We start from the raw sequence: 288,358 nt of genomic DNA, 5'->3' as shown, positions 1-288,358 counted from the left end.
TCCAACTGCTCTTAAACGCTAGTAAAACCAAATGCATGCTTTTCAACCGTTCGCTGCCTGCACCCGCACGCCTGACTAGCATCACCACCCTGGATGGTTCCGACCTTGAATATGTGGACATCTATAAGTACCTAGGTGTCTGGCTAGACTGTAAACTCTCTTTCCAGACTCATATCAAACATCTCCAATCGAAAGTCAAATCTAGAGTCGGCTTTCTATTCCGCAACAAAGCCTCCTTCACTCACGCCGCCAAACTTACCCTAGTAAAACTGACTATCCTACCGATCCTCGACTTCGGCGATGTCATCTACAAAATAGCTTCCAACACTCTACTCAGCAAACTGGATGCAGTTTATCACAGTGCCATCCGTTTTGTCACTAAAGCACCTTATACCACCCACCACTGCGACCTGTATGCTCTAGTCGGCTGGCCCTCGCTTCATATTCGTCGCCAGACCCACTGTCTCCAGGTCATCTACAAGTCCATGCTAGGTAAAGCTCCGCCTTATCTCAGTTCACTGCTCTCTCCTACTCTCTCCTACTCTGTATTTTCTTAACACACCCACTGTATATACATTGACAGCCCGATTTGCCTGAATCATGCTTTCCACCCTGCATTGGATTATATGGTGTTTTCACAGTGGAGGGAGAAGGGGCTCACAACAATTGGTAATTTATACATGGATGGCCAGTTAGCTTCATCTCAACAATGACAGGGAAAGTTCAAAATGCCAACAACACATTTTTTCAGATACCTCCAAATCAGGAATTTCTTAAGGACACATATCCCACAGTATGGCATTAAGCCAAATAATCCTACATTAGATAGCCTGATCCTTGTCAAACCCTTTTCAAAAGGGTCGGTCTCTAGACTGTATGATGTGCTACAGGCCCACATAGAGGTATCCGCAGACACTATTAAAAAGGCTTGGGAACAAGAACTTAGTTCAGAAATCTCAGATGAGGACTGGGTAGAAGCTCTCAGGAAAATAAACCACAGTTCAGTGAATGCCAGACACAACCTTGTACAGTTTAAGGTGATACACAGTTTACATTATTCAAAATTGAAACTGCATAAAATATTCCCGGACACCTCACCACTGTGTAAGAGGTGCAAGCAGGATGAGGGGACGTTGACACACTTATTTGGACATGTCCTAAGTTACATGCTTACTGGGCTCTAATTTTTGATTACTTATCTAAAGCCTTTGATAGAGTTATAGCCCCAGACCCATTGATTGCTATGTTTGGCACATTTGATGGGAATAACCAGGAGGGGAAGGCTGTCTCTATTTGTACTCTATTAGCCAAAAGGCTCATATTGCAATTTTGGAAAGTGGAGACTGTACCTATCTTTGAAATGTGGTTATGGGATTTAGGGAATGTAATACATATGGAAAATATACGATATAATACCTCCAATAGAAGTCCATTGTTTTACAAAATATGGCAGCCGATACTGGATAAATGGTCTAGTCCCGCTTCATAACTGGGTTGAAGATCTGTTGCTACTCAGTGCTGTTGTAACAGCTTTCTATAGGTGAAGGAGAGTCGGACCAAAATGCGGCGTGGCTATTGAGATTCATGTTTAATGAAAAAAACACACTAAACACAAACACTACAAAACAATAAACCTAACGAAAACCGAATCAGCCTAATATTGGTGCAAACTAGTACACGACAGCCATAAGGACAGGAAAAGGAACAAAATGACAATCACCCACGAAACACTCAAAGAATATGGCTACCTAAATATGGTTCCCAATCAGAGACAACGATAAACACCTGCCTCTGATTGAGAACCACTTCAGACAGCCATAGACTAAGCTAGAACACCCCACTAAGCCACAAACCTAATACCTATGAAAAAAACCCAAGACAAAACACACCACATGCAAAAACCCATGTCACACCCTGGCCTGACCAAATAGATAAAGAAAACACAAAATACTAAGACCAGGGCGTGACAGCTGTACTCAATTTAATATTTATTTTTGGCTTAACTACACTGCTTGTAATGACTGTATGCTGTCTTCTTATACATGTACCACCTAATAGGATTTTATTTTATTTTGTGTATGTGTGAGTTACGTTTTGTTTTGTCATGGAAATTGGCCATCAGTACAATGAATGTCAATGTTTGTATTGCTGTCTTTTTACATTAATTTTGGGGGAAAATAATAAACATATAAAAAAAAGAAAAGAAAAAAATAATCTCCATTCCAAAATCAAATATGGAATCGGCTTCCTGTTTCACAACAAAGCATCCTTCACTCATGCTGCCAAACATACCCTCGTAAAACTGACCATCCTTACCGATCCTCGACTTCGGCGATGTCATTTACAAAATTGCCTCCAACACTCTACTCAACAAATTGGATGCAGTCTATCACAGTGCCATCCGTTTTGTCACCAAAGCCCCATATACTACCCACCACTGTGACCTGTATAATCTCATTGGCTGGCCCTCGCTTCATATTCGTTGCCAAACCCACTGGCTCCAGGTCATCTACAAGTCTCTGCTAGGTAAAGCCCCGCCTTATCTCAGCTCACTGGTCAACATAGCAGCACCCACCGGTAGCACGCGCTCCAGCAGGTATATCTCACTGGTCACCCCCAAAGCCAATTCTTCATTTGGCCGCCTTTCCTTCCAGTTCTCTGCTGCCAATGACTGGAACAAACTACAAAAATCACTGAAGCTGGAGACTCATATCTCCCTCACTAGCTTTAAGCACCAGTTGTCAGAGCAGCTCACAGAGCAGCACCTGTACATAGCCCATCTGTAAATAGCCCATCCAACTAACTCATCACCATACTGTATTTATTTATCTTGCTCCTTTACACCCCAGTATCTTTACTTGCACATTAATCTTCTGCACATCTATTATTGAAGTGTTTAATTGCTATATTGTAATTACTTCGCTACTGTGGCGTATTTATTGCCTTACCTCCCTTATCCTACCTCATTTGCAAACACTGTATATAGACTTTTTCCACTGTATTATTGACTGTATGTTTGTTGATTCCATGTGTAACTCTGTGTTGTTGTATGTATGTGTCGAACAGCTTTGCTTTATCGTGGCCAGGTCGCAGTTGTAAATGAGAACTTGTTCTAAACTAGCCTACCTGTTTAAATAAAGGTGAAATTAATAAAATTAAAAAACATTATAACATTATTTAGTCCTTCATATGAACCCCGGTAAGTGATTCACAATTTAGAATAGTTTGGACATAAACATTCTGTCATGGAGAAGTGGGTTTGGATCCCACTTCTGACACCATGTTATGTTATTAGCTATCTGGAGGAGTCAAAGAGACGTGAGTCAAGTTAAAATGTTTACTTAGGAAATAATTTGACAACAATAAAGGTCATGCGACCAGGTTCTTGACCAAGTCATCATTACCATTTCATTATGAGATTGTACTCAACGTTAATTGAGCTATTCATAAGAATACGATTACCTGTTCATTGGCTTAAATCTAAAACGAATAGTCATGTTGCATGTAGGGGTAGGGTGAAAATAATTCTAGACTGCTGGACTACTTTCATTACGCCAAATCTTCTTGATACAACCGAGTTTGGTGCCATGTGTCCCTAATATGTATGGTATTACGTGTTGGTTATACAGACCAAAATGTAAACAGGTAATTACATAAACTGCAAGCAGGCTATAAAACCTGTAAGTAACCATATGTATCTATTACACTGTAAATACACTATACCTGCCTATGTAACTACCATGTCAATACCAGAGGATGCTCGTTCTGGGAGGAGCAGGAGAATGGTCTTCCATATAAATTAATTGCTGCTTGCACAAGGATTATACAACAGCATGTTACCTGAGGCAGTCAAACATCAGCTCTCAGAACTTAAAGATAAGATATTAAATTGGAAATATGTTCTAGTCAATGCAAACAATCACCTAATAATATTATTGGGCAAATATAGTATTTATATAGATATTCGGGAGTTGGTGCTGTTGGAGGACTTTAAAAGCAACCTCCCAGATAGAATTGTAGTTCATTTAAATGAACAGAAAGTGGCGACATTGGCCCAAGCAGCAGTGTTGGCAGATGAGTAAGCTTTGACACACAAGACTGTCTTTGATGCACCACGTTTTGAAGGCCGGACGATTACGTCATCAGTTCCTCGTTCAGGTCGCTTTTCCTCTAACAACCCTAAGCCTTTTCATGAAATCCGTGAATGTTTTCACTGTCACCAAAAGGGTCACGTGATTGCGGACTGCCCAGTTTTGAAAAATAAACTGCAACAGTCCCAGTCACCGTCCCCAAAAATGGAAAGTTTGGGTTTAGTCAAGTCTTTGGCTCGTCCCTTGGATCGAGTTATTGATTCAGCATTTGAGAAACCGGATCCTGTCTATGCTCCATTTATCTCTGCCGGTTGTGTTTCCTTAACAGGAGAACAAGCTGATCAAAAGTCTATCCAAATCCTACGAGACACCGGTGCGGCGCAGTCAGTAATCATTACTGATGCTTTACCCTGGTCTCCTGAAACGTATTGCGGCTCGCATGTCATATTACAGGGGATAGAGACAAAAACCGTACCTGTACCATTACACTGGGTCCACTTAGTGTCAGACTTGGGATCGGGACGTTTCCGTGTTGGTGTAGTGTCTACACTGACAGTATCAGGAGTCAAATTGCTACTAGGGAATGATATTGCTGGTGGTAATGTCACTCCGGTGTTAGAGGTAGTAGACAACCCAGAAATCAGAACTACAGATGAGAAATTGGTTCAAGCATTTCCACATGTTTTTCCTGCTTGTGTGTTAACGAGGGCACAATCTCGCAAGCTAGGAGATGTGGTGGATTTGGCTAGTTCCATTTTTGAGAACGTTGAGGTAGAAGACAATGCCCCGAGTATGCCTTCTGCAATGCCGACAGTTTTTACCCCCGTAAAAACTAAGGCAGGGGAAAACGAAATCGCGCCCCAATTACATGACATTCTTTTGTCTGTCACCCCCGAGAAGGTGATTGAATGTCAAAAAGAAGACACCAGTCTTCGCAAGTGTTTTGCTTCGGTAATTTCCATTAAGGAAGCTAAAATTAGAGAGACCGCCTACTTTATGGAAGCAGGAGTTTTGATGTGGAAATGGGCATCTCATGACACCATGAATGACTGGAGTGAAGTGTGTCAAGTGGTTGTTCCTACACCGTTCTGACAGCAGGTGCTGTCACTCGCCAATGACCAGGCATGTTCTGGACATTTGGGGATCACAAAGACTTGTAACCGGGTCCTTCGTCATTTCTTCTGGCCAGGTTTGAAGTCTGACGTGGTCCAATTTTGTAAAACATGTCACATATGTCAACTCACTGGGAAAGTGAATCAAACAGTTCCACGAGCGCCGCTCTGCCCGATTCCTGTGGTGGGGGAACCGTTTGAAAGAGTGATAATTGATTGTGTAGGTCCATTGCCGAAAACCAGGTCAGGTAACCAGTTCCTACTAACAATAATGTGCAGTGCTACTCGATACCCAGAGGCTATTCCTCTCCGTACTATAACGGCTAAGACTGTGGTGAAGGCACTAGTGAAGTTCTTCTCTACGTTTGGACTCACTAAAGTAATCCAAACTGATCACGGATCTAACTTCATGTCTAAACTGTTTTCAAATGTGTTAAAGACATTGTGTATTTCCCATCAGGTCTCCAGTCCGTATCATCCAGAGAGTCAAGGGGCTCTAGAACGCTGGCATCAGACACTGAAGGCAATGCTACGCAAGTATTGTATGGATACCGGTACTGATTGGGATGAGGGGGTGCCCTTTGTCCTATTTGCTATAAGGGAAACGATACAAGAGTCCTTAGGGTTCAGCCCTGCTGACCTTGTGTTTGGACACACCCCACGGGGTCCGCTGAAAGTTTTGAAGGAGCATATCTTATCTCCTACACCCAGTAGTGCCCCTAAAAATGTTATGGATTATGTCAGTAAGATGCGGGAGAGACTGCACGCCGCATGTGCGTTAGCCCAAAAGTCTCTCTCCTCGTCTCAAAAACGCATGAAGTTGCATTATGACAAAAAGGCTGTTGGCCGTTCATTTGCACCAGGGGATCAAGTTTTAGTTTTATTGCCAATCCCTGGCTCATCTCTGTCAGCACATTTTTCTGGACCCTATCTGGTGGAAAAGAAACTCAATGACACCAATTATGTGATAAAGACACCAGATCGAAGGCGTTCTTCCCGTGTGTGTCATGTTAACATGCTGAAAACATATTATGTACGTGATTCTCCCGACAGCTCCTCAAGTAAGCCGGTCCAGCCCGCCGTCTCCAGTGTGGCTGCGGTGGTGCTGAAGCCTGGCAGGGACCCAGATGTGGATAAGGAGGACGGGTTGGAGTTACGCCATACGTTACAGCAAGGTGAACGCCTATGTAATTCAGAGATGCTGAAGAAGTTACCCTCTCAAATGGAACATTTGGATAATGATCAAACTAAGGATCTTATCCTATTGATAAACAGTTTTCTCAGTGTGTTTCAGGACATTCCAAGTCGCACATCCATCTTGGAACATGACGTGGATGTGGGGAACGCTGTTCCTATACGTCAGCATCCGTACCGCGTTAATGCTAAGAAAAGGGAAGTAATGAAAAGTGAGGTAACTTATTTATTACAGAATGACATGGCAAAACCCAGTAACAGCTCCTGGAGTTCCCCATGTATTCTTGTTCCTAAGCCTGACGGTACATCCCACTTATGTACAGACTATCGTCGCGTAAATGCAGTTACAAAGTCTGATTGTTTTCCTCTACCTTGCTTAGATGACTGTATTGATAGAATAGGCTCAGCTGCTTACGTTAGTAAGTTAGATTTGCTAAAAGGTTATTGGCAGGTGCCTCTGACCTCTCGAGCTTCTGACATATCGGCTTTTGATACGCCAGATAACTTTGTACAATACACTGTGATGCCCGTTGGCATGTGTAATGCACCTGCTACTTTTCAGCGGCTAGTTAACATCGTGTTTGCAGATGTGCCAAATTGTACTGCTTACCTTGACGATGTGGTGATTCATTCATCTACTTGGTCTGATCATCTCTCCACTTTGAAAAGTGTGTTTCAGCGGTTGGAGAAGGCTTCTTTAACCCTCAATTTGGCCAAGTGTTAGTTTGGGAAGGCTACAGTGACTTACTTAGGGAAACAAGTGGGACGAGTTCAAGTGCGCCCAGTAACTGGTAAAGTGGAAGCAATTGTTGCTTTTCCTGCTCCCACTACACGCCGCCAGTGTTACAACACAGAGGCGGATGCAAGATGCAAGCAACGATGGTTTTAATGAATGTAGTTCACAGCAGCAACATGACAGACAGACTGTACTCAGAAGGAATCCGACCCAGGAACTCGGGCGCATCTTCCGATCATAACGTGCTGAGAAAACCAGGGGAGTGTGTCCAGATGAGTAGGAAGGAGCACAGCAGATAATCCACACAAGAGACGAGCACGGACACACGACACAACCTCAGAGAAGAAACAACGATCTGACAACAAGAAACACTGGTAACAGAACATATAAAGAGAAGATAAGTGGTTCCAGCTGGCGCAGACAATCAGGCCGAGATTGGGAAACCACGCCCACACAAACACTGGAGAGAGAGAGAGAGAGAGAGAGAGAAAGAGAGACGGAGGCAGTGGATTCATGAACCGTGACAATACCCCCTAGGAACGCCTCTTGGCGTTCCCAGGCGAATTTACCTGTCGATTGAAATCATCGATAAGGGAGTGATCCAGAATGTCCCTAGCAGGTACCCAACTTCTCTCCTCCGGGCCGTAACCCTCCCAGTCCACCAGGTACTGGAATCCGCGTCCCCTCCTTCTAGAGTCCAAAATACGATTGACAGAAAAGGTGGTTTCCCCATCAACAAGTCGTGGCGGCGGGAGAACCGGGACCGGCGGGTTAATGCGTGCCTGAAACACAGGTTTTATTTTAGACACATGAAAGGTAGGATGAATTCTCCTATACGCCGGAGGAAGCTTGAGCCGGACCGCCACCGGACTAATGATCCTGGTGACTCTGAACGGGCCGATAAATTTGGGGGCAAGCTTGTTCGAAACGGATCGGAGTGGAATGTTCTTAGTAGAAAGCCACACTCTTTGGCCAACGACGTATACCAGGAGGCTTCGACCGGTGGCGATCGGCCTTAGCCTTGGTGCGCGCCCCCACCCGGAGAAGAGTCTCACGGGCTCTGCTCCATGCGTGACGGCACCTCTGGATGAAAGCTTGAGCGGAGGGAACAGTGACCTCGGACTCCGTACTGGGAAAGATAGGTGGCTGGTAACCTAAACTACACTCAAACGGAGAGAGACCCGTGGCTGCCACTGGCAACGAATTGTGAGCGTACTCAACCATAGAGAGTTGTTGACTCCAGGAAGAGGGATTCTTAGAAACCAAACATCGTAACACTCTCTCCAAATCTTGGTTGGCCCTCTCCGTTTGACCGTTGCTCTGGGGATGAAACCCTGAAGACAGGCTGACACTCGCTCCCAGTAACCTACAAAACTCTTGCCAAAACTTGGACACAAATTGGGGCCCCGGTCAGAAACTACGTCCATCGGCAGGCCATGTAAGCGAAAGACGTGATCCACGACAGTTACCGCTGTCTCCTTGGCAGATGGTAATTTAGGCAAGGGAATAAAATGAGCCGCCTTCGAGAACCGGTCCACCACGGTCAAAACAACAGTCTTGCCCTGGGAGGGCGGGAGGCCGGTAACAAAATCTAGCGCGATGTGGGACCAGGGTCTCGAAGGGACCGACAGCGGTTGGAGTAACCCATCTGGGGGTCGATTAGAAGTCTTCCCAGTGGCACAAACCGAGCAGGCCAAGACAAAACTGTGAATGTCACGAGCCATCAATGGCCACCAAAAGCGTTGCTTAACCAAAAGCTAGTGCGGCTGACTCCTGGATGACACGCTACGTTGGAGCAGTGCCCCCACCGAATAACATCGGACCGACACCCCTCCGGCACAAACAACCGATTAGGCGGGCAACCGGGCGGAGGCGTGACCCCCTCTAAGGCCGTTTTGACCCTCGATTCAACCTCCCATGTGAGTGTGGAGACCACTAGGGTCCCGGGTAGGATGCACTCGGGAGTGGATGGGCGTTCGGAATGGTCAAAAATGCGAGAAAGGGAATCGGGTTTGACATTCTTGGAACCCGGGCGATACGAGAGAGAGAAGTCAAAACGTCCGAAAAGAGTGCCCACCGCGCCTGCCTGGAGTTGAGTCGCTTGGCGGTTCTGATATACTCCAAATTCTTGTGATCGGTCCAAACTATAAAAGGTACCCCCGAACCCTCTAACCAATGGCGCCACTCCTCCAGTGCTAACTTCACTGCCAACAACTCTCTGTTGCCAATGTCGTAGTTGCGTTCCGCAGGTGATAACCGATGGGAAAGGAACGCGCAAGGGTGCATCTTGTCGTCAGAAGAGGAACGTTGTGAAAGTACCGCACCTACCCCCACCTCTGAAGCGTCCACCTCCACCACGAACTGACGCGAGGGATCGGGAGCTATGAGGATAGGAGCCGAAACAAAGCGGCTCTTGAGTTTGGCGAATGCAGCCTTGGCTGTATCGGACCACCTGAACGTCACTCTGGGAGAGGTTAAGGCGGTAAGAGGAGCGACTATCTGGCTAAAGTTGCGAACGAAACGCCGGTAGAAATTGGCGAATCCCAGAAACCTCTGTAGGGCCTTACGGGAATCTGGGCTTGGCCAATCCACCACAGCCTTAACCTTGTCGGGATCCATGCGAATACCTTCAGTCGAGACGATGTAACCTAGGAATGGAACGGATTGTGCATGAAAAATGCATTTCTCCGCCTTGACAAAAACTCCATTCTCCAACAACCTCTGAAGCACTCGTCTGACGTGTTGAGCGTGTTCCTGGAGAGAAGAAGAAAAATCAGTATGTCATCCAGGTAAACATATATGAACTGATCAATCATATCTCTCAGCACGTCATTGACGAGTGCCTGGAAAACCGCTGGGGAGTTGGATAGCCCAAAAGGCATGACCAAATATTCGAAGTGCCCTCTGGGGGTGTTAAACGCGGTCTTCCATTCGTCCCCCTCCCTTATGCGAACCAAATGATATGCATTACGTAAATCCAACTTAGTGAACACGGATGCTCCCTGTAACCTTTCAAAGGCGGAGGACATCAACGGTAAAGGATAGGTATTCTTCACTGTGATGTTATTCAACCCACGGTAATCAATGCAAGGACGCAGAGATCCGTCCTTCTTCCCCACAAAGAAGAACCCCGCCCCGCTGGAGAAGAGGAAGGACGAATGAATTTAGATGCCAGAGAACCAGAGATGTATCTCTCCATAGCCTCCCTCTCAGGAACAGAAAGTGAATATAACTTGCCTTTAGGCGGAGACTCACCTGGCAATAATTCTATTGCACAGTCATAGGGACGATGCGGAGGAAGGGAAGCAGCACGGGACTTACTGAACACCTCCTTCAGGTCGAGGTATTCAACGGGCACGTTAGACAAATCCACTGCCTCCTCTAGAAACACAGAATCAGACACAGACGAACAAGCCGACACTAAACAGGACTCAAGACACTTGTTACTCCACATGGATATAGAGTTATGACCCCAGTCAACTCTGGGGTTGTGTTGGGTGAGCCAAGGGTGGCCGAGAACTAATGGTGCAAGGGGTGAGTCCATGAGTAGGAATGATAGTGTCTCAGTGTGATTGCCAGAAGTGATGAGTGTGATAGGTTCAGTGGTGTGAGAAATGTTGGGGAGTTCTTGACCATTGAGAGCGTTGACGGATATCTTGTGCGTGAGTGAGGTGATAGGGATCTGGAGTTTGTGAGCGAGCTTGAAGTCCATGAAATTACCCTCTGCTCCTGAGTCCAGTAAGGCTTGGGTGTCGTGCGTGTGGGTGGCCCATCTTAGTCTTACCGGGAGGAGAGTAGATGATGAGGTCTTCTCTGTGGTGACACCACCCGATAGTAGCCTCATGTTTACTACCGGGCCTGATCTTTTACCGGGCAGGAGTGGATAAAGTGGCCCGCTCTACCACAGTAGAGACAGAGTCCTTGGGATCTCCGCCTCTCCCTCTCTTCCCGGGAGAGGCGAGCTCTCCCCAGCTGCATGGGTTCGTGAGCGGAGGCTGAACTGGCCGTGTTCCCGACGCTGGCATGCCAGCCCTCCGTGTCGTTATACGGTCTGTTAGGGCATGCTCGGCGGCCAATACGACTCAGACGAGCGTCGACCCTCAGGACTAGTTCCACTAGTCCATTTAAACTCCTGGGAAGGTCCAGAACATAAATCTCCTTCTGGATCCGGTCCTCCAGCCCATGCAGGAACATGTCCCACTGCGCCTCCTCGTTCCACTGACACTCAGCGGCCAGAGTGCGGAATTGGATGGAGTATTCCGATACTGAATGGTCTCCTTGGCGAAGGTCAGCGAGTAGTCTGGCCGTCTCCCTACCCGCCACGGCCCGATCGAAGACCCTTCTCATCTCCTCGGAGTGTCTGGAAAGAGGTGCAGCATGGGTCCTGGTTCGCCCACACCGCCGTTCCCCAGAGAGACGCTTTGCCTGATAGCAGTGTGAGTACGAATGCTACCTTAGACTGTTCACGGTTGAAGGTCCGTGGCTGCAATGAGAAATGCATGGAACATCTCGTAAGAAAGGCTCTGCAATAGTCAGGATCACCTGAATAACCCTCTGGTGTCGGTAGCCGTGGCTCTAGCTGGGAATCCGGCTCTGGCGGGGCGGGTTGAACTGCCGGTGTAGGTGGCGCAGCGGAACCCCTCAGATGTTGCAATTGTTGGGTCAGCTGGGATACCTGCGTCGAAAGGGCTTGTACTGCCCGACCTGTGCTGGAGATGTTCTCCTCTTGTTGATCCATTCTCGTGATACTGCGGGAAAGGAATTCGGTCAGACTCGTTGAACTCGCTGCATCCATGGTCTGGTCAGATCGTTCTGTTACAACACAGAGGCGGATGCAAGATGCAAGCAACGATGGTTTTAATGAATGTAGTTCACAGCAGCAACATGACAGACAGACTGTACTCAGAAGGAATCCGACCCAGGAACTCGGGCGCATCTTCCGATCATAACGTGCTGAGAAAACCAGGGGAGTGTGTCCAGATGAGTAGGAAGGAGCACAGCAGATAATCCACACAAGAGACGAGCACGGACACACGACACAACCTCAGAGAAGAAACAACGATCTGACAACAAGAAACACTGGTAACAGAACATATAAAGGGAAGATAAGTGGTTCCAGCTGGCGCAGACAATCAGGCCGAGATTGGGAAACCACGCCCACACAAACACTGGAGAGAGAGAGAGAGAGAGAGAGAGAGCGAGAAAGAGAGACGGAGGCAGTGGATTCATGAACCGTGACAGCCAGTTGCGCAGATTCCTGGGGATGGTAGGGTACTATCGTACCTTCTGTAAGAATTTCTCAATGGTAGTAGCTCCCCTTTCATCTCTGCTTAGTCCCAAGGTACCATTCAAGTGGTCCAAGGACTGTAACTACGCTTTTGAGTCCGCTAAAGCGCTACTTTGTAGTGCCCCAGTGCTTGCCGCCCCCAACTTTGAAAAAACTTTTAAGTTGGAGTTAGAAGCTAGTATAGTGGGGGTGGGTGCGGTTCTCTTACAGGAAGATGAAGACGGAGTGGATCGGCCCGTCAGTTTCTTCTCCCGTAAGTTCAACTCGTGTCAGTCAAGGTACTCTGCAATTGAACAAGAGACGCTTGCTTTATTGCTTGCCTTACAGTTCTTTGAGGTATATGTGGGCTCCAGTGCCTTGCCTGTAATGGTCTTCATGGACCATAATCCATTGGTGTTCTTGAAACAAATGTACAACCAGAACCGTCGCCTTATGCGGTGGGCTCTGATTGTACAAGGATATAATGTACAGATAGCTTATGTGAAGGGCTCGGCGAATGTAGTTGCTGACGCTCTATCACGGGTTTACTAACTGGGGATGCGTTGGCTTTTGTTTTTGCAAAACTAGGTTTGCAATTTTTGTGGCGGGCGTGTTACGTTCCCCAGTTTATGTGTTGTAGTTTGTGTATTTGCATGTGTTTATTTCAGGAAATGGCTTCCTGAAATCCCTCAAGAGGCTGATTGGTCGACTCCATGGCTAATTGGAGAGCTGACCCCGCCCCCTCGTCAAGACGCAGCTGTCTCCAATTACCCATTCATTCTGAAGCTATATAAATGCCAGTGTTCTGTTCAGGAGAGAGATTTGCTGGGAGGTCATTGCAGAGATTTTGCTAGAGAGATTTTGCTAGAGAGATTTTGCTAGAGAGATTTTGCGAGAGAGATTTTGCGAGAGAGATTTGCTGGGAGGTCATTGCAGAGATTTTGCTAGAGATTTTGCTGGGCTGAGAGTTGGTATGTTTTGTGAGTTTGTTGCTCAGATAGAGCTTATTTGATGTCCTTTGTTTGTTTGTGAAATTGTTTAATATTCTGTTTCATTTGTTCCCAGGGGGAAGGGGAAGGCACCTAGGGAGTGCTTAGGCAAGAGGCCTGCGGGCATACATATACCCGTAGCATATTCGCTGTCTAGGCACACTAGGTAAGACCTGGCGGACCACCCCTTTGTATTTTGGTTAGGGCACCAGGTGGTGCTAAATTAGGTAAGTAGTGGGTAGGCAGGTAAGATAGGAGAGGGGGGGCTTTGAGATGTACTTTCTTTGCTTTGGTTCCGTCCAGCCCCTTTTCCCCATATTACCGTGTGAAGGAATAAAGTCCTGGTAAACGGTATCACACTCTGCCTGTTGTCATTCTTTCTTGCACCTACAGTCCATACCTTTTTCACTTCACGGAGAGTTTAGTTGTAGCAGGGTGTTGCGTTCCCTCTTCATAGAGGCGTGCGTAACACACTCAAATAATAACCTCTCGTGTCTCTAAAGAATAACTGATATCTGAAAATATCACGGCTCAGGATAAGACCCAGACGTAGACAGTTCGAATCACAGATGCTTATTGACCAAACAGGGGGCAGGCAAAAGACAGGTCAAGAGCAGGGAGAGGTCCGTATTCCAGAGGTCCGTAATCAAGGGCAGAGTCAGTAAGGTACAGAATGGTAGGTAGGCTCGGGTCAGGGCAGACCGAGGTCAGTAATCCAGGGCAGTGGCATACAGGTACAGAACGGCAGGCTCAGGGTCAGGACAGGAAAAGTGCTCAAAACCGGAAAAACTAGAAAAACAAGGGCTAGAAAGAAACAGGAGTACGGGAAAGAAATACTGGTAGGCATGACGAGACAAGACAAACTGGCAAAGGACAAACAGAAAACACAGGTATAAATGCACATGGATAATGGGGAAAATGGGTGACACCTGCAGGGGGGTTGAAACAAACACAAGACAGGTGAAACAGATCAGGGTGTGACAGAAAATTATTAAAGTTGATAACAGCACTACAGTAGTGTGCACGTTCCCTTGGTAACTTAAAGCTAGAATTGCAGAGGTTCCATTCATACTGAAAATATATGCTAGATTGCGAACACTTCAATTCAACACATATTACATTAATATTTAAAAAAATGTTTAGTGGAACATCCATTTAAGCCTAATGCAGAGTTAAAACACTTGCTGTGCACTGACCTTGAATAGCAGTGCAATACAGTAATGAAGCAATGTAAAACGGGGTAATACAGGGTGATCATCCCGGGTGATTTATTTTACTGCAGCTACCTTGCAGTCTTCCAACGGCCCAGAATATCTACTGGTGGGTCATTAATGTCTCCTAACTTGACCGGGAGTATCACACGGCACTCATTACATAACATATATGCTATAATAGCTACAGTAGATGCAGACCACAATAGAGCCATACAGGGATGATCTAATACTACGGAATATCTACTTTCCATTAGTAATCCTGACCCGGTGGACACCCGGATTCTTTCATCAGCGTCACGCCCTGGCCTTAGTTATCTTTGTTTTCTATATTATTTTGGTTAGGTCAGGGTGTGACATGGGGGATTTATGTGTTTTCTCTTGTCTAGGGGTTTGTATTTTTATGGGGCTGGGTCCTGTCTAGGTAAATTGTTTGTCTATGGTTGCCTAGATTGGTTCTCAATTAGAGGCAGCTGTCTATCGTTGTCTCTGATTGGGAACCATATTTAGGCAGCCATATTCTTTGGTTATTTTGTGGGTGATTGTTTCCTGTGTCTGTGCCACACAGGACTGTTTCGTTGCCAGTTCACTTTGTTATTTTGTATACATGTTCAGTTTTTCACATTAAAAACCATCGACACTTACCACGCCGCGTATTAGTCCGATCCTTGTTTCACCTCTTCTGAGGAAGAGGAGGAAATCTGCCGTGACAATCAGATACATTCATGACAGAAATAATTGGCACCCTTGAAAAAGATTAGCAAAGAATACTGTATAAAACAATAATACAAATACTGAGTTATATTGTATGTTTTAAAAAAAATTGAAAATGATTTTATACTAATACAATTGCTCAGAGAAAGATATTTTTTCTAAAAAAGATAGGTGTCAAAATTATTGACACTCCTGCTTTCAATACTCCCGCACCCTACGAGGATAATGGCACTGATTCTTTTTCAAAACACATTTGGGAGGGATCTTAGATCATTCCTGAATACAGAATTTTTCAAGATGCTTGATATTCTTCATCTGCGCTCTTCCATACAAACTACAGGTATTCAAAGGGGTTCAAGTCCGGAGACTAAGATGGCCATTGCTGTAACGACGTTCTTCTGTTGAAAGAGGAGCGGACCAAAATGCAGCGTGGTGGTTACTCATGTTTATTGAAGAAAAATGACTAGGCATAAAATAACTGAAATGTACAAAAACAACAGACGGAAACGTGAAAAACTATACAGCCTATCTTGTGACTACAAACACAGAGACAGGAACAATCACCCACAAAACACTCAAAGAATATGGCTGCCTAAATATGGTTCCCAATCAGAGACAACGATAATCACCTGACTCTGATTGAGAACCGCCTCAGGCAGCCACAGACTACGCTCTACAACCCACAAAACCCCAAGACGAAACACACCACAATAAACCCATGTCACACCCTGGCCTGACCCAATAAATGAAGATAAACATAATATATTTTGACCAGGGCGTGACAGAACCTCCCCCCTAAGGTGCAGACTCCCGGACGCACATCAAAACAATAGGGAGGGTCCGGGTGGGCATTTGTCCATGGTGGCGGCTCCGGCTCCGGCGCTGGACGTGGACCCCACTCTATAAATGTCTTAATCCCCCCTCCTCACGTCCTAGGATAGTCCACCCTCGTCGCTGACCATGGCCTAGTAGTCCTCACCCAGAACCCCACGGAACTGAGGGGCAGCTCGGAACTGAGGGTCAGCTCGGGACTGAGGGGCAGCTCGGGACTGAGGGGCAGCTCGGGACTGAGGGGCAGCTCAGGACTGAGAGGAAGCCCAGCACTGAGAGAAAGCCCAGCACTGAGACAAAGCTCCGCACTGAGAGGAAGCTCAACACTGAGAGGAAGCTCAGGCAGGTAGTTGGATCCGGCAGATCCTGGCTGGCTGGCGATTCTGGCAGATCCTGGCTGACTGGCGGATCTGGAAGAGTCTGGTTGACAGGCGGATCTGGAAGAGTCTGGTTGACTGGCGGATCTGGAAGAGTCTGGTTGACTGGCAGATCTGGAAGAGTCTGGTTGACTGGCAGATCTGGAAGAGTCTGGTTGACTGGCAGATCTGGAAGAGTCTCGTTGACTGGCAGATCTGGAAGAGTCTGGTTGACTGGCAGATCTGGAAGAGTCTGGCTGACTGGTAGATCTGGAAGAGTCTGGCTGACTGGCGGATCCTGGCAGACTGACGGCTCTGGCTGCTCCATGCTGACTGACGGCTCTGGCTGCTCCATGCCGACTGACAGCTCTGACTGCTTCATGCTGACTGGCGGCTCTGGCGGCTCCATGCAAACTGGCAGCTCTGGCTGCTCCATGCAGATTGGCAGCTCTGGCTGCTCCATGCAGATTGGCAGCTCTGGCGGCTTCTTGCAGACTGGCAGCTCTGGCTGCTCCATGCAGACTGACAGCTCCTCGCAGACTGACAGCTCCTTGCAGACTGGCAGCTCCTTGCAGACTGACAGCTCCTTGCAGACTGACAGCTCCTTGCAGACTGGCAGCTCCTTGCAGACTGGCAACTCCGGCTGCTCCATGCAGACTGACAGCTCTGGCTGCTCCATGCAGGCTGGCAGCTCTGGCTGCCACTAAACAGGCAGGAGACTCTGGCAACGCTGTAGAGGCGCAATGCTCTGGCTGCGCTGAACAGGCGGGATACTCTGTCAGCGCTGGAGAGGCGAGAGGCTCCGACAACGCAGGAGAGGAGGACGGCTCGGGCAGCGCTGAAGAGGCGGGGCGCACTGTAGGCCTGTTGCGTGGTGCTGGCACTGGTGGTACTGGTCCGAGGACACGCACAGGAAGCCTGGTGCGGGGAGCTGCCACCGGAGGACTGGTGTGTGGAGGTGGTACAGGATAGACCGGACCGTGCAGGCGCAATGGAGCTCTTGAGCACCGAGCCTGCCCAACTTTACCTGGCTCGATGCCCACTCTAGCCCGGCCAATACGAGGAGCTGGTATGTACCGCACCGGGCTATGCACCCACACTGGAGACACCGTGCGCTCCACAGCATAACACAGTGCCTGCCCGGTCTCTTTAGCCCCCCGGTAAGCACAGGAAGTTTGCGCAGGTCTCCTACCTGGCGTAGCCATACTCCTTGTGAGCCCCCCCCCCCAGAAATTTTTGGGGCTGACTCTCGGGCTTCCAACCGCGTCGCCGTGCTGCCTCTTCATACCAGCGCCCCTCCGCTTTTCCGCCTCCAGTTCTTCCTTGGGACGGCGAAATTCTCCAGGCTGAACCAAGGGTCCTTTACCGTCCAGTTCGTCCTCCCATGTCCATTCCTTCTCCTGCTGCGCCTTGGGGTGACTACACTCCCCTGGTTTAGCCCAGGGTCCTCTCCCTTTGAGGATTTCCTCCCATGTCCAAAAGTCCTGTGTCTTTGGCCGCTGTTGCTGCTGTCCGTTACCACGCCGCTTGGTCCTGTTGTGGTGGGTGATTCTGTAACTACGTTCTTCTGTTGAAGGAGGAGCGGACCAAAATGCAGCGTGGTGGTTACTCATGTTTATTGAAGAAAAATGACTAGACATGAAATAACTGAAATGTACAAAAACAACAGACGGAAACGTGAAAAACTATACAGCCTATCTTGTGACTACAAACACAGAGACAGGAACAATCACCCACGAAATACTCAAAGAATATGGCTGCCTAAATATGGTTCCCAATCAGAGACAACGATAATCACCTGACTCTGATTGAGAACCGCCTCAGGCAGCCATAGACTACGCTCTACACCCCACAAAACCCCAAGACGAAACACACCACAATAAACCCATGTCACACCCTGGCCTGACCCAATAAATGAAGATAAACATAATATATTTTGACCAGGGCGTGACAATTGCAAAATGCTAACTTTATGGTAAATAAAACATTTCTTTGTAGAATTTGATGTGTGCTTGGTGTCAATGTCGGCCCGCCCGTGGATTATGTTTTAAATGCTCATAAAACTGCAGTAAATGTGTACATTTTCTTGTTTCAAAAATATATTTCAGTTCCATTCTTCTCTGCTCATCAGTGCCTGCCAGCAGCTCCCCAGGCGCTTAGGCCATGTGAACATTTCTTCTGCACATGAGACTAGATCTTCTCTATCAGATACAGATGGCGCTAAAGCAAAAAGCAAACTGTAATGAACTTGTAAATAAGCAATCATAACAGTCATGGGAGCCTGGGACCTGATAACCCAGACTTCTACTGTATATCCAACAAGAGTCAAAGGACAGAGGGATACACTAGCTAGAACCTTCTCATCGCGGATCTGGTAGGACAAAAAAGCATGACGTGGCTGGCCAATTTGATTGTTCATCAGGTTCAAATCAAAATCAAATCAAATTTGATTGGTCACAAACACATGGTTAACAGATGTTATTGCGAGTGTAGTGAATGCTTGTGCTTCTAGTTCCGACAGTGCAGTAATATCTAACAAGTAATCTAACAATTCCACAACAACTACCTCAGACACACAAATCAAAGTGAAGGGATGGAATAAGAATATATACATATACATATATGGATGAGCAATGACATAGAGGCATAGGCAAGACGCAATAGATGGCATAAAAATAGAGTATATACATACAGGATGAGTAATGCAAGATATGTAAACATTATTAAAGTGGCATTATTAGTGACTAGTGATCTATTTATTAAAGTGGCCAAAGATTTCCAGTCGGTATGTAAGCAGCAGTCTCTCTGTGTTAGTGATGGCTGTTTAACAGTCTGATGGTCTTGAGATAGAAGCTATTTTTCAGCCTCTCGGTCCCAGCTTTGAGGAACCTGTACTGACCTCGCCTTCTGGATGGTAGCGAATGAACAGGCAGTGGCTCGGGTGGTTGTTGTCCTTGATGATCTTTTTGACCTTCTTGTGACAACGGGTGCTGTAGGTCAGTGGTTCCCAAATGTTTTATAGTCCCGTAGCCATTCACACATTCAAACTCCAGCTGCATACCCCTCAAGCACCAGCGTCAGCGCACTCTAAAATGTTTGTTTTTTTGACATCATTGTAAGCCTGCCACACACACACACTATACAATACATTTATTAAACATAAGAATGAGTGTGAGGTTTTGTTACAACCCGGCTCGTGGGAAGTGACAAGGAGCTCTTATAGGACCATGGCATAAATAATAATTTAATAATAATAAATAATTTGCTCTTTATTTAAGCATCTTACATATAAAACCTTATTTGTTCATCGACAATTGTGAATAACTCACCACAGGTTAATGAGAAGGGTGTGCTTGAAAGATGCACATCAATTTGCAGTGTTGGGTTGAATTGGAGAGAGTCTCAGTTAAAAATAATTTTCCACACACAGTCTGTACCTGTATTTAGTGTTCATGCCAGTTAGGGCCGAGAATCCACTCTCACATACAGTTGAAGACAGAAGTGGACTGGGATATGTTTCGTATTGTGTCAGACAACAACATTGACAAATACGCTGATTCGGTGTGCGAGTTCATTAGAACGTGCGTTGAAGATGTCGTTCCCACAGCAACGATTAAAACATTCCCAAACCAGAAACCGTGGATTGATGGCAGCATTCGCGTGAAACTGAAAGCGCGAACCACTGCTTTTAATCAGGGCAAGGTGACTGGTAACATGACCGAATACAAACAGTGCAGCTATTCTCTCCGCAAGGCTATCAAACAAGCTAAGCGTCAGTATAGAGACAAAGTAGAATCTCAATTCAACGGCTCAGACCCAAGAGGTATCTGGCAGGGTCTACAGTCAATCATGGACTACAAAAAGAAAACCAGCCCAGTCACGGACCAGGATGTCTTGCTCCCAGGCAGACTAAATAACTTTTTTGCCCGCTTTGAGGACAATACAGTGCCACTGACACGACCTGCAACGGAAACATGCGGACTCTCCTTCACTGCAGCCGAGGTGAGGAAAACATTTAAACGTGTTAACCCTCGCAAGGCTGCAGGCCCAGACGGCATCCCCAGCCGCGTCCTCAGAGCATGCGCAGACCAGCTGGCTGGGGTGTTTACAGACATTTTCAATCAATCCCTATACCAGTCTGCTGTTCCCACATGCTTCAAGAGGGCCACCATTGTTCTTGTTCCCAAGAAAGCTAAGGTAACTGAGCTAAACGACTACCGCCCCGTAGCACTCACGTCATCATGAAGTGCTTTGAGAGACTAGTCAAGGACCATATCACCTCCGCCCTACCTGACACCCTAGACCCACTCCAATTTGCTTACCGCCCAAATAGGTCCACAGACGATGCAATCTCAACCACACTGCACACTGCCCTAACCCATCTGGACAAGAGGAATACCTATGTGAGAATGCTGTTCATCGACTACAGCTCGGCATTTAACACCATAGTACCCTCCAAGCTCGTCATCAAGCTCGAGACCCTGGGTCTCGACCCCGCCCTATGCAACTGGGTACTGGACTTCCTAACGGGCCGCCCCCCAGGTGGTGAGGGTAGGCAACAACATCTCCACCCCGCTGATCCTCAACACTGGGGTCCCACAAGGGTGCTTTCTGAGCCCTCTCCTGTACTCCCTGTTCACCCACGGCTGCGTGGCCACGCACGCCTCCAACTAAATCATCAAGTTTGCGGACGACACAACAGTGGTAGGCTTGATTACCAACAACGACGAGACGGCCTACAGGGAGGAGGTGAGGGCCCTCGGAGTGTGGTGTCAGGAAAATAACCTCACACTCAACGTCAACAAAACTAAGGAGATGATTGTGGACTTCAGGAAACAGCAGAGGGAAAACCCCCCTATCCACATTGATGGAACAGTAGTGGAGAGGGTAGTAAGTTTTAAGTTCCTCGGCATACACATCACAGACAAACTGAATTGGTCCACTCACACAGACAGCATCGTGAAGAAGGCGCAGGAATTGATGGGAAATGATGTAAAATATATCACCAGCCACTTTAAACAATGCTACCTAATATAATGTTTACATACCCTACATTATTCATCTCATATGTATACGTATATACTGTACTCTATATCTATGTAATACGTGTATCACTAGCCACTTTAACTATGCCACTTTGTTTACATACTCATCTCATATGTATATACTGTACTCGATACCATCTACAGTACCTTGCCTATGCTGCTCTGTACCATCACTCATTCATATATCTGTATGTACATATTCTTTATCCCCTTACACTTGTGTATAAGACAGTAGTTTTGGAATTGTTAGTTAGATTACTTGTTGGCTATTACTGCATTGTCGGAACTAGAAGCACAAGCATTTCGCTACACTCACATTAACATCTGCTAACCATGTGTATGTTACAAATAAAATTTGATTTGATTTGATTGTTTGCATCCACCTTATCCAAATACATTTAAACTATGTTTTTCATAAATTCCTGACATTTAATCCCAGTAAAAAAAAACAGTGTTAGGTCAGTTAGGATCACCAATTACTTTTAAGAATTTGAAATGTCAGAATAATAGTAAAGAGAATGATTTATTTCAGCTTTTGTTTCTTTCATACATTCCCAGTGGGTCAGAAGTTTACATACACTCAATTAGTATTTGGCAACATTGCCTTCAAATTGTTTAACTTGGGTCAAACGTTTCGGGGAGCCTTCCACAAGCTTCCCACAATAAGTAAATATTGGCCCATTCCGCCTGAAAGAGCTGGTGGAACTGAGTCAGGTTTGTAGGCCAAAATGGTGTTAACAATGACAGATGGAATATGAAAATAAATGTTGATTTTGTGATGTCATTAAAAGTTAAATGAGGATGTTATAAAAATATGCAGATTAGAGAGAATGTTTTTGTGACAATGAACTGTGACTTTAGTCTAAACAGGATCATAGTAAATTCTAATACCTTGCCTCGTAACAAGCTACGCCCCCGTCATAAAGATGGAAACGCCCCCTTTTGACCAGAGGGTATAAACCATGGGAGTTAAGAATTAACATTCTAGTCTAGAGGACCACGCGTTGCAGCCAGTGTCAACGTTTAATCACGACCCCCCCAAACGCAACACAAGGTTGAAAAGGACAAAGCAACCTCTGAACAATCAATGCATACGGTTTAATACTGGACCTAAGAAGGTGAATTGAATCAGGACCACCCGGTTATTCTTTTTAAGTCACCAGTTGCCTACATGGCCCTCCTACCCACGCTGAGAGCGTCAACATGGCTGATTATTCTCCTCAGAAGCCCACTCTCACAGAACGAGTGCAAGGAAACAGCCAACTAAGAGAAAGGACATTGTGACATCTGTGGACAATCAGAGACTTACACACGATAACAAAGGAGATGGCCATCGAAAGAACAAGGCGTCGGCCGAACCTATCCCGCTAAGCGGAACAGCCCACAAAAAGATACCCAATGGAGACCTTTGTAAATACATGCATTACAATTCTTACCCATAAGATAATTTGTGGCAAAAGCATAGATTACAAATGTATCCAAGTTTTGCATTTCTCTCTTGCTCTTTCGCTCTCTCTTTAAATCTCCATCTTGTGTGACACGTGTCAGATTGTTTTGGTCCGCTAGTAACGTGTCATCATTATATTAAGTTCTAATCAATAACCTAGACTGTGTGTGTATCTTATGTTACCATTTCGCTTGTTAGTAAATAAATAATCAACTCAATTTGTGTGGTACGGAATGATTAGTGAGACTTTGTGCAGATTTAAAGGACTATGCAACATTCAGAATGAGGTTGATATAAGGAAATGGTGGACTGCTATGATATTGAGATGCTGATATTTTCTTTGTGTTAATTCAGGAAATGGTAACTCATTAAAAACATTTTCCCGTGGTGCCCCAGGTTAGTGAGTTAATTGTTAATTGTTACATGATTAAAGTAATTATTTTGATAAATTGCATGTCATCACATTAACGATTGCAACGACACCCCCATGCAAGGAATTTAAGATAAAACTATGCTTCACGGTTGAATTCAGTCATTAGGAATTGTGTAGCACGATACTTACACACCAATAGCGCTATAGGCAGTATTATTGTTGAGTGGCGTGTGTGTGGTTCTTTTTCACTCAGATACTATTGGAGAGAGATTGCCTCATGTGTTGTATATCTGATGAAAGTCAGTGTGTAGGGGATTTACTGAATACTATGAGCTAGGGCATACTGTATGTACCAGTTGATGCAGGCATTCTGAGAAATATACTAGCTTGGCCCAATGTAGTGTTATTTCTGTCTCTCACGTTTAGGACCAAGTAGACTTGGTCATTATTAATTTCTCAAGCGAGGATATAGGGCAAGCCGATTGAAATTTGAGTAGAGATTAGCTTGACCAAGCGAATATTTATCTCTCCGTCTCTCGCGTTTTCAGTGGTGTGAGTAGACCAACAGTGTATTTCTTTGTTTTCCACGGGTTCCGGTTAACATCTCGAAAAATATCGCCGAAAGGTTGAATGTGAGACGTCACTTAGCAAACCCGTTCTCTTGTTGGAGGGGACTTTTGACAATGCTAGAAAGTAAGATTCTGCACAAGTGAGGCTAGGCATTGCACCACATGCTAAGTAAACAAGGGGGAGCAACCATTTTTGTTTTTCCCTTTGTTCAAAGTGAAGTCCTGCGCCGTGGGGGAATCAATTTTGATTTCAGCTTGTGCTATCAGTGACCTCTGATGGCGATGAATCTCCAGTAATTGTTTTTGGAATAGTTCAGGTTACACTGTATGATATAATTTTAAACTTTGCTAAGATAAAGCAATGCTTTCAGGTTCAAGTTGAATTCCAAATAGTGAACACCCTAGTGGTGTAGTGGAGGACATTATTTTCAGTGGGCATTGTGTATGCTCACTTCTTAATCCCCACTGATACATATCAAAGACGTATAGTTGAGGTATACATTGTATCAATTAATAGGGCTGACAGAACAGATTAGAATGTTTAGCTTAAAATGTATTATTCTTCACATTTTAGGCACAGCAATGTACACACGGCAGTAGGCCTAAGAGTGAGTGTTGCAATTTGTGGGAAAACACTATTCTAAAAAGCACAACGCACAAGCAAGCAGTTTCATGGACAGAGAAATATCAGTTAGAAGGGGGGGGGGATTTAAAGATGCAAAAACTATCTGGTTACTAATTTGAATAGGATAATTCCTTTGGCTGCTAGACAATGAAAGAACGTGGAAAGAAAACCAGTAGAACAGAGAATGCATATAAGTAAGCCTTTATAAAAATAATTGCCTCCACTTTTCCAGGCACCATTAAACCACTGGAAAACCCCTACTCTTACAATAAGTGCCATGGGATTTTGAATGAACACAGAGAGTTGGGACACCCATTTTAAAGCCCAATCCGAAAGATGGCATCTTACGCAGGGTAATGGCCTCAAAATGTATTCAAGGTTTAAAATGATTGTTTTATTCACATTTTACACCTGTTTAGGCTTCTTGCGATCAATTTGCAATTTCAAAATATTTGTTTTATTATGTTCCGGCCCCCCGACCATCTGCTCAAGAAGATATTGGCCCTCGGCTGAATCTAGTTGATGAATCCTGCACTATGGTGTTAAATGCTGAGCTGTAGTAAATGAACAGTATTCTTACGTAGGTGTTCCTTTTGTCCAAGTCAGAAAGGGCAGTGGAATGCAATGGATAATGCGTCATTTGTGGATCTGTTGGGGCAGTATGCGAATTGGAGTGGGTCCAGGGTGTCTGGGATGCTGGTGTTGATGTGAGCATGGCTAGCCTTTCTGTAACGGTTTTCTTGAGGTGAAGGAGAAGCGGACCAAAACGCAGCGTGGTGGTTATTCATGGTTCTTTAATATAGACACTATACATGAATAAACTAACAATGGTTCTTTAATATAGACACTATACATGAATAAACTAACAAAACAAGAAATGTGAAAAAAACAAAACAGCCCTATCTGGTGCAAACACAGAGACAGGAACAATCACCCACAAACACACAGTAAAACCCAGGCTACCTAAGTATGATTCTCAATCAGAGACACTAATGACACCTGCCTCTGATTGAGAACCATACTAGGCCGGAACATAGAAATACCCAATAGAAAAACAAACATAGACTGCCCACCCCAACTCACGCCCTGACCATACTAAATAATGACAAAACAAAGGAAATAAAGGTCAGAACGTGACAGTACCCCCCCCCCCCAAAGGTGCGGACTCCGGCCGCAAAACCTTAACCTATAGGGGAGGGTCTGGGTGGGCGTTTGTCCGTGGTGGCGGCTCTTGCGCAGGACGTGGACCCCACTTCACCCTCGTCTTAGTCCGCCTTCTTGTCCGCTTCCGTGTCCTCCTAACCACGGTGACCCTACTAAATGACCCCACTGGACTGAGGGGCAGCTCGGGACAGAGGGGCAGCTCGGGACAGAGGGGCAGCTCTGGACAGAGGGGCGGAAGCTCTGGACAGAAGGGCAGGGGCTCTGGGCTGAGGGGCTCTGGCGCCTCTGGGCTGAGGGGCTCTGGCTGACTGACGGCACTGGCGGCCCCTGGCTGACTGACGGCACTGGCGGCCCCTGGCTGACTGACGGCACTGGCGGCCACTGGCTGACTGGCGGCACTGGCGGCCCCTGGCTGACTGGCGGCACTGGCGGCTCTGGGCAGACTGGCGGCACTGGGCAGACTGGCGGCACTGGCGGCCCCTTGCAGACTGGCGGCACTGGAGGCTCCTTTCAGACTGGCGGCACTGGCGGTGCTGGGCAGACTGGCGGCTCTGGGCAGACTGGCGGCACTGGGCAGACTGGCGGCACTGGCGGCCCCTTGCAGACTGGCGGCACTGGCGGCTCCTTGCAGACTGGCGGCACTGGCGGCGCTGGGCAGACTGGCGGCACTGGCGGCTCTGGGCAGACTGGCAGCACTGGGCAGACTGGCGGCACTGGCGGCGCTGGGCAGACAGGTGGCTCAAGCGGCGCTGGGCAGACTGGCGACTCTGATGGCGCTGGGCAGATGGGTAGCTCAGATGGAGCTGGGCAGACGGGTAGCTCAGATGGCGCTGGGCAGACGGGAAGCTCCGGCAACACTGGAGAGGCGGGAGACTCCAGCAGCGCTGGAGAGGAGGAAGGCTCTAGCAGCGCTGGACAGGAGGGAGACTCTGGCTGCGCTGGAGAGGAGGAAGGGTCTAGCAGCGCTGGACAGGCGGGAGACTCTGGCAGTGCTGGAGAAGAGGAAGGCTCCGGCAGCGCTGGAGAGGAGGAAGGCTCTAGCAGCGCTGGACAGGCGGGAGACTCCGGCTGCGCTGGAGAGGAGGAAGGGTCTAGCAGCGCCGGACAGGCGGGAGACTCCGGCAGCGCTGGAGAAGAGGAAGGCTCCGGCAGCACTGGACAGGCGGGAGCACCTGTAGGGATGAGACGGAGAGACAGCCTGGTGTGGGGGGCTGCCACTGGAGGGCTGGTGCGTGGAGGTGGTACTGGATAGACCGGACCGTGCAGGCGCACTGGAGCTCTTGAGCACCGAGCCTGCCCAACCTTACCCGGTTGAATGCTCCCAGTCGCCCTGCCAGTGCGGCGAGGTGAAATAGCCCTCAGTCCCGAGCTACCCCTCAGTCCCGAGCTGCCTCAGTCCCGAGCTGTCCCTCAGTCCCGAGCTGTCCCTCAGTCCCGAGCTGCCCCTCAGTCCCAAGCTGCCCCTCAGTACAGTGGGGTTCTGGGTGAGGACTACTAGGCCATGGTCGGCTGCGAGGGTGGACTATCCAAGGACGCGAGGAGGAGGGACTAAGACTTTGATAGAGTGGGGTCCACGTCCCGCGCCGGAGCCGCCACCATGGACAGACGCCCACCCGGACCCTCCCCTATGGTTCTTGGTGTGCGTCCGGGAGTCCGCACCTTGGGGGGGGGGGGTTCTGTCACGCCCTGGTCGAAGTATTTTGTGTTTGTCTTCATTTATTTGGTCAGGCCAGGGTGTGGCATGGGTTTTTGTTTGTGGTGTGTTTGTATTGGGATTGTAGCTTAGTGGGGTGTTCCAGTTAAGTCTATGGCTGTCTGAAGTGGTTCTCAATCAGAGGCAGGTGTTTATCGTTGTCTCTGATTGGGAACCATATTTAGGCAGCCATATTCTTTGAGTGTGTCGTGGGTGATTGTCCTTGGTGACCTGATGTCCTTGTTCTGTGTTTATTTACACCAGTATAGGCTGTTTCGGTTTTCGTTACGTTCTTTGTTTTGTAGTGTTTGTAATTGATTCGTGTTTTACGTTTGTTTATTAAACATGGATCGCAATCTACACGCCACATTTTGGTCCGACTCTCCTTCCCACCTAGAAAGCCGTAACACCCATGTCCAGTACTCCTCGCGCTGCTCCTGCTGCCGCTGCCTGTTACCACGCCGCTTGGTCCTGTTGTGGTGGGTGATTCTGTAACGGTTTTCTTGAGGTGAAGGAGAGGCGGACCAAAACGCAGCGTGGTGGTTATTCATGGTTCTTTAATATAGACACTATACATGAATAAACTAACAAAACAAGAAATGTGAAAAAACCAAAACAGCCCTATCTGGTGCAAACACAGAGACAGGAACAATCACCCACAAACACACAGTGAAACCCAGGCCACCTAAGTATGATTCTCAATCAGAGACAACTAATGACACCTGCCTCTGATTGAGAACCATACTAGGCCGGAACATAGAAATACCTAAATCATAGAAAAACAAACATAGACTGCCCACCCCAACTCACGCCCTGACCATACTAAATAATGACAAAACAAAGGAAATAAAGGTCAGAACGTGACACTTTCAAAGCATTTAATGGCTACAGATCTGAGTCCTATGGGGCCCTGTCATGTAGACAGGGTCTCTTGGCATTCTTTGGCACAGGGACTATTGTGGTCTGTTTGAAACATGTAGTTATTACAGACTGGGTCAGGGAGAGGTTGAAAATATCAGTGAAAACACTTGCCAGCTGGTCAGCACATGCTCTGAGTACAAATCCTGGTAATCCACCTGGCCCTGGGGCCTTGTGAATGTTAACCTGTTTAAAGGTCTGACTCACATCGGCTACAGAGAGCTTGATCACGCAGTCCTCTGTAACAGCTGGTGCTCTCACGCATGGTTCAGTGATGCTTGGCTCAAAGCGAGCTTAGAAGGCACAGGTAGGCTTGCGTCACTAGATATCTCGCGGCTGGGTTTCACTTTGCAATCCACAATAGTTTGCCAGCGCTGCCACATCTGACGAGCATCAGAGCTGGTGTAGTAGGATTCAATCTAAATCCTGTATTGACGCTTTACTTGTTTGATGGTTCGTTGGAGGGCGTAGTGGGATTTCTTTCAAGCGTTCGGGTTAGTGTCCCGCTCCTTGAAAGTGGCAGCTCTATCCATGGCTTCTGGTTGGAATATGTACATACAGTCACTGTGGGGACGACTTCGTCAATGCACCTATTAATGAAGCTGGTGACTGATGTGGTAAACACCTCAATGCCATCGGATGAGTCAAGGAACAAATTCCAGTCTGTGCTAGAGATACAGTCCTGTAGATTAGCATCCGCTTCATCGGACCAATTCCGTATTGAGCGCATCACTGGTACTTCCTGTTTGAGTTTTTGATTCTAAGCAGGAATCAGGAGGATAGCGATATGGTCAGATTTGCCAAGTGGAGGATGAGGATAATCATTGCATGTGTGTGGAGGAAAGGTGATCTAGAGTTTTTCCACCTCTAGTTGCACATGTGACATGATGGTTGAAGTTAGACAAAACTTATTTCAGTTTTCTTGCATTGAAAGCACAAGTCACTAGGAGTGTTGCCTCTGGATGTACATTTTCTTGTTTGCTTATGGTCCTATACAGCTCGTTGAGTGCAGTCTTAGTGCCAGCATTGGTTTGTGAAGGTAAATAGACAGCTACAAAATATATAGCTGAAAATTCTCTTGATAAAAAGTATGGTCTACAGCTTATCATGAGGTATTCTAACTCAGGCGAGCAGAACCTTGACACTTCCTTAATATTAAATCAAAATCAAATCAAATCAAATTTTATTTGTCACATACACATGGATAGCAGATGTTAATGCGAGTGTAGCGAAATGCTTGTGCTTCCAGTTCCGACAATGCAGTAATAACCAACAAGTAATCTAACTAACAATTCCAAAACTAATATCTTATACACAGTGTAAGGGGATAAAGAATATGTACATAAAGATATGAATGAGTGATGGTGCAGAGCCGCATAGGCAAGATACAGTAGATGGTATCGAGTACAGTATATACATATGAGATGAGTATGTAAACAAAGTGGCATAGTTAAAGTGGCTAGTGATACATGTATTACATAAGGATGCAGTAGATGATAGAGTACAGTATATACATATACATATGAGATGAATACTGTAGGGTATGTAAACATTATATTAGGTAGCATTGTTTAAAGTGGCTAGTGATATATTTTACATCCTTTCCTATCAATTCCCATTATTGAAGTGGCTGGAGTTGAGTCAGTGTGTTGGCAGCAGCCACTCAATGTTAGTGGTTGCTGTTTAACATCTGATGGCCTTGAGATAGAAGCTGTTTTTCAGTCTCTCGGTCCCAGCTTTGATGCACCTGTACTGACCTCGCCTTCTGGATGATAACGGGGTGAACAGGCAGTGGCTCGGGTGGGTGTTGTCCTTAATGATCTTTATGGCCTTCCTGTAACATCGGGTGGTGTAGGTGTCCTGGAGGGCAGGTAGTTTGCCCCCGGTGATACGTTGTGCAGACCTCACTACCCTCTGGAGAGCCTTACGGTTGTGGGCGGAGCAGTTGCCGTACCAGGCGGTGATACAGCCCGCCAGGATGCTCTCGATTGTGCATCTTTACACAATGAGCAGAAGCTGTTGTTTAAGTGATACACACCATCCCCCTTGAACTTACCCAACGCTGCTGTTCGGTCCTGAAAAACCAGCTACAATATTATCCATGTCCTTGTTCAGCCAAGTTTCAGAGATACATAGGATATTACAGTTCTTCAAGTTCCGTTGATAGGATAGTCTCGAACGGACCTCGTCCAGTTTCTTCTCCAGTGATTGTACATTTGCCAATAGAACAGAGGGTAGAGGCGGAATATTTACTTATTGTCGTAGTTTCATCAGGGTACCCGCACGTCGGCCTCTATATCGCTGTCTCATCATCTTCCAAGTGTCGCGATTAGGGCCTGATCTGGGTGAGCAGTATCTCCTGTGCTGCCGACTCATTTAAGTAGAAATCTTCAACCAAATTCAGTGATCGCTGGTCTGATGTCCAGAAGCTCTTTTCGGTCATAGGAAACGATCAAAACATTATATACAAAAAAAGTTAAGATCAGTGCAAAAAATAAAAATACAATAGGAGCCAGTAAAACTGCCGCTATTACATTCCAGCATCATTCTTGTACTTCTAGTTGGGCCAAGGGCTAGGGTTGCTGCTGGGCCCAGGGCTATGGTTGCTACATGGCTCTCGTCATAGCCTGTGTGGGAGAGAGTGATAAGCAAAGTTACCAAGCAGGATACATTTGCTACGAACAATGACGTTTGTTAGCAAACACCTAGTAGTCAACAACATAATGTAGTGATGAAATAGTGTACTTACTCTTAGTCATTACAAGCATTTGAGTGAGAGTGAAAAGAAAAGTTTACAAACAGGCTTGCAACAATCACTAATGTTATAAACAGTGAGCTTTGTTAGCAGCCAGCTAGCAGACAATAAAGTGAAGTAGTGATCATTTCGATTCATATAACTTATAGCTAACTAGCTGGCTGGGTAATACATTAGGACATATCAGTGTCAGGATGTCTTTTGTTAGCTATGTCATGATGTGGCCCTTTCTGGGTATGGAGCATGGAATCCCCCTCTCTCTCCCTCCTACACCCAGTTTCTGTTATCTCAGGTCGTAAATTCCTGGAGGAGACTCTCTCCTCCTGGCCATGCAGTATATATATAGAGAGAGTTTCACAGTAGAACAAAGGAACTTCTTCTACATCACAGAACTTGAGAACTGAATAATGTCCATGTTTTGGAGAATGTGTAAATGGTCGGTGGAGAAGCCAGCTATGACCCATTCCGTTTTGTTTCATGTTTGTGACCACATGAAAGACGATACAGCCACATTACCATAACTCTGTTTATACAGGTGCCTCCATTATGAGGGTTTTGTCTAATTATTGTATAAAATGAACGAGTAAAGATGAAACTATTTGTGAAATGATATAATGATGTTAATGTTAGAGAATTGTATTCCCTTTAATGTTTAACTAAGTCATTGGCCTGCACCCATGAGCACAGACATGATCTGGCTCATGGGACAGCCCTTTTCTACTATTACGAATAAAAAACCCACCTGAAGAAATATTCAGACCATGCATACCTTAGTCAGCTGAGAGGGCAAAGGTTTGAGTGGAGACCACAAAAACCTCAGTAAACTAAGGTTATAATGGTTGTTGAATTCCTAACAATACCACATGGAGCATTGGCCACACTGCAGGAAATGGTTAAACTCTGAGACTATTGATCCCTACAGAATAAGAGTAAATCTTAGATACTAATTAGTAGTCTGCAGCTAGAAATTGTTAACCTGGGATGTGAAGACCGACAACCGCCAAGACATCTATTCTATAAGAACATTTCTGAATGGTACTCTGAAGTATCCATTCTAACCACTTCAGGGAAGCAGAGAGACGCTTGGATGAACTTTCCAACAGAAAGATGGACAATTTCAACAGAGATCTCGACAACACACTGAGCGTAAATATATATTGATTGCAATTATTCCCGAATGAACAACAACATTGTAGTTACTCCACAATACTAACCTATTTGAAAGAGTGAAAAGTAGCAAGCCTGTAGAATTCACTTTAGAATTCACTTTTTGTCCTGAATACAAAGTGTTATGCTTGGGGCAAATCCAACACAACACATTACTAAGTACCACACTTCATATTTTCAAAGCATCGTTTTGGGGAGTTTTCAGGATAAAAAAGAAACGGAATGGAGCTAAGCACAGGCAAAATCCAAGAGGAAAACCTGGTTCAGTGTCACGTTCTGACTTTAGTTTTGTTATTATGTCTTTGTTTCAGTATGGTCAGGGCGTGAGTTGGGTGGGTTGTCTATGTTCGTTTTTCTATTAATTTGGGATTTCTGTGTTCGGCCTAGTATGGTTCTCAATCAGAGGCAGCTGTCAATCGTTGTCCCTGATTGAGAATCATACTTAGGTAGCCTGGATTCACTTTTGAGTTGTGGGTGTTTATTTTCCGTGTTAGTGTCTGTGCCACACGGGACTGTTTCGGTTTGATTTACGTCACGTTTATTGTTTTGTCCAGTGTTCGTTATTCATTAAAAAACATGAACACGTACCACGCTGCGTTTTGGGCCTCCGATCCTTCATACTACTCCTCCTCGTCAGAAGAGGAGGACGAAAACCCTTACATTCAGTCAGTTTTCCACCAGACACTGGGAGATGAATTCATCTTTCAGAAAGGACAAAAACCTTAAACACAAGGCCAAATTTACACTGGAGTTGCTTTCCAAGAAGACAGTGAATATTTGACTTACATCTACTTGAAAATCTAGCAAGGATCAACAAGCAATTTGACAGAGCTTGAAGAATTTTGAAAAAGATAATGGCAAATGTTGCACAATCAAGTTGTGGAAAGCTCTTAGACACTTACCCAGATAGACTCACACCTGTAATCGCTGCGAAAGGTGCTTCTACAAAGTAGAAGGTGTAAATACTTGTGTAGGGGTGTAAATACTTGTGTAAACTAGATATTTCTGTATTTCATTTTTATACATTTGCAAAAATGTATTAAAACATATTTTCACTTGTCATTATGGGGTATTGTGTGTAGATGGGTGATACATTTTTTTATTTAATCCATTATGACATCAGGCTGAAACATAACAAAATGTTGAATAAGATAAGTGGTATGAATAATTTCTGAATTCACTGTACATACAGTTCATGATACAGTACAACTGTCCTGGCTGTGGTACCATAGCACTTCATGCTAATCATTAATGGTGATGAGGATGTTTAACCTTCTCACATTTTCTAAAGAAAAATATACAGAATGAGAACCTACTCGCTACCCCCCTCCTCCTCCTCCTCCTCCTCTTCCTCCTCCTCCTCCTCCTCTTCTTCCTCCTCCACTGTCCCCATGTCTCAGAGGCAGAAATGGGACTGTCTTTATCACACAGATAATTACCACAGTTCATTAGGGAGGTTTAAGTAATCACACTATTACGCTGCTACTGTTGTCACTCTTAGGTCTCTTTCTCTCCCTCTCTCTCTCTTCTATTGAATGAACAACATCACCTTCTCTCTTTCCTACTCTTTCTTTATTGTTAGTGTGCGTGTGTGTTGCTGTATAAACGTCCCAAACTAGTTAAATGAGCGCCAACTGCCCCCAGAGGCCTGGAAGCTACATCTGCTATGAAAATGCCTTTCCTTTAATTTCCCCTGATCCACAACCTCACAACAAACAAACAAACAAACAAACAAACAAACAAACAAACAAACACACACACACACCATGATCCCTATTTGTTTCACAGTCTGACCTCTGAACTATGACATCAGACGTCAGTACGTCAGGGGGTGCTTGGAATGGGGACATTGCAAACCAGTACAGTAGGCAGGTTCACTAGGCAACTTTGTGGGTGACCCGACCAAATTCACCTAGTAATGTGAGTTGTAGATCTGTCATTCTCATCGGAGGCAAGTCTGATAAGCGATAGGTCTGGCTATGGGTGCTATTTCTATTCTTTGCAGTCGTTAAGTGTCACTTTTGCATCTTTTTACAGTTTTTTTTTTACATCAGCTTCAAACAGCTGAAAATACAATATTTTGGGTTATTGAAATTGCAGAGCGGTTTCGATTGTACAGTGATTTAACAAACAAGAAATGGCAGAGCCATTGTACCTTTAAGTGTTAACCATCATAAGGAACACATCTGCCTCAAGGACCTGCCATATTGGAATTTCCTTCATTTTGGAAGAATTTTTCACCCTAAGTTTGTGAAAAGCTAAGACTTTAATTCAAATATTTATTTAAAAAGTTAAAGTACAGTTAAACATGGATTTTTGCAGTGACAGGGTGTATCCAAAGTGTACACCATCCAAAGTGTAATTAATAACTTCAACATTCTCGAAGGGATATTCAGTTGCAGGTTTTTTTTGTTTTGACCCATCTACCAATAGGTGCCCTTCTTTGCGAGGTATTGGAAAATCTCTCTGGTTGAATCTGTGGTTGAATCTGTGGTTGAATCTGTGTTTGAAAATCACCGCTCGACTGAGGGACCTCCAATTGGGAGGAGGTCAGAGACCTGGCAGTGTGGTGCCAGGATAACAACCTCTCCCTCAACGTGATCAAGACAAAGGAGATGATTGTGGACTACAGGAAAAGATGGACCGAGCACGCCCCCATTCTCATCGACTGGGATATATTGGAGCAGGTTGAGAGCTTCAAGTTCCTTGGTGTCCACATCACCAACAAAATATCATTTGTGAAGGCACAACAAAGCCCATTCCCCCTCAGGAGTCTGAAAAGATTAGGCATGGGTCCTCAGATCCACAAAAAGGTATACAGCTGCACCATCGAGAGCGTCCTAACTGGTTGCATCACAGCCTTGTATGGCAACTGCTCGGCCTCTGACCGCAAGGCTCTACAGAGGGTAGTGCGTACGGCCCAGTACATCACTGGGGCCAAGCTTCCTGCCATCCAGGACCTCTATACCAGGTGGTGTCAGAGGAAGGCCCTGTAAATTCCAAAAGACTACAACCACCCTAGTTATAGACTGTTTACATTTACATTTAAGTCATTTAGCAGACGCTCTTATCCAGAGCGACTTACAAATTGGTGAATTCACCTTCTGACATCCAGTGGAACAGCCACTTTACAATAGTGCATCTAAATCATTAAGGGGGAGGGGGGTGAGAAGGATTACTTATCCTATCCTAGGTATTCCTTGAAGAGGTGGGGTTTCAGGTGTCTCCGGAAGGTGGTGATTGACTCCGCTGTCCTGGCGTCGTGAGGGAGTTTGTTCCACCATTGGGGGGCCAGAGCAGCGAAGAGTTTTGACTGGGCTGAGCGGGAACTGTACTTCCTCAGTGGTAGGGAGGCGAGCAGGCCAGAGGTGGATGAACGCAGTGCCCTTGCTTGGGTGTAGGGCCTGATCAGAGCCTGGAGGTACTGCGGTGCCGTTCCCCTCACAGCTCCGTAGGCAAGCACCATGGTCTTGTAGCGGATGCGAGCTTCAACTGGAAGCCAGTGGAGAGAGCGGAGGAGCGGGGTGACGTGAGAGAACTTGGGAAGGTTGAACACCAGACGGGCTGCGGCGTTCTGGATGAGTTGTAGGGGTTTAATGGCACAGGCAGGGAGCCCAGCCAACAGCGAGTTGCAGTAATCCAGACGGGAGATGACAAGTGCCTGGATTAGGACCTGCGCCGCTTCCTGTGTGAGGCAGGGTCGTACTCTGCGGATGTTGTAGAGCATAAACCTACAGGAACGGGCCACCGCCATGATGTTGGTTGAGAACGACAGGGTGTTGTCCAGGATCACGCCAAGGTTCTTAGCGCTCTGGGAGGAGGACACAATGGAGTTGTCAACTGTGATGGCGAGATCATGGAACGGGCAGTCCTTCCCCGGGAGGAAGAGCAGCTCCGTCTTGCCGAGGTTCAGCTTGAGGTGGTGATCCGTCATCCACACTGATATGTCTGCCAGACATGCAGAGATGCGATTCGCCACCTGGTCATCAGAAGGGGGAAAGGAGAAGATTAATTGTGTGTCGTCTGCATAGCAATGATAGGAGAGACCATGTAAGGTTATGACAGAGCCAAGTGACTTGGTGTATAGCGAGAATAGGAGAGGGCCTAGAACAGAGCCCTGGGGGACACCAGTGGTGAGGGCGCGTGGCGAGGAGACAGATTCTCGCCACGCCACCTGGTAGGAGCGACCTGTCAGGTAGGACGCAATCCAAGCGTGGGCCGCGCCGGAGATGCCCAACTCGGAGAGGGTGGAGAGGAGGATCTGATGGTTCACAGTATCGAAGGCAGCCGATAGGTCTAGAAGGATGAGAGCAGAGGAGAGAGAGTTAGCTTTAGCAGTGCGGAGAGCCTCCGTGATACAGAGAAGAGCAGTCTCAGTTGAATGACTAGTCTTGAAACCTGACTGATTTGGATCAAGAAGGTCATTCTGAGAGAGATAGCGGGAGAGCTGGCCAAGGACGGCACGTTCAAGAGTTTTAGAGAGAAAAGAAAGAAGGGATACTGGTCTGTAGTTGTTGACATCGGAGGGATCGAGTGTAGGTTTTTTCAGAAGGGGTGCAACTCTCGCTCTCTTGAAGACGGAAGGCCGTGTGGTGGTATCGCTCTCAATACCACCACACGGCAAGTGGTATTGGAGCGCCAAGTCTAGGTCCAAAACGTTTCTTAACAGCTTCTACCCCCAATCCATAAGATTCCTGAATAGCTAATCAAATGGCTACCCGGACTATTTGCATTGCCCCACACCCCATTTTTACACTGCTGCTACTCTCTGTTTATCATCCATGCATAGTCACTTTACCTCTACCTACATGTACATATTATCTCAACTTACCTGTGTCCCCGCACATTGACTCTGTACTGGTACCCCCCTGTATATAGCCTTGCTACTGTTATTTTATTGTTGCTCCTCTATTATTTGTTATTTTTCTTCTTTATTTATTTATATTTTTTATTTTATTTATATTTTTTTTACTTCAGTTTATTTTAGTAAATACTTTCTTAACACTTTTTCTTAAAAATACATTATTGGTTAAGGTCTTCACCGGTTGTATTCGGTGCATGTGACATGTACAATTTTAATTTGATTTGAAATATCATGAAGGCCTATTGTTATCCAAATGCTGACGAAGGCTATCGCCAAAACACGTACGTTTGCTTTGACCTCTACTGACATTACATTTTTTTACTTAAATAATATTTCAGTGAGCGCAGGTTTTTCATTTTCTCTGGAATAATCTGAATTGCCAGATCTAATTCCATGGTCATACTGGTGTATAGATGTGTGAGCCAAGTGAGAAGTAGGCTCTTTTAACCACATGGGGGCAGAGAGGAGCATAGTATGTATCAACAGGGAATACAAACAGAAGTGTGTGTGTGTGGTAGCAGATGGGTAGAAGCATCAATCTTATGTTTTATTAAGGGCCAGATGCCTACTCCTGGATTACAGTTAGCTTTATACTACCATTTTGTTTGCATCAACTGTTTGTTATCCTCCATCACATGTTAATCAGAATCAATTGAATCCTCTGGGAGTGGAGACAGTACAGAGAGCTCCATATTTCACTTTAAAACCCTGTCAACATGATTTACTGTATTTTAAGGTGTCTTAAAGCATCATGTGACCATTGCCAAGAATTGCCACATCTGGTTTCTCTATTCTATTCTATTCTGTTAACATTGTTTTACGTCAGATAGTGCGACAAACCGTCTGCAATCAGTTGAGGGACGAGTGTCAAGTAGGCGTGACACCACCTGTTGGAAGACATTGTTGTGGTGCTGTACAGTAAATTAATCTTTACAAAAGGAGTTAATGTAGGAAGAGCTTTCAATGTCATCCTGCACAAGATTGGAAAAAGTGAAGTTTGCATGACACCAGCCACATTTGACAAAGTGCTAACACTTTACATTAAGGTAGCTTTTATAACGTATTGGTCAAAATAGTGTGATAGGTGTTCAGTACTTGCCAAATAGTAAGCCAAATTTGACCTGCCGTTATTAACACTTTATAAAATGCACTTACACATGGTTATAACCTTTATCTGTCATCAAGCAACCATAAAAAGGCTGGAAATGTCATTATTTTCAGTGTTCTATTCCTGAATTCCACAACTCAGCTCTGAGTTGGCTGCCAATTGGGGAGTCATCAGCTAGAGCATAAAGGGAGGAGGGAAAGGTGTAAATTACATGTGATTTCAAATTAATCTGCATGAAAAGTAAACAACACTATATAACAGAAATTGTAAAATAAAAATAATTTTGAAAGAGTGATTCCTGAAGGCCGTTAGACATAGTATATAAAGGGTTATGTGTTGTGTAACACCAGTGGGCTAGGGATGGCCTAGAGCCAGCAGTAATACTAGCTCAGCACTTTAGCCCGGCCATTAAACCAACAGGCCTGTAGTCTACTGGACCAGTCTGACCACAGCCTGAGACTAACCTTGCCACTCTGTTGGAGAGACAGACACAGACACAGACACAGGTCACGCTCACACACGCACACACGCACACACACACACACACACACACACACACACACACACACACACACACACACACACACACACACACACACACACACACACACACACACACACACACACACACACACACACACACACACAAAGATGCCCGCTAGGCCTGCCTAATGCTTCTTAGGCAGCTTCAGCTGGAAATCTGCGGCTGTTCCAAAACACTACTCAGGAAACGACATTTCCCTACATTTAACAGGGGAAAGAGAGAGAGAGAGCGAGCGAGAATGAGAAAGAAAGAACTGAGGGGAGTTTCTAAGTGAGAACAGAGCATGTACTGTTTCTTATTACACACAGTGATTTTGGGAACGGAGAAAGAAAATGAGAGAGAAGAGACAAAAATAGAGAAAAGTAGAGTAGGCTAGATGGTGGCCTGGGCTCTGGACGATGGTGTAACTACTGGAGAGTTGTTACGTGGCTGTGTCTAGATGTATAGTTACATCTTGTTGTTTGCGTAGTTTATTGTATAGGTGCAGTGTGCGTTTATGGATTGGTTGACTGTGGAAAATGAACTTCTCTGTAATGTACGTTCTCTTGACTAGAGCTCTCATAGCAGGTAAGGTGCTCTACTTACATACTACTACTGTATTCACATACTGTACTACATCTGTATTAACATACTACTACCCTGTATTTACTTGCTGTTAATTTATCACTGTATAAGTAGGGATAAATAAATACTTTTGCACATTCTTGAGTTTGATTTGTCAGGATACTCTTCACTCTCAACCATGTGAACGTATTCAGTACATTGTCAGGCCACTGTTTTATATGTTATCCCATACAAACATTCTTCACATTTTATTGTGTTACAAAGGGCATAAAAATGTATTTAATTGGAATTTTGGAAGAACCTCTTACTAAAAAATGTATTAATAGAAATGAAATACCTAAAATATGGCTCCATGCATCAAATACATTTTACAATCACCTATGGCATTGATTGCAGCTATGAGTCTTCTTGGGTAAGTCTATACTTGCTTTGCACACCTGGATTGTGAAATATTTTCCCATTATTCTTTTCAAAATTCTTCAAGCTCTGTCAAGATGTTGGGGATCAAGTCTTGCCATAGACTTTCAAGTAGATTTAAGTAAATACTGTAACTTGCCCGCTCAGGAACATTCACTGTCTTCTTGGTAAGCAACTCCAGTTTAATTTCGCCTTGTGTTGGAGGTTATTGTTCTGCTTGAAGGTGTATTATTCTCCCAGTTTCTGGTGTAAAGCAGACTAACAAAGACTGTGCTTAGCACCGTTTCTTTTAGTCCTAAAAACCGCCCAGTATTTGCCGATGTAAAGCATACCTATACCATGACGCAGCCACCCAAACACAATGCTTTGCAATTAGGCCAAAAAGTGTATTCTGTTTTTTTGCAATATTACTTTAGTGCCTTGTTGCATTCAAGATGCATTTTTTGGCATATTTTGTATATTTCTATTCTTCTTTTCATCGTGTCATTTTGGTCATTGTTGTGGAGTCACTAGTTTTCTCCCATTACATCACTGGAGCAGTTTAATTCCTGTCCTGCAGCTCAGTTCAGAAGGATGACTATCTTTGATTTGTCTAGGTTGTTTAATATATGATCCATAGCATAATTATTAACTTGACCATGCATGAAGAGATTATAAATGTCTGATTTGTTATTGTTACCCATCTACCAATCACTGCCCTTTTTATGAGGCTTTCAAAAAGCTCCCTGGTCTTTGTAGTTGAATCTGTGCTTGGAATTCAATAGTTGACTGATTGACCTTACAGATGTTGGATGTTTGGGGGACAGAGCAACATTTAGTCATTCAAAAATCCTGTCAACCCCTATTATTTCACACAGAGTGACTCCATGTAACATATTATGTAATTTGTTAAGCGACATGTTTACTCCTGAACTAATTTAGGCTTGCCTAAACAAAGGGTCTGAATACTTATGCAATGACTATATTTTAGTTATGAACTTCCACTTTGACATTACAGAGTATTTTGTGTAGATTGTTGACAAATAAAAATCATAATTCAATTCATTTTAATCTGACTTTGTTATACGTTTGCAAGGCACTGTATCTACCATCTGTCAGCAACAGGAGATAAGCAGTCACTAACTTCTCATATATCAGTTTTGAAGTTCAGACTGCTAGCATCTCAAAATCAACCACATATCGAAAGTATATAAGCTAGGTATATATATATATATGGTCAGGGCGTGAGTTGGGGTGGGCAGTCTATGTTTGATTTTCTATGATTTGGGGATTTCTATGTTTCGGCCTAGTATGGTTCTCAATCAGAGGCAGGTGTCATTAGTTGTCTCTGAGAATCATACTTAGGTAGCCTGGGTTGCACTGTTTGTTTGTGGGTGATTGTCTATGTTGATTGCTTGTTTCAGCACAGTTCTCTTTATTAAAATTGATGAACACATACCAAACCGCATTTTGGTCCTCCGATCCTTCTCGCCTCTCCTCTTCAGATGAAGAGGAGGACGACCGTGACACAGTGGGGCAAAAAAAGTATTTAGCCAGCCACCAATTGTGCAAGTTCTCCCACTTAAAAAGATGAGGCCTGTAATTTTCATCATATTTAAACTTCAACTATGACAGACAAAATTAGAGAAAAAAAATCCAGAAAATCACATTTTTAATGAATTTATTTGCAAATTATGGTGGAAAATAAGTATTTGGTCACCTACAAACAAGCAAGATTTCTGGCTCTCACAGACCTGTAACTTCTTCTTTAAGAGGCTCCTCTGTCCTCCACTCGTTACCTGTATTAATGGAACCTGTTTGAACTTGTTGTCAGTATAAAAGACACCTGTACACAACCTCAAACAGTCACACTCCAAACTCCACTATGGCCAAGACTATGGCCAAACTCCACTATGGCCACTATGGCAAAGAGCTGTCAAAGGACACCAGAAACAAAATTGTAGACCTGTACCAGGCTGGGAAGACTGAATCTGCAATAGGTAAGCAGCTTGGTGTGAGGAAATCAACTGTGGGAGCAATTATTAGGAAATGGAAGACCACTGATAATCTCCCTCGATCTGGGGCTCCATGCAAGATCTCACCCCGTGGGGTCAAAATTATCACAAGAACGGTGAGCAAACCACACTGGGGGACCTAGTGAATGACCTGCAAAGAGCTGGGACCAAAGTAACAAAGCCTACCATCAGTAACACACTACGCCGCCAGGGACTCAAATCCTGCAGTGCCAGACGTGTCCTCCTGCTTAAGCCAGTACATATCCAGGCCTGTCTGAAGTTTGCTAGAGAGCATTTAGATGATCCAGAAGAAGACTTTGGGGAGGTTTGTCTGCAAAGGGACCAGGACGACTGATCCGTGTAAAGGAAAGAATGAATGGGACCATGTATCGTGAGATTTTGAGTGAAAACCTCCTTCCATCAGCAAGGGCAACGTGACTGGGTCTTTCAGCATGACAATGATCCCAAACACACCGCCCAGGCAACGAAGGAGTGGCTTCGTAAGAAGCATTTCAAGGTCCTGGAGTGGCCTAGCCAGTCTCCAGATCTCAACCCCATAAAAAATCTTTGGAGGGAGTTGAAAGTCCGTGTCGCCCAGCAACAGCCCCAAAACATCACTGCTCTAGAGGAGATCTGCATGGAGGAATAGGCCAAAATACCAGCAACAGTGTGTGAAAACCTTGTGAAGACCTACAGAAAACGTTTGACCTCTGTCATTGCCAACAAAGGGTGTATAACAAAGTATTGAGATAAACTTTTGTTATTGACCAAATACTTTTTTTTTCCACAATAATTTGCATATAAATTCATTAAAAATCCTACAATGTGATTTTCTTGACTTTTTTTCTCATTTTGTCTGTCATAGTTGAAGTGTACCTATGATGAAAATTTCAGGCCTCTCTCATCTTTTTAAGTGGGAGAACTTGCACAATTTGTGGCCCCATATATATATATATATATATATATATATATATATATATATATATATAGTATATTTCATTAAGCAGATGCTTTTATCCAAAGTTACTTACAGTAATTTGTGCATACATGTTTTACGTATGGGTGGAACCCACTATCCTCGCGTTGCAAGCGCCATGCTCTGCAGAGATGTGCGTGCGTGTGTTATTATGTGTGTGTTTGCGTGCACTGGTTTTGTAAACAAAGAAACAGCGCAGACATAGCTGTGGTTTGGTTGAATTCAGCCCTTGTTCTGACTTCAGTGTCACTGTCTTTGTCCCAAATTGCACCCTATTCCAAATAGTGCACTACTTTTGACCAGAGGCCATGTATGATGACCTGTGGGCTTTTGTCTTTCTGGCGTGGTCATGGACAACATATGAACATGGTTATGACATAAAGATATTCCGTACATACACTGCAAAATAAATCTAGTTGTTTCAATTAAGTAACTGGTTCCACAGCCATTTTGTTGTTAATTCAACTTTTCGGTCCAAGTGTTACCTGAACTAAAAAAACAATAGTTGGCCAAGACTTAGCTCCAACTTGATAAAACTTAGACAAAAATGCAATACATTTTAAATGATATGATTTCTCAATTTGTCTGTTCATTCAATTATAAATTATTATCTAAGCATCTTAACTGAAAAAGGCAGTGTAAAAAGGCAGTTACCAGATGAATGGACCAATTCATATTTACAGTGAACATACATCATATAGCCTTTAGTGGTTATGACGTAAACATAAAGTGGGGAGAACAAGTATTTGATACACTGCCGATTTTGCAGGTTTTCCTACTTACAAAGCATGTAGAGGTCTGTCATTTTTATCATAGGTACACTTCAATTGTGAGAGACGGAATCTAAAACAAAAATCCAGAAAATCACATTATGATATTTAAGTAATTAATTAGCATTTTTTTGCATGACATAAGTATTTGATACATCAGAAAAGCAGAACTTAATATTTGGTGCAGAAACCTTTGTTTACAATTACAGAGATCATACATTTCCTGTAGTTCTTGACCAGGTTTGCAAACACTGGAGCAGGGATTTTGGCCCACTCCTCCATACAGACCTTCTCCAGATCCTTCAGGTTTCAATGCTGTCGCTGGGCAACACGGACTTTCATCTCCCTCCAAAGATGTTCTATTGGTTTCAGGTCTGGATACTGGATAGGCCACTCCAGGACCTTGATATGCTTCTTACGGAGCCACTCCTTAGTTGCCCTGGCTGTGTGTTTCGGGTCGTTGTCATGCTGGAAGACCCAGCCACAACCCATCTTCAATGCTCTTACTGAGGGAAGGAGGTTGTTGGCCAAGATCTCGCGATACATGGTCCCATCCATCCTCCCCTCAATACGGTGCAGTCGTCCTGTCCCCTTTGCAGATAAGCATCCCAAAGAATGATGTTTCCACCTCCATGCTTCATGGTTTGGAATGGTGTTCTTGGGGTTGTACTCATCCTTCGTCTTCCTCCAAACACGGTGAGTGGAGTTGATCAGACCACAGACCACCAGACCACCTGTGAATCATTGAGATGGTCATTGGCAAACTTTAGACGGGCCTGGAAATGCGCTGGCTTGAGCAGGGGGACCTTGCGTGCGCTGCAGGAATTTAATCCATGACGGCGTAGTGCGTTACTAACGGTTTTCTTTGAGACTGTGGTCCCAGCTCTATTCAGGTCATTGACCAGGTCCTGCCGTGTAGTTCTGGGCTGATCCCTCACCTTCCTCATGATCATTGATGCCCCACAAGGTGAGATCTTGCATGGAGCCCCAGACCGAGGGTGATTGACCGTCATCTTGAACTTCTTCCATTTTCTAATAATTGCGCCAACAGTTGTTGCCTTCTCAAGAAGCTGCTTGCCTATTGTCCTGTAGCCCTTCCCAGCCTTGTGCAGGTCTACAATTTTAACCCTGATGTCCTTACACAGCTCTCTGGGCTTGGCCATTGTGGAGAGGTTGGAGACTGTTTGATTGAGTTTGTGGACAGGTGTCTTTTATAGAGGTAACGAGTTCAAACAGGTGCAGTTAATGCAGGTAATGAGTGGAGAACAGAAGGGCTTCTTAAAGAAAAACTAACAGGTCTGTGAGAGCAGGAATTCTTACTTGTTTTTTACATGATCAAATACTTATGTCATGCAATAAAATGCAAATGAATTACTTAAAAATCAAACAATGTGATTTTCTGGATTTTTGTTTTAGATTCCGTGTCTCACAGTTGAAGTGTACCTATGATTTAAAAAAACAGACCTCTACATGCTTTGTAAGTAGGAAAACCTGCAAAATCGGCAGCGTATCAAATACCTGTTCTCCCCACTGTATGTGCATGATGCGCAGCGCTAGTTCATACAGGAAACCAGAGTATTGGCATAAGCTGATAGCATCAGCTGGTATTGCACCAATTAGATTCATCACTCCACGTTAATATGGCGGTCTATTTAGTCCACCAGGTTCTGCACACACTTCTCTGATGGCTGCCATGTGCAAACTATGCACTGGTGTTCTCGGTGGCATGCTATTGCAGGAACATGCGTTACTCGCATGCATGTCTGTTACTTGCTTTCCCCCAGCCTCCACCTTTTTGGTTCTGTGTTTCCTTCCTGCAGGTGAATTAGTTTAGCATGCTCTATGCCTGTAATTATTATTATCTTAACAATATGCATGCTCTGGCAGTGAGCTACCCTGAATGAGCAGAGCCTAACACCAAGACTAATGTATTGCATGTATTGTAATCTTTCTTATAAATGGTTAATTTAATACGTGGCGTTTCCTGTCTGAAATGTGTAACATATGAACTCTCAGGCCATGGACAGACTGTAGGGGTAGGAAATATTAACAAGACTAAAGCTCTATAGTAAACACACACACACACACACACACACACACACACACACACACACACACACACACACACACACACACACACACACACACACACACACACACACACACACACACACACACACACACACACAGACACACACAAACAATTTATGGAGCACAGGTGGTCCTTGTTATCCTGTCGTGTTTCTCTCTCTTCCCCTTTTCTCTCTGTACAGTAGATGAATGTGTACCACCTGTAGCTGTTCTGTCTCCGCTGGCAAATTATCCATACTGTTTCCAGACAGACTGACTCCCCTGAACAGACCTGACCCAGCTGGTAGCACTGGGCATCAACACACACAACCCCCCTTTAGAAAGTGTACAGTCTGTGAACAAGTCAAACTCTATGGACCTCTCTTATACCTCTCCAGACCCTGTCTGGACTTCTATTTATCTATAAATGTACTGATGATCCAGTATGAATGTTACAGTTGTTATTCAAGAGGTGATAATGTACAGTATTTAGAATCACAGATAGAGTAGATTTGAGCAATAGTGTCAGTACAGTCTCTGAGTAGGTGTGTGTGGGCGTGTATGCGTGCATGCATGCATGTGTGTGTGTGTGTGTGTGTATGTGTTACGAGAATTATGTTCTCAATGTTCATAAACTACTTCAATTAAACTACTCAGTCTGCAACCCATAATTTGTAAGATTCTGGTTGAATGAAACAGACGGAGGCCCAGCTATGATAGTCAAAATGTTTATTCACGAGAGCGCTAGTCCGTTGTACAAAATCATTAATTTTATACTGGCTCCTTACGCACTTACATTCACACACAAACAGTAGGTATCCTACGCACATACTGTATCACTATTCAGCTGACAAAGATTAGGGAGACCGTGGGAAGCACTCCCTGTCCTCTCTCAAGATTAGGGAGGCGGTGAGAAGTACTCCCTGCCCTCTCCCAAATCTCTCAGTGGCCCCTAGCCAAGGTCGGCATCAAATTTTGCTGAGACAGTCTGTGTTTAAGATACTATAAAGATCTATTGTACAGATATATAATTTATTGACTAAACCTAAACAAACCCATCAGATAATAAATGTATGATTCTAATGAATTTCATACAGTTTCAGAGTGGAATTATTTCATCATTATCTTTCAACATTTAAATTACTTTAACAGTATGTTTGTCCCCACAGGTGTGTGTGAGGCCCTGAACGTGACCGTGATCCCTGGGCCAGTTGTCATGGTTAGTGAGGGTGAGAACCTGAACCTGTCCTGCCTTGTCTCCCAGAAGAAGAGGAGCAACAGCTTCCTCGTCCTCCGATGGCTCTTCTCTCCTCCTCCTCCATCTTTCACTCCTCTCCCTCCATCCCCATCTCCTCCTCTTCCTGAACAGCTGATTGTGAAGTTGACCATGAAGAAGATACAGATATATGGGAACTACAGTTGCCGGTTCTCCCAGCCCAAGTTCCATCTGTATGAGGAGAGAGAGAGAAGGACAGAGGGAGAGGTATATGGACTGCTGGTTCTGAATGTGACTCGAAGGGACCGAGGGTTCTACACCTGTAGGGTCCAGGAGATACGCAGACACAGAAACAGCTGGAAGGCTTCGTCTAATGGCACCTCTGCAGCTCAGCTCACTGGTAAGAGTATGTAAGTTGTGTATGTGTGTTTTTTCATGTGTACCTATGGGTGTGTTCATGTGCTTGTGTGTGTGTGTGTGTTACTGCCTAGGACTGCTCTATGGTTATGTAAAGAAGGATGGTTTCAAGGTCAGTTACACAGCTGTTTCCTTCAGCTCAAAATCAGAGTCAGTCACAGCTCTCAGAATAGTGCTTTCCTGGCCCTGGTTGTTATGCCACAGATAACTGACTGCCAGTAAAACTATCTACTTGTGTAGACACACAATAATTTCAACTCTACAAGATTTTCCTGCCATGTACAGTAAACAGGCCTGGAGGCTAACAATATGAAGCATGGGGAGACCTGCGACCAACGTATGGAGATAGAAATCTATGTTTCAAATATATGAGTAGTGAGTCACAAACAAAAGATGTCTTTAAATCTGAGTCTTTAAAGATACCCATATAGTTTCACAAACATATGCCATGATCCAAAAGCAAATTAGTCAAAAACAAATGCTGATTACCAAATAAATGCAAGACAGATTTTTTTTCTGATTAACACAGCACATTAATACTATAGTATATTTCTTACATTGCAAACACAATGTTAATGTGAAAACATTTGTGACTGGTAACAGGATCTGAGGCGTTTGACGCCAGTTCCTACTTCACAGTAGGGCTGTTTACAGAAAAATGCCTTCTTGAACTTTCATGTGGCTTACTTACAAACTTGAATAGGATACGAAAATAAGTATACAATTGTTAAATTATGAGCCTAATTTAGCGAAGTAGAAAACACGCTATACAGCGAGAAAGAAAGGATCCTTCCTGGCTGAAATAGTAGAGTGGTTGGACATGCCGAGATATGAGTCCTGATTGGTCTGTCATGTCACAGGCTTCCTTAGTCAGTATATATAGTACAGTGCCTGCAGAAAGTATTCACACCTGTTGACTTTCTCCACATTTTGTTGTTTTACAGACTGAATTTAAAATGTATTAAATTGTCACTGGCCAAGACACAGTAAATACTCCATAATATCAAAGTGACATTTTTGGGGATTTATTTTGTATTTTTTTTACAATGAATTAAAAGTGAAATACTGAAATGTCTTGACTCAATAAGTATTCAACCCCTTTGTTATGGCAAGCCTAAATAAATTCAGGAGTAAAAATTTGCTTAACAAGTCACATAAAAAGTTTAATGGACTCAATTTGTGTGGAATAATAGTGTTTAACATGAGTTTTGAATGACTATCTCATCTCTGTACCCCACACATAGAATTATCACAGATTCAACCACAAAGACCAGGGAGGTTTTCCAATGCCTCACAAAGAAGGGCACCTGTTGGTAGATGGGTAAACATTTAAAAATGGTGAAGTTATTAATTACACTTTGAATGATGTATCAATACATCCATGTCACTACAAAGATACAGGAGTCCTTCCTAACTCAATTGCCGGTAAGGAAGGAAACCGCTCAGGGGTTTCACCGTGAGCCCAATGGTGACTTTAAAACAGTTAAATAGTTTAAAGGCTGTGATAGGAGAAAACTGAGGATGGATCAACAACATTGTAGTTACTCCACAATACAACCTAATTGACAGAATGAAAAGAAGGAAGCCTGTACAGAATTTTTTTTAAATTGCAACAAGGCACTACAGTACTAATGTCTGAATACAAATAATTATGTTTGTGTCAAATCCAATACAACACACTCCATATTTTCAAGCATAGTGATGGCTGCATCATGTTATGGGTATGCTTGTAATCATTTATGACTGGGTAGTTTTTAAGGATCAAAAATAAATGTAATAGAGTTAAGGACTGGGCAGTTTTTCAGGATGAAAAATTAACGGAATGGACTTCCTAGAGGAAAACCTGGTTCAGTCTGCTTTCCACCAAACACTGGGATATGATTTCACCTTTCAGCAGAAAAATTACCTAAAACACAAGGCCAAATATACACTGAAGACAGTGAATGTTCATGAGTGTCCAAGTTATAGTTTTGATTTAAATCTGCTTGAAAAAAAAGGAGAATGTCATATGGTCAGATGAAACCAAAATAGAACTTTTTGGTAAAAACTCAACTCGTCGTGTTTGGAGGACAAAGAATGCTGAGTTGCATCCAAAGAACACCATACATACTGTGAAGCATGGTGGTGGAAACATCATGCTTTGGGTCTGTTTTTCTGCAAAGGGACCAGGACTACTGATCCATGTAAAGGAAAGAATGAATGGGGCCATGTATCGTGAGATTTTGAGTGAAAACCTCCTTCCATCAGCAAGGGCATTGAGAATGAAACGTGGTTGGGTCTTTCAGCATGACAATGATCCCAAAAACACCGCCCGGGCAACGAAGGAATGGCTTCGTAAGAAGCATTTCAAGGTCCTGAAGTGGCCTAGCCAGTCTCCAGATCTCAACCCCATAGAAAATCTTTAGAGGGAGTTGAAAGTCCGTGTTGCCCAGCAACAGCCCCAAAACATCACCAGCAACAGTGTGTGAGAACCTTGTGAAGTCTTACAGAAAACGTTTGACCTCTGTCATTGCCAACAAAGGGTATATAACAAAGTATTGAGATAAACTTTTGTTATTGACCAAATACTTATTTTCCACCATAATTTGCAAATAAATTCATATAAAATCCTACAATGTGATTTTCTGTTGTTTTTTTCTAATTTCATCTGTCATAGTTGAAGTGTACCTATGATGAAAATTACAGGCCTCTCTCATCTTTTTAAGTGGGAGAACTTGCACAATTGGTGGCTGACTAAATACTTTTTTGCCCCACTGTATATATGAGGAATTGGAAATTATGCAGACAATTACATTGATGGAAGATACAATCTATCTGTAGTAAAAAAGTTAATCTACCTATTTAAAAAAAAGTCAATACCTGTTTGCGTACCCGTTGTTGCGTTAGTTAGTTTGTATTTACTGGTCAATATGATAAGTTCCACCGTCTTTCCTACCTACCCCACCGGCTACTGTTATTTTTCTCTGAGTTGCTCTATGCAACAACCTGCAACTGCACACTTTTGCTGCATGACACATGATGTTATTCCGCTGAAACTAGGTTATGTGTGCGGCCCGCATTTACATATTAACTCAGCGAAAAAAGAAAAAGAAGTCCTCTCACTGTCAACTGCGTTTATTTTCAGAAAACTTAACATGTGTAAATATTTGTATGAACATAACAAGATTCAACAAATGAGACATAAACTGAACAAGTTCCACAGACATGTGACTAAGAGAAATTGAATAATGTGTCCCTGAACAAAGGGGGATCAAAATCAAAAGTACCAGTCAGTATCTGGTGTGGAGACCAGCTGCATTAAGTACTGCAGTGCATCTCCTCCTCATGGACTGCACCAGATTTGCCCATTCTTGCTGTGAGATGTTACCCCACTCTTCCACCAAGGCACCTGCAAGTTCCCAAACATTTCTGGTGGAATGGCCCTAGCCCACACCCTCCGATCCAACAGGTCCTAGACGTGCTCAAGGGGATTGAGATCCGGGCTCTTTGCTGGCCATGGCAGAACACTGACATTCCTGTCTTGCAGGAAATCACGCACAGAACGAGCAGTATGGTTGGTGGCATTGTCATGCTGGAGGGTGATGTCAGGATGAGCCTGCAGGAAGGGTACCAAATGAGGGAAGAGGATGTCTTCCCTGTAACGCACAGCGTTGATTGCCTGCAATGACAACAAGCTCAGTCCGATGATGCTGTGACACAAAGCCTGTGTATATCACCCACTACACTACTGCACACAAGAGGATCTCATAACGTGTGTGACATTGTAGTGACATAGAGCTGTTATCTTCTGAATAAACCTAGTAATATTTTACATCCATAGCAGTCAACATTAATCTTCATCTTACTTCAGTCTCATCTGAAAGTTATAAATTCTTGGATATCTGCAAGAACCCTGGCTAACAATTTGAATCAGCAATACAAAATTGGGTTTAAATATTTATTTACTAAAAACCTAACTAATCACACAGAATTCACATACACACAATTAATCATTACTTGATTACGAATTATGTCATAAAGGAAAACTTCCCTAGCGGGCGGAACAGATATGACAACTTGTTACACAAAGGAAAAGGGCCTGGGTTGGAGTGAAAGTGCGGGAGACTGAGGAACAAAGGAAAAAAAGATGTGCTATCGTAAATACAGTATCTTATGCATTCTAAATTACCGCAAATTTGGAAAAGGAAAATGCAATAAATATTTACTCTGAGCTGTGCTTCAGTAGGTTGGTGGTAGATGGAAGGCCGTGTTGCCAAACCAAGTCCTCTGTCCTTTGAAGAATGTCTCTGGTTGTCAATTGGATACATTGTAGTAACGTCATCGTGTGACAGACGGGATACTCTGTCTGTTCCTTCCTAACCTGCGTTTGCAGCTGCGGTCGCTAATCCAACAGCTAGGAGGTTTCACTTCTGTAGTGAATAAGAGTTCAAAAGTTCATAACATTTGCAACCCAAAGCTCATGCTGATGTTGGCTTTTTTCTGTAGTTATGAACCATTCTGACATAGGACCGTCACCCTCGTGTCCTGGGAACAGGAAGTTATGTTGTCGTCAAGGCTTTATATAGGAAGGGAGAAAAGGGGTGTGTGTCATAGAATACAACCTCTGTCTCTTCACATGGGCGGGCCACTGAGTGAGCAGCAATATCTTATGAAAACCTACAACTCACATTTTAGAAGCTAAAATCATATTTCATCCCATCACAAATAATTTAATATTTAAACATTTAAATTGAACCACAATTCCATTTGAATCTGATAACTCTGATGTGTAGACTTTCCACTGTAGAGTTTATGTCATCTTATCATTGATGAGAATGTCTCAGATGACAACCGAACTGACATCATATTTATTAAGTACCACCGCATATGTTCAATTGTTCGGATTACCCGAATATAGTTCATTTCCCCCCACATTCTGACGTTCCCAGAATCTCTATGTTAACCAAGGGTATTGCAAATGTAACCTCAGTAGGGTAGAAAGGAAAAAGGGGGGAAGAGGTATTTATGACTGTCATAAACCTACCCCCCAGGTCAACGTCATGACAGTCCCACTATGTTGGGTTCAATCTTGCGATTAACCTGCATGTTGCAAACCAACACAAAAATGATCGTGGGTTGTCCTGGTTGTGGACCATCGATGTGGTCCCCATCTGGTGGTCGACCCGGGTAGGGTGTCTACAAATTAAGAAGTCCGCTCCATTGCTGGACAGCAGACGACCAGTTGGTGATTGCTGCTGTAGTCCCCCCCTCTGGTGTGGTCGACCTGGGTAGGGTGTCTGCAAATGAAGAAGTCCGCTCCATGGCTGAGCAGCGGATGTCCGGATTGGGATCGCTGTTCCGGACCCGTCGTCTGCTCATCCAGAATGGAACATCTGGGCAGTAACTTCGGCAGATGTTAACAACGTACACACACTCATGAAATATATCATCACATTTCCTCCCAAATGAGCGGCGTTGTGGCACTAACTGATGGTTGTATGTGGAAGTTGTTTATGGCTCTATCACTTTCTACGTGTCGAAGAAAATGAATAGTTTTTTTTGTGAAAGCATTAACAAAACAAAATATAGTTATGCCACCTTAATCATCTAATTGGACTGTATTCTATCTACGTCTATGTCTTGGCAAAATGACCCTATCATGGCATTGTCTAATGTCATATCTAGGGCTTTCCTAATTTGTGGGGTGTTGCTTAGGGTACTATCCTAAGTTGATAACTATATGATAAGTCTACAGCTGTAAGGCACTAGTTTTGGACAGTCTACAGGGATTACCTATGAACTTCTGAGAAGAACACTGGTGAGTGCTGTAGCTGTAGAGTTAAAAGCCTCAAAATAAATGTTCAACTTTACTAAGGCTGGTATTTTGCTTGGACCCTTAAGTGATCCTAGCATAAATCCTAATTGGATGTTCCGTTATGGATCTGCGTTTATGCTTACCAAAGCAAGCATGTCAAGGGAAGGAAACCAAGTATCCTGACAGATTACAACTTGTCCAGAATGAGTCTGACGTAGTCAGGTCATTTTCAAGTCAATGCCTGAAGGTCAGTCAGAATTGGTGTCGTCTGTAGTGGTTTTACTACCACTCACTGTCTTCCACTATTGTAGGTATGAAGAAGTATACTTCATAGCTATGTTATCCACGGAGGAGCTAACCTCATGACGGAAGTACTCTAAGTATTAGACCAGTCGTACGTGGTGTGATCGTGGTTTATGACTTCTAATAACTTTAATCCTGAATGGAGGGTTCTATTTATTAGTGGCGTGTGTAACCATTGGAAGAGTGCAATGGAGATTCCCTTCCCCGTGCTGCACTCTGAGTGACTCCTATGTCGCTGTTATAAAAAACTATTTATCTTGTGAGGTTACTAATCCTCTTACTGAGTGTTGCTGGACTGACTGTGGTATTGGTACTGGTACTCAAGGGGTCCAGTTTTCCTACCAATTTATTCTGAAATGTTATCCTACAAGGAATACATGATTAGAGCATTTTACTAGTTGTCTTGTAGTGACTACTACACATGGCAAGGAATGATTATTGTTGCCATTTATTTTGGAGGTGGACAAGGCCATTGGACTTCCTTTATGACCAGTGTGGTACACCTCAGTACTATCTTAGATGTGTTCTAAGATAATCCCCGTCTAGGGGCCTGTCTGCTCCTCACTGTTCTCAAAGGGGAGTTTACAACTAGATTTGATTTATGCTCTGGCGGCCTCGTACGGTGTTGTCCATAGTCTCGACCCCCCCACCGGCCTCGATAAGGCTCGCCATGGGTCTGGGCTACTATTCCCCCCCTTTGTGTCTCGGGATTCCCCCACTAGTGGGTGGTGTTGGTATCTGAGGCGCAAACAAAATGTTCGGACCCTATGTACGAGTTGTCAGTGACCGTGTTATTATGAGAGTGGCTGTAACCTTTCAACCAAATTTCCTGGTGTTTGTGCTTCAACACCCTGTGGTTGTCGAGGTCTGTCAGTCACCACCGCGTCTGCGTGTGGCAACCTCTTCAGTAACTGCGAACTGAGACGAGGATATCCGTCTGTGATATCGCAAAGTGTTTCACCAGTGGGAGTCATCGGGTCAGTTGCTGGACTGACGCCATTAGTCTCATTGTAAGGGTTGATAGTCCCCCACAAAGCGGAAGGTGTATCATCGGAAGCAGAGTATACTCTGCGCATCAACGTTTTTCTTGCTGGGATGACCGCAGTGTTTGCGGAAGTGTCCGAAGGGCAAGAGAAGTTCATCTCAACTACCGTATTGCACGACTGCAAGGAGGAGGGAAGTTGCTCATTCATAGAGCCAGCTGGCTCGAAATCATCATCATAAACCTAACCCCCCAGGCCAACATCATGACAGAAGCATACTGGGGTCAGCTCGACTCACAGAGAGACAGGCTCATTTCTTCCATCCATTCAGTGTTTCCTTGTGAATTACAGTGAATTCCTGGGTTTCCATCACTCTATAATTTAGCTTTCACTTGTCTTTAGCAAATAAATTATACCAGACATCAGCTAACTAGCCTGTTTTTGTACTTGGGTCCAGGATCGCCAGGAAAACTCATTTAGACTGGGGTTATATTCATTACGACAAACATTAAAATTATTATTATTGCTAAATACTGCATAATTGAAACACTTGTCCCCTAATCCCCCCGTCCGCAAAACATGTGTAGATATTGGACTATAACTTCTGCCTTCCTGTATTATACTTATGCTAAAATGTTTATTCTATTTTACTGAGCCATTTACTTTATGTTCTTATTCTTATATTTTATTTTTTCTAATTGCTGTTGCATTGTCAAGTAGGAACCTGCAAGTAAGCATTTAGCTGGACAGTGTATACCATGTGCATCCTGTACGACTAATAAAACTATTTTGCAATGGAAAATTATTCTTATTGGAGGACAACTCTAGGTACCCCCCCCTGTTTCAGTAAGGTTGTTTTTCTCTGTTTAATGCTCAATGAATACGACCCCGGATTCTCAACACAGCAGGATGAGTGGGTCGTGGCATGAAAAAATGCCCCGGGCCAGGTTCCTGATAGTGATGGAACAATAATGATAGAGTAGGATCAAAGAAAGGGAGTGCTGCTCATGGATCAGCTTTCTCCATTCAAATCTTTCCTTAACATTATAATTATTACACAATACTGACAACGGATCAGCTCCTACAGAGATATTACTACCTACGGCTGCAAATATTGAGGCGCCTTATTATAATGCTTACCCTATGAAAATGCACAAAATCACAGATTTGGCACATCGTTGCACACATGTTAGGTTACACATCTTAAAATATATTGAGGCAAATACAGACAGTAGCCTACTAATAGCAAAATATAACTAAATTGATTATAATAGTCCACTGCTTCTTTTTTAATGCGGCCATTTCTGTTTTCATTTAAAGCATATTTTTATATGTCGCTTGTTAATTATCAATTGTAAATACATTGGCAACTTTGTAACCTTTGAAATCTCAGAAATGAATTACTGCACAAAAACACGCGTAAGACAGTCTGAAGGAAGATAGAGAGAGGGGGGAGAGAGAGGGGGGAGAGAAGAGAACGAGAGGCGAGACATGAAGTGTCTGTTCAACTCAGTCCCTTTCAGTCAGAAAACAAAGACTACGCCCTGCTGAGACAGCCCACTTACTCACCTCGGAACAAATATGCTATACCAGATAGCCAACTCTCGCCCACACACTTAACCCTAACCCAAACCAGTCAAAGTAGAGATGCTGTATCAAGCAGAGATATGGCCAACTCTCGCCCACACACTCACCCCAGACCACTGTCTGCAGCCAAATGCTGACTTCTGCTCTTTTCAACTACGTTGATGAGAACAGTCAGTGCTGTTCATAGACATGAACATAATCTTTCATACAGTATGTTTATATGACATCATAAGTACTGCTACATACATTGGGGCGGCAGGGTACCCTAGTGGTTAGAGTGGTGAACTTGTAACCGAAAGGTTGCAAGTCCAAATCTGTTGTTCTGCCCCTGAACAGGCAGTTAACCCACTCGTTCCTATGCTGTAATTGAAAATAAGAATTTGTTCTTGCCTAGTTAAATAAAGGTAAAATAAATAAACATACAATTGCTCAACTGCCTTTTGACTACAGCAACCAGTATATAAGGTTGAACATCTGGCCTCAGAAATGCTTTTATATTCTCAATGCACATCTGTCTGATATAGAAGCTAAAGGACTAGTAGAAACAGATGAAACCATGGCTGTGTCCAAATATCTGGCTATGCTGGGTGGAAATTATAAGAGTACATGACCATTAAGGCCAGATCGTTCTTCAAGATGTTCAAACATAAATATTTAGTACTGTGTGTGTGTCTGTGTGTGTGTGAGCCCCTCACTAACAAGCCTGTACCTCATCTTTCTTGGAACTCCAGCCCTCCGTATCACTTCAGTTATCAGCAAGGTTAGCCTCTGTTCAGACAAATACAATTAGCTGTATGCGCTCTATCTCTACAGTATATCACTAACTATTACTAAGATAATGTAAATGTCAATATTTAGGTAAAAATGTAAACATGACAGCATTATCTCAATGTACCTGGAGCAGATATGCTGTATGGGTGGTAAGAAAAGAAAGCCATCTCAGGTTAACTGAAGTGAGTCAGTATTAATGTTGTATCACTCCCTGTTTTAAAGAGGCATATTAAAATCTCATTTACAGGTTCAGAGGCTAAGTATGTAGAACACCTCTCATCTCTCCTCTCCTTTGTCTATCCTCCATCTCTCCTCAATCTCACTCCTCTCCTCTGTTCTCCTAAATGCCCTTGGCACATACTGAAAGCCTTATCTGGCACACTCATATCCACACACATTCATACTGTGCACACCCGCACAACTCAGTAGATTTGTAGATGGGGGAACCCCCTCCTCTCCAGCCAGCCCTGTTTGTGGGGTTGTGTGGGTTTGGAATACCCTGCAGTCATCACTCTCTGCCTCAGTCTGATGGCGGTCTGGGCCTGGGTGTATTTCAGTGTATTTCTGTGAACCACTGAGGGAGTCTGTCTGCTGCCATGGGTGAATGCACACAAAGAATGTACCATTTCACTAACATACATATTTCAGTTTTCCTCTGTCTTCAGCAAACATTCAACTCTACTGTTTTCATTGAGTTTCTTAGACTACATTAGATGAAATTGTAATGTTCAGATCTGGGTCAAATACATACAGTACACAAAGTAGTATGACAAACACTTGAGGTGCACTTGATTTAGCACCTGAGGTGCACTTGATGTCAATTGAAACCAATTGTAAAGTCTAAAAAGTGCTAACTCTGCACACAGGTGAGTAAAATGAAGCACTTGACATTTATATTACCAATATCTACAAATTTTTCACTTACTGTATCCAATGTTGTCTTTTTATGTCAGTATACATCCCACTGGACAGGAGCGATGAGGGAGTGTGGCGTCTATTTGGAGGTAGAGTTTTCTCATATGTCTTTACTCAGCCCATCTTCGTCCTGTACTGACAACATTAGCACTAGTGTTACACTTCTTTCTAATCAGAAACAAACCCAATCTGGAATCAAAACATGACATTCCTGTGCCTGTCTTACTCTTCCAGATGTGTTATAGATGTGTCCCCACTTTGATAGTAAAACATTAATGTGTGTTCCAGATGTGTACCTGTGTGCAGTGCTCCTCTGCTCCTTGGGACTGCTCTCCATCTTCCTGTTCACGCTGGTCCTCAGCTGCCAGTACCTGCACACACGTCATACACTCAAAAAAGGTAAACACACACTCTAAGGTTACAATTTATCTTCCCCATCACTTGTGTTTCGTAGCCTTGTGTGCTTGGCGTAAAGAAAGAAAAAGTATTTTACTGTAATTCTGTACCATCATTGTTTTTTTTTTTTACTTTTATTTAATTAGGCAAGTCAGTTAAGAATGTTTTTTTTTTCAATGACAGCCTAGGAACAGTGCTGCCTTGTTCAGGGGCAGAACAACAGATTTTTACCTTGTCAGCTCAGGGATTTGATCTAGCAACCTTTTGGTTACTGGTCCAAAGGGTCTAACCACTAGGCTACCTGCTGCCCCCTGTTAGCCCCTAACTCTGACTTCTCTTCTCTACAGCCAGTTATTACCTGGTCAAGTGTCCAGAGAGCTGGTAAGTCTTTACTATTAATTCATAATCTCCATGATCAATAGCTAAAGCTCACATTAATACTGTACACAACTTGGAAGATCATAGATTAATACAATTTAGGCAACTTCCAAAGTTACGTCTTTCTAAAGTAACTTATATCTTATAAGGGTGATTGACGGTCGTTGCTGCTTAAACACCCATTAATGTTAACCCCTGCCGTTCCTGTGTAACCCCAGCTCTGGAGAGATGGTGACCAGTTCAGTGAGCTCCTCCAGCCTGTCTCCTGGAAACCACAGGAAGGAGAAGAGACACAAAGCATGCAGGAGAGACACACCCAGAGAACCAGAGACACCCCCACACAGAGTAGATAAAGGTACAATACATCTATGTACTCAAGAATGACCTCACAACAGTAGCATTCAAATATAATGACAAGAATGGGGAAACACCTTTAGACCATGGCAATTTGACAATACATTCATGACTATGTCAAAATTGGCCACCGGTCCGCAACCAGCACAGAATGTTGACCAGAATGGGAATGTCCATTCTAGTATTTCTGTGAGAATAGATAGATAATCCTAGATAAACAAGAACTTAGAATACCTATTACATTTTCGACCTAGTAGAAATCAATCATGTTATTCTGTTCCAGTGCCTGTAGCTACAGAGAGACAGAGTCCCAGGAAGCCTCTACGTTTAAAGAGCCAGCCCAGGAGGCCGGTTAGGGTAAGAGCTCTTCTTGTTGTTCACCCACACACTCAGCCCATTACAACACATTAATGTTATATTATTACATTACAGGATTTCTGCCTTCTGAGTCATATCCTTTATTAATCATTTTCTGAGTTTAATCAATTTTTTACAAATTGTACAAGGTTTACATTTAAAAGCACATTTTCATATATTTTTCAATTGAGTTATTGGCCATAGAAGCTAAGGGAGCTGGTCTCAGAGGGCTGTTGTATGTGTTCTCTACTGTTATTATTGCTGTTCTGTCCTCCTGTTATGAGCCTGCCAATTCTAGTCAATTTTATTGCTTCCCCAACACAATTATTTATTCAGTCCAGTTCTTCCACTACACAGAGTGATCTCCTGTTATACGAAATGTTATCCTGTTATAAATAAATACCTTCAATGACTGCAAATGATAGGGAGAGAGGTTTTAACTATGTCAACCTTTAACTCTCCTTTTCAACTCCTCTCCTCTCTTCCAGTCGAGCGTCTATGAGGAGGACAGCCTGACGTATGCAGAGTTGGAGCTAGTACGACCCAGGCCTGAAACGCCCTCCTGCTCCACCTATCCGTCTTCTCTCTCCATCCCCGAGCCTCTAGCCTCCAGTCCTTCCAGCTCTGACACTGTCTACGCCCAGATCCTATTCCGGGAGAAACCGCTGTAGATGTCTTATTTAACCAGGAAAGAACTTGAGTTTGAAAACATATTTTTGTGTAGGCGACCTGGCAAGATACAGTACATAGACTCATCGGATCTTTGGCACTGCCTTTTGGCCATTGATGTGCGCCAATAGACTGTGTTAGCCTGCTGAGCCAAAGTTTTGGCACAAGCGACAAACCTTCAAGATTTCAGACAGAGTTCATTGAAAAGAAATTAAACAAACCCATTATTATTTCAAAGGACTCAACGAGATAAACGAGAAAAACCTGCTTCACACCTCGACTCTATTGATGAAATATCTATGTGGTTTTGTGTGTTGTTTAGTGTGCATCGCTGGTGGTTTTGTCTAGGTGACAGATTTTCTGTGTTAGAGATGTGTTTAAAATAATTGTATATAATTTCTGCATTCAACAATGCTAGAAATTGTATATGCTAGCTACTGTATATCATTACCTTGCAAACATATTGGCAAAACAACACGTTGGCTCAGGCAGAAAGCATTGGAACTCTGTTTAATGTTGAAATGTGTAAATAGGCTACTAATGTATCTAATGATTGTGGAGATGTTTCAAATATAAATTGCTGTATACAATTTTAGAACTGAATTTAACCTGACATATGATATGGTCCTTCTTTTCATATTTGTTTCCCATTTCAATAAACTGTTTGCGTTCATAAACAACTGTCCATGGCCTTAAGACCCTCTTGAGCGTATAGACCCACATTTACATCAGGGTAATCAGGAAAATATATGGCAGAAAATCTAAGGCTAACACTAGAAATACCTTATAGACACAGAGATCTCATGGGACAGAAAGACAGACATCTTACTAAAGCACAGCAGCACTACTCATTTTCAGTCTATTTTCTAGATTTTCAACAACACACCCCAGTCATAAACACCACAGACATAAACAAATGTGACTCATCCCGGAGGTAGGAGGTTCCATGCTCTACTGCCCACCAGGGGTGAAGGAGGAGGCCATTTTGTGAAGGTCAGATTGTGAAGGATGGATGGAGTGATGGGATGGATGGACAGAACGAGAGAGAGAAAGGGGTCAGAGAGCGAGAATAGAGATATGAAGGAGGAGGAGGTGGAGTCAGTGACTGGGATGAACCCTCTAATGGGAACATTTATTCAAATTAAACAAATTGTAATCACGCTTAATAATTAGCTTTACAGTGCACTATAATTGGGTTAAACTACAAGATGGTTCTGCCTAGGTGCTATAATTTATTTGATTTAATTATTCTGAGGAACCCAACGGTGTGGCGTTTAATATCATAAAGCCAGTGGAGGAGAGAGAACGGCCGTGGACTGTTGTCTCTGAGAAGGTCATAGCTGGCTCTATGGGAGAGTTATGGGACTATTTTCCAGTCTATTAAGCCACTCCACTTAGCACAATTAGAATCACGCTCAAAGGTTAAAGACAGAGCCCAGCAAACCAAAATTAGTTCTGTGAAAGTTCCCAGAACATTCGCTAGGTTGAGGCAAATGTTCTCATAACAATAGTTTGTATAAAACATTCACCTGACGTGTAAGAACTTTCCCAATACAAAATTGAGTGTTCTTTAAAAGGTTCCCAGAATGTTTCATTAGGTTGTGGGAACAATCTGGTGGGAACATTGTGGTGACATCACAAAATATATTTTCGCCAAAACACCAAAACTGTCCAGTTGTGTGTATGATTATACAATGTTTCTTTTAGGGTGCAAAAAACATTTACCTGATGTTACAAGAATGCTCCCAGAATATTGTTCTTATGGTCTTTAATAGTTGCAAGAACTTTCCCAGAACACATTTTTTTTATGTTCTTTCACATTTCCTAAAACATATATTTAGATTTTGGGAACATTGTGGGGATATGCCAAGATATTTGTTCCTATAACACTAAAACTGTCCAGTTGTGCAGATATTTGTTTGACGGTGCACAAAACAGTCCTTTGAGGTTGCAAGAATGTTAACAGAACAGCCGTTCTGAGTAATTCAACGTTTCCCAGAATATTTAATGAGGATGTGGGAACAGTGGGTACATGACACTACATAGGTTCCCAAAATCTGTCCAGTTGTGATGACATTCTTACAATGTTTGTATCAGGGAGCACAAAACATTCCCTCAATGTTTATAGAATGTTTCCAGAATGATTAAAATCTAGTTGTCCATGTGTTCATGTTCATGTTATCTTACTGTTGAGGAAGTTGTACAACAATCTATGCACAAACACAAATGGCAATTATTTGGAATCACATGAAAATTTATCTGAAATGTTATTGTACAAACATAGTTTTACCATATTTTGTTGACCGACCCCAGGAGCATTGGAGTGTTATCCCTGGAATCAATCCACTGAGCCACTGGGACTAACACAAATTTAAAGATGTTTACACCTTTACTCTGACTTCCAGGTTGTGGTCTTTGTCTTTGCAAAAGTGAAGATGACTAAATGTAGAAAAATAAGTATTGTCTATTATTTCCTACTCTACTAATCTTTATATACTGTAAAGTTGGATGTTTTATGATTTTATTTCTCCTATAAACTTGATTTCAGAAATCATGTCAAATTATTGCCTGGCAGTTTGTGGTGAGGTTTAAATAGATGTGCATATGTACTAAGACATATAGCAATAGTCTGGGTTATGATTTAAGGATTTCAGTACAAAGGGAAATCCACTAGAAACATTAGGATCCTGGTGGTGAAGCTGACTAAGTAGCCTGCATATCGCAGGTTCAAATCTGTCTTTAAAAAAGATATCGCTATGTTTGGACAATACTCTAATAAAGTATAATGATGTAAGAAGATTGAAATGCCATTTGTTTGGAAACTTCATATAATAATGTTACATTACACATCAATATTAGCAGAACGTTGCAGCAATGTTATACAGTAGGTGTCTCGTATGTCATCTCAATTAATGTTAGTGGGATGTTCCAGTAATGTTAGAACTAATTTAATGGAATCCAGACAAGATTTCTGAAGAATGTTTAGGGAACGTTATTGGAACAATCATGTCATAACATCACACTATAACTTCATGAGAGCATTGTGGGAAAATTCCATGCTTCTTGTTATGGGTGTTTTTAATCTCAATTAATATTAGCAGAATGTTCCAGTAATGTTTTCTCAGAACCATTTCTATTGCATTCACATTTTGTCGCGGCAATATGGTCTAAAATTATTACTGGTACATTGTGTTATTACATTAAAGTACCTGGAAACCTAATGAGAACGTTTGGGGAATGTTCTGTGGTTACAGATGTTGTGCACAACATTTTAGTGAACGTTAGGAATATCAAGGATATTTCATTTAAAATATTTTCTGAAGAAAAAAACATTTTGTTATGAAAAACATTCTATTGAATGTTTTTGGGATGTTACTGTATCATCATAATGTTAGATAAAATCCTAACTAGAACTGTAATGGGTGGGTGTTGGTGGCAGGGAAGTCAGGCGCAGGAGAACGAACTTGGTATAAACGGAGTCGTTTAATAACTGCTCACAAAAATACAAAAAACAAAATATACAAAATAATAAAAGTGGATACATAACCCGTCGCACACAAAAACATAACTTGCACATAACATACAATCAAACAATCTCCGACAAGGACATGAGGGGAAACAGAGGGTTAAATACACAACATGTAATTGATGGGATTGGAACCAGGTGTGAAGGAAGACAAGACAAAACCAATGGAAAATGAAAAATGGATCAGCGATGGCTAGAAGGTCGGTGACGTCGACCGCCAAACACCACCCGAACAAGGAGAGGATCTGACTTCGGCGGAAGTCGTGACAAGAACTTAATGGGCATGTTAGGTAATGTTCTGGGAAAGTTCCCAGTTTGCTGGGAGCCCTCCTCTATGGGCGGCCATGGAGCATAGTGATGGAGGGAGAGATGTGGAGAGTGGAAAAGATGGAGAGAGAGCTGTGTTTGGGATTTTCCCTCTTAACATGCATCTCTCCCCCTCTCTGTCTAGAGAATGCTGGGTTAGAAATCTGGGTCTGAAGCATACCATACTGCTTATAAACAGGCCACTTAACAGGACATTTTGTCAGTGCTTGTTTAGTGGCAAATAATCCAAGCTCAGCCTTTTGGTTCTCTGCATACTTCCACATGTAACCAAGTCTGAGAACGTACGACCACAGTTTTTTTCTAAATATAATTCTGTTTTGTTTCTATGTAATTGGCTGAAATAAACAATGTCGTATCAACATTGCCATTGAACTTCCTGTTTTGACGCTCAGTGTGTTTGTGTCCAAAGCAACTCCAAAAAAAGGATCCAGGACACCACAATAACAGCAAACAGAGTAATTATAATTCAATGCAATTTATTATATACTGTACAGTGCAGACGGAAACTATTCAGAACCCCTGCACTTTTTCCACATTGTGTTACATTACAGCTTTATTCTAAAATGGATTACATAGTTTTTCCCCCCTCCTCAATCTACACACAATACCCCATAATGACAAAGCAAAAGCAGTTTTTTTCTTTTTATTTGCAAATTAATTAAATATAAAAAATGGAAATATCACATTTACATAAGTATTCAGACCCTTTACTCAGTACTTTGTCTAAGCACTTTAGCAGTGATTACAGCTTTGAGTTTTCTTGGGTATGATGCTACAAGCTTGGCACACCTGTATTTGGGGAGTTTCTCCCCATTCTTCTCTCTAGATCCTCTCAAGCTCTGTCAGATTGGACGGGGAGCTTTAATGCACAGCTATTTTCAGGTCTCTCCAGAGACGTTTGATCGTGTTCAAGTCCGGGCTCTAGCTGGGCCACTCAAGGACAATCAAAGATTAGTCCCGAAGCCACTCCTGCATTGTCTTTGCTGTCTGCTTAGGGTTGTTGTCCTGTTGGAAGGTGAACCTTCTCCCCAGTATGAGGTCCTGAGTGCTCTGGAGCAGGTTTTCATCAAGCATCTCTCTGTACTGTGCTCCGTTAATCTTTCCCTTGATCCTGACTAGTCTCTTCTGACCAATTTCCAAGTCCATACCACTGAAAAACATCCCCACCACATGATGCTGCCACCACCATGCATCACTGTAGGGATGGTGCCAGGTTTCCTCCAGATGTGACTCTTGGCATTCAGGCCAAATATTTAAATCTTGGTCTTATCAGACCAGAGAATCTTGTTTCTCATGGTCAGAGTCCTTTAGGTGCCTTTTGGCAAACTCCAAGTGGGCTGTCATGTGCTTTTTACTGAGGAGTGGCTTCCATCTGGCCACAATTTGTCTCTGTGAATGGTTTGTCCTCTGACAAATCAGCTGTAAACATGGTGAAACATGGTGAAGCCCCAAAATTGCCCTCGCTAAGAAGCCTGTGTTTCAGACATAAGGAAGTGGATGGCTGCAAACGTTCTACTTTTAAACTCGGACAAAACAGAGATGCTTGTTTTAGGTCCCAAGAAACAAAGAGATCTTCTGTTGAATCTGACAATTAATCTTGATGGTTGTACAGTCATCTCAAATAAAACTGTGAAGGACCTCGGCGTTACTCTGGACCCTAATCTCTCCTTTGACGAACATATCAAGACTGTTTCAAGGACAGCTTTTTTCCATCTATGTAAGATTGCAGAAATCAGAAACGTTCTGTCCAAAAATGTTTTTATCCATGCTTTTGTTACTTCTAGGTTAGACTACTGCAATGCTTTACTTTCCGGCTACCCGGATAAAGCATTAAATGAACTTCAGTTAGTGCTAAATACGGCTGCTAGAATCTTGACTAGAACCAAAAGATTTGATCATATCCAGTGCTAGCCTCTCCACACTGTCTTCCTGTTAAGGCAAGGGCTGATTTCAAGGTTTTACTGCTAACCTACAAAAGCATTACATGGGTTGCTCCTATCTATCTTTCTGATTTGGTCCTGCCGTACATACCTGCATGTACGCGGCGGTCACAAGATGCAGGCCCCCTAATTGTCCCTAGAATTTCTAAGCAAACAGCTGGAGGCAGGGCTTTCTCCTATGGAGCTCCATTTTTATGGAATGGTCTGCCTACCCATGTGAGAGACGCAGGCTCAACCTTTAAGTCTTTACTGAAGACTCATCTCTACAGTGGGTCATATAGTCTGGCCCAGGAGTGTGAAGGGGAACGGAAAGACTCTGGAGCAACGAACCGCCCTTGCTGTCTGTGCCTGACCGGTTCCCCTCTCTCCACTGGGATTATCTGCCTCTAACCCTATTACAGGGGCTGAGTCACTGGCTTACTGGTGCTCTTTCATGCTGTCCCTAGGAGGGGTGCATCACTTGAGTGGGTTGAGTCACTGACGTGATCTTCCTGTCTGGGTTGGCGTCCCCCCCTTTGGTTGTGCCGTGGCGGAGATCTTTGTGGGCTATACTGGGCCTTGTCTCAGGATGGTAAGTTGGTGGTTGAAGATATCCCTCTAGTGGTGTGGGGGCTGTGCTTTGGCAAAGTGGGTGGGGTTATATCCTTCCTTTTTGGCCCTGTCCGGTGGTATCATCGGATGGGGCCACAGTGTCTCCTGACCCCTCCTGTTTCAGCCTCCAGTATTTATGCTGCAGTAGTTTATGTGTCGGTGGGCTAGGGTCAGTTTGTTATATCTGGAGTACTTCTCCTGTCTTATCCGGTGTCCTGTGTGAATTTAAGTATGCTCTCTCTAAATCTCTCTCTTTCTTTCTCAGAGGACCTGAGCCCTAGGACCATGCCTCAGGACTACCTGGCATGATGACTCCTTGCTGTCCCCAGTCCACCTGTCTATGCTGCTGCTCCAGTTTCAACTGTTCTGCCTGCGGCTATGGAACCCTGACCTGTTCACCGGACGTGCTACCTGTCCCAGACCTGCTGTTTTCAACTTTCTGGAGACAGCAGGAGCGGCTAATGATCGACTATGAAAAGCCAACTGACATTTACTCCTGAGGTGCTGACTTGCTGCACCCTCGACAACTACTGTGATTATTATTATTTGACCATGCTGGTCATTTATGAACATCCTGGCTATGTTCTGTTATCTCCACCCGGCACAGCCAGAAGAGGACTTGCCACCCCTCATAGCCTGGTTCCTCTCTAGGTTTCTTCCTAGGTTCTGGCCTTTCTAGGGAGTTTTTCCTAGCCATCGTGTTTCTACACCTGCATTGCTTGCTGTTTGGAGTTTTAGGCTGGGTTTCTGTACAGCACTTAGAGATATCAGCTGATGTAACATCTGATGTAACAAGGGCTATATAAATACATTTGATTTGATTGGTGGAGTGCTGCAGAGATGGTTGTCCTTCAGGAAGGTTCTCCCAGAGGAACTCTGAAGCTCTGTCAGAGCCGGGAGGCCAGCTATAGGAAGAATCTTGGTGGTTCCAAACTTCTTCCATTTAAGAATGATGGAGGCCACAGTGTTCTTGGGGACCTTTAATGCTGCAGACAATTTTTGGTACACTTCCCCAGACAATCCTGTCTCGGAGCTCTACGGACAATTCCTTTGACATTATGGCTTGGTTTTTGCTCTGACATGCATAAATTTACCACAGCTGGACTCAATCAAGTTGTAGAAACAAATTGAATTAGCACAGGCGGACCCAATCAAGTTGTAGAAACATCTCAAGGATGATCAATGGTAACATGACGAAACTGAGCTCAATTTTGAGTGTCATAGCATAGGGTCTGAATGCTTATGTAAATAGATAAATAATATATTTGCACAAATATCTAAACACCTGCTTTCGCTTTGTCCTTATTGGGGTATTGTGTGCAGATTGAGACTTTTTTAATTTAATCCATTGTAGAATAAGTGAAGGGGTCGGAAAAATTCCCGAATGCACTGTAAACAGATACATTCACAATTAAATAATCGGGCTTCATCAAAAAAATACCTAAAAGTTACTACTATAAAGTACATTGAAATGTACGATCTGTATGTAGGTTGAAACCACATGATTCATTGATCTGTTCCTTCTATGTCATGACTTTGAGAGAGAGAACATCTCTCTACGATTGGAGTGTGGTGGTCGGTCTGGAGGTGAGGCAGGGGCTGGTGAGAGTGCACATGTGCAGTGGAATAAGAGGTTCCTGAAGTGCAGGCTGGGTTTTTGTGTATTGTTTGTATGGAACTCACGCACGTACCCACCCATGCACGCACATGCACACACACCACACCCATGCATGTACGCAGGCACCCACACACAAACAGACACACCCAACTGCTCCTTCCCCATCACTCACAGGTCCATGTGAAGACTCTACCCCAGCCATCTCCAACCAGCAGAGTAGCATGCGTCCTGTAAACACAGAGGCATACATTGAATGGTTTATCATAGCTGTGTGTGCATCAAAGCCATGCACAGACCTTTTGGAGGGCATACGCTCAAACTAAAATAGGGACACCCGCCAAAAAACCAGCAAACGGGTTCAGAGTGGTTGGGCAATTATTACAAGAATAGGGGACAGCAGCACAATCTGAGGAGTTAAGTATTTTCCAAAACTATTTTGAGCTGGAATAAATGCTGCATTTATTTACAATGACCTACAATTCCAGTCAATAAAAGATGATTGTAAGAAACGCACATGAATGTACAGTGGCTTGCGAAAGTATTTACCCCCTTGGCATTTTTCCTATTTTATTGCCTTACAATGGATTTTTGGGGTGTTACGGCTTTCTAGGTGTGAAGGAGAGTCGGACCAAAATGCGGCGTGTAGATTGCGATCCATGTTCATTAAACTGAAGCAACACGAATCTAAATACAAACACTACAAAACAATAAACGTAACGAAAACCGAAACAGCCTAATACTGGTGCAAATAAACACAGAACAAGGACATCAGGACACTAAGGACAATCACCCACGAAAAAGAATATGGCTGCCTAAATATGGTTCCCAATCAGAGACAACGATAAACACCTGCCTCTGATTGAGAACCACTTCAGACAGCCATAGACTTAACTGGAACACCCCACTAAGCTACAATCCCAATACAAACACACCACACACAAAAACCCATGCCACACCCTGGCCTGACCAAATAAATGAAGACAAACACAAAATACTTCCACCAGGGCATGACAGGGGGGGTTTGTATAATTGGATTTACACAACCACTTCGTAGATGCAAAATTTTTGTGAAACAAACAAGAAATAAGACATTGTAGTAGAGCCACCTTTTGCACCAATTACAGCTGCAAGTCTTGGCACATCTAGGCACTGGGATTTATGCCCATTCTTCAAGGCAAAACTGCTCCGTCTCCTTCAAGTAGGATAGGTTCTGCTGCTGTACAGCAATCTTTAAGTCATACCACAGATTCTCAATTGGATTGAGGTCTGGGCATTGACTAGGTCATTCCAAGACATTTAATGGTGCCCCTTGCTTAATGGTGTTGCAGACTCTGGGGCTTTCAGAAGATGTATATATATATATATACACTGAGATCATATGACACTCAGATTGCACACAGGTGGACTTTATTTTTAACTAATTATGTGACTTCTGAAGGTAATTGGTTGCACCAGATCTTATTTAAGGGCTTCATAGCAAAGGGGGTGAATGCATATGAATGCACCGTTTTCTATTCTTTAGAATTTTTTGAAACAAGTTATTATTTTCATTTCACTTCACCAATTTGGACTATTCCATTACATGAAATCCAAATAAAAATCGATTTAAATTACAGGTTGTAATGCAACAAAATAGGAAAAATGCCAAGGGGGGTGAATACTTTTGCACTGTATGCACACCAAACTTACTCGCACAATCGCTGCACAAATATAACCTGTCATTACATCCAGAAACGGTGATGAATTTTCAAAATGCAAGATAGGCTACAAAAATAAACTGTGTTTTACACCTGCATTTGGAGCTGAAAGTCGTTAATGTTAGTAGCCAAAATCAACTGAGGATATATCATGTCACTTTTCTGGTCCAGAGCAAAAATTTGGACTACTTTTTACGGAGGTAGCGGGATCGCATGGAAAGCATGTTCTTTCTGCACCGCGCCATCAGTTTGGAGGGCAGCCTGCCTGACGAGTGCTCATTGTCAGCCGGGTAGCCCTGTTCTTGCTCACAAATATAGTAATCAATTCACCAAAATATGTTACATCTTCATCCCATAATATTCAAGGCAGTGCGATGTTACAGCTGCTTATAATTAGACATAAAGCCAGTAACCACCCAAACTAGACCTATCTGAAATAGGAAAATTATCAATCTGGCAAAGATGAGTCAGTAGTATATTGTATTTTATATGGATGATATAAACGTAGGCCTCATCTGTTTTGCCAGGCAGTTATTTGGTCACTAAACTCTATATGCGCGCACGCCTTTGCTCTCCAATGCTGATGATTGGTCAATGCTCAACAATCAAGACGCGCTGAGAATAGACGACTTGCCTGGGTTCAAAACAACAACAAAAAATATTTTTCTGGAAATTATGCCACCACCGAAAAGGGCAGACTGAAAGGGGTAAGGGGAATGTGCTCTGCATAGGTAGAGCCCTATCTGTACATGTGCCGGATGTGCGTGCATACAGTACCTGGACATGGCTAGAGCAGTGACTGCAGGGTTGTTTTTGTAGCGCCGTCTGGACACTGCTTCACTCCTGTTTAGTGGCCGACAGAACACCAGGTGTCTCTCCCAGCTCTGACTCGGACCCGACACTCCTACACAGCAATTAACAATATTACAACAGTATAAAATCAGTCCTGCACTAATAGACCTACAGTACAGGGGATCTCCTGTTATACTGTATAACAACAACACAAGAGGTCTTTCTCAGACCTGACCTGCTAGACCTATAGTACAGGATACAACAAAAATATAATATAACATAACAACAAAGACAACAGGGTCTCTATGCTTTCGCCCATCTAGTTATTCGAGGAGGGAAGGATATCTTTTTAAAGTAGTCGATCAGCGTCTTTTTCAAACTCTGACCCTGACAAACTTTAAAGGAACAAAAAACCTTCAGAGGCATCACCAGAGGCTGTATTTACAATAGTGTATATTACATGGTCAGCAGGCTGTTAGTGAGAAGAATCCCTCTTAAATAAACCTCACAGTTACACCAGGACTGTTCTGGTGTAATGTACCAGGATAATACTGCCATGAGCTGACAAACAAATAATAGCTGGGTATTATTGCTTTCTAAATTATACACGCTCACACACACATGCGCACCCGAACACACACATCAGCAGAATTGCTCATCAGTGTTTACTGTCGGTATCTTTAATAATTGTATAACTCCATAATTCCAGGCTAGATGTTACCTTGGAAGGGACATTTTATTATAAACTTGATTCTGGAAGCTAACAGTCAGACTAAGAGATGGTTGGCTCAGAATGATCAGCTCACACTTAACAGCATATATAAACAGATATCTAGGAAGATTTGTATGAATAATATGTTGTTATGTGAGTCTCCCTGATAGTTTACTTCTATCACAGTATCACTTCGCTGCGTATTTATTTGTGTGAAGCTAAAAGTATTAATTTGGCAATATACTCCAGCATTTTGGAGATCAAATGTTTCATATGAGGCAAGAGCACAGAATGTCACATTGTATTTGAGGGTATTTTTAAACATATCTGATTTTCCATTTTAAAATGAAAGCACTTTATGTACAGTAACAGAATTATGTACTAACCAAAAAAAGTGTTAAACAAATCAAAATAGATTTTATATTTGAGATTTTTCAAAGTAGCCACCCTTTGCCTTGACACCTTTTCGCCCTCTTGGTATTTTCTCAACCAGATTCATGAGGTAGTCACCTGGAATGCATTTAAATCATCAGGTGCGCCTTGTTAAAAATGTATTTGTGGAATTTCTTTCCCTCTTAATGCGTTTGAGCCAATCAGTTGTGTTTTGACAATTTAAGGGTGGGTATGCAGAAGATTTGGTAAAAGTGAAAGACTAAGTCCATATTATGGCAAGAACAGCTCAAATAGTGGATATGCGTGCCCGCGCATAGTCCAAATTGGTGAAGTGAAATTAAAATAATAACTTGTTTAAAAAAAAATTTTAAGCTAAAAACGGAAAAGTGCATATGTATTCACCCCCTTTTCTATGAAGCCCCTAAATAAGTTCTGGTGCAACCAATTACCTTCAGAAGTCACATAATTAGTTAAATAAACCTGTGTGCAATCTAAGTGTCACATGATCTCAATATATATACACCTATTCTGAAAGGCCCCAGAGTCTGCAACACCACAAACAGGTCAGGGACAAAGGTGTGGAGAAGTATAGATCAAGGTTGGGTAATAAAAAAACATCCGTAACTTTGAACATCCCATGGAGCACCATTAAATCTGTTTAAAAAAATGAAAGAATACGGCACCACAACAAACCTGCCAAAAGAGGGCCGCCCACCAAAACTCATAGCCCAGGCAAGGAGGGCATTATTCCGAGAGGCAATGAAGAGAACAAAGATAACCCGGAAGAAGCTGCAAAGCTCCATAGTGGAGATTGGAGTATCTGTCCATAGGACTAATTTAAGCCGTACACTCCACAGAGCTGGGCTTTACGGAAGAGTGGCCAGAGAAAAAATATATTGCTTAAAGAAAAATATATGCAAACACATTTGGTGTTTGCCAAAAGGCATGTGGGAGACTCCCCAAACACAAGAAGGTAAGGTTTCAGATGAAACTAAAAGGAGCTTTTTGGCCATTAAAGAAAATGCTATGTCTTGTGCAAACCCCAAGACGACCATCCCCACGGTCAGCTTGTTATATCTGGAGTACTTCTCCTGTCCTATTCGGTGTCCTGTGTGAATTTAAGTGTGCTCTCTCTAATTCTCTCTTTCTCTCTTTCTTTCTCTCTCTCGGAGGACTTGAGCCCTAGGACCATGCCTCAGGACTACCTGACATGATGACTCCTTGCTGTCCCCAGTCCACCTGGCCGTGCTGCTGCTCCAGTTTCAACTGTTCTGCCTTATTATTATTGGACCATGCTGGTCATTTATGAACATTTGAACATCTTGGCCATGTTCTGTTATAATCTCCACCCGGCACAGCCAGAAGAGGACTGGCCACCCCACATAGCCTGGTTCCTCTCTAGGTTTCTTCCTAGGTTTTGGCCTTTCTAGGGAGTTTTTGTAGCCACCGTGATTCTACACCTGCATTGCTTGCTGTTTGGGGTTTTAGGCTGGGTTTCTGTACAGCACTTTGAGATATCAGCTGATGTACGAAGGGCTATATAAATAAAGGTGATTTGATTTGACATACTGCTTAGCCAAATACATTTAAACTCAGTAATTCACAATTCCTGACATTAAATCCCAGAAAAAATGTCCTTCTTAGGTCAGTTAGGATCACCACTTTATTTTAAGAATGTGAAATGTCAGAATAATAGTACAGAGAATGATTTATTTCAGCTTTTATTTCTTTCATCACATTCCCAGTGGGTCAGAAGTTTACATACACTCAATTAGTATTTGGCAGCATTGCCTTTAAATTGTTTACCTTGGGTCAAACGTTTCAGGTAACCTTCCACAAGCTTCCCACAATAAGTTGGGTGAATTTTGGCCCATTCCTCCTGACAGAGCTGTTGTGTAGGCCTCCTTGCTCGCACACGTCATTGTCCATTTGGAAGACCCATTTGCGACCAAGCTTTAACCTCCTGACTGATGTCTTGAGATGTTGCTTCAATATATCCACATAATTTTCCCCCTCATGATGCCATCTATTTTGTGAAGTGCACCAGTCCCTCCTGCAGCAAAGCACCCCCACAAGATGATGCTGCCACCCACATGCTTCATGGTTGGGATGATGATCTTCGGCTTGCAAGCCTTCCCCTTTTTCCTCTAAACATAACGATGTTCATTATGGCCAAACAGTTCTATTTTTGTTTAATCTGACCAGAGGGCATTTCTCCAAATAGTATGATCTTTGTCCCCATGTGCAGTTGCAAACCGTAGTCTGGCTTTTTTATGGCAGTTGTGGAGCAGTGGCTTCTTCCTTGCTGAGTGGCCTTTCAGGTTATGTCGATATAGGACTCGTTTTACTGTGGATATGGATACTTTTGTACCTGTTTCCTCCAGCATATTCACAAGGTATTGCGTACTATAGTTTGTACAGATGAACGTGGTACCTGCAGGCATTTGGACATTGCTCCCAAGGATAAACCAGACGTGTGGAAGTCTACAATGGTTTTTGAGGTCTTGGCTGATTTCTTTTCATTTTCCCATGACGTCAAGCTAAGAGGCACTGAGTTCAAAGGTAGGCCTTGAAATACATCCACAGATACACCTCCAATTGACTCTTATGATGTCAATTAGCCTATCAGAAGCTTCTAAAGCCATGACATCCTTTTCTGGAATTTTCTAAGCTATTAAAGGCACAGTGAACTTAGTGTATGTATACTTCTGACCCACTGGAATTGTGATACAGTGAATTATAAGTGAAGTAATCTGTCTGCAAACAATTGTTGGAAAAACTTTGTGTGTCATGCACAAAGTTTGTTAGCAAGAAATTTGTGGAGGGTTGAAAAACGAGTTTTAATGACTCCAACCTAAGTGTATGTAAACTTCTGACTTCAACTGTAAATATTGCTGTACACCAATGGAAGGTTATAAGTCAACAAAATAGGAAAAAAGAGGGTGAATACTTTTGCAAGCCACTGTATTTTGGTTAAATTTCCCACAAATTAATGGATTTGAAACCCTCAGCTTGCACAGTCCATTCTTCCATCACATGTACAGCTGATTCTCAAGATCTTACATACTAATAAGATGTTATTGAGCCCACACTACTACAAGGTCTTAGCAAAGGACTACTTTCTGGTTGATTACAATACTGGTTGGGGTGAATATATTTTATATGACATATGTGATTGTTTGTTAACTAGTAAATAGTAGCCGACAGCAAAGTGTTTTAAAAATAATTTCTAGCTTAACAATTTCTGCTAGATAGTTTTTGCTACCATGTGGGTTTTAGGTTGCTTGAGCCTACTAACTGAGGAGTGTTAATTAACCTGTTTCCAAACATGTTTCATTTAAAAAAAGAATCTTCCAAAGGAGTTGTAACTGCTTAACTATTTATCTGTACATGGAATTGTATGTTGTTTTATTACAACAACAAAAATATCTTTACAGGGAAATGCCACACCATCTGATGTGTAGAGGCATTTCACTGCAGCTAATGTAGAAGGAAAAGCTGTGTACATTTGAAAATGCTGTGCCAAATCATATCTGAAGAATGCAACAAAGGTGCAGAATCATCTGACCAAGGCATGAAAGTTCCCTCAGCGGTCATAACAAGCAACCTCTGACAAAAGTCCCTCTACTTCTATTCGAAGATGAAAATTATGATTCAGACACCTTATCGATAGCAACAGCTCGTGGTTCTCCGGGAATCAGAAGTTTTTGACTCAATGGAAGAACATAGTCAGAGAAATGCTGATAAATGTCTTGCTCGAGCTGTGTATGCAACTGGTTCACATCTGATGCTCATAGGCAATGTGTATTGGAAGAGATTTCTGAATGTTCTTCGCCCAGCATACACCTCTCCAGCCAGACATTCTTTATCTACTCATTTGCTGGATGCAGAGCTCATCAGCGTTCAAGTGAAGGTCAAGCAAATCATAGAGAAAGCAGACTGTGTTGCAATCATCTCTGATGGGTGGTCGAATATTCGTGGGCAAGGAATAATTAACAACATCATCTCAACCACTCAACCAGTATTCTACAATAGCACAGACACAAGGGACAACAGCCACACCGGTCTCTACATTGCAGATGAGCTGAAAGCAGTCATCAATGACCTTGTCTGGTGACAGACAATGCTGAGAACATGAAGTCTGCTTGGTCTAAAGTGGAGGAGTCCTACCCCCACATCACACCCATTGGCTGTGCTGCTCATGCATTGAATCTGCTCCTCAAGAACATCATGGCATGGAAAAATATGGATACACTCTACAAGGGAGCAAAGGAAATGGTTAGGTATGTGAAGGGTCATTTTTATAGCAGCAATCTACCTCACCAAGCAAAGTGAGAAGAATAAGAGCACCAAATTGAAGCTGCCCACCCGTTGGGGTGGTGTTGTCATCATGTTTGACAGTCTCCTGGAGGGGAAGGAGTCTCTCCAAGAAATGGCCTGTAACGTCTGCTTCCAACTCACACTCTCAAACAAGTAGATCCCCTGAACACAGCTCACTTTCCAGCCCACTTTCCAGCTCACACTCACAAACACATAGATCCGCTGAACGCAGCTCACTCTCCACATCCCAATCTCCTGAATTCTAATCACCTGTTCACTCACCTGTATGTGCACGATATCTAAGGAAGTCTATTGAGCTATTGCTCGCCTGAGGTAGAGTTTCTCATGATAAGCTGTAGACCACATTACCCACCGAGAGAGTTTTCATCTGTATTCTTTGTAGCTGTTTTACATACCGCCACAGGAGAAAACCTGAGAAAAATCCAACCAGGAAGTGGGACATCTGAGCTTTGTAGTTTTTCTAAGCTTGGCCTACCGAATACACATTGAGATATGGATAAAGTTGCACTTCCTACGGCTTCCACTAGATGTCAACCGTCTTTAGAAACTTGAATGAGGATTCTACTATAAAGGAGGGGCTCATGAGACCTCTTTGAGTCAGTGATCTGGCAGAGAGCCTTGGTCTCATGACGAGCACTCCCTACAGCAATACCTCGCGTTCCAGTGCTTTTTCTGAAGACAAAGGAATTCTCCGGTTGGAATATTATTGGCCTTGTGCACACGGCCGAACATCGCTTGCTGGCGCAGTGGAGGGGGCCCTACGAGGTAATGAAAAGGGTCTCACTGGTCAATTACCTCATCAAGCAACCTGACAGGAGGAAGAAGGTCCAACTCTATCACATAAACCTGCTGAAGACGTACCATGGACGAGAGGAGGAGGTGGCTTTGATGGCCCTGGAGGGCAAAGGAAAAGAGGAGGCTCTACCACAGGTGCGCCGTGGCCAAACTCTCCTACCGGAGCAGTCAAGACAGCTAGACAAGCTGATTATGAACTTCGGTCGAATATTCTCGCTATTCCCAGGACAAACAGATGTCCTGTTCCACCATATCCACACTGAACCCGGCAAGAAGGTGCATATCCACCCTTACAGGATTCCTGAGGCTCGTCGAGTCATCGCTAAGAAAGAGGTAAGGGAGATGTTGAGGATGGGCATGATCGAGTCATCGACTAGTGAGTGGTCCAGTCCCATAGTCCTCGTCCCCAAATCCGATGGTAGCATGAGACTCGGCAACGACTTTAGGGGTGTGAATGCCATCTCTACATTCGATGCGTATCCCATGCCCCGCGTGGATGAACTCTTGGAGCGCTTAGGAAAGGCTAAGTTCATCACTACCCTGGATTTGACGAAGGGATATTGGCAAGTGCCGGTGGCTCCGGAGGATCGCCCAAAGACTGCCTTTGCCACTCCAGAGGGGCTTTTCCAGTATGTGAGGATGCCCTTCGGACTGCATGGTGCCGCTGCAACTTTCCAACGCCTCATGGATGCCATTCTACGGCCCCATCAAGAGTATGCAGCGGCATACATAGACGATGTGGTCATCCACAGTGAGGACTGGGATAGTCACCTCCTGCGATTACGGGTGGTGCTCGTGAGTTTGGAAGCCACAGGGTTGACAGCCAATCTAAATAAATGCTGCCTGGGCCTATCCGAAGCGGAATACCTGGGGTACACCGTGGGGAATGGGAAAATACGCCCACAGGCAGAGAAGACCAGGGCAATTCGTGACTGGCCTCGACCCCAGACCAAGCGAGACGTTCGGGCCTTCTTAGGGATAACAGGATATTATCGCCGTTTTATCCCGGGATATGCAACCATTGCCAAACCCCTCACAAACCTCATCAGGAAAAACCTGCCAAACCAGGTAGAGTGGAAAGACGAGGCGGAAGAGGCCTTTCAATTGCTAAAAGATGGCCTGTGTTCTGATCCCGTTCTACAGGCTCCGGACTTCTCACAAGAGTTCATTGTGCAGGTCGACGCCTCGGATACAGGGCTCGGGGCCGTACTAGCTCAGGGTAAAGGTGAAGCAGAGAAGCCGATTCTCTTCCTTAGTAGGTAGCTCAGCGATCGGGAACAGAGGTATGCGACCGTAGAGAAAGAGGCCTTAGCCATCAAGTGGGCCCTCGATTATCTCCGGTACTACCTACAGGGTCGGAGGTTTGCATTAGTTACTGACCACGCGCCCCTCACGTGGATGGCTGGTAAGAGAAACAATAACAACAGAATAGCCAGATGGTTTTTGTCTTTACAACCGTTCTCTTTCCATGTCATCCACAGAGCCGGATAGAGGAACGGGAATGCAGACACGCTGTCCCGACGCGACCAAGTAGGTTCGGTCCTGGGGGGGAAGGTATGTGGAAGGACCACCAGAGGGCAGGCTGGGCTCACGGATAGTAGCCCAACAAGGCATGGGAGACAAGGTAACCAGAGGCAATTAAGCACAGCTGACGGTACTAATGACATACTCTCATTCCCCTATAAGAGAGAGAATGGAACCAGCAGAGAGAGGAGGGGAAAACTATCTCTGGAAGATGGACACCGAGAGAGAGAAGCTATCCAGGAAGAACCACTAAGACGGTGACAATCCCGTGACTTTTTGTTGTAGTTTAAAGATAATCCTATTGTGTTCCTGTTTCATCTGGAGAAGAAGATGTATGTTTTTCCTTGGAAGATTTTCATTGATTATGTTGGAATGTTTTTGTTGACCAAATGCCCTCAATAGAGAACTGTGTTCAATCAAGAAAACCTACTCCTGACTCGTTTATTCCACCTTCCCGCTTTAGAGTGACGCCCAATTACTTGGTCCGCTCACACAAAATTCCATCAGCATGATAAATGTGCAACCAGAGGAAAAAGAACTCTGGACCACCTATACTCCACACACAGAGATGCATACAAAGCTCTCCCTCGCCCTCCACTTGGCAAATCTGACCATAATTCTATCCTCCTGATTCCTGCTTACAAGCAAAAATCTAGTCACAGGAAGCACCAGTGACTAGATCAATAAAAAAGTGGTCAGATGTAGCAGATGCTAAGCTACAGGACTGTTTTGCTAGCACACGCTGGAATGTGTTCCGGGATTCCTCCAATGGCACTGAGGAGTACACCATATCAGTCATTGGCTTCATCAATAAGTGCATCAATGACGTCATCCCCACAGTGACCGCACATACATACCCCGCACTGAGCTAAAGGCTAGAGCTACCACTTTCAAGGAGTGGGACTCTAACTCGAAAGGTTATAAGAAATCCCGCTATCCCCTCCGACGAGCCATCAAACAGGCAAAGCTTCAATACAGGACTGAGATCGAATCGTACTATACTGGCTCTTACGCTCGTTGGATGTGGCAGGGCTTGCAAACCATTAAAGACTACAAAGGGAAGCACAGTCGAGAGCTTCCCACAGACACAAGCCTACCAGACGCGCTAAACTACTTTGATGCTCGCATCGAGGCAAATAACACTGAAACATACAGTACATGAGAGCACCAGCTGTTCCGGAAGACTGTGTGATCACGCTCTCCACAGTCGATGTGAGTAAGACCTCTAAATAGGTCAACATTCACAAGGCCGCAGGGCCAGAAGGATTACCAGGACATGTACTGCGGGCATGCACTGACCAACTGGCAAGTGTCTTCACTGACATTTTCAACCTCTCCCTTTCCGAGTCTGTAATACCAACATGTTTTAAGCAGACCACCATAGTCCTTGTGCCCAAAAACACCAAGGTAACCTGCCTAAATGACTACCGACCCGTAGCACTCACATCTGTAGCCATGAAGTGCCTTGAAAGGCTGGCCATGGCTCACATTAACACCATCTTCCCAGAAACCCTAGACCCACTCACTTAAAGGAACACCTATGTGAGAATGCCATTCATTGACTACAGCTCAGCGTTCAACACCATAGTGTCGTCAAAGCTCATCAATAAGCTAAGGACCCTGGGAGTAAACACTTCCCTGGATCCTGGACTTCCTGACGGGCTGTCCCCAGGTGGTAAGGGTAGGTAACAACACATCCACCACGCTGATCCTCAACACAGGAGCCCCCCTGGGGTGCGTGCTCAGTCCCCTCCTGTACTCTCTGTTTACTCATGACTGCACTGCCAGGCACAACTCCAACCCATCATTAAATTTGCCGATGACAGAACTGTGGTAGGCCTGATCACCAACAACAAAGAGACAGTCTGTAGGGAGGAAATCAGAGACACCTATTCCCCCTCAGGAGACCGAAAAGATTTGTCATGGGTCCTCAGATCCTCAAAAGATTCTGCAGCTGCACCATTGAGAGCATCTTGACTGGTTGCATCACTGCCTGGTATGGCAACTGCTCTTTCTCCAACCGCAAGGCACTACAGAGAGTAGTTTGACAGGCCCAGTACATAACTGGGGCCAAGCTTCCTGCCGTCCAGGACCTCTATACCAGGTGGTGTCAAAGACTCTAGCCACCCTAGTCATATACTGTTCTCTCTGCTACTACACAGCAAGCAGTACTGGAACGCCAAGTCTAGCTTCTAAACAGCTTCTACCTCCAAGCCACAAGACTCCTGAACATCTAGTCAATTTGCTATCCAAACTATTTGCAGTCCACATTGTTGTAATTGCTTCAATATGGAAATCCATTGTTAAATATAGGCTTTAGCGTTCACACTGATATAGGGTCTAGGCCGACTGTAAATTGCAGTCTGAACATAGGACGAGGCAAACATAGTCAATAAGCAAGATTAAATTCACTAGATAAGGCCTAAAAAGTCATGTATAATTCAAATCAAATTCTGATAAAAACGCAACAACAACTTCTTTGAAATATTGTTGTTTAAAAAAAAGTGGATTGTTTTTTGTTTAATTTAATTAAAAAACATATTGTTAAAGATTCACCATCCATGGGTTTATGGTGTGAAGTGAACGTACATGGCTTGAATGCAATGTCTGGTATTTCTGGAGAAGTGTAAATATGATCTGTAAGATGGTTCCGTGATGTTTATAAATCATTACATTTGCGACGAGTGGACATTCCCATTTTCTCTTTATATTGGATCTTTATTCAGCTCCTGTGTAACGTTTGGACGTGCGTAAAACCCTCCATAGTCTAAATTGCCTTGTCTGTATTATATGCCCATAGGGGGCAATTATGGTGCCTGTAACTGTATTTAGACATACCTATTTCTAAATAGGAAGGGGTTTGAGAAGCATGATATTATAAATCACTTCCCTTGTTCCATGGCACTGTGCCTAAATGCCTTTATGCATAAAATTCAAACCTCTTTCCAAAATACTAGGCTCCTGTCAATTGCATCGTTGCCGATGTGTAAGGTAGATAAAAAGAAATGGCATCATTTGGACTGGTAATCGTGTTTGGACTGGTAATCTCACGAGGGGCGCTCTTTGAAAATGTGGATGGATAGCCTACGTGAGCAAGCGAAATACAGGTATGTGAATTGTAAATAATGAAAAAGCATGAGGGCAAAAACCTCTCAGTAGACCATTTAAAAAGCACCCTCAGTAGACCACTTAAAACCCCTTTATTCTTAGTCTACTTTTGGTTTATGGCAAGGATAAAATAGACGCACGCACCTATGCAATGCTGCAATGCAAACAGATATGTATAAAAATACCCTCAAATAAAATGTTGCCTCAACATTTGATCTCAAATCCAAAATTCTGAAGTATAGAGCCAAATTAAAAGTTTTAGCTTCACTGTCCAAATGTATATCTGGGGGAGTGTAAAAGCACTTATTTGATTATGAACCAGAAGTGTTTTAAAAAATCATATTCTTCTCATTTGAGGAATATTTATGTCTTGTTGTTATTAGCATGAAATTAGCATTAGCATTACCGTCTATAGTCGTTGCAGACTGATCCTGTCCAGGGGATGTGGGCTGCTGTGGAGGATCAGGTGATGTTCTAGTATACTCCGTCCTCCAGATCTGTTACACACAAACAATCCAACATAACTGAACCCATTAAAGAAAGACACACAGGCACATAGGCACACAGGCACGTGCATACACACGCAAACCTCCCACAACACCCTGATGCGCATGCACACACACACACAAACAAACGATCAGGCCGTGTCCGAATACTCGTATTTGTGTTCTAAGTAGTAGGCTGATAAGCTGTGCGATAATATAAGGTTTTATAGTATATGAAATCTCAACAATTCGATATGATTTAAATGCCAGGATGTCAAACTCATCTCTGCCTGTCATTTAGTAGAATCCGCTGCAAACTAGTGAGAAAAAAAGTATTTTCAAACCCAAGTGTGTTTGACATAAGCTGTTAATTAATTAAGCTGATAATCATATAAGGGGACAATGAACGAATTTTGCATTATATGACGCATTCTCATTATGGGTTAGCCTAGTATGTTAATATTTGATGCTTACGGCATACATTTCTACTAAACAGTAAGTTCTAAATAGTATTTAGTATGATTAGTAAACATTAGGTAGTTTTAGTAAGTAGTAGGCAAGACACACATACACACATTGTCGAATAAGAACTAGCAAACACACACTCTCACTCTCTTACCCTCACTATCCCGTCAGCACAGCCAGTGACTATAACGTTTCGTGGATCCCACTCGTGTCTCTGAGTGAAGCAGACAGACAGGATGTCCACATCTGAGCTGCAGGAAGTGACATCAGAGCCACAGGATGTGTCGAGCCAGGTGAGTAACTGACCCTTCATACTCCACAGGTACAGGACCGGCCCTGCACACGATGCTATCTCACCCTGAAGGAGAGGGTTAACATACACAGGTAAAAGGGGTTGGCCATGCTACAAACCCCAAGTGCAGAACAGACTATGGGAGGCTCACCGTACTACATAGAGCCATGACTACATGGGACTCTATTCCACATTAAGTAACTGTCGCAAGCAGTAAAATTAGATTTAAAATACAGATAAAAAAACACATTATGGAACAGCGGGACTGTGAAGCAACACAAACATTGGCACACACACACACACACACACACACACGGCTTTAGCAGCAGCTAATGGGGATCCATAATAAATACAAATTCAAACAAATGAGGGAATGAACGGAAAAGTGTCTCTATCAGTGACCACACACATGGTAGACCTATGAGCACCGAGCATAGTAGAGGATGTGTGTGCAGCCAGAAAAGGAAATCCTCCCTTCCTCATTCTGAGTTCCAGGAATGCTCGTGCAATAGACTGGCTAAACGATGATGGTCCCTATGTACTTGTGTGGTACTTTAAAAAATATATGTTTATCAGTCAGCAGGCAGGATCCAACAGGATCCCACTAAAGAGAGAAATAGAAAGTGGAAAGAAAAGCGATAGACGGATGCAAAAGGAGGTATAGAAAGAGGTCAACTCTCAGATGTTGTTGATAGTTAGCACATGGATTCTGGACTTGTGGGGGGAGAAAAATAGAAAAAATAGAGAGAGATAATGATATGAAAGAGGTAAAAATAGAGTGTAGACTCACCGTGAGGTCATTGATAGCAAGTGCTGTGATGCTAGCCTTGTGTCCAGGTAGCTGAGTGATGTAGTTGAGTTCCTCAAGGTCCCACAGTATACAGGTGAGGTCACGCGAACCGCTGAGTATCACTCCATGAACCTCAGACACCGCCAAACACGTTACTGCATCGGTATGACCATACAGCGCCTGGGAGACCAATATGAGATTCACTTTATCAAACACACACACATTTTACTGTGTATTGGGCTAGATACATTCTCACACCACATCACTCTCACACCACATCACACACACCTGTCTGAGTTTCATGTGAGTGAGTTTGTCCTTGCTGATGGAAACATCCCACACACACACCACTGAGCTGATCCCAGCAGTGACTATGGTAGCTTGGTTGGGACACGCTGCACACAGCATCTTCCCCCAGTCACACATACTCTCACATACAGCAAAGGTCTAGGAGAGGGAAATAGAAATACACACACAAATGTTAGTCATTGTCTATGATGGAAATTGTTTGGCCAACTTTAAAGCTTCATGTCATGTTGCTACCTCATGATGGATGGATGGTCATCTAATTGAACCTTTGCTAGTGTGAGTAAGTGAATAAAAGGCCTCCATAGTGTACATACTTTCTCAGTGGTGTAGTGTCCGAAGGAGCAGGAGTTATCAGGGAAGCCCCAGGAGAAGTAGACATTCCACAGAGGAGGGATCAGTAGTCTGTTCTTCTCTACGACCAAAACCTCTTTGTCCACACAAACCACCTGGCCTACTGGACCACGAAGGAGCTCTGAAGGGGAGGAAGAGAAGATAGGGAAAGGGTGAGGAGAAGAAGAGATCGAGATATGAATAGAAGGAGGTAAAATAAGTCCAGATCCTCTTTATCCACACAAACCACCTGGCCTAATGCACCACGAAGGGGGGGGGAGAGAGATTAGAGGGACGTAGAAGTTTGTTGTTCCCTAAGATAAGAACCTCTCTGTCCCCAAAAACTATCTGGCCTACTGGGTCAGGCAACAGACAATAGAGAAATCAGAAGCAACTCTGGTAGCTTGCCTGTATGAGCGGTAATGTCGCAGCCTGGGCACGCACACGCGCACACACACACACACCTCACTCCTGTACACACATCTGCACCTGTACACAGCTCATCTGTAAATAGCCCACCCAACTACCTCATCCCCATATTGTTATTTATTTTTTGCTCCTTTGCACCCCAGTATCTCTACTTGCACATTCATCTTCTGCACATCTATCACTCCAGTGTTTAATTGCTAAATTGTCATTCGCCACTTGCCTATTTATTGCCTTACCTCCCTAATCTTACTACATTTGCACACACTGTATATAGATTTTTCTATTGTGTTATTGACTGTATGTTTGTTTATCCCATGTGTTGGTTGTGTCGCACTGCTTTGCTTTATCTTGTCAGGTCGCAGTTGTAAATGAGAACTTGTTCTCAACTGTCTTACCTGGTTAAATAAAGGTGAAATCATTTTTTTTTATTAAATCCCCTTTTTGGCTTCCTTGGCAACCTCCACGGGAACCTTTCCCCAATAGAAGCTTTACTCCATGGGAACCACACCTGTTGGTTTTCTCACAAACAATCGCAACATTGTTTCAATAATATATAGAGCTGCTCTGGTATATAAAGCTTTATGGAGGCCTTGCTCACAACGACCAAACGATATACTGTATGTGAGGCTCTTGATCATATCTTTGATCATGACACTGGTGAGGAGGAGTAAGACCTTGTTAAACTTGGACACAAAGTAGTCTGTGGTAAATAGCACAATGTTTCATCTGAGTATTTGTTATAGTCAAAATAATCCATATAGTATGCTTTTGAAAAACTCAAAAACTAGTTGTATGAGCTCAGGTCAATGAGGCTTACAGGCCATGAATAGCAAGTAGAAGTTCAAAACGTGTAATGTTCACAAGAACTTAAGTTGATAAAAAGATCTAACACAACATTAGGCGATAATATAAGTATTATTGTGGATTTATAATCACCTATAATGGGGCAGTCATTTTGAACCGGGAACACAGAATTAATTAACATGAAAGGAACACAACAGGAGGTTTAAGCTTAATGTACCAGGAAAGGCAGTAATAGATTATTAGCTTCCAAAACCCACAATGCCGACAAGGAAAAGTCACACCAAAAAGGCAGACTTACCGAGTGAAAGTTTAGAGTCTGAGGACGAAGACGCGGGGCTAGCTTCATGTGCTAGTGGTGGAAGCAGGACTGAGGCAATAAACACGCGCAGTTTGCTCCGAAATCCTCAAGGCCATCAAAGATATCAATGTATAATTCTATTTCAAATTTGAAAATGTACTGTCTGCAGTAGACAACGTTAAAATTGAAGTCAAGGAATGTGCTGGGCAAATCTCTCAGGCTAAGGTACGCATCTCTGGAACCGAAGACAACGTTATAGCCATGCAGGCAACGACCACCGCTCTTGTGGAAAAGGTTGAATCGCTTACCTCTAAACTAGTTGATTTGGAGGGCCGCAGCAGGAGATCGAACTTGAGACTAGTACATCTCCCTGAAGGTGCTGAGGGGAGCGATGCTTGCTCATTCCTAGAGCGGTGGCATCCTGAGGCCACTCCGCTCTACTTTTATCATTGAGAGAGCTCATCGGAATTCTGGCCCACGATACGTCCTCAACGCACCCCTGAGGGCTCTGATAAGGAAGTCTTTAAACTATAAAGATACGATTCTCGTGATGAATGCAGCCAGGGCGAAAGGGAGATTACTCTTCAAGAATCGGTAAGTTATGTTCTTCCCAGATCTCTCTATGGAAGTCAGTTCACAAGCAGCAGAAACGCTTCGACAGTGTAATGCAGTGGCTAACGGGCTAAGGCTATCCGGTATGGAATCATCTTTCCAGCGTGCCTAGGGGTCTCCCACGGCGATTGTTCCTACATTTTTGAAACACCAGTCGAGGTGGGAAAGTTTCTTGAGAAGCTAGGCAGGAAGTACCAAGTCAATGTGTGGGGGTACAAGTTAGTTCATGCAATTTGTACATAGGTAGCGGTAAAGTGACTATGCATAGATAATAAACCCTGAGTAGCAGCAGTGTAAAATCAAAGGGGGGGGAGGGTGTCAATGTAAATAGTCCGGGTGGCCATTTGATTAATTGTTCAGTGATCTTATGGCTTTAGGATGGAAGCTGTTGGGTCTCGACTTGACGCTCCGGTACCACTTGCCGTGCGGTAGCAGAGAGAACAGTCTATGACTTGGGTGATTGGAGTCTGTCATTTTTTTAGGCATTCCTCTGACACAGCCTAGTATATAGGTCCTGACTGGCAGGAAGCTTGGAACCAGTGATGTACTGGGCCATACGCACTAAACTCTGTATTGCCATCCATCTGGCTCCACGGACTTGTGAATTTTGACCTGTTTAAAGATCTTGCTCACATTGGCTACGGAGAGCGTGATCACACACAATCGTCCAGAATAGCTGGTGCTCGTCAGTTCCCTTTGTATTCTGTAATAGGTTGCAAGCCACATCCGACGAGCTTCAGAGCCGGTGTAGTAGGATTCAATCTCAGTCCTGTATTGACGCTTTGCCTGTTTGATGATTCGTCTTAGGGAATATCAGGATTTCTTAAAAGCGTCCAGATTAGTGTCCCACTCCTTGAAAGTAGCAGCTCTAGCCTTTAGCTCAGTACAGATGTTGCCTGTAATCCATGGCTTCTGGTTGGGATATGTACATACAGTCACTGAGGGGACGACGTCGTCCATGTCGTTAGTGATGAAGCCGGTGACTGCGGTGACACACTACTCAATGCCATTGGATGAATCCCGGAACATATTCCAGTCTGTGCTAGCAAAACAGTCCTGTAGCGTAGCATCCGCATCATATGAACACTTCCGTATTGAGCGCGTCACTGGTACTTCCTGCTTCAGTTTTTGCATGTTAGCAGGAATCAGCAGGATAGAATTATGGTCAGATTTACCAAATGGAGGGCGAGGGAGAGATTTGTATGCGTCTCTGTGTGTGGAGTGAAGGTGGTCTAGAGTTTTGTTTCCTCTGGTTGCACATGTGATGTGCTGGTAGAAATGAGCTAAAACAGATTTAAGTTTGCCTACATTAAAGTCCACGGCCACTAGGAGCGCCTCTTCTGGATGAGCTTTTTCTAATTTTCTTATGGCCTTATACAGCTTGCTGTGTGGTCTTAGTGCCAGCATCGGTTTGTGGTGGTAAATATACTACTATGAAAAATACAGATGAAAACTGTCCTGGAAAATATTATGGTCATCGCGCACCGGTCTGTGTTGACAAAAACATTTGCACAATAAGCACTTGTTATCTCTCAAATACATCGTTACAGTTGTTGGTTAGCTAGCTAGCAAATTTGAGCCATATTAGCATTAACATGAAATCACTCAGAACAAGACGAAACAAGCTGAAATGAGCCATTTACGATTCCCCACGTGGCAGGTTCTTATCATTCATGCTAGCAATCTGGCCATTGAGAATCACAACAACATGCTCACTTCTGTTGCACATTGTTTTTTTTTGTGACGTTGCAACTAACGACCCATCTATACAGATTGACTCCACAGTCTGTTAAAACCGACTACCCTATGAGGGTTGTAACAACCATCTTCATGGTGGCAGAGTGAGGTAACAGGCTTATCTCTCATCTTCAAGCCCCCTCGGCGATGGAGATGGTTGGTGGATATCACTCTCTTGCTTACAACCATCCCTGGCGGTTGCCATTACGCAAGGATCGTCGGTCCCATGCGCACAGAAAAATGTACCACCCTCACCTAGCACTATGACCTTCTGGGTGTGGCCCATGAGAGGTAAAGACTGAATGCGACAAATGTGCCACTTGAGATCATCAAAAGCGCCACTCTTTACGCTCACTGTGTAAATTATTAATGCTCTTCTGAGAAGTGATATGACCTGAACAGATCATTTCTGTCAACGTCCGTTTAAACCACTATCTTGGCCTGTCATGCAGGCTCTGATAGTTACACAGCATGGTTATATCAAATCAAATCAAATTGTATTGGTCACATACACATATTTAGCAGATGTTACTGCAGGTGTAGTGAGATTCTTGTGTTCCTAGCTCCAACAGTGCAGGAATACCTAACAATTCACAACAATACAAACAAATCTAAAGTTAAAGAATGGAGTTAAGAAATATATAAATATTAGGAAAATCAATGTCGACGTGGCATTGACTAAAATACAGTAGAATAGAATACAGAATATACATTTGAAATGAGTAAAGCAGTATGTAAACATTATTAAAGTGACTAGTGTTCCATTTATAAAGTGACCAGTGTTCCATTTATAAAGTGACCAGTGATTCCATGTCAATGTATATAGGGCAGGAGCCTCTAAGGTGCAGGCTAATGATGGCTATTTAACAGTCTCTTGGTCACAGCTTTGATTCATCTGTACTGACCTCGCCTTCTGGATGGTAGGGGGGTGAACAGGCCGTGGCTCGGGTGGTTGATGTCCTTGATGATCTTTTTGCCCATCCTGTGACATCGGGTGCTGTAGGTGTCCTGGAGGGCAGGCAGTGCGCCGCCGGTGATGTGTTGGGGAGACCGCACCACCCTCTGGAGAGCCCTGCGGTTGTGGGTAGTGCTGTTGCCGTACCAGGTGGCGATACAGCTCGACAGGATGCTCTCAATTGTGCATCTGTAAAAGTTTGTGAAGATCTTAGGGGCCAAGCCAAATTTCTTCAGCCTCCTGAGGTTGAAGAGATGCTGTTGCTTTTCACCTTCTTCACTGCTCTCTCTGCTGTTTCCTGAAGTCCACGATCAGCTCTTTCATTTTGTTGACGTTGAGGGAGAGGTTATTTTCCTGGTACCACTCCGCCAGGGTCCTCTCCTCCTCCCTATAGTCTTTCTTGTCATTGTTGGTAATCAGGCCTACAACTGTTGTGTCATCTGCAAACGTAATGATTGAAATGGAGGCATGCGTGGCCATGCAGTCATGGGTGAGCAAGGAGTACAGGAGGGGGCGGAGCACGCACTCTTGTGGGGTCCCTGTGTTGAGGATCAGCGAAGTGGGGGTGTTTCCTACCTTCACAACCTGGGGCTAACCCGTCAGGAAGTCCAGGAACCATTTGCACAGGGCAGGGTTCAGACCCAGGGCCCCAAGCTTAATGATGAGCTTGGAAGGTACTATGGTATTGAAGGCTGAGCTATAGTCAATGACCAGCATTCTTACATAGGTATTCCTCTTGTCCAGATGGGATAGGGCAGTGTGCAGTATGGTGACAATTGCATTGTCTGTGGAACTATTGGGGCTATATGCAAATTAAAGTGGGTCTAGGGTATCAGGTAAGGTAGAGGTGATATGATACTTAACTAGCCTCTCAAAGCACTTCACGATGACAGAAGTGAGTGCTACGAGGCGATAGTCATTTAGTTCAGTTACCTTTGCTTTCATGGGTACAGGAACAATGGTGGACATCTTGAATCATGTGGGGACAGAAGACCGGGATAGGGAGAGATTGAATATGTCCGTAAACACTCCAGCCAGCTGGTCTGCGCATGTCGGTGAAAGAGTATGCGCATCGCTTGCGCCTAGTCTCCAGGCGCCTAGTCTCCAGGCATTTAGCCCAGTCTTGGGACTTTTCTATTGCGCTTGAGGCTTCCTGACAGCCGATGGAATGTGCAGTCTGCCCGCCTGCAAGCGAGTGAGCTGCACGACATATCAGTCCACAATTCGTGTCTACAGTTGCCCCGGGTTCTCCTAGGTTACCTTGTTACCTGACCCCAACTTTTATGCACAAGGTTAGCAACAACTATGCTTGTTTCGTCTTAACTTGGTTGGAGCGAGAGTATTGGAGAAGAGCTAGAACTACCTCTTTGTTTCTTGGGCACCTAACTGCAAGGGGAGGCCTCTCTCTCACTGTCCTTTGGGGTAGAGGAGGCTGTTATGTTGGAAAGAATGACAGCAAGGGTTGCGGCCCGGAAGTATGACCACTTCTTGGGCACTATTCGAAACCCTAGAGGTTGGTGGCACCTTAATTGGGGAGGACAGGCTCATGGTAATGCCTGCAGCGGAATTAGTGGAATGGTATGAAATACAACAAACACATGCTTTCCATGTGTTGATGCCATTCCATTCATTCCATTCCATTATTATGAGCCTTCCTAAACTCAGAAGCCTCCGCTGGTCCAAAAGCATCTCCTTCAACAATAGATTATCACTATGGCTATTTGAACCACACCTGATACATTTATGAGGTTTTTACCTGCTGGATGTCACTGCACTTTTGTTGGTATATACTTCTTTAGTGTCAGAGCTTCTGAAGGGTTGGAAATAGTCTGACTTTGAAGAGCATGTCTCGATATGGGGGTAGTCTATATCCCCATAGTGAAACATCAAAACAATATATTTCAAATAGAACTTAGCTTTACTTGCATAACCATGGTTCTATGATAATATGAGTGAGATATTTCACTGTGTTTCCTTGCTCGCTAGAGCGCAATGAAGAGAGGCATGATAGAGAATTACCAGTCTGTCAGTCTCCAACAGACTGTGATTGGTACTTCAGTTATAGAATCCACTATCCCCATAGTGATATATCTCACACATATTATCAGAACCAGGGTTATGCAAATAACATTACAGTTTAAATTTAGCTATTGATTTGAATGTTTTTTTCTTTAGTGTTTGGCACCATTTTGATTTGAGTAGGTTTAGTCCTTGAGCTGGTTGAATTGCTGTTATTCCTTACGATATAATATGGATTGATAGACCGAGTTATTGAGTGATTCAGACAATCATACTGTCACCAGTTGTCTCTGTCTTGCAGTTATGTGGATGTTATGGGTGGCCTTTACACGACTCCCCTAGAACTCGTTATAGGCGGCAGGTAACCTATTGGTTAGGGGTTGGACTAATAACCGAAAGGTTGCAAGATCGAATCCCCGAGCTGACAAGGTAAAAATATGTCGTTCTGCCCCTGAATAAGGCAGTTAACCCACTGTTCCTAAGCCACCGTCATTGAAAATAAGAATTTGTTCTTAACTGACCTGCCTAGTTAAATAAAGGTTAAAAAAAATCAAAATCTCCTCGTGTTATTTCAGTCTCAGCCTCCAGTCTGTGTGAACCAGGTTGCACGCTCCCACCAGATTGTTTGTATCTGTGTGCTATATATTTATGGAAAGAGTTCCTTAGTAAACTTAGATGGCGTAGTATCGGCTACACTTAATCTCTGCCACCAAGTACATGGATCAAATTACCTGGGAAAATAATAATAATAGTCCTACTTCAAAACCATCACATGAAAGAGTTTCCCAACTTCTGCTGAATTTCATTCAATTAAATTAATATCCCATATTGCATTGCAGACCATACACAGCCACCCTGCCCTAGGGGATACACATACACATTTATAAGGATCAGGATGTTTGTGTATCTGGCGTCCTGTAATTGTGCCTTTAATTGATCTGCTCCAACCTGGATGGGAAAAATATTTATTTTCCTATCGCCAACTTTACCTTCCAAATCCCCTGGAAGTAGAAAGAGCCTAGAGAATGTTTCAGCATTACCCTTCATAATATCCTTTAATATCACCTTAATATCTTTCTCTCTAGTCATCTCTAAATGCTTCTTGATCAGACAACACTCTGAGATGTAATATGCAGGAAGGTATGTATCGCCTCAACATACACACACATTCAGCTCATCTCCTTCAGAATGGCTAATCCGATTATTAAGCAAGGCTTCGCTGGTGGGTCCATCTCAATATTGTAGGTCCGTAGTAGCAGATCTGTGTGTGTGTGCTGGGTAAATTACCCTATGAAGAGTGTCTAGCCAACCTCTTCCTATTGCTCCCTGTGGACCTGGCCCATCTAGTATATAAAATAATTGAGGAACGCTGTTAGATAAAATAATTGAGGTACAAAATTTTATTTTGAAATAATAAGGTGAATGAAAATGATTAAATACATGAGTCTTTCTTGCGTACACACACTGCATACGCTCGCACTTCTGTATACAAGTCTAGTTCTTTGTAACGCCTTTTAAATATTCACAACAGGAGATTGGTGGCACCTTAATTGGGGAGGACGGGCTCATAGCAATGGCTGGAACTGAATTTTTGGGATGGTGATCGAACTCATCAAGCACATGGTTTCCATGGGTTTGATACCATTCCATTCATTATTATGAGACGTCCTCCTCTCAGCAGCCTTCTGTGATTTCCACATAGTACTGCAAACAATTTTCCCCCACAGGGAAAATAAAGTCAGAAAAGTAAAGCACAGCACTCCTGATTCTACTGTTTTGGGGTATTGTTAGAGAAGTGCTTGGATACGGTTTGTGTGGGATTGAATAGTGCTAGACAGTGTTGAGAGTGGTACAGAAAATTTGAGTAATGTTATGATCGTGTTATAATTGGAACTTTACCTTTGAATGGTTGAATGGAGGGTTTGAGCTTGTCCAGTCTGAAGAAAAAGGGGGTTGGCTGGGCGGGTGCTGATCCCTCCTTTTTTGAGCCGGCACGAGGAGGGTGGGGCTTGTTGAATAGCTGAGGTGTCAAAGGGTAGAGGTCATTCATAGAGACAACCCTCACTTTGGCCATCACTGGCTAAATCTGGCACAAATCAAGAGCCAACTGAAATATACCCCATTTCTACAACCAGTACCTCCTAGATATGTGTAATGGTAGATTGTCAAGGCTTCTCTCCTTCCTACCTGTTTGGGAACCTGTCCAAAGTTATTGACGTATCCCTGGATGGTACTCTTGATAAGGGGGTCTCTGAGTGCACCCTGCCCCCTTGTCCCTTTCCCTCTCTGGGCGTAGAAGTAGGGGTGGAATGTGTTGAGGGACTCTACAGCGGCTGGTCCCTGCTGGCAGTGCCCAAAAATCAGGTCGATCCACAGGTGGAGGTGGGAGCTAACATACTCACTCTCCAGAGCCTGGGGGACAGAGCAAAATAGTAAGATACAACGCAAACAGACATGCACCCACATACAGTGGTTCTTCCTGTAAAAGTTGTGTTATACTGCAACACACCTTGAGGGATTCCGCAGAATTCTATGGCACGTTATTTAATTGTCAACCATTGTCATTCATTTATTTGTATTAATTTTTTTCACCTTTATTTAACCAGGTAGGCAAGTTGAGAACAAGTTCTCATTTACAATTACGACCTGGCCAAGATAAAGCAAAGCAGTTCGACACATACATCAACACAGAGTTACACATGGAGTAAAACATACATACTGTCAATTATACAGTAGAAAATAAGTCTATATACAATGCTATAATATAATGCTAGTTAGTGCTAGTATGACCACGAGAGGGCATCTTTGAGAAACATGACTTTTTGTAATATTGGCTGTACTAAAGAATTTAAAAACGTTTTTTGTAAGAACATAGTATATGGGATTGATTTGAAATTTAACTTCAAAAGTTTGATTAATATTATGGTGTTTCTATGAAAAACAAAACCCTGGCACTGTACAACATGACCGTTTCCACACCCTAATTGTAGGCTAACCAACACCCAAACAGCGATTCAGTGAAAATAAAAATCTCATTGTTTTATCAAGACCAGTCCCATGCTTGTCTCAGAGCAGCGTGAAATGGTGCTAAAACAGTTACCCGGTAGGCTATTGCTTCAAATCCTATGTGAGAATGCCATTCATTGACTACAGCTCAGCGTTCAACACCATAGTGCCCCCAAAGCTCATCAATAAGCAAAGGACCCTGGGACCAAACACCTCCTTCTGCAACTGGATTCTGGACTTCCTGAGGGGCCGCCACCAGGCAAGGAAGACAAAGAAATAACTGCAGCATTGTCACAGATGTGATGGAAGGTTTCATCAAGCAGCTGAGTGACTACTTAAAGCAATATTTTGTTATGTTTAGGCCTGTTTACATAGGCCTAAACATAACTAAACATTTATATTTATATTATTGTACCTAATGTTGGCTGTTAGGCTAAATGTTTTTTTTCTTCTCCAAATGCAGACAATGATCCAAAACACACTGCTGCCCGTGTTTCATTGCAAATGAGGGCATAAACTGGCTGAAGACGCCAGCAGAGTAAGTAGACCTTTATGTTGTAAAAATAAATAAATGAATAAAAGACCTACAACACCTACGGTAGGCCTACAGTATATCTCAAAATATGTATTTCATCTCTACATGTATAGGTCTCCTGGTTTAAACCCAATCTAACTTGTTTGGCATCAACTGAAAACATGAGTCCGTAACTCTGCCAAGCCTACAGTACAAGCAAAGATGAACTGGTTTTATTTTATATTTATTTAACTAGGCAAGTCAGTTAAGAAATAATTCGTATTTACAATGAAAGCCTAGGAACAGTGGGTTAACTGCCTTGTTCAGGGGCAGAATGACAGATTTTTACTTTGTCAGCTCGGGGATTCAATCTAGCAACTTTTTGGTTACCTGCCCAATGCTCTAACCACTAGGCTACCTGCCGCCCAAACTGGTGAAGGCCATCAAGATGTTTTGGCTTGAGAAATAGCCGATACAACAGTGCAACAAATACATTGATCATCTCAGCAAGGTTTGGCCTGTGGTCGTGGAGCTGGGGGGGAAGTGCAACTAAAATGTAGTTTAACCTCTTACACTTATGGTGGCGCTATTTCATTTTTGGAAGAAAAACGTTCCCGTTTTAAACAAGATATTTTGTCACAAAAAGATGCTCGACTATGCATATAATTGCTACTGTTCGAAAGAAAACACTCTGACGTGTCCAGAAATACAAATATCTTCTCTGTGCGTGCCCTTTAACGTGAGCTTCAGGCAAAACCAAGATGACTTGGCATCCAGGAAATGACAAGGATTTTTGAGGCTCTGTCTTTCATGATCTCCTTATATGGCTGTGAACGCAAGAGGAATGAGTCTGCCCTTTCTGTCGTTTCCCCAAGGTGTCTGCAGCATTGTGACGTATTTGTAGGCAGATCGTTGGAAGATTGACCATAAGAGACCACATTTACCACGTGTCCGCCCGGTGTCCTGCGCCGAAATTGGTGCGCAAAGTCACCTGCCAGTATTTTTCCATGGGGCACAGAGAGAGAAGCAAGCTTCCATGAACTGCATGTCAATGAAGAGATATGTGAAAAAACACCTTGAGGATTGATTCCAAACAACGTTTGCCATGTTTCGGTCGATATTATGTAGTTAATCCGGAAAAAGTTTCACGTTGTAGGTGACTGCATTTTCGGTTCGTTTCGGTAGCCAGGCGCAATGTAGAAAACGGAACGATTTCTCCTACACACAGACGCTTTCAGGAAACACTGCGCATTTGGTATGTGGCTGGGAGTCTCCTCATTGAAAACATCAGAAGCTCTTCAAAGGTAAATGATTTTATTTATTTGGTTATCTGGCTTTTGTGAAAATGTTGCGTGCTACATGCTACACAAAATGCTATGCTAGCTTTGCATACTCTTACACAAATTAGTCAATTTCTATGGTTCAAAAGCATATTTTGAAAATCTGAGATGACAGTGTTGTTAAGAAAAGGCTAAGCTTGAGAGCAAACGCATTATTTTAATTTTATTTGCGATTTTCAGAAATCGTTAACGTTGCGTTATGCTAATGAGCCTGAGGCTTAGTCACAATCCCGGATCCGGGATGGGGAGTTTCAAGAGGTTAAATAAACATCTGCTTTTTGAGTGTATTTTTTCTCTTTATTTTATTAATGAAAGCATAAAGATGTTGATGAAGAACTGTTGGGGGATTTTCGCACCTACAGCAGCTGGGCTTTGAAGAGTTGCATGTCAATTCATAAACCATGTGAGTTGGAATCTCTTCCCATCTATTTTGCAATCTATATGGTTCTCTGATAATTTGCGGTTGCATTAGGTCTTAAGTTAGAAATGTAACACTTTAGAGTACTTAAGCATCGAATACATAGCAAATTTTCACACCTACAGTAGCCGGGCTATGAAGAGTCTATTGTCCTGCTAATAGGAAACATTGTTTGCATGATGGGCTACACTTTCAACAGTACATGTGAAAAACAGATGTTTGAAAACCTGTTTTCAAAATTCCTCCAGCTGTCCATCACTACTGTAAATAAAAACACAGCATATTGTTTACATTCTTTATTGTAACCACAATGTCACAAATAATTTGCATCTACCTTTCCAATTACTTTTAGAGTTTGGGGTTTACAAAAATGCAATGTGAGAATATCTAAAAATATGAATCATCGCTTTGTAAATAAGGATGCATTCTAAAAAGGAAAATGACATGCGCAAGAGACTGTGGTAATATTTTTCCTTTTAGAGACTATAATACTGTACATGGCATCCAGGTCCAGGTCATTTTCCTTTCTCTTAGAATTAAAACCTTAGTGTTACAACAGTTTTAGTTAGTAATACGCTACAATCCAGTAACAGCTTGTTCTGATCAAGTAGAAACAAAAAAATAAGTGTATTTTTTGGGGTGTGCGTGCAAGACAGAGGACAAGCAATTCTTACACCATTGTTCAGGGGGAATGGAAAAGTTTGTGTCGATTCATAAAACTTGCAATTGAAAATCTCTTCCCAATTATTTTGCAATCTATATGGCTCTCAAAAGCATAATCAGTGCTCTAACTCCCCCTTGCGGTGGTCTGGAGCATTGAAGCAGTGACGCAGAGTAACGTACTAAACCACAAATTACCTCTATGTCCCGCAGCATAATCTCCAAACTTTTAGTTGGGCAACCACTGTATGAACATACGGATGGATGGACAGACAGACACACGCACAGTAATATAAATGCACTCAAGAAACATCCAATTCTTTGTTGACTGGCATTTACAGTATAGTTGAATATATGAAAATGTACGAGGAGGACCTTCTAGCCACATACAAACCAGGAGCAACTCGGATAGGAGAGTTAACCCTAAAACCATCATTCATCCGCAACAGTATGAGATACAAACAAATCTAAGCCTTTTATAACCTCTGAATTATAACTCAAAGTGTGAACAAGGAAATAGAAACTCATTAGAAAGCCCAGTATCTATCAGATTACTCAGGTGTGAATTCCTACATGAGTCCATTTAAAAGTGAGGAGCAGGAAAATGTTGTGAGCTAATACTCTCATCACGACCGAATCACAGAATTACAGAATCATTTGCCTTGAATTAGCTTGAATTAGAGACATGTTTTGAACATTAGAAAAGTGGACATTATGACCAGAAGTCGCCGTTAAGGAGACCTTTAATAACAACAGATCTCAGTCTCATAACTGCTTTCTATTGTTCATATTGTTCCATATGGAGTTCATTTGCATATCAGGAAGAATAAACATGCAGCTAAAACAGCTAATTTGGTGTGGGAATTGGAGGCAATATGAGATTTTATGAGATTACAGACTGATAAACACCATACAGGCCTGGAGTGGAGTGGAGGGGAGGAAATATAGCGAGAGTGAAAGGGGAAAAAAGAGAGAGAAAAATAGAGAGAATGAGAGAGAGAGAGAGAGAGCAGGCATTCATCCCGAGTGTCAGGCAGTAGTAACAGAGTTATGAGAGAGTGTATTGTGTGTGTTCTTAATGGCTCTGAAAAGCCTGTTATCCTGTAATGCCAGTGGTTTTAAACACAGTAAAACAAGCCTTTAACCTATTTATAATAGGCATTTGTTGATGAGCACAAGAGCTGATTATCTATTTAAGTGCAGAAAACAATTTCACTCTTTCTGGTTCAACCCCGAGCCCAACTTAACGGGACAGCATGAATGTTTACCCCTTTCTTTAAAATTGTTTAGAAGTGACTGGGCCTAAAGAATAAGGGATATCTCCACTAAGATGGATAACAGCTAAAACACTAGCACACTGAGAGCAGTCAGTCTTAAAAATATAGAATTAGAATGACAAGAACCGACATCCCCATCCCTGTGCTATCTCCAGCCATTGTGCCCCCTTAGAAAGGCACTTAACCCCTAAACTTTTCCAGGGGTGATGCACTGTGGGTGTTTGTTGGAATGTTTCTCAGGTGAAAAATACAAAAAATATGAATGTAACAGTAAATGTTTCATCCTACTGTACTTCTTGTATTCATGGCAACTTTACGTGGTCGGCAGACTAGAAGAATTGTTTGGTGTACAAATAACAGCATGCGTGAAAGGCAACTGACCTCTCGGTGAACTCTGATGAACTCCCGGGGGTCTCCCTTGGCCCAGGGAGGGAGGACAACGTCCCCTAGAGTGGTACCGTCCTGCATACAGCCTGGAGACAGACACAACCATCTTCAGAATACATATTCACCATCAAAATACACACACACACAGACAATACACACCTAGTTTGAAGTGGTTTGTGTTAACCAGGAAGTCAGGTAGGTAGTAGAACTCTGGGATCAGCTCTCTGACATCGCTCATGTTGTCTCTGGAGGCGGAGTCCCAGTCCTTCTTCACACTATGGAACATCCTCTCTGCTATGTCATTCCCTCCCTGAGAGAGAGAGAGACAGAGAGAGAGAGAAAGAGACAGAGAGAGAGAGCGACATCAGCTTTAGCTGTCCACTCATTCACTCACACAGGCATGTCATTGTTACTTAAGCTACCTGTACCTTTGTGTGGCTGGATTGACATAAGAAGTGGGTAAGAATGTACAGTATGTCCGCGTGCTCTTGCGTGTACACATTCGTGCACATGTGTGCGTAATGGCAGAAGATGCAGCGTTTTCATTGCAAACCAAACTTTGGAATAGAAACATTTAATAAAGTAACCTAAACCATATTAAACACGTTTTCATTCTTGACATCCAGATGTTGACTGAAGCTTTTAATTTTTCCATAAAATCTTCTAACCCCTTGATAGAGATGCCATGAGGAGGAATGTAATTTACTGCAAAACAATTACCTTTATTCAATGAGAATAACACCCATACTGGCTAAACTCTGTTTGGGACATAAATCAAGTTACAGATATTACTGCAACTGCACACACTAATCTGGGGTTGAAAGGAAAAAGTGAGCACTGTGTTTTCAACAAGCTAATATCTTGATTGTTTTATTGTTTGATGATGACTATCAAATATGCAGACCTTCTCATTCGCATCTATTGGATTCCTAGATTGGAAATCAGCAGCTTTTACAACCAAATGGGATTCTTCTTTTGTTTTGTAATGTTACCACATTTATTTGCTTAATATACACTGAACAAATATATAAACACAACATATAAAGTGTATGTAACATACACATATGTTAATTGAGCTGAAAAAAAAAGATCAGAGAAAAGTTCCATAGACACAAAATATGATTTCCCTCACATTGTGTCCACAAATTTGTTTATATCCCTGTTAGTAAGCATGTCTCCTTTGCCAAGATAATCCATCCAGCTGACAGGTGTGGCATATCAAGAAGCTAATTAAACAGCATGATCATTACACAGGTTAACCTCTGAAAAGTGCCGTTTTGTCACACCACACAATGCCACAGATGTCTCAAGTTTTGAGGGCATGCTGACTGCAGGAATGTTAACCACAGAGCTTTGCCAGATAATTTAATGTTCGTTTCTCTACCATAAGTCGACTCCAAAGTCGCTTTAGAGAATTTGGCAGTACGTCCAACCGGCGTCGTGTGTGCGAGCAGTTTGCTGATGTCAACATTGTGAATAGAGTGCCCCATGGTGGAGGTTGGGTTATGTTTGAGCAGGCATAAGCTACGGAAAATGAACACAATTGCATTTTATCAATGGCAGTTTGAATGCACAGAGATATCATGACAAGATCCTGTGGCCCATTGTTGTGCCATTCATCCACTGTCATCACCTCATGTATAAGCATGATAATGCACGGCCCCATGTCGCAAGGATCTGTACACAAATCCTGAAAGCTGAAAATGTCCCAGTTCTTCCATGGCCTACATACTCACCAGACATGTCACCCATTGAGCACGTTTGGAATGACCTGGATTGACATGTACGACAGTGTGTGTCAGTTCCGGCCAATATCCAGCAACTTCGCACAGCCATTGAAAAGGAGTGGGAGAACATTCCACAATCAACAACCTGATCAACTCTATGCAAAGTGTGGTGGTCACAACAGATACTGACCAACAAATGCATATCTGTATTCCCAGTCATGTGAAATCCAATGGGCTGATTTCCTTATACAGTAAAATCGTTGAAATTGTTGCATGTTGCGTTGATAGTTTTGTTCGGTATTTATTGAAATCTCATTAAAATTCATTTGTTTCTAAATTAAAAAGCTGATATGGAATCCAGCGAGTCCAAAATAAGGAGGCAGACATTAAAGACATGCTCTGCAACTTTGGTAGTTCATACATGCATAATCTATGAGCAGAATTATTGTTTTACCTCAATTAGCCACAAAATCTCTAGTTTGAAAGCGACTGTTTTTCTGGAAGCTGTACTGCACCATTTTCCCTACATTTTCCCCAACGTGGGCCAGCCTCCTAGCAATTCCAGTTCTAGCCAATGAGCTTCAGCACCTTGCCATTTGAGTGACCACTTTTTGCTTGTGAGCGCTACTTTCAGAACTACAGCCTAAAAAGTATACAAAAGTACCGGATAATCTTTTTAAGGATTATTCGTTTTATGACATCTACAGAAAAGCCAAAAATACTATTTCGACATTTTCTGGTAAAATAATTGTTGTATTTAATGTACTGTGCTTTCTCTTTAGCTCAGCATACACCAGTAAAACATTACTATGGAAAAAAGAGATACAGTATGTACAGGCCTCAGTTCCAGCCACAAATACAACTTCAACTGACCAACTGGCTGAATCAGGTGTGTTCGGGTTGGTCTGGAAAAAAAGCCTGCACACCATGTAGCTCTCCTGGACCTTGGTTGAAAAACACTGGCCAATGGGGTCACATGCCAAGATGTAATGAGCCAAACAGAGCAGCTGACCCTTGACCTCTCACCTGTAGGGTCAGAAAGGTGTGTGAGAAGGGTTCCATCCGAACGAGGAAGGAAGACACGATGATGGCCGAAGAATAGTGGGTACAGTAGTGACACCTCACTGCCAGGTCACCTAGAACAGCCAAAATACTCAGCCATGAATAACCAATACAACACAAAATACATCCTGTAATGAACTATGAGAAAATCATGTGATTTGACACTGTATTGCTTCAGATTGTAGGCCACACATGTTAAATATCAGCGATGTTAGAACTGTGGGCAGTGTAATGTGAAATTAAAGTGTTGAGTTGTTGCAGTAGGGGTTGCAGTTAGTACAACATCAGCACATGTTATGGTACACTACCTTCACTAATTTCCACTTCATTAAATCTCTGAATAAACATGTCTCTCCTCTTCTCTGTCTGGGCTCCCATTGGTTTCGAGAGGTCACGAAATGTCGCCGGTTTGGTCAGATCCAGGGTCTATCAATAAATAGTATATGACATGTAAATATGCAATCAATAATTATAACAATTCACCCTTCGCTAAGCCCTGTCCCCTTGGTTACTGCTGCAACCTCGATCAAAGTTTTCCCAGGAAGCCCAATAGCCGTTTCAAACCACTGGAGAAAACCCCTCACAATGATAGTAAACTGTGTTTTTAATACACAATGAAATTAAACAGACTACCACTTGCTAATCAGGAGCCCCTTGAGCATGTTGTGGTGGACTGTCATAATTGCTTCACAGGAACATGGTAAAATAAAGTTTGTAGTTGTGGTGAGCCACTGGATGGCTCTGAATGCACGGTCAGCTGAGCATGCAGTCAAAGCTACTTACAGCTTGTGGAGCCAACTAGTGCTCTCAAATCGTATCCTACTGATGTTGACAGCATAACTACCATAAAAAGCAGATAAAACAGTTGGATCACATACATCTATGCTCTAACTAAACCATGTTAGAAATTCCAATAGCAGTGTGTTTTCATAAAATAATCCCATTAGTGGCATGTCCAACTTCTAGGAAGATTTAAAATCCCTTAACCCCAAGATTTTCCCCACGCTTTCACCATCATTGTAAAGCCCAAATTATTTACTTGGGGAGGCAGGGTAGCCTGGTGGTTAGAGCGTAGGACTAGTAACCAGAAGGTTGCAAGTTCAAACTCCCGAGCTGACAAGGTACAAATCTGTCATTATGCCCCTGAGCAGTCAGTTAACCCACTGTTCCTGGGCCAGGCATGTAATAATGTAGAGAATCATTCTATCAACTAAACCGCTGGGAAATATATTTTCTATAACCCCAAATATGATATTTTCAGCTGTTTGAACCTGGTGTACAAAACTGAAAGTAAATGTTGCACAAACAAAACTTAAGAATGGGAAGCATAGAAATAGCACAAATAGAACAGCTCAACTACTTCTTAGACTTTCTTTCAATGAGATAGATTTATAACAAAAATGTCTATGTGAATTTGGTTGGGTCGCCAAAAAAGTTAGATATTGCAGCTTTAATGTGAATAGTGATTAATTTACATTTGTCCCTCAGGTTTAAGGTCATCCCTGTAACGTGAACTGAACTCTTGTTTCAATTTGATAAAACTAATTTTGTACATTATTTTCTCAAAAGGAACACCTTATAGTCAAATCATTGTGTAGAAGCAGGTAAGCTGAATATACTCTATTTGGCCATTTTATGGTGTTTTGTGTTGGAAAACTGAGTGTGTCGGAACATAACACATCAACCCTATTACATATCGATAGAGAGGCTAGAAATGTTTTAACAAGTTCACATTTTTGGTTAAACTTGCATTCAATTGCCCCTCCCTGATGCACACAAGCTTCTATATAGTCCTTTTTCTTAATTTAAATTCTTGAGATGGGAAATCATGCTTGTTACTAAGTTGAACATGCGCTCTTTATGACAAAATTAGGTTAAATAAGTAGTTACACAGCCAGTATTATTACAGATATGAGACATACAGAGACAGAGATGGACACAGAGAGACAGACACACAGACAGACACACAGACAGACAGAGACAGACAGTATTACTCCTCACCTCCGACTTGTAGTCAGCTAGGACCCAGGGGAAGACGGGGTACTGCATGAGGTCACTATAGGTTCTACCAGCCAGAGTGTTCAAATGCATCAGGTACTCAAAATTACTAATGTCCCCACGCTGTCAGAGTAAAAGAACACAGACAAACACAATCTGTATTTAGATAATACTGCACTGTCAGATAGAACACACACATGCATGATATATCATGTTGATAATACTAGAAGATATTAAGAATATTAAAATATGATGTGTTTTCCACAATGTTCACAATAAATACAAACATTTGTCAGTCATAGAAAAACAACTGAAGTTCTCAGTAGATCACTATCAATTATGTCAAACAGTACAGTACCTGCCATTTCACCTGAGTAGTCTTCTCCATCACTGGAGTCTTCCTGAACAACACAACAACAACAGAACATCAGAATATCAACTGTCAACTGCATTAAGCCACATCTACCAGTTTACATAGGCTACTCGACATGTTAGTCATGACCTGCAGTACCATTCAATGTTTTTTCTTTATTTTTACTATTTTCTACATTGTAGAATAATAGTGAAGACACCACAACTATGAAATAACACATATGGTATCATGTAGTAACCAAAAAAGTGTTAAATCAAAATATATTTTATATTAGAGATTCTTCAAAGTAGCCACCCTTTGCCTTGATGACAGCTTTGCACACTCTTGGCATTCTCTAAACCAGCTTCACCTGGAATGCTTTTCAAACAGTCTTGAAGGAGTTCCCACATATTCTGTACACTTGTTGACTGCTTTTCCTTCACTCTGCATTTCCAACTCATCCCAAACCATCTCAATTGGGTTGAGGTCTTGTGATTGTGGAGGCCAAGTAATCTGGCGCAGCACTCCATCATTCTCCTTCTTGGTCAAATAGCACTTACATAGCCTGGAGGTGTGTTGGGTCATTGTCCTGTTGAAAAACAAGTGATAGTCCCAACAATTGATAGTCCTTGTCTCATCGCGCACCAGCGACTCCTGTGGTGGGCCAGGCGCAGCGCGCGCTAACCAAGGTTGCCAAGTGCACGGTACACATTGGTGCAGCTGGCTTCCGGGTTGGATGCACACTGTGTTAAGAAGCAGTGCGGCTTGGTTGGGTTGTGTATTGGAGGACGCATGACTTTCAACCTTCGTCTCTCCCGAGCCCGTACGGGAGTTGTAGTGATAAGACAAGATAGTAGCTACTAAAACAATTGGTTACCATGAAATTGGGGAGAAAAAGGGGTAAAAAAAGTGTTAATTCAGTATTGTTGTAATTGTCATTATTACAAATAAATAAAAAAGTTGGCTGATTAATCGGTATCGGCTTTTTTGGTCCTCCAATAATCGGTATCAGTGTTGAAAAATCATAATCGGTCGACTTCTAAAACATACCCTCGTAAAACTGACCACCCTACCAATCCTCGACTTCGGCGATGTCATTAACAAAATAGCTTCCAATACTCTACTCAGCCAGCTGGATGCAGTCTATCACAGTGCCATCCGTTTCTTCACCAAAGCCCCTTATGGCACCTACCACTGCGACCTGTATGCTCTCGTCGGCTGGCCCTCGTTACATATTCATCACCAGACCCACTGGCTCCATGTCATCTATAAGTCTATGCTAGGTAAAGCTCCACCTTATCTCAGCTCACTGGTCACGATAACAACACCCACCCGTAGCACGCGTTCCAGCAGGTATATCTCACTGGTCATCCTCTAAGCCAACACCTCCTTTAGCCGCCTTTCCTTCCAGTTCTCTGCTGCCAATGACTGGAATGAATTGCAAACATCGCTGAAGTTGGAGACTTATATTTCCCTCACTAACATCTGAGCAGCTAACGAATCGCTGCAGCTGTACATAGCGCACCCAATCTACCTACCTCATCCCCATATTGTTTTTATTTACTTTTCTGCTCTTTTGTACACCAGTATTTCTACTTGCACATCATCATCTGCTCATCTATCACTCCAGTGTTCATTTGCTAAATTGTAATTATTCTGCTACTATGGCCTACTTATTGCCTTACCTCCTCATGCCATTTGCACACACTTTTTGCACACACAGACTTTCATTTTAGCCAGCAGCCTAAACACCGTGACTAAACGGTTGCTAGATCAAATCCCCAAACTGACAAGGTAACAATCTGTTGTTCTGCCCCTGAACAAGGCAGTTAACCCACTGTTCCTAGGACGTCATTGTACATAAGAATTTGTTCTTAACTGACTTGCCTACTTAAATAAAGGTAAAAATAAATAAAAATGACTCATGACAGACGGTCACCGCAACAGCCCTAGTGGAGATGAGTGTGTGTAATGTGTACCCAGCAAACAAAAATTGGTTCTGTGCAAGTTCCCAGAACATTTGTTCGGTCTCTGCAAATGTTCTCATAGAATGTTTGTATAAAACACTTGCCTGATGTTGCAAGAATGTTCCTAGAACACATTTAATCTGTTCTTTAAAGGTTCCCAGAATGTTTCATTAGGTTGGGAACTGTCTGGTGAGAACAATGTGGGGACATCCCAAAATACAAAAACTGTCCAGTTGTGTGGATGATCTACAATGTTTCTTTTAGTATGCAAAAAACATTCACCTGATGTTGCAAGAACTTTCCCAGAAAACATTTCGGAATCATATCGGGTGCATTTTTAAAAAGTTGAACAGTTCATTTTTACACCATGTTTATTTATTTTTTCAGTTAGTCTAAATTCTGCATTTGACTAGATTTATAAATTTGGACTAAATAAAGATTTACTCTCTTTTAGTAGAGTATACCTGAGCCTCAATTTCCTTTTTTTTCTCAAAAGAAACACGTTTAAAGAACATGTGGGATTGAACCTGCAGATCTGCAGCCAGATCATTAATCCTCCATGCCAGTGGTTCCCAAACTTTTTATAGTCCCGTACCCCTTCAAACATTCAACCTTCAGCTACGTACTGCCTTTAGCACCGGGGTCAGCGCACTCTCAAATGTTGTTTTTTGCCATCATTGTAGGCTTGTCACACACACACACACTTTACAATACATTTATTAAATGCAAGAACAAGTGAAAGTTTTTGTCACAACCCGGCTTGTGGGAAGTGACAAAGAGCTCTTTTAGGACCAGGGTACAAATAATATAATAATAATAATCAATCATTTTGCTCTTTATTTTACCATCTTACATATAAAACCTTATTTGTTCATCGAAAATTGTGAAAAACTCACCACAGTTGAATGAGAAGGGTGTGCTTGAAAGGATGCACATAACTCTGCAATGTTGGTTTGTATTGGAGAGTCTCAGTCTTAAAACGTTTTCAAAAACAGTCTGTGCCTGTATTTAGGTGTCATATGAGTGAGGGCCAAGAATAGACTCTCACATAGGTACGTGGTTGCAAAGGGCATCAGTGTCTATTTTATTTATACCTTTATTTCACTAGGCAAGTCAGTTAAGAATAAATTCTTATTTTCAATGACGGCCTATGAACAGTTAACTGCCTATTCAGATTTGTACCTTGTCAGCTGGGGGATTCGAACATGCAGCCTTTAAGTTACTAGTCCAACACTCTAACCACTAGGCTACCCTGCCACCCTCAGTGGCTTAACAGCACAATTTTCCAAGTCAGGATACTCTGAGGGCAGCCCAATCCAGAAATCTGGCAGCGGCTTCTGATTAAATACAATTTTCACAGAACCGCTTGTTGCAACTTCGATGAGGCTCTATTGTTCAGATATTGGAAAGTGGACTGGAGGCAGGGCATGAAAGGGATAACGAATCCAGTTGTTTGTGTCATCCATTTCGGGAAAGTACTGGCGTAATTGGGTACCCAACTCACTCAGGTGCTTCGCTACATCACATTTGACATTGTCCATAAGCTTGAGTTCATTTGCACACAAAAATTCATACAATGATGGAAAGACCTGTGTGTTGTCCTTGTTAATGCAGACATAGAAGGCTCCAACTTTTTAATCATAGCCTCAATTTTGTCCCGCACATTGAATATAGTTGTGGAGAGTCCATGTAATCCTAGATTCAGATGATTCAGGCAGAAAAAACATCACCCAGATAGGCCAGTCGTGTGATAAACTCATCATCATGCAACCAGCCAGACAAGTGAAAATGATGGTCAGTAAAAGAATGCTTTAAGCTCACCTCTCAATTCCTCAAAAAACGTGTCAATACTTTGCCCCTTGATAACCAGCGCAATTCTGTATGTTGTAAAAGCGTTACATGGTCGCTGCCCATAGCATTGCATAGTGCAGAAAATACACGAGAGTTCAGGGGCCTTGCTTTAACAAAGTTAACCATTTTCACCGTAGTGTCCAAAACATCTTTCAAGCTGTCAGGCATTCCCTTGGCAGCAAAAGCCTCTTGGTGGATGCTGCAGTGTACCCAAGTTGCACAGAGCAACTGGTTGCACACGCATTACCACTCCACTATGTCTCCCTGTCATGGCTTTTGCGCCATCAGTACAGATACCAACATGAGCAGCAGCTACATACGGACCATTAGTGGAATTCCCACAAGAGAATAATGGTTAATGTGATTGGATATTAATTATTTGACGAGGCTACCTGTATTTGACATTGTGTTGAACACTGTTCGCTGAACACTAGATGGTTTAATTTTATTTTTGGCAGTGAAACCAGGCTACTCAGGCAAGAAAAACATTTTAAAATGTAAAATTGTATGAATGCCATCACAACTGAGCATATTTTGTGTTTTGGGAATCTATCTCTTGTACTGTTCCCACACTGTTCCTACCTGTTCTGGGAACCTTTAAAGAACTAAGAAAGGCTGTTCTGTCAGCATTCTTGAAACATCAAAGAAACGTGTTGTGCACCCTGATATAAACATTATCTGACTGTCAGCACAACTGGACAGTTTCTGTGGAAACATATCTTTCAGAACCTAATGGGAACCATTAAAGAACCATTAAAGAACAGACTAAATGTGTTCTTGGAACGTTCTTGTAACATCAGGTAAATATTTTCCACCCATTCTCTGAATGTTTTGAGGATTTTACCATGCTAATGTTAAATAAAACCCTAACTAGAACTTAATGGGAATCTTAGCAAATGTTCTGGGAATGTTCCTGGATTGCTGGGTAGTTAATACTGTACTTTGTGTGTGTGAACCAATGGATGAGCTCTCAGGTGGAATGGAATGGCCAGTTAACTGGAGCTGCTGACAGACTACACTGCCAACTAACTTTGCAGGCCATATCAACTGGTTGAACCTCTTCACTCTACTGTAAATCGAAAATGCTATGTACTTATCGTCATAGATTACTACAGTACAGTACTGTTTTGTACATAACAGTACAAACTATGCAGGCTTGGTTTCCACGACTATGGTTGATGTGTATGTAAACAGGCGGGCTCAGTACAGCTTGCTTTGACTCAGCTTGCTTCAGCTCAGTCGTGTGAAAAGCCCCTAAATTACATCTAATAATGGTCATGGGCTTAATCCGGACAGGTTGCTTAACTAAGCTCAGAAACAGCAGTAACATTGAGTTATTTCTCACTCATAAGGCCCAGAAATAAAGTCTAAACAGCAGACTTGTAGTAAATGTCTGGTTCCAATTTCCAGAAATATCTCTGGGTTATATGATACTCATACAAAGTCATACACTTGATTTCACAAATCAAGAGCCATCTGAAGTACAGTGCCTTGCGAAAGTATTTGGCCCCCTTGAACTTTGCGACCTTTTGCCACATTTCAGGCTTCAAACATAAAGATATAAAACTGTATTTTTTTGTGAAGAATCAACAACAAGTGGGACACAATCATGAAGTGGAACGACATTTATTGGATATTTCAAACTTTTTTAACAAATCAAAAACGGAAAAATTGGGCGTGCAAAATTATTCAGCCCCCTTAACCTCTTACACTTATGGTGGCGCTATTTCATTTTTGGAAGAAAAACGTTCCCGTTTTAAACAAGATATTTTGTCACAAAAAGATGCTCGACTATGCATATAATTGCTACTGTTCGAAAGAAAACACTCTGACGTGTCCAGAAATACAAATATCTTCTCTGTGCGTGCCCTTTAACGTGAGCTTCAGGCAAAACCAAGATGACTTGGCATCCAGGAAATGACAAGGATTTTTGAGGCTCTGTCTTTCATGATCTCCTTATATGGCTGTGAACGCAAGAGGAATGAGTCTGCCCTTTCTGTCGTTTCCCCAAGGTGTCTGCAGCATTGTGACGTATTTGTAGGCAGATCGTTGGAAGATTGACCATAAGAGACCACATTTACCACGTGTCCGCCCGGTGTCCTGCGCCGAAATTGGTGCGCAAAAGTCACCTGCCAGTATTTTTCCATGGGGCACAGAGAGAGAAGCAAGCTTCCACGAACTGCATGTCAATGAAGAGATATGTGAAAAAACACCTTGAGGATTGATTCCAAACAACGTTTGCCATGTTTCGGTCGATATTATGTAGTTAATCCGGAAAAAGTTTCACGTTGTAGGTGACTGCATTTTCGGTTCGTTTCGGTATCCAGGCGCAATGTAGAAAACGGAACGATTTCTCCTACACACAGACGCTTTCAGGAAACACTGCGCATTTGGTATGTGGCTGGGAGTCTCCTCATTGAAAACATCAGAAGCTCTTCAAAGGTAAATGATTTTATTTATTTGGTTATCTGGCTTTTGTGAAAATGTTGCATGCTACATGCTACACAAAATGCTATGCTAGCTTTGCATACTCTTACACAAATTAGTCAATTTCTATGGTTCAAAAGCATATTTTGAAAATCTGAGATGACAGTGTTGTTAAGAAAAGGCTAAGCTTGAGAGCAAACGCATTATTTTAATTTTATTTGCGATTTTCAGAAATCGTTAACGTTGCGTTATGCTAATGAGCCTGAGGCTTAGTCACAAACCCGGATCCGGTTTGGGGAGTTTCAAGAAGTTAAGTTAATACTTTGTAGCGCCACCTTTTGCTGCGATTACAGCTGTAAGTCGCTTGAGGTATGTCTCTATCAGTTTTGCACATCGAGAGACTGACATTTTTTCCCATTCCTCCTTGCAAAACAGCTCGAGCTCAGTGAGGTTGGATGGAGAGCATTTGTGAAAAGCAGTTTTCAGTTCTTACCACAGATTCTCGATTGGATTCAGGTCTGGACTTTGACTTGGCCATTCTAACACCTGGATATGTTTATTTTTGAACCATTCCATTGTAGATTTTGCTTTATGTTTTGGATCATTGTCTTGTTGGAATACAAATCTCCGTCCCAGTCTCAGGTCTTTTGCAGACTCCATCAGGTTTTCTTCCAGAATGGTCCTGTATTTGGCTCCATCCATCTTCCCATCAATTTTAACCATCTTCCCTGTCCCTGCTGAAGAAAAGCAGGCCCAAACCATGACGCTGCCACCACCATGTTTGACAGTGGGGATGGTGTGTTCAGAGTGATGAGCTGTGTTGCTTTTATGCCAAACATAACGTTTTGCATTGTTGCCAAAAAGTTCAATTTTGGTTTCATCTGACCAGAGCACCTTCTTCCACATGTTTGGTGTGTCTCCCAGGTGGCTTGTGGCAAACTTTAAATGACACTTTTTATGGATATCTTTAAGAAATGGCTTTCTTCTTGCCACTCTTCCATAAAGGCCAGATTTGTGCAATATACGACTGATTGTTGTCCTATGGAAAGAGTCTCCCACCTCAGCTTTAGATATCTGCAGTTCATCCAGAGTGATCATGGGCCTCTTGGCTGCATCTCTGATCAGTCTTCTCCTTGTATGAGCTGAAAGTTTAGAGGGACGGCCAGGTCTTGGTAGATTTGCAGTGGTCTGATACTCCTTCCATTTCAATTTTATCGCTTGTACAGTGCTCCTTGGGATGTTTAAAGCTTGGGAAATCTTTTTGTATCCAAATCCAGCTTTAAACTTCTTCACAACAGTATCTCGGACCTGCCTGGTGCGTTCCTTGTTCTTCATGATGCTCTCTGCGCTTTTAACGGACCTCTGAGACTATCACAGTGCAGGTGCATTTATACGGCAGCCGCCCTACCGCTCAGGAAGGAGACACATTCTGTCTCCTAAAGATGAACGTACTTTGATGCGAAAAGGGCAAATCAATTCCAAAGCAGCAAAGGACCTTATCAAGATGCTGGAGGTACAAAAGTATCTATATCCACAGTAAAATGAGTCCTATATCGACACAACTTGAAAGGCTGCTCAGCAAGGAAGAAGCCACTAGTACAAAACCGCCATAAAAAAGCCAGACTATGGTTTGCAACTGCACATGGGGACAAAGATTGTCCTTTTTGGAGAAATTACCTCTGGTCTGAGGAATCAAAAATAAAACTGTTTTGCCATAATGACCATTGCTATGTTTGGAGGAAAAAAGGGAGAGGCTTGCAAGCCAAAGAACACCATCCCAACTGTGAAGCATGGGGTGGCAGCATCATGTTGTGGGGGTGCTTTGCTGCAGGAGGGTCTGCAGTTCACAAAATAGATGGCATCATGAGGGAGGAAAAGTATGTGAATATATTGAAGCAACATCTCAAGACATCAGTCAGGAAGTTAAAGCTTGGTCGCAAATGGGTCTTCCAAATGGACAATGACCCCAAGCATACTTCCAAAGTTGTGGCAAAATGGCTTAAGTCTTGAAACTCTGGGGGCGCTATATCATTTTTGGATAAAAAGACGTGCCCGTTTTAAGCGCATTATTTTGTCACAAAAAGATGCTCGACTATGCATATAATTGGTAGCTTTGGAAAGAAAACACTCTGACGTTTCCAGAACTGCAAAGATATTCTCTGTGCGTGCCCTAGAACGTGAGCTACAGGCAAAACCAAGATGAAACGGCATCCAGGAAATGAGCAGGATTTTTGAGGCTCCGTTTTCCATTGTCTCCTTATATGGCTGTGAATGCGAGAGGAATGAGTCTGCCCTTTCTGTCGTTTCCCCAAGGTGTCTGCAGCATTGTGACGTATTTGTAGGCATATCATTGGAAGATTGACCATAAGAGGCCACATTTACCAGGTGTCTGCCCGGTGTCCTGCGCCGAAATTGGTGCGCAAACCTCAGCTGCAAGTATTTTTCCATGGAATTCAGAGAAGAAAGCAGGCTTCCACGAACGATATATCAATGAAGAGATATGTGAAAAAACACCTTGAGGATTGATTCCAAACAACGTTTGCCATGTTTCGGTCGATATTATGGAGTTAATTCGGAAAAAGTTTGACGTTGTTGGTGACTGAATTTTCGGTTCGTTTCGGTAGCCAAATGTGATGTAAAAAACGGAGCGATTTCTCCTACACAAAGATGCTTTCAGGAAACACTGAACATTTGCTATGTAACTGAGAGTCTCCTCATTGAAAACATCCGAAGCTCTTCAAAGGTAAATGATTTTATTTATTTGGTTATCTGGTTTTTGTGAAAATGTTGCGTGCTAAATGCTACTCAAAATGCTAAGCTAGCTTAGCATACTCTTACACAAATTAGTGAATAGCTATGGTTCAAAAGCATATTTTGAAAATCTGAGATGACAGTGTTGTTAAGAAAAGGCTAAGCTTTAGAGCAGGCGCATTATTTTCATTTTATTTGCGATTTTCAGAAATCGTTAACGTTGCGTTATGCTAATGAGCCTGAGGCTTTATTCACGCTTTATTCACGATCCCGGATCCGGGATGGGGAGTTTCAAGAGGTTTAACCAGAAGCCCTGAAGCCCTGACCTCAATCCTATAGAACATTTGTGGGCGGAACTGTAAAGGTGTGTGTGAGCAAGGAGGCCTGCAAACCTGACTCAGTTACACCAGCTCTGTCAGGAGGAATGGGCCAAAATTCATCCAACTTATTGTGGGAAGCTTGTGGAAGGCTACCCGAAACATTTGACCCAAGTTAAACCATTTAAAGGCAATGCTACCAAATACAAATTGAGTATGTAAACTTCTGACCCACTATGAATTTGATGAAAGAAATAAAAGATGAAAGAAATAATTATCTCTACTATTATTCTGACATTTCACATTCTTAAAATAAAGTGGTGATCCTAACTGACCAAAGGCAGGGAATTTGTACTCTGATTAAATGTCAGGAATTGTGAAAAACTGAGTTTAAATGCATTTGGCTAAGGTGTATGTAAACTTCCGACTTCAACTGTACCTGATGTGTATGTGTATGTGTTCACACTCACCTGGCATTAGTTATGACCTCAGCAACCCCTCTACCTATCAATGCTGGCACCACTGAACACAGCCTACAGAAAGTAGTAGGAATGGAAAACAGAGAGAAAGAAAATCAAACCTGTCCCATAAAGCCACACTCTCCATCTCTCTCTCCATGTTTTCCTATCTCTCTCCATCTCTTACCTTTTAAAAGCAGACACATGGTCTTTGTTGAAGAAAACCAGGAAAGTAGAGTATCCATTCTGCATAAAGATCTCCAGCGCATTTTCCTGAGGTGTCAGAAAACGGGAAACGTTTCCACAACATTGCAACAACTTTCTAATAGACACATGAAACACACCAACATGCAGACAGAGAAATATATATGTTTTAACATTTTACTCCAAAAAGTAGACTATGTAGGGAATTAGGTGCCATTTCAGATTTGCCGTGTAAGTTCACCTCTAGAAGGAAACGCATAAAGCGGACATCTCTTATGTCCTGGTAGGGCCATCGTTTGCAGCTGGGACTGGATGAAGATATGTCTTTAGTCAACATACTGGAAACGAACGCGTCACACACACTGGGGGAAAGAGAGACATGGGGTGTGAACAACAGTTCATAATGATTCATATTCAATAGTATAGTATAGTATGTTTTCCCATATATCCCTATATGTAAGTACACACAAACATTGTCCAACTCATCTCTCTCTCTCACAAACACAGCCGCACGTACGGACGCACGCACACACAGTACCCAGTGGGGTGGTGTTTTCTACAGCAGACGTCTCCTGCGGGGCTTAGGGTGAAGCCCTCACACATGTACAGACTGTCTGTCCCAAACAACAGCAGCCCCTCTGTTACAGACAGCCCACTGACCACCACCACACACACCTTCGCTTTAACCTTGGGGGAGAGAGGACACAACAGATCTTAATTGTAAATGAAAAGTCAAGGTTATATTAAATTGTTAAATAAAGGTTATATTCACAATCAGTGTTACATCATGATAGTTCTGAAGTGTCTGTCCTATATCTGAAAGATACAAGAAAGATCAGGGAACTTCTACATATATTTTTTACATATATTTAACTCATTATTTTTGGCACTAAACATGTTTTTCCATGTATATACATGTTCCATTGATTTTTTCAACTGGTACCAGTGGACCTTCAGACAAGTCTTGTGAGGCCTGTGGGTGTCCTAGGGCAAAACAACTGACATGTACGTGTTCGTGAGAGTCGTATTAGTGTATAACCCAAACTGTATGGATGCTACAGACAGACGTTGGCAGATTGGCTGTACCAACTTCAGGCCAGTCATAAGAAGCTTGTGGGAGACATAGAGCAAAATGGAGAACACCATTGTGTTCGTGAGAGTCTCATCTTTCCATAGAGGGGTAATAGTTTGTCAAAACATTTGGATGCTACAGATGATTTTGTGAGAAAAACTATTTTCGGGACGTCTAATGGTCTGACAAACATTGCTCTAGCCCTGTCACCTTTCACCGCAGATGCGGAAGTGTGACATAGGCGGATGTGGTTGACTGAGATGCATCCAATGCAAAATAGATATCTCTAGCTTAAACTGAAATTTTTATGGCGATTGTTTTTGTTATGCTAATTAGATTTCCATGGGGGCGCAGACATCCACCTTAGGGGGTTAATAGACAAGCACAGCACAAGGACAGAACTACATCAATTTAAAATAAGAATACACACTTTCGTACATTTATGCCTTAGCATTCCATGCCTCATGTACTCATTATAACGGCAACACTGCAGCCATTAATTTTCCCATATATTGCGATCCTTTGCTCTACTGTTACAATTGCTTTGACCAAGCAGGTCCTGATATCCTAAATCGCATAGCACCAGTCAATCTGTAAAAAGGCCCATGGAGATGGTGGAAGAATCCTTTAATTCATGGCTACTTGCTCAGCTTGGCCAGGGGCACTTTAATTAGGTCAGGTGGAAAAGTCCGACAGATTTCAACTCCATAAAATGAGGAAATCGCCATCACCCGATCTTGCTGCTTTCTCTTCCTTAACTCCATCTGCTCCAGAAGTTCTGTGTGTCCATGAATCCACATAAGGCCACCGAATCTGTTACATTTCAGCTGAACTATCTGTTGCGATCGGGAGAGTGTGTTATGCACTTGAGTGAGGACCCAAAAGCGGTTTAACAAAAACAGAGTTCTTTAATGTGAACACAGGGAAGACATAGATCCTCTTCAGATGTAGATAATGGGAAAATAGACAACCCGCAGAGAGGGCGACAAATGAAACATAAAGTCCCTCTGATAATTTACAAGAGAGTCCCCTTCTTAGCAGCAGAGGAGAATAGCTGGGTTAGCGGCGACAGGCTGCAGGTCGCTCTGGGTAGGCGCGGGTCGTAGAGGAACAGTGGTACCTGATCTCACGTAGCATCAGATGAACTGGACACAGTGCAAACGAAAGACAGATAGCTGAGTACAGGATGCACCTGCCAGGCAGATTCCGACAGGATAGGACAAGGATGAAGCAAACGAGACGATAGCTTGTTTTTGGCATGAGAAACTCAAACGAGAATCTGACACCGAAAGAAGCAGGAACAGAGAGAGAAATAGAGACCTAATCAGAGGGAAAAAGGGAACAGGTGGGAAAAGGGTGAACAAGGTAGTTAGAGGAGATGAGGAACAGCTGGAAGAGGAGAGAAAGAGAAGGTAACCTAATAAGACCAGCAGAGAGAGACAGAGTGAAGAGAAAGAACAGGAACAAGACATAATAAGACATGACAGAGTGGGCCATCAGTTATTGTTTAAAGTTATTACCGCAGAGCGCACGCTTCAAATCTATTGTGTAATGTAAATGGTCAATGATCACAGCCCTACAGATCATCACAGGCCAATTGTGCCATCGATATATGGTATTATGTAATGAAATTACATGTACATATGAAGACAAACTTGAAATATGAAACGTCATTGTTTGCTGAACTGATCAATTCTGATATCAAACTAATGGTGATAATAGATTGAATAACCGATCACTGTTTGAATTATTTTGTATTATTCTTCTCATGTTTATGATAAATAGTTATGAGCCAAAATGACTCAAGGATGATTCCTATTGACTTCTTATTGAACTGGATTGCTGAATTACCTAATTATGTTAATAATGAATGATTGTTATGATTTGATCTTTGTGATTATGAATTTGATTGGATACCTGTTATTCTGTTTCCTTTGTTTTGCAGCACAGACTACCCAGTAAATATACCACTTCATGGTTAAAGGAATTCCTGCCTCCGTCTCATCCATTCCTCTGTCACCTGACCTGTGACCACCTGTTCACCTTCATTGTCAGTCATCCTACCTGTCCAGCTACCCACACAGATTCCAATCTTTCAGTAAGCATCAAAGATAATCTCAAAACATCACGAACCATCCATGTCCTTGTTTGTTCTGTTTGACGTCAATACTATGCATATTTGTGATTCATAGACGAATGTAGCAACCTTGTTCACTAAATTCTCCTGACATGTATACAGCTACCTTGTTTCTCTAAAATCTCCTGACGTAAATAAAGCAACCCTGTTTTGCTAAATTCCCCTGACATGAATAAAGCTACCTTGTTCCGCTACATTTCCGAGATGAGAAAAGCTACATTGGCATCTACAGTTATCGTCCCCTTAATAGGTAACATGGGGTAAAATATTTTTTACAGTACCACCTGCCATGGATTTATTGAATAATGGTAAGGCTAATGTCATACCATTGATTTCTCCCCAGAAACATTACCATCATAATCACACTATCGGCGGTGGAAGTCTAATCATGCTAAAGATTGTGTGGGGGGGGGTGCTGTGCTCCTGGATTAATAAGCGTGTAAATGCCTGTGTATCTGACAACAGCTCAGCAGGACACACACACACGCCAACTAGCTAGGAGACAGTTGATACAACCATCTACTGTTTAAATGATTTTTTAAATTTACACTCTGCTGGTTGACTTTGCTTTAACATGACCTGTTAATATGGTTTCCACCTCTGCAACTTGTCTTACATTTCCATTTCCATTGTAATTCCCCTATATCACATGTGAATGTGAACCCAGCAGCATCCACCAGTCACAAACATACACAAATATCACAAGAGGTTGGTAGCACCTTAATTGGGGAGAATGGGCGTATGTTAATGATGGTGAGTGAGTGGGATTAGTGGAATGGTATAAATTATATCCAACACATTGTTTGATGTCATTCCATTTGCTCTGTTTCAGCCATTATTATGAGCCATCATCCCATCAGCAGCCTCCGCTGGTACATACACTTAGGCTTACAAGTTATTTAGGTCAGTTAGAGGGGAGGTGTATGTATTAAGTAACCAGAGGTGTTCCATTGTAAAGTTTCAAAAAGTAATGTGAAAACCATGAAACCCAGCCAACGTCTACTTTTATGCTCCCATGGGACGTCAAGACATCATCACCACTCCAGGCTGCACATGATTGATCATTTTAATCACACGTCTTCATCATGATTAAAACGACATAATAATCTGAATAATGAAGTGGTGACTAACATTGATTGATGGATAATAGAGAAACTGTCCCCCTTTTCACCAAGATGGCGGTGCTCCCGCTATAGACTCAGAGCCTGAATGGACCCTGATGCTTGTATTATGTGTGACTCTGAAGACAGTCACTGCTACGAGTGTGATTATGTGTGACTAATTCTATTGTCTCCCCTCATTTACCACTGTGTGTGAGTGTGTGCATGCATGTGTGCGTGCACCTGCCCCTCCCTGTCTCTCTCCCTCTCTCTGCCCCAAGGGACCCACCACCTAAAAAACCATATGGGGCTCCAACGCACCCACAGGCCTCTCAAAATGAATACTAATCAAATCACACACACTGGGAGAGAGAGGGGCCTAGTGATTATTAGGGAAATTAATCACTGCCACACACACAATAGGAAATATGCTAAGTGATAAGAGCCTCTCGTCTGAACACACTGGACAAACACGAGCGAGTGAGTGCTCGCTCGCATACACACACACACACACACACACGCACATTCACACAGTGTAACTGATGTAGAAAAAACATTATTTATTGCCAACAGAAAAGCGCCCCACAATAATATGCCTACAACCTACAGAGACCCTAACTGAAGTGACTATGAATTATCAAGCTGATGTGATTCAACTAATGGAGGGAGAGGAGGAAAAAGGAAAGAAAAGAGGAGGACATCAGGTGAACTGAGGAAAGGATAAGTGGACAATAGAAGGGAAGTGAAGGAGAGGTGGATGAGTGGAGGAGAGAGAGAGAGCAGTGGAGGAGTGAAGTGGAGGATAGGAGGGTTCTTATTGGTTGAGATGCTGATGTCACAACATTGAATTCTCCCAAGAAACATTACCATCATAATCACACTATCGGCAGTGGCAGTCTAATCATGCCAAGTACTGTATGTGTGTGTGGGGGAAAGGGGGGAGGCTCTAAGAATAGTGCTCCTGGATAAATAAGCGTGTAAAGGCCTGTGTATCTGACAACAGCTCATCAGGACACACAGCCACATCAGCCAGCTAGCTGAGAGACAGTTGATACAACCTCCTACTGTTTTTTTGTTAATTCTTCTGTCAGAAACATTAGTAAAACACTGAGCTTTGTCTGAGCTTTAAACGGCCCTGGGTTACCACAGGGTTACCACTGACTAACACAAACACACACATTAAACTAACTATAACAGATGAGATTCTGATAGCAGACTATCTGGATGATAAAAAAATATAGATCTCTCTCAAAGTGTGGGACTTTTCTGGTTGAGAAGACGTCATACTGGATTACAACCAACTGGTCTTTGTAACATGTTAAAGTCTTTTTTATGACAAGATCAAAACCTCATGGGAAAGACGTCACATTTTGGGGGATATCTGGTCAGATCTGATTAAAACATGATAAATATTTATATTTCTGGTTGCTATACATTATTTAACCAGTATACAACCTGACACACACAAACACACACACACACTCACCTCTTCCTCAGGCTCCAGCTCCTGTAGTATGGTGTGTGTGTGGCTGCAGGTGTGTGTATGTGAGCAGGGCTCAGGGGTGGTGGACGCTGGGGCGAAGTGCTCAGTGAGAGGTGCAGTAGTCTCAGTCAGGACAGGGAAAAAGGTTAGGTGGTTACAGTCCTCTCCACCATCCTCCTCTTCCTCTGTCCCTGGCTCAAACAGGATCCTTGACTCTGGAACACATACAGAGACACATGAGTGCGGGTACAGGTGCTAAGTGGGTAGAGCACAGCACTTGCAATGCCAAGATTGTTGGTTCGATTCCCACTGGGGCCATCCATATGAAAAATGGATGCACGCATGACTGTAAGTTGCTTTGGATAAAATTGTCTGCTAAATGACATATTATATTATGTCAGGTGTGTGTCTGTGGTCTTACCTGAGTCAGTCTCTGTCCTTCCTTTACTCTCCTCTGGCAGACCATTTCTCACACACATATCTGCCAACTACACAGCAACACAGAGAGGACAGATGAAGCAAATACGATGGCGCCGTAGGGGAGGGCTGCCATCTTACCGGCTCTCAACCAACCATGCTATTTTGTTTATTTTTTCGCGTTGTTCGTAACTTGTTTTGTACATAATGTTGCTGCTACCGTCTCTTATGACCGAAAAAAGCTTCTGGACATCAGAACTGCGATTGCTCACCTCAAACTGAAAGAAGAGTTCTTCTTCAATGAGTCGGAGGGGAGGGATATACTACTACAGACACCCGACCAGGCCCAGATCCCCGTAATTCACTGGGTAAGAAAACTGAGATTCCGTGGAAAAAGATCCGGGTGTCTTGTGAGGATCAGGCGACGAGTGGCCAACTTGCCCTTGCCTTCCATCCTGCTAGCTAATGTTCAATCATTGGAAAATAAATGGGGACGAGCTGAAAGCATGTATATCCTACCAACAAGTCGTGGCTGAATGACGACATTAAGAACATACAGCTGGCGGGTTACACACTCCATCGGCAGGACAGAACAGCAGCCTCTGGTAAGACATGGGGTGGGGGCCTATGCATATATGTGAACAACAGCTGGTGCACAATATCTAATAAAGTCTCAAGGTTTTGCTCGCCTGAGATAGAGTATCTCATGACAAGCTGTAGACCGAACTGTCTACCTAGAGAGTTGTCATCTGTATTTTTAATAGCTGTCAACATACCACCACAGTCCGCTGCTGGCACTAAAAACTGTGTTCAAACGCTCATCCAGAGGCGGCGCTCCTAGTGGCCGGGAACTTTAATGCAGGGAAATTTAAATAACTTTTACCTAATTTCTATCAGCATGTTAAAAGTGCAACCAGAGGAACAAAAAAATCTAGACCACCGTTACTCCACACACAGAGACGCGTACAAAGCTGTCCCTCGCCCTCCATTTGGCATATCTGACCATAATTCTATCCTCCTGATTCCTGCTTACAAGCAAAAATAAAAGCAGGAAGCACCAGTGACTCGGTCTATAAAAAAGTGGTCAGATGAAGCAGATGCTAAACTACAGGACTGCTTTGCTAGCACAGACTGGAACGAATTGCAAAAATCTCTGAAGCTGGAGACTCACATCTCCCTCACTAGCTTTAAGCACCAGCTGTCAGAGCAGTTTACAGATCACTGCACCTGTACTTAGCCTGTAAACAGCCCATCTACCTACCTCATCCCCATACTGCTATTTATTAATTTATTTATTTTGCTCCTTTGCACCCCAGTATCTCTACCTGCACATTCATCTTCTGCAGATCTACCATTCCAGTGTTTAATTGCAATATTGTAATTACTATATTGTAACTTACCTCATTTGCACACACTGTATATAGACTTTTTGTTTTCTTTTGTTCTACTGTATTATTGACTGTATGTTTTGTTTATTCCACGTGTAACTCTCTGTGGTTGTATGTGTCGAATTGCTACGCTTTATCTTGGCCAGGTCGCAGTTGCAAATGAGAACTTGTTCTTAACTAGCCTGGTTAAATAAAGGTGAAATAAAATAAAAATAAAAATGTTCAGGAATTCTCATTTACAACTGCGACCTGGCCAAGATAAGCAAAGCATTGCGACAAAAACAACAACACAGAGTTACACATAAACAAACGTTCAGTCAATAACATAATAGAAAAATCGTTGTACATTGGGTGCAAATGTAGAAGAGTATTTAGGTAAGGCAGTAAATAATTACAATTTAACATTATTAACACTGGAGTGATAGATGTGCAGATGACGATGTGCAAGTAGTGATACTGGGGTGCAAAAGAGCAACAGGAAAAGTAACAATATGGGGATGAGGTAGTTGGGTGTGCTATTTACAGATTGGCTGTGTACAGGTACAGTGATCGGTAAGCTGCTCTGATAGCTGATGCTTCATGTTAGAGAGGGAGATATAAGGCTTCAGTGATGTTTGCAATTCATTCCAGTCATTGGCAGCAGAGAACTGGAAGGCGGCCAAAGTAAGAGTTGGCTTTGGGGATGACCAGTGAAATATACCTGTTGGAGCGAGTGCTACGGGTGGGTGTTGCTATGGTGACCAGTGAGCTGTGATAAAGCTGGACTTTACCTAGCAAAGACTTATAGATGACCTGGAGCCAGTGGGTCTGGCGATTAATATGTAGTGAGGGCCAGCCAACGAGAGCATACAGATCGCAGTTGTGAGTAGCATATGGGGCTTTGGTGACAAAATGGATGACACTGTGATAGACTACATCCAGTTTGCTGAGTAGAGTGTTGGAGGCAATTTTGTAAATGACATCGCCAAAGTCAAGGATCGGCAGGATAGTCAGTTTTACGAGGGTATGTTTGGCAGCATGAGTGAAGGAGGCTTTGTTGCAAAATAGGAAGCCGACTCTAGATTTAATTTTGGATTGGAGATGCTTAACTTGAGTCTGGAAGGACGGTTTACAGTCTAGCCCGACACCTAGGTATTTGTAGTTGTCCACATATTCTAAGTCAGAACCATCCAGAGTAGTGATGCTAGTCGGGCGGAGGGTGCAGGCAGCAATCGGTTGAAGAGCATGCACTTAGATTTACTAGCATTTAAAAGCAGTTGGAGTGGCCACGGTAGGAGTGTTGTATGGCGTTGAAGCTCGTTTGGAGGTTTGTTAGCACAGTGTCCAAAGAAGGGCCAGATGTATACAGAATGGTGTCGTCTGTGTAGTGGTGGATCAGAGAATCACCAGCAGCAAGAGCGACATTATTGATATATACAGAGAAAAGAGTCAGCCCGAGAATTTAACCCTGTGGCACCCCCATAGAGACTGCCAGAGGTCCGGACAACAGGCACTCCGATTTGGCACACTGAAATCTGAGAAGTAGTTAACATAAACCAGGCGAGGCAGTCATTTGAGAAGCCAAGGCTATCGAGTCTGCAAATAAGAATGTGGTGATTGACGAAAGCCTTGGCCGGGTCAATGAAGACGGCTGCACAATACGGTCTTTTATTGATTGCGGTTATGATATCGCTTCGAACCTTGAGCGTGGCTGAAGTGCACCCATGACCAGCTCGGAAACCAGATTGCATAGTGGAGTGAGATTCGAAATGGTCAGTGGATCAGAGATCCAGATTTTGCAGCTCTTTCAGAACATTAGCTGTCTGGATTTGGGTGAAGGAGAAAGGGGGTGGGAGAGGGGGCTTGGGCAAGTTGCTGCAGGGGGTACTGAGCTGTTGGCAGGGTTAGGGGTAGCCAGGTGGAAAGCATGGCCAGCCATGGAAAAATGCTTATTGAAATGATCGATCGTAGATTCATCAGTGGTGACAGTGTTTCCTATCATTATTGCAGTGGGCAGCTGGGAGGAGGTGCTCTTATTCTCCATGGACTTTAAAGTGTTCCAAAACATTTTGAATTAGTTCTACAGGATGCAAATTTTTGTTTGAAAAATCTAGCCTTAGCTTTCCTGACTGACTCAGTATATTGGTTCCTGTCTTCCCTGAAATGTTCCATATCACAGGGGATATTTGATGCTATTGCAGAACGCCACAGGATGTTTTTATGCTGGTCAAGGGCAGTCAAGTCTGGAGTGAACCAAGGGCTATATCTGTTCTAAGTACTACATTTTTTAAATTGGGCATGCTTATTTAAGATGGTGAGAAAAACACTCTTGAAGAGCAAGCGGGCATCCTCTACTGATGGGATGAGGTCAATATCCTTTCAGGATACCCGGGCCAGGTCGATTAGAAACGCCTGCTCGCTGAAGTGTTTTAGGGAGCGTTTGACCGTGGACCCATTGTGCACGCAGGCAATGACGCAGTGTTCGCTGAGATCCTGGTTGAAGACAGCAGAGGTATATTTAAAGGGCAAGTTGGTCAGGATGATATCTAAGAGTATGCCCATGGTTGCAGATTTAGGGTTGTACCTAGTAGGTTCCTTGATAATTTGTGTGAGATTGAGGGCATCTAGTTTAGATTGTAGGAAGACAGGGATGTTAAGCATGTCCCAGTTTAGGTCACCTAACCGTACAAACTCTGAAGAAAAATGGGGGCGATCAATTCACATATGGTGTCCAAGGCACATCTGGGGGCTGAAGGGGTCTATAGCAAGCGGCAACAGTGAGAGACTTGTTTCTGGAAAGGTGGATTTTTAAAAGTAGAAGCTCAAATTGTTTAGGCACAGACCTGGATAGTATGACAGAACTCTGCAGGCTATCTCTGCTGTAGATTGCAGCTCCGCCCCCTTTGGCAGTTCTATCTTGTCGAAAAATGTTATAGTTAGGGATGGAAATTTCAGGATTTTTAGTGACCTTCCTAAGCTAGGATTCAGATACGTCTAGGACATCTGGGTTGGCGGAGAGTGTTAAAGCAGTGAATAAAACAAACTTAGGGAGGAGGCTTCTAATGTTAACATGCATGAATGCAAGGCTATTACGATTACAGAAGTCAACAAATGAGAGTGCCTGGGGAATGGGAGTGATGCTGGGGCTGCAGGGCTTGGGTTAACTTCTTCGATATAGGGGGCGCTCTTTTTATTTTTGGATTAAAAAAAATCCCGTTTTAAACAAAATATTTTGTCACAGAAAGATGCTCGACTATGCATATAATTGACAGCTTTGGAAAGAAAACACTCTGACGTTTCCAAAACTGCAAAGGTATTGTCTGTGAGTGCCACAGAACTAATGCTACAGGCGAAACCAAGATGAAATTTAATACAGGAAATGCCCCAGATTTTGAATGCGCTGTGTTCCAATGTCTCCTTATATGGCTGTGAAAGCGCCAGGAATGAGCCTACACTTTCTGTTGTTTCCCCAAGGTGTCTGCAGCATTGTGACGTATTTGTAGGCATATCATTGGAAGATTGACCATAAGAGACTACATTTACCAGGTGTCCGCTCGGTGTCCTCCGTCGAAATTATCTCCAGCGGCGTCCACTTTTCCATTGGGTTCAGAGGAGAAAGGCAACTGCCACGAATGATTTATCATCGAATAGATATGTGAAAAACACCTTGAGGATTGATTCTAAACTACGTTTGCCATGTTTCTGTCGATATTACGGAGTTAATTTGGAAAAAAGTTTGGCGTTGTAATGACTGAATTTTCTTCTTTTTTTTCTTAGCCAAACGTGATGAACAAAATGGAGCGATTTCTCCTACACAAATAATCTTTTTGGAAAAACTGAACATTTGCTATCTAACTGAGAGTCTCCTCATTGAAAACATCCGAAGTTCTTCAAAGGTAAATTATTTTACTTGAATGCTTTTCTTGTTTTTGTGAAAATGTTGCCTGCTGAATGCTAGGCTTAATGCTATGCTAGCTATCAATACTCTTACACGAATGCTTGTGTAGCTATGGTTGAAAAGCATATTTTGAAAATCTGAGATGACAGTGTTGTTAACAAAAGGCTAAGCTTGTGAGCCAATATATTTATTTAATTTAATTTGCGATTTTCATGAATAGTTAACGTTGCGTTATGCTAATGAACTTGAGGCTTTGATTATGCTCCCGGATACGGGATTGCGCGACGCTAGACGCTAACCTCTACATCACCAGAGGAACAGAGGAGGAGTAGGATAAGGGTACGGCTAAAGGCAATAAGAACTGGTCGTCTAGTGTGTTCGGAACAGAGAGTAAAAGGAGCATATTTCTTGGCGCGGAAGAATAGATTCAAGGCATAATGTACAGTCAAGGGTATGGTTGGATGTGAGTACAGTGGAGGTAAACCAAGGCATTGAGGAAGGATGAGAGAGGTTTTGTCTCCAGAGGCACCATTTAAACCAGGTGAAGTCACCTTATGTGTGGGGGGTGGAACAAAAGGGCAAGCTAAGGCAAATTAAGTAGGGCTGGAGGCTCTACAGTGAAATAAGCCAATAATCACTAACCTAAACAGCAACAGACAAGGCATATTGACATTAGGGAGAGGCATGTGTAGCCGAGTGATCATAGGGTCCAGTGAGTAGCTAGGCGAACTGGAGACACAGCGATTCAGATAGCTAGCGGGCCGGGGCATGGAGATAGGCCTCCGGGGGACGTCGCAACAGAAGAGCCTGTTGAACCCCCCTCGGGCGGTTACGTCGGTAGACCAGTTGTGATGGATCGGCGGGGCTCTGTGTCGGCCGTAAAGGGATCTCTTCGGCTAGCCGGGAGATGGGCCTAGCTCGAGGCTAGCTCCAGGCTAACTGGTGCTTGCTTCGGGACAGAGACATTAACTTGGAGAGCAGCTAGCTAGCTCCAATGATCCGGTGTAAAGGTTCAGAGCTTGCGGTAGGAATCCGGAAATATGGTAGAGAAAAAGCAGTCCGATATGCTCTGGGTTGATATTGCGCTGTGCAGACTGACAGGAATTGACCGGGCTGAGGCTGGCTGATGTCCGAGTTAACGGTGATGACCGCTAGCAGTGGCTAACTGACTACTAGCTAGTAGCTAGGTAGCTGGCTAGCTTCTGATGGGGTTTCGGTTCTAAAGTATAAAAAAATAGCAGATCCGTACCACATTGGGTGAGGCGGGTTGCAGGACAGTATGTTAAGTCTGTAGATGGAAATTGAGATTAAACATTTTAAAAATATATATTAAATATATGCGAAGAAAACGATATATACAAGGGACGGGACAAGCAAAACAGATGTCTGACAATCACACCATCTTGGAACGGGAGTGCATACCCCAACCAGAAGACATAGATTATATGTAACATTTGCACTGAGCTAAAGTGTAGAGCTTCCGCTTCCAGGAGCGGGACTCTAACCCGGAAGCTTATAAGAAATCCCGCTCTGCCCTCCAATGATCCATCAAACAGGCAATGCGTCAATACAAATCAAATCATACTACACTGGCTCCGACGCTAATGTGGCAGGGCTTGCAAACTATTACTGACTACAAAGGAAGCACAGCCGAGAGCTGCCCAGTGACAAGCTAACCAGATGTGCTAAATAACTTATATGCTCACTTTGAAGCAAGTAACACTGAAACATGCATGAGAGCATCAGCTGTTCCGGACAACTGTGTGATCACACTCTCTGCAGTCGATGTGATTAAGAAAATCAAAAAGCTCAACATTCACAAAGCCGCAAGGCCAGAGGGATTACCAGGACATTTACTCCGAGCATGCACTAACCAACTGGCAACCTCTCCCTGTCTGACTCTGTAATACCAACATGCTTCAAGCAGACCAACATAGCCCAAGAACACGAAGGTAACCTGCCTAATTGACTACCGACCTGAAGCACTCACATCTGTAGCCATTAAATGCTTTTGCTCACATCAACACCATTTTTTTTCAGAAACCTTAGACCCACTCCAATTTGCATACCTCACCAACAGATCCACAGATGATGCAATCGCAATCCACATGGCCCTTTCCCACCTGGACGAAGGAACACCTATGTGAGAATGCCATTCATTGACTACAGCTCAGCATTCGACACCATAGTGCCCTAAAAGCTCATCAATAAGCTAAGGACCGTGGGACTAAACACTTCCTTCTGCAACTGGATTCTGGACTTCCTGACAGGCCGCCCCCAGGTGGTAAGGATAGGTAACAACACATCTACCACGCTGATCCTCAACACGGGGGCTTTTCAGGAGTGCGTACTCAGCCCCCTCCTGTACTCCCTGTTCACTCATGACTGCACGGCCAGGCACAACTCCAGATCCTCAAAAGGTTCTACAGCTGCACCATCGAGAGCATCCTGACGTGTTGCATCACTGCCTGGTATGGCAACTGCTCGGCCTCTGACTGCAAGGCACTACAGAGGGTACTGAGTACGGCCCAGTAGATCAACGGGGTCAAGATTCCTGCCATCCAGGACCTCTATATCAGGCGGTGTCAGAGGAATGCCCCGCACATTGACATTGACTCTGTACCAGTACCCCCTGTATATAGCTATCAAGTAGAAATGTCTTAGATTAATCATTGTTACTGTGTTCATTAATGACGTAGCGATGTAAAACCTAATGGAGAGAGACAGAAAGAGAGAGAAAGCTATAGACTCGTAGAGAGAGAGGCTGACAAAGAGGGAATAGAGAGAGATACAGTTGAGTGTGAGACAGCTATGGTATACAGTAAGGGCCAGTACCCGTTTGGAGTGTCGCTGGGCTCTCCTGCGGATGCGAGGCCTGGTGCGGTTGGGGCCTTCAGCTGCATCCTGGACCCAGCCTCGTGTCAGCACCACCCCCGGCCCTGGGCCGAACACACCCCTCTCCCTTAGCAGCTCCTCCTCCACACACAGCCACATAGTCCCCAACCGCTCCCACTCATAAACACACAGCTGCAGGAGAGGGAAAGGAATGTAAAAATAAACATTGGGGGAGATAAGAAGAGCGTGAAAATTACGTATGGAGAACATTAGAGGCATGTCAGAATTATGTTGGGGAACCATAAGAGGAATGTAAAATTATGCTCGGGGAATGTTATAGGAATACTGTAGGAATGTAAAAATGTTCCACAAAAGGATGTTCAATCACATTCTATTTGGGCACAAAAGATCTCACAGTACCTGTGTGTGGTTCTTCCTCAGCTTCTCAAACATCTCCTGACCTCTCTTCAAATGGGCCTCCATACAAGACAGGAACTCCTAGAAATGAGGAGAGAGACAGAGACAAATCAAAACACATTTTATGGCCACATACATGTTTAGCCGATGTTATTGCGGGTGTAGTTATTGTTTCTAGCTCCGACAGTGCAGAAATATCTAACAAGTAATATCTAACAATTTCACAACATTTACCCAATACACACAAATCTAAGTAAAGGAATGGAATTAGGAATATATAAATTAACAACATCAGAGCTCAAGTGGCATAGCCAAACGCTCCCAAATGGCACAGTGGTCAAGGCACTGCATCACAGTGCGAGCTGTGCCACTAAAGATCCTGGCTCGAGTCCAGGCTCTGTCGCAGCCGGCCGTGACCAGGAGACCCATGAGTCGGAGCACAATTGGCCCAGCGTTGTCTGGGTTAGGGGAGGGTTTGCCTGGCAGGGATGTTCTTGTCCTATCGCTCACTAGTGACTCCTGTGTCAGGCTGGGCACAATGCACGCTGACAGGGTCGCCAGGTGTACAGGCACCTTGGTGCAGCTGACAACCCAGCCAAGCAGTACAGCTTGACGTATGGCATGATGACGTATGGCTCTCGACCTTCGTCCATGCGAGAGTTGCAGCAATGGGACAAGACTGAAACTACCAATTGGATACCACGAAATAGGGGTAAAAAAATTATAATAAAAGACAATGTAACGTCAAAATTAGGTCTGTTGTACAAAAAGTCATCTGCGATTGGATCATCTCTAACCAGAGTATGAAAGCCTGGTTAGAGATGATTTGATACTCTGGTTAGAGATGATCCAATTGCGGATGACTTTTTTGTACAACAGACCTCATTTTGATGTTACCACAAATGACTTCAACAATGGCAGTCTAAGACTGAACTACACCTTTCTGCCACCTTTCTACCCTGCTAAAGCTGCCCCGGTCAACTTTAAGTTATGTTATTGTGAAGTGGAAACGTCTAGGAGCAACAACTGCTCAGCCGAGAAGTAGCGCGGAAAAATCATCTGTCCTTGGTTGCAACACTCAGTAACAAGTTCCAAACTGTCTCTGAAAGAACGTCAGCACAAGAACTGTTCGTCGGGAGCTTCATGAATTGGTTTCCATGGCCGAGAAGCCGCACACGAGCCTAAGATCAACATGCGCAATGCCAAGTGTCGGCTGGAGTGGTGTAAACCTCGCCGTCATTGGACTCTGGAGCAGTGGAAAAGCGTTCTCTGTGATGAATCAAGCTTCACTATCTGGCAGTCCGATGGACAAATCTGGACAAATCTTGGTTTACCTGTCTCAATGCATAGTACCAACTGTAAAGTTTGGTGGAGGAGGAATGGTTGGGCTAGGCCCCTTAGTTCCAGTGAAGGGAAATCTTAACTCGACAGCATACAATGAAATTCTAGATGATTCTGTGTTTCCAACTTTATGACAACAGTTTAGGGAAGGCCCTTTTCTGTTTCAGCATCACAATGACCCTGTTAAAGAACTTGACTGGCCTACAAAGAGCCCTGACTTCAACCCCATCGAACACCTTTGGGATGAATTGAACCGCCGACCGCTAGCGAGGCCTAATTGCCCAACAGCAGTGCCCTACCTCAATAATACTCTTGTGGCTGAAAGCAAGTCCCAGCAGAAATGTTCCAACATGTTGTGGAAAGAAGAGTGTTAAAGCAGCAAAGAAGAAACCAACTCCATATTAATGCCCATGATTTTGGAATGAGATGTTCGATGAGCAAGTGTCCACATACTTTTGGTCATATAGTGTATGTAGCGAACATAAAGAAGTGAAAGGATTCAGTTTGAGTCGTCAGGCAACACTACTATGACTATCCCTCAAAGTGTGTTACATCATAAAACAAATATCTAACAAATCACTGAAAAAACTGAAAATTATAATCAATGTTCAGTGATTATTTAGACCAGTTCTACAGTACTGTGTGTGTAAAAATAACACACCTCAATAATTCTGTATGAAAAACAATGTCCCATCTTTTCCTTATGACCTTTCTGTAGCGTAAAACAGCCACTTCCCATACTGCGTATTCATATTAGTATTGTTTGTTTCATCATGAAATTACCATACACTCATATAATTACAGCTCATATAAATTGCATTCAGTGGGTGAAATTAGCTAGTGGCTACACAGCTTTCCAATAATACTGTCTATAGATCTAAACCTTTGGTGTCTGTGATCTAATTAGCTTAAACATTAATATCTCAGTGGTACGCTGCGGCAGTGGGCAGGGTGCAGTGCTGTGCCTGTGTGTCCTTGTGTGTGTCTTTGTGTGTGTGCATGTCCTTCTACTACATTAGCACTAGCTAGTGACACTTAGGACTCACATTGGCACGGCTCACAGAATCATTAAGACAATCATCACAACATAGGCCTCATCACTGAGAGGGTGAAACAACACATCTCCTGCCATAACGTGTGACCGAGAATGCACATTTCAGTCGGTTACAGACAGAACATTACAGACTAAATTAACATGCTGCAGACTTGAGCTTCAGTCATGGTCGTGGATGGCTAACTCGATTTCTTTGTGGTATTGGTAATCATATTTCTCTGCTCTACTGCCTACACCTGGGGAAATAAATGCAATGTTTTATTAAATACTTATTTTTTTGTAAAAAAAAAAAAAAGAAACAGAATATAAAATCCTCGTGCGTCAATCTAAGTAACATAATCACAAAATCCCCATCAAAATCTGTCAGTTTAAGATAGAGATACGAGTTTTTACATATACTATGTTGGCCTTCCGCATCTGGGGTGAAAGATGGCCGAGCTCCAGCAAACAGTGTTTTACTGACCATGAGACATTCTGAAAATCGGTCATCTCACGAAAACGTCTATAGAGTTCCAACGGGTTGGCCTACAAACTATTTCTCCGGTTTCCTCTACAACCCCCACAACTGTAATGGGACTTGTCTGAAAGAAACCCATACAAACGAGTGGAAGTATGTAGGTTGTTTTGTGCCAACAAAAATAAGAGGATAACTATGTGTCCAAAAGAAACAAAAATATTACCTGAGCTTTCTAGATATAGGACAGACATAGGCCAGCCACTTCAAAATCATATTCCTTATTATTTATTTTTTTACTATCTTTTTTCGCTGCCATCACCACCATCTATAATTTAATTTCTTCATTTGGACAAACATAAGTAATATATAGCATTAATTACCCTAATTAGCAGATAGCAACCTCATTGGCTCTTTAAACACTGCATTAAATAACACAACTCATCTCTTCCCCTATGCAATTAACATCACAACATCACAGACTAATTTCCATTTTAATGAGTTCCCAACAACGCACCAATTCTGATGAATGTGTGTGTGTGGGGGGGGGGGGGGGGGTGTAATGTGTGTGAATTGTACCATTCCCTACTGCAGCAAAGCACCCCCACAACATGATGCTGCCACCACTGTTCTCCACGGTTGGGATGGTGTTCTTCGGCTTGCAAGCCTCGCCCTTTTTCCTCCAAACATAATGATGGTCATTATGGCCAAACAGTTCTATTTTTATTTCATCAGACCAGAGGACATTTCTCCAAAAAGTACAGTCTTTGTCTCCATGTGCAGTTGCAAACTGTAGTCTGGCTTTTCTTGGTGGTTTTGGAGCAGTGGCTACTTCCTTGCTGAGGGGCCTTTCAGGTTATGTCGATATAGGACTAATTTTACTGTGGATATAGATTCTTTTGTACCTGTTTCCTCCAGCATCTTCAAAAGGTCCTTTGCTGTTGTTCTGGGATTGATTTGCACAGATTGTTTGTACAGATGAACGTGGTACCTTCAGGCATTTGGAAATTGCTCCCAAGGATGAACAAGACTTGTGGAGGTCTACACATTTTTCTTCTGAGGTCTTGGCTGATTTCTTTTGATTTCCCCATGATGTCAAGCAAAGAGGCACTGAGTTTGAAGGTAGGCCTTGAAATACATCCACAGGTACACCTCCAATTGACTCAAATGATGTCAATTAGCATATCAGAAGCTTCTAAAGAGATTACATACTTTTCCAGGCCATTTAAAGGCACATTCAACTTAGTGTATGCAAACCTCTGACTCACTGGATTTGTGATACAGTGAATTATAAGTGAAATAATTGGATGTTGGAAAAATTGTGTCATGCACAAAGTAGATGTCCTATCCGACTTGCCAAAACTATAGTTTGTTAACAAGAAATTTGTGGAGTGGTTGAAAAATGAGTTTTAATGACTCCAACCTAACTGAATGTAAAATTCCGACTTCAACTGTATTTGATTTTGAATTTCAGGACCTTTAGGATATAAAAATATATACAGTATATAAAACAATTGGATAACATATAGATGTTGTCCTTTACTACTAAAGCCCATAGAAATGCATTAAATAACATATTCATAATATGCTCAAATAAATCATAAGAAACAAGGTTTTGAAATATCTGTCCAACATCTAAGAGATATTTTTTTAAACTCGGGAAATATATACAGTGCCTTCAGAAAGTATTCAGACCCCTTGACTTTTTGCAAATTTTTTCCACATTTTGCCAAGTTTTCTTCATCAATCTACACACAATACCCCATAATGACAAAGCAAAAACAGTCTTCTTGGGTATGACACTACAAGCTTGGCACACCTGTATTTGGGGAGTTTCTCCCATTCTTCTCTGCAGATGCCCTCAGGCTCTGTCAGCTTATGTGGGGAGTGTTGCTGCACAGCTATTTTCAGGTCTCTTCAGAGATGTTTGATTGGGTTCAAGTCTGGGCTCTGGCTGTGCCACTCAAGGACATCAAATCAAATTTGATTTGTCACATTCGTTGAATACAACAGGTGTAGACCTCACAGTGAAATGCTTACATACAAGCCCTTAACCAACAATGCAGTTTTAAGAAAAATAAGAGTTAAGTAAAAAATGGAAAATTAAAGTAACAAATAATTAAAGAGCAGCAATAAGATAACAATAGTGAGACTATTTACAGGGGGTACCGGTACAGAGTCAATGTGCGGGGCCACTGTTTAGTCGAGGTAATTGAGGTAATATGTACATGTAGGTTGAGTTAAAGTGGCTATGCATAGAAAATTAACAGAGAATACCAACAGAGTAAAAGAGGAGGAGGGGTGCAATGGAAATAGTCCGGGTAGGCAATTTATTAGCTGTTCAGGAGTCTTATGGCTTTGGGGGTAGAAGCTGTTAAGAAGCCTTTTGGTCCTAGACTTGGTGCTCTGGTACCACTTCCCATGCGGTAGCAGACAGAACAGTCTGTGACTAGGGTAGTTGGAGTCTTTGACCATTTTTAGGGCCATCCTCTGACACCGCCTGGTATAGAGGTCCTGGATGGCAGGAAGCTTGGCCCCAGTGATGTACTGTACACACTACCCTCTGTAGCACCTTGCGGTCAGAGGCTGAGCAGTTATCATGCAGTGATGCAACCAGTCAGGATGCTCTCGATGGTGCAGCTGTACAACCAATTTTTTTCCGTTTCCCGAGGGGGAATAGGCTTTGTCGTGCCCTCTTCACGACTGTATTGGTGTGTTTGGACCATGACAGTTTGTTGGTGATGTGGACACCAAGGAACTTGAAGTTCTCAACCAGCTCCACTACAGTTGTCCTGGCATCACACGGCAGGGTCTCTGACCTCCTTCCTATAGGCTGTCTCATTGTTGTCTGTGATCAGGCCTACCACTGGAGTTGTGCCTGGCCATGCAGTCATGAATGAACAGGGAGTATAGGAGGGGACAGAGCACGCACCCCTGGGTCCACCCTGTTGAGGATCAGCGTGGCGGATGTGCTGTTACCTACCCTTACCACCTGGGGATGGCCTGTCAGGATGTCCATGATCCAGTTGCAGAGGGAGGTGATCAATCCCATGGTTCTTAGCTTAGTAATGAGCTTCGAGGGCACTATGGTGTTGAACACTGAGCTGTAGTCAATGAATAGCATTCTCACATAGGTGTTCCTTTTGTCCAGGTGAGAAAGGTCAGTGCATAGACATTGCATCATCTGTGGATCTGTTGGGGCGGTATGCAAATTGGAGTTAGGGTATCTGGTATAATGGTGTTGACGTGAGCCATGACCAGCCTTTCAAAGCTACAGAGTGCTACGGGTTGGTAGTCATTTAGGCAGGTTACCTTAGTGTTACCTTAGTAACATTCGGAGACTTGTCCGAAAGCCACTCCTGCGTTGTCTTGGCTATGTGTTTAGGGTCAGTGAGATCCTGAGCGCTCTAGAGCAGGTGCACTTCAGTCGAGTCACCTGACACATAGTGTTTGTGAGAGTCTCCCCGTTCCATAAAGTGGTCATAATAGTGTTGTAGGTTAAACCGTTCCGGCGCTACAGACTATTACATGAGGAGAACGATTTTCTGGATGTCTCATGGTCTGACGAACATCGCTTGTTGCGGGGCCAATGTGATGAAAAATATATTCTGTTAAATCCTATTTCCTGACTGAGACCATTCATCGAGCAGTCGATGGTCTGTCAGCAGATGATATGATAAAGAAGAACACAAATCAGATTTGTACCGCTAAAATTACCAAAGCCTGTTTAGGTGGCTCGAGACACACACACACACACACACACACACACACACACAGTCTTGTATAGCTAACCTTGTGGGGACACACAATTCAGTCCTAATCAAAATCATTTTTTTACCTTATCCCCAAAACCTAACCTTAACACTAACCCTATCTCCTAACCCTAAAACTAACCCTAGCTCCTAACGCTAAACCTAATTCTAATGTTAATTTTAACCTTAATCCACTAGAAATAGTGTTTGACCTTGTGGGGACAAACAAAACGTCCCCAGTTGGTCAACTGTTTGTTTACTATTCTTCTGGGGACGTCTAGTCCCCACAAGTATAGTCAAACACGTCCACATGCACCTAAAGCACCACACACACACTAATGTCACTGTGCTGTGTGCGTTGGTCCTTCCAGCCCTGTGGGTGTGTTTTGATTATGACTGTAAATGGATCTGGATTGTCCCATCTGACCACCCCTCAGTGGGTCCAGTAATTGATATCTGTTAGTTTTATCTGTAGTAATACACAGACACACACACACTCTCAGGCTGCTGTTGAAGGTTAAAGACGCGCTTTTTGTTGTTTTCCTCCCGAAACACGCTGCCCACATCATTATTTCCTCCTGCAGATGAAGACGTCGCACCATCTGGATCAGGACGTGGAGACGTATTACTCATGTGCACAGGCATGAATTTACAGCGTCTGTCTGTCTTTCAGTCTTGCCCCACAAACTGTGTTTGTTTCTGTGTGTGTGTCTGTGCATGTCTCTCCCTTCGTGTGTGTGTGTGTGTGTGTGTGTGTGTGTGTGTGTGTGTGTGTGTGTGTGTGTGTGTGTGTGTGTGTGTGTGTGTGTGTGTGTGTGTGTGTGTGTGTATGTGTGTGTGTGAGTGTGTGTGTGTGTGTGTGTGTGTGTGTGTGTGTGTGTGTGTGTGTGTGTGTGTGTGTGTGTGTGTGTGTGTGTGTGTGTGTGTGTGTGTGTGTGTTTGCATGCGTGCGTGTGTGCGTGTGTGTGTGCATTACCTCCACAGTGCCAGTTTCTCTCCCCAGTCGTTTGTGGACAGAGCGAATAGCAGAGCTGATTACACTATCTTTCCTCTGGATGGTGCTAGTCAGCTTCCTCTTCACATTGCCTGACGGGACAAAAACCATCAACCTTTCAGTCAGACATACAAGTGAAAATACAAGTACAAATACAAGTGCAGGCCTGAGTATATTACAAGATCGGTAGATCATACTGATGTAGTTCACTTTTTCGGGTATAAAGATCTGATATTCTGTGCAGGCCTGCGTCTCACCTGTGTGTATACCTGAGTGATGTGTATGTACGTCAATTAATGTGCGTGGTTTCACCTGTGTGTATACCCAAGTGATGTCTGTCTACGTCCATGCCTGTGTGTGGTCTCACCTGTGTATAACTGCCACACCTTGAGTGCTGTCTCCTCCCACAGCGGGCTGATGTCACTCATGCTGACAGGTCCCATCCTCTGCGTCTGATTAGATGAGAGCTCAATCTTATAGGTGTCTTCTAGAATGGTGCGTCTCTCAGTAAGGATCTTAGACCACACAGACTCTACTTGGGACATGAGCTCTGTAACACACACACACATTCAGCTCACTCTCATGGGTTATGGATGCAGGCCTTGACCAGGGACAACAGCTCAGCTGTCACTACTGTCACACATGCACACACAGTCCTACCTGTGTCTGAATCAGGTACTTGGCTGAGTGTGGTAGTGTGGCTGGTCTTGAGAGGGAACAGATGAGACAGGATTCTCCGCTGGTGTTTCTTGTGACTTTCAAACCCAAAGCCTTCTGGGTAGCTGTAGGGCACACAAACAATACCCCATAGCATAGACCTACAATTAATACAAAGCCAGTGGCGACGCGTCATTAAGGGCAGGTGGGGCTGAGCCCACCTGTTTTGAGCCCCACCGGTTTAGCTAAAATAATAATAACAATAATAATAAATATATATATATATACACACATACATATAATTTTAGTTGTCTGTTTTTACCAAGAATGCGTAGCAGTGAAGACGTGTTTTGTTCGTGTCTCATGTATTTTTTGTATTTTTTTTGTATATATATTTCAATTTTATTTTCAATCTCTATTCGATTTTTAACTCGATTATACCTTCCGGTAACCTGTCTCACCCAATGTGATACGGTATCGCTATTATTTTTAATTTTAGAACACATTCAAGAACCTCCAGAAACTAACCAGCTAATTAGCTATTCAGTCATTGTTAGCCACTGCTAGCTGCTTTTACCTTCTGCACAGATACCAGCCCTGTTCTTTGCCTGGATAATACTCGCCAGTCTACTAGTATCAGACTGTCTCTCCACAACAACGCCGGATTCCTGCCGTAATCCTTGGACCACTACTTCTGATCTTCACAGCTAGCTTGCAGCTAGCTAGCTCACCGTGGCACCTAGTACCGAAGCTATCCCTGAGGCCCTACTCCCGGCCTACTCAGCTGTTCACCCGAACCCCACTCATACACGGCTAGAGCCCGATACTCCACTGGATCCTTGCTGTAAACTCGGTAACTCTGGTAGCACCGGATCACCGCTGCTACCGATTGGCTATAGTGGCTAACGCCACTGCCACGAAGCTAGCACCAGTTAGCCGTGAGCCAGGCGTATCTCCCGGCCAGCAAACTAAATTCTACAATACCTCTGTCGCCATCTGGCTTGGATTCTCTGTCGACACGGCGCCCCGCCTCACCACCACGACTGGTCCGACAAATACTCCATCCGCTGTGCCTTCAACCGGCCTCCGTCGGAGGGCTACTAACTTTAAACGCTTTGTCGCCTGCTAACGTAGTGGCGGGTTCCCTGTTCCATCTAATGCTTCCCCCTGGACACTATGATCACTTGGCTACATAGCTGATGCCTGCTGGACTGTCCATTATTCACGGTACTCAATTTTGTTCATATATTTTTTTATCTGTCGGCCTCAGCCGCAAACTCAGGCTCTGTGTGAAGTTAATCCGACCCTCTCTGCCTAGTTATCGCCAATTTACCTGCTGTTGTTGTGTTAGTTGATTAGCTGTTGTTGTCTCACCTGTTGTTTTAGCTAGCTCTCCCAATCAACACCTGCGATTACTTTATGCCTCTCTGTATGTCTCTCTCAAATGTCAATATGCCTTGTATACTGTTGTTCAGGTTAGTTATCATTGTTTTAGTTTACAACGGAACCCCTAGTTCCACTCTTCATACCTCTCATACCTCCTTTGTCCCACCTCCCACACATGCGGTGACCTCACCCATTACAACCAGCATGTCCAGAGATACAACCTCTCTTATCATCACCCAGAGCCTGGGCATACCTCCACTGTACCCGCACCCCACCATACCCCTGTCTGCGCATTATGCCCTGAATATATTCTACCATGCTCAGAAATCTGCTCCTTTTATTCTTTGTCCCCAACGCTCTAGGCGAACAGTTTTGATAGCCTTTAGTCGCACCCTCATATTACTCCTCCTCTGTTCCACGGGTGATGTGGAGGTAAACCCAGGCCCTGCATGTCCCCAGGCACCCTCATTTGTTGACTTCTGTGATTGAAAAAGCCTTGGTTTCATGCATGTCAACATCAGAAGCCTCCTCCCTAAGTTTGTTTTAGTCACTGCTTAGGCACACTCTGCCAACCCTGATGTCCTTGCCGTGTCTGAATCCTGGCTTTGGAATTTCCATTCTCAACTATAACATTTTCCGTCAAGATAGAACTGCCAAAGGGGGAGGAGTTGCAGTCTACTGCAGAGATAGCCTGCAAAGTAATGTTATATACTTTCCAGGTCCATACCCGAACTACTAATTTTAAAAATTACTCTCTCCAGAAATAAGTCTTTCACTGTTGCCGCCTGCTACTACCGACCCCCCTCAGCTCCCAGCTGTGCCCTGGACACCATTTGTGAATTGATCGCCCCCATCTAGCTTCAGAGTTTGTTCTGTTAGGTGACCTAAACTGGGATATGCTTAACACCCCAGCAGTCCTACAATCTAAGCTCGATGCCCTCAATCTCACACAAATCATCAATGAACCCACCAGGTACAACCCTAAATCTGTAAACAAGGGCACCCTTATAGACGTTATCCTGACCAACTGGCCCTCCAAGTACACCTCCGCTGTCTTCAACCAGGATCTCAGCGATCACTGCCTCATTGCCTGTATCCGCTACGGGTCCGCAATCAAACGACCACCCCTCATCACTGTCAAACGCTCCCAAAACCACTTCTGCAAGCCTTTCTAATCGACCTGGCCCGGATATCCTGGAAGGATATTGACCTCATCCCGTCAGTTGAGGATGCATGGTTATTCTTTATAAGTAACTTCCTCACCATCTTAGATAAACATGATCCGTTAAAAAAATGCAGAACTAAGAACAGATATAGCCCTTGGTTCACTCCAGACCTGACTGCCCTCGACCAGCACAAAACATCTTGTGGCGGACTGCAATAGCATCGAATAGTCCCCACGATATGCAACTGTTCAGGGAAGTCAGGAACCAATACACGTAGTCAGTCAGGAAATCAAAGGCCAGCTTTTTCAAGCAGAAATTTGCATCCTGTAGCTCTAACTCCAAAAAGTTCTGGGACACTGTAAAGTCCATGGAGAACAAGAGCACCTCCTCCCAGCTGCCCACTGCACTGAAGCTAGGTAACACGGTCACAACCGATAAATCCATGATAATCGAAAACTTCAACAAGCATTTCTCAATGGCTGGCCATGCCTTCCTCCTGGCTACTCCAAACTCGGCCAACAGCTCCCCCCCCGCAGCTACTCGCCCAAGCCTCCCCAGCTTCTCCTTTACCCAAATCCAGATAGCAGATGTTCTGAAAGAGCTGCAAAACCTGGACCCGTACAAATCAGTTGGGCTTGACAATCTGGACCCCCTATTACTGAAACTATCTACCGCCATTGTCGCTACCCCTATTACCAGCCTGTTCAACCTCTCTTTCATATCGCCTGAGATCCTCAAGGATTGGAAAGCTGCCGCAGTCATCCCCCTCTTCAAAGGGGGAGATACCCTGGACCCAAACTGTTACAGACCTATATCCATCCTGCCCTGCCTATCTAAGGTCTTCGAAAGCCAAGTCAACAAACAGATCACCGACCATCTTGAATCCCAACGTACCTTCTCCGCTGTGCAATCTGGTTTCCGAGACAGTCACGGGTGCACCTTAGCCACGCTCAAGGTACTAAACGATATCATAACCGCCATCGATAAAAGACAGTACTGTGCAGCCGTCTTCATCGACCTGGCCAAGGCTTTCGACTCTTTCAATCACCATATACTTATTGGCAGACTCAGTAGCCTCGGTTTTTCTAATGACTGCCTTGCCTGGTTCACCAACTACTTTGTAGACAGAGTTCAGTGTGTCAAATCGGAGGGCATGTTGTCCGGTCCTCTGGCAGTCTCTACGGGGATGCCACAGGGTTCAATTCTTGGGCCGACTCTTTTCTATGTTTATATCAATGTTGTTGCTCTTGCTGCGGGCGATTCCCTGATCCACCTCTATGCAGACGACACCATTCTATATACTTCTGGCCCTTCCTTGGAAATTCTGGCCCTTCCTTGGTCACTGTACTAAACGAGCTTCAATGCCATACAGCACTCCTTCCGTGGCCTCCAACTGCTCTTAAACGCTAGTAAAAACCAAAAGCATGCTTTTCAACCGTTCGCTGCCTGCACCCGCACGCCCGACTAGCATCACCATCCTGGATGGTTCCGACCTAGAATATGTGGACATCTATAAGTACCTAGGTGTCTGGCTAGACTGCAAACTCTCCTTCCAGACCCATATCAAACATCTCCAATCTAAAATCAAATCTAGAGTCGGCTTTCTATTCCGCAACAAAGCCTCCTTCACTCACGCCACCAAACTTACCCTTGTAAAACTGACTATCCTATCGATCCTCGACTTCGGGGATGTCATCTACAAAATAGCTTCCATTACTCTACTCAGCAAACTGGATGCAGTTTATCACAGTGCCATCCGTTTTAGTCCATGCTAGGTAAAGCTCCGCCTTATCTCAGTTCACTGGTCATGATGGCAACACCCACCCGTAGCACGCGCTCCAGCAGGTGTACCTCACTGATCATCCCTAAAGCCAACACCTCATTTGGCTGCCTTTCATTCCAGTTCTCTGCTGCATGTGACTGGAACGAATTGCAAAAATCGCTGAAGTTGGAGACTTTTATCTCCCTCACCAACTTTAAACATCTGCTATCTGAGCAGCTAACCGATTGCTGCAGCTGTACATAGTCCATCGGTAAATAGCCCACCCAATTTACCTACCTCATCCCCATACTGTTTTTATTTATTTACTTTTCTGCTCTTTTGCACACCAGTATCTCTACCTGCACATGACCATCTGATCATTTATCACTCCAGTGTTAATCTGCAAAATTGTAATTATTGCACACAATGTATACAGACTATTTTTTTATTTTTTTATACTGTGTTATTGACTTGTTTATTGTTTACTCCATGTGTAACTCTGTGTTGTTGTCTGTTCACACTGCTATGCTTTATTTTGGCCAGGTCGCAGTTGTAAATGAGAACTTGTTCTCAACAATTTTGACGTGAATACATGTCACAAATCAGTTTGCAAAAAATGTTACAGGTGTTTCAGCCAAGCTCAGTGGTTTCTGTGGTGGTGGGGCAGACAAAAGAAAATAGTGGTTGGTAATTTTCTCTAGTTGCTCTGTGATTGGCTCAGTGTTCTGTCACTCATGGGGACACTTCGTCACAGCTAAATCTACAGTAAGAGTTTGAAAATTCAAGCCCCTTGAGTGCTGCCATATATGTACATTATAAATGCCCATTCAAGAAGGCTGAAGGTCAATGGCCACAGAAAAAATTACATCAAATCACGTGGCTTTTACCGTAGCTTTGATTGTAAAGATTATGTCAACATCATACTTTCAAAATCTTAGTTAGCAAGCTAGACAAGTAGTCATCGTCATGAATCAAGTTGACAATCTACTGGCAAATCCATTATAGATCAAATAAAATATAGATAAAACGTATCTGTGCTCATCAGCCATTGGACATAAACATTACACAACAAGTAGGACATCGCAAATTCAACAATGAGTGGTTTGGAAGGAATCAGGGGTTAACTGCAAGCTTTTTAAAGCAATCACTAGCCTGCTATTCAGTGGAGATTGTGGTCCAAGTCTGGGTTTAACCTCTTACACTTATGGTGGCGCTATTTCATTTTTGGAAGAAAAACGTTCCCGTTTTAAACAAGATATTTTGTCACAAAAAGATGCTCGACTATGCATATAATTGCTACTGTTCGAAAGAAAACACTCTGACGTGTCCAGAAATACAAATATCTTCTCTGTGCGTGCCCTTTAACGTGAGCTTCAGGCAAAACCAAGATGACTTGGCATCCAGGAAATGACAAGGAATTTTTGAGGCTCTGTCTTTCATGATCTCCTTATATGGCTGTGAACGCAAGAGGAATGAGTCTGCCCTTTCTGTCGTTTCCCCAAGGTGTCTGCAGCATTGTGACGTATTTGTAGGCAGATCGTTGGAAGATTGACCATAAGAGACCACATTTACCACGTGTCCGCCCGGTGTCCTGCGCCGAAATTGGTGCGCAAAAGTCACCTGCCAGTATTTTTCCATGGGGCACAGAGAGAGAAGCAAGCTTCCACGAACTGCATGTCAATGAAGAGATATGTGAAAAAACACCTTGAGGATTGATTCCAAACAACGTTTGCCATGTTTCGGTCGATATTATGTAGTTAATCCGGAAAAAGTTTCACGTTGTAGGTGACTGCATTTTCGGTTCGTTTCGGTAGCCAGGCGCAATGTAGAAAACGGAACGATTTCTCCTACACACAGACGCTTTCAGGAAACACTGCGCATCTGGTATGTGGCTGGGAGTCTCCTCATTGAAAACATCAGAAGCTCTTCAAAGGTAAATGATTTTATTTATTTGGTTATCTGGCTTTTGTGAAAATGTTGCGTGCTACATGCTACACAAAATGCTATGCTAGCTTTGCATACTCTTACACAAATTAGTCAATTTCTATGGTTCAAAAGCATATTTTGAAAATCTGAGATGACAGTGTTGTTAAGAAAAGGCTAAGCTTGAGAGCAAACGCATTATTTTAATTTTATTTGCGATTTTCAGAAATCGTTAACGTTGCGTTATGCTAATGAGCCTGAGGCTTAGTCACAATCCCGGATCCGGGATGGGGAGTTTCAAGATTAAGGGTCTCTTTTCCAAGCTCAAAAGGATACATTTTCTTATGCAACACCATGGGCCAGAAAAGGTTGAATAAATTGGCCATGCTGTCAATCCAACATGACTTCTGCCGCATTCAAAACAACTGGAAACTCGGAACTGGGAAATCTCAGACTTCAGTGAGTTCAAGACAACTGGTCAATCTGAAAAAGATTTGCTCCGACGGGGAAGATATGTTTAGAATGGTATTCCAACTCGGAATTCCAAGTCGGGAACTCAGGCCTCTTTCTAAAGGTCCGACCTGAAGATCACTGATGTCATGATTCAATCTTGTTTTCGTTGTTATGAAAGCACCATAAATCCAGAGAATGCCAAACTGTGATGACAAAATTTGCCCACAAGAAGGACCGCTGTGCCACCTTCATGTTCAAAAGAGCACAGAACAACAAGGTGAGTCAAAAAAAGTATTGTATGCTGTTGCATAAATTATGTAATATGCCAGGGAGATATATATACTGTAGCTAAGAAAGTAATGCTAAATGTATGTTGTGTAGTAAGCTGATAGTAGCCCATGTGCCTCACCCTAATAATTTGGTACCTGCGGAGACAGGGGTTGGGATAAAGAATTTTATATATATATATATATATATATATATATATATATATATATATATATATATATATATATATATATATATATATATAGTACAAAACACACATCACGACAAGAGAGACACCACAACACTACATAAAGAGAAACCTAAGACAACAACAAAGCATGGCAGCCACCACTGTCAGTAAGAGTTATCCGCTCATCGTTCCCTTATGCCATAGTTTGTACATCTCAATTGCCAGTAGAAACCTTTTCAAGGCTCCGTTGATAGCCAGGTGTAGTAACAGTCAGGATTCACTCCATGGTACTGAAAATAAATCTCTGCTGTTGGGACAGCTTCATGTAGCACCTAACAGTTTGTGGGCACCATTCGTCATCGTTATAGTGCAATTAACCTGTTGAGTGTAGGGGGTAGTATTTTGATGTTTGGATGAAAAACGTACCCAAATGAAACTGCCTATTCCTCAGGCCCAGAATCTAGAATATGCATATAATTGTAAGATTAGGATAGACAACACTCTAAAGTTTCCAAAACTGTCAGAATATTGTCTGTGAGTATAACAGAGCTGATATTGCAGGCGAAAACCTGAGGAAAATCAAACCCGGAAGTGCTGTTTTTCCTGAAAGCTCTCTGTTCCATTGCCTGCCTTCGCTCCATTTAAAGGGATATCGACCAGATTCCTTTTCCTATGGTTCCACATGTTGTGGAAATTCTTTAGACATAGTTTCAGCCTTTTATTATGAAAAATGAGCGAGAAAGATCACATTGCGTCATTGGATGGCTGGGTGCCAGCAGCGTTTTGCATGCGCAACAGCTTGGAGCAGACATTTTCTCTCTCTCTCCTTTGAAGAAGCTACAGTCCGGTTGAAATATTATCGATTATATATTGTAAAAACAACCTGAGGATTGATTATAAAAAACGTTTGACATGTTTCTACGAACTTTACGGATACTATTTGGAATTTTTGTCTGCCCGGTCTTGACCGCTCGAGCCTGTGGATTTCTGAACATAACGCACCAACCAAATGGAGGTATTTTGGATATAAAAATAATTTTTATAGAACAAAAGGAACATTTATTGTGTAATTGGTAGTCTCGTGAGTGCATACATCCGAAGATCATCAAAGGTAAGCGATTAATTTTATTGCTTTTCTGACTTTCGTGACCAATCTACTTGGCTGCTAGCTCTTTGTAATGTTTTGTCTGCTGAGAGAGATGTCCTTACATAAATGCTTGGTATGCTTTCGCCGAAAAGCTTTTTTGAAATCTGACACGCCAGGTGGATTAACCTCTTACATCTATGGGGGCGCTATTTCATTTTTGGATGAAAAACGTTCCCGTTTTAAACAAGATATTTTGTCACAAAAAGATGCTCGACTATGCATATAATTGATACCATTCGAAAGAAAACACTCTGACGTGTCCAGAAATACCAAGATATTCTCTGTGCTTGCCCTAGAACGTGAGCTTCAGGCAAAACCAAGATGAGATGGCATCCAGGAAATGACAAGGATTTTTGAGGCTCTGTTTTCCATTGTCTCCTTATATGGCTGTGAATGCGAGAGGAGTGAGTCAACCCTTTCTGTCGTTTCCCCAAGGTGTCTGCAGCATTGTGACGTATTTGTGGGCAGATCATTGGAAGATTGACCATAAGAGACCACATTTACCAGGTGTCCGCCCGGTGTCCTGCGCCGAAATTGGTGCGCAAAGTCACCTGCCAGTATTTTTCCATGCGATACAGAGAGGAAAGCAAGCTTCCACGAACTGCATATCAATGAAGAGATATGTGAAAAAACACCTTGAGGATTGATTCCAAACAACGTTTGCCATGTTTCGGTCGATATTATGTAGTTAATCCGGAAAAAGTTTTACGTTGTAGGTGACTGAATTTTCGGTTCGTTTCGGTAGCCAGACGCAATGTAGAAAACGGAACGATTTCTCCTACACACAGACACTTTCAGGAAAAACTGCGTATTTGGTATGTAACTGAGAGTCTCCTCATTGAAAACATCAGAAGCTCTTCAAAGGTAAATGATTTTATTTATTTGGTTATCTGGTTTTTGTGAAAATGTTGCGTGCTAAATGCTACTCAAAATGCTATGCTAGCTTTGCATACTCTTACACAAATTAGTCAATTTCTATGGTTCAAAAGCATATTTTGAAAATCTGAGATGACAGTGTTGTTAAGAAAAGGCTAAGCTTGAGAGCAGACGCATTATTTTCATTTTATTTGCGATTTTCAGAAATCGTTAACGTTGCGTTATGCTAATGAGCCTGAGGCTTTAGTCACAAACCCGGATCCGGGATGGGGAGTTTCAAGAAGTTAACCTTTTTGTGATAGGTGGCAGCATTTTCACTTTTGAATGAATAGCGTGCCCAGAGTGAACTGCCTCCTACTCTGTCCCAGATGCTAATATATGCATATTATTATTAGTATTGGATAGAAAACACTCTGAAGTTTAATTTGAATTTGCCGCTCTGAAATTCAGAGTATGTTGACGAAAATGATCCCGGATGGGATCAGGATGAGTGCATCAGGAAGTTAATGTATTGTTTAGTGTTTTGTTGTGTTGCTGGCATGCATCTAAAAACAATTGGGTGGGACTTTGTCCCACCGAGATTTACATGCTAAAATCGCCACTGTACAAAGAATCCATGATCATAAAGCCAATCGTAGGTCTGACTTTTTAACACCCTGTGTACGTTTGTGTGTGTATGAGTGCGCGTGCACACGTGTGTGTGTAACCTACCTGCCAGATCGTATCAACAGTAGACAGTGCAGCAGGCAGGTAATAAAGTTCACGTTGGCATTGTAGGTTGCCATGACTATGTCCCAGCGCGCCATGACCACCTGCAGCGTCCTGATGACAGCATCCTGTTCGGCCTGTGTGTGTTGTGGGCGGGAAAGGAAGTAGAGCAGGGCTCGGTTGGTGCTGGTGTAGAGGGAGGAAACTGTGTTCTCTTTCTGTGATAGGCCCTTCTCCATCACCTGATAAGGAAACAGCAGGTGAAAAGATTCAGACGGTTGCAGATAAACAGAAAGCCTGTGTTACATTGTATTCGCGCTGTGTGGAATTGAGGTTGCAGTTGCATGCCATGTCACCGACTTCGAAGTCGGACATCAGAATGCTAATTTGTTTAACACTTATCCAGTCGTTGTAAGATCTGGCAGGCGACTGAAACGTAGTCAGCCTGTAACGCTACCAAAAATGTTATGAATATAGCTGAATAGAGCTGACAAATCTTGACTTACTCTGTAAATTAAGAACAATCATGTTTGTGTTTCACATTACATTTTTATCTGAACATTCTTTAACATTACTTTCACCCATGGCAGCACATAGCCTTCAGAGTATTTCTCACCACCACTATCTGGTCTGCTAGGAAGGTGAGCAGGTTCTCTGGCTCAACCAGAAACATGCCGCTGTAGAGTTTCTCCAGAAACTTCTGACTGAAAAGCACCATGTTCTCCATCAGTGTGGCCATCTGCCCCTCAGGACTCTGGCAGTTTGACTCTGGTGACAGAGAGGGAGAAAGATCAATTGAGTGACATTATACAATATTTTATTGTCCATTTGCATGGGAAATTATTTTGTGATTATTTGTGTGTGTCTGTGTACATGCGCGAGTGTGTGCGCATGTGTGAGGTGTGTCTGTGTGTGTGTGTGTGCTTGTGGACATGTGTGAGTGCATGCTCTACCCTGTGTGGTGAGGTGTGTGTTATGTCCATTCTTCTGGCTGGTCATGTGGATGATTTCCATGAACAACTCAAGCAATTCAGTTTGGAAGACCTGTCTCCGCTCCAACGATGCTCCTTCTGGGGAATACTGCAACGCGCACACGCACACGCGCACACGCACACACACACACACAGGGTTGAACATGTGCTCCTAAGATAGTAGCCATCCCTGTCTTCTCTCCATCTCCCCTGGTGTTTAGCTAAAGGGACCACGTTTAGATGCATATCAATATCCCGATATTATTCGGGATCCACAAGAATTCAGAAAGTATTCACACCGCTTGAATAAACAAAAAAATGTGTTACAGCCTCAATTTAAAATGGATTACATTTAAATTTTGAATGGCCTACACACAATACCCCATATGTAAATTTTTACAAATTAATATAACAAATGATTCAATGTCTTGATTCAATAAGTATTTAACCCCTTTTTTATGGCAAGCCTAAATATGTTCAGGAGTAAAAATAAAGCTTAACAAGTCATATAATAAGTTGTATGGACTCAACATCATTTTTTTATGACTACCTCATCTCTGTACCCCACACATACAATTATCTGTGAGGTGCCTCAGTCGAGCAGTGAATTTCAAACACAGGTTCAACCACAAAGACCACGGAGGTTTTCCAATGCATCTATTGGAAGAGAGGTAAAGAAAAAGCTGACATATCCTATTGAGCATTGTGAAATTATTAATAACACTTTGGATGGTGTATCAATACACTAACTCAGTTGCCGGAGAGTTCAGGGGTTTCACCGTGAGGCCAACGGTGACTATAAAACAGTTACAGAGTTTAATGGCTCTGATAGAAGAACTGTGGATGGGTCAACAACATTGTAGTTACTCCACAATACTAACCTAAATGACAGATCGAAAAGAAGGAAGTCTGTACTGAATATGCATCCTGTTTACAATAAGGCACTAAAGTAAAACTGCAAAAAATGTGGCAAAGAAAGAAACATTATGAAAGAAAAGAAAGAAACAATACAAAGCACTATGTTTGGGGCAAATCCAACACAACACATCACTGAGTACCACTCTTCAAATTTTCAACCATGGTGGTAGCTACATCATGCTATGGGTAGGCTTGTCATTGGCAAGAACTAGGGAGTTTTTTAAATGTAATTTCCTAGACTAAAACCTGATTCAGTCTGCTTTCCAACAGACACTGGGAGACAAATTCACCTTTAAGAAGCCCAATAACCTAAACACAAGGCCAAAAATACATTGGAATTGCTTACCAAAATGACATTGAATGTTCCTGAGTGGCCTAGTTATAGTTTTAACTTAAATTGTTTTGAAAATCTATGGCAGACTTGAAAATGTCTGTCTATCTAGCAAAGATCAACAACCAATTTGACAGAGCTTGAATAATTGAAGAAAGAATAATGTGCAGATATTGAACAATCCAGGTTAGGCTGACCCCATTTAATCGTCTGGTCGATAGGCTGTTGGTCGCCAAATATGTTTTTAGTCGAGCAGTCGCAAATATACAGTACCAGTCAAAAGTTTGGACACACCTACTCATTCAATGATCTTTCTTTATTTGACTATTTTCTATTTTAATAATTTTGCACGCCCAATTTTTCAGTTTTTGATTTGTTAAAAAAGTTTGAAATATCCAATAAATGTCGTTCCACTTCATGATTGTGTCCCACTTGTTGTTGATTCTTCACAAAAAAATACAGTTTTATATCTTTATGTTTGAAGCCTGAAATGTGGCAAAAGGTCGCAAAGTTTAAGGGGGGCGAATACTTTCGCAAGCCACTGTATGTTGAGATGTGTCTGTTACTTGAACCCTGTGAAGCATTTATTTCTGAGCCTGGTAACTCTAATGAACTTATCCTCTGCAGCAGAGGTAACTCTGGGTCTTCCTTTCCTGTGGCGGTCCTCATGAGAGTTTCATCATATCGCTTGATGGTTTTTGCGACTGCACTTGAAGAAATATTAAAAGTTCTTGACATTTTCCGTATTGACTCACATGTCTAAAATGATGGACTGTTGTTTCTCTTTGCTTATTTCAGCTGCTCTTGCCATAATATGGACTCTTTTACCAAAGAGGGCAATCTTCTGTATACCAACCCTACCTTGTCACAACACAACTGATTGGCTCAAATGCATTAAGAAGGACAAGAACTACACAATAACTTTTAACAAGGCACACATTTTAATTTAAATGCATTCCAGGTGACTACCTCATGAAGCTGGTTGAGAAAATGCCAAGAGTGTGCAAAGCTGTCATCAAGGCAAAGAGTGGCTACTTTGAATAAATATATTTAGATTTTTTTAACACTTTTTTGGGTTACTATATGATTCCATATGTTTTATTTCATAGTTTTGATGTCTTCACCATTATTCTACAATGTAAAAAATAGTACAAATAAAGAAAAACCCTGGAATGAGTAGGTGTGTCCAAACGTTTGACTAGTACAGTATATATATTTTCTTATGGCAGACGAGACACCTGTCTGATTCACGCATGTCCCAGTGGACTAATCCATTGCGGAGGCTGCGGGGATGGCACACCAGTATCACTAGTAGTACATTTACGGTTAATTCCCATTATTTCTAATCGACAATGTTTGTTTGGTTAAGGTTATTTCTGTTAATAATGCATTCAATGTATTATTATTACAGTCTTTTACCATTGTCATTGTCGGAGTGGGCACGTTGTCTGAGGACTGCACAATCTAGGATACACTGTGAGGAACAAGTTTTGGTTTATTTCATTCTTTTGTTTGTAGCGCTCTCGTCAATGTTGAGTAAGAACACGCAATTACATCCTGATCTGTTTCACCTGTCTTTGTGCATGTCTTCACTCCCTCCAGGTGTCGCCCACCTTCCAAAGTATCCCCTGTGTATTTATACTTTTGTTCTCTGTTTGTCTGTTGCCAATTCGTTTTGTTTCGTGAAACCTACCAGCGTTTGTTCTAGTCCTTCCTGGTTTTGACCATCCTGCCTCCCCTGATCCTGAGCCTGCCTGCCGTTCTTACCTTGCCCCATCTCACTGGATTATTGACCCCTGCCTGCCCTGATCCTGAGACTGCCTGCTGTTCTGGACCTGTTGCACACTTTATGGATTACTGACCTCTGCCTGCCTTTGACCTGCCATTTGCCTGCCCCTGTACTAGAAAGTAAATGTTGATTCTTCGACATTGTCTGCATCTGGGTCATTCCTGAATCCTGATAGTACGAACTAGCCATTACTGACCCAGCAGACTCAGACCAGCTCCACAACGCCCTCTCCTCCCAAGGAGCCATCATTGGAAGGCACAAGGAGTTGCTTTGTGGTCTCATGGAAGGGTTCCAGACCTTGGCCGAATGCCATGACCGAGCGTTTAACACATTGCTGGAGCAATTCTGTGGGTTGTCTGTTAGGCAGCCTACGCCAGTGTCCTGAGAACCCTGCTTACCTCTTCAAGATTACTACGCTGGGGATTCCAGGCTTTTCTCTCCCAGTGCTCCCTCATTTTCGAGCTGCAGCCTTCTTTATTCACCTTAGACCGCTCGAGGATAGCGTACATCATAACACTAATGTCCGGGAAGGCACCTGCCTGGGCCACGGGGGTGTGGAAGCAACAATCCGCCGTCTGCCTCAGTCTGGAGGAGGATCGGAAGGTGCGTGATTCCCTGTTGATTCCTGTTGTCCATGAGAGAGGCTGCTCGCAAGCTGCTCCAGCTACGTCATTACTCCCGTAGTGTGGCAGACTATACAGTGTATTTCCACATATTGTCAGCTGAGAGTGCTTGGAACCCGGAAGCGCTGGTCAACATGTTCCTACACAGATTATCGGAGGAAATAAAGGACGAGCTTGCAGCCGGGGAACTACCGACGTATCTCGACTCGCTCATCGCCTTGACCTTTCGGATCAATGGGAGACTACGGGAATGAAGGAATGAGAGGAGATTCGATTCCACCTCGGCTCCGTTGCCAAGAGAACCTTAGGCTACCCGAGTTCCCCCGAGAGCCTCCGAAGACTGCCGATTCACCTCTTCCCGAGCCCATGCAACGAGGCAGAGCTAGGCTGTCTCCAGCTGAATGGCTTCACACTAAGAGCTTCCTCTATTGCGGGACTACTGGTCATTTTGTCTCCACCTGTAGGTAGGAGCGAGTGCTCTGGTGAACCATATGGAGAACTTTTCCTCTCCCCTTACTGGCATCCCTTTTCATGCCATGTTGATGTTCCTAAGCTTCAGGCAGTTAACTTTGGGTATATCATTTCAGGTGCAAATTAAAAAAAGGGGTGGATCCTTCAGAGGTTTTAACTTCTTATGGCTGCAGGGGCACTATTGAGTAGCTTGGATGAAAGGTGCCCAGAGGTGCCCAGAGTAAACGGCCTGCTCCTCAGTCTCAGTTGCTAAAATATGCATAATATTAGTAGTATTGGATAGAAAACATTCAGAAGTTTCTGAAACTGTTTGAATGATGTCTGTGAGTACAGAACTCAGATGGCAGGCAAGAACCTGAGAAGAAATCGAAACAGGAAGTTAGAAATCTGTTGGTATATTTTCAAACCATTGCCTATTGAAATCCCTGTTAGATATGAATGAACATTCACTTCCTAAAGCTTCCACTAGATGTCACCGTCTATAGAAATTTGAATGAGTCTTCTACTGTGTTGTGGGACTGAATAAGAACAGAATGCATCAGACTGCATCAGATCCAGTACCAGGTCATGCGCATAGCACATGTTATCTTCCTGGTTTCCGTTCCTCCTCAAGACACAAAGGAATTCTACGGTTGGAACTTTATTGACGATAAATGATAAAAACATCATAGTGATTGATTCTGTACTTAGTATGAAATGTTTCTTCGACCTGTAATATAACTTTTTGAAGATTTTGTCAGAAAAAATGGTCGACCAGCACCAGCGTTTGGATAGGTGTACCAAACGCACTAACAAAAGTAGCTAACTGGACATAAATAACGGACATTATCGAACAAATCAAGCATTTATTGTGGACCTGGGATTCCTGGGAGTGCATTCTGATGAAGATAATCAAAGGTAAGGGAATATTTAGCATGTCATTTATGGTTTATGTTGACTATAACATGGCAGCTAATTTGACTATTGTTCTGAGCGCCGTCTCAGATTATTGCATGGTTTGCTTTTCTGTAAAGTTTTTAAAAAATCTGACACAGCGGTTGCATTAAGGACAGGTATATCTATAATTCCATGTGTATAACTTGTATTATAATCTACATTTAAGATGAGTATTTCTGTTGAATCGGTGTGCCTATGCAAAATCACTGGATGTTTTTGGAACTAGTGAATGTAATGCGCCAATGTAAACTCAGATGTTTTATATAAATATGAACTTTATCAAACAAAACATACATGTATTGTGTGACATGAAGTCCTAAGAGTGTCATCTGATGAAGATCATCAAAGGTTAGTGATTAATTTTAGCTCTATTTGTGCTTTTTGTGACTCCTCCCTTTGTCAAGAAAAATGGCTGTTTTTATTGTGGTTTGGTGGTGACCTAACATAATCGTTTGTGGTGCTTTCGCTAAAAAGCATATTTGAAATTGGGCACTGCGGTGGGATTAACAACAAGACTACCTTTAAAACAGTATAAGATAAATGTATGTTTGAGGAATTTTAATTATGAGATTTCAGTTTTGAATTTGGCGCCCTGCCCTTTCACTGGCTGTTGTCATATCATCCCGCTAACGAGATTGCAGCCCAAACAGGTTTTTAAAGGGATACTTCGGGATTTTGGCAGTGAAATCCTTTATCTACTTCCCCAGAGTCAGGTGAACTAGTAGACATTTTATGCATCTGTGTAAAGTATGAAAGAAGTTAGAGGTAGTTTCGCAGGCCAATGCTAACTAGCGTTAGCAAAATGACTGGAAGTCAAATCAAATAAAATTATTTGGAGCATTGTCAACTAACAGTGAAATGCTTTCTTATTGGCCCTTCCCAACACTATATATATATATATATATATATATATATTATTATTATATTTTTTTACAAATAATATAAAAGTAATAACACAAGGAATAAATACATAATGAGTAATTATAACTTGGCTATATGTACAGGGTACCCGTACCGAGTTGTTGTGGGGGTACGAGGCAATTGAGGTAGATATGTACATATACGTAGGGATAAATTACTATGCAACAGGATAGATAATAAACAGTAACAGCAGCGTATGTGATGAGTCAAAAGAGTGAGTGCACATAGGGTTAATGCAGATAGCCTGGGTAGCTATTGGTTAACTATTTAGCAATCTTATGACTTGGGGGTAGAAACTGTTCAGGATCTGGTTACTTCCAGACTTGGTGCATTGGTACCGCTAGATGTGCAGTAGTGTAGAGAACAGTCTATGACTGGCTGGAGTCTTTGACACTTTTTAGGGCCTTCATTTGACACTGCCTGGTATAGAAGCTTGACCCCAGTGATGTACTAGGCCATACGCACTACCCTCTGTAACGCCTTGAGGTTGAATGCCAAGCAGTTGCCATACCAAATGGTGATGCAGCCAGTCAAGATGTGAGTCTATGAGTATCTAATAGCATGCTATAGACAGTGTCATGACTCACCTGACAGTGGATCAAAAGACCCATTAGCTAGGGAAATGTTTGAAGATAGCCAGACCTCCTCTCTCCGACAGAAGAGGGGAAGGGGGGCTGTGCCGATCTTGACACCTTAACATCAGGTCGTAAATTTAGAGAGAACTTTCTATTTTTTGCCCTGCAGTATTGGGAAAGAAATACCTTTGTCTACTGAAGACCTTTGCCGCCAAAAACTCTAATGGCCAAAGAATGAACATTGGAACAATATTCATAAGATAGGAATATTAAGAATGGTCCGTGGGGATCTAAAGAATAATCCTGTCATATGGTTTGTTATTTTGTGATGCCATTATGGATGGTATAACTAAGTAACTGTAACTCTGAAAGTGTACACATCCTATGTACCAATTTTACATCTAAATGTTGTATAAAATATATGATTAAATATGAAAATACTTTTGTGAAGATAGCAATGTGATTTTAGCCTTTTAAATGAGATATTTGCTTTTCATATCAACTTGTGCCCAGCCAGTAACCATGCCCAAGTGAGAACAGACATTGTGTTGGTGTGATGGAATGCCCCTTTTGGCCAGAGTGCTTAAAAAGGACTCGTTAAAGAAATGTACATTATACCAGCCTGACGGACAGCATGAGCTGAACGTTACGATATGGTTTAAACTCTACAGACTAAGCACACGGACGGTGTAAACCAGATGTCACGAATGGTTAACGCTACCAGACCAAAACATGTCTTTTGGTCTCGTAGTGGTCTTAATGATTGATTATTCAGGGTTCAGCTCCCAACAACTTTACACGCCAGCAGCTGGCATGTAAATCAATCATTGAGATCACGTATGAGACCAAAATATGTGAGAACGTGGTCCACACTTTGAAATGGTTAGAAACTCTGAAGCTCTAAACCTCAACACGAGAAGATAGCCTTCCATAGACCAGAAACATTCACAGTCAGCAGCTGTGCAGGTAAAATTGGTCCTAGAATTTGGCCAAAGACACGAGGGTAAAGAACAGATCCCTCTTGGTACATCTGAAGCATCTATTCTAACAAACACTCCACTACCAAAGAAGAAGGACTTTGTGATCTCTGGTGGACAACCAGAGCCTTACATTGAGCCACTACCCATACACGGATCGATTGGTTTCAACAGAGAGACGACAGAGAAAGACAGCTACGCGTAAATATACACTGCTCAAAAAAATAAAGGGAACACTTAAACAACACAATGTAACTCTAAGTCAATCACACTTCTGTGAAATCAGACTGTCCACTTAGGAAGCAACACTGATTGACAATAAATTTCATATGCTGTTGTGCAAATGGAATAGACAGGTGGAAATTATAGGCAATGAGCAAGACACCCCCAATAAAGGGGCTGTTCTGCAGGTGATAACCACAGACCACTTCTCAGTTGCTATGCTTCCTGGCTGATGTTTTGGTCACTTTTGAATGCTGGCGGTGCTTTCACTCTAGTGGTAGCATGAGACGGAGTCTACAACCCACACAAGTGGCTCAGATAGTGCAGCTCATCCAGAATGGCACATCAATGCGAGCTGTGGCAAGAAGGTTTGCTGTGTCTGTCAGCGTAGTCTCCAGAGCATGGAGGCGCTACCAGGAGACAGGCCAGTACATCAGGAGACGTGGAGGAGGCCGTAGGAGGGCAACAACCCAGCAGCAGGACCGCTACCTCCGCCCTTGTGCAAGGAGGAGCAGGAGGAGCATTACCAGAGCCCTGACAAATGACCTCCAGCAGGCCACAAATGTGCATGTGTCTGCTCAAACGGTCAGAAACAGACTCCATGAGGGTGGTATGAGGGCCCGACGTCCACAGGTGGGGGTTGGGCTTACAGCCACTGGCATCCTGTGCTCTTCACAGATGAAAGAAGGTTCACACTGAGCACATGTGACAGACGTGACAGTCTGGAGACACCGTGGAGAACGTTCTGCTGCCTGCAACATCCTCCAGCATGACCGGTTTGGCGGTGGGTCAGTCATGGTGTGGGGTGACATTTCTTTGGGGGGCCGCACAGCCCTCCATGTGCTCGCCAGAGGTAGCCTGACTGCCATTAGGTACCGAGATGATATCCTCAGACCCCTTGTGAGACCATATGCTGGTGTGGTTGGCCCTGGGTTCCTCCTAATGCAAGACAATGCTAGACCTCATGTGGCTGGAGTGTGTCAGCAGTTCCTGCAAGAGGAAGGCATTGATGCTATGGACTGGCCCGCCCGTTCCCCAGACCTGAATCCAATTGAGCACATCTAGGACATCATGTCTCGCTCCATCCACCAATGCCACGTTGCACCACAGACTGTCCAGGAGTTGGGGGATGCTTTAGTCCAGGTCTGGGAGGAGATCCCTCAGGAGACCATCCGCCACCTCATCAGGAGCATGCCCAGGCATTGTAGGGAGGTCATACAGGCACGTGGAGGCCACACACCCTACTGAGCCTCATTTTGACTTGTTTTAAGGACATCACATCAAAGTTGGATCAGCCTGTAGTGTGGTTTTCCACTTTAATTTTGAGTGTGACTCCAAATTCAGACCTCCATGGGTTGATAAATTTGATTTCCATTGATAATTTTTGTGCAATTTTGTTGTCAGCACATTCAACTATGTAAAGAAAAAAGTATTTAATAAGAATAATTCATTCATTCAGATCTAGGATGTGTTATTTTAGTGTTCCCTTTATTTTTTTGAGCAGTGTATATTGCATTTCTAATCCGAATGAGCAGTGGTTAGGGTGCTAGATATTCTGGTTACTGTGAGCATAGTTTCCAAATGTATGTAAGATAAGTTGACTGTCTTTGTCTCTACCTGACTTTATCTTTCCCCAACCCCATTCCATTGTGTAACAAGGCATCATATCGTGTCAGTCCACTAGGGACTTTTATCTCATCTAAGTGTTTATGTGTATTCTGTGTTATTATTTAGTTAGTAAATAAATTATTCAATACATGTGTGTAGTACTGAATATTCAGAAGGGCTCAGGTTCTTGCGATGTTCAGAATGAGACTGATGAGGTAATAATTAATAATTGACTGTTATTGATGTAAGAGATATCTATATATCTTTAGAGTTTAAGTCGGGAGATTGTAACTCGTTAAACAACTTTTCCCGTGGTTCCCCAAATTCATAACGAGTTAATAGTTACATGATTAATTAAATTGAGTAACATTATTATTTAAAAAAAAGTAATTTAACTAGGCTAAGTTAAGAACAAATTCTTATTGACAATGATGCCCAGCCAGGGAACAGTGGGTTAACTGCCTTGTTCAGGGGCAGAACAACAGATTTTGACCTTGTCAGCTCAGGGATTCGTACCAGCAACCTTTCGGTTACTGGCACCAACGCTCTAACCACTAGGCTATCTGCCACCCCAATTAAACATAGTTAGTTTATTTCGATAAATAACAGTCATCCGATTAATTATAGTCACATCATGACAATAGTTGTAATAATTATAATAGTCAAAATAGTTTACATACTTTGCAAGAAGAACGATTTAACAATCTGCCTAATAATCCTGTTTACATGGACACATCTGAAATCAGGCTACCTAATGGGACTTATTGGGACTCATTAAATAAAAGCAGAAAATGCATTTCACCAATCAAAATAAATGTTCTACCACAGCGGCCATGTTATTTTGCAAAGCCTATTTGATTGAGTTTGGACATATAAAGTTAGTATGTGAAAAATATTTCTAAAATGTTTTTTCCGAACTGACTTCACTCGTGCATAAGAGGGAGACATGAGCTACTGGCGCGGACACATGCACTGATCAAACACACAGCTGGAATGGCGTTAACCTCTCTTGGGTAGTGGGCAGTATGTTGACGTCCGGATGAAAAGCATGCCCAAGGAAAATGCATGTTACTCGGGCCGAGAAGCTAGGATACTCATACAATTGGTAGATTTGGATAGAAAACACTCTAAAACTGTTCAAATTGTGTCTGTGAGTATAACAGAACTGATATGGCAGGCGAAACCCCGAGGACAAACCATCCCCCCCAAAAAATCAGCCTACCACTGTTTTCAATGGCTTTCACTTATTATAAGGCCAAGTACTTCCAGATTGCAGGTCCTAGGGCTTCCACTAGATGTCAACAGTCTTTAGAAAGAGTTTCAGGCTGGTTTTTGGAAAAATGAGACAGAAATTGTAGTTTTTCTAGGTGGCTCCCATTTTGGCTGTAGTGTTTCCAAGCGTATGAAAGAGAGCGCGTTCTTTGGTATTTTTCTCCGGTAAAGACAATAACGATTCTCCATCTTAAATTGTATCGTTTATTTATTTACATATTAGGGTACCTAGGGTTTGATTTGATTTGATTTGATTATAAATGCAGTTTGACTTGTTTGGAAAAGTTTATTAGTAACGTTTGGGATTAATTTTGTATGCATTTTGATGGAGGGAAACTGGGTGGATTATTGACTGAAGCGAAAGGTAAACTTTTTAAGGATATAAAGAAGGACATTATCGAACAAAAGGACCACTTGTGATGTAACTGGGACCTTTTGCAGTGCCAACAGAAGAAGATCATCAAAGGTAAGGCATTTTTTATATCGCTATTTCTGACTTTGACTTTCGTGTCGCATCTGCCTGGTTAAAATATGTTTTTCATGTGTTTGTATGCGGGGCGCTGTCCTCAGATAATCGCATGGTGTGCTTTCGCGGTAAAGCCTTTTTGAAATCTGACACAGAGGCTAGATTAACAAGAAGTGAAGCTTTATTTTGATGTATTACACTTGGGATTTTATGAAAGTTAAATATTTATAATACTGTAGTTTGAATTTCACGCTCTGCAATTTCACCGGATGTTGGCCAGGTGGGACGTTTACCGTCCTGCCCATAAGAAGTTAAGCTGCTAACATGTCCTAATAATTAGAAAGGTTGCAAAGAAAATTAGGTGTTTTAATCAGTGTATGCTTACTTTGATTTTGACCTTATGCTGATTAAGATAAGCAGAGTAAAGTGTTTACATAACTATTTCCATACTCGGCCTACTGCCATAACCTGTTTAAGGAGAAGTCTATCTTTAATTCTGTGAATAACACTAGTATCTTTTATCAATGTTTATATTTCAGCAAAATCACCGGATGTTTTGGAATCAAAACATTACTGCACGTAAGGTGCCAATGTAAACTGAGATTTTTGGATATAAATATGCACATTATCGAACAATACATACATGTATTGTGAAAATTATCAAAGGTTAGTGATTCATTTTATCTATATTTCTGCATTTTGACTCCTATCTTTGGCTGGAAAAATGGCTGTGTTTTTTCGACTTGGCGGTGATCTAACATAATCATATGTTTTGCTTTAGCTGTAAAGCATTTTTTGAATCGGACACGATGGGTAGATTAACAAGATGTTTATCTTTCATTTGCTGTATTGGACTTGTTAATGTGTGAAAGTGACATATTTAAAAAAAAAATTTTTTTGCCTTTTCAGGGGAATGTTGTTGAGGGGTTCCGCGCTTGAAAGGTTAATATTGAATTATTAGTGTGCATGCTAAGGTACTCAATGAACACTCTCCCTCTCTGTCTTATAACTGGGCCAAGAGCGGCACATCCTGGATAAAACTGGGGAATACAGTTGTTTATTAACCTCACCAGTGTGTGTGTGTGTGTGTGTGTGTGTGTGTTGTGTGTGTGTGTGTGTGTGTGTGTGTACCTCCAGTAGCAGCAGTAGGGGGTGTGTGTGTTCTTTGGCAGGCACGTTGAGCAGGCTGTCCATTAAGAGGATACGGATGAAGTCACACACCTGCTTCCTGGTTGGCTGACACACCTCGTCTTCACTCTGAGGAGATGAGAGCAAGAATTTCACTCTTTATCAAAACCCCCATTATAGGTCTGATGCCACTACAAAAGGAAGATGAAATGGAGGAGGAGAAAGACACACACACCTCAGGGGGAAACACAGTGCTGGCGAGCGTGTGTAGAAACTCTGGAGACGTCCATAGTGGGTCTCGGGGGCGGTGATTGTGTACCAGACAGAGGAACTGCATCACACTGCCGGGAAACTGCAACTCCCAAGATGCATCAGCGGCAGATGACCGCTATACATGGAGAGCGACAACAAACAGGACAGTATTTAGATTGAGGAAGGGTGTATAGTAAGTTCAAACTGATGCCATTAATAGTAACCATTTACAATGTTAAGTGCTTTGAGACTACATTAGCGCAATTGTCTCAGAGTGAGAATGTAAAATAACTTCTGTGTTATGTTTTGAACCCAGTTGTCTCACCTGTGTGATGATGGCCTTGACCAGCTCCAGTAGCATGGCTGCAGACTTGGAACACAGCTGTAAGGGAGCAGAGTTTGTGTACTCTGTGCTGTCAATCACTGCCTGCAGAACTTCATCCAGATCCAGCTACAGGAGGAGACCACAGAGGACATACACTTTTAAAGTCCAACACAGGAATCATCTCATGGATGCCAAAATAGATTTAGCTTTGTTTGATTTACTTTACAGTTAATCATGAGAATTGAATTGTGCAAAATAACAGGAGTGGTAGGAGCCCTATTAAAATGCTCCTAATATCTTGCCATGTCACTTCAATATAACTTAAGATACTTTAATGTACTTTAACTACTTTATATCCAGGTCAGTTAGTGTCATGTTACCTGTCCGTCAGGCGTTTCTCCTCCTCTCTTCCCCAGCAGTAGAGCGGCCAGTGCTCCGTATACCTGAGGCAGGTGAGCCTGGCAGACCAGAAGCCTTTGCAGCACGTCGAAGCCTGCGCAGGTGACACTCTGACACTCATAGGACCACTCATAAGCTCTCAGGTTGTCTAAGAGACACACAAAGACAAGTACCATACAATACATTAAAGGAAAGAATACACCACCGGTGCCAGACTCCGGTGGGTATTTAAGGTGTTTTACAATACGTTCGGTTGGAGGGTAGTACACAAAACAACAAGCCATTGATTAGAGTGTAAGTCTACACAGTCGACACGATGAGAGTATAAACTTCTTTGCATATCTACTCATGTAATATAAACAATTAGAAAATGGGTTGTTTGGATCCTGGATGCTGATTGGTTGATAGCAGGGAGTTATAGCACCACAATACCCGCATTCCACAGGTAATTCCTGTTAACATCCACTCTCCCACAGGCGTGACTGACAGCTTCTCTGAGCAAGGCAAATTTAGTTATCAGGATCATTATAAAGGATATAAACAAAAAAAATGGCGATAAAGAAATGAAGGTAAAAGAAACAAAAGTGCACATAGTTTGCAGTCATTTCAGCTGCTTGATGTTATTGTGTGTTAGCTTGCATTTAGCCTAGCTATCCTCCATAACTATATTATTGACTTGACAATCAGCTGGTTGTTGCCTATTTATACATTATTCATCAAATCATTAAGTTCTTGTTGCCTAGTTATATACTGAACATAAATATAAATGAAAATTCAACAATTTCAAAGATTTTACTGAGTAACAGTTCATATAAGAAAACAGTCAATTTAATTAAATGCATTAGTCCATAGTCTATGGATTTCACATGACTGGGCAGGAGCACAGTCATGGGTGGGCCCACCTACTTGGGAGCCAGGCCCTGACAATTAGAATTAGTTTCTCCGCAACAAAGGGCTTTATTAGAAATACTCCTCAGTTCATCAAGTGTCTGGGTGGTCTCAGATGATACTGCAGGTGAAGAAGCCAGATGTGAAGGTCCTGGGCTGGTGTGGTTACATGAGGTCTGCGGTTGTGAGGCCAGTTGGACATACTGACAAATACTCTAAAATGAAGTTGGTAGCAGCTTATGGTAGAGAAATGTACATTCAATTCTCTCGCAACAGCACTGGTGGACATTCCTGCAGTCATCATGCCAAATGCACACTCTCTCAAAAGAGTGGCCTTTCACTGTCCCCGACACAAGTTGCACCTGTGTAATGATCATGCTGTTTAATCAGCTTATTGAACACCTGTCAGGTGGATGGATAATCTTGGCAAAGGAAGAAAAAAAAATCACTAACAGGGATGTAAACAAATTTGAAAAAACTTTGAGAGAAATAAGCGTTTTGTCCCTATGGAAAAATTTGGGGATCTTTTATTTCAGTTCATGAAACATGAAACCAACACTTTACATGTTGCGTTTATATTTTTGTTCAGTATAAATTATTTATTAAATCATTAAGCCTATTTATTGAAGTTCTTGTCTCTCGTCATTATTGAACCTCTGCTAGCTAGCTAGCTACATGCCAATGATTTCTTTAACATTGCAACGTGGAATGAATAGAATGACAGACTGGGTCAAAAAATTAACAACATGTTTATGTTTATGAAACATAATACAAATCATGTTAATGAACTTTAAAACATACAGTATCTAAACAAAAGCATATCATACCTATGACAACAGAGGGTTCATCCAGGCTCTCTACTAGGGTGCCTGGGAACACGCCCTCTCTGAAGCTGTCCCGCTCGCTCTGATTGGCCAAGAGAAGTGTGAGTAGGCGGAGCCCTAGGCACAGGGTGGAAGAGTGGAGGCGGGGCTGCAGGAACAGCAGGAACCAATCACTGCCCAGTGTCTGGATCAGCTCTTTCTGCTCACTGCAGGTGGACACACACACACACAGTAGATCAAACATGTTAAAAATGCTGTAGTTCCATTGAAACCCATGTTAACCCGATGGTGAGCGGTTTGACCCTGCAGGTACTCACTCTGCAGTGAGAAGACTGTCTGAGCTGATGAGGTCACAGAGAGAAGACAGCAGTTGATTACGGACCCACACGAGTCTGGCTGGACTGAAACTTTGAGCTACAGGAGAGAGAGGAGATAATTACTAAACACTGACAGTGGTTGGGTTTCTAAGCTAATATATGGCATTGTTTTAAGATGGCCATACCATGGATCATTTAGCAATTTGAATTTGAATTTTAGGTCCCCTGTAAGTATAAAAAAAGATACACAAAAAAATAGTTGAATATGGTCTTACTGCTATTAGCCCATATAAATGCATTGAATAACATATTCATACATGGCAGAACACAGTCAAAACATTCATCCAAAGGAAGTAAGTTTTGTGTCTGTCCTCCATTCAGTGGTCAGTGTATTAGGTTCAACCATCTAGAACCAGGTCGGACCTCCCTTTGCCGCCAGAACAGCCTGAATTCTTCAGGGAATGGAAACGCTGCTCAATCGGTATCAAGGGACCAAACGTGTGTCAGGAAACATTCCCCACACCCTTACACCACCACCAGTTGACACCAGGCAGGATGGGGCCAGGCAGGATGGTGCTGCAATAGCCCATCCGTGACAAGGACCGACGAGTTCTGCATTCCGAGATGCCGTTCTGCACACCACTGTTGTACTGCGCTGTTATTTGTCTCTTTGTGGCCCACCTGTTAATTTGCACGATTCTTGAGCTCCTTTGAGGTTGCTCATCAATGATTTTTTGTTTGTCGCACCATTCTCATTAAACCCTAGACACTGTCATGTGTGAAAAGTCCAAGAGGCCTGCCATTTCTGAGGTATTGCATACGGCGCGCATGGCACCAACGATCATACCATGGGCAAAGTCACTTAGGTCATTTGTTTTGCCCATTCTAACATTTAATCAAACAGTAACTGAATGCCTCGTTGACTGTCAGCCTGCTTTATATAGCAAGCCACAGCCACATGACACCCTGTCTGTAGGATCTAACCATTTTTGTGAACAGGGTGGTGTACCTAATAACCTGGACACTGAGTATATCTTTATACTGTTATAGACATATAACAAGGATCAGGAAATTATTTATGTGTTTTTTACCCATATTTAAGCCTTTTGTCACTAAAGTACTTCCATATATACTGGACGTACAAAACATCAGGAACACCCTGCTAATATTGAGTTGCACCCCAATTTACATCAGAACTGCTTTAATTAGATGGTGCATGCACTCTACAAGGTATCAAAAGCTTTCCACAAGGATGCTGGCCCATGTTGACTCCAATGCTTCCCACAGTTATGTCAAGTTGGCTGGATGTATTTTGGGTGGTGGACCATTCTTGATACACACGGGAAACTGTAGAGATGAAAAATTTTGCAACATTGCAGTTCTTGACAAACTGGTGCATCTGGCACCTACTTCCATACCTCGTTCAAAGGCGTCGGTACCAACTTCAGATGAGTCCCGTAACTCTTGTGGCGGTCGTAGAGTGAAACATAGAACACCATCATGTTTGTCTTTCCATAGAGGGGTCATATTAGTTTGTAGGCAAAACCGTTTGGACACTACAGACGTTTTCGTGAGAAGACCGATTTTTGGGATGTCTCTTGGTCTGACAAAAACTGCTGTAGCTTTGCCACCTTCCACCGCAGATGCGGAAGGCTGACCTCGGTGGATGTGTTGGATTAAAAAAACAACATATCTCTAATTTAAACACACAGATTTTGATGGGGATTTTTTATTGTTATGCGAATTCGATTTATGCGGGGGCTTTAAGGATGTGATTAGAGTTAGGCTAGGCTGGACTTAATCTTGGAAAACCAGAACTAAAATGAGTCGTCAGATGCTCGATTAAGTTCTGGGTGAGATGTGTTAGACAATACTAGAATGAGGAGTGGAAGCAGGGCGGAAGCTCCAACCTCTCTTCGCAAGTTATGGACAAGTCTATGGGCCAAATGTCCCATTTCCTACCGAAATTACAAAGACGCAAACACCTGCAAAATCAGAATTTATCTGAAAAAAATGTGTGCTGGAACCAAGTTCCTTGTTCTTTGTCGCATCCCACAGTCTGTTGACAAACACTATGACACCAGTTATGTTACGTGCATCTGTCCACGCAAGATTAGACTGGACTGGAATAGAGCTATTGGCTACTTGTGGGGCTGTACCTTTGGTTTCCTCATCAAGAGAGTCAGAGAGTCCAGAGCTTTCACTCACACTTGGGGGAGGCACGGTGTACACCAGGAAGAGGCCAAGTCTGGAACAAATAGAAAACACACACCTGGTTTAGTATACTAGTGACATACACACAGCACAATAAGAAGAATGAATGGCTGTCCCATAAAAGACAACGCTAAAACGAAACATGTAAGTACTGCATATGCCTGTGACACAGAGGTGTGTGTACCTGCGTATGTCGGTGGAGGTGAAGTGTCCTCTAAGCAGGCAAGTGATGATACTGGTGGCAACCTTTACTTTCCTGGGGGTCACCATGGGGTCAGCCAATAGGAAGAGCAGTTTAGGCACCAGACCCAGGTTATGCATGACCTTTGCATTACCATGGTCACCACTGGGGGAAAGAGTGGGTGGAGGTTCAGAAGTTCCTTGTTCAATTTACTTGTGGTTGAAGTAAAGTAAGTGTGTAATTTTAACAAGGGTAGCACAACATTTTGTTTTGATGGCTCATGAAGATACTCTACCTTGATGATGTCAGGATTTCAGCAAAGTGATTGAGAACTGACAGGTCCAGACTTTCCGCAGTGTTCTTCCACACCTTCAAGGGAAGGAGCAAATGTTAGAACACCTTCCTAATATTGAGTTGCACCCCCCCCCCCCCCTCAGAACAGCCTCAATTCGTCGGGGCATGAACTCTACAAAGTGTCAAACGCGTTCCACAGGGATGCTGGCCCATGTTGACTCAAAAGCGTTCCACGGGGATGCTGGCCCACACTTGTGTCAAAGTGGCTGGATGTCCTTTGGGTGGTGGACCATTCTTGATACACACGGGAAAACTATTGAGCATGAAAAACCAAGCAGCGTTGCAGTTCTTGACACACTCAAATGGGTGCGCCTGGCACAACTTCCATACCCCGTTCAAAAGCAATTCAATATTTTGTCTTGTCCATTCACCCTTAAAATAACACACATACACAATCCATGTCTCAATTGTCACAAGGCATAAAAAACATATTTAACCCATCTTCCCTTCATATACACTGATTGAAGTGGATTTAGCAAGTGACAGCAATAAGGGATCATAGACCAGGTGAATCCCGGTGAAAGCTATGTCATGGAAAGAGCAGGTGTTCCTAAAATGTTGTACACCCAGTCTATATTTAACAGGAGGTGTCTAGGTATCAGCTCTAGGAGTTGATTTGGGAATGTAGGGTTGGTGTGGGGCCGGACAGGAGTATGGTACCTCCAGGTCACAGAGCAGAGCATTGAAGGCGGGTCTGTTGTGTAGACAAACAGCTCCAGATCCCAGGTGGTCCACTGAACCAGACAGAGATAGCACCAGCTGAAAGGTTCTACTGCTCAACACACTGCTCTTAATCTTCAGCAGGAATGCTAGGAGCTAGAGACACGGAGGAGGAGATGGGGAACAGAGTTATCATTCCAAGGCAACCGCTTTTTTATGTAATTATTGTCATCCAGAAGTTTGGGCTGTACAGATATGTATGTCATTAGGCGCCATAATTCTATCCATTCCGTTTCGTAAAGACCTGACTGGGTTGTCTTCATTAGGGGATGCAGTGAAAAACATTTCAAAACATTTCACAAGAGAAGTCCAGTTAATCACACCTTTCAGTCCATTTTATTCCATTTGGTGCCTAATGAAAACGACTTTAATGACAGGTGTTTGGGTTGTACCTACCTTGTAGCCGTTGATGCGTGTCATCTCCCGCTCCATGGCAGGGCTTGTCTCCAACACAGACAGCAGAACTTTCACTGCTGCGTACAGCGCTCCATCGTCTGCCGCCATAGCAACCATGCTTAGGATCACCGCCGGCCCTCCAAGGTACAGAAAGCTATCCCCTGCGCTGCTGGGAGCGAACGTCCGCACACCTGACCGACACCACAACACACGTTCAAACTGTATACTTGTGAACAGTTAATAGTACCATACAGATTGACCTCTGATGAAAGCACACTTACATTTGTTAACTCTTTACACTCGTACCCGTATACGGGTTGGAAATGTCAGATTTGGGTACTAATAAGTGACAAAATTTGAATGCAGTGGCTGAACAATAACATCAGAGCTTTGGCTTTGTGCTTCACAGCACTGTATGTGTTTTAACGGATAACCGTTCTAAACTTGACACTGCATCGAGTCATCTTAATTTTCAGCATTTCCCTCATTCAGATGTTGCACCCATCCATCCTGGTATTTGGTCAACTTTTGCTAATGTTTTGTTGTCTGAGTGAGGAAAATGCTGTAAATTAAGATGACTCAATGTATTTTGAAAGATGAGATGTTGAGGATTATAATAAATACCACTTTGATGTAAAACAAGCAAGCCAAACACCTGTGAGTCCAAAGGTATACTTCACATCTCCAAATCATAAAACCCATGTCATATACAGTGTCAATGTTTACAAGATGTAGAGTTTGATGTAGAGTTACAAGATGTAGAGTTACAAGATGATGTAGAGTTACAATATGACATGCAGTCATACCAGTGGAGGATCCTCAGAGGAAGAAGGGGAGGACCATCCTCCTCAGTGAATTTCATAAAAATGTAAATTGTAAAACATTATCATTTTTAGATAAAACTAACCTAAATATAATCACGTCACCAAATAATTGATTAAAACACACTATTTTGCAAAGAAGTTTTACAGTAACCTCAACAGCACTCCATAGGGTAGCACCATGGTGTTGCTGGAGGAAAGCTCGCTTCTGTCCTCCTCTGGGTACATTGACTTCAATACAAAACCTAGGATGTCCATGGTTCTCACCCCCTTCCATAGACTTACACATTAATTATGAGAACTTCTGGAGGGCATCCTCCAGCCAATGAGAGCTCTTGCAGCATCAACTGACATGTTGTCCACCCAATCAAAGGATCAGAGAATTAATATAGTACTGAAAGCATAAACTACAGCTAGCTAGCACTGCAGTGTATAAAATGTGGTGAGTAGCTGACTCAAAGAGAGTGAAAAACAATAGCAGGACAGTTCTGAAAAAGTTAATTTCTTCCAAAATGAAGGAGAAGCAAAGGTTTACTAACGCATTTTCTCAATTGTCTATGCTGACTAAGACGTTACCTTAGCTAATATGATGACAACGATGTAGGCTGTGTGTAGCGGTTTGGCTTGGAAAGTTTTTTTTCACCTGGTCACATACAGTTGATGTGTTGTGCAAAATCGAAGGGAAAATGTAAGAGGAGGAAAGCTCTTAGATGCGAGAAGGAATACAACGTGGCTGCTATGAAAGTGAACTGTGTTTACACTTGATCATGGGTGTATTCATTCCACTGATTCTGTTGAAAAACCTTTCTTAAGTGGAAGAAAGTGGAAAAAACCCTGAATTTGTCCAATAGGAACTCTCGTTTGCAACTGTTGGACTAATGATTACACCCAATATGTTTTATTTTATTTTTATTTAATCTTTATTGAACCAGGTAGGCTAGTTGAGAACAAGTTATATCAGCTAGATGCAGTCAAGAGTTTTTAAGGCGATATTGAAAGTCACTGTCTGTCACCTCAAATTTGTCTCTCGACCTGTGTGCACCAACGTTGTAAACTTTCATTCATAGGCTAGGTTGTAGCAACTTCATGATGGGTATAGGGAACATTTGAGTATCATGTAGTAGCCTAAACCTATTGCTGTTACATTGAACTGGGTGAAATGGAATATGAAAGAGAGTCATGCTCTAATATAAATAAGGTCATGCTCATGAAAAAAATGACTTTCCACATCTTTATCGGCACTGACAGCCACTGTGTAATACCTTGGGTTGTTTTGAACATAATTTACTTCTTTGTTTATTTATTGTGAAGACAATTCACATGCCCTTGAATGCACTCATGCACCAAAATTACGACATGTTTCTCTGAATTGCCTTGTGAAAGCCTAACACCATAAGATCATATTTTATAACTTAGCTAGTCATGTTGGCATTAGAACAGGCTTTCAAATCATGTCCACCTTGCCCATATTGCGATTTAGAATAGACCATTTTTGGATTGCGTAAACAATAACAGTAATTGTGTGCTGGAGGGGTAGCAGAGTTGTGTTCCTCACAAAACAACCACAAGTGTGCTTGCTCTAGTTCCTCAACAGCACAACTAGGAAAGCTCAAAAAAGTACCTTATAGTTAGACTCTTCTTTAAGGCATAAAATGTGCATTGAAATTGCTTAAGGACTGTGCACACCTTGGAGAGGTGTGTTGCCACTTGGAGACACCAGTTAGTCCTCTCACTCAAACCCTTGTCATTTTGTTGTCCAGGAAATGCTACTGAATGCATCCAGAGTATTTTCTGTAAATGTAAAATGGACATAAAATCAACAGTGCCATGTTTGGATTCAGTCTTGTCTGAGGTGACCTGTTGTGTATTCACCTTATCTCCAAACTGTTCCCTTTCAATTGCTATCATGGTTATGCATTTCATAACTATTCTGTAAGAAACATTTCAATTTAGCCATATCCATATAGGCCAATTCCCACGAGTGTAAAGGGTTAAACAGAAGTTCACTGTGTATTTTTTCTTAGAAAATAGTATGATCCGAATACTAAAGTTTCCCTTTACAGAAATACAATTTCACACGTCTTCCACAACAGTTAACGGCACCAAATTAATTTGAATGAATGTTGGTTGTTTACCAAAGTGTCCAACCAGTGCAGCACCTATGGTGCGTGCAGTGCCAGTCAGGTGGTGGCTGATGTTTTGAGACAGGAACACAGGGGTGGAGTTATCTCTGGACGTGATTCCCATCTGAAATAGAACACACGGGAGACAACATACAATTTGTTACACTCTCAGTACTGACAGGACAGCCCTGGGCCCTATATTTTCTGATCAGGTATTGTCAGGACTTCCCCGGTCCTACTAATCAACAACGACAAACAGATACCCAAAATATCCCCAAACAACCACAAACATATACCCCAAACAACCACAAATAGGTACTCCAAACAACCCCAAACAAACACAAACCATAGAAATAGAATGAATAGAACTGGCATCCTATTCAATGATGGCATAATGGGTGGACTGGCGGCCATTGTGAGTATACCCATAGGAGCAAAGCAGGAAGTGAAAGCAGGAAGTGTACCCATCAATACATGATGTGATTTGGTTGTTTCACATCAGTTAACATAATTTGAATGAATGTTCTACATGACCATGGAAAAGATTGCCTCGCAATTCCAGGCAGGCATTTTGAGTGTACTCATGAGTTTACCAGTCAAATTGCCAGCATTAGAGATTCCAAGCCCATTCTAATAATTCTATGCATATGCCAACCCCAAACAAGTACCTCAAATAACCACCAAACAACCCCAAATCAGAAATATGGGGTCCTACTAATCACCCCAAACAACCACAAACCACCATAAACAACCACAAACAGGTACCACAAACAACCACAAACAGGTAACGCAAACAATCACAAACAACTACAAACAATGCAAAACAACCACAAACAACCCCAAATAGATACCCCAAACAACCATTAACAACAGGGAAGCATCCAGCTGCAGATTATGCACGCTTAGGGCACCTGGTCTGTGAACCTCAAAGCACAAACCTTAACCCTGGGGGGCAGGTAGCCTAGTGGTTAGAGCGTTTGACTAGTAACCGGAACTTTGCAAGATCAAATTCCTGAGCTGACAAGGTAAAAATCTGTCATTCTGCCCATGAACAAGGCAGTTAACCCACTGTTACTAGGCCATCATTGAAAATAAGAATTTGTTCTTAACTGACTTGCCTAGTAAAATAAAGGTTTAAAAAACTTGTCTCGGTTGGTATGGGTGCCTGTAGTGCTCTAATGCTCTGGACCAGAGCTATAATCTAGCTCTGATCAAGGGGATTTAAAAAATATATATACAGTACCAGTCAAAAGTTTGGATACACCAACTGATTCCAGGGATTTTCTTTATGTTTACTATTTTCTACATTATAGAATAATAGTGAACACATCAAAACTATGAAATTACACATATTGAATCATGTAGTAACCAAAAAAGTCTAAAACAAATCAAAATATATTTTAGATTTTAGATTCTTCGAAGTGGCAAAACTTTGCCTTGATGACAGCTTTGCACACTCTTGGCAATCTCTCAACCAGCTTCATGAGGTAGTCACCTGGAATGCATTTCAACTAACAGGTGTTACTTGAAATGTTAAAAGTTAATTTGTAGAATTTCTTTCCTTCTTAATGCGTTTGAACCAATCAGTTTGTAGGGGTGGTATACAGAAGATAGCCCTATTTGGTAAAAGACCAAGGTCCTGAGATCTCTGAAGCAGGTTTTCATCAAGGATCTCTCTGTAATTTGCTCCGTTCATCTTTCCCTCGATACTGAGTAGTCTGTATTCAGACCTTTAGCTATGGGACTCGAAATTGAGCACATGTGCATTCTGTTTCCATTGATCATCCTTGATATGTTTCTACAACTTGATTGGAGTCCACCTGTGGTACATTCAATGGGTTGGACATTATTTGGTAAGGCACACACCTGTCTATATAAGGTCCCAGAGTTGAAAGTGAGTGTCAGAGCAAAAATCAAGCCATGAGGATGAAGGAATTGTCCGTAGAACTCCGAGACAGGATTATGTCGAGACATGGATCTGGGGAAGGGTACCAAAAAATGGCTGCGGCATTGAAGGTCCCCAAGAACACAGTGGCCTCCATCATTCTTAAATGGAAGATGTTTGGAACCACCAAGACTCCTCCTACAGCTGGCCATCCAGCCAAACGGAGTAATCGGTGGAGAAGCGCCTTGGTGAGGGAGGTGACCAAGAACCCGATGGTCACTCTGACAAAGCGCCAGAGTTGAGGAAGACAACCTCCTCCCTCATTTGATACCCTTCCTGCAGGCTCATCCTGACATGACCCTCCAGCATGACAATGCCACCAGCCATACTGCTCATTCTGTGTTTGATTTCCTGACCACATGTCTGTGGAACTTGTTCAGTTTTTGTCTCGGTTGTTGAATCTTGTTATGTTCATACAAATATTTACACATGTTAAGTTTGCTAAAAATAATCGCAGTTGACAGTGAGAGGGCGTTTCTTTTTTGCAGGCAATTCATGTTTGAGGCTTTACTGAGCAGGACAAACTTCTCTCTTCTACGAGAGCCCCAGTGTTTCCCCAGATCAAGTATGTAGACATTTGCGCATCTCCAGTCAGAACAGAACCTGCACAAATTGTTCCCCCCTAACACATTTAATGGCTGGTGCCGGCATTGCCTTTGTTCTTTTCCTTACTAATAACTTTGGATATGTGTGCGTTCCTCTCAAAGTAAGTGCCTTATTACATTATCATTATAGTTTTTGTATATCGTATTATCATTTCTTCTGTAGCACACCACACCGTAGGTATGTATGGAGCATAATGTGTTTACTGTTTTATTCACATGTTTTGAAGTTCTGGTGACAAATCATGCATTCCGATTCATAGATTGTAATCATAGATTGTAATGGACAGATTTGATGTGTGTAAATTACTTTTTGGAAGGTTGTACTGATTATGATGACCTAATCCTAAGCTAAATGTCAGCCTTGTGTGGCGCCATGTTTGTTGAGATCATACAATGCATTCTGATTTTCACGTAAACATCAGTCAAACCAAAGATGTTATAACAAAACGGGGTGAAGGGATGGTTCACTTGACTGACTTAGATTGTAATTATCGTTACTCAGGGTTGCCAGCTCAGACCCTCGTTTCCAGGGGTTTTATTTTTATGTAGTATATCAACTCCTCCTGTGTTTGCCCCACTATTTATTGATAAATCCCCCATCATAGTAATATTTCCTGCATCACATAACCCCACGATACCTTCCCCATTTCTACCCCCTATGGACTTCAAATCTCCCACAAATGAAATGTTCCCCCCTAAAATGGTTTCACCCATATCTGGCAACCCTGTTAAGCTTTTGCGCTACAGTTAGGCTAGGTAGTAGGCTTGTATTTGGGGTGATGATCTGTCGGGTGATAACATTTTATTTGCTTTGTGATTTGTCCAAAACTGTAAACAATTTGTCAAGTCATATGCTTTGGTTATTGTATACACTGTAACAATTACATTGAAGATTTGTAATAGCTGAAAAGTGGCCAAACTCAGTTCATATTTTTCGGGCAAAGGATGCAGCCATCTTTGACTGTTTATTTGCGTATGATAGTGATTGGCAATCTGGGATTAGGGAGTTTTCACTTGTCAAACAAACATGGCTGCCATCATAAAGAATTTAGTTAATGTTAGCTTAACTGACAAGCCTCTCTTTTCTAAACAATATTACATTTCTTAATTTTGCTAACCAGAGATGTGGTACATTGTAAACAAGTCTAGCTAGGTCGCTAACTTATCTTTGTTTTTTTTGTCAGCGCAACCTGTTATTTAGACTGGTTTATTGAATGAGTTTGGCTGTGGATATGTTCCGTGTGATGCTTGAATGATAAAGTTTGAGTTTAGAAAACATTGTTTAGATGCTTTTCAGACAACATTGCTGTTTGAACATGTTCTTTGCATCCTACGTTCTGTTGCTACTGTTCCAATCACATATTTGTGATGGTACGCTGCAAGGACCATTCAACAATGATCACAAATATGTGATTGTATGCATCAAAAGCATCAACCAATCATCTGTCATCTGAATCAGTGCAATACAAGTTGAGTGCCCTTCTCTATATGCATGTTGGCAGTCAGCAGTTTTTCGAACCCATAGTGGTCGTCAACTGACTTTCTATAAATTATTATAGTGGCCGAGAATGGCCTTGTTTTTCTTAAAATAATATATGTGTCAATATCGCAAAATGAACTTGCAATCAACCTGTTGTTGTATTCGTGTGGCTGTTGTCATCAACCAGAAACCGGAAACAGGGTATGCTGTCATATGACTACTTTTGGTGTTGTCGATGTAGTAAAACTTGGGGAATAGATTGTCATGATTACTTGGTTGGTACAGGCGAGCACATCAGCGGTGGAGCATGGAAATTGTTGAAGTGCTTAACTGAATATAGTCAGCTAACTAGTTGGTTGTTTATTCTTGTTTCTACCTATGTAAATCATTGGAAATGGCCCAAGCTGCTTGCTATAGCAAGCTAGCTAGCTAATTAGTTAGTCTGTCAGGCAAGAAAAGCTGTGTGTAGCGGTAAATATGGGTTGCACTCACAACGCGTCAAGCTCAGCTGTCACTTTCACTAGCTAGCTAAACAGACAAATAGCCACCGAAATATCCACCGCTAGAATAATTAGTGTTTATCTTTTGGGCTTAGGTTATGGTTTGTCAATTTTGCTAGGTGCAGATACTAATATGCTATACATGGCCTTGTTTTCCTATTATTTGAAAGCTTAGCCTTCAGCCACGCCCAAGATCCTAAACGATATCATAACAGCCAATAAAAGACAATACTGTGCAGCCGTCTTCATCAACCTGGCCAAGGCTTTCGACTCTGTCAATCACCGCATTCTTATCAGCAGACTCAACAGCCTTGTTTTCTCAAATGACTGCCTTGCCTGGTTCACCAACTACTTCTCAGATAGAGTTCAGTGTGTCAAATCAGATGACCTTTGTCCGGACCTCTTCCAGTCTTGATGGGGGTGCCACAGGTTTCAATTCCCGGGCCGACACTCTTCTCTGTATACATCAATGATGTCGCTCTTGCTGCTGGTGATTCACTAATCCACCTCCATGCAGACGACCCCCTTCTGTATACATCTGGCCCTGTGTTAACTAACCTCCAGACGTGCTTCAATGCCATACAACACTCCTTCAGTGGCCTCCAACTGCTCTTAAATGCAAGTAAAACTAAATGCATGCTCTTTAACCGTTCGCTGCCCGCACCTGCCCACCCGTCTAGCATCACTACTCTGGACGGTTCTGATTTAGAATATGTCGACATCTACAAATACCTAGGTGTCTGGTTAGCCTGTAAACTCTCCTTCCAGACTCACATTAAGCATCTCTAATCCAACATTAAATCTAGAATCGGCTTCCTATTTTGCAACAAAGCATCTTTCACTCAAGCTGCCAAGCATACCCTCGTAAAACTGACCATCCTACAGATCCTTGACATTGGCGATGTCATTTACAAAATAGCCTCCAACACTCTACTCAGCAAATTGGATGTAGTCTATCACAGTGCCATTGGTTATGTCACCAAAGCCCCATATACTACCCACCACTGTGACCTGTATGCTCTCGCTGGCTGTCCCTCGCTTCATATTCGTCGCTAAACCCACTGGCCCCATTCATCTAAGTATTTGCTAGGTAAAGCCCCACCTTATCTCAGTTCACTGGTCACCATAGCAGCACACACCCGTAGCATACGCTCCAGCAGGTATATTTGACTCGTCATCCCCAAAGCCAACTCCTATTTGGCCGCCTTTCCTTCCAATTCTCTGCTGCCATTGACTGGAACGAATTTCAAAAATCACTGAAGCTGAAGTCGTATATCTCCCTCTGTCACGGTCGTCCCCCTCATTGTCCGCCTCTGTGGCCTCCTAACCATCGCAACCCTTCTAAATGACCCTACTGGACAGAGGGGCAGCTTGGGACAGAGGGGCGGAAGCTCCGGCGCCTCTGGGCGCCGGACAGGCAGGAGACTCTGGCAGCGCCGGACAGGCGGGAGACTCCGGAAGCGCCAGACAGGCGGGAGACTCCGGAAGCGCCAGACAGGCGGGAGACTCCGGCAGTGCCGGACAGGCGGGAGACTCCGGCAGCGCCGGACAGGCTGGGGAGACCTCCAGGAGGCTTGGTGTTAGGAGGAGGCACCTGAAGGACTGGGCTGTGTGGGAGCACTGGAGCTCAGGTGCGCAGCCTTGGCACCACTCCCCCAGGCTTGATCACTACTCTAGCCCGGACCCTCCAGAGTGCAGGCACAGGTTGGACCGGGCTGTGGGTAAGCACTGGAGATCTAGTGCCTACTACGTGCACCTCTCCCTTAGGCTCCACTCCCACATTTTCCCGGCACGAGCGGAGCGCAGGCATAGGATGCACTGCACCCTCCCAGCGCCCCGGAGACACAGTACGCAGAGCCGGCGCAGGATACCCTGGACCAAAATTGCATACCGTCGACCAGACACGCTGAGCAGGCACCATACGCCCTGGCTCGATGCCCACACTCGCATGGCACTTTCGGGGGGCTGCCATATAGCGCACCGGCTATGTGCACGTACTGGCGACACCGTAAGCTTAACCGCATTACACGGTGCCTGACCAGTAACGCGCTGCTTATAATAAGCACGAGGAGTGAGCTCAGGTCTGCTACCTGGCTTAGCCCCACACCTCATCTGACCCCCCCCAAAAAACAAATTTGGGGGCTGCCTCTCGTACCTGTCGCGCTGCCGTGCTGCCTCCTCATATCGCCGCCGCTCAGCTTTTGCTGCCTCCAGCTCTGCTTTGCGGCAGCGATATTCCCCATCCTGTGCCCAGGGTCCCTCTCCGTTCAATATCTCCTCCCATGTCCAGGAGTCCTGGGATGCTGGCCGCTGTTGTTGCTGCTGCCGCTGCTGTCGTCGCTGTCCTTTACCACGCCGCTTGGTCCTTGGTTGGTGGGTGATTCTGTCACGGTCATCCTCCTCTTCATCTGAAGAGGAGAGGCGATAAGGATCGGAGGACCAAAATGCGGCGTAGTAGGTGTTCATCATTAATTTTAATAAAGAAAACACTGAACACTGAAACACTATACAAAAACAATAAATGAAATAACAACCGTGAAACTAATGCAAACTGTGCTGAAACAAGCAATCAACATAGACAATCACCCACAAGCAACCCAGGCTACCTAAGTATGATTCTCAATCAGAGACAACTAATGACACCTGCCTCTGATCGAGAACCATACTAGGCCGAAACATAGAAATCCCCAAATCATAGAAAATCAAACATAGACTGCCCACCCCAACTCACACCCTGACCATACTAAATAATAAATACAAAACAAAGGAAATAAAGGTCAGAACGTGACACCATCACTAAATTTAAGCATCAGCTGTCAGAGCAGCTTACCGATCATTGCACCTGTACACACCCCATCTGTAAACAGCCCACCCAACTCATCCCCATATTGTTATATTTTTTGCTCCTTTGCACCCCAGTATCTCTACTTGCACATTCATCTTCTGCACATTATCACTCCAGTGTTAATGCTAAATTGTAATTATTTCGCCACCATGGGCTATTTATTGCCTTTACCTCCCTAATCTTACTTCATTTGCACACACTGTATATAGATTTTTTTATTGTGTTACTGACTGTATGTTTGTTTATCCCATGTGTAACTCTGTGTTGTTTGTGTCGCACTCCTTTGCTTTATCTTTGCCCGGTCGCAGTTGTAAATGAGAACTTGTTCTCAATTGTACTACCTGGTTAAATAAAGGTGAAATAAAATAAATAAATTAGCTGTCGTATTAGGGTAGTAGATGAGTTGGACATTTGTTTACTTAGCCAGCTTACAAGGTGCTTGTTTTGGCCTGTTTCAACCGATGCAATTCATTTGGCAACTTACCCAGCTTTGTAACTCATCAGCTAACATTGGTGAAATCTGTATTTGTATTTATTATGGATTCCAATTAGCTCCCTCAGGCCCCTACTCCACCACTACCACATACCTACAATACAAAATCCATGTTATCATGTGTGTGTATGCATTTGTCTGTGCCTATGTTTGTGTCCCCGCTGTTCCATAAGGTGTATTTTATCTGTTTTTTAAATCTAATTTTACTGCTTGCATCAGTTACTTGATGTGGAATAGAGTTCCATGTAGTCATGGCTCTATGTAGTACTGTGCACCTCACATAGTCTGTTCTGGACTTGGGGTCTGTGAAGAGACCTCTTGTGGCATGTCCTGGGGGGTTTGCATTGGTGTCCGAGCTGTGCACCACCACTTCAAACAGAGCTCGGTGCATTCAACATGTCAATACCTATCTTAAATACAAGTAGTGATGATGTCACTCTCTCCTTCACTTTGAGCCAGGAGAGATTGACATGCATATTATTAATATTCACTCTCTGTGTGACAGACTTCTCCCCATCTTAGCTACTGCTGTATCAATATGTTTTCACCATGACAGTTTACAATCCAGGGTTACTCCAAGCAGTTTAGTCACCTCAACTTGCTCAATTTCCACATTATTTATTACAAGATTTAGTGGAGGTTGAGGGTTTAGTTAATTATTTGTCCCAAATACAATGCTTTTAGATTTAGAAATGTTTAGGACTAACTTATTCCTAACTTATTCCTTGCCATCCACACTTTGTTAAGTGTTGCAATCATTTCAGTAGCTGAGATGTATAGTGTATAGTGTTGTCATCCACATACATAGACACATTGGCTTTACTTAAAGCCATTGGCATGTCATTAGTAAAGATTTAAAAAGGAAGGGGCCTTCCTGATTCTACCTGGATTGTGTTGGAGAGGCTTCCATTAAAGAACACCCTCTGTGTAACTATTTATCCAAAACATAGCAAGGGATGTAAAGCCATAACACATACGTTTTTCCAGCAGCAGGCTATGATCGATAATGTCAAAAGCCGCACTGAAGCCTAGCAAAACAGCCCCAACAATCCTTTCATCTTCACTTTCTCAACACCAATCATCAGTCATTTCTGTAAGTTCTGTGCTTGTTGAATGTCCTTCTCTATAAAAATGCTGAAAATGTGTTGTCAATTTATTAACTGTAAAATAGCATTGTCAAACACTATTTTTTAAGTTTATGAAGGGGAACGGGCTGACTAGTTGGCTATTTGAGCATGTATAGGGGGTTTTACTATTCTTAGGTAGTAGAATGACGTTTGCTTCTCTCCAAGCCTAGGGGCACACACTTTCTAGTAGGCTTACATTGAAATTCTGGCAAATAAGAGTGGAAATATCGTCCGCTATTATCCTCAGTAATTTTCAATCCAAGTTGTCAGACCCTGCTTGCTTGTCATTGTTGATAGACAACAATAATGTTTTCACCTCTTCCACACTCACTTTACGGAATTCATAATTACAATGCTTGTCTTCATAATTTGGTCAGATATACTTTGATGTGTAGTGTCAGCATTTGTTCCATGTCATGCCTAAATTTGCTAAGCTTGCCAATGAAAAAATAATTAAAGTTGTTGGCAATATCCGTTGGTTTTGTGATGAATGTGTCATGCCCTGGTCGAAGTATATTGTGTTTGTCTGCATTTATTTGGTCAGGCCAGGGTGTGACATGGGTTTTTTTGTGGTGTGTTTTGTCTTGGGGGTGTCTAGCATAGTCTATGGCTGCCTGAGGCGGTTCTCAATCAGAGTCAGGTGATTATCGTTGTCTCTGATTGGAAACCATATTTAGGCAGCCATATTCTTTGAGTATTTCGTGGGTGATTGTTCCTGTCTCTGTGTTTGTTGTCACCAGATAGGCTGTACAGGTTTTCACGTTCCGTTTGTTGTTTTTGTATTGTTCGTTTTTTCTTCGTCATTAAACATGTATCAAAGATACCACGCTGCATTTTGGTCCGACTCTCCTTCACCAGACGAAAGCCGAATACTTTCGCAAGGCACTGTATGACTACTATATTGTGATCACTACATCCGATGGATGGATACTTCTTTCAAACGAATTTCTGCAGCATTAGTAAAGATGTGATCAATACATGTTGATGCTTTCATTCCTGTGCTATTTGTATCTACCTTGGTAGGTTGACAACCTGAACCAGGTTGCAGGCACTGTTTACAGTTTGAAGTTTTTTCTTGAGTGGGCAGCTTCTTGAGTCAATATTTGAATCACCCAGCCTAAACATACCTCTCTGTTGACCTCACATACATTATCAAGTATTTAACACATGTTATCCAGATACTGACTGTTAGCACTTGAATGGGCTTAAGGTGAGTCAGATGAACCTGTAGCCATATTACTTCAACAGTATTTATCATGAGATCCTCTCTAATCTTTACAGGAATGTGTTTCTGAATATAAACAGTAACACCTCCATCATTGGCATTTCTATATTTTCTGTAAATGGTGTAAACTTGTATTGCTACCACTGTATCATCAAAGGTATTCTCTAAGTGAGATAGTCATATTATGACTGTCACCTTTTACTAGCAAATTATTGATTTCATGAACCTTGTTTCTTAAGCTACATACAGTGGGGCAAAAAAGTATTTAGTCAGCCACCAATTGTGCAAGTTCTCCCACTTAAAAAGATGAGAGGCCTGTAATTTTCATCATAGGTACACTTCAACTATGACAGACAAAATGAGAAGAAAAACAATCCAGAAAATCACATTGTAGGATTTTTAATGAATTTATTTGCAAATTATGGTGGAAAAAAAGTATTTGGTCACCTACAAACAAGCAAGATTTCTGACTCTCACAGACCTGTAACTTCTTCTTTAAGAGGCTCCTGTGTCCTCCACTTGTTACCTGTATTAATGGCACCTGTTTGAACTTGTTATCAGTATAAAAGACACCTGTCCACAACCTCAAACAGTTACACTCCAAACTCCACTATGGCCAAGACCAAAGAGCTGTCAAAGGACACCAGAAACAAAATTGTAGACCTGCAGCAGGCTGGGAAGACTGAATCTGAAATAGGTAAGCAGCTTGGTTTGAAGAAATCAACTGTGGGAGCAATTATTAGGAAATGGAAGACATACAAGACCACTGATAATCTCCCTCGATCTGGGGCTCCACGCAAGATCTCACCCCGTGGGGTCAAAATGATCACAAGAACGGTGAGCAAAAATCCCAGAACCACAGGGGGGGGACCTAGTGAATGACCTGCAGAGAGCTGGGACCAAAGTAACAAACCCTACCATCAGTAACACACTACGCCGCCAGGGACTCAAATCCTGCAGTGCCAGACTTGTCCCCCTGCTTAAGCCAGTACATGTCCAGGCCCGTCTGAAGTTTGCTAGAGAGCATTTAGAAGATCCAGAAGAAGATTGGGAGAATGTCATATGGTCAGATGAAACCAAAATATAACGTTTTGGTAAAAACTCAACTCGTCATGTTTGGAGGACAAAGAATGCAGAGTTGCATCCAAAGAACACCATACCTACTGTGAAGCATGGGGGTGAAAACATCATGCTTTGGGGCAGTTTTTCTGCAAACGGACCAGGATGACTGATCCGTGAAAAGGAAAGAATGAATGGGGCCATGTATCGTGAGATTTTGAGTGAAAACCTCCTTCCCACAGCAAGGGCATTGAAGATGAAACTTCTTTGCCCCACTGTATGTTAACTTGGGCTATTTTGAGCATTTTTCTTCTGGGATGCTTACTTGTTTGTATTGATTTACTGGGAGGCTTAGCAGAAGTAGATATGCTCATGTTATTTATGTTAGTGCAGGGTGAGCTGCACACAATGGTCTTCCTCCTAGGGCACACCGCCTCAGTGCTAACAGTATGCATCTGGTTTGTAGGCACATGATTACTGCATACAATAGCTGTAGGATCAGCAGTGGCATTCAGAGCAGTTAGAGGGACATTTGGTTATTTACATTGTGTCTACCAACGCCCTTGGTGTAATGTACATTTGCTGAAGCATTATGACTCGGCATCACAATGGTAGGGATTAGCTGAGCTGGGCTTGGGTCATTGATAAGTCATTGTCTCAACGCAGCCTTCTAATGCTGTGAGGATCCAGGAACACAACTGATAGGGTGGATCCCTTCCTCCTTATAAAATGTGTTGTTTGTTTCCAAAAGGTATCTATATTGTCAACAAAAGGTACACCCATTTAGCTGCAATAATCACGTAGCCAGTTGTGAAGAGAAAAAAATCCTGCTAAAGCATTCAATGCCACAATTCAGAGAGGGCACACGGCCAGATATGATGGGTCTTTTGTTAGTGTCTAGCAGAGAGTCAATCAGGTCTTTAAAATCCAGTTTCAACTGTTCAGAGCTGCCCTTCATAATGTCACTAAACCCACATGGACTACGATATAATCGATTTCCATGTCCTGACGTAGTACATTCGGGAGAAGCTTAGTAATGTAATTTAGGCTGTCATTGAAAATAAGAATTTGTTCTTAACTGACTTGCCTAGTAAAATGAAGGTAAAATAAAATAAAAAATAATGTAATTTATTCGATCTCCAGGATAGGACATTGTTTTTGCACCAGGAACGGTTGCTCCCGGCACCTGGTGCAGGCCTCCGACAGATGGAGGAGCCCCGCTCGATACAGAGCAGGGACGAAAGTTTGTCGACTTCGAAATCGTAGTAGTAGGCACTGTGGCTGAAGACATGGGCACGCCCAGCATCGAAGGTGCAGGAAGATCAGGCTCCAGGACAGCGAAACTATTCGCTGTTTGTATCCTCATGGGGCCTCTCGTTGGGAGTGTAGACTGCTTTGCGGGAGGCCTCTGTCTTCGGCTTCCACGGCTCGTGGCATGCAACCAACGTTGATTGCCTTGCTCCTCTTGCTGTGCTCCTTCGATGGGGGAGTTCTGGGCAACACCGACCAGTCGGATAACGACAAACGTCAAGGCGGAGATGTATCCAACAAGCGCGAACGCCATCCAGCCACCGGCGTAGAAAATGTAAACATTCCACTCTGCGTTTTCCCCAGTTTCTTACGTAAGCTAGCGACATGCGTGATCAAGGAAGCCACCTTGGAACTGAGCGATCCGGTTTGTCCCGAAATAAAGCATAGCAGATAAAACTCCTACAGCACTGGAACTGTTAATTTATTTCTCCAGACAAAGAGGGCTCCATTGCAAAAACTCCTCTGGTTCCAACTTCGTTAGCTTGATGGCTAGCAGCTTAGCATCTCAAACTGTAAGCAGGATTCCGGGACAAGAAATAGTGGTCCTGGTGGATAAAAGCTAACCTCGTCGCAGAGTCCACTTAGAAACATGTTCGGTATACGTATTTAATGATCAAACGTTTTGTTTTAATAAAAAATAAACCCAAAGTTTCCAGCATACACTATAGGTAGTCTGTCAGGCAAGAAAGCAAGAGTTGATTGGAGGAGAGCGTGTGTGTGTGTGTGTGAGTGTGAGTGTGAGTGTGAGTGTGAGTGTGAGTGTGTGTGTGTGTGTGTGTGTGTGTGTGTGTGTGTGTGTGTGTGTGTGTGTGTGTGTGTGTGTGTGTGTGTGAGAGAGAGTGTGTGCGTGTGAGAGTGTGTGTGTGGGGGGAATGGGAGTCGTGTAACTGTATCACATAATTTATTATGGAAATCCCTTACTCTCTTCCTAATATGTTTATGGTTGAGGAAAAAGAGAGAGCGGAAGGAAGAGAGAAACTGTGTGAAAGGGAGAGAGAGATTGTGTTCCTGACCACAATTGTATCCTATTTTTTGCTTCTCTCCCTCTGTTACTATGTTCCTCTAGGACAGTGAAAGTGAAGGAAGTGATATGGAGAATCAGGGCTTAGCAGCAAAAGGCATGGAGGATAAGGAGTTACAGATGATTGGAGGGATAGAGATGTGGAGGGAGGAGTGGAGCGAGAGGAGAGTGGAGGGAGAGAGAAAGAGGAGAGTGAAGAGGAGGGAGAGTAAGGGAGAGAGGAAGAGGAGAGTGAAGGAGAGGAGAGAGGAAGAGGAGAGTGAAGAGGAGGGAGAGGAGAGTGGAGGGAGAAGAACATGGAGAGGGAGAGGAGGAGGGAGAGGAGGGAGAGGACAAAGCAGATGGAGAGGATGAAGCAGAGAGAGTCGAGGAGGGAGAGGGAGGAGAAGAGGTAGAACACATCTGAGACGGGAGCTTACATTTCCATGGAGTTTGTCTACCCCAAGTTCCACAATTCACCCTTGTACCACATAGCCTGGGCCTAAAGTGAAAGTGGCAGGGATTTTTGAGTTGTTTTAAACCTCTCTGAACCACCCATACCGGATCCGGGTTTGAATTCGACAACATACGGTGTTCGCCACAAGTGTCTCGCACGCTTCAAAAGCCGTGAATCTTGCTAATCCAACTGCGTTGTCAGATTTAAAAAAGGATTTACAGCGAAAGAATACGATGCGATTATCTGAGCACAGACCCCCGTATCAAACTACTTGTTCAACCAGCTCTTGCGTAACAAAATCACAGATTGCATTGAAATAAATCGTTTACCTTTGAAGATCTTGCTTTGTTTGCAATCCCAAGGCTCATTGTTACACAATGAATGGTATTTTGTTCAGTTAAATCCATTTTTAATTGCCTAACACGAAACATTTTGTGAACGCTGTGTCATTCAATTTTCGACGAAACATCCAACGTAAATACACAGACTATACCTGACTTTATCCAGTCATGTTTGGTTTCCTTGCAATCAATTGTTTGTTTGTATCACAACCAAACTTGATGGGTCATTTTGCGGGACGTATTGACCCGGGGAAAAAAACGATTGGAAGAGAACGAGTGACGAGCTCATTGTGCACCAATTATATGACCACTGTCTCGTTGATTGACTGTATTTTAACCCAATGACCACTGATCGTCTTGAAATCTAGCTGGGTAGATAGCCAATGAGCTGAGGTAAGCGGCAATATGCAATGGTTGTGTGTTGGAAGACCAACCGATGTCGTAAACGGCAGCGTAAAGAGAGTCATTCGCTATTGAAGTTTTATTCCGGAAGGAGCTACGCATTTTACGCACAACGTTGTTTTGGTAAACGCACAGATTCAGCTGTTTATATATCAATCAGTATGGCGACTAAGTCAGGGAAAGCTAAATCTAAGTCTAGATATACAGATTTACACACAATTTTAGAAGAAATTGATCGTAAAAGTGAGACAGAGATTGTTGTAGGACGATTCATTTAGCGATTCCCAAGTGGAGGAATATTTTTTGAACGGAGAGGACACCGTTGTAGCCATTGTGTATAATCTGTAACATGCCTGCAGAAGAGGAACAATGTCACCGTTTTGGACTGGTAAGTTTCTCCCATGCTAATGCCGTTGTTTAAAATTAACAATAGAAAATATTATTTGTGAAATGAAATAGCCTATTTGACGCTGTTGAGTGGAGGGCAGGCCCACAACAATGGCCAAAGTGAAATGGAGACAGTAGATACAGTTGGTCTGTTGTAGTATAATAAAACAGTAGATCTAGCTGGTCTGTCATAATATAATAGAGACAGTAGATCTAGCTGAAATTTCATAATAGAAAAGAGACAGTAGATGTAGCAGGTCTATAATAATATATTAAACCTTATGTTCCCTGTATTCTATATATATATCTGTTAATTATACCTCAGCAGCCCAATATTGTGTAGAGCTTTGGCAAAGTGGGTGATGTTATATCCTTCCTGTTTGGCACTGTCCGGGGGTCTCATCGGATGGGGTCACAGTGTTTCCTGACCCTTCCTGTCTCAGCCTTCAGTATTTATGCTGCAGTAGGCTGCAGTAGTTTATGTGTCGGGGGGCTAGGGTCAGTCTGTTATATCTGGAGTACTTCTTCTGTCTTATCCAGTGTCCTGTGTGAATTGAAGTATGCTCTCTCTAATTCTCTCTTTCTCTCTCTCAGAGGGCTCAGGACCATGCATCAGGACTACCTGCCATGATGACACCTTGCTGTCCCCAGTCCACCTGGCCTTGCTGCTGTTCCAGTTTCAACTGTTCTGCCTGCGGCTATGGAACCCTAAACTGTTCATATTTACTCTAGAGGTGCTGTCCTCTACAACTACTGTGATTATTATTTTTTTTTATTTCACCCTGCTGGTCATCTATGAACGTTTGAAAATCTCGGCCATGTCTGTTATAATCTCCACCCGGCACAGCCAGAAGAGGACTGTCCACCCCTCATAGCCTGGCTCCTCTCTAGGTTTCTTCCTAGGTTTTGGCCTTTTCTAGGGAGGTTTTACTAGCCACCATGCTTCTAAACCTGCATTGCTTGCTGTTTGGGGTTTTAGGCTGAGTTTCTGAGATATTAGCTGATGTACGAAGGGCTATATAAATACATTTGATTTGCTATATTTGGAGGACTGAGGGCCTCCAAATATTGAAAGTGTGTAAATAGTTACCCATGCTATTTTGTAAATGTATATTTTTTTTCATATTTTTTCCACATTATTTTTTCTCAAAAAATTTTTTTTTTTGGGGGGTGTGTTAGAATACAATTTGGCATTTATTTATATAGTTATTTGTTTCTAAATGTATACCTTCACCAATTTGGCCACTTGGGTACATTTGGGCTACTTGTCTGGGACTTCATAATAAATGTGATGTAGCACACTCATTTTGGAAGTTATCATTCTGAAACTTTGCACAAGTACTGTTGCCCTCTTATACTTTTCACTGAAATTGCCCCCATCATCCTATCTGAATGTTTGTTTTATCTTGTTCATTTGAAAGATGATGATACAACAATACAAATAAAAAACGTATGTTTTTTTTCATTGTATTATTGAAACCAGATCTATTGTGTTATATTCTCCTACATTCAATTCACATTTACACAAACTTCAGAGTGTTTTCTTTCAAATTGTCAGGACCCGGTTACGAACCTGGTTCTCCGGAGTGAGAAACAGTCACTTAACCAACTGAGCCACGAATAGTCAGCAGTACCCAGAAGATGAGGCAGACACAGCAGTACTTAAGACGGTGTATTTAATAAAGTAAAAAGGAGAAGTCCTTCAATACAAAAATGGCAAATCCAAAAGGTGGTAGGAATAGCACAAAAAAGCCTCAAGAGATACTCAAAAACAAAAACAGAATTCCACAAGAGCATCCACCGGAATCGACAAGAAAACACAGAACACTAGGGCTGGGTGCTAACATACAAACACAGAGCACAGAACTGAGGGAAACTAAGGGTTTAAATACAATCAGGGGAAACGAGGCACAGGTGCAAATAATAATGGGGAACAAGGGAAAAAAACATAAGGTCAAAAAGCACAATGGGGGCATCTAGTGACCAAAACCCCGAACAACCCTGGCCAAATCCTGACACAAATGGTACCAATAATATGCATATCCTCGCTTCTGGGCCAGAGCTACAGGCAGTTAGATTTGGGTATTTCTTCAGGTGGATATTGAAAAAAGTAGGGGGGTAGCTCTAAGAGGAAGTGGTAGGAAGTTATATCTGTTCCAGAGCTTGTAATGGATTAAAACAAGAAAATGGCCAAGGTTGACCATCTTGACCAATTGAGGAGCTATTACAATGTTGGACGGCACAGGCTGAAAATAGTGGAAGTATGTGTTTTGAGGGAAGCTCAACATTGTCATCATAAATGAGTACATTGTGTGGGGGACCCTGCAAAAGCCTCCTCTCAGAAACCGCATACACTGGTCCCTGAAGGCATTCGAAATGCAGCTTCTGCATTCACTTTGTGATATGGCTACAGTGGCATGAAGAGGGGAGCCAAGAGTGTGGCACCAGTACGTGTGGACTGAGTTGTAACTAATTTGAAAGCAGGCTCCTTTGAGTGCTCTAAGTGTTCTGTGCCACTTTGCAGTATGGGGAGTGCTTCCAGAAGTTCCATGATATGTTGTAGGCTGATTGCAAACACTAAGGTGACATTGTGAAATATTAATTTGTCCTACAAATCTTTTATTTTCTCTGAGCAGTTGTTGTGTTTTGTATCTTGTCTGTTTATCTGTCGCAATTATAAGAATATTTTGAAGATAAATACACAACGCAGAAGATAAGAGGATGAGAGGACTAAAAACTAGAGTACCTAGGGAAATGTAAATAGGAGTTGGGTTTCAGTTTAACAGCTGTTTAGAATCTGTGGAATGTCCCTCCTGAACCCAGAGCAACGTGTGCTACAGGTACATCGAGTCTGGGCCTTCGGCCCAGTTGTACTGCAAGGCCTTCTGATTGGTCATCACCAGGCTAGGGTGTGGGGTTATAAATGGCGTCCTGTCCCTTTGTTCGTTGGAGAAAAATCTGAGGACAGGGAGACTGAACATCTACCTTCCAGCATAACATCTTTGATTTGTCCTCTTCGAATAAACCTATTTTTCTCCCCCTGATATGCTTTGGGGTTTGTGTTATTGTAGAATAGCATCAATTGCTAACACTTTCTAATACTTGTTGCATTAATTGAATTGTTGTCAAAGTAGGCTACTATTTCTACATTTGGTGTCAGGCCTGGTCTGTACTAAATCGTATTGAGAGAGGTTACCTACATTTTCCAATAGTCTCTGAAAAGTTGTTTGCATTTTTACATTGTTACAGAAGAAAGAATTGTTGTCAATCAAATTGCCCAGTTTGCACAGGTTTTGAAATACTTTTTGAATATTGTCCTTTGGTCACATTTTGGATATTTTATTTATTTATATGTAAATAACATTTATAAATATATTATACTTGGTACATTTTGATAAGGGGTGTCTTCACACAATGGAAGACAACATTTGTTTTATTCCTATTGACATGAATGCCGTGTCATTAAAGAGAGGTTGTACTCTTTAAAACTAAGTAAACTTTTCTTTGCTATGTCTGTTTGTTTTAAATTTATCTTGAAAATCCTCAGTAAGCTATAGTAGCATTCTATAATTCTAATGGGGTCTAAAGGGTTAACTTCTTCTCTGGAAAATATTATTGTATTTGGTCAAAAAAAACACAATTCTCTCCATCAGTTTACTAAGAACATGCAGGAAACTGATTGGGCGGCTCTTAGAGCCAGGAAAGGGTGTTTTGCTATAGCTTCCTTCCACACATGTGAACACACACACTCCTTTAGGCTTTGGTTAAAGATATAGCAAATAGGGGTGGCAATACAGTGTGATACCATTCTCAATAGTTTCCCATCAAATACCTTGTGGCTTATCATTATTGATGAATAACAATAGTTTTTCTACCTCTCCCACATTAACTTGACCAAATTCAAAACATCAATCATTCTCATTCATTATTAGAAACTTTATACACAAATTGGATGGTTCACTGTTCAATGTTGTAATTTAACTTCTGAGTTTGTCCATTTTACTAGTGAAATAGTCATTTAAATAATTGGCAATATTGAAAGGTTTTGTTACAAATTAGCCATCAACTTCAATGAACGATAGAGATTAATTGTGTTTTCTGCCCATGATATTATTTAGGTACTCCAAAGTATTTTTCCGTTGTGTTGTATGTCATTTATCTTGGTTTGGTAATATAATTTCATATTTTATGTTATGTTTAGTCACAACATTTCTCGATTTAGAGTATTTCAACCAATCAGACCCGAGTAGCCTGATTTGTTTACCACCTCTTTTGCATAATTTCTTTGAACCATATAATTTTTCAAACATCACCAATCCAAAGGGCACTAAAACAAAAAAACAAGCTCTCTCTCGTTTGTTGCACACTGTCAGGTTCCCAGGTAAAAGCTGACAATATCGCAATGTTATTTTTGTGCTAGTTTGCTATACCTGCACCAAAACTCCAGTATTGTTCCTTCATAGCCTGTTCTCTATCTTCCTATTAAATAGGGAGCCAATAAGGAGTTTTCAGCACTTTGATTTCCATGACTGATCACAGTATTGAATCGCAATACATATAGAATCGTGAGAATCGCAATACATAACGTCAAGGCACCTAAGTATCGTAATAATATCATGTTGTGAGGTCTCTGGCAATTCCCACCCCTCGCGGGGACACAATCAATGAGGGCACCATCCTGTTCTGTACCCACTCTCCAAGGAGAATAGATTAAAAGGGAAACATGTAGCTCTCATAGTCGTTCAACTGTATATTGATAACCAAATGTTCCGAGACACCAAGACTACTCCATGGCTATTCTAAATATGATAAATTCCCATAGAGGAGTCAAATCATGGAATACCCAATACTATACATGGTAGGGATTGTAATAAAAAATATATAGGAAAACAATAAAATACAACAGTTCATAAAGAAATAAACTACACTATACCATTCAAAATAGGGAATGGTGTAAAATAATTAGTATTCAACTTTCTATTTATTTAATTTTATAAATAGATTAGACAGCATTTAGAATAAAGGATAATTAGCTAAATAATACATCTTCAAATATAAGGAACTGGAAACACAAAAGTACTCAGAATCAATACAGTAAACAGAGGACATAGAAGGAACAGTATGTGGGTATGTGCGGGTGTATTGTGATGGAAGGTTGGGTGTGTGTTTTTGTGTTTGGAAAAATGTAGAGTTGAGTGAAAATAGTTGAAAATACCATGTGTGTCTGCGAGCAGGGGTTGTGAGAGAGAGCTTTCAATTTTGTGCAGATATGGTATATACATTTTAAAATAAATTATAAATATAGATAATTTAATTAATTGTCCTATCATGATGAAATGGTCCCCAACCCTATACCCTAGACACCCACCTGAGCGACCCATACACTAAAGAGAAGTCCTTATCTGTTTCATGGGTCTACTGTGAGTAGCTTATACGCAATCTAAAACAGAAAGATAAATGCAGTAAGAGACCCACTAAAGCAGCACCGCCCCCTCAAGATTCTGAGCCTGCCTGGCAGGGTTGGTCCTAAAAAGCCAATGCCCCCTGATTGGTGAGCATACAAGGAACAAGGAATTTCTTAAAGCTGCTAATGAGAACCTTGACGACCTTGTACCTAGCGGTGGAAAGTCCGGTGGGGTGCCCCTACCCAGGTAGTGACAGTGCTAGCAACAGTAGCTGCAGTAACCCATGGGGAAGTGGTCACACTCGGACAATCAGAGAGGGGGCCAATTATTGTGGCCCTGGTGGCAGGAAATGATCAAAGGTCTGACTGCACAGAGGTACTTGGGAAGATGGGTCATATCAGGGGACAAGCGTGTGTGGGTTGGAGGGAAGGGGGGTATGCAAGCTCAATTATCTAGGACTAGATATTGTTTAATCAAATAATTTTTGTTCAGTTTTGCATGCCTTCTCAAACAGCTGCAACTGTATATGCATTCGCACATCAAGTGTTTTCTTGAGTTGGGCTCGGGGATGAAACAACATCTGAGCCTGTGGTTGTTTGTGGAGGAAAGGGGTCTAGTATGTATGAGTGTGTGTGTGCGTGTGTGTGTGTGTGTGTGTCCCACATCTGTTGCTATGGGGTTAGGATGTTAGTGCCAATATTGGATGAATCACAATAACTGTTTGCTAAAATAATAATTGCTTGCCAAAAATGTATTCTTTGTAATGACAATACTGGTTATAGGTAACAATCCTTCACATGAACTGCTTACATTATTACGCATATTATTTGTTAATTGTGGAAAGTAAGATATGCAAGATTTGTATAAATATACAGTACCAGTCAAAAGTTTGGACACATCTACTCATTCCAGGATTTTTCTTTAATTTTAACTATTTTCTAAATTGTAGAATAATAGTGAAGACTGAAATAACACATATGGATTCATTAAGTAACCAAAAATCCAAATATATTTTAAATTTGAGATTCTTCAAATTAGCTACCCTTTACCTTGATGACAGCTTTGCACACTCTTGGCATTCTCTCTACCAGCTTCATGAGGTAGTCACCTGGAATGCATTTCAATTAACAGGTCTGCCTCGCTAAAAGATAATTTGTGGAATGTCTTTCCTTCTTAATGCATTTGAGAAAATCAGTTGTCTTGTGGCATGGTAGGGGTGGTATACAGAAGACAGCCCTATTTGGTAAAAGACCAAGTCCATATTATGGCAAAAACAGCTCAAATAAGCAAAGAGAAACGACAGTCCATTGTTACCTTAAGACAAAGGTCAGTCAACCCGGAAAATGTCAAGAACTTTGAAAGTGCAGTCGCAAAAACAATTAAGAGCTATGATGAAACTGGCTCTCATGAGGACCACAAAAGGAAAGGAAGACCCAGAGTTACCTCTTCTGCAGAGGATAAGTTCATTAGAGTTACTAGCCTCAGAAATTGCAGCCCAAATAAATGCTTCACAGAGTTCAAGTAACAGACAAATCTCAACATCAACTGTTCAGAGGAGGCTGCATGAATCAGGCCTTCATGGTTGAATTGCTGCAAAGAAACCACTACTAAATGACACCAATAAAAATAAGATACTTGCTTGAACCAAGAAACACAAGCAAATGGACATTAGAGCGGTGGAAATCTGTCCTTTGGTCTGATGAGTCCAAATGTTTGATTTTTGTTTCCAACCGCCATGTCTTTGTGATTATTATGGTGTATTGCACTTGTGATTGTATGAAAGTTAAATATTTCAAATAATTTAATTTGAATTTGTCGCTCTGCCATTTCACCGGATGTTTTCAAATCGATCCCGTTAACGGGATTTGATCCATATTAACCCATGTTTTCACTAGTTTACAACATTTAATCGTGCAATTCAAATTAACATGTTGTATGAATACTGAATATATCATTTAAACACTTTTATGTCATTTTAAGGTATTTCAAGGCACATTATCTTTATTTTGTACATGCCGTTGTCTAATAAGGAGAGGGCTGCATGACACAGACCAAATATTACCACAGATCCAGTTGCTAGGGAGGAAAGACTAGCCAGAAGAAAAGCAAGGTATTGTTTTCATGGTTTCATGCTACTGTGAGCAACAGAATATGATATCATTGGATATAACGCTGGGCGGATAACACTTAACATTATTAAGTTCCACTATTACACTGTGGTTAATGTTTTATTGCACTGCAATTAAGGTATTGATTATATTAGTTCATATAACATCATACACACACACACACACACAATTATGGGTAAAACATGGATTATGATTTATATTAGTTAAGAGCTGCTTTACATTTGGGGCACTTTATGAAAAATTGAGACTACAAGTTTGAATTGAAGTAGTTTGATGGGCATTTTATGTAGCTATTTTGTGTAGGTATCTTGAAATTGCATTTGTGTAGAAATTGAATAGAAATGTACCTGCTACAGTGTAACAACGCATAATTACAACATTAACTTAATGCAACGTAAAGTGATGCCACAGGCTCAAATGATAGTAAAGTGATTATTATTAAGATTAGCAATGAAATAGTAACAAAACATGTTTGAGAGAGAAAGGAAGAGGGAGTTGATTTAACTTTTAAACTTTCAGTGTTTTCATTGTATAGCCTACCATAAACATCTTCTTGGCAGGTGGCAGTATTCGGTATTTCGGATGACTGATGTTCCCAAAGTAAACTGCCTGTTACTCAGGCCCAGAAGCTAGGATATGCATATAATTGGTGGTATTGGATAGAAAACACTCGGAAGTTTCCAAAGCGGTTTCATTAATGTCTGTGAGTATAACAGAACTGATATTTACAAGCAAAAACCCGAGGGGAATCCATCCGGGAATTATTTTTTGAGCTCACCAGTCATTATAATGGCTGTCTATGGGAATATCAAATTAATACCTCCCAGATTGCAGTTCCTAGGGCTTCCACTAGATGTCAACAGTATTTAGAAAGAGTTTCAGGCTTGTTTTTTGAAAAATTAGCTAGAATATGTAGTTTTTCTAAGTGGCTCCCATTTTGGCTGTAGTGTTGTGGCGCGGCGTGTCGGTGAGGGCGCGCACTTCGTTATTTATCTCCGTAAATGAACATACTATTCTCCATCTTAAATTCTCTTTTTAAAAAAGAGGGGAAATGGAGACTAAATCAGAGGAGGTTGTGTTGAACTTAACTCCAGTATCCACTGAAGGAAACTCTTTTGAGCAGCCCCCTGAACAACTGGAGCAACCATCTGAGTCCTTGACTCCAAAACTAGAGCAATCCCTTGAGCCTCAATCTCAACCACTTGCTTCCTCCACTCCAGAAAAAGTGAAAACGTTTTTTTTTTGCTACTTTGAAAAGGAGGTGTGTTTGCTGTGGGGGTGCTTTGCTGGTGACACTGTCTGTGATTTATTTAGAATTCAAGGCACACTTAACCAGCATGGCTACCACAGCATTCTGCAGCAATACCCCATCCAATCTGGTTTGCGCTTAGTGAGAATATCATTTGTTTTTCAACAGGACAATGACCACAATCAGGCTGTGTAAGGGATATTTGACCAAGAAGGAGAATGATGGAGTGCTGCACCAGATTACTTGGCCTCCACAATCACAAGACCTCAACCCAATTGAGATGGTTTGGGATGAGTTGGACAGCACAGTGAAGGAAAAGAAGCCAACAAGTGCTCAGCATATGTGGGAACTCCTTCAAGAAAATATTTCCAAGTGAAGCTGGTTGAGAGAATGCCAGGAGAGTGCATTGCAATCATGGCAAAGGGTGGTTACTTTGAATAATCTCATATATAACATTTATTTTGATTTGTTTAACACTTTTTTGGTTAGTACATGATTCCATGTGTTATTTCATAGTTTTGATTTCTTCATTATCATTCTAAAATGTAGAAAATAGTAGAAATAAAGAAAAACCCTTAAATGAGTAGGTGTGTCCAAACTTTTGACTGGTACTGTATATGTTTTGATAAATATATATATAATACAAATTGAGGTGAGGATGTTGGAAATGATTTTGGCGGTTGATCTGCTTCTATTCTGTGGGTGGCACTGTGTGCTCTTTTCGAAGGATGGGTACCCGATCTCTCGGGGGCCCTGGGATTCGGGAGGGGGGGGAGGGGTGGTCTGCTAGTCACTGGGATAACAACCCAACTTGGGATGGGGAAAGGTTTAACGGGTGGAATAGTGGAGAACAATTGGAGGTTTACTTACTTAATTGTAATGGCTTAGCAGATAATAAGAAAAGACAATCAGTATTTAGCTGGCCAAAAGACAAAAAATATAATAGCTATTGTTTACAGGAAACTCATTCAACAATTTAAGATGAAGTTTTGTGGAAAAAGGATTGGGGGGGGTGAAATATACTTCTCCCATGGACAAAGAAACTCAAAAGGGGCGATGACAATCATTTTGATCCAAATATGCAAATTGTCCAAACAGATCCACAAGGTAGATGGATGATTTTAAGTACGTTATTGAACCATATATATATATATATATATATATATATATATATATATATATATATATATATATATATACATACACAATACACAGTGCCTTGCGAAAGTATTCGGCCCCCTTGAACTTTGCGACGTTTTGCCACATTTCAGGCTTAAAACATAAAGATATAAAACTGTATTTTTTTATGAAGAATCAACAACAAGTGGGACACAATCATGAAGTGGAACGACATTTATTGGATATTTCAAACTTTTTTAACAAATCAAAAACTGAAAAATTGGGCGTGCAAAATTATTCAGCCCCCTTAAGTTAATACTTTGTAGCTCCACCTTTTGCTGCGATTACAGCTGTAAGTCGCTTGGGGTATGTCTCTATCAGTTTTGCACATCGAGAGACTGACATTTTTTCCCATTCCTCCTTGCAAAACAGCTCGAGCTCAGTGAGGTTGGATGTAGAGCATTTGTGAAAAGCAGTTTTCAGTTCTTACCACAGATTCTCAATTGGATTCAGGTCTGGACTTTGACTTGGCCATTCTAACACCTGGGTATGTTTATTTTTGAACCATTCCATTGTAGATTTTGCTTTATGTTTTGGATCATTGTCTTGTTGGAAGACAAATCTCCGTCCCAGTCTCAGGTCTTTTGCAGACTCTATCAGGTTTTCTTCCAGAATGGTCCTGTATTTGGCTCCATCCATCTTCCCATCAATTTTAACCATCTTCCCTGTCCCTGCTGAAGAAAAGCAGGCCCAAACCATGATGCTGCCACCACCATGTTTGACAATGGGGATGGTGTGTTCAGGGTGATGGGCTGTGTTGCTTTTATGCCAAACATAATGTTTTGCATTTTGCCAAAAAGTTCCATTTTGGTTTCATCTGACCAGAGCACCTTCTTCCACATGTTTGGTGTGTCTCCCAGGTGGCTTGTGGCAAACTTTAAACAACACTTTTTATGGATATCTTTAAGAAATGGCTTTCTTCTTGCCACTCTTCCATAAAAGCCAGATTTGTGCAATATACGACTGATTGTTGTCCGATGGACAGAGTCTCCCACCTCAGCTGTAGATCTCTGCAGTTCATCCAGAGTGATCATGGGCCTCTTGGCTGCATCTCTGATCAGTCTTCTCCTTGTATGAGCTGAAAGTTTAGAGGGACGGCCAGGTCTTGGTAGATTTGCAGTGGTCTGATACTCCTTCCATTTCAATATTATCGCATGCACAGTGCTCCTTGGGATGTTTAAAGCTTGGGAAATCTTTTTGTATCCAAATCCGGCTTTAAACGTCTTCACAACAGTATCTCGGACCTGCCTGCTGTGTTCCTTGTTCTTCATGATGCTCTCTGCGCTTATAACGGACCTCTGACACTATCACAGTGCAGGTGCATTTATACGGAGACTTGATTACACACAGGTGGATTGTATTTATCATCATTAGTCATTTAGGTCAACATTGGATCATTCAGAGATCCTCACTGAACTTCTGGAGAGAGTTTGCTGCACTGAAAGTAAAGGGGCTGAATAATTTGGCACGCCCAATTTTTCAGTTTTTGATTTGTTAATAAAGTTTGAAATATCCAATAAATGTTGTTCCACTTCATGATTGTGTCCCACTTGTTGTTGATTCTTCACAAAAAAATACAGTTTTATATCTTTATGTTTGAAGCCTGAAATGTGGCAAAAGGTCGCAAAGTTCAAGGGGTCCGAATACTTTCGCAAGGCACTGTATGTGGTTCACTCTACAAACTACCAACTTCATGCACTCAAGGAAATCACAAATGTCATGGATATACTGAAACTAGTGGATAGATGGAGGCTTAAATATCCTGATCCGAGTGAGATATACACGGCGGAGGCTCAATCAAGCAAGTTGTCTTGACTACTTTTTTATGTAATTCTGCTGGCACCAAAAGTTGAAAAAGTGTTGATAGGGGACAGAATGCGGTCATTCCATCAAATAAAAATTGGCATATACACTACTGTTCAAAAGTTTGGGGTCACTGAGAAATGTCCTTGCTTTTCAAAGAAAAGCTAATTTTCTGTCCCATAAAATAACATCAAATTGAAGAGGCGATTCCATGATGCTGGCCTAAGCAGAGTTGCAAAGAAAAAACGTTATTTCAGACTGGACAATAAAAAGAAAAGATTAAGTTGGGCAAAAGAACACAGACACTGGACAGAGGAACTCTGTCCAGCATCCTGGAGTCACGTCTTCACTGTTGACGTTGAGACTGGTGTTTTGCGGGTACTATTTAATGAAGCTGCCAGTGGAGGACTTGTGAGGTGTCTGTTTCTCAAACTAGACATTCTAATGTACTTGTCCTCTTGCTTAGTTGTGCACCGGGACCTCCCACTCTCTTTCTATTCTGGTTAGACAGTTTGCACTGTTTTTTATTTTTTTTTATTTACCTGTTATTTTACCAGGTAAGTTGACTGGGAACACATTCTCATTTATAACAACGACCTGGGGAATAGTTACAGGGGAAAGGAGGGGGATGAATGAGCCAATTGTTAACTTGTCGACCAAAGATTAGGTGACCGTTGTACTGTGAAGGAAGCAGTAGACAGTGTTGTATGAAATCTTCAGTTTCTTGGCAATTTCTCGCATGGAATAGCCTTTTTTTCTCAGAACAAGAATAGACTGCTGAGTTTCAGAAGAAAGTCCTTGTTTTCTAGCCATTTTGAGTTTGTAATCGAACCCACAAATGTTGATGCTGCTGATACTCAACTAGTCTAAAGGCCAGTTTTATTGCTTCTTCAATCAAATCAAAATTAAATCAAATTTATTTATATAGCCCTTCGTACATCAGCTGAATTCTCAAAGTGCTGTACAGAAACCCAGCCTAAAACCGGAAACAGCAAGCAATGCAGGTGTAGAAGCACCTACACAATCAGACAATCAGACCAACAGTTTTCAGCTGTGCTAACATAATTGCAAAAGGGCTTTCTAAAGATCAATTGGCCTTTTAAAATTATAAACTTGGATTAGCTAACACAACGTACAATTGGAACACCAGAGTGATGGTTGTTGATAATGGGCCTCTGTACGCCTATGTATATATTCCATAAAGAAATCTGCCGTTTCCAGCTACAAAAGTCATTTGCAACATTTACAATGTCTACACTGTATTTCTAATCAATTTGACATTATTTTAATAGACAAAATATGTGATTTAAAAAAACAGGGACATTTCTAAGTGACCCCAAACTTTTGAACGGTAGTATATAAAAATAAAAATAAACCTGAACTATGACATTTACACAAGTATTCAGACCATTCAGACCAGACACCTTTTTTAGCCTCGTTTCTTCTTGGGTATGACGCTATAAGCTTTGCACAACGGTATTTGGGGAGTTTCTCCCATTCTTCTCTGCAGATCCTCTCAAGCTCTGTGAGGTTGGATGGGGAGCATCACTGCACAGCTATTTTCGGTCTCTCCAGAGATGCTTGATTGGGTTTGAGTCAAGGGCTCTAGCTGGGTCACTCAAGGTCATTCAGAGACTTGTCGACCAAAGAGTTCGATCTTGGTTTCATCAGACCCGAGAATCGTGTTTCTCATGGTCTGAGAGTCCATTAGGTGCTATTTGGCAAACTCCAAGCGGGCTGTCATGTTCCTTTAACTGAGGAGAGGCTCCCGTCTAGCCACTCTACCATAAAGGCCTGATTGGTGTAGTGATGCAAAAATGGTTGTCTTTCTGGAAGGTTCCCCCATTTCCAGAGAGGTACTCTAGAGCTCTGCCAGAGTGACCATCAGGTTCTTGGTCAGCTCCCTGACCAAGGTCCTTCTTACCCAGATTGCTCTGTTTGGCAGGGCGGCCAGCTCTAGGAAGAGTCTTAGCGGTTCCAAACTTCTTCCATTTAAGAATGGAGGTCACTGTGTCCTTGAGGATGTTCAATGCTGCAGAAATGTTTTGGTACCCTTACCCAGATCTGTGCCTTGACACAATCCTGTCTCGGAACTCTACAGACAATTCCTTTGACCTCATTGCTTGGTTTTTACTCTGACATGCACTGTGAACTGATGGAACTTATATACACAGGGTTGGGCTTTTCCAAATCATGTCCAATCAATTGAATTTACCACAGGTGATTTAAGTTGTAGAAACATCTCAAGGATGATCAATGGAAACAGTATGCACCTGAGCTCAATGTCGAGTCTCATAGCAAAGGGTCTGAAAACGTATCTAAATAAGGTATTTCAGTTTCTTATTTGTAATACATTTGCAAAGAAGTATTTAAAAAACGTTTCGCTTGGTCATTATGGGATATCGTGTGTAGATTGATGAGGGAAAAAAATACTTGATCAATTTTAGAATAAGGCTGTAATGTAACAAAATGTGACCCGATTCAGGAAACTAGGCGTATGTCGCAAGTCACGACTTCACAGGAGAGCCGTTTTAAAGTAAAAAATGTGTTTTTTATCAAAATGCATATTTTGGGCAGAAATGCTTTCTCGATCGAACATGTGAAATGTGTACCTTAATAACAAACTTGTATACCATCTGTAAATACAAATTAAATTGTTAAATTACGAGCCTTGTTGGTTAACCCACAGAAAAAGTGAGCAACCTTTCCACTAGCCATCACTGGCTGAGATAATGAGTGGGCTGGACATGCCGAGAGAGGAGAGAGGATTAGTTTGCCATATTGAAAGCTTCTGTCTTTTTGAGCTCGTCAGTCTGTGCTGGTAATCTTTTAAAAATGCAGCTTTAAAAAAAATATTTTGTGTTGTGGAACTGCATAAGAGTTGCTCTCCACTTTCTGGAGGATCAAGTTTTGAAATCAGTGGAGTATGATAGCTAAAGAGAAGGAGAAAACACCTGTCTCCGGATTACATCTTCAAACTAAGAGCAACCGTGGTATGGTATTCCTGACAGGGAGACGCGTCCATCATGCATGATGATGTATGCAAGACCGTCTAGAGTTAGCTAGCTACATTTTCAGATATGACATGTTTCTAATTTTGACAGAAAGTGGTTTCATTTTAAGCTAAAGTGTACTGTTAGCTAGCTAGCTAACATTAGCTGGCTGGCTCCCTAGCTGACGTTATTATTTATTTCCCAGAGCCGTTTGCTTTTCTAGTTAGAGCCTAATGTTAACTAGCTAACACTGGACCTGGTTGGTTAGCTGCCCGCACTGTGGAATTATTGGCACATTGTTCATTGTTGTTTAACTAGCTAACATTAGCTGGCTGGCTCGTGAGCTAACGTTACGTGACGTGTGTGGTCTTAAACCTTGTTTATCTAGCTAGGTTATTTGTTTACCTAGCTAGCTAGCTAGCTAGCTATATGTCTTAAGCTGATGTGTACTGTTAGCTATCTAGCTAACGTTAGCTGGCTGGCTCCCTAGCGAACGTTATTATTCATTTCCCAGAGCTGTTTGCTTTTCTAGTTAGAGCTTAATGTTAGGCATTGTTGGTACTTTGTTCATTGTTGTTTAACTAGCTAACGTTAGCTGGCTGGATCATTAGCTAACGTTAGGTCACGTGTGTACAACAATTGTTGCTAGCAGAGCTGGTTAGACTGTTTTAATTTTATCCAGAGGTAAACAAATCATCGGCCAGAGCGTCAATTGTGCACTACGAGAGCGAAACGAGACAATAATGTACAAAATTACATAGATTGTCACAGCTAATAAAGCATAATATTGCGCAAGCAATTTAGCGTTTGAATGCTGAAGTTTCCACACGTACAATTGAAGTCGGAAGTTTATACACCTTAGCCAAATACATTTAAACTCAGTTTTTCATAATTCCTGACATTTAATCGTATTAAAAATTCGCTGTCTTAGGTCAGTTAGGATTACCACTTTATTTTAAGAATGTGAAATGTCAGAATAATAGTAGAGACAATTATTTATTTCAGCATTTATTTCTTTCATCACATTCCCAGCAGTCAAAAGTTTACATACACTAAATTAGTATTTGGTAGCATTGCCTTTAAATTGTTTAACTTGGGTCAAACGTTTTGGGTAGCCTTCCACAAGCTTCCCACAATAAATTGGGTGAATATTGGCCCATTCCTCCTGACAGAGTTTGTGTAACTGAGTCAGGTGTGTAAGGCCTCCTTGCTCGCACACACTTTTTCCAGTTCTGCCCACAAATGTTCTATAGGGTTGAGGTTAGGGCTTTGTGATGGCCACTCCAAAACCTTGACTTTGTTGTCCTTAAGCCATTTTGCCACAACTTTGGAAGTATGCTTGGGGTCATTGTCCATCTGGAAGACCCATTTGCAACCAAGTTTTAACTTGGTGTGTGCCCGTCCGCCCTTTCCTACGGCTTTAAAGGCTTCCACATGGTTCCCAGCCAAAACCGTTCAGAAGAGTTTGTGCATATCATAACGATATAAGCACCCCCACAACATGATGCTGCTACCCCCGTGCTTCACGGTTGGGATGGTGTTCTTCGGGTTGCAAGCCTCCCCCTTTTTCCTCCAAATATAACGATGGTCATTATGGACAAACAGTTCTATTTTTGTTTCATCAGACCAGAGGACATTTCTCCAAAAAGTACGATCTTTGTCCCCATGTGCAGTTGCAAACCGTATTCTGACTTTTTTTATGGCAGTTTTGGAGCAGTGGCTTCTTCCTTGCTGAGCGGAAATTCAGGCTATGTCGATATACATGTAGGACTCATTTTACTGTGAATATAGATACTTTTGTACCTGTTTCTTCCAGCATCTTCACAAGGTCTTTTGCTGTTGTTCTGGGATTGATTTGCACTTTTCACATCAAAGTATGTTCATCTCTAGGAGACAGAACGGGTCTCCTTCCTGAACGGTATGACGGCAGCGTCCTCCCATGGTGTTTATACTTGTGTACTATTGTTTGTACAGATGAACGTGGTACCTTCAGGCATTTGGAAATTGTTCACAAGGATGAACCAAACTTGTGGAGGTCTACAATTTGGGTGATTTCTTTTGATTTTCCCATGATGTCAAGCAAAGAGGCACTGAGTTTGAAGGTAGGCCTTGAAATACATCCACAGGTACACCTCCAATTTACTCAAATTATGTCAATTAGCCTATTAGAAGCTTTTGAAGGCATGACATAATTTTCGAGAATTTTCCAAGCTGTTTGAAGGCACAGTCAACTTAGTGTATGTACATTTCTGATCCACTGGAATTGTGATATGGTGAATTATAAGTGAAATAATCTGTATGTAAACAATTGTTGGTTAAATAACTTGTGTCATGCACAAAGCAGATGTCCCAACCGACTTGCCAAAACTATAGTTTGTTAACAAGAAATTTGTGGAGTGGTTGAAAAACCAAGTTTTAATGACTCCAACCTAAGTGTTTGTAAACTTCCGACTTCAACTGTATGTGCAAGAAACAGACCACCTACCTCACCTTGGTCAGAGCATGAAGCTTGTCACAGTGCGCAGTTTGACTAGGCTACTGACATTCCTTAGGGCTGTTCGGGATGCAAAATGACTTGAATATCAATAACTGTCAACACAACTACATACTTAGTTTGACACTGAAGGACAGGGTGCATCAGTTGTCACAAAAGATTGGGCATTTTTCACTAGGTAGAAAGAAAGTAATATGAGCAAAATCAATGATTCATAATGTTTGAATGTTTGAATCTTTTTTGGGGTCCAATGCAGTCATATCTTAAACATTTGAATCAGGGACCGATGTGTATCGGTGAATTACATCCGTAGTAAATTTGTGAACATATTCATTGTATGTTGTTACAATTGTTTCTTGTTCTAGACTTGAAATATTGAACTCTGTCGTTTGACTCCATATTTGAGTTTTTTTCTGTCATCAACGTGAGGACCTTTTTGAATGTTGTGTACCCACAACAGTTGTCGGACCAACCAATCTGTGCTGTGCTTAGCCTAATTACTTAAGTGAGAAGCAGCAGCCCTGGAACAAAGAAATCCCAGACTCCCTTATCAGGTTAATAAGAGAAGTAGGTTATGTTCAGGGAATCCTGAATTTATTCAACCATCTTTCTGGACTACCCGGCAATTGGCCTCAGCATGCATATCTGCAGTTGGATGCTTCTCATTGTTTGTGGTTGTTTAGGGTATGTTTCGGGTTGTTTGTGGTCGTTTTAGTTTTTTGGGGGTAACTGTTTGTGGTTGTTTGGGGTTGTTTGCGTTACCTGTTTGTGGTTGTTTGGGGTACCTGTTTGTGGTTGTTTAGGGTACCTGTTTGTGGTTGTTTGGGGTGATTAGTAGGACCCCGTATTTCTGATCGGGCATCATGAAGACAGCGCTGGACCCTCTTTACCTCTTTGGCGATGAGACGGCAGTCCACCTCGTTGTAGCTTTCTCGTATCTCTGCTACCGTGGTTAAAGTTGCTACAGCCGGGTTGATGCCAAATGAGATCCTCTCCTCAGGGACCAGCCTGAAATGGAGGGGGTCTGGGCCAGAGCCTAGATGAACACATAGAATTACAGAATTACATTGTCAGACACAAATCCTGGACAAACTGACATTGGTAACACAACTGACTCAAATATGTTTCTGTATTTCTGGAAACACAACTGACTCAAAATGGCTGGCATATAGTCAAGGTCATCATGAGATGATTCTAATAGATTATAAGGGGTCGTAGATGCTAAAGGAATCATAATGTGTTATACAGTATCTGCAAGCTTTAAGTAAATTGACTACACGGTCTTGAGTCCATGGCCAGTTAATGATCAGACAAACACCTGTGTTGCGTAGAGCCAGGTAGTTTCCCAAGTAGGCTGTTCCCTGGTTGTAGATGACTCCTACAGCCCCTGGACTCAGCACTTCCTCAAACAGGTAGGTGGGCCCGACGCGCCACACCAATGAAGCGTGCTGTTTCCATATAGACGGCGTTCCAATGAAGGCACACACGTCAATCACCGCCGTGGGTTCCATGGAAATGTACTGACCCGGGAATGGTTGGATGTACAGCATCTGACAGTGAATCAGAACACATAGAGAGTTCTCTGCATTGTCACAGCACAGAGTGAGTAAGGGAGTAGACAGTACCTCAACCAATGACATGAGCTACAGCTAAAAATCACAGCAGCAGTGGAAAAATCGCCAATGGCCTCCAACACAACAGAAGTTTATTCGATCATCTTTCAATGTAAAATGGATGAATTTACTCTCTCCTACTCCTGTACCTTTGCTGCTCCCACCAGTTTCCCATTGAGGTGGGCCGTGACCTTACAGCTCTTCTTCACGTCCTTCGCCATGACAATGGCCAGATGGTGCCACTGACCTGGGGTCAGCTGACTGGAGCATTTGAACCTCAGAGAACCTGGCAGTGGGCTGGGGGTCCGCACCTGTGGCTCCATCATATCTGGCAATTAATACATCAATCAATTATACAACAATCAATCAATCACAGAAGGAGTTGCAATCCAAATCAAACAGTAATCAACTAAAATTACAAAAATCCACCGTTTGCTAAATCTTTCTAAAATTAGGTAATTCAGAGCAATCATAGCCCCAATCCCAAATTGACCCCTAATCTCTCTTCCTTGCCCTGTCATAAGATAGTTGGAAGTTATATCATAATGTTTATACCAATCAAATCCTTTCAAATTTCCAAGTGCACAGGGTGTAGGGCAGGGGTCTACAACCTTTTCAAGCATGAGAGCTACCAGTCATCAATTTAATGATGCCAAAGACACGACACAGTGAACACTGAGGCTGTACCCTTACAGTTTTAAACAGGAACCAATAAATAGTCTATTGTGTATATTTGAGCATAATGTAGGCCTACCAACAAAACCAATGGAGCAAATCCCATTACATTTTCACATGGATATAGCTTTTGATTTCTATGATATAGCCTACAGTAACCTATATGTGACTAATTTTGGAAACTAGGCGTATGTCGCACGTCACTACTTCACAGGAGCGGCATTTGAATGTAAACATCTATTTTTTTATTAAAAAGTGTTTTTTTATAGAAATGCCTTCTGGAACATCTGCTCTTTCATGTGCCTTAATAACAAACTTGTATTCCATCCATAAATATGAACAAAAATGTTAAATTAGTCTGTGTATAGTCTGTGTAGTAATATTATTTGAATCAGAAAGCCATTTTCATTGCTAGTTATAGCCTAATGTTAGCTAGCTAACATTGCACATAGTTTGTTAGCTACCTGAAGAATCATACCACAGCTATGACAATATTTGTATTGGTAGTAGTATGAGTTGGGATTATGCCAGTTCATTGTTTAGCTAGCTAGCTATATGTCTAAACAAAAGACTCCACTTCGGCTGGATTATTACATGACCCATCAAATTAGCCAGGTGTGTATGTGGGTGATTACAGCCATCTATTGTATTTCATGAAGATGTGTACATGTCAAGACAATAGTGACCCATACACTTAGCTTCAGTAGATGTGGCTGGGAAGTGGTTATAGCATTTCATTCACATGACCCATCAATTTAAACACTTTGTTTTTGATATTGCTACTATGTAAGCAACCACTTCACTGTACTATTTACACGTTCTGTATCCTGTGCATGTGACAAATACACTTACATTCTATTTGATATAGCATGTGTTTACCACATGGCCTCATGTGACCCCTTAAATAGAAGGGTGGGGCTAAGGCTTAAGAGAGTGTGAACGATGCTGAATTGGTGTAGACAAAGAAGAGCTCTCCAGTAGGGATACCAAAACATTAATCAACTTTCTAAGAATAATTACTTTGCCATTGTTCCTCAACTGTAGTGTATGATATACCATTTTGAAGCTCTGAGTCTCTACTTTTATCCAATGTAAAACACACAATTTCAATCTCAAACACTGCCCCTTTAATTAAGACATCAACTTTTTAACTGATTAGGTTTTCAAGACAGCTTGAAATGAAGCCGACACATTTTGTGCTCTTTTAGGAAGCAGTATCCCCATTGCTGATCTATACTCTATACTGATCTATACTCGGTAACTAGCAAAGAATATAAACAAATGCGCACAAGCGCAGCTCTGATCTGAACTGATCTGAAAAGCATGATTGAAGCCTGCTAGTCGGCTACCCCAGCCATTAGAATTCTACTCCGTTGCACTTTAGCTCTGCCTACAACAAAATCACAGACTCAATCTTGCAAAGTTAGATTTGTTTTGGTGTGTTGCATTGAAAAGCGGTTGATATAATGTTGATCCGATCGCAGAAAAAACATTGATCTACACTACCGGTCAAAAAACACCTACTCATTCAAGGGTTTTTCTTTATGTTTACTATTTCCTACATTGTAGAATAATAGTGAAGACATTACAACTATGAAATAACACAAATCATGTAGTAACCAAAAAAATGTTAAACAAATCAAAATCTATTTTATATTTGAGATTCTTCCAATAGCCACCATTTGCCTTGATGACAGCTTTGCACACTCTTGGCATTCTCTCAATCAGCTTCACCTGGAATGCTTTTCCAACAGTCTTGATGGAGTACCCACATATGCTGAGCACTTGATGGCTGTTTTCCTTCACTCTGCGGACCGACTCATCCCAAACCATCTCAAATTGGTTGAGTTCGGGGATTGTGGAGGACAGGCCATCTAATGCAGCATTCCATCACTCTCCTTCTTGGTCAAATAGCCCTTACACAGCCTGGAGGTGTGACAGTGGTCATTGTCCTGTTAAAAAACAAATGATAGTCCCACTAAGCCCAAACCGGATGGGATGGCGTAGCGCTGCAGAATGCTGTGGTAGCCATGCTGGTTATGTGTGCCTTGAATTCTATTTAAATCACAGACAGTGTCACCAGCAAAGCACCCCCACACCATAAAACCTCCTCCTCCATGCTTTACGGTGGGAAATACACATGCGGAGACCATCCGTTCACCCACACCGTGACTCACAAAGACATAGCGGTTGGAACCAAAATATTCAAATTTGGACAATTTCCACCGGTCTAATATCCATTGCTTGGCCCAAGCAAATCTCTTCTTCTTATTGGTGTCCTTTAATAGTGGTTTCTTTGTAGCAATTCGACCACGAAGGCCTCATTCACACAGTCTCCACTGAATAGTTGATGTTGAGATGTGTCTTACTTGAACTCTGTGAAGCATTTATTTCGGCTGCAATTTCCGAGAATGGTAACTCTAATGAACTTATCCTCTGCAGCAGAGTTAACTCTGGGTCTTCCATTCCTGTGGGGGTCGTCATGAGAGCCAGTTTCATCATAGCGTTTGATGGTTTCTGCGACTGAACTTGAAGAAACTTTCGAAGTTCTTGAAATTTTGCATATTGACTGACATTCATGTCTGAAAGTAATTTGTCTTTGCTTATTTGAGAGGTTCTTGCCATAATATGGACTTGGTATTTTACCAAATAGGGCTATCTTCTGTATACCCCCCTTCCTTGTCATAACACAACTGATTGCCTAAAACGCATTATTAAGAAATTTAAGAAATTCCATAAATGAACTTCCAGGTGACTTCATTCTGTAAGCCTTTCCAAGAAGGTACGCCTGATACACAGTTATCACTGCTGACGTAATTTCCTGTCACAACTTGTTAACTTGTTTACGTGCTGCTGTGCATTTTGTTGCTAGCGTAACTTTGCTACCTGCCAAATTTACAGTTTTTACTTTTTAATTACCGATTTATTTATTTTATTTTTTCCCTTGCTCAACTTTTTTCATACAACTTTTCCCTCCGGACGCTTTATCTGGACATGGTTCTACAGGACCTCCACCAGCCAAAGCTAAGTAGTAAAATTAACATTATGCCTTCTAATTGCAGTCACTGTACTCATAATACCATCTCACCATCTTAAATAAGCATGCCCCATTCAAAAAATGTAGAACCAGGAACAGATATAGCCCTGGGTTCTCTCCAGACCTGACTGCGCTTGACCTGTGGCGTTCTGCATTTGCATTGAATAGCCCCTGTGATATGGAACTTTTCAGGGAAGTTAATAACCAATATACACACGCAGTTACGAAAGCTAAGGCTAGCTTTTGCAAGCAGAAATTTGATGGTCTGAAAGAGCTGTAAAATCTGGACCCCCACAAATCAGCCGGGCTAGACAATCTGGACCCTCTCTTTCTAAAATGATCTGCCAAAATTGTTGCAGCCTGTTCAACCTCTCTTTCGTATCGTCTGAGATGCCCAAAGATTGGAAAGCTGCCGCGGTCATCCCCCTCTTCAAAAGGGGAGACACTCTAGACCCAAACTGACCTATATCTATCCTACCCTGCCTTTCTAAGGTCTTCGAAAGCCAAGTTAACAAACAGATTACCGACCATTTCAAATCCCACTGTACTTTCTCCGCTAAGCAATCTGGTTTCCGAGCTGGTCATGGGTGCACCTCAGCCACGCTCAAGGTCCTACATGATATCATAACCGGCATCAATAAGAGACATTACTGTGTATTCATCAACCTGGCCAAGGCTTTCGACGCTGTCAATCACCACATTCTTATCGGCAGACTCAACAGCCTTGGTTTCTCAAATGATTGCCTCGCCTGGTTCACCAAATACTTCTCTGATAGAGTTCAGTGTGTCAAATCGGAGGGCCTGTTGTCCGGACCACTGCAGTCTCTATGTGGGTGCCACAGAGTTTAATTCTCTGTGTACATCAAGGATGTCGCTCTTGCTGCTGGTGATTCTCTGATCCTCCACTACGCAGATGACACCATTCTGTATACCTCTGGCCCTTCTTTGGACACTGTGTTAACTCTGTGTTAGCTTCAGATGAGCTTCAATGACATTCAACTCTCCTTCCATGACCTCCAACAGCTATTAATTGCAAGTAAAACTAAATGCATGCTCTTCAACCGTAGCTGACCGCAACTGCCCAACCGTCCAGCATCACTACTCTGGATGATTCTGACTTAGAATATGTGGACAACTACAAATACCTAGGTGTCTGGTTAGACTGTAAACTTTCATTCCAGACTCACATTAAGCATCTCCAATCCAAAATTAAATCCAGAATCGGTTTCCTATTTCGCAACAAAGCATCATTCACTCATGCTGCCAAACATACCCTTGTAAAACTGACCATCCTACTGATCCTAGACTTCGGGGATGTAATTTACAAAATAGCCTCCAACACTCCTCTCAACAAATTGGATGCAGTCTATCACAGTGCCAACCGTTTTGTCACCAAAGCCCCATATACTACCCACCACTGCGAACTGTATGCTCTTGTTGGCTGGCCCTCGCTTCACACTCGTCGCCAAACCCACTGGCTCCAGGTCATCTACAAGTCTCTGCTAGGTAACACCCCACCTTATCTCAGCTCACTGGTCACCATAGCAGCACCCACCCATAGCACGCGCTCCAGCAGGTATATCTCATTGATCACCCCCAAAGCCAATTCTTCCTTTGGCTGCCTTTCCTTCTAGTTCTCTGCTGCCAATGACTGGAACAAACTGCAAAAATCACTGAAGCTGGAGACTCATATCTCCCTCACTAGCTTTAAGCACCAGCTGTCAGAGCAGCTCACAGATCACTGCACCCGTACATAGCCCATCTGTAAACAGCCCATCCAACTACCTCATTCCCATATTGTATTTATTTATTTATTTATCTTGCTCCTTTGCACCCCAGTATCTCTACTTGCACATTAATCTTCTGCGCATCTATCATTCCTTTGTTTAATTGCTATACTGTAATTACTTCACCACCATGGCCTATTTATTGCCTTACCTCCCTTATCAAACCTTATTTGCACATACTGTATGTAGACTTTTTCTACTGTATTATTGACTGTGTGTTTGTTTATTCCATGTGTAACTCTGTGTTGTTGTATGTGTCGAGCTGCTTTGCTTTATCTTGGTTACAGTTGCAAATGAGAACTTGTTCTCAACTAGCCTACCTGGTTAAATAAAGGTGAAATAAAAAATACACAGGTGAACGATCACCTTATGGTGAGGATAGCCATGCTGCAAGCCCAGCTTCAGACGCAATTGCTAGGCAAGGGTAATTTAAGTGTAGAAAAGGACGAAACAGCATCTGTGCCATCAGTAAGTACAGATAGGAGTATAAATCCCCTCACAGTCCCCGCAGCCGGACAAGTTTCTCATGGCTTCTGGAAGGAAGTGCTGTAGGAATGCTCAACCAGTGCTACTCATTCAGCCGACAGAAACTATCAACTGGTTCTCCTCATTAAGCAACGAGTCGGAGTCAGAGGCCGAGCCATCTCTGGTCTCTCCTCCTCCCGTTATGGGGTTGAAACGCCGTAAGCCTCCCACCATTAGCTCTGACAAATTGAAAACCCTAGTCATTGGCGACTCCATTAACCGCAGTATTAGATTTAAAAAGAATCATCCAGCATTTAGTCACTGTTTTACCAGAAGGTAAGGCTACCGAAGTTAATGGTAATCTGAAGATGGTGCTGGTTAACCTCTCTTGGGTAAGGGGCAGTATTTTCTATCTGGATGAAAAGCGTATTTTCTATCCGGATGAAAAGCGTGCCTGTTACTCAGGCTCAAAAGCAAGGATATGCATATAATTGGAAGATTTGGATAGAAAACACTAAAGTGTTTTAAACTGTTGAAATTATGCCTGTGAGTATAACAGAACTGATATGGCAGGCGAAACCCCGAGGACAAACCATCTCCCCCCAAAAATGTCAGCCTACGACTCTTTTCAATGGCTATCACTTTTATTATAAGACGAAATCCTCCCAGATTGCAGTTCCTAGGGCTTCCACTCGATGTCAACAGTCTTTAGAAAGAGTTTCATGCTGGTTTTTGGAAAAATGAGCCAGAAATTGTAGTTTTTCTAGGTGGCTCCCATTTTGGCTGTAGTGTTTCGAAGTGCTTCCTTTGGTATTTTTCTCCGGTAAAGACAGTAACGATTCTCCGTCTTAAATTGTATCGTTTATTTACGTATTAGGGTACCGAAGGTTTGATTATAAATGTTGTTTGACGTTTTTGGAAAAGTTTATTATTATCGTTTGGGATTCATTTATTATGCATTTTGATGGAAGGAAACTGGGTGGATTATTGACTGAAGCACACCAGATAAACTGAGTTTTTATGGATTTAAAGAAGGACATTATCAAACAAAAGGACCATTTGTGATGTATCTGGGACCTTTTGGAGTGCCAACAGAAGAAGAGCATCAAAGGTAAGGCATTTATTATTTCGCTAATTCTGACTTTCGTGGCGCACCTGCCTGGTTGAAATATGTTTTTCATGCTTTTGTATGATCTGTCCTCAGATAATCGCATGGTGTGCTTTCGCCGTAAAGCCTTTTTGAAATCTGACACAGCGGCTGGATTAACAAGAATGTATTACACTTGTGATTTTATGAAAGTTAAATATTTATAATGCTGTAGTTTGAATTTCACGCTCTGTAATTTCACCGGATGTTGGCCAGGTGGGACGCTACCATCCCATCTGCCAGTGTAGAGAGTATAGGGATTTTGTTATCCACGTCGGCAACAATGATATTAGAATGAAACAGTCAGCGGTCACCAAGCACATCATAGCCTCGTGTAAGCGTGTAAGTCAGCTAGAAAGATGTTTCGGCATCGAGTAATTGACTCTGGCCCCCTCCCAGTTAGGGGGAGTGATGAGCTCTACAACAGTCTCACAACTCAATCGCTGGTTGAAAAATGTTTTCTGTCCCTCCCAAAAGATAGAATTTGTAGATAATTGGCCCTCTATCTGGGACTCACCCACAAACAGGAACAAGCCTGGCCTGCTGAGGAGTGACGGACTCCATCCTAGCTGGAGGGGTGCTCTCATCTTATCTATGAACAGAGCCAGGGCTCTAACTCCTCTAGCTCCACAATGAGATAGGGTGCAGGCCAGGCAGCAGGCTGTTGGCAAGCCTGCCAGCTTAGTGGAGTCTGCCACGAGCACAGTCAGTGCCTAGGCACAGTCACAGACTGTGCCTCGATCTCGGTTGGGCAAAACTAAGCATGGCGGTGTTTGCCTTAGCAATCTCACTGGAATAAAGACCTCTTCCATTCATGTCATTATTGAAAGAGATTGTGATATCTCACATTTCAAAATAGGGCTACTTAATGTTAGATCCCTCACTTCCAAGGCAGTTATAGTCCATGAAATAATGACTGATTATAATCCTGATGTGATTGGCATGACTGAAACATGGCTTTTAAGCATGATGAATTTACTGTGTAATATGGGGCCTCTCCTCCTCCTACACTAGTGACCATATCCCCTGTGTTGCTAACATTTAAAATACCAACTATAATTTTTTTTTAAATACTGTTTTCGTCTTTTGAGCTTCTAGTTATGAGATCTATGCAGCCTACTCAATCACCTTTTATAGCTACTGTTTACAGGCCTCCTGGGCCGTATACAGCATTCCTCACTGAGTTCCCTGAATTCCTATCGGACCTTGTAGTCATGGCAGATAATATTCACATTTTTGGTGACTTTAATATTCACATGGAAAATTTCACAGACCCACTCCAAAAGGCTTTTGGAGGCATCATCAACTCAGTCGGTTTTGTCCAACATGTCTCCGTACCTACTCACTGCCACAGTCATACTCTGGACCAAGTTTTGTCCCGTGGAATAAATATTGTGGATCTAAATGTTTTTCCTCATAATCCTGGACTATCGGACCACCATTGTATTATGTTTGCAATCACAACAAATAATCTGTTCAGGCCCCAATCAAGGATCATCAAAAGCCGTGCTATAAATTCTCAGACAACCCAAAGATTCCAAGATGCCCTTCCAGACGCCCTCCACCTTCCACCTTTCACTGCTGTGAGGACGATACATTTTGATGAAATATGGTGAAGCCCCAAAATTGCCCTACCTGGAAGCCTGTATTTCAGACCTAAGGAAGTGGATGGGGAAAATGTTTTACTTTTAAACTCAGACAAAACAGAGATGCTAGTTCTAGGTCCAAAGAAACAAAGAGATCTTCTGTTGGATCTCACAATTAATCTTGATGGTTGTACTGTCGTCTTAAATAAAACTGTGAAAGACCTTGGTGTTACTCTGGACTCTGGTCTCTCTTATGATGAACATATCAAGACTGTTTCAAGGACAGCTTTTTTCCATCTACGTAACATTGCAAAAATCTAAAACTTTCTGTCCAAAAATTATGCAGAAAAGTTAATCCATGCTTTTATCACTTCTAGATTAGACTACTGCAATGCTCTACTTTCTGGCGACCCTGATAAAGCACTAAATAAACTTCAGGCTAGGGCTGATTTCAAGGTTTTACTGCTAACCTACAACGCATTACATGGGCTTGCTCCTATCTATCTTTCTGATTTGGTCCTGCTGTACATACCTACATGTATGCTACTGTTACAAGAAGCAGGCCTCCTTATTATCCCTAGAATTTGTAAGCAAACAGCTGGAGGCAGGGCTTTCTAAAACAGAGCTCCATTTTAATGGAATGTGAGAGAAGCAGACTCGGTCTCGACCTTTAAGTCTTTATTGAAGAGTCATCTCTTCAGTAGGACCTATGAATAAGTGTAGACTGGCCCAGGGGTGTTAAGGTGAACGGAAAGGCACTGGAGCGACAAACCACCCTTGCTGTCTCTGCCTGGCCGGTTCAACCTCTCTCCACTGGGACTCTCTGCCTCACTGGCTTACTGGTGCTCTTTCATGCCGTCCCAAGGAGGGGTGCATCACTTGAGTGGGTTGAGGCTATGACGTGATCTTCCTGTCCGGGTTGGCGCCCCCCTTGGGTTTGTGCCGTGGGGGAGATCTTTGTGGGCTATAAATTGGTGGTTTAAGATATTCCTCTAGTGGTGTGGGGGCTGTGCTTTGGCAAAGTGGGTGTGGTTATATCCTGCCTGGTTGGCCCTCTCCGGGGGTATAGTTTGACTTGGCCACAGTGTCTCCCGACCCCTCCTGTCTCAGCCCCCAGTAATTATGCTGCAATAGTTCGTGTTGAGGGGGCTAGGGTCAGTCTGTTATATCTGGAGTATTTCTCCTCTTATCTGGTCTCCTTTATGAATTTAAGTGTGCTCCCTCTAATTCTCTCTTTCTCCTTATTTTCTCCCGGAGGACCTGAGCCCGAGGACCATGCCTCAGGACTATCTGCCCTGATGACTCCTTGCTGTCCCAAGTCCACCTGGTCGTGCTGCTGCTCCATTTTCAACTGTTCTGCCTGCGGCTACGGAACCCTGACCTGTTCACTGGACATGCTAACTTGTCCTGGATATGTTGTTTTCGACTCTCTACCGCACCTGCTGTCTCTAACTCTGAATGATCGGCTATGAAAAGCCAACTGACATTTACTCCTGAGGTGCTGATCTGATGCACCCTGTGATTATAACCACTGTGATTATTAATATTTGACCCTGCTGGTCATCTATGAATGTTTGAACATCTTGGCCATGTATTGTTATAATCTCCACCGGCACAGCCAGAAGAGGACTGGCCACCCGTCAGAGCCTGGTTCCTCTCTATGTTTCTTCATAGGTTCCTGCCTTTCTAGGGAGTTTTTCCTAGCCACCGTGCTTCTACACCTAAATTGATGCTGTTTGGGGTTATAGGCTGGGTTTCTGTATAGCACTTTGTGACATCGGCTGATGTAAAAAGGGCTTAATAAAAACATTTGATTGATTGATACATCATCAAAAAGGTTGAGAGAATGCCAAGAGTGTGCAAAGCTGTCATCAAGGCAAATGTGGCTAATTGAAGAATCAAATATCTAAAATATATGTTGATTTGTTGAACACATATTTGATTACAACATGATTCCATATGTGTTATTTCATAGTGTTGATGTCTTCACTATTATTCTACAATGTAGAAAATAGTAAAAATAAATAAAACAAGTATGTGTTCTAAAACTTTTGACCGGTAATGTACATAGTGTAAACTTATGGGGCGAACTCAGTGAATTTCAATCTCTTGCATTTCTGTGCGGCATTGCATTACTTCTGCGTGGCATTCCTGGAGGAAGTGCGTGCACGCGCACATCTTAGCCGGAACATTGTTCTAAAGCACGTGTCTAATTCATTGCACGGAGGTCCAAGTGTCTGCGGGTTTCCGCTCCTTCCTTGGACTTGATTGATGAATTAATGTCATTGATTAGTAAGACACTCCCCTCACCTGGTTGTCTGGGTCTTAATTGAAAGGAAACACCAAAAACCAGCACACACTAGGCCCTCCAAAAATGAGTTTGACACCCCTGGTCTAGAGGTTGGTTTGGGATTGGTGTATTTTTTAGTAAATAGCATATTGTGCCAAAGAAAACATTACAGCACAGGTTTAGGTCATTCCAATGTCTCTTTAGCATGTCTTTACCCAGGAAGGTGAAAGGCTCCTCCTCAGTTGAGATGACCAAACATCCATCGCTGGCTGAGATGGAGACAGACAGACAGACGTACTGCTGTTCGGCACGGGACATATGACGCACCACAGACAGCAGCCAGATCGGGTGGGAATCACAGGCTGAACTGAACCTGCTGATCAGGAACCAGCAGGAATATGACAGGCCTGCTGCCGGAGGGAAACCACGACAGTCTGGTTGAATGGAAGAGGAGGAGGAGGAGAGGGGACACGCAGAGATAAAGTAAACCAAACATAGGTCATACAGCATTTTCAAAGCAAATCCATTTAAACAAGTAAAATAGGAAAACATATAGTTGTTAAAAGTAAAACATAGTTGATACAGTACTAGGTGAACTCCCTCCCCTCCTGTCTTACCTCCTCCTATCCCCCCTGTTGGGATGGAGTCAGCATTGACACCTTTCACTGTAGCCAGGGATGGTAGAAATAGACATCTGAAAACACACACACAGAGACATGCACACACACACAGAAACACACGTCATTGTCAAATCAATGGTGAGCAACAGAACATTTCGTATGACAATGACCATAGAAGTTGGCAAGACATCACAAACAGATCTGGGATCAGGCTAGTGAATCATTGGAATCCTATGCAAACCTATCAGAACCAATCCCACTTCCAACCTACCCAGTACAGTGGACTCACCCATAACCACTCTCAGTCATATCAAACTCCACAAAGGCCGGAGAGGTGGAGACTCGGTGTGGTCGGAAGCTCCTTGGTGACGTCATAGAGACCAGGCTAATGATTTGGTGCAGGGGGAGGGGCTGGCCGACAGGATAGCCAATAGGAGGAGAGGAGCTCAGCAGGCTAAAAGAGCGCTTCATGATGGAGCGAGTGGTGGTTTCACTATCTGTTAAGCTGTCTGCCTTCTCTGGGCTGCGGCCTGCAAAATGAGATTAATGCAAGATTAGTGCAACATTTCAAATGCTGTCTGCTTCCTCTAGACCAGTGTTTCCCAAACCTCTCCTCGACTACCCCGAGCCAGTCCACTTCTTTGATGTATTCTAGAATTAGCACAGCTGATTCAAATGGTCATATAATTATGGCCTTATTAGTTGAATCAACAGTGCTAGTGCAGGACTCAAATTAAATGGTTAAAATCAGATAAAAGTTCTGTATCTTTACCATTGGAGGGAGAAAAGGGGCATTGTGTGTTGGATTCTGGAGCAGAGGTGGCAGCAATTTTGTTAGCTTGGCACATCAGAGGATCACAAAGACACAGGAAACGCCTGGAGGAGAAGGAAATAAGAGGTAAGATAACATTCGTCAAGCTTTGATTTTGGGGTGAACTATCCATTTTAAATACAAAAAAGATTCCTCAACGGTGGGTAGTGAGATCAACACAGGGACAATGTTTTAAAACTTATTGAATCAGAAAGCGGAAACGCGTGTCCAGATAGTCCTTCCCTGTTTCAGTCCATTTTCTGCCATTTGGTGCCTAATACGTATACACACCCAAGCTTGGTGCCAAGAAAAGCAGCTGACCTGAGGTCTATGTGGGAAATGGAGTGTGAGGAGATTTTCTCCAGGATGCGTGTGTCAGGCAGGTATAGTGGGTGGTCCGGCCTGAGCAGAATGCTTCGACAGTGGGTTAGTAGAGTGGACACCAAACCCCCCTTGCAGACAATCTGCCGGTTCTTCTCTGATGTTACCATCACCTGGAGGTGGTGGGCTACTGAGTACTGTACCTCCACTGACAGCTGGGGTAGAGGAGGAGTGATTAAGAATTCAATTAAACCAAATTGAGTAAAATTCTAATGACAGCAAAGCAGTCTGAGAAGAGAGGAACTATGAGTAATCCAATTGAACTGAACTGAGTTGAAATTAATTGATTTCTACATAATATGAAAGAGCAATACAGCGTGAATGAAATCTAACTGATTCCTGAATTGATTCCTGCATATGACAGAGCAGTGTAGTCGGTCTGCTGATAGGTTACCTGTGGATCCTCTGCAGTAAAGACATGAGGCAGGAGAGTCATGATGACCCTGAGGGCTCCAGGATACAGTATGGTCTGGTCACAGGTAAACCTGAAGCCATAAACCCACAGATACATAGTATCACATAGTTATAACGTAATTATAATATGAAGCAATCTTGCTTGGCCTCTGATAGATTGGGTACGAGAGAAATTAACACTCATGCAACAACCTGGAATATACAGTACATTCGGAAAGTATTCAGGACCCTTGACTTTTTCCACATTTTGATACATTACAGCCTTATTTTAAAATGGATTAAATACTTTCCCCCCCACATCAATTTACACATAATACTCCATAATGACAAAGCAAAATCAAAGGTTTTTAGAATTTTTTGCAAAATAAAAAAATGAAATATCACATTTACATTGTAAGTATTGAAACACCTTTGGTAGTGGTTACAGCCTCGACTCTTCTTTGTTATGATGCTACAAGCTTGGCACACCTGTATTTGGGGGGTTTCTCCAATTCTTCTCTGCAGATTCTCTCAAGCTCTTTCAGGTTCAATGGGAAGCGTCTCTGCACAGCTATTTCCAGGCCTCTCCATAGATGTTCGATCGGGTTCTGGCTGGGCCACTCAAGGATATTCAGACACTTGTCCTGAAGCCACTCCTGCTTTGTCTTGGCTGTGTGCTTAACGTTGTTGTCCTGCTGGGAGGTAAACCTTCGCCCCAGTATGAGGTCCTGAGTGCTCTGGAGCAGGTTTTCATCAAAGACCTCTCTGTACTTTGCTCCATTCATCTTTCCCTCGATCCTGACTAGTCTCCCAGTCCCTGTCGCTGACACACCCCCACACCATGATGCTGCTACCATCATGTTTCGCTGTAGGGCTGGTGCCTGGTTTCCTCAAGACGTGAAGCCTGGCATTCAGCCCAAAGAGTTCAATCTTGGTTTCATCAGACCAGAGAATCTTGTTTCTCATGGTCTGAGACCTTTAGATACCTTTTGGAAAACTCCAAGCGGATTGTCATGTGCCTTTTACTGAGGATTGGCTTCCGTCTGGCCACTCTACAATAAAGGCCTGATTGGTGGAGTGCTGCAGAGATGGTTGTCCTTCTGGAAGGTTCTCCCATCTGAACAGAGGAACTCTGGAGCTCTTTCACCTCCGTGACCAAGGCCTTCTCCTCCGATTTCTCAGTTTAGCTGGGCGGCCAGCTCTAGGAAAATCTTGGTTGTTCCAAAATAACAATGAATGAGGCCACTGTGTTATTTGGGACTTTCAATACTGTAGACAATTTTTTGGTACCCTTCCCCAGATCTGAGGTCTGAATACTTTCTGAATGCACTGTAAAAGCTTAGAAGAAAACCATTGTAATATATAGGGAGGTGAAGATGGAAAGGGAGGGGGAGAATGAGAAGGAAAGGAGAAGGAGATAGAAAGGGAGATAGATATAGATGGACATTGAAATAGAGGTACTCTGGTACGATAGTGTATCTCTTTAACAAGAAACAACAGTTCCACCTGTAGTTAGTCTCAGAGCAGACAACAGCGACGCTGTGGCCTGCAGGTCTGGATCCCCCCGGTAGTTCATCCTCTGGTGTCTGTGAAGTCTGTCGGGTTGGTGGCACAGTCTGCAGCCTCTCTCCTCGACCACCACCCCCCTGGGTCTCTCCATCTCCCCCCTCCTCTCTCTTCTCTCCCACATGTCCTGCTGTCATCTCAAGGGCAGCGTAGGTCCCTGTAGCTAATTGGTCCAGGTAGGAGAGGAGCCTGATACAGGTCTGTAAAGGGGGAGGCAGGGGTGGCTTGGAGGTGGAAGAGAGGGAGGTGAGCACTGGGGTCTCAGACAGCTCCAGAAACTGGTGGAAGCTCCTCCCAAGAGAATGATTGTCCTCTGTTTCTCTCTGACCCCATCTCTGGCCCAGGCCCCTACTCATCATACCCCCAGCGTGGCCCTCCATCCTCTCTGTTGCCTCCCAGGCCTCAGTCTGGAAACAACCCAGCCGTAGTAAGGCTTCAGCCAGCCTCTCGTAGAACCCTTCAGCCTGGAACAAATTAATGAATTGGTCACTTTCATACAACCCATCCTTTGGCTTATGAGGTTATTGGACACCTCATTTGAATTAGTGACATCACAGTACTGTGGTGTTACTTACCTGGAACTGGTGTGAGTTGACAGGGTGTACGTGGACAGCTAGGGCGAGGGTGTGTAGGGTGAGGAAGAGGAGGTCTAGTATCCCCTGCTGCCCCTTAGCACCCCGCACCCCACCCTGAGTGGGGTCACTCAGAGCCCCCTCCATGTCCACCACCAGGGACAGCAGGCCGGTGAAGCCCCGCGCACGTCGAAATGCCCCCCAACTGTTAGGTCTCTCCAGAACCTTCAAAACTGACTGGAGAACAGAGAGAGAGAATTCAGTTACAGAAAATGTACACACACATCTAGCTCCATTTGTGCTTTAGTCCTCTCTGACTATCTAACAAACAAGGTAGACTATGTTATATTATACAGTTCTATGGATGAGGCAGATCGAGAAAGTCCGGTTAACATGGCTATTGAGAAGGTTATATGGCAAGTTTACAGGCATAGATTGAGGTCATTGAACTTGACCCATACAGAATTAACCCTTTACAGACAGCACAAACAGAATAGCCTGGACCAAACTATTCAGCTCACACACAGTATTCTCTTTGGGATGTTTGAGATGTTTGAGGTTTGGGAGTATGTTGTCAAAAAGGAATCAGTGACCAACATCTAGATATGTATAATGCCTAGTGAAAGTCTACACCCCTTGCACTCATTTTTTTCTGCATTTTTTTACTAGTTATCTACACAACCTGCTCCACTTTCAAAGTGAAAGAAACATTTTAGAACATTTTCTCAATTTCTAAAAAATGTAAAACGACGATGTCTTGATTGCTCATGTCTTTATAAAACCAGTGTCAGTATGCTAACTTAGCATATAGTGCTGCCACCCTAGACTTACCTCTGACTGGGCTTGTACCATGGTCCTCTACCTTACCAACACACTTAACTGCCCGCTTGACAACATGCAAAACAATTTAACTACAATTGGATAGTTCCATCGGCAACATTTCAAGCTTGCTGCGAAGTGAGCTTACAGTACATTCTTACCCCAAAGTTAATACTTTGTGGAAGCCCCTTTGGCAGCAACTACAGCTGTGAATAATTTTTAATAAGATTCTACCAACTTCGCACAACTCTTAATTAAGGCAACATATATTAATTGTTTTTGTCAAAATTGCTCAAGCTCAGTAAATTTGGTTGGGAATCATTGATGGACAGTAATTTTCAAACCTTTCAAGCAGACTCAAGTCAGGACTGAGAGTAGACCACTCAACTCCTCTTGGAAAGTCATTGTAATTGCCGCCAAAGGTGCTTCCACCAAGTATAAACTATGGGTTGTGGGGACATACCCAATCAAGACATATTTTTATTTATTTTTTTTATCCCTTTTTAGATTGATTTTTAAGGCAGCAAAATGTGAATCTGTGCAAGGGATGTGTAGACTTTCACTAGGCACTGTGTAAACATTTTGAGTAATAATGTATAATGCATTCAATTGCCTATCTGTAACGGCGTTCTTCTTTTGTTGAAAGAAAGTCGGACCGAAATGCAGCGTGTAAGTTACTCATGTTTATTAGGAAGACAAACGAACAAACTATACACGAATAACTAAATAAATACGAAAACAACAAACAGAATGTGAAACCTATTACAGCCTGACTGGTGCACACTACACAGAGACAGGAACAATCACCCACGAAATGCAAAGCGAAACCAGGCTACCTAAATACGGTTCCCAATCAGAGACAACGAGAATCACCTGACTCTGAATGAGAACCGCCTCAGGCAGCCAAACCTATTAAACACATACACCCCTAATCAGCTACAATCCCAACTACTACAAACCCCAATAAGAAAATACAGTACAATAACCCATGTCACACCCTGGTCTGACTAACTAATAAACTAAAACACAAAATACTAAGACCAAGGCGTGACACTATCAAAAAGTAAACAAAGCAAAATGCGAGCTTATCTCTTCCGTTCTATCCGGCCAATTAAAACAAGCAGGTCATGAAGGGATGAAAAATAGTCCTGACATAAATAAATAACCAAATCATAAATAACTTAGGGTAACCGTTGTTGAGGACTAAGCTAAATGTGATTAGCTTCATCTAATTTAGTGTTCTAATCCATCTGATAGGCAATGTGTGTGGCAGAACGCAGAGAGAAATGTGATTAACAAGAATTAGACTAATCACAATGGCTCTCAACACACGCCAAACCAGGTCACACTAAATCTGACTGCCACCTGCTTTAATCAAGTTAACACACATAGACACACTCGCGCACACACACTCACACAAACTCGTATACAAATACACACACTCGCACACACACCAAACACACAAACACCCCACCACTACACACTCACACACCCATACACACAAATATCGTCTGCGAGTTAGTACCCCTCTCATTCTGATCTATAAAAATAGACACGTACAGTAAGTCGCTAACTCACTTAGACCTAATCAGGTTTATCAGCCATTCTCTGATGTGATAGAGGTCCTAATCTTCATAGAGCTACAGCACAGGGCTGCAGGGGTAATCAAATAGCGCCCCGGCTAACAGCTAAACCTGTTTCAGCTAATCAATCTGCATTTGTCTATAATGCAATAAAGCTCCTGGAGGATGGGATAACAAATTCACTGCCTTATTATGTTTTAAACGTGTTACAATTTGTTAAAATTTGACGTGAAAATGAAATCTGCAGATTAGTCGAGACCCTCACGTGTTTTTGTTGGCTGTCGTTTCTCCTCATGCTTTAGCAAAATGTGTTTTTGACAACAATCCATAAAACATTACAGAGAGATCAATGTCTGTGTGTGTACCTGCAGCAGGTCTTGTTTGAGCCCCAGCTCCTGTTGTGTAGAGGAACAGAGAGCTCCTATAGCCGTAGACATAAACTCGTCAGGATTTATCTCTGACAGCTGCTCCAGGATGCTGAGGGTTGGTCCTCTGTACTGCTCCTCATCTAGAAATATCTTTATGTAGGGAACCATCCCAAGGTCACGGACTGACACTGAGAGAGCGGGGAAGAGAGAAAGCGAGAGAGCGAGCGAGAGCTGGAGAGTGATCGGGATGTGTGTACCTGATAGATTGTAGCATTTCTTTGGATAGACGCAGATATAAAGGCGAGGGGAGACAGATGAGAGTGAGAGGATGAGAGGAAAGTGGCTAGTGGTGGACCCAAGGATCGGACTAGTGCCTTTGGGGGCAATGTTGGTTGCACTACCGCTAGACCAGATTCCGACACTTACCTGTGTTTCTGATGGAGCGTAGGGTGAGGGCAGCCACTACTGTGAGCATGCTGGTGGTGAGAGCTCTCTCATTGTCCTCTACAGCTGACTGATCTTGGGGACCTGACAGAGAGAGATGAGATCACTGTGAGGAAGAGTGAAAGGCTCTATAGGCTCTATATAAGACTATATGTGGTAACATCATTGTTACAATAACATACATGCTCCTCTCGCCTTCCTGAGTATCTTGGCCCTCCTGCGTAGTTCTCCAAGCAGAAGTTCCAATAGACCTCCATCACTGAGAACCTCCGCTAGCAGACCACTACGCACTGTCAACCTGAAGAGGAATGGAAGAGATTTTGTATATTTTAAACTAAAGTCAAATCCAATCAAATTTGATTTGTCACATGCTTCGTAAACTAGTGTAGACTAACAGCGAAAAGCTTACTTACGGACCCTTCCCAACAATGCAGAGAGAAAAAAAGAGAAGTAATATAAAAATAATTACACAAGGTATAAATATGCAATGAGTAACTGGATATACAGTGCATTTGGAAGGTATTCAGACCCCTTGAATGTTCCACATTTTGTTACGTTTCAGCCTTGCCACGTCTACTCCCGCTCTCCCTCTCCGGCGCTCGATGTCGCAGGTCTACTAACCACCGGTCCTGGAAACCCATCTTTACGCACACCTGCGTCTCATCACCAGTCACACCTGGACTTCATTACTCCCTGACTACTTACCCTTAATATAATTATTTTTTGTTATCAGTTATCAGGTAGTGATGGTTATGTTTCTTTGTCAGACGTTTGTCTGTTTTGTATGTTTGTTCATATTAAACTCACTAACTGCACCTGCTTCTTGACTCCCTGCATCGACGTTACAGAATACTGCCTCAACATATGGAAGCATCAGTTAATCAGGACATGTCCCAGATAGTCAGCGAACAGGGACACTTACTTCGCCAACACTATGAACACCTGGCACAACTGCGGATGGCTATGGATGAGGTCCTCCACATTTTTCAACATCTAGACATTTCTGGAGGGGCTTCACCTCCAACAAGCGGAGGCTTCTCCGAGCAGAAGTCGACCCAGCGTGCCAGCACCCCAGCCCATCCAACAGTCCACCCAGGTCAGCGATGCTCGTTTGACCCTCCCGGACAAATATTACGGGTCTCCCTCCAAATGCCGTGGTTTCCTACTCCAGTGCTCCCTCTATTTCACTCATCAGTTGGGAGTTCCCACCACAGACAGGTCCAAGGTTGCCCCGGTTATTTCCCTGCTGACCGGACGGGCGTTGGAGTGGGCTATGGCCGTCTGAGAGACAAGAGGATCTGGGTTCCTATGAGGGGTTCAGGGTCTTCCACCATTCACGGGAGGGCAGAGAGGACAGTGGCAGCATCCAGTGGATGGAATGATCCGGCGCACTGCACCCTATTGAGAAGAGGATTGCGCAAAGAAGTCCAGACGGAGATGGCTTGCCGAGATGAAAATCTAACCTTGGACACACTCATCGCGATGGCCATTCGTCTGGATAACCTCCTTCGGGAGCGTCAGCACCCCCATCGACTCTCTCCCTCCTTCTTGACAGTTCTGCCTCAGAGCCTGAACCCATGGCCACAAGCCTCCCCGCGGCTGAGCGACGCCATCGGAGGCAGTTAGGGCTCTGTCCCTATTGCGGCCAGGAAGGGCACCAGCTTCAACGGTGTCTGGTACGTCCCAACCCAGAATCCACGAGAGCAGAGGAACTTCCTGGGTTAGGCATGATTACTCCATCATCATCACTGTCCGTCAAACCTTTTTCAGTATCGATTTCACTAGGAGGCGGTCCCTCGTCTATTGTTTCTACAGCTCTAAAGGGTTCTTGTGACACAGGGAATTTTATTGACGAGACCTTTGCCTCCTCCCTGCACATCACCTCATACCCGCTCTCTTCTCTATTTCTGGTCCAAGCGTTGGATATACGACCATTGGGATCCGGCACTATTACGCACGTCACAGTTCCACTCACCCTCACTGTGGGACCCAAGCACCAGGAAAACCTTTCCTTCCTCTTCACCTCCGACCCATGCACAAAGTCATCATTGGCCTCCTGTGGCTCCAACTCCATAATCCCACCATCTCCCCATCTCCTGGTCAGAGAGGAGGATTACCGCCTGGGGACCAGGATGTCGGAGGACCTGCTTTCCCTGTCCCTGTGTTTCCACATTGGTAAAAGGCCCTGTGTGTGTCCGTCAGCTCATCAATCGGTCCTCCGGAGCGTATTTACGTCCCAATGGGGGTTAGAGATTGGTTGCTGACCTGGGCACACACATCCCTCGCCTCTGGACACCCAGGTGTCACCCGCACCACTCAATCCCTTTCTGAGAAATAATGGTGGCCCACTTTGGCACAGGACGTTGCACACTATGTCAACTCATGTCAAGTTCAGTATGTACTCAATATAAATCTCACCGCACGCTCCAGCAGGAAAACTCCTTCCCCTTCCTGTGCCACAGCATCCCTGGTTTCATCTGTCAATTTATTTCATCACTGATCTCCCCTTGTCTGATGGTTTCACCACCATTTTGGTGGTTGTGGACAGATTCTCAAAATCATGTAGTTTCATCTCTCTCTCTGGTCTCCCTAACGCTCTCCGGGTCGCTGAGGTACTGTTCCAGCAGGTCTTCCGGGACTTTCACCATCCGGAGGAAGGCTTTCATGGAGAAGCTGGGGTCACAGTCAGTCTCACTTCTGGGAACCAGCCTCAATCTAACGGGCAGGTGGAGATGATGAACCAGGAGCTGGGGAGGTTCCTGAGGATTCACTGCCAGGACCAGCAGGGGGAGTGGGCCCCATTCCTTCCTTGGGCTGAATACGCCCAGAATTCATTTGGACACTCCTCCACTAAGCTGACTCCCTTCCAGTGTGTTCTGGGTTATCAGCCGGCACTGGCTCCGTGGAATCCGATCCAGACCGAACCTCCTGCGGTGGACGAGTGGTTCAGGTGCGCAGAAGAGGTATGAATCGATGCCCTCGTGAGATTTTAGCACGCCATCCACCGTCAGTGAGGCTCCCGTGTTCCATCCTGGTGATCGTGTCTGGCTCTCCACCAGGAACCTCTCGCTCTGCCTGTCCTCTAAGAAGCTGAGTCCATGGTTTGTGGGGCCGTTCAAGGTCCTCCAGAGGGTCAACGAGGTAACTTACAGATTACAACTCCCTAATAACTATCGGATCTCACCTTCTTTTCATGTTTCCCTCCTCAGACCAGGGGCCCCTGACCCCTGGCTGATGCCGTCCCCCACAACACCCCTCCGCCTCCCTTGGACATTGAAGAGAACCCTGCCTATATTGTCAAATCACTTCTGGACTCCCGACGTTGTGGGAGTACCGGATGGACTGGGAGGGGTACAGTCCAGAGGAGCGGTGCTGGGTTCCGGTGGACGACATTCTAGATCCCAACATCAGGACGGCGTCATTCTGCAGAGGGGGGTGGGGGTACTGTCAGGTCTACTCCCGCTCCCCCTCTCCGGCGCTCGACGTCGCCGGTCTACTAAGCACCGGTCCTGGCAACCCATATTTACACACACCTGCATCTCATCATCAGTCACATCTGGACTTAATTACTCGCTGATGCCCTTGATATGGCACTCTTTTGTTATCAGTTATCAGGCAGTTTTGGTTATGTTTCCTTGTCATACGTTTCTCTTTTATTGTATTGTGCTATGTTGGTTCATATTACACTCACTAGTTGCACATGCTTCCTGACTCCCTCCGTCGACGTTACACTTATTCAAAAATGTATTAAATTATTTTTTTCCCTCATCAATCTACACACAATACCCCATAATGATGAAGGGAAAACAGATTCTCAGTTTTTTTGCCAATGTATTATTACATAAGTATTCAGAACCTTGCTATGAGAATCGAAATTGAGCTCAGGTGCATCTTGTTTCCATTTTTCATCCTTGAGATGTTCCTACAACTTCATTAGAGTCCACTTGTGGTAAAATCAATTAATTGGACATGATTTGGAAAGGTCCACACCAGTCTATATAAGGTCCCACAGTTGACAGTGCATGTCAGAGCAAAAACCGAGCCATGAGATCGAAGAAATTCTCTGTAGAGCAACGAGACAGGATTGTGTGTGTCGAGGCACAGGCTACCAAAAAATATCTGCGGCATTGAAGGTCCCCAAGAACTCCCTCATTCTTAAATGGAAGAAGTTTGGAATCACCAAGACTCTTCCTAGGGCTGGCCACCTGGCTAAACTGAGCAATTGGGGGAGAAGGGCATTCTTCAAGGAGGTGACCAAGAACCCAATGGTCACGTTTTTATATATATATTTATTTTTCTCCCCAATTTCATGTCATCCAATTGGTAGTTACAGTCTTGTCCCATTGTTGCAACTCCTGTACGGATTTGGAAGAGGCGAAGGTCGAGAGCCGAGCGTCCTCTGAAACACAATCCAACCAAGCCGCACTACTTCTTGACACAATGCCCGCTTAACCCGGAAGCCAGCCGCACCAATGTGTCGAGCGAAACACCACACACCTGGTGACCATGTCAGAGTGCATTGCGCCCGGCCTTCCACAGGAGTTGCTAGAGCGCGATGGGACAAGAACATCCCTGATGGCCAAATCCTCCCCTAACCCGCATGGCGCTGGGCCAATTGTGCGCAGCCCCATGAGTCTCCCTGTCGTGGCCGGCTGCGACAGAGGCTGGACTTGAACCAGGATCTCTAGCGGCACAGCTAGCACTGCGGTACAATGCCTTAGACCACTGTGCCACTCGGGACGCCCGATGGTCACTCTGACAGAGCTCCAGAGTTCCTCTGTGGAGATGGGAGAACCTTCCAGAAGGACTCCACCAATCAGGCCTTTATGGTAGAGTGTTCAGACAGAACAAACTCCTCAGAAAAAGGCACATGACAGCTCACTTGGAGTTACCAAAAGGCACCTAAAGGACTCTAGTCTGGTGAATCCAAGGTTGAACTTTTGTCATTATGGGGTGTTGTGTGTAAATTGATGAGAAGAACAACAACAATTTAATACATTTTTAAATAAGGCTTTAACGTAACAAAATGTGGAAAAAGTCAAGGGGTCTGAATACTTTCTGAATGCACTGAACACTGTAAAAAAGTACCTTAAATATACACTCAGTGGCCAGTTTTTTAGGTACACCATCCCATTCACTAAAATGGTTTACTCATACAGACAGTGAGTCACGGGGCTGTGGTTATATAAAGTAGGCAGACAGGCATCGAGGCATTCAGTTACTGTTCGATTGAACGTTAAATTTAGCAAAACGAGTGACCTAAGCGACTTTGAGCATGGTACGATGCTCAAAGTCAGCTGCATTCCTGTGGGCGAAAAAAAATACCATTGATGAGAGAGGTCAAAGGAGAATGGCAAGACTCATGCAAGCTCTCAGGCGGGACATGAACAGGCAAATAACAGCGCAATACAAAAGTGGTGTGCAGAATGGCATCTCGGAACACACAACTTGTCGGTCCTTGTCACGAATGGGCTATTACAGCAGATTAAGAGGCTCCAGTGGGCACGCAATCACCAACACTGGACAACTGAGGCATGGAAAAACATTGCCAGGTCCGATTGCTTCATGCTGATGGCTGAGTCAGGATTTGGTGTAAACAGCATGAGTCCATGGCCCCATCCTGCCTGGTGTCAACAGTACAGGATGGTGGCGTAATGGTGTGGGGAAGTGTACCTAATAAACTTTCCACTGAGTGCATATTGTATCATCCCAGTCATAGAGTCATTTATAAATTTATAAATCAATGTGTCTTATACTGGGGACGAATCCAATTTAACCTTTGGGGATCAATAAAGTTTATTCCTAAATTTAAACCTGTGGAAGCAGCCGAGGGCAGCCACTCCAAACTGTGCCCCTCCGGCCACGGCCCCTGCCCAGCCCTGCTTCAGCACCGCCTGCACCGCACGCACGGCCTCGTGGGGGATGTAATTAAGATGGAATGCCACCTGGACAGACACATTAACAGGATAGTTCAGTCAATAGTGGTGAATCAACAGATACGTATGTTACCAAATTATCAATTGCGGAATTAATTCAACATAACGGACATATGAAGTCATGGATGGAGAACTATAAATGTAAAGCTTGTTAAGGGGATAGCTTCCTTGAATGACAGGACATTGATAGATTCTGATGCAGATTTTGTGTGTATGTACTTAACAAGTGAAGTTACCTTGTGTGCATGCAAGTGTGTGTGCTTGTGCACGCATGTGTGTGTATGTGCCTACTTGCCCACAGGTGCATGTGTCACTCAACCCACCATCTCTAACATAGAGAAGAACAGTCTGTGTACAGGAGGTGGTTTCTTCGAAACACACTGAGCTAGCTGAGCCAGTGATTGAACAGTCCACTCTAACAGGAAGAAGTTGGCCCTGTTCCATGACCACACAGTCCTGATGGTGCTTAGGATCTGGCTGCAGAAAACACAGTCCTCTGACCTCTGGAAGGAACCCTGGAGCAAACGGAACGCTGATAGGTTCCTTACCGCAGAGCCTGGAAGGACAGGGGTTAAAAATGAGTGGGAAAAAAATACATTATTGTGGGAATCTCAAAAGTACTAAGTGCCTTAATCCTCTCATCATCTCCTTCCTGTAATTTGCTCAAAACTGAGAACACATCATAGGAAAATATTTTTGTGCAGACCCTCTGCACTGCGTCTTATGACACAAGGATAGAAAGCCTGAAGCAGAAGGTTAACTAGGCTCAGATAGAAACAGATATGTAAAAGTGTAATAAACTAGGAGCAGTGTTTCCCCTAGGTCGAAGAAGAGAGACAGACACCCCAAAAAAAGGTTCAGTCAATGAGGATTTGTTTCACATAGAAAGACACTGGCTGGGCTGGTTAGTTATAGTGCCTATGACCACTATCCCTACCTGGAAAAATATGTTTGTTTTGTGTTTGATGTTGACTGAGAAGGGGACCGGAAATATATTCCCATGCAGCTGACAAAGTAATATATGTGAAAATAATCTTATGGCATACTCAAAGGTCAATTTAAGCAAAGGTATGTTTTAGTTTAGGAACCATTTATCATATTTTGCTCAATTCCATAGAGGAATGACGGTTGAACAATTAACTCACAAATAACCTAAACAGGAGAAAATAACCAAGGGAATCGAGTTACGCTCACATAGATTGATAGATAACGAATGTGTTAAGTTGCATAAAAACATTGGGAAAACATCATTATCCGGACGGATAAAGTTTGGAAGCACAGCATTGTCAGAATATTCCGAGATGGTCTTAGATTTAGGAGCGGGGACATGGATATGTTTGTGGTAAATAAAGATAAAAGTAGTTTGTAATAAGATTAATTTTCACCTGTAATGAAAATCATATCACAGACAAATAAGATCATCCTAAAATACCCTTGTCTCAACGCTGGTGAGAGAGGTGCTCCTGTAGGTGATATATGGGCTCTCTCTCTGTGAGTGTGTGTGTGTGTGTGTGTGTGTGTGTGTGTGTGTGTGTGTGTGTGTGTGTGTGTGTGTGTGTGTGTGTGTGTGTGTGTGTGTGTGTGTGTGTGTGTGTGTGTGTGTGTGTGTGTGTGTGTGTGTGCGTGTGCGCGTGTGCGCGTGTGCGTGTGTGTGTGTGTGATAGATGGGTAGCCTCTGTGCGGTGGTGTTTTATGAATGCAGTGTGTCTGTTAACAGAGTTAGGACTGCAGACACTTCATCATCTTGGACATAATCACCTCATGGCTCCTGTTAACCTGAGAGGTGGAGCAAGGGAGGGGAGAAGGAGACTGTTTGGGGAGTACAAGGGAAGAGTGTGGGAAGGGGTAGAGGAGTGTTTGGAGGTGGGAGGCACACAAGGTTTCCCACCTACCCACCTACATTTGTTCTTGAAAAGTGTGGAGGAAACGGGGGCAGGAGGGGGGAGAATAAAAGGAAGTGTTTTCTTACCTGTGGTGAGTGAGGGGTCAAACTTGAAGCCAGGTGGCTGAGGGTTGGTGACACAGAGCGCCACCTTCAGCTCTGACCTCCCAAACAGACACAAAGACGCTAGCAGAGATAACAGGTCCTCTACTGAACCAAACTCCTCCGCAGGCACACCCTCCTCACACCTGCCATTGTGAAAAATTGGGAATTAATGGCACGGAGAGAGTGTGAAAGAGACACAGTAAAGGGTCTAGATATAAAGTGAAAGATAAAATATTATTTGTAGCCATATATCTGTAAGCAGACAAACTGCAGAGACATAAATAGCATTGTGTTGTGTGCAGAATTGGCTTTAACCCAAAAATAAATCTAATTACATTATGTCTGTTGCACGCACCTTTATTCCTGGAAGCCATATTTCCAAGAAATCTGGATAAGTTCCCCTACTGACGCTTTCAATAAAGACATATGTTTTTACTCTGTCCCTCTCCCTCCCACCTTTAAACACTCCCTTTCTCTCCCTCACCATCATCCTTCCTCACCCTCTCTTTCTCCCTCAATTCCCTCCCCCCATCTCCTTCTCTCTAACTCACCGGGTCATGATGGCCTGTAAGACAGTGTATCCATCGTTATTTTCAAGCTCGGTGAACAGAGCAGGGTTGAGCTGGTAGGAGTCTATGATGAAGCTGAACACTGTGACAGCCACCTCAGCTAAGACTGGAGCTGGGGCACGATCACTGATACGCTGCAGGTTCTGAATACAGATACGCACACAGTTCTTAGCTGAGGAGAGAGTGGAGAAATAGTATATATATATATATATATATATATATATATATATATATATATATAGAGAGAGAGAGAGAGAGAGAGAGAGAGAGAGAGAGAGAGAGAGAGAGAGAGAGAGAGAGGGAGATTATTATTATATTGATTAGATTCCACGCTGTATCACAACCTGCTGTGATTGGGAGTCCCATATAAGGCTGTGCACAGTTGGCCCAGGGTCGTCCGGGTTAAGGCCGGGGTAGGCCATCATTGTAAATAAGACTTTGATCTTAAATGGCTTGCCTAGTTCTTGACGCACACATCCCGTTAGCGGGATCATTTTCATCAACACCCACTGAATTGCAGGGCGCCAAATTCGAATTAAATTACTAAACATATTTAATTTTCATGAAATCACAAGTGCAATATAGCAAAACACAGCTTAGCTTGTTGTTAATCCACCTGGTGTGTCAGATTTCAATACAGCTTTTCGGCGAAAGCATAACAAGCGTTTATGTAAGAACATCTCTCTCAGTAGACAAAATATTACAAACACCTAGCAGCTAAGTAGATTGGTCACGAAAGTCAGAAAAGCAATAGATTAAATCACTTACCTTTGATGATATTTGGATGTTTGCACTCACGAGACTCCCAGTTACAAAATAAATGTTCCTTTTGTTCCATAAAGATTATTTTTATATCCGAAATACCTCGTTTGGCGCATTATGTTCAGAAATCCACATGCTCGAGCGGTCATGACATCACAGACGAAAATTCCAAATTGTATCCGTAATGTCCACAGAAACATGTCAAACGTTTTTTATAATCAATCCTCAGGTTGTATTTAAAATATATAATCGATAATATTTAAACCGGGACTCTCGCTTTTTCAATAGGAGAGGGAGAGACAATGGCTGCCCCACTCTGTTGCGCAAGCAAAACACTAACACAATATTATCTTTCTCGCTCATTTTTCAAAATAAAGCCTGAAGCTATGTCTAACGACTGTTGACACCTTGAGGAAGCCATGGGGAAAGGAATCTGTTTGATACCCCTTTAAATGGAGCAAAGGCAGGCTATGGAACATGGAGCTTTCAAAATAGAAGCCACTTCCTGGTATGATTTTCCTCAGGGTTTCGCCTGCAATATCAGTTCTGTTATACTCACAGACAATATGTTGAGTGTTTTCTATCCCAATCTTACAATTATATGCACATCCTAGTTTCTGGGTCTGAGAAATAGGCAGTTTCAAATGGGTATGTTTTTTAGCCAAAAACGAAAATCCTGCCCCCTACACTCAAGAAGTTTTAATTAAATAAAGGTTAAATAAAAATAAAAAAATAGAGTGGCACTATTATTGCTTGAAGGGCATTCTAGAGCGTGCATTATTTTCCTCTAACGACCGGTATATCAGCACGGTAGAATTCAATGGCTATTTCAATCTTACACGTTCAATGTTGGAGCTATTTTTGAAAGCAAAAGTTGAATTGTAAACATTGTTGACATTGTTGAATTTGATTTTCATAATAGCAAGCTAGGACTGATGGTAAGGTTAGCTAAACTAGCAAGTCTGTTTGTTTGGTTACCAAGGCAACTACTGTAGCTACTGTATCTAGTAAACTTGCTAGCTACTTCAGTGGATGTTGAACACATTTCATGCGGGAAATGTGTTAAATTATAGCCATGGTAAAAAAAGGATAATCAACTATGGGCTCTAGGGGCTATGCATTCTATGGGAAAATAAGCAGCTCTGTGGAAGGTAAATTCTGTTTCACTCCACTCGCGCGTTGCGGAACACATTTCGCTCATTCCTGATTTTCCATAGAATGCATAGGCCCTCGTTGATTATCCCTTACATATGTCCTCCATGACCAAAACAAACTGATAACGATCACCAAAACAAACCAGACAACGGTCATGTTCTGTGCTCTGGGCTGTGTATGGGAACAGCTAAGTAGATAATGAGGTCTGAGTGGATATCATGTGAATGTCTACTTCTGTGTTTGTCATGAGACCTGGGGCTCTGGTGACTGCTGCTTATCTTTACCCACGTTCCTGAGAGAGGAAAATCATCCCATCAATAAGGTGAGTGGTCTTAATGTTCTGGTGATTACTGCATCCCAGCAAACTGGGAACATTCCTATAACATTAGCTAAGATTCCCATTGAGTTCTAGTATCTTTTGTCCAACAACCACCACAGAAAATTCCTCAAAAGTTCTCATTAGGTTTCCTGTTTACGTAATAACACAATGTACCAGTAATGTTTTATCAGAAAACCAAAATTGGTTATGTGAAAGTTCCTAGAACATTCGTTAGGTTGCAGCAAATGTTCTCATAACACAAAAACTGTTCATTTGTGGTGATGATTATAGAATGTTTGTATAAAACTGATGTTGGAAGAACGTTTCTACAATTAACCTCTAAAGTCGTCTAAGCTAACATATGGAATTGTTTTTAGATGGTTCAATATTTAGATGGTTCAAAATTCAATATTTTATCAAATAATAACAACAATAAAAAATAGATACCTAAATGGGTCCTAAAATTCAAAATCAAATAGCAAAATGATCCATAGTCTTACCATCATGTTTCATTAGGTTGTGGTAACATTGCGGGGACGTGACAAGAGGTATATTTCCAAAACACAAAAACTGTCCAGTTGTACTGACGTTCAGATAATATTTGTATCAGGGTGCACAAAACAGTCCTTTGATGTTGCAAAAATGTTGACAGAGCAGCCTTTAAAGGTTCCCAGAACATGTAGTTAGGTTGTATGAACAGTGTAGGTACATTACAAGAGATAGGTTCCCAAAACACAAAATATGCTCAGTTGTGATAACATTTTTCTAGGCAAGTCAGAACAATTTAAGAATGTAAGAACTATTTATTATGTACAATGATAAGAACAAATTATTATTTACAATGACGGCCTGCCGGGGAACAGTGGGTTCAGGGGCAGAACCACAGATTTTTCCCTCGTCAGCCAGGGGAATTGATCCAGCAACCTTTTGGTTACTGGTCCAATTCGCTAACCACTAGGATACCTGCCACCCCAGGTTGCACAGGACATTCCCTTAATGTTGTAAGAATGAAATAAGTCAGTTTTTATGATGTTCATATCATATTTGTTATAGGTTTAATATATTATTCCATTGATGTTCACTCAATATACATTTGACCTTGTCTTGGAGGTTTGTTACTCAAAACATTTCAAGAACATTTATATAATGATATATTTACGTTTGACCTAATACTACCACACATTCGCCGCATGCGAAAGCTGATTGGAATACATTTCCCTGACAACCAAAAGTACATGTTACATTTTGAATGCTTGGCAGGACAGAAAATGGTCCAATTCACACACATCCCTGGTCATCCCCACTGCCTCTGATCTGTCAGACTCATTAAACACAAATGCTTTGTTTGTAAATTATGTCTGAGTGTTGGAGTGTGCCCCTGGCTATCCATAAAAAAAACAAGAAAATTGTTCCATCTGGTTTTCTTAATATTAGGATTTTTTTATTATTCGTACTTTTACTTTTGATACTTGAGTATATTTAAAACCAAAAACCTTTAGACTTTTACTCAAGTATATTTTACCGGGTCATTTTCTGTTAGGTTCTATAAGGATGACAACTGGATACTTTTTCCACCACTGCATTTCTGACTGGATTTATACAACTGAACGAAATATACTCTTTTAGTATTTCAGCCTCAATTTCACTTTCACTCAAAAGAAACATGGTTAAAGAAAATAGTGGATTGAACCTGCAATCTTTGGATCTGCAGCCAGATCATGAACCCTCTGCGTCACAAGAGGATATCTGTGGCCTTGTAATTAAAATGTTCCTTTTCACTTCATATGCGGTGTACTTATAACACTGCATTTCAATATTTTCTTTCTTCACCACAGGTCTTGAAAGCCTTTAACTCATATTATTGTGTATTCATGTCCTTCTTAAATACAGACTCATAACATTCAAACTACACCACACAAAAATATAAACCCAACATGTAAAGTGTTGGTCCCATGTTTCATGAGCTGAAATAAAAGATCCCAGAAATTTCCCATACGAACAAAAAGCTAATTTCTCTCAAATTTTGAGTACAAATGTGTTTACATTCCTATTAATGAGCATTTCTCCTTTGCCAAGATAATCCATCCACCTAACAGTTGGGCATATCAAGAAGCTGATTAATTACATACAGTGGACTCCAAAATTACCGGCACCCCTGATTGGCAATGCACAAACAATACTTAAAAAATATAAACAGTATAATTATAGAGATAAACTCAAAATACCAACGTGTGATAAATACTGTACTTTATTAATGTTCCAATGGAACCCACCAAAATCATACAATTATTTAATACAAAATACATTTCACCAAAATCAAAGTTTCATAATTATTGGCACTCCTCATTTATTACTTAGTCATTTAGTGCAACCATCTCTGGCAAGGATAACAGCATGAGTCTTTTCCTGTAATGTTTGACAAGGTTAAGGAACACATTTGGAGGGATTTTGGACCATTCCTCTATGCAGATCGTTTCAAGATCCTTCACATTCATGGGTTTGCATGCCCTCTTCAACTCAGACCACAGGTTTTCGATTGGATTGAGGTCCAGCGACTGAGATGGCCATGGCAGAACATTGATTTTGTTGTTACAGAACCATTTCTGTGTGGATCATGTTTTGGGTCATTGTCTTGTTGGAAAGTCCACATATGGCCAAGTCCCAACCTTCTGGCAGAGGCAACCAGACTGTCAGACAAAATTGCCTGGTACTTGGTGGAATTCATTATGCCATCAATCTTAACCAGTGCTTCTGGACCTCTGGAATTAAAACAGCCCCAAAACATCACTGACCCAACACCATTTTTCACCGTGAGTATGAGATGCCTCTCCTTGTATCCATCTCTGTTTCGACACCAATCATGCCGATGCTGTATCTGACCAAAACGTTACATTTTGGTCTCATCTGACCAGAGCACCTTCTTTCAATCATAATTTAAATGACGTTTGGCAAACTCCAAGCGCTTTGCGTCTGTGTCTTGGGGTCATTAAGGGCTTTTTTATGGCAACCCTTCCAAAGAGCCTGTGGTTGTGGAGGTGGCTGATGGTGCTTTTTTAAACCTGGATGACCCCAAGATGCCACCAAGGTTTGCAATTCTTTCACAGTGATTCTTGGAGATTGTGTTGCTTATCTCACCATCCTCTTCCCTATCCTGGGGGGAAAATGCATTTGCGTCCTCTACCCGTGAGGTTTTTAACTGTTCCATATCTTTTGAATTTTTTTAATAATTGCCCTGACAGTGCTCAGTGGTATATTCAATCATTTGTGGATCTTCTTGTAGCCATTACCAGATTTATGACGGTCTACGACCATCTGTCTCTTTTGAACTGCCAGTTCTTTTGTTTTCTTCATGGTGTTGAATGACAAAAGGATATTGCATGCGTGTTACCTCATTTTTATACCCTAGTGAAAAAGGAAGTGATAGAATGGCTCAAAATAGTTCCTTAACACTGAGATAAACTTAAATAAGTGGAATTTAATTCCTGGTTTAATTTTGGTAGATGTTATTTACAATAATATTTAAGGGTGCCATTAATTGTGAAACCTTGATTTGGAAAACATAGATTTTTAATGAAATCAATAAATTATTTTGTTGGGTTCCATTGAAACATTAATAAAGTACAGTATTTTTCACATGTTGGTATTTTGAGTTTGTCTCTATACAGTAATTATATTGTTTATATTTGTTTAAGTATTGTTAGTGCATTGCCAGTAAGGGGTGCCAGTAATTTTGGAGCCCACTGTAGGTGCAGCTTGTGCTGTAAACAATAAAAGGCTAAAATGTGCAGTTTTGTCACACAACACAATGCAACAGATGTATCAAGTTTTGAGGGAGCGTGCAATTGGCATGATAATTGCCGGAATGTCCACAGAGCATGTGTATGGCGTCGTGTGTGCGAGCAGTTTGCTGATGTCAAGTTGTGAACAGAGTGCTCAATGGTGGTGGTGGGGTTATGGTATTGGAAGGAATAAGCTACGGACAACAAACACAATTGCATTTTATCGATGGCAATTTGAATACACAGAGATACCATGATCAGATTCTGATCTCAATGTCTTGCCATTCATTCACCAACATCGCCTCATGTTTCAGCATGATAATGCATGACCCCATGTCGCAAGGATCTGTACACAATTCCTGGAAGCTGAAAATGTCCCAGTTCTTCCATGACCTGCAAACTCACCAGACATGTCACCCATTGAGCATGTTTGGAATGCTCTGGATTGTGTACAACATTGTGTTCCATTACCCCCCCCCCAACATCCAGCAACTTCGCAAAGCTGTTGAAGAGGAGTAGAACAACATTCCACAGTCTGATAAAGTCCATGCGAAGGAGATGTGTCGTGATGCATGAGGCAAATTATGGTCATACCAGATATTTTTCAGATCCACACCCCTGCCTTCTTTTAAGGTATCTGTGACCAACAGATGCATATCTGTACTACCAGTCATGTGAAATCCATAGATTAGAGCCTAATGAATTTATTTCAATTGACTGATTTCCTTATATGAACTATAACTCACTAAAATCTTAGAAGTTCGTGTATGTTGCGTTTATATTTCTGTTCAGTATAAATAAGAAAACTATTTAACCTTTTCTCAATTTCCAAATCACATTTTATTAGACTTTCAAAACGTGATGAAGAAGGACAATCATAAAATACCGTGTTACAAGTACACAGAATATGAAGAGAAAAATAACATTTTAACTCCAAAATTATGCTTATGTCCCGATGGGCTTGATAAATAGTTTATGCACTATTGTAAAGGATTAATTGCATGAAGAAATATTAATGGAAATATATACAGTGCATTCGGACAGTATTCAGACCCCTTCCCTTTTTCTGCATTTTGTTACGTTACAGCCGTAATCTAAAATGGAGTAAATAAAAAAAAAATACTCATCAATCTACACACAACACCTCATACTGACAGAGCAAAAAAAGGTTTTTGGAAATCTTTGCAAATTTATTACAAATAAAAAACTGAAATATCACATTTACATAAGTATTCAGACCCTTTACTCAGTACGTTGTTGAAGCACCTTTGGGTGCGTTTACAACCACGAGTCTTCTTGGGTATGCTGCTACAAGCTTCGAACACCTGTATTTGGGGAGTTTCTCCCTTTCTTATCTGCAAATCCTCTCAAGCTCTGTCAGGTTGGTTGAGGAGCGTCGCACAGCTATTTTCAGGTCTCTCCAAAGATGTTCGATCGGGTTCAAGATCGGGCCCTGGACATTCAGAGACTTATCCCGAAGCCACTCCTGCGTTGTCTTGGCTGTGTGCTTATAGTCGTTGCCCTGTTGGAAGGTGAACCTTTCGCCCCAGTATGAGGTCCTGAGCGCTCTGGAGCAGGTTTTCATGAAGGATCTCTCTGTACTTTGCTCCGTTCATCTTTCCTTCAATCCTGACTAGTCTCCGAGTCTCTGCCGCTGAAAAACAAAACCACAGCATGATGCTGCCACCACCATGCTTCACTGTAGGGATTCTGACAGGTTTCCTCCAGACATGACGCTTGGCATTCAGACCAAAGAGTTCAATCTTGGTTTCAGACCAGAGAATCTTGTTTCTCATGGTCTGAGAGTCTTTAGGTGCCTTTTGGCAAACTCAAAGTGGGCTGTCATGTGTCTTTTACTGAGGTCTGGCCACTCTACCATAAAAGCCTGATTGGTGGAGTGCTCCAGAGATGGTTGTCCTTCTGGAAGGTTCACCCATCTCCACAGAGGAACTTTAAAGCTCTGTCAGAGTGACCATCGGGCCTTGGTCACCTCCCTGACCAAGGCCCTTCTCCCCCGATTGCTCCGTTTGTCCTGGCGGCCAGCTCTAGGAAAAGTCTTGGTGGTTCCAAACTTCTTCCATTTCAGAATGATGGAGGCCACTGTGTTATTGGAGACCTTCAATGCTGCATACATTTTTTGGTACCCTTCCCCAGATCGGTGACTCGACACTAGCTCAGGCAGTTAACCCACTGCTCCTAGGCTGTCATTGAAAATAAGAATTTTTTCTTAACTGACTTGCCTAGTTAAATAAAGGTCAAATAAAATAAAAACAGGATACACCTGAGCTTATTTTCGAGTCTCATAGCAAAGGGTCTGAATACTTATGTAAATAAGTTTTTTTTTTTTTATTAACACAAATTTCTAAGAACCTGTTTTCACTTTGTCATTATGGGGTATTGTGAGTAGAACGCTTAGGAAATGTTTTTATTTAATCAATTTTAGAATAAGGCTGTAACGTAACAAAATGTGGAAAAAGTCAAGGGGTCTGAATATTTCCCCGAAGGCACTGTATATACAAAAGTATGTGGACACCCCTTCAAATTAGAGGATTTTACTATTTCAGCCACACCTGTTGCTGACAGGTGTATAAAATTGAGCACACAGTCATGCAATCTCCATAGACAAACATTGGCAGTAGAATGGCCATACTGAAGAACTTTAAACGTGGCACTGTCATAGGATGCCACCTTTCCAACAAGTCAGTTTGTTCAAATCACTGCCCTGATAGAGCTCCCCTGGTCAACTGTAAATTATGTTATTGTGAAGTGGAAACGTCTAGGAGCAACAACGGCTCAGTCGCAAAGTGGTAGGCCACACAAGCTCACAGAACGGGACCGCCGAGTGCTAAGCACATAGCACGTAAAAATCATCTGTCCTCGGGTTGCAACACTCACTACCGAGTTCCAAACTGCCTCTGGAAGCGACGTCAGCATAATAACTGTTCATTGGGTGCTTCATGAAATGGGTTTCCTTGGCCGAGCTGCCATAAACAAGCCTAAGATCACCATGCGCAATGCCAAGTGCCGGCTGAAGTTGTGTAAAGCTCGCCACCATTGGACTCTGGAGCAGTGGAAATGTGTTCTCTGGAGTGATGAATCACACTTCACCATCTGGCGGTCCGACAGATAAATCTGGGTTTGGCGGATGCCAGGAGAACGTTACCTGCCACAATGCATAGTGCCAACTGTAAAGTTTAGTTGAGGAAAAATAATGGTCTGGGGCTGTTTTTCATGGTTCGGGCTCGTTCCAGTGAAGGGAAATCTTAACGCTACAGCATACAATGACATTCTAGACGATTCTGTGCTTCCAACTTTGTGGCAACAGTTTGGGGAAGGCCCTTTTCTGTTTCAGCATGACAATGCCCCCATGCACAATTTGAGGTCCATACAGAAATGGTTTGTCGAGATCGGTGTGGAAGAACTTGACTGCCCTGCACAGAGCCTTGACGTCAACCCACTCAAACACATTTGGGATTAATTGGAACACCAACTGCGAGCCAGGTCTAATCTCCCAACATCAGTACCCTATCTCACTAATGCTCTTGTGGCTGAATGGAAGCGAGTCCCCGCAGCAATTTCCCAACATCTAGTGGAACGCCTTCCCAGAAGAGTGGAGGCTGTTATAGCAGCAAAGGGGGGACCAAATCCATATTAATGCCCATGATTTTTAAATGAGATGTTTGAGGAGCAGCTGTCCACATACCTTTGATCATGTAGTGTATACTAAAAAAAAGGATGTCTTTATTTTGTTCAGATTTGTAAATCCAGTCAGAAATGCAGATTTTAAATTAACTGTAAACAAAAACAAATTATAAAAATGTACTGTTCCACGTAAGAAAATGCACCCAATATAATTCCTACTTTGAGATGCTTGAAATAGTCCCCCATTGCAAAAGTGATCCTAGATCAGCACTCAGTCATGGATACCTTGTAAAGATGGGCCCAGAAGTGTGCAGCATACAGTGCCTTCAGAAAGCATTCCCTTGACTTATTCCAAATGTAGTTGTGTTACAGCCTGAATGCAAAATGATTAAATAGATTGTTTTCTCACCCATCTACACATAATACCCCATAATGACAAAGTGAATACTTTGTAGGCACACCTTCAGCAGCAATTACAGCCGTGTCTCTTTTAAGGTAAATCTCTTAAGAGTTTTGCACATCTGGATTATACAACATTTTCCCATTATTGTTTTTAAAATTCTTCAAACTCTGTCAATTTGACTGTTGATCATTGCTAAAAAGCCATTTCCAAGTCTTGACATAGATTTTCAAGCTGATTTAGGTCGAAATTACAACTAGGCCACTCAGGAACATTCAATGTCATCTTGGTAAGCAACTCTCCAGGGAGATTAGGCCTTGTGTTTTAGGTTATTGTCCTTCTGAAAGGTGAATTAATCTCCCAGTATCTGTTGGAAAGCAGACTGAACCAGGTTTTGCCGGTGCATATAGCTGTACTCCATTTATTTTTATCCCCAAAAACTCCTTAGCCCTTGCCAATGACAAGCATACCCTTGATGCTGCCACTATCATGCTTGAAAATTATGTGTTGTGTTGGATATGCCCCAAACACTTTGTATTTAGGACAAAAAAAATATTTCTTTACCAAATGTTTTGCAGTATTAATTAAGTGCCTTGTTGCAAACAGGATATATGTTTTGGAATATTTTTATTCACTCTGTCATTTAGGTAGGTATTGTGGAGTAACTACAATTTTGGTGATCCATCCTGAGTTCTCATATCACAACCATTAAACTCTGTAAGTGTTTTAAAATTGGCCTCATGGTGAAATCCCTAAGCAGTTTCCTTCCTCTCCGGCAACTTAGTTAGGAAGGACACCTGTATCTTTGTAGTGATTGGGTGTATTAATACACCATCCAAAGTGTTATTAATAATTTCACCATGCCCAAAGGGATATTCAGCACCTGCTTTTTATATTTTTACAAATCTACCAATCGGTACCCTTCTTTGCGAGGTATTGAACAACCTCCTTGGTCGTTGTGGTTGAATCTGTGCTTGAAATTCACTACTCGATCGAGGGAACTGACATATAATTGTATATGTAGGGTACAGAGATGGGGTGTCATTCATAAATCATGTTAACCACTACTATTGAACACATAATGAGTCCATGCAAATCATGTGATTTGTTAAGCACATCTGAACTTATTTAGGCTTGCCATAACAAAGGGTTTGAATACTTATTGACTGAAGACATTTCAGCATTATGTTTTTATTAATTTCATACATTGTCTACAAACAAAATTCCACTTTGACATTGTGGGGGTATTATGTGTAGGCCAGTGACACAAAATCTCAATTTACAGTGCCTTGTGCATTTATTCGGCCCCTTGAACTTTGGATTGTATTTATCATCATTTTTTGGTCAACATTGGATCATTCAGCCTCACATTTGCTGCAGGCTTCAAACATGAAGATATAAAACTGTATTTTTTGTGTGAAGATTCAAAAACAAGTGGGACACAATCAAAAGGTGAAGTGGAACGACATCACTGGATATTTAACACAAAAAAGTGAGGGGTGAATAGTTATCTTTGATGGTGAATAACACAGTTACTGGTATTTTCCATGCAGGGGCAGTTGAATCATTGGGATCAGGCCTGCTATCAAAATAATATTCTTGTTCACTCAAACACTAGGCTTAGGTCAGCAGGGGCGGCAGGGTAACCTAGTGGTTAGAGCGTTGGACTAGTAACCGGAAGGTTGCAAGTTCAAACCCCCGAGCTGACAAGGTACAAATCTCCTCAAACCCACTGTTCCTAGGCCGTCATTGAAAATAAGAATTTGTTCTTAACTGACTTGCCTAGTTAAATAAAGGTAAAATAAAAAAGGTCCTATTACTGCAACCTTCAAATGTGCAAAAATGTATCTGAAATGCACATCAAACACCATCGTTATATATATCGTAATATCACAAGATAGATATAGCTTTCCACTAAGCTACGACATACAAGTGTGAAGTGTATCCAAAGTTTACGAACAAACTGTCCAAATTGAGTTTAGTCATGGCCTGGTGTGGTTAGGGCCGCTGCCTTCAGTGTGTAAATATAGCCTTACTGTGTTGGCGTTACCGATTTACTTGATTTAGTTACACATTTCAAATATGGACAGTCCAGGGATATTTTACCCCGATATTGATAAGAAATTACCATACCAAACACTTTTCGATAACATAAATAGGAAACAAATAAAATAATAACAACAGGCTACACCAACAGTTTTCATTTATATAAGTTGTCTGGTAAATTGCTATAGTAGATTAGCCATGGTAAACGCATAAATGGCCCTTAGTCTGTTAAAAAAATTACTTAGTTGTTCCAATGACAACACCAACTAGAGTACGAACATATCTTGAAAGACTTTGGTTGCAATCAGGACTAAGGAAGAGAAGAAGAGGCGAATAAGCCAATGCGTTTCTATGGGCTTAATATGCAGACCTAAACTTCTCGCCTGCCTTCCTGCCTTTGGGAAAATAACTCCCATTGTTAGAGACATGAGCATCTTGTCATTATATACATATCTTTGACTAAGGCATATGGTGGCATAATTGCAAGATTATGTTATAATACTTTTATTGCATAAAATGGTTGTTTTAGTCAACAGAATAGGGTATTCTTAACTATTGTGTGTGTGTTCTACTGAGGATGGGCCTCTGGGAGATAACACTGACAGGAGATTTACGATGTCTTTTGGGTGATAAAACCTAAAGAACTTTCCAGAGCATGGGTTAATGTTTCTGTTCTATACCGTACCAGGGAGAGATGGTTCCAGTTTGGAGTAGGAGGGCCAGACACTGGTCTATACAATGAAAACTGTTGACACAGCAGATACTGTCTGCTATGTATTATTAGGTATCTTTCATACAGATCTTAACCTTGTGACCCATTCTATATATCTGTTGTTCGTCATCTTGGTTGAAAGGGGTGTATCTTGGATATAAAAGACCTTTGTACTTTTGTCTCACCGCTCTCAACGAATCATCAGAGACGGTGATTCGTCGACCGGCCGCCGCTATTGCAAAGCTCTCACTATTAAAGATTTAGTTTAAGTATAACTCTGACTTGTGTAATAAGTTTGTCTCTCCTCATTTGATAGTAAAGAAATTAACCACCACAGGTATCACTGACATCAGCTTTTAGGGAGCGGTAATGAGGTGACCTATAATGGTTGAAATTGAGATCAGCTTTGCGGGTGAATTTAGAGCATATTAATAGTTAATGAAACATCAGCCGGTGATAATCTAGCGCCATCAATGGTTGCAATTGGCCCTTTGTTAATTCATCATATTCCAATAGTCTACATATTGTAGAATACCCGTTAACCTATCCATTGTCACATAATGAAAGGTGTGAAAACTGATAGTAGGCTACCGTTTGTGTTTGCCTGGCTGAGTTGATGAGCTGATTTGGGCTATCAGATGATTGACAGATGTAGGCCTACTGTGGAACAATAAGCTTTCTTCCAGTGTGGATCCTTGCACACATTTTATATATATAATTTGCAGAGGTGGGTTTAGTACTGAAAATCTGTACTAAAGTAAAAGTACTATTACTTAGATTGAAATGAACTCAAGTAAAAGTAGTCTGCTTAAGAAACTACTCAAGAAAGAGTAAAAAAGTATACGGTCAGAAAACTACTTAAGTACTAGTTACACATTTAGTTTGGTAATTGTTTACGACTTCTGGTAAACTGTGATAGCAAACAAAAACAACCACTTAGTGCAATTGATTTGACATTAATTTATTATTTAAGCCTGCCAGCACCATCTTTTAGTGTCCTCCAGCACAGATAGTTGCCAATGAAGACTAACATTAAACAAAGTCCGTAGTCTGTACAGTTTCAATTACGGTCATATTCAAAGTTAACTTAATATCTGTCATTTTGATCCATTTAATAAACAGGTAAATGTTACTCGAGACATTGTAATAATTTTACAATTTCAATATTATTAATTTTAAAATAATTTGTGTACATGTGATGGTGAACGTGTACTAAAAAGATTTACAACAAGTGTGATGTTTGATGATCCGGTAAGTGTTACAAAAGTCAAACAAAAATCTATATCGAATATTCACTATCAGTCATGTTACTAGTATGTAAGGTTGCAATTGTATGAGGTTGCAATTGTATGATTATATGTTATTTGAATGTTCTACGAATTAAATCAAAATGCCATGTGTCCCTATATCATCGACAATACATTCCTCAAATGTGAAATACTATTAAATATGGAGAGAAACATAATTGGGGAGGCATTCCAATTTGCTTTCTTATGCTTTATGGAGCTACAAATTCGCATGCTGAGAATGTTGTGGTTATACAGATGTTGGATCTTAATTGAGCCAGTTGGCTACAGCAGGAAAATCATCCTGTGGCTACAGGAAATGTCAATTTTTATGTTCATTATAATTAATGGACATTTTTGTAGGGGTTGATAAATGGTTCATTAGGGCAAATAAAGTCAGACATTTCAAAGTGGAAACTACAAACTTAAGAAGCCTTTTTAAAACTCAAATACACTACAAGTTTGCATTTCCTGTAGTGCTGGAAAATTCCCAGCAACAAAAGAGTGATAATATTAAGATCCTACATCTGTATTAGGTAAAACTTAAATATACAATTTTCTAAATGTTCTTGAAATGTTATGAGGACCTCCAAGACCAGGTAAAATGTTTATTGCGCGAACATAAATTGAACATTATGTTAAATCTAAAACAAATATGCTATGAACAGCATAAAAATGTATTTAATTCTTTCAGCATTAAGAGAATATCCTGTGCAACCTAACTTAAACATTGTATGAATGTCATCACAACTGAGCATATTTTCTGTTTTGGAAACCTATTTCTTGTATTGTACCCACACTGTTCCCACAACCTCATTAAATATTCTGGGAACCTTTAAAGAACTCAGAAAGGCTGTTCTGTCAACATTCTTGCAACATCAAAGGAATGTTTTTTGTACCCTGATACAAACATTATCTGAATGTCAGCACAACTAAACAGTTTTAGTGTTTTGGGAACCTATCTCTTGTCATATCTTCACAATATTCCCACAACCTAAATAAATGTTTTATGAACTTTTAAAGGACAGAAAAAATGTGTTTTGGGAATGTTCTTGCAACATCAGGCAAATGTTTTTTTGCAACCTGATAGAAATATTGTAATGTTTGTGTTTTGGGATCATATCTCTTGTCATGTCCACATGATATTTCAACAACCTAATGAAACATTCTGTGAATGTTTTTCTGCACCCCAAAATAAACATTGTAGAATCATCCACCCAACTGGACGATTTTTATGTTTTGGGAACATATCTAATGTGAAGTCCACACATTGTTCTCGGCAGACTGTTCCCACAACCTAATTAATCATTCTGGGAACCTTTAAAGAACAGAATAAATGTTTTCTAGGAGCGTTGTTGCAACATCAGGTGAATGTTTTATACAAATATTCTCTAATCATCACCACGACTGGTCAGTTATTTTATTATGAGAACATTTGCCACGACCTAAGGAATGTTGGAACTTTCACAGAACCAATTTTGGTTTACATCACTGATGGGAAAAATATCCAACCGATAATTGAAGCTAAACTGATATAGACTCACTACCACTCTCAATTGAGGAATTGTATGTTGCAATCAAACACCAGCGTTGCATTGATTAGGAAAACATTTGAAAAATAATAATAATAGGATCATGTTGGTTGACTGATGATAATGTCAGCCCTTTCTTCTCAACTCAACTCCTGTTCAATATCTACTTGAGAACCATGTTTGTTGTTTTGAGCATAGGGGTTGCAACAACAAGCTTGTGGGTTTGATTCTTGCATGGGCCACTAATACTGAATATATTAGTGTAATTGACAACTAAAATTTGAATTTTTGAACTTCAGCTCACCCTGTAGGAAGGGGACGGTATTGGGTGTCTTAGCAGCAGAGACAGCTCTGAGAACACGTGATGCCTGGTGCCTCCAGGGGGCACTAGTCTGGTCGTGTAGTGATGTGAGCGAGATGATCAGACACTGCAACTCCTCAGTCTCCACCATCTCCTCCACACTGGAAGGGTGACAGCACAGCTGTAACAGGACCTAAGGAGGAGAGGAGGTTAGGGGTTAAGTGCCTTGATCAAGGTCACATGACAGTAGGTAGCATACTGTATATTAATAATAATATACATAATTTAGCAGACACTTTTATACAAAGCAACTTAGTAATGTATGCATACCTTTTTTAACATATGTTTGGACCCGGGAACCAAACCCACTATTGTAAGCGCCAAAGTGCCATAACTGAGCTACAATGGACCAGCTGAGATTCTATTGCCAGCACTGTTCACAATGGACTGATATTCTCTATCAGCACTGGGATTCGAACAGACAACCATGCTCTTCCTGGCCAGCCTCTCTAACCTTGAGGATACTGCTGAAATAGACTAGAGAACTCACCTGTGTGAGCAGTTCTTGAAAGGTCTCCTCTACTGCTGCTCTCTCCTTCCGGGACGGTAGACAAACTAGCAGGTAGAGACACTTCACCAGGGCCGCCGGCAGACCTGGCTTTACTACAGACATTAATTCCTAAAAATAGTGAAGAACACACAACAATTTGACTTTACAGACCAAATCACCTCCCAGAGAAAGATAACACAATATAACCTGGCTTTAATGAATAGAGCAATTCCTAAAGAGAGAAAAAAACACAAATAAAATAAAAAAGAAGGAACTTTTACTGTTAGCAAGATTAAATCTGATCAGCTTTTATGACTTGCCTTTTTAAACGTGTAATTGACAACATTTACATTTACATTTAAGTCATTTGGCAGACGCTCTTATCCAGAGCGACTTACAAAAACACATTGCATTGCTTACTAAAATATGCCACCAAGGACATGTCTGTCTGTGAGGGGCTTGCCAAGTCCTATGCACTGGAGCAACTCTGATTTATTAACACACACTGAATCATCATTTAACTAAACAACACTGGGAGTTTCCAGATGTTTCACTTCCAGTTACCTGGGACTTCAGGCTACAGTACACAGGTTAAACTATAATGTGGTAAACCACAGTCAGTCTGTTAAAGGATCAGGGTAGCCATGCTTTAGATTCAAACATGTTTAACTTCACCCACAGTAGAGTTTGTAGCAGTCAGGAAAGACAGAGTCTTCAACAGAAGCCATCCTGCATTGTCTGTCTGTGTTGTCTGGCTGTGTGACTCTCCCCTGTCTGTCTCCTCTGTCCTGTCTGTCTCCCTGCTGTCTATCTCACTGTTGTCTATATCGTCTGTGTTGTCCGTCTCGTCTCTTCTCTGGAAGAACTTCTGCACCTCGTAGCGAGCCTCCTCTAGGAGAAGAGACACAACAAGGGTTAGAATCACAGATACACCCAATGAGCAGAAACACATACAAATCTGTCCAGGAACAACCCCATAACACCTGACCTTAGACACTGAAGCTTATCAAAGGGCAAGTTGGAGAAGTTACTACCATATTTCCTACACTGTATGTAGCCATTCCTTTCAGATCTACTTGAAGTGCCTAGTGGATAGGAAAAGAAACCTATCTGAGTTCTCAGAGAGCCTGTTCTAACGCAGAGGTTAAAAATAATAATCGTATTTTTACCATCCACTGAAACTACTTTCACTTTCTAGTCTCAAACACCAAGGTCTGCATGAGGTATATTTCGGTTTTGTTATTCAGTTTGACTGAGTTTTTAAACCACACTGTATTGTTGACTTTCTAAAGAGTTGCTCTAGTACATTTACTGTACTGTGCTGGTATGTAAACACTAAACTATTAAACCAATAACTTCAAGACACTATGTTATCTGTATAGAGGTTCTGGTACAGCAGAGAAACACACAACAGAGAAACATGACATACAGTACAACATGAAAACATATTTTGGAATTAAAAACAGAAGTATCCACTTCTCTAAAGAAGTCAGGTAGTACTAACATGCAAGCATGCTCACACACAAACAGTCACGCTCGCACACACTTCCTTCTAATAACCTGCAGTAACCCAGTAAAGTTTATCAGAGAAATATGACTGAGCAGAACACAGAGGGAAGTCATGCCATAACCATAATAAAGGCATGATGACCATAAAATACCTGCAGGTTTTTGTGCCAGTATGGCATGGATGTTGGAGACCACAGTGTCTGCAGTCAGAGCAGCTAGCCTCCTCAGATCCAGCTCCTCTGTCCCACCACCACTTTCACATACCTACAGTAGAAAGAGAGGGAGAGAGGGAAGGGAGAGAGAGAGGGAGAGATGGTTACTGTAGTTAGGTTTAGCTAGCATTGAGTGTTGCTAGTTTACTTTACAGTGAATAGTCTTACGGCAGTAAATGTATTGATACATATAAAAACCTGAGCCAAGGCATACTGGAATAGTGGATGCAATGAATTAGTATTTAGCAGAAGCACAGATGCAGGTTTCGTTTCCCTTTTTATACACTGCAGAATCAGATACACCAAATAACAACTACACAAATACCAGACATACAATACCAACTACACAAATACACAACACCAGATGTATAGTGTCTGCATGGAAACCTGTAAGAAGATATGGATATGGGTGATGCGTTTGAATGGGCCCCTATATACTGGTGAAATCCCATTGCGCACATCATGGAGCCTGTGTTTGCATACACACACCAGTCACACATGAAAACTCCCTCCTTTAGTTCAATGGAAAGACTCAGAAACTGCTTACGCCTGTGGCTACGGTTATCACCATGGTTCTGACTAGATCAATGGGCGCGCGCACACACGCACACACACACACACACACACAGCAGTCTGCTCAATGGGCACACAGATCAGTGCTGGAATTCAGCCAAAGGACAGTACTTTCCATGATGATTGTCATTGTCATTAACTTGCTATTATGGGAGGAAATCGTAGGATAAATCCTATCAGTTTGTTTATAAGCATAGTCAAAGGGTTTCTGATTGGGTTATAGTGAAGAAGTGACTTTATCATTAGAGTCAACCAACATGATCTGATAATGGCCATTTCCTATAATTAGAGAGAAAGATAGCAAGGGGATACCTAGCCTGCTCCCACATCTGTTTGTGACATATAGCCAACTCCTGTGGCTGTTTGGCATGACAATAACCACAGAAGTTGGCAAGATCGCACAAACACATATGGGACCAGAGACACCACAGTACTGTACCTGTATGTAGAGAGGCAGGACTCGGCGCAAGTGTTCCTCTTTTTGGTCGAGGGGGAGGGGTGTGTCTAACTCACTCTGGTCCATGATTTCCTTTTTGGTATGTGTGTGGTCAGGGGAGAGGTGTGTGTGTTTCTGGCCAGAGGTGTTCATACTATCCTTGTGTGTGTGTGTCTCCATCTGTTGGAGCATCTCTCGGAGGACCAGTAGGGGATGGGCCTGGGGTCCTCCACCTCTCTCCCCCCCCCCTCCCTCTTTCAGATCCAGGGGGGCAGCTAGCTCCTCTGAAGCGCTCAGCTCCCCTGTCTCCTTGTTGATCCTCTCCACGTCAGCCATCTGCTCCTGACAGACAAACAGTGAGGAGAGACAGAGAGTGAAATAGAGAAAGAGAGAGACGGAAAGAGGATGGGGTGGGGGGTGGTTCAGAGTGTTTGGGATAGTCAACCTAAGTTTGCAAAATTCCAGAATATTCCCTAAATCCCCAGTTTTTCCAGAATTCCCGGTTGGTTGGCTCAGTCTGGGTTATCCCTTAGTGTCTAATAAGAAACTAACTCCCTGGTATACAGAAAATACCCAAGCTCTGAAGCAAGCTTCCAGAAAATTGGAACGGAAATGGCGCCACACCAAACTGGAAGTCTTCCGACTCGGTTGGAAAGACAGTACCGTGCAGTATCGAAGAGCCCTCACTGCTGCTCGATCATCCCATTTTTCCAACTTAATTGAGGAAAATAAGAACAATCCAAAATGTATTTTTAATACTGTCGCAAAGCTAACTAAAAAGCAGCATTCCCCAAGAGAGGATGGCTTTCACTTCAGCAGTAATAAATTCATGAAATTCTTTGAGGAAAAGATCATGATTATTAAGAAAGCAAATTACAGACTCCTCTTTAAAACTGCATATTCCTTCAAAGCTCTGTTGTACTGAGTCTGCACAACTCTGCCAGGACCTAGGATCAAGGGAGACACTCAAGTGTTTTAGTACTATATCTCATGACACAATGATGAAAATAATCATGGCCTCTAAACCTTCAAGCTGCATACTGGACCCTATTCCAACTAAACTACTGAAAGAGCTGCTTCCCGTGCTTGGTCCTCCTATGTTGAACATAATAAACGGCTCTCTATCCACCGGATGTGTACCAAACTCATTAAAAGTGGCAGTAATAAAGCCTCTCTTGAAAAAGCCAAACCTTGACCCGGAAAATCTAAAAAACTATCGGCCAATATCGAATCTTCCATTCCTCTCAACATTTTTAGAAAAGGCTGTTGTGCAGCAACTCACTACCTTCCTGAAGACAAACAATGTATATGAAATGCTTCAGTCTGGTTTTAGACCCCATCATAGCACTGAGGCTGCACTTGTGAAGGTGGTAAATTACCTTTTAATGGCATCAGACGGAGGATTTGCATCTGTCCTTGTGCTCCTAGACCTTAGTGCTGCTTTTGATTACCATCGATCACCACATTCTTTTTGAGAGATTGCAATCCCAAATTGGTCTACACGGACAAGTTCTGGCCTGGTTTAGATCTTATCTGTCGGCAAGATATCAGTTTGTCTCTGTGAATGGTTTGTCCTCTGACAAATCAACTGTCAATTTTGGTGTTCCTCAAGGTTACGTTTTAGGACCACTATTGTTTTCACTATATATTTTACCTCTTGGGGGATGTCATTCAAAAACATAATGTTAACTTTCACTGCTATGCGGATGACACACAGCTGTACATTTAAATGAAGCATGGTGAAGCCCCAAAATTGCCCTCGTTAGAAGCCTGTGTTTCAGACATAAGGAAGTGGATGGCTTTTAAACTCGGACAAAACAGAGATGCTTGTTCTAGGTCCCAAGAAACAAAGAAGTCTTCTGTTGAATTTGACAATTAATCTTAATGGTTGTATATTCGTCTCAAATAAAACTGTGAAGGACCTCTGCGTTACTCTGGACCCTGATCTCTCTTTTGACGAACATATCAAGACTGTTTCAAGGACAGCTTTTTTCCATCTACGTAACATTGCAAAAATCAGAAACTTTCTGTCCAAAAATGATGCAGAAAAATGAATCCATGATTTTGTTAATTCTAGGTTAGACTACTGCAATGCTCTACTTTCCGGCTACCCGGATAAAGCAATAAATAAACTTCAGTTAGTGCTAAATACAGCTGCTAGAATCCTGACTAGAACCCAAAAATGTGATCATATGACTCCAGTGCTAGCCTCCCTACACTGGCTTCCTGTCAAGGAAAGGGCTGATTTATAGGTTTTACTGCTAACCTACAAAGCATTACATGGGCTTGCACCTACCTATTTCTCTGATTTGGTCCTGCCGTACATACCTACACGTACGCTACGGTCACAAGACGCAGACCTCCTAATTTTCCCTAGAATTTCTAAGCAAACAGCTAGAGGCAGGGCTTTCTCCTATAGAGCTCCATTTTTATGGAATGGTCTGCCTACCCATGGGAGAGACGCAAACTCGGTCTCAACCTTTAAGTATTTACTGAAGACTCATCTCTTCAGTGGGTCATATTATTGAGTGTAGTCTGGCCCAGGAGTGTGAAGGTGAACAGAAAGGCTCTGGAGCAACGAACCGCCCTTGCGGTCTCTGCCTGGCCGGTTCCCCTCTTTCCACTGGGATTCTCTACCTCTAACCCTATTACAGGGGCTGAGTCACTGGCTTACTGGTGCTCTTCCATGCCGTCCCTAGGAGGGGTGCGTCACTTGAGTGGGTTGAGTCACTGATGTGATCTTCCTGCCTGGGTTGGCGCCCCCCCCCCTTGGGTTGTGCCCTGGTGGAGTTCTTTGTGGGCTATACTCAGCCTTGTCTCAGGATGGTAAGTTGGTGGTTGAAGATATCCCTCGAGTGGTGTGGGGGCTGTGCTTTGGCAAAGTGGGTGGGGTTATATCCTTCCTGTTTGGCCCTGTCCGGGGGTATCATCAGATGGGGCCACATTGTCTCCTGACCCCTCCTGTCTCAGCCTCCAGTATTTATGCTGCAGTAGTTTATGTGTCAGGGGGCCAAGGTCAGTTTGTTATATCTGGAGTACTTCTGTCTTATCTGGTGTCCTGTGTGAATTGAAGTATGCTCTCTTTAATTATCTCTTTCTTTCTTGGAGGACCTGAGCCCTTGGACCATGCCTCAAGACTACCTGGCATGATGACTCCTTGCTTTCCCCAGTCCACCTGGCCGTGCTGCTGCTCCAGTTTCAACTGTTCTGCCTGTGAATATTATTATTTGACCATGCTGGTCATTTATGAACCTTTGAACATCTTGGCCATGTTCTGTTATAATCTCCACCTGGCACATCCAGAAGAGGACTGGCCAGCCCTCATAGCCTGGTTCCTCTCTAGGTTTCTTTCTAGGTTTTGGCCTTTCTAGGGAGTTTTTCCGAGCCACCGTGCTTCTACACCTGCATTGCTTGCTGTTTGGGGTTTTAGGCTTGGGTTTGGGGTTTTAGGCTGATATCAGCTGATGTACGAAGGGCTATATAAATAAATTTGATTTGATTTGATTAATGAATAGATTATAATCCGTGTTGGACACATCTGTTTGCAGAATGGCAGTGACATAGGAGCACACTTAAAATCAGACTACACTTCTCCTATTGTCTTCAGTCCCTCTATAAACAGCTCGCCTAGGGAAATAAAGAAAGCTAGACTACTGATAGACCCCCGTCTGTCCACAATTTTTATCACCTCTAAGCAGTCAACAGCTCAGAGTGAGAAGGGTGAGCATGACAACATCTTTAGGTCCCAACTAGTGTTGCAAAATTATAGAAACTTTCCCATGTTTGTCAGAAAAACAGGTTGGAGGATTCCCAGAATCAGGAGCAAATAAGCATGAAGGAAATCATGGAGGGAGATATGTTTCTGGAATTTCACAACCCTAGTTCCGACAATAAACGCAGACCTCTGAGTTTTCTCAATTGTCTTTTTCTGAGATAATCACCATGTGACTCACAATAAAGACGGACTGGAACACACCAGAGGAACTAAGTGTGCCTAATGAACTCCTTGAGGGTGTGATTTGAAAGTGCACTATAAAGAGATATGAACGGTAAGGGGTTAGAATGAAATGCAACACAAACGTACATTTGGGAGCCAGCTAACTGTTCAAATCATTTGGTTCAATTCATTAAGAGATTAGCTCACCTTTTGGATCACCGGCACTTTAATTTCTGAAGAATGTTGAAATTTATGACATCACTGACTAATCCTTCTACATCTCGTACTAGTCTCCCACGCAGCGGTGAGGGAACACACGCACACACTCTCCCTATCAGCTATTCACAGTCACATTAAGATGTAATTGTTGTCTTGTGATGTAACACTGGGCTTGCTGCAGGGAAGGAAATCTGCTTCTGTTTGCTCATACTGGTTGTCCCGTGTGTTTGTGTGTGTGTGTGGGGGAACACACACACACACACACACACATTCACACAGGGCCTTTTGTGCTGCCCATTATCCCTGCTATATTGGTACACACAGAAACAGATTTAAACATAACTGAGTAATGAGAATGAGCTTCACATGAAGTTGAAGTTGATCTGTGAAAACCATGTAAGGGGACCAAGCGCTGTTCTTTCTCTCTAGCCCTCTCTCTCTCTTTCCCTTTGCTAAGCTCTTCCTCATACCATGACAGAACTGGTTCGTTCCAGTACAGCAAAGCAGTATTGAGTGGAAGAGCAATATGTCTGTTCACGAGAACATAAACCTGTTCTCCCAAACACAAAAAATAAAAAATACTTTGCTATAATACAACCTCACTGTAATAAAATCTCATCCTGACACAAAGACAGCCTGACAAGTCTAGTCTCAGAGCAGGCCCATAGTATATACTGTAACTGTACCTACCTGTGTGAGAGTCATCTATGAGTCCACTGACAGCCAGGGGGATCGGAGTTGTTAAATCCAAACAAGGGTTCTCTCTCTCTTTCCCTTTCCCTCTCTCTGTTCCCATGTCAGGGCATGCAGGCTTTGACCATTAGGGACATGACTACTCTAGCCCTTCAGTACAGTGTGTGTATGTGTGAGTCCTCAAACCTCTCACTAATCTGTGTCTCCTCCACTACAGCAGTCCCTTCAGTAATCTGCAGAGAGAGAGCAAGAGTGGTCTGATCTGAACTTTGCTCCGTCTTACATCAGCAGGGCCAGGTCATGTGCTTCATTTCCTACAGCCGAAAGCAGAAGTGAAGAACCCTGTTGTTCTGGTAACTATGGCGGAACCCTCCCAGCTCTCGCCACTCCACATTTTGACTGCAAAAGAGACCTGTTTGGCTTTCTATAGACCTGTCATGTTACTTGTGGTGATGAGGAGTAATGAAAAAGCAGGACAAACGTGTTGCCAAACATAAACAAAATATTTTTTTCTATGATTAGCACTCCCCTACCAGTAGCGATGTGTGCGTAAAAGCACCAGAGAAGCCAAGCCAGAAAAAAAGCCATATTACAACCTGTGTTGTGATAATTGCGTAACATGTCATACTAAATGGAGTGTCTCGGATTTACGTACAGAATAATACTAAATGCTATGAGATCAAGTTGCAGCCAGCCAGCAGCGCGCAGTCAAAATATAATAAAATGCTTGCTAACATGTTTAACTTCTTGATGAAATTAGTATGTTTGTAACAAATCAATTATTTTACACTATTATATTCTATCCAAACAAGAGTAATAAACATGCAATCACTATTGAGTGAATGCACAAAGTAGTTTTGGAACTAACGCTTCCAGACATTTAAATGGTCTGTCGAAGTCAAGGTGTTAAAATCAAGATTCATAGTGTAATGGTCAGTGCTTGACTTCGGCCGGCACTGTCCAGAGCACCATACTAGCACTTCAAATTTTGGGGGGAATTGCGTACCGGCTCTTCTATAAAACAAAGTAGCCTATCGCCGAACCAGATTCCCACACAGAGGCAAAAAAGGTTGATCAAAGCAGACTGAAGGATCTGCAATGAATAGCAATGGAGAGTGGGCATTCATTTCCTGATTCCGCTTTGTTCAAGTTTATTTGCCGCTAGTCTGTGAATCTGTGGGAGTAGGCTGTTTGAGATCACACAGATTGAAAATATGTCAGTGTAGATGCAGGGAGTCAGAAAGCAAGATCAATTAATTACGAAGAACATTGAATGATACAAAACAAGAAAGCGTCTAAACATGAAAACATAAACAATATTGTCTGGTGGGTGATAACAACAGAGTGCTATGTAAAGGGGAAGTAATCACGAAGGTGATGAAGTCCAGGTGTACCTAATGAGGCACAGGTGTGCATAATGGATGGGGTGCGAGGACCAGTGGTTAGTAGACCAGCAGAGTAGAGCGCCGGAGAGGAAGTGGACGTGACAGGAGGAGCGGGAGTGGATGCGCGGCACAAGCCGCAGGACGACGCTGACCAGGAGGACGGCACAGAAGGACGAGGAACTGGCTGGTCCTGACAGCAAAGGATGGCAAAGGTGGAAGTCTCGGATTATGTTGGGATCTAGATTGTCTGGACCATGAACCTCCCAGTCCACCAGGTACTGGAGCCGACCCCACAATGTCTGGAGTTCAGAAGGGACCTGACAGCATAGGCAGGACTACACTCGATGCCCAGGGGAAGTGGATGGGTGTTGTGGGGGACGGCATCAACAAGGGAACCAGGAACCACCGGCCTGAGGAGGGAAACGTGAAAAGATTGTGAGATCCGATAGTCTTTGGGAAGCTCTAATCAGTAATTGACCCTCAAGAGGACTTTGACTGGCCTCACAGACTGGGGACTCAGCTTCTGCAGGGCAGGCAGAGCAGGAGGTTCCTGGTGGAGAGCCAGATGTGATCACCAAAATGTTAAACTGGTGCCTCACTGCGGTGGCGATCCGCCCGCTCCTTCTTGCACCGGATGGTGCATTGGAGCCTCAAGTGGGCAGCTTCCCAAACCTCTCCTGCGCGCCGGGAACCACTCATCCACCGCAGGGGCTTCGGTCTGGCACTGGGTCCACGGAGCCAGGGCCGGCTAGTACCCCAACAAGTTCTGGGCCTATTCCGCCCAGGGAAGAAATTGGGCCCACTCCCTCTGACGGTCCTGACAGTGACTCTTCAGCAACCTCCCCAGCTCCTGGTTGGTCCACTACACCTGCCCATTGGACTGAGGCCTGTACTGATATATGAGGATGACCATGACCCCTATCAAGGCTCTCCATACACATGACGTGAATTGGGGATCACAGTCAAAGACGATATCCTCGGGAAGGCCATAGTTTGGGAAGACCTACTGAAACAGTGCCTCAGCGACCTGGAGGGGCAGTAGGGAGACCAGAGAGAGGGATATAACGACAGCATTTGAAGAATCTGTCCACATCAATTATAACAGTGGTGAAACCATCAAACAGGGGAAGATCAGTGACAAAATGTATCGACAGATGGATCCAAGTCTGCTGAGGCACAGGGAGGGGAAGGAGTTTCCCTGCTGGAGCGTTCCAGAGAAACCTGGTTTGGGCACATACGGAGCAGGAGTTGCCATTGTAGGAGGCGTACTGTGCCAAGGTGGGCAACCAGTACTTAATGGTCCTTGGCACCCTCCAGCCAGTGTCTCCAATCCTCTAGTGCCAACTTCACCACCAGGTGTTCCCGATCACCGACATCATAGTACCTCTCTGCAGGAGATTGTTTAGAGTAGTCTGCACATGGATACAGTCTTTGTGGATTACCTTGGCATTGTGATAGGACGGCCCCCACGCCCACTTCTGAGGTGTCCATCTCCACCACGTAGGGCCGTGTAGGGTCTGGATGTTTCAGCAACGGGTGGAGCTGAAATGCCCCTTCAGCAGGCAGAAGGCCTCATCAGCTGCAGGATTCCATGCCAACTTCCTTTGAGGAGAGAGTTGAGAGGAGAGGTGATGGAGCTGAAGTTCCTGATGAAGTGGCGGTAAAAGTTGGCAAACGCCTTATGATGGTTGGGACTGGCCATGACCTGATCGCATCTACCTTCCTTTCCTCCATAACTACTCACTGTGGGCTGCTCTGATATCCCAAGAAGGAGACAGCGACCTGATGGAACTGGCACTTCTCCGCTTTCATGTACAGATGGTTCTCCAGGATGCGTCCCAGGACGATGTTTTCCTCCAAGGTGGCCAATTAGATCAGGATATAGTCGATATACATGACCACTTGGCGCCCAAGCATGTCCCGAAACACCTTGTTCACGAATGCAAGGAACACCGATGAAGCATTGGCTAAACCATAAGACATCACCAAGTACTCATATTGCCCAGACACCGTGCTGAAGGAAGTCTTCCTTTCATCCCCCTCCCGGGTGTGGATCAAATTGTAGGCACTCCACAGGTCCATTTTGGTAAAAAACTAGGCCCCGCGGAGCTGTTCAATGGCGGCCGGGAGGAAGTAGCGGTACTTGGTGGTGATGGCATTGTAGTCTATACACGGACGAAGACCACGAAGAAGAAACCAGCCATCGCAGTGGAGGTGGATGGGCGAATTAAACCCTGTAGGAGAGCCTTCTGGATGTTCTTCTTCAGAGCCTTGGTTTCAGCCACCGACAGGGGGTAGATGCAGCTGTGCGGAGACGCAGAGTTTGTTAGCAGGTCGATGGCACAGTCTCAGGGGCGATGAAGAGGGGACAGGTGGTGCGGGTCTTGGATAAAAACTTCCGGAGATCCTGGTAAACTGTCTGGTCCTATGGCCATAGTTTGAGTAGGGGCTCACTCCTGTCCCATGGTGGATTATTGAAAACTCCTCTGAACAAAGCCATAAACCTCGCATTGGAATCCAGCTTCTCCTCTCCTCTCTCCCAAATGGCCAAAGCCCATTCCAACGCCTGCCCCGTCAACAGGGAAATAAGCATGGTAACCTTGGACCTTGGAGAAGTTTGGAACCACCAACACTCTTCCTAGAGCTGCCGGCTGTCCAAACTGAGCAATTGGGGGAGAAGGGCCTTGGTCAGGGAGGTGACCAAGAACCCGATGGACACTCTGAGAGAGCTCTAGAGTTCCTCTGTGTAGATGGGAGAACCTAGGTAGCCTCGTGTTTAGAGCGTTGGACTAGTAACTGAGAGGTTGAAAGATCGAATCCCCAAGCTGACAAGGTAAAAATCTGTCATTTAGCCCCTGAAAATGGCAGTTAACCCACTGTTCCTAGAACATTAACTGACTTAGCTAGTTAAATAAAGGTAAAATAAAAACTCTCTACAGCACTCTAAAAATAGGCCTTTATGGTAAAGTGGCCAGATGGAAGCCACTCCTCAGTAAAAGGCACATGACAGCCTGCTTGGAGTTTGCCAAATGGCACCTAAAGGACTCTCAGACCATGAGAGTGGTCTGATGAAACCAAGATTGAACACTTTGGCCGAAATGCCAAGCACCATGTCTGGAGGAAACCTGGCACCATCCCTACGGTGAAGCATGGTGGTGGCAGCATCATGCTGTGGGGATGTTTTTCAGCGGCAGGGACTTGGAGGCTGGTCAGGATCGAGGCAAAGATGAATGGAGCAAAGTACAGAGAGATCCTTGATGAAAACCTGCTTCAGAGCTCTCAGGATCTTAGACTGGGGTGAAGGTTCACCTTCAAACAGGACAACCACCCTAAGCACACAGCCAAGACAACACAGGAGTGGCTTCCGGACAAGCCTCTTGAGTGGCCCAGCAAGAGCCTGGAATTAAACCTCATTGAACATCTCTGGAAAGACCTGAAAATAGCTGTGCAGCAATGCTCCCTATCCAACCTGACAGTGATTGAAAGGATCTGCAGAGAAGAATGGGAGAAACTCTCCAAATACAGGTATGCCATGCTTGTAGAGTCATACCCAAGTACTATCGAAGCTGTAATCGCTGTCAAAGGTGCTTCAGCAAGGTACTGAGTTAAAGGGTCTGAATACCTATACCTGCAAATTAAATACTTCCATTAAAAAATATATCTAAATGAGAAAAAAATTATAAAAAAGGTTAAAAACATTATGGGGGTATTGTGTGTAGATTGATGATGAAAAAAATGTACTTAATTAATTTTAGAATAAGGCTGTAAACTTATTAACAAAATGTGGAAAAAGTCAAGGGGTCTGAATACTTTCCGAAGGCACTGTATCTATATAATTTGGCTGTATGTATTTTTAGATATAGGCCTATTGTAAATGTGTATTATTGTACAAATATATCTAAGCTACATATTATTTGGACAGAGGTAATAAACTATTCATTGATCAGCACAGCAATTGATAAAACAGGACCATGTTTGAAACACAAGTGGTTCTGAGCTTAATTCAATATTACATACTGTAGGTAAGCTAACAGTAACATAAATCAGGAATGCAAGCAGGCATAGTAACTTATATATCTGAGCTACTGTGTCCAACGCACCACCACCTGTTGTTATGTTGGGCACCTACTTATCAAAAAGGGATGTTATTCCGATGTTTTTTCATTACATGTTTTGCTAAAATAAAGAAATACGGGCATGAAACTCCTTACTACAAGACAAAACAGCTCAATCAAGCCTGAAGGTCTAAGTATAAAAGCAAAGCTTGCATTTATTTAATTTTAAAAAGCATGAAAAGGTAGCTTAATGAGATAATGTCTTAATGAGATAATGTGTGAAGAATCCAATTCTTTACCTTGTGTGTGGTACAAATTTACATTTAAATCACATTATTGTGGAAACACCTCCTCTAATTAGTGTGTTTGAGTGTGTTTGAGAAGGTTTGAATCCCAAGCAACTTGCCTACACATGGTTTGAAGTGCAATACCAACGTAGCTACTGTAGTAAGTCAAAGCTATGTGCTGGAAAACCTTGGTAGAGCATTGGCGGAATAGGCATTGTAGTACTCATGTGAATTTCCTTTGTTTTTCAGCTTCAGACCAATGCCTATTCTCACTTAAAACCAGTGGAGGCTGTGTTTGATGTATTTGATACCATTCCACTGATTCTGCTCCAGCCATTACCACGAGCCCGTCCTCCCCAATTAAGGTGCTTAAAACATTGTTTTTTTGTTTTTAATAGGCCAAAGGCTGAGACAATAAGGAGACACAGTTGCAGAATAAATTCAACCACATACTGTATATGTTTCATTACAAAACAGGAGAGCAACAACATCTGTCTGTTGAAGTCCACAAAACATATTGCATGTAACTAACAGTTGACAAAAATGACCTACAGCATGGTCAAGCAAGCTAATGTTTACCGCAAGTCGCAAAGAAAACAGGAACTGCCGCCACTATTCCAGCACCATTTTAACATCAAATCACTTCTGCTTAATCTAATACAGTGATAACGAAAAGATGCCAAAAATGATTTAGTCCAATCAACTTCAGGTAAATATGATGGGGCTGTCCATGGTACTGATTTCTGTGAATGTGTGTGTGTGTGTGTGTGTGTGTGTGTGTGTGTGTGTGTGTGTGTGTGTGTGTGTGTGTGTGTGTGTGTGTGTGTGTGTGTGTGTGTGTGTGTGTGTGTGTGTGTGTGCGTGCGTGCGTGCAAGTAGACAAAGCATGTTGATTCACCCTGCCTGTAGAGAAACACCAATGTCATCCTCCTCTTTCATGTTGACTATATGGTCTATGACTCTGTCATATAGTACACGCCTTTAGTTTTTGTTGTCCTAGGCTACCTGGCTAAAATGCTTGCACGCCAGCCTAACTACCTTTCTTGGGCGACGATGCACCAGGCCAGCTAGTTAACATTAGCATACTACACCTAGATTCATGTTGAACTTCCATCTTCTCAGCCAAGGGGCACAATTTATGAATTATGGTTGGATCAGAATCGACATTATAATCACTGGCCAGTACGGAGAATGAAGTAAAACCACAATGCCAAATACTTATCTCCATCCATGTCTAATCTGGGAAAGGGACCATTTTTGCTAGCTCGCTAGACACCAGAAGACAACAACACAAGATACAACAATTATATCTTATTTTGGTCGATAATGACGTTTGGTCAAATCCAAACTGGCTTCCATTGACACTTTTTTTTGGTGGGCCAGGACCATTCACAGCTGAGCTTACTCAGTTTAGCTCAACGCTGATTGGCTATTATTTTATTATTTTATCTCTTGCGAATTGAAGGACATTTATGAAACACAGAGAGACGAAAGATTAAGTATTTTGTATGTTTTTTTCTTGGTCAATTGTTTTGGGGAAGCCTGGCTTCCCTTGGCATCCATGAATACATGCCAATGTTCTCTACACATAAGAGAACTAAAGCTGAGGAAATATGTCCATATTAATGATCATTACTTCATAAGTACTGGTCGTTTAGTCACACTAAACATGCACTCCAGGAACTATGTAAAAGTTTAGAAGTGACAGTAGTCTACATCAAAGGCAATCACTTTGTGTAATGCTATAGTTTTTCATTCAGTTGTTGTAGCTTTCTCAAAGGGTGAGGAAGTAGTTAAAGGAGAACCGCACTTCCTGATTTGGCCGTTACAGTTACTTGTAATGTAACCTTTAGATTACCCAAACTCAGTAATGTAGTCTGTTACTTTCCCCTTAAAGGGGAATTCCGCTACTCTTCAACTTCATAGTCCTTATCTCCAGCACAATAACAGTGTCTATTTACGTGAAAACTGTGCATTTCTATGATCTGTGGTTAAAAAGATAAGAAAGGTCCTAAAAAAATGCTTATCTGTGACGAGTTTCTATCCAGAGGGAGGATATTTTATTTTTCCCCACATCACTGTAACTCTCATAATGTTTGAAAAACAGTTTTAAATTTATTTTTTTTAACTTTTGGTTATGTTGTCACGTATAACTTTTTAACTTTATATATTTATTCTACAAAACGAAGAAATGCACCGTTTTCACATACACTCCTGGCCAGTTCACATACACTCCTGTCGGAGCAGACAGTCTCCTAAAGACAGTGAGTCACATGGCCGTGGCTTGCTATATAAAGCAGACAGACAGGCATCGAGGCATTCAGTAACTGTTCAATTGAACATTAGAATGGGCAAAATGAGTGACCTAAACGACTTTGAGCGCAGCATGATCGTTGGTGCCATGCGTCCCGGTTCCAGTATCTCAGAAACGGCCTTCTGAGATTTTCACACACTACAGTGTCTAGGGTTCACCGAGAACAGTGCTACAAACAAAAAACATCCAGTCAGCAGCAGTCCAGTGGGAGAAAAAAAGCTCATCGATGTGAGGTTGAAGGAGAACGGCAAGAATCATGCAATCTAACAGGCGGGCCACAAACAGGCAAAAAACGGCACAGTAAAACAGAGGTGCGCCGAATGGTATCTCGACATGCACAACTCGTCGAGTCTTGTCATGGATGGGCTATTTCAGCAGACAACCACACCGGGTTCCACTCCTATCAGCTAAAAATGAGAAGAAGCGTCTCCAGTGCGCACGCGATCACCAATACTGGACAATTGAGGAGTGTAAAAGCTTTGCCTGGTCCTATGAATACCGGTTACTGTTGAGTCAGGATTCGGCGTAAGCAGCATGAGTCCATGGCCCCATCCTGCCCAGTGTTAACGGTACAGGCTGGTGGCGGGGATGTAATGGTGCGGGAATGTTTTCCTGGTACATACAGTGCCTTGCGAAAGTATTCGGCCCCCTTGAACTTTGCGACCTTTTGCCACATTTCAGGCTTCAAACATAAAGATATAAAACTGTATTTTTTGTGAAGAATCAACAACAAGTGGGACACAATCATGAAGTGGAACGACACTTATTGGATATTTCAAACTTTTTTAACAAATCAAAAACTGAAAAATTGGGCGTGCAAAATTATTCAGCCCCCTTAAGTTAATACTTTGTAGCGCCACCTTTTGCTGCGATTACAGCTGTAAGTCGCTTGGGGTATGTCTCTATCAGTTTTGCACATCGAGAGACTGAATTTTTTTCCCATTCCTCCTTGCAAAACAGCTCGAGCTCAGTGAGGTTGGATGGAGAGCATTTGTGAACAGCAGTTTTCAGTTCTTTCCACAGATTCTCGATTGGATTCAGGTCTGGACTTTGACTTGGCCATTCTAACACCTTGATGTTTATTTTTGAACCATTCCATTGTAGATTTTGCTTTATGTTTTGGATCATTGTCTTGTTGGAAGACAAATCTCCGTCCCAGTCTCAGGTCTTTTGCAGACTCCATCAGGTTTTCTTCCAGAATGGTCCTGTATTTGGCTCCATCCATCTTCCCATCAATGTTAACCATCTTCCCTGTCCCTGCTGAAGAAAAGCAGGCCCAAACCATGATGCTGCCACCACCATGTTTGACAATGGGTATGGTATGGTCAGGGTGATGAGCTGTGTTGCTTTTACGCTAAACATAACGTTTTGCATTGTTGCCAAAAAGTTACATTTTGATTTCATCTGACCAGAGCACCTTCTTCCACATGTTTGGTGTGTCTCCCAGGTGGCTTGTGGCAAACTTTAAACGACACTTTTTATGGATATCTTTAAGAAATGGCTTTCTTCTTGCCACTCTTCCATAAAGGCCAGATTTGTGCAATATACGACTGATTGTTGTCCTATGGACAGAGTCTCCCACCTCAGCTGTAGATCTCTGCAGTTCATCCAGAGTGATCATGGGCCTCTTGGCTGCATCTCTGATCAGTCTTCTCCTTGTATGAGCTGAAAGTTTAGAGGGATGGCCAGGTCTTGGTAGATTTGCAGTGGTCTGATACTCCTTCCATTTCAATATTATCGCTTGCACAGTGCTCCTTGGGATGTTTAAAGCTTGGGAAATCTTTTTGTATCCAAATCCGGCTTTAAACTTCTTCACAACAGTATCTCGGACCTGCCTGGTGTGTTCCTTGTTCTTTATGATGCTCTCTGCGCTTTTAACGGACCTCTGAGACTATCACAGTGCAGGTGCATTTATACGGAGACTTGATTACACACAGGTGGATTGTATTTATCATCATTAGTCATTTAGGTCAACATTGGATCATTCAGAGATCCTCACTGAACTTCTGGAGAGAGTTTGCTGCACTGAAAGTAAAGGGGCTGAATAATTTTGCACCCCCAATTTTTCCGTTTTTGATTTGTTAAAAAAGTTTGAAATATTCAATAAATGTCGTTCCACTTCATGATTATGTCCCACTTGTTGTTGATTCTTCACAAACAAATACAGTTTTATATCTTTATGTTTGAAGCCTGAAATGTGGCAAAAGGTCGCAAAGTTCAAGGGGGCCGAATACCTTCGCAAGGCACTGTATAAGGTATCTTGATACCAATTGAGAAACATTTCCATTCCCCAATGGATTCAGGCTGTTCTGGAGGTACTAGCCGGGTACTAGATGGGTGAACCTAATAAACTAGCCACTTAGTGTATGTAGACACCGGAATTGTGCTGGATATAATAAAAATTAGGTTAAAATGTGGTGGAGTTGCACATTAAGAGACATTAGAAGAAGACACAAATTCATTTTACCAATTGAACAACATCTATTGCAGGGTAAATCAATGTTAGAGTTTACATAGCTGGTCATAAATGGATGTTGCATTTTTCTTTTTGGGTTGGTTATGTAGGCCTCTTCTAACCCATTGTCTTCCACTACAGGTAATAATACAATTAGGCTATATCTTTAAATAAAAACGAAAGTCTGTCAGATTTGCAGTCATTCCAATTAATTCAATACTCCTTGCCTTTTGCACACAATGTATATAGACTCGCCTTTTTTGTACTGTGTTATTGACTTGTTAATTGTTTAATGTGTAACTCTGTGTTGTCTGTTCACACTGCTAAGCTTTATCTTGGCCAGGTCGCAGTTGCAAATGAGAACTTGTTCTCAACTAGCCTACCTGGTTAAATAAAGATGAAATAAAAAAATAAAAATAAAAATCTTCCTGAATACTGCTATAGGCCTTTTCAAGACATGAGGTATAGGCCTATTGTTAACTTTTTGGTTAGTGACACTTTGATATTTTGATAATATGCAGCTGTTGAAGCCTATCAAAAGTTTGCAAGTTTAAACGTGTCTGTTAGGCCTATGAATTAGATTGAGCAATAAGAGCCCCACTTGTGGTCTTCTTAAATTAAACTTGTTTTTGACAGTATGGACTGGAGCACAATGTACAGTATGAGGCAATTTAGCAATTAGGATTCACTATCTGTAATGGGTATGATAAATTAGGCATTGTGGCTCACTGTTGACATATAGATAAATGCGCACATTTTTATGTATATATTTTTGTTGTTGAGTACTCTAGTACTCAAACAGTCAAAAAAGTTAAAACGTCCATCCCTTGTTTGGAAAGAATCTAAGTATTGTTTTAAAACAAGTGGGCATGTGCCAAATCCACCTCATTGTTGAACCGGAGCGAGGGAAGCTGTGGGTGGAGGGGTGATTTGCACATGGAACTTGGCAAAGGAGGGCATGAATTGTTGTTATTATTGTAATCCAAACCCAACATTCATTTACTCGTTGTGACACACTCAGTATCCAATCTCAGTTTTAGACGAGACTGACATAAGGACCAATATTATCCTATTTACACATTGTAGTCAATTTTGACACTATAATACATTTTTCTGACTCATACCGATGCCATATTGGCCATTTTCAAAGGGATTAGTTGTTTTGATAGGTTCAGTCGCTCTTTAATTCTCACATAATTGCTATACATTGTAATACTAGTGCTATGTGTATGGAGAAGCCTGCCACTAGTCCTTGTAGATAGCACCATCATGTGGTGTGTAAACTATACTGACCAAAAATATTTAATGCAACATGTTAAGTGTTGGTCCCATGTTTCATGATGGGAAGTAAAAGACCCAGAAATTTTCCATACGCACAAAACCTAATTTCTCTAAATTTCTTTGCACAAATTTGTTTACATCCTTGTTAGTGAGCAGCATGATTAAACAGCATGATCATTACACAGGTGCAACTTGTGCTGGGGACAATAAAATACCACTCCAAAATGTGTAGTTTTGTCACACAACAAAATGCCATAGATGTCTCAAGTTTTGAGGGATCGTGCAATCGGCATGCTGTTTGCAGAAATGTCCAACAGAGCTGATGCCAAAGAATTTAATGTTAATTTCTCTACCATAAGCTGCCTCCAACATCATTTAAGAGAATTTGGCAGTACGTCCAACAGGCCTCACAACCGCAGACCACGTGTAACCACTCACACCCAGACCTCCACATCTGGCTTCTTCACCTGCGGGTTCATCTGAGACCAGCCACCTGGACAACTGAGAAGTGTTCAGTCCATAATAAAGCCCCTTTGTGGGGAAAAACTCATTCTAATTGGCTGGACCTAGCTCCCCAGTGGGTAGGCCTATGCCTTCCCAGGTCCCACCCATGGCTGCACCCTTGCCCAGTCATGAAATCCATAGATTAGGGCCTAATGAATTTCTTTAAATTTACTGAATTCCTTATATGAACTGTAACTCAGTAAAATCGTTGAATTTATCGCATTTATATTGTTGTTCAGTATATAAATGTGCGGGTACAACCAAGGACTATATAGGTATATAGGTTAATTAGGCATAGGCCTTTTTGAACAGTTGGTTTAAGCCCTGAACACTGATTGGCTGACAGCCATGGTATATCAGACCATATACCATGGGTATGACAAAACGTTTATTTTTACTGCTCTAATTACATTGGTAACCAGTTTATATTAGTAATAAGGCACCTCGGTGGTTTGTGGTATATGGGTAATGTACCACTGCTAAGGGCTGTGTCCAGGCACTCCACGATGCGTTGGTCATAAGAACAGCCCTTAGCTGTGGTATATTGGCCATGTACCACACCCTCTCATGCCTTATCGCTTAAATATACTATGTATTTAAGATGTATTTAAGATGGCGCCGACAGAAATGGTCACCTTGCTTCAAGTCCTTAGGAAACTATGTAGTTATTTGTTTTTTTAATGTATTATTTCTTACATTGTTAGCCCAGAAAAACTCAAGTGTTATTACATACAGCCGGGAAGAACTATTGGATATAAAAGCGATGTCAACATACCAACATTGCGACCAGGAATACATCTTTCCCGAAGCGGATCCTTTGTTCGGACCTCCACCCTGGACATGGGATCTTATCCCAGAGGCTGACCCAAAACAACGCAGTCGCCGTAAGAGAGGCAGACGGAGCGGCCTACTGGTCAGAAACAGAAGGCGAGCACATCATCCACCGCTCCCGAGCATATTACTCACCGATGTCCAATCTCTAGATAACAAGATGGGAGACATCAGAGATTGTAACATACTCTGTTTCAAGGAAACATGACTCACTCGGGATATGTTGTCAAAGTCGGTACAGCCACCCGGTTTCTTCATTCATTGTGTTCTGCCACTCCCAAAAGATAGAATTTATAGATAATTGGCCCTCAATCTGGGACTCACGCCCTCGTGTTGAGGAGTGACGGACTCCATCCTAGCTGGAGGGGTGCTCTCATCCTATCGCCAAACATAGACAGGGCTCTAACTCCACCAGCTCCACAATGAGATAGGGTGCAGGCCAGGCAGCAGGCTCTTAGCCAGCCTGCCAGGTTAGTTGAGGCTGCTACTAGCACCGTCAGTGTAGTCAGCTCAGCTATCCCCATTGAGACCGTGTCTGTGCCTCAACCTAGGTTGGGCAAAACAAAATACGGTGGTGTTCACCTTAGCAATCTCCTCCATTTCTCACCTCCAATCTCCTCCATTTCTGCCATTATTGAAAGAGAGTGTGATACCTCACATCTCAAAATAGGGCTACCTAATGTTAGATCCCTCATTTTCAAAGCAGTTATAATAAGTGAACTCATCACTGATCATAATCTTGATGTGATTGGCCTGACTGAAACATGGCTTAAGCCTGATGAATTTACTGTGTTATCCCGCAAAGGATTTACAAAAAAAAAAAATGTTTTCATCTTTTGAGCTTCTAATCATGAAATCTATGCAGCCTCCTCAATTACTTTTTATAGCTACTGTTTACAGGACTCCTGGGCCATATACAGCGTTCCTCACTGAGTTTCTATCGGACCAAAAAGTCATGGCAAATAATATTCTAATTTTTGGTGACTTTAATATTCACATGGAAAAGTCCACAGACCCACTCCAAAAGGATTTTGGAGCCATCATCGACTCATTGGGTTTTGTCCAACATGTCTCCGGAACTACTCACTGCCACGGTCATACTCTGGACCTAGTTTTGTCCCGTGGAATAAATGTTGTGGATTTTAAGGTTTTTCCTCATAATCCTGGACTATCGGACCACCATTTTATTACGTTTGCAATCGCAACAAATAATCTGCTCAGACCCCAACCAAGGATCATCAAAAGTCGTGCTATAAATTCTCAGACAACCCAAAGATTTCTAGATGCCCTTCCAGACTCCCTCTGCCTACCCACGGATGTCAGAGTATAAAAATCAGTTAACCACCTAACTGAGGAACTCAATATAACCTTGTGCAATACCCTAGATGCAGTCGCGCCACTAAAAAACAAAAAAACATTTGTCATAAGAAACTAGCTCCCAGCTATACAGAAAATACCCGAGCTCTGAAGGAAGCTTTCAGAAAATTGGAATGGAAATGGCGCCACACCAAACTGGAAGTCTTCCGACTCGCTTGGAAAGACCGTACCGGGCAGTGTCGAAGAGCCCTCACTGCTGCTTTCCCATTTTTCCAAATTAATTGAGGAAAATAAGAACAATTCAAAAATTATTTTTAATACTGTCGCAAAGCTAACTAAAACGCAGCATTCCCCAAGAGAGGATGGCTTTCACTTCAGCAGTGATAAATTCATGAACTTCTTTGAGAAAAAGATCTTAGCTTAGCAACTCACTGCCTTCCTGAAGACAAACAATGTATACGAAATGCTTCGTTCTGGTTTTAAACCCCATCATAACACTGAGACTGCACTTGTGAAGGTGGTAAATGACCTTTTAATGGCATCAGACCAAGGCTCTGCATCTGTCCTCGTGCTCCTAGACCTTAGTGCTGCTTTTGATACCATCGATCACCACATTCTTTTGGAGAAATTGGAAACCGAAATTTGTCTCACACGGACAAGTTCTGGCCTGGTTTAGATCTTATCTGTCGGAAAGATATTAGTTTGTCTCTGTGGATGGTTTGTCCCCAGACAAATCAACTGTACATTTGTGTTCCTCAAGGTTACGTTTAAGGACCACTATTGTTTTCACTGTATATTTTACCTCTTGGTGATGTCATTCGGAAACATAATGTTAACTTTCACTGCTATGTGGATGACACGCAGCTGTACAAGCCCCAAAATTGCCCCTGTGTTGCCCAGACATAAGGAAGTGGATGGGGGCAAATGTTCTACTTTTAAACTCAGACAAAACAGAGATGCTTGTTCGAGGTCCCAAGAAACAAAGATATATTCTGTTCAATCTGACAATTAATCTTGATGGTTGTACAGTCATCTCAAATAAAAATGTGAAGGACCTCGGCGTTACTCTGGACCCTGATCTCTCTTCTGATGAACATATCAAGACTGTTTCAAGGACAGCTTTTTTCCTTCTACATAACATTGAAAAAATCAGAAACTTTCTGTCCAAAAATTATTCCATGCTTTTGTCACTTCTAGGTTAGACTACTGCAAATGCTTTACTTTCCGGCTATCCGGATAAAGCACTAAATAATAAACTTCAGATAGTGCTAAACACGGCTGCTAGAATCTGGACAAAAACCAAAATGTTTTATCATATTACTCCAGTGCTAGCCTCTCTACACTTGCTTCCTGTTAAGGCAAGGGCTGATTTCAAGGTTTTCCTGCTAACCTACAAAGCATTACATGGGCTTGCTCCGACCCATCTTTCCGATTTGGTCCTGCCATTCATACCTACACGTATGCTACGGTCACAAGACGCAGGCTTCCTTACTGTCCCTAGAATTTCTAAGCAAACAGCTGGAGGCAGGGCTTTCTCTTATAGAGCTCAATTTGTATGGTCTGCCTGCCCATGTGAGAGACGCAAGCTCTGTCTCAACCTTTAAGTCTTTATTGAAGACTCATCTCTTCAGTAGGTCCTATGATTGAGTGTAGTCAATGGTGCTCTTCCATGCCGTCCCTAGGAGGGGTGCGTCACTTAAGTGGGTTGAGTCACTGACGTGATCTTCCTGTGTGGGTTGGCGCCCCCCCCCCTTGGGTTGTGCCCTGGCGGAGATCTTTGTGGGCTATACTCTGCCTTGTCTCAGGATGGAAAGTTGGTAGTTGAAGATATCCCTATAGTGGTGTGGGGGCTGTGCTTTGGCAAAGTGGGTGGGGTTATATCCTGCCTGTTTGGCCCTGTCCGGGGGTATCATCGGATGGGGCCACAGTGTCTCACTACCCCTCCTGTCTCAGCCTCTAGGATTTATGCTGCTGTAGTTTAAGTGTCGGGGGGGATAGGGTCAGTCTGTTATATCTGGAGTATTTCTCCTGTCTTATCTGGTGTCCTGTGTGAACTTAAGTATGTCTCTCTAATTCTTTCTTTCTTTCTCTCTCTCGGAAGAGCTGAGCCCTAGGACCATGCCTCAGGACTACCTGGCCTGATGACTCCTTGCTGTCCCCAGTCCACCTGGCCGTGCTGCTGCACCAGTTTCAACTGTTTTGCCTGCGGCTATGGAACCCTGACCTGTTCACCGGACGTGCTACTTGTCCCAGACCTGCTGTTTTGCAACTCTCTGGAGACAGCAGGAGTGGTAGACATACTCTGAATAATCGGCTATGAAAAGCCAGCCATTTACTACTGAGGTGCTGACCTGTTGTCCCTCGACAACCACTGTGATTATTATTATTTGACCCTTATTTGGTATTCTATGAACATTTGAACATCTTGGCCATGTTCTGTTATAATCTCCACCCGGCACAGCCAGGAGATGACTGGCCACCCCTCATAGCCTGGATCCTCTCTAGGTTTCTTCCTAGGTTCTGGCCTTTCTAGGGAGATTTTCCTAGCCACCGTGCTTCTACACCTGCATTGCTTGCTGTTTGGGGTTTTAGGCTGGGTTTCGTTACAGCACTTTGAGATATCAGCTAATGTAAGAAGAGCTTTATGTATAAATTTGATTTGATCTCCACCCCGCTGATCCTCAACACTGTGTCCCCACAAGGGTGCGTCCTCAGCCCTCTCCTGTACTCCCTGTTCACCCATGACTGCTTGACCATGCACGCTTCCAACTCAATCATCAAGTTTGCAGACGACACTACAGTGGTAGGCATGACTACCAACAACGACGAGACGGCCTACAGGGAGGAGGTGAGGGCCCTGGGAGTATGGTGTCAGGAAAATAACCTCTCACTTAATGTCAACAAAACAAAGGAGATGATCGTGGACTTCAGGAAACAGCAGCTGGACCCCCCATCCACATCGACGGGACAGTAGTGGAGAAGGTGGAAAGTTTTAAGTTCCTCGGCATACACATCACGGACAAACTGAAATGGTCCACCCACACAGACAGCGTGGTGAAGAAGGTGCAACAGCGTCTCTTCAACCTCAGCAGGCTGAAGAAATGTGGCTTGTCACCTAATACACTCCCAAAATTTTACAAATGCACAATCGAGAGCATCCTGTCAGGCTGTATCACTGCCTGGTATGGCAACTGCACCGCCCTCAACTGCAAGGCTCTCCAGAGTGTAGTGCGGTCTGCACAACGCATCACCGGGGGCAAACTACCTGCCCTCCAGGACACCTACAGCACCTGATGTCACAGGAACGCCAAAAGGATCATCAGGACAACAACCACCTGAGCCATTGTCTGATCGCCCCACTATCATCCAGAAGGCGAGGTCAGTACAGGTGCATCAAGCTGGAACCGAGAGACTGAAAAACAGCTTCTATCTCAAGGCCATCAGACTGTTAAACAGCCATCACTAACATAGAGAGGCTGCTGCCAACATAGACTAAGTCTCTAGCCACTTTAATAAGTCGACTTAATAAAGGTATCACTAGTCACTTTAAATAACACCACTTTAATAATGTTTACATATCCCACATTACTCATCTCACATGTATATACGGTTCTATACCATCTACTGCATCTTGCCTATGCTGCACGGCCATCGCTCATCCATATATTTACAGTGGGGCAAAAAAGTATTTAGTTTGCCACCAATTGTGCAAGTTCTCCCACTTAAAAAAGATGAGAGAGGCCTGTAATTTTCATCATAGGTACACTTCAACTATGACAGACAAATTTAGGAGAAAAAAAATCCAGAAAATCACATTGTAGGATTTTAAATGAATTTATTTGCAAATTATGGTGGACAATAAGTATTTGGTCACCTACAAACAAGCAAGATTTCTGGCTCTCACAGACCTGTAACTTCTTCTTTAAGAGGCTCCTCTGTCCTCCACTCGTTACCTGTATTAATGGCACCTGTTTGAACTTGTTATCAGTATAAAAGTCACCTGCCCACAACCTAAAACAGTCACACTCCAAACTCCACTATGGCCAAGACCAAAGAGCTGTCAAAGGACACCAGAAACAACATTCTAGACCTGCACCAGGCTGGGAAGACAGAATTTGCAATAGGTAAGCAGCTTGGTTTGAAGAAATCAACTGTGGGAGCAATTATTAGGAAATGGAAGACATACAAGACCCCACGCAAGATCTCTGTCCTTTGACAGTAAAAATGATTACAAGAACGGTGAGCAAAAATCCCAGAACCACACGGGGGGACCTAGTGAATGGCCTGCAGAGAGCTGAGACCAAAGTAACAAAGCCTACCATCAGTAACACACTACGCCGCCAGGGACTCAAATCCTGCAGTGCCAGACGTGTCCCCCTGCTTAAGCCAGTACATGTCCAGGCCCATCTGAAGTTTGCTAGAGAGCATTTGGATGATCCAGAAGAAGATTGGGAGAATGTCATATGTTCAGATGAAACCAAAATAGAACATGTTGGTAAAAACTTAACTCGTCGTGTTTGGAGGACAAAGGATGCTGAGTTGCGTCCAAAGAACACCATACCTACTGTGAAGCATGATGGTGGAAACATCATGCTTTGGGGCTGTTTTTCTGCAAAGGGACCAGGACGACTGATCCATGTAAAGGAAAGAATGAATGGGGCCATGTATCGTGAGATTTTGAGTGAAAACCTCCTTCCATCAGCAAGGACATTGAAGATGAAACGTGTCTGGGTCTTTCAGAATGACAATGATCCCAAACACACCACCCCGGGCAACGAAAGAGTGGCTTCGTAAGAAGCATTTCAAGGTCCTGGAGTGGCCTAGCTAGTCTCCAGGTCTCAACCCCATAGAACATCTTTGGAGGGAGTTGAAAGTCTGTGTTGCCCAGCAACAGCCCCAAAACATTACTGCTCTAGAGGAGATCTGGGGTCAAAATACCAGCAACAGTGTGTGAAAACCTTGTGAAGACTTACAGAAAATGTTTGACCTCTGTCATTGCCAACAAAGGGTAAATAACAAAGAGTGGCTTTTCCACCATAATTTGCAAATAAATTCATTAAAAATCCTACAATGTGATTTTCTGGGGGGAAAAAATCTCATTTTGTCTGTCATAGTTGAAGTGTACCCATGATGAAAATTACAGGCCTCTCTCATCTTTTTAAGTGGGAGAACTTGCACAATTGGTGGCTGACAAAATACTTTTTTGCCCCACTGTATATGTATATATTCTTATTAACCCCTTTACATTTGTGTGTATAAGGTAGTTGTTGTGAATTTGTTAGATTACTTGTTAGATATTACTGCATTGTTGGAACTAGAAGCACAAGCATTTCGCTACCCCCATTAACATCTGCTAACCATGTGTATGTGACCAATAAAATTTGATTTGATTCAAAATGGGCAGTTACATTTGCATATGTCTTTCACAGTTTTAAATGTGTTCAGGGTTTTAAATAGATAGGCAAGTCATGTATAGGTATATTTACCTTAATAAATGCCTTTTATTTGTTTGCCTGAAGTGTCAATCAACCGAAACGTTCCTAACCTTTGGTATCAACAAAAACATCATAGGAGGAGCTTTATACCAATACGTATATTATCCCCTAAATTTTGCCACTGACTTACCGCTGAACAGTAAATTGAGCAAGTGGTTATTAAACATTGCCAACCTACTGTCTTTATTCTGAGTTTATGATTTCAATGACACCATATTCTTGTGTTCTATTTCAGGCCGCTCCAGTCCAAAGCGTTGAAATGTTGACACAATATTATTGTTATTCAACGTTGAGTGAAGCTATAACAATCCCATGTCTTGAGGTAGGCGTTTATCCGAATGGCAACGTTTGCAGCCACAACCAGCAACATTAATTTATGTTTAAATAGCGCATTCAATGGAAGACTATTAATTTTAAATGTTTCAGTTTCACGGATATAATCGGCGAGTCCATACTGTCAAGTTACCACAGCCACACAGTTATAATTGGCTATAGTAAACATTTAAACAGAAATGTGCTTTTTGGTCTTAATTTAAGGTTAGCGTTATGCATAAGGTTAACAGTGTGGTTAGGTTTTAAATCATATTTTAAGAAGACACATTGTCGAAATAGGCGGTGTTTAACACTTTTTGGCTGTGGTAACTAGTGACCATCCCATATTGAGATTACGAAAATGCAGAGCGAGGTCACATGTGTCTCTATCCAATCAGATTCCCTAGGCGGAGTCTGTCATGCCTGCTGCAGTATAATCGTTTTTCACACAATAAAATATCCAGCTACTTCGTCGCGTAGGATCTCTGTTAAATGAATGTGTAATTGTTGTTACAATGTATCGTCTCTATATGGATATTTTGTTTACATTGACATAGTAATAGTCAGGCGGCGCAGGGGTCGATCGTATGCAGTATTCGCATAATGCTTCCAATGCCTAGTGTCGATGGGGACATTTTTGACTGTGTTCAACGAGGGAACGTTGAACATTGTGCACATATCATTCAACATGATCGATCTATCCTCAAAGAGAAAGGTAAGGCTTACCTATGCATGTTTGGAGTATGCATTAGCCTATATAATTTACTGCACACACATTTGGGGAAAATGGGGAATGGATTCTATTTTTCAACTAGCCTAGCTACCCGACTGTAGCCTATTCCCAATGTCACTTCCGGGAAAGGTTCTTACCATACCATTATTCTAGGGAATGTGTTATTACTTTCTGTAGTTAAATGCTGAATAAAAAGGATGTCAGATGTCTGTCGTCAGATCTTTACCATTAGCATGTATTACCCAGTCACTTAGTTGCATCAAATATGCATGAGTAAATTGCTTTGGTACAGGCAGCAGATATTGCTTTATGTAATGTTTTATAACCAATCTAACTATCTTAAAACTACTGGCCATATTAGGCCTAGTTTTAATTATGTCAAGTTTTAACAATGGCAAGTTTCAGAGTCCCATCACAGTTGATGACAGCTGACTGCTGATGTCTCCTGTTGTGATTTTGTCATGTTGTCAGAGAGAGAGAGATACCTTAACTTGTCTGTGTTTTATCAATGATCTGAGATGGGTAGTTGTTCAGTCTATTCTCTCAGACACTTTTCAGCTCCTGACAGTAGTAAAGAGACAATAGTAGGCCTACTGCTCTTTGGGTGGTTAGGGAGTGACACTATCTCAAAGTAATAGAATAAATGTGATCATTTACAGTCATAGTACTTGAAGCATCTTTAAACACCAACATTTTTTTTACTGTGAGATGTTCAATATCTTCTCTAATGTTCTTCAGTCAAGACTGTCTCCTTTTAACAGCAAAACACAGGCTTTTCACTCTGATGAGACGTGTCATGTGTGTATGTGTGTGTGTGTAGGTTGGGGTGGTTTTAGTCCTCTCCACTTTGCATCCCTACATGGTAACCGTGCCATGGTTGACATGTTGCTAAGCAATGGAGCTGACCCCAACCTGACCTGTGATGCAGGAATGACAGCCTTCCATTTCGCCTGCAGGTCAGTAACACTGATTGGACTGGGTAAGCCCCACTATCCACTCCTATTAAATCTGTGGAAAGGGACTAGGGGAAGAGCGTTGGGCCCCTGTAGGGCTGTGACGGGCATGGAATTTTGGGTGAAGGTAATTGGCTAGCCAAATGACTGCGGTCACGGTAATGACCGTTCAAATATATATAAAAAAATGAAGACATTGTCTCATAGAATGAATAGAACTGGTGTCCCCATTCAAGTCAATGATGGTGTAATGGGTGGACGGACGGGTGGCCATTGGGAGTGTATCCATAGGAGCAAAGCAGGAAGTTAAAGTAGGAAGTAAAAGCAGAACATTTTTACCAATCAATATTTGTTGATTCAACTCAACTAACATTATAAAAAATACATTCCATTGCATGAGCCACATCATTTGAATGAACATTCTACATTACCATGGAAATTATTGCATCACAATACCAGGCAGCAATTGTGAGTGTACCCATGAGTTTACCAGTCAAATTACCGGGGTTAAAGGTTCCAGCCCTGTTCTATTCATTCTGTTTCTATATGTGTGCTGCTGCTGCAGGGAGTGGGGCGTTGCTGAGGAAACCAAAGACTCGTTTTCTACAACGCCTTGCTTGTTTCAGCAAGGAGCAACAAAGTTTCATCACATTGTTAAGAGTCCATGTTACAGCAGTTATTTTATTTTCATGATGGTCGTCATCCGTAACCGTTGGTTATATGGTAATTGTGTCAGCCCAAGGCACCTGGAGCAGAAATGCCGCTCTCTCCTAGAAATTCCCCTCTCTTCTTCTCTCTGAAGTGTGCACTCATACAGTCCCCCTCATGGATGTAAATGGAGAGGACTGGTGTAAGAAATATGGTTAAACCTCCCTCCAGCCTGTACTTACATCAATCCAATGCTTTTAAATGCTTGAGGGGGAGTGACTGAGTATGCACTTCAGGGAGAAATGGAATTGGACTACTAATTAATGCTATTAATATGTTATTGATGGTAATGTATCTGTCTCTCTAGGCATGGTAATGTATACGTGATGCATCAGATGATGCAGCATGGAGCTGACCTGCGCATGGTAGACCATCAGGGCAAAACCGCCCTACACCATGGAGTATGCGGAGGGAACATGTAAATACACACACACATACACATAAACAGACATTAACACACACACATAGCTGCATAATGTTATATATTATATATCAACTTCATCCAAAGCCGACAGATTTTAATTCTCCATCATTAAAATGTTTTGTTTGTTGTTTAGCTTTTTATGCACTTTAGAATTCTTTGAAAAGCACTATACAAGTAAAATAAATTGTGTGTGTGTGTGTGTGTGTGTGTGTATGTATATATATATATATATATATATATATATATATATACTGAACCAAGATATAAATGCAACAATTTCAAAGATTTTACTGAGTTACAGTTCATACAAGGAAATCATTACATTTAAATAAATGCATTAGGCCCTAATCTATGGGTTACACAAGACTGGGCAGGGGTGCAGGCATGGGTGCCCAGGCCCACCCACAGACCCAGCTACAAACAGGCTTTATTACAGACAGAAATACTCCTCAGCAAACCCCCTCTCTCCCCTCAGAAGATCCCACAGGTGAAGAAGCCGGATGTGGAGGTCCTGGGGTGGCGTGTTTACACGTGGTCTGTGGTTGTGAGGCCGTTTGGACTCACTGCCAAATCCTCAAAAATGACGGAGGCGGCTTATGGTAGAGAAATTAACATTCAATTCTCTGGCAACAGCTCAGATGGACAGTCCTGGAGTCCCTCAACTTGAGACATATGTGGCATGGTGTGGTGAGACAAAATGGCACATTTTAGAGTTGCCTTTTATTGTACCCAACACAAGGTGCAGCTGTGTAACGACCATTCTGTTTAATCAGCTTTTTGATATGCCACACCTGTCACATGGATGGATCATCTTAGGAAAGAGAAATGCTCACCAACAGGGATGTAAACAAATTTGTGGACACAATTATAAGAGAAATAAGCTTTTTGTGCATATGGTAAATTTCTGTGATCTTTTATTTGAGCTCATGATACAGTGCCTTGCGAAAGTATTTGGCCCCCTTGAACTTTGCGAAATTTTGCCACATTTCAGGCTTCACACATAAAGATATAAAACTGTATTTTTTTGTGAAGAATCAACAACAAGTGGGACACAATCATGAAGTGGAACGACATTTATTGGATATTTCAAACTTTTTTAACAAATCAAAAACTAAAAAATTGGGCGTGCAAAATTATTCAGCCCCTTTTCTTTCAGTGCAGCAAACTCTCTCCAGAAGTTCAGTGAGGATCTCTGAATGATCCAATGTTGACCTAAATGACTAATGATGATAAATACAATCCACCTGTGTGTAATCAAGTCTCCGTATAAATGCACCTGCACTGTGATAGTCTCAGAGGTCCGTTAAAAGCGCAGAGAGCATCATAAAGAACAAGGAACACACCAGGCAGGTCCGAGATACTGTTGTGAAGAAGTTTAAAGCCGGATTTGGATACAAAAAGATTTCCCAAGCTTTAAACATCCCAAGGAGCACTGTGCAAGCGATAATATTGAAATGGAAGGAGTATCAGACCACTGCAAATCTACCAAGACCTGGCCGTCCCTCTAAACTTTCAGCTCATACAAGGAGAAGACTGATCAGAGATGCAGCCAAGAGGCCCATGATCACCCTGGATGAACTGCAGAGATCTACAGCTGAGGTGGGAGACTCTGTCCATAGGACAACAATCAGTCGTATATTGCACAAATCTGGCCTTTATGGAAGAGTGGCAAGAAGAAAGCCATTTCTTAAAGATATCCATAAAAAGTGTTGTTTGGTGTGTCTCCCAGGTGGCAAACTTTAAACATGTGGAAGAAGGTGCTCTGGTCAGATGAAACCAAAATTGAACTTTTTGGCAACAATGCAAAACGTTATGTTTGGCGTAAAAGCAACACAGCTCATCACCCTGACCATACCATACCCACTGTCAAACATGGTGGTGGCAGCATCATAGTTTGGGCCTGCTTTTCTTCAGCAGGGACAGGGAAGATGGTTAACATTGATGGGAAGATGGATGGAGCCAAATACAGGACCATTCTGGAAGAAAACCTGATGGAGTCTGCAAAAGACCTGAGACTGGGACGGAGATTTGTCTTCCATCAAGACAATGATCCAAAACATAAAGCAAAATCTACAATGGAATGGTTCAAAAATAAACATCAAGGTGTTAGAATGGCCAAGTCAAAGTCCAGACCTGAATCCAATCGAGAATCTGTGGAAAGAACTGAAAACTGCTGTTCACAAATGCTCTCCATCCAACCTCACTGAGCTCGAGCTGTTTTGCAAGGAGGAATGGGAAAAATGTCAGTCTCTCGATGTGCAAAACTGATAGAGACATACCCCAAGCGACTTACAGCTGTAATTGCAGCAAATGTTGGCGCTACAAAGTATTAACTTAAGGGGGCTGAATAATTTTGCACGCCCAATTTTTCAGTTTTTGATTTGTTAAAAAAGTTTGAAATATCCAATAAATGTTGTTCCACTTCATGATTGTGTCCCACTTGTTGTTGATTCTTCACAAAAAAATACAGTTTTATATCTTTATGTTTTGAAGCCTGAAATGTGGAAAAAGGTCTCAAAGTTCAAGGGGGCCGAATACTTTCGCAAGGCACTGTACTTTGGAATAACACTTTACGTCTTGCGTTTATAGACTGTACATTCTGAAAGTATTCAGACCCCTTGACCTTTTCCACATTTTGTTGCATTACAGCTTTATTCTAAAATTGATTAAATATAAAATGTCCCTAATCAATCTACACACAATACCCAATAATGACAAAGCGAAAACAGGTTTTTAGAAATGTTTGCAAATTTTAAAAAATCTACAGAAATGTACATAAGTATTCAGACCCTTTGCTATGAGGCTCGAAATTGAGCGGTGCATTCTGTTTCCCTTGATCATCCTTGACATTTTTCTACAACTTGGAGTCCACCTGTGGTAAATTTCAATTGATTGGACATGATTTGGAAAGGCATACACCTGTCTATATAAGGTCCTACAGTTTGCAGAGTATGTCAGAGCATAACCCTTCTCTGGGGAGAAGGGCCTTGGTCAGGGAGATGACCAAGAACCAGCTGGTCACTTCAACAGAGCTCCAGAGTTCCTCTGTGGAGATGGGAGAACCGAAGGACAAGCAGACCTTTATGGTGGAGTGGCCAGAAAGGAGCCACTCCTCTGTAAAAGGCACATGACAGCCTGCTTGGAGTTTGCCAAAAGGACACCTAAAGGACTCTCAGACCATAAGAAACAAGATTCTCTGGTCTAATGAAACCAAGTTTGAACTATTTGGCCTGAATACCAAGCATCACGTCTGGAGGAAACCTTGCACCATCCCAACAGTGAAGCATGGTGGTGGCAGCATCATGCTGTGGGGATGTATTTCAGCAGCAGGAACTGGGAGACTAGTCAAGATCGAGGGAAGATGAACAGAGCAAAGTATAAAGAGATCCCTGATGATAACCTACTCAGAGTGGTCAGGACCTCAGACTGGGGTGAAGGTTCACCTTCCAACAGGACAACACACAGCCAGCACACAGCCAAGACAACACAGGAGTGGCTTCGGGACTGCATGTCCTTGAGGGGCCCAGCCAGAGCCCAGACTTGAACCCGATCAAACATCTCTGGAGAGACCTGAAAATAGCTGTGCAGTGACGCGCCCCATCCAACCTGACAGAGCTTGAGAGGGTCTGCAGAGAAGAATGGGAGAAACTCCCCAAATACAGGTGTGCCACACTTGTAGTGTCATACCCAATAAAACTTGCGGCTGTAATCATTGCCAAAGGTGCTTCAACAAAGTACTGAGTAAAAGGTCTGAATACTTATGTAAATGTAAAAATGTTTTTGTTTTTGTTATACATTTGCAAACATTTCTGAAACCTGTTTGTGACTCGTCTCAGGAAACTAGGCTTTTTTTGTGGGGGTGGGGTAGAAATGCTTTCATGTGCCTAAGTAGCAAACTTGTATGCCATCTGTAAATACAAATACAATTGTTGAATTATGAGCCTAGTTGGTTTAGCCACAGAAAAAGTCAGCAACCTTCCCACCAGCCATGATTTTCTGAGATAAGGAGTGGGCTGGACATGCTGATAGATGAGTTTGGATTGGTCTGCCATGTAGCATGCTTCTGTCTATTTGAGCTGGTCAGTATGTGTAGGTAAAATAAGGGCAACCATGGCATCCGTGTCAGAGAGGGAGACTCGTCCATCCATGTATACAGATAGTCTAGCTACAGTGGTTCTTCCTTTAAAAGTTACGAGCTTGTGCCTCGCTGTTAGTGGGAGATGGTGGCATTCTGTCATTACACCACACTATCACAAGGGGGAGTTAGAACGCTGATCTGTTGGTAGTCTAAACTGTGGCAATTAATGGAGCCATTTTCAGTCTAAGAGACTCTTCTCTGGTACTAGAGTCCTGCATCAGGCAGCAACAAAAAAACTGTCGGTGGTCCTGGAGTTAAGAGAGAACTTGGGTAAATACAATGGGTAATTTAACTTGATATTTGAACTGACGATTTCTGAAAAATAGCCATGGTGGGCTTTTGGTTTCTCTCCCTCTAAAAACAGAAATGAATTATTCTAAATAAGTAACTGGCTTTATTTACAAATGAGTAAGAATGTCTCAGCCCATGTTCAAGAATGGCCTTTTTCCCTTTATTCAGATTACAATCTCTCACTTTCGGTTATTTGAAACGAAATCCTCTCCAAAATATATATATTTTTAAACAAGCCATAGAAAGTTGGTTGCAATTTCAGTAAAATTAAAAATTAAAATAAAAAAGTAAGAACTTGTCTGTCGGCCCTGCATTAAAGACCAAAATTATAAAAAAAAATGTGATGAATACAAATATATATCAGTTTAATGTAAGGACCAAAAAATTGACAGCTGTGCCATAATAGATTGCAAAATAGTTTGGGAGAGATTTTCGATGTACCAATTCCATGTCACATGGTTTATGAATTGGCACGCAATTTTCTGTTTATTATAACCTACTGCAGGCCTAAAACCTATGGGTTTAACCTTCTGAATTAATTATATTATTGAAGATAGAAGGCGGGAAATGAGGCGTTGAAGATGGCGAGGAACGAGATGGAGACACAATCCATGCCAGGCACACCTGTAAGCTCTGGAACTCCACCTCCTGTTTGTGAACTCATGAAAATACCTGTCTATTTGTTGAAAAATCACCCCGATTAACATATTTAGTCATTCCATGATGGGTTATTAGCAGGACAATAGACTCTTCATACATCGATTTATTTACAAAATGGTAATTTAATAGCCCGGCTACTGTAGGTGTGAAAATCCCCCAACTTGCAATGTATTACATTCAACTATATTTTAGTTGCATTTTCTCCCAGCTCCACGACCACTGTTAAAACCTTGCTGAGATGATCAATGTATTTGTTGTACCGTCAATTTCTCGAGCCAAAACATCTTGATGGCCTTCACCAGTTCATCTTTGCTTGTTGGCTTGGCAGAGTTACGGATGAATGTTTTCAGTAGATTTTTAGTCTCACTAGTGTTGAGTAATGTGTTGTAGGTCTTTTATTTATTTGTTTATTTATTTTATATTTAACCTTTATTTTACTACATAAAGGTCTACTTACTCTGCTGGTGTCTAGACCCAGTTTATGCCCTCATTTGCAATGCAAACCTGGGCGGCGGTATGTTTGGGTCATTGTCTGTATTTGGAGAATAAAAAAATACATTTAGCCTAACAGACAAAATTAGGTACAATAATAGAAACAATGTGTACCCAGAAACACCTCTCTGACGTAGGGTCCAGCGTATTTCTTGATGATTTCTTCCTCAAAGAAATCTCGAGCCATGATACCTGATACGCGCCGACAGAGATGGCCGCCTCGCTTCGCATTCCTAGGAAACTATGCAGTTTTTTTGTTTTTTTTTACGTGTTATTTCTTACATTAGTACCCAAGGTCATCTTAGGTTTCATTACATACAGTCGAGAAGAACTACTGTATATAAGATCAGCGTCAACTCACCATCAGTACGACCAAGAATATGTTTTTTGCGACGCGGATCATGTGTTCTGCCTTACAAACAGGACAACGGAATGGATCGCATGCAGCGACCCAAAAAACGACTCCGAAAAAGAGGGATACGAGGTGGTCTTCTGGTCAGACTACGGAGACGGGCACATCGTGCACCACTCCCTAGCATTCTTCTTGCCAATGTCCAGTCTCTTGACAACAAGGTTGATGAAATCCGAGCAAGGGTAGCATTCCAGAGGGACATCAGAGACTGTAACGTTCTGTGCTTCACGGAAACATGGCTCACTGGAGAGACGCTCTCGGATGCGGTGCAGCCAGCGGGTTTCTCCACACATCGCGCCGACAGAAACAAACACCTTTCTGGTAAGAAGAGTGGTGGGAGTGTATGCCTTATGGCTAACGAGGCATGGTGCGATGAAAGAAACATACAGGAACTGAAATCCTTCTGTTCACCTGATTTAGAATTCCTCACAATCAAATGTAGACCGCATTATCTACCAAGAGAATTCTCTTCGATTATAATCACAGCCGTATATATATCCCCCCCCCAAGCAGACACATCGATGGCTCTGAACAAACTTTATTTAACTCTTTGCAAACTGGAAACCATTTATCCGGAGGCTGCATTCATTGTTGTTGGGGATTTTAACAAGGCTAATCTGAAAACAAGACTCCCTAAATTTTATCAGCATATCGATTGCGCAACCAGGGGCGGAAAAACCTTGGATCACTGTTACTCTAACTTCCGCGACGCATATAAGGCCCTGCCCCGCCCCCCTTTCGGAAAAGCTGACCACGACTCCATTTTGCTGATACCTGCCTACAGACAAAAGCTAAAAAAAGAAGCTCCCACGCTGAGGTCTGTCCAACGCTGGTCCGACCAAGCTGACTCCACACTCCAAGACTGCTTCCATCACGTGGACTGGGACATGTTTCGTATTGCGTCAGATAACAACATTGACGAATACGCTGATTCGGTGTGCGAGTTCATTAGAACGTGTGTTGAAGATGTCGTTCCCATAGCAACGATTAAAACATTCCCTAACCAGAAACCTTGGATTGATGGCAGCATTCGCGTGAAACTGAAAGCGCGAACCACTGCTTTCAATCAGGGCAAGGTGTCTGGTAACATGACTGAATACAAACAATGCAGCTATTCCCTCCGTAAGGCTATCAAACAAGCTAAGCATCAGGACAGAGACAAAGTAGAATCCCAATTCAACGGCTCAGACACGAGGCATGTGGCAGGGTCTACAGTCAATCACGGACTACAGGAAGAAATCCAGCCCAGTCACGGACCAGGATGTCTTGCTCCCAGGCAGACTAAATAACTTTTTTGCCCGCTTTGAGGACAATACAGTGCCACTGACACTGCCTGCAACGGAAAAATGCGGTCTCTCCTTCACTGCAGCCGAGGTGAGTAAAAAATTTAAACGTGTTAACCCTCGCAAGGCTGCAGGCCCAGACGGCATCCCCAGCCGCGCCCTCAGAGCATGCGCAGACCAGCTGGCTGGTGTGTTTACGGACATTATTCAATCAATCCCTATACCAGTCTGCTGTTCCCACATGCTTCAAGAGGGCCACCATTGTTCCTGTTCCCAAGAAAGCTAAGGTAACTGAGCTAAACGACTACCGCCCCGTAGCACTCACTTCCGTCATCATGAAGTGCTTTGAGAGACTAGTCAAGGACCATATCACCTCCACCCTACCTGACACCCTAGACCCACTCCAATTTGCTTACCGCTCAAATAGGTCCACAGACGATGCAATCTCAACCACACTGCACACTGCCCTAACCCATCTGGACAAGAGGAATACCTATGTGAGAATGCTGTTCATCGACTACAGCTCGGCATTCAATACCATAGTACCCTCCAAGCTCGTCATCAAGCTCGAGACCCTGGGTCTCGACCCCGCCCTGTGCAACTGGGTACTGGACTTCCTGACGGGCCGCCCCCAGGTGGTGAGGGTAGGTAACAACATCTCCTCCCCGCTGATCCTCAACACTGGAGCCCCACAAGGGTGCGTTCTGAGCGCTCTCCTGTACTCCCTGTTCACCCACGGCTGCGTGGCCACGCACGCCTCCAACTCAATCATCAAGTTTGCGGACGACACAACAGTGGTAGGCTTGATTACCAACAACAACGAGACGGCCTACAGGGAGGAGGTGAGGGCCCTCAGAGTGTGGTGTCAGGAAAATAACCTCACACTCAACGTCAACAAAACTAAGGAGATGATTGTGGACTTCAGGAAACAGCAGAGGGAACACCCCCCTATCCACATCGATGGAACAGTAGTGGAGAGAGTATCAAGTTTTAAGTTCCTCGGCATACACATCACAGACAAACTGAATTGGTCCACTCACACAGACAGCATCGTGAAGAAGGCGCAGCAGCGCCTCTTCAACCTCAGGAGGCTGAAGAAATTCGGCTTGTCACCAAAAGCACTCACAAACTTCTATGCCACTTTGTTTACATACTCATCTCATATGTATATACTGTACTCGATACCATCTACTGTATCTTGCCTATGCTGCTCTGTACCATCACTCATTCATATATCCTTATGTACATATTCTTTATCCCCTTACACTGTGTATAAGACAGTAGTTTAGGAATTGTTAGTTCGATTACTTGTTGGTTATTACTGCGTTGTCGGAACTAGAAGCACAAGCATTTCGCTACACTCGCATTAACATCTGCTAACCATGTGTATGTGACAAATAAAATTTGATTTGATTTGAAAAAGGAGGCAACAGTGAATTATTGTGGAGCACATAGCAGTCCGTGAGGTGTAGGCTACAGTATTTTGTGTACCTTTGGCTTTATAAATGGCTAAACTTATCATCAAAAATCAAATATGGGCCTGGTCCCTGGCGAGAAATTTACTGGCAGCTTCATTAAATGGTACCAGCAAAACACTAGTCTCAATGTCAACAGTGAGAGGCGACTCTGGGATGCTGGCCTTCTAGGCAGAGTTCCTCTGTCCAGTGTCTGTGTTCTTTTGCCCATCTTAATCTTTTCTTTTTATTGGCCAGTCTGAGATATGGCTTTTTCTTTGCAACTCTACCTAGAAGGCCAGCATCCCAGAGGACTTGTGTGGCATCTGTTTCTCAAACTAGACACTCTAATGTACTTATTCAGTTGTGCACCGGGGCCTCTCACTCCTCTTTCTATTCTGGTTAGGACCAGTTTGCGCTGTTCTGTGAAGAGAGTAGTACACAGCGTGGTATGAGATCTTCAGTTTCTTGGCAATTTCTCGCATGGAATAGCCTTAATTTCTCATAACAAGAATAGACTGACAAGTTTCAGAAGAAAGGTCTTTGTTTCTGGCCATTTCAAACTGACAAATGCTGATGCTCCAGATACTCAACTAGTCTAAAGAAGGCCAGTTTTATTGCTTCCTTAATTAGAACAACAGTTTTCAACTATGAAAACATAATTCTAAAAGGGTTTTCTAATGATCAATTAGCCTTTTTAAATGACACATTTGGATTAGCTAACACAATGTGCAATTGGAACACAGGAGTGATCGTTGCTGATAATGGGCATCTGTACGCCTATGTAGATATTCCATTAAAAAAATTCTGCTACAATGGTCATTAACAACACTACACTGTATTTCTGATCAATTTGATGTTATTTTAATTGACAAAACATGTGATTTTCTTTCAAAAACAAGGACATTTCTAACTGACCCCAAACTTTTGAACGGTGGTGTGTGTGATTATATAAAATGTCTTTACCAAGCCTTTACATAAGTCCACCCGGTTTCTTCAACTGTCTTCTGACTGTGATTAAAGCGATGGTGACATTGTGCCTTGATGCCAGCAGATTCCAGATGGCCTTTGCCGATCGCTCATCATCTCCATCCATCAGTGAGTTGATGGCTTGAATAGTCTCGCTAGAAATGGAATACCATGGTAGATGCTGTGTTTTTGGTTGATGGTCAATATTAAAAATAGTCAAATGCATTTGGGAATTAAATCGCTTTATTGCAGATTTTTTTTAGGCTCCTTTCTCTGTGCTGGAGTTCTTTTAAGAATAAAGTAGGCTAATGAAGGCAACAAATTGTTGCTTACTGGAACACGCAATGTCATCCAATTGTTATAATAGGATTTGAAGCAATAGCCTACCTGCGTGTGGCTGCTCTGAGACCAGCATCGGGACTGGTCTTGATAAATCAATTTTTAATTATTGATTTTTATTTTCACTGAATCTCAGTTAGTAACCTACTCCCGACCAGTTACTTTGTACAGCGCCAATTTTTGAAAGCCAGTCACTGTTTTCCACCCCACCCCCCGTGTTAACAAAACTTTTTCTCTATTTCTTATTCTCCTATTTTCTTCTCGCTAATCAAAGGTACTGTAGTTGCCCAGATACTTCCCACCTTTCCCTCAGCTACACATTAATGGCTCTTCCTATAACGTCTGCCTCCATCTAATCCTTGTTAAGTGTTACATCTGACAAACAGTGCCTGATTCAGAATCAATTTTTGTTTTTCTTGGAATGGAAACACCATAATGTTAATCAAATTAATTAAGCTACATTTCTTAAAATCAATCCCATATACTATGTTCTTACAAAAAAAGTTTTTTTAAATTCTCTAGTACAGCCAATATTAAAAACAGTCAAACACTTCTCAAAGGTATCCTCTGGTGGTCAAACTAGCACTAACTAGCATTAATGGCAACAATGACTGACACTTAAATAACGTGCCACAGAATTTTGCGGCAACCCGCAAGCTGTGCTGCACTACGACGCAACCTTTAAAAGAAGAACCACTGTAGCTACATTTTCAGATATTACACATTTCTAATTTTTTCAAAGTAATTTTAATTTAAAGTTAAAGTGTACTGTTGGCTATCTAGCTAACATTAGCTGGCTGGCTCGCTAGCTAACGTTACACATATGGTCTGTGTAGTAATATTATTCGTATCTCAGCCATTTGCTTTGCTAGTTATAGCCTAATGTTAGCTAGCTAACATTAAACCTGGTTTGCTAGCTAGCTGCAGATTAATGCAGGG

At 42.6% G+C, this 288,358-nt stretch overlaps 3 protein-coding genes and 2 long non-coding RNA genes across 8 annotated transcripts in view; 2 read left to right on the top strand and 3 right to left on the bottom strand.

The window, feature by feature from the left end:
* Nucleotides 1–7,265: 7,265 nt before the first annotated feature.
* On the bottom strand, nucleotides 7,266–8,529 carry LOC135512513 (uncharacterized). Its single transcript, XR_010451424.1, has 2 exons — nucleotides 7,703–8,529; nucleotides 7,266–7,593 (listed from the first exon to the last, which is right to left on the bottom strand). It is a non-coding gene; the product is annotated as an uncharacterized LOC135512513 (long non-coding RNA).
* A 30,407-nt stretch (nucleotides 8,530–38,936) lies between these two features.
* Nucleotides 38,937–62,478, top strand: LOC135512511 (V-set and transmembrane domain-containing protein 4-like). The gene is made up of 8 exons (XM_064934606.1): nucleotides 38,937–39,339; nucleotides 46,733–47,179; nucleotides 57,588–57,638; nucleotides 57,838–57,948; nucleotides 58,293–58,326; nucleotides 58,542–58,678; nucleotides 58,961–59,034; nucleotides 59,523–62,478. Exons 1-8 carry the CDS (start codon nucleotides 39,291–39,293, stop codon nucleotides 59,703–59,705), a joined length of 1,086 nt encoding a protein of 361 aa, XP_064790678.1. The 5' UTR covers nucleotides 38,937–39,290; the 3' UTR covers nucleotides 59,706–62,478.
* On the bottom strand, nucleotides 49,715–58,184 carry LOC135512512 (uncharacterized). Of its 2 annotated transcripts, XR_010451423.1 has the most exons (4): nucleotides 57,846–58,184; nucleotides 57,560–57,679; nucleotides 51,402–57,225; nucleotides 49,715–50,854 (listed from the first exon to the last, which is right to left on the bottom strand). It is a non-coding gene; the product is annotated as an uncharacterized LOC135512512 (long non-coding RNA). The 2 variants fall into 2 exon arrangements; XR_010451422.1 differs by lacking the exon at nucleotides 49,715–50,854 and having other exon boundaries at nucleotides 51,120–57,225.
* A 689-nt stretch (nucleotides 62,479–63,167) lies between the features above and the next one.
* Nucleotides 63,168–254,744, bottom strand: wdfy4 (WDFY family member 4). Of its 3 annotated transcripts, none has more exons than XM_064934604.1 (65): nucleotides 254,325–254,744; nucleotides 249,482–249,814; nucleotides 248,410–248,521; nucleotides 247,428–247,639; nucleotides 246,749–246,877; nucleotides 246,202–246,391; nucleotides 230,247–230,436; nucleotides 229,678–229,838; nucleotides 228,032–228,264; nucleotides 227,587–227,717; nucleotides 221,955–222,070; nucleotides 221,755–221,856; nucleotides 221,326–221,516; nucleotides 218,562–218,795; nucleotides 217,927–218,450; nucleotides 216,422–216,512; nucleotides 215,968–216,182; nucleotides 215,608–215,711; nucleotides 215,125–215,365; nucleotides 214,833–214,909; nucleotides 214,431–214,649; nucleotides 203,378–203,556; nucleotides 202,934–203,165; nucleotides 202,506–202,651; nucleotides 169,199–169,310; nucleotides 166,243–166,433; nucleotides 165,787–165,942; nucleotides 165,068–165,141; nucleotides 164,776–164,937; nucleotides 164,537–164,625; nucleotides 162,378–162,474; nucleotides 162,064–162,266; nucleotides 160,330–160,496; nucleotides 159,950–160,075; nucleotides 159,608–159,760; nucleotides 159,376–159,501; nucleotides 147,118–147,244; nucleotides 146,781–146,932; nucleotides 146,168–146,406; nucleotides 136,290–136,411; nucleotides 135,997–136,179; nucleotides 135,612–135,721; nucleotides 128,038–128,115; nucleotides 127,618–127,809; nucleotides 119,522–119,588; nucleotides 119,104–119,315; nucleotides 113,838–113,995; nucleotides 113,550–113,670; nucleotides 113,292–113,377; nucleotides 113,117–113,179; nucleotides 103,340–103,382; nucleotides 102,985–103,104; nucleotides 101,292–101,409; nucleotides 100,948–101,057; nucleotides 98,354–98,504; nucleotides 98,189–98,280; nucleotides 92,780–93,004; nucleotides 92,492–92,612; nucleotides 83,723–83,880; nucleotides 83,388–83,546; nucleotides 83,100–83,279; nucleotides 82,172–82,375; nucleotides 81,474–81,564; nucleotides 70,180–70,306; nucleotides 63,168–67,933 (listed from the first exon to the last, which is right to left on the bottom strand). In XM_064934604.1, the coding sequence occupies exons 1-65, from the start codon at nucleotides 254,337–254,339 to the stop codon at nucleotides 67,870–67,872; spliced, it is 9,906 nt and encodes a 3,301-aa protein (XP_064790676.1). In that variant the 5' UTR covers nucleotides 254,340–254,744; the 3' UTR covers nucleotides 63,168–67,869. The 3 variants fall into 3 exon arrangements, with proteins under 3 accessions (XP_064790676.1, XP_064790675.1, XP_064790677.1); XM_064934603.1 differs by having other exon boundaries at nucleotides 249,482–249,820; nucleotides 254,325–254,743; XM_064934605.1 differs by having other exon boundaries at nucleotides 113,847–113,995; nucleotides 249,482–249,820; nucleotides 254,325–254,743.
* A 20,230-nt stretch (nucleotides 254,745–274,974) lies between these two features.
* The window catches only part of LOC135512509 (uncharacterized), a 23,055-nt gene continuing 9,671 nt past the window's right edge, over nucleotides 274,975–288,358 (top strand). Inside the window, exons 1-3 of the mRNA XM_064934602.1 lie at nucleotides 274,975–275,278; nucleotides 276,117–276,252; nucleotides 277,265–277,375. Of these exons, the coding sequence (XP_064790674.1) occupies nucleotides 275,167–275,278; nucleotides 276,117–276,252; nucleotides 277,265–277,375 (359 nt within the window). The 5' untranslated portion in view covers nucleotides 274,975–275,166. The remainder of the gene's footprint in view (nucleotides 275,279–276,116; nucleotides 276,253–277,264; nucleotides 277,376–288,358) is intronic.

The sequence above is a fragment of the Oncorhynchus masou genome, chromosome 24, assembly GCF_036934945.1.
Source record: "Oncorhynchus masou masou isolate Uvic2021 chromosome 24, UVic_Omas_1.1, whole genome shotgun sequence".
NCBI classification, from domain to species: Eukaryota; Metazoa; Chordata; class Actinopteri; order Salmoniformes; family Salmonidae; genus Oncorhynchus; species Oncorhynchus masou.
This window is presented reverse-complemented; position numbering and strand designations above follow the sequence as displayed.

Coding starts and splice junctions, on each gene's coding strand:
- wdfy4 (XM_064934603.1), bottom strand. Junction 214,650..214,832: donor AACAGGGGGGATAGGAGGAG/GTAAGACAGGAG, acceptor CCATTCAACCAG/ACTGTCGTGGTTTCCCTCCG. Junction 159,761..159,949: donor TCAAGGCCATCATCACACAG/GTGAGACAACTG, acceptor CTCCATGTATAG/CGGTCATCTGCCGCTGATGC.
- LOC135512511 (XM_064934606.1), top strand. CDS start 39,291: ATGAACTTCTCTGTAATGTACGTTCTCTTGACTAGAGCTCTCATAGCA. Junction 47,180..57,587: donor CTCTGCAGCTCAGCTCACTG/GTAAGAGTATGT, acceptor TTTTTATGTCAG/TATACATCCCACTGGACAGG. Junction 57,949..58,292: donor ACGTCATACACTCAAAAAAG/GTAAACACACAC, acceptor TCTTCTCTACAG/CCAGTTATTACCTGGTCAAG.